The sequence below is a fragment of the Mytilus trossulus genome, chromosome 2, assembly GCF_036588685.1.
Source record: "Mytilus trossulus isolate FHL-02 chromosome 2, PNRI_Mtr1.1.1.hap1, whole genome shotgun sequence".
NCBI classification, from domain to species: domain Eukaryota; kingdom Metazoa; phylum Mollusca; class Bivalvia; order Mytilida; family Mytilidae; genus Mytilus; species Mytilus trossulus.
The window spans coordinates 15,745,210-16,033,567 of NC_086374.1; the positions used below are offsets into that span (position 1 = coordinate 15,745,210).

Below are 288,358 nucleotides of genomic sequence, written 5' to 3' on the forward strand. Positions count from 1 at the left end.
GGGTCCTATGCTAAACTAAGTCCCCCCGATGGCGGCCATCTTGGATGATGGATCGGCTACAAAGTAACAACACCTGGTCAGCACCTCATAAGGAACTTGCATTCCATGTTTGGTTTTATTCCAATCAGTGGTTCTCTAGAAGAAGTTCAAAATGTAAAAAGTTTACAACGACGACGACGACGGACGACGGACGCCAAGTGGTGAGAAAAGCTCACTGGGCCCAGTGAGCTAAAAAATTATGCATTTTTTATTCAGAAATAACTCATATTTATCAAATGTACATGAATTGAGGAAAATACGTCATTTTTTGCATGGTGCATGTTTATCAAAATTAAAAAAAAATCCTCTATCTACAGTTTTATAAAATTTGGGTCACATAATCTCCCTGCAAGATGAAACAAATTGATGTTTTGAAAAATAGGGGTCCATGAACTCGTTTTCAAATTAAATCAGTTTGAATGATAAAAATCAGTCGAAAAGTACATCTTTTCCCGATATGTCACAGTTTGACGTCGCGAAAATAACATTTAACGTTAGCAACGTCATTACCTCCCCTGAAACTATATCGTATGCCCTTAACATAACTAAGAGTAAAACAACTTGAATCGACACAATAACAGGCATGTACGTCTTACAATAAAAAAATATGTACAAACAGAATTATGAGTAAGAACGATTAATATTGACACATCATCAGTTTTACTGTTTCCATCACGAATTTGTTAATCGATAGAATATGCACTGGCGAGGAATGTTTTCGGAATCTTTTATCTCTACAAGTCAGAATTGTCATTTATTCTAAAATGTTATCACCATAAGGAATTCAACAATGAGCAAAGTCCATACCGCATAGTCAGCTATAAAAGGCCCCAAAATCATAAATGTTAAACAATTCAAACAAGAAAACAAACAGCCTAATTAGTGTACAAAAAATGAACAAAAAAATATTAAACACACCAACAATGATTACATCAGAATTACAGGCTCTCGACTTTGACAGACACATACATGTCTCGATTTGCAAGGCAGGTAATGTATGAATAGAAGGAGACGTTTAACATATCGTGTCACTCAGGGTCGATCCTTTTTGAGTTCATTTGATTTCCTTATTTTGTTTGGTTTTTATTCTAGATTTGGGGAAAAAAATTGGAATTAGTCAGTATGAAAATTAAAATGTGTGTGTTTTCGTACATACCAATATGGAAGCATCCATCCCTTTCCCATCACGCTTTTATGATATCTAGAAAATAATTTTGATGAAAAGAATCTCGTGAAATCTAAAACAAGATTTCTTGCCTGTCTTCTCACTATAATGTCGTTTTCTTGAGTCAGTATTGTGTCCTCATTATGTCCACCTGCCATGTCTAGTAACATTGTAACGACATCTGATAGCTGATTAACATGACGCCCAGCGAGACTTAATTGATTCATTATTTCAGAAACCTTCCAGTTGAGGGAATACCAGCTTGTACCTATCAACTGAATAAAATTGTCCCATATTCGATCCCATGCCTCGTCGTTTATATCGCTAGTTCGCAGTTGATCTTTAGTAGAGACATATACATGATTAGTCTCTTTCAATGGTTTGATTAAGCTTACACTTATTTTACTTTTCCCAATTTTTGAATTGTCTATTTGTTTGACATTGAACACGAATCTATATGATGCGCCAGGAGGTAAAACACCTCCTGGTGTATTTTCAGAGCTAGCTATCAAGATGTTTTGCTCCCAGAACTGCACTTCGTCAGAGTCACTTTCGAAATTCAAATGAGCAATTCCATTAGTTTGGATAAATATAAGGGGTGAAACGATATCCGTATCGCCAATGTTGTTGATATATAGATACATTAAACCACGTTGACCTGGAAGCAGTGCATTTGGCATGTCTATATGAGTAGATACTTTACCAACTTCTCCAGTACTAATTTCTAATGCATCTTCTAATATTGTTGTGTTTCCAATCAATGAGTTGGTCAGAGTTAACGAAAACCTCTGGCCTCGAATCGTTAAACGGAAATCAAATGTAGCATACAAGAGTGTCGATGAAAATCGAAATATCTTTAGCGGTTTCAATTCTCCAAACGTTGTACTGAATAGCGTCATATCTAACTCCTCTGGGAACAGCGTTCCTTCAATTTTTAATGTTGCATTACCAATCGGAATTGCTCGAGTTGGAAAAACACTCATTATCTCAAATCTAGCAAGTTTCACAAAAAGATTCACATCCACTGATGAAACTTGATCATCTGAGTTTGTAGTAGTTACTAGAATATAATAGTTACCAGATTTAGTCATAGGTATAGTAAGTGTTTGGTTGGATTTAAATGGGTCATCAGAAATATAATCAAAATCAACATCTGTTGCCTCTTTTCCATATTTTACTTTTATCTCATAAAATGTGTCGATGTTTTTACATTCAGACCTTATAACTATGGTTTCTTCTGATGAAATATTTGGTAAAAGGAATAGTTTCGCATTATCTGTACCAATGCGTATGTCATGTACAGTGTTGAGATATAAATGCGTTACTTTAATATTTGTTCCATTATAGCTGAACCCGACATTATTCTCCAAATACCCGTCCAGTATATTGGATCTAGATTTTACCATTGCCACATATGAAGCTTCGGACATTTCCGGTATTTTTCCACTTAGAGAATTACTTACATCTGTAGTTGAACTTAGATGATCATAGGGTTGTAATGTAATAAATCTACATGTAGTTTGTCCTATCTGCTTGTCTTCAATATCCCATTTTCTGTCTGCAGAGAGAAAAACCGAATCGCATGCATAACCCTGTGCACTTATAGTTCCATTATTACGAAGTTTCCAGTGAACTTCTAAATTATCACCATATGAAACTGTTTCAGCTGTTTTAACGTCGACTACAGCAACGTCAGTGCTTAGTGTTTGCTCTATTGACATCGAAATAACAAACTCATTATCTAACTCATCCAACTCATATATAGCATTTCCACTGTCAACTTCAATGATTATGAAATAATTTCTGCTCTTTAAATCATATGGTAGAAATACTGAAACTGTATCATTTATTGTTTCATTTACTGATATTGATTCAGAATAAAAGCTAGTTTTCAGTTTAAGATCAAATTCATCTCGGAAATAATCTTCACTTAGATACAAACTGTTGTAAAATACTCTTGTAGATTTAATAACTCCATTGTTTGTAAAATTATAGTTAATTAAAAGCGGTTGACCACCTTTTTGTGGTCCGATACTTTCATTTGCAGAAACAATAATGTTTGGGCGACTATTGTGGTCAACATATATTGCTTTCTTGTGAAAATACAGGGACGAGGCTTGAGAACTTAAATCTACAGATAATCCTGTCTCATCAGCATCAAACGACATAGTGTAAAAGAATACTAAACTGTTAATATCATTTGGAATAATGAGTTTTACGTTTGTCAAATAAGTCTCTCCAGGGTCTAAAGCTCCAACGTGAAGTGTTGTTGAAAGTAAATATCCTGAATCAAGTAAAATTTCTTTTGATGCATTCTGTATTGGAGATATGTAAACGAGATCTTCCCACGATGTCAAACGTGTACGGGCTGATCCAGTATTTTCAGTAAAAAAAGAAGTACTTATGCTACTTCCAGGTGTAAACATGGTTTCATTGAAAAGAAAAGATACATTAAGTTGAGACATTGGTATCGGATGTATAACGATTAGTTTGCTCGCCTCTATATTGTTATCCTCTTCATTAAATTCAAAAATTGTATCTGCATAGTCCGTGATAACATATAAGAAGTATGTTCCTACATACTGTTTTGGAATAACAACTGTTTTCGACATCGAGTAGGATGCAGATGATTCAAGTCCATGAATTATTTCAAAAGTATATAGTATTTCAATATGTCTAGCTATATCGGATATTTGTACATGATTTTGACGTGATATTCCAACTGCGTCAAACCAAATAGACCGGAAAGGCATAGAATTCCCTTTATTATGTACTGACCAAGTAACAGAAACTAATGATTGACTGGATGACGAATTCTTCAACGAAACTTTCAAAAAGTCAATTATCAGATCAGGCGATGGCGGTCTGTTAACAAAAAGAGTAATAATTTTGTGATTATTTTCTATTCTCGGAGGCTCTCGGCCTTCAAACAAATCATCTTTTGTTTCTACAATACAATGCAGGTATACATCACCATGGAGTAATTTCGGAATTTGAAGTAAAGTAGTTGTGCGAGAGATCTGCTCTGTATGTAAAGGTCCTAATTGTACGGATTCTTCTGAAACAATGTCTGTATACTGTGAGCTAGTAGAGGAAACAATAATTTTCTGGTACCACCTTTGATTCGATTGAATGGTAACACCTAGGTTACCTACTGAACACTCCAATTCAAGTTGGCCACCGCTATATACTTCGTCAGATATGACTTTGAATTTGTGAATATACAAATCAGGCGATTTGAGAGGTATATCAAACATGTGTGTCATTTCCATATTATTATTCCTATTGTCATCAGCAGTTTGACCCAAGTAATCAACTTGGACACGAAAAACCACATCGCCATACACATGTGGTGGTAGCACCAATTCATTTTGTATAATATAACTCTGACTGGGTCTTAATATGTGGTCATCTCCACTGTAGAATTGTCCTAATGTGTATTCGGATTTATTATTGGAGTGAACAACAGCAATTAGTTTATCAATCCACCTTGAAATTAGTGTTTTTCCCTCGCCTTTGTTTTCAGCTGTCCACGAAACGCTAATTGAGTTGAATGTCACATTTGACTGTACTTCAACGGTAATGTTGGTCACTAACAAATCTGGTAAAGCTTTTTGTATTTCAATCTCCTTATTGAGAACATTATTGTCCTCATTTTGAAATTCAAAAACTTGGTTATAGTAATCTGTAATAACACTGATGTTATAAGTACCAGATTGAACATTTGCGGGAATACGATAAGTGATTGAATGACTGTATGACATTGTTGGGTCCAGTTTTGAATTATATGATTGTTGACCTATAATATAGGATCGACTAAGTTGTTCCAATGAAATCAATTTCTGTAAATTAGGAACAAATATGCGTTAGTTTACTGTTATGTTACAATAATTTCAAATGAAAAACTAGACTGAGATACTGCAGTTGCATACATGTAGTATCATGGGTTTGAAATCTATAAATATAATGTTTAAATATGACCAAAATATTGTTTATACCTACAAAACCAATACCCGTAAACACTTCAAATAAATGGGAATTTCATATTTTATCTACATCTCTAGTTAACCTTAAGTTTGCAATGATATTTTTTTTTATTTGATTTCTTTAAATGTTTTGTTTTTTCCCTGACATACTACATTTGACCCTTCGTCAAGGTTGTCCCCATTTTTAGGCAAGTGTAAAAATAATGTATTGCATATTAATAAGATATTAAAATGCGTGATTACGTATGACCGCAACATGATTTCGACATAATTTTCAATATGTGTCCCAATAGTATGAAAATGTAAGAATTAATTCTATTAAAACTCAAATACTTACTTATAACTAAATTCCATAGACATAATATTCAAAATTGCAAAAAATATGACGCAATTTCATACAGATATATAATACTTGACAGTCGCTAGGCCCTGAATACAAAGGTTATAATTGTTTTAAGATAGAATCAGGTCTTATTTTCATTCACTTCAATTCATCTGTTTTTAAAAGTGTACAGCATGATGGACTGACGTATTTAAATTACTTCACATGTATTATTTGAAACAGTGACTAACAAAATAAATAGTTTATATGATCCCTCTTTTTGAAGCATGGCTTCTCTGAAACAGGAATTACACGATTGTTGGTCGGATGTAAATAAAAAACAATCGTGTAAATTACCAATGTAGTTATTTGATACACGCATTTGTTTCTGTGACATATCAACAATGCTAATATAAAAAAAAACCTCTTACTATGATATCTATCCAATAAAAGGCATATGGTGATCTGTAACCATCATTTATAACAGTCCATGTTATAACCATGGCATCACCGGTGACATAGAGCGTCTTTTCAGTAAATATTTCTCTTATTGTAAGGTCTGGTGGAGGAGTCAGTGTTACATCAAGTACCTGATAGAAATACAATGAATTAGCATGTAAGTTAAACATAGTAGAGAAACTACAAGTTCAAATTTTCTTTTTATCGTCGAAAAGCTAATGGCTGTCTGTCTTTATATGACTATTAGACAGTGATAAAGTGAATGCACCTAAAACAAAATGGTAATACTGCATCTTTGTGATAATGAAAGCAAACAAAGACTACATATATCTTATTGAATTTTTTTAAGATATCGTGCATTAACTTTCTGGACAGAGAATGAAAGAATCAACTGATATTTAAAGTCCCAGTTATAATGAGACAGGAATTTCATGAAAGTCAACGAACGAAGCAAAGTAAAGGATGTGAAAATGAAACACATTAAGAAGACATTTAATTATGCTTTTATATTATCTTTTTTGTCATTTCTACGATTTCATAAGTCGTAGTCCTTCTCGGCTGGCCACATTTGTTCACAGTGGATTATCATTGTGTTAAGGAGGCTTGCGGGTATAAGATTTTCCGAAAAAAAAAACTTTGATTTTTCGCTACAAATTTTATTTACTACCTTAAGTAGTTGTTACTTTATCATATGATCCAAAAATCATTCCAAAAAATTAATTCGTGTTGGCCCAAGATGACTTTTGAAATGTTGATAATACTGAAAAAGCTCCAAATTATCTCCCTTTTGTGCTGCAAAATATCCATTTTTTGGCATTAAAATTGAAATATCTTTTTTAACTCATCGATGACCTATATTTTTTATTGTTGTTTTCGTATAAGCTGTACATAAACTAAATAATTGTAAAATTTAAGCGATTTCTGTAATTTAGTTCTTTTTTTATTTCGATATTACCGATATTTCTCCTATTAGTTCAACAGAAAAAAAGGACATTATCAAAAATGTATGCTACTTTCGAAGGCAGATAGTGAGCGTAAATGAACGGTGACCCCCTTTTTTTATTTCATTTTTCTATTAAGAATAAGATAAAGTTCGTTTATAGAAAAATATAGAGAATTCCTATATTAAATTAAAAAAAAAGATTTAGACCCGCGAGCCCCCTTTAGCCTCATTTTCGGCACGTATCATATGAGTAAAATTACAACATTGCTCCACGACAGGTTATCCATCAAACATATCAAAAGTGATGAAAAGCATGTTATTTACTACATGATAGCAGATAAAGTGATTTCCAAAACAGATGACAGATGCAAAGAGTTACAAAATGTCAAATCTGAAATATAAGATAAGAATTATTGAATTTTGAAAATGCACAAGTAAATAATAAACTCTTCATAGATACTAGGATCAAATTTGCAATTACGCCAGACGCGCGTTTCGTCTTTAAAAGACTCACCAGTGAGACTCGAATCCAAAAAGGTTAAAAGGCCAAATAAAGTACGAAGTTGAAAAGCATTGAGGATCCAAATTCCTAAAAGGTTTTGTCAAATACAGCTACGGTTATCTAGTCTTGAGGTAGAAAAGACTTAGTAACAGATATGATAAAATGAATAAATAACACTACCTTTGAAACCCTCCTGTTGTTTTCATCCATCCCATGTTCGTATACATCATTGCCACTATCAGAGTGAACGATTATAGTGTAATTTCCATATATATTTCGGGGAACAAAGACTGTTAAATGCACTGTATAGCTTTCATCTGGAACCAACTTGCCTAATCTGTAGTGTCTTTCCAGGCGAATATCTTGCCAATCTGAGAACATATGACTTGTTAATTTGTTAACTGATATGGATAAAACACACAATTATATCTATCCCTTGATTTCTTTTTTCAGCACATCAGTTATTCTATTCCATTAAAGACATAGTTATATGCAAAAAAGGGTGGTATATTATAAAATTGCTCGAATTTGTAAACATACATTTTTATGAATTGGTACAATTTCCTTATGTTTCGATTACTGAATTCAGAATATGTACAAAAGATGGCAAATTAAATCATTTTTTTTAAGTTTTATTATATCTCCATCATAAACCTCAATAAGGAAGATCATTTGACTAACAAAAGAAACATGCAAAGATCCCTTAACGATCAGTAAGGAAAGGCACTTGACCATAGAATAACGATATGATAGGTAACATTAACACAATTTACACAAATGGTTAAACAATAGTATATCGCATCAAATAATGATCGCAGTTACTGAAAAGAAGCAGAAAGTACTTTAAGTGCTGATATAATCATCATACAAAACATATAGTGTTTTTATGATGCCAATTCCATATTAAATATTTGCTTTTTGTAATCCTTTATACATTTCATATCCACATTTTCCAAAAAAAAACCAACATTAAACTTTAATTGACATAAATATATAAGTCTTCAAAATAGAGCAGGAAAGTACCAAATTTATCATCCTCAGACCAGTAAATATCATCTTCCCAAGCATCAGCAGTGGTAGCACCGTCTCCATGATTACGAACATTGTAAATAACAGGTAAAGAAGACCCTATGAATAAAATATATGAAACAATGTATATATATTAAATGTCACATAATGTTATACGAAAAATGCAGTAATAATGCAAAAAAGGACGTTTTTGAAACACAAAAAAAGGCGGGTTGACAATATTTTTCCCCCAAATACTTACCTACGTTGTTTGATCTTGTATATTTTGTTTGATCACATTTACGTCTGACCAGAATGACTGGAAGTTAACGTATTTGATAATATTTACTCGAAGAAATGCGGACACATTCGAAAAAATCCCGATCGAATCATTCGAAAAAACAAGATCGCAGCCTGACGCTATATTTACTGTAAATTTACATGCAAAGTTAACAAATTGAATAAAAACATTGTATTCATAAGTTTTCCTTAATTCTGATGTTCAGAAAACAATGTGCAATGATGAGTATTAAATAACACGTCGATTTTCTTGTTCTAATTTGTCTTGTTACGTTGACATGCTCCGAAAGGCCATTATTTATAAAGGAACGAAAAACTGCAAAAGTCATCCAACAAATAGAATATGGTAATGCCACTATTTTGTGTCCCATTGCAAGGATATGCCATCCAAATTAACTCATTCAATGTGATACGAGAAATATATGTTCATGCGAGAAATAAATAACAGGCTACAACTACATGAGATGATTGGTAATGGTAATTTATCTGAGGCCAAGTATTTATTCCATCCTTTTTGGAATTTTGTATGCTTAATGCTCTTCAACTTTGTACTTGTTTGGCTTTATGAGTATTTTGATATGAGCGTCACTGATGAGTCTTATGTATACGAAATGAGCGTATGGCGTACTAAATTATAATCCTGGTACCTATTATAACTATTTATAAATAAAGGACATAATTCACAATTAAAGTATGCCTTAAACACTTCTCGTGTTTCTTTTCGATTTAATAAAATTGAAATTCAACTCACATATTGATAGTATAAATCTTAGTCTTGAACATGTGAAATCTAGTGAAGTATCCGATATAAAGAATACATACCTGAGAAGGTAACATCTTGAATTATTATCGAATCAATCTGTAAATCCGGCGGAGGAGTTAGTTTAACATCTACACGCTGATCACTGACACGTACATTGTTTGTTGTATTGAAGTCTTGATATCCGGTCTCAACAAATACCCAAAATAAGCCAATGTCGCTCTCATGCAAATTCACCTAAATTTAATAGACATTTATTTCGCATAGTCGTGAAAAGATACATATATGGACTTTGATGCTTCCTGACCGTATATTTAGTAGTAAATCAAACATATAAAAATCAAATGGTATCTCTGGAAGTCCACACTGCATAAATACCAAAATAGAGGGAATATTTACTGTGGCATTATTGTTAAAGCATTGTTAATCATCAATGTTTAAACTTTACACATTATTTCGCAAGATATTCATAAATACTCAAATGATTGTGTTTATATATGTATTTGTAAATACCTTTGCTTGAGATGTGTATCCATCTTCTGGGAACAAGATATTCCTTTGCCAAACATATGTTGGACTTCTGAATCTTTTTGCGTCCTCTAAACTGTCGCTTAAAGAAAAATACACTCGGTCATACCAACTGGAAGTCTCTGTTATCCCAGTGCCAGTGTTACGCACTGACCATTGAACAACAAATGATTGTCCTGAGAATGCGACCGTTGGAACTTTGACATGTTCAATTGTCAAATCTGGAATTTTTCTCGTTTCAAATGACCATTTTGGACCAGGAATAGTATCATTCTCTCCAATATCAATTTCAACCTTCCATGAATATTTTGTATTGGACGTTAATCTGGACGTTCTCCAATATGTACGCCATTGAATGGTAATAACTGGTTGTTCTGGTTTTTCTTGTCCATACAGCCACAGATATATTTCATATTTGATAGCGTTTGGATAGGCTGGCCATCGTAATGTGGACTGTAATTCTACATTCACTTGACCATTTTTAGGCGTTACTGGTACTTCCAGTTGTAAAATTTTAATTTGCTGTGTGCCATTTGCTGTGCTTCCACAACTATCTTCAATGTGCCATGTTCGTATAATTGTGATACCACATTTGTTAAGAAGTGTTGAATCTGTAAAGTAAATTCTTTTAAAAGGTATTCCGCAAGGGTGGTTTATATTATTTGAAATATATTCTTGCATGCTCTTTGTAAAATCATCAATATCTCCGCAAGGAACCAATGCCTCTCTTGCAAACAATAACCTTATTGGTGTCGGAGATTCAAATGAGATTACTTGTGTTTGTGTAGCTTCATTCCCTGCAGCATCAGTTGCAGTCCAAACTCTTTGAATTCCACAGTTGTTTCCTACACTGTCTGTATAAAGAATGTTCGTTCCCTCAGGATTATTGTCTGTTACAATTGGGATGTCAGTTATGTTTGGATTAAAATCTGCGCCACATGTGAGTGTCTTATTTACGAGTGTAGTCATCGAAGGTGGGATGAAATCTGTTTGAAATACAATCGTAAAATTTTGTTATCGTGAAATGATATATACGTCTTAGACTAGGTCAATAAAAGGTTTCTTAGAATAATTTATTATGATTCTATTCTTAAATAAACTCATCATAAATAACAATTAGAACCTTTGTCTACAAAAATTACATCGTTTGTTAATATCATCTTCCAAGCATTGCAAATGTTTTGTGAATTTAAATATCATTTTGATTATGTAAGGTCCCGTGCTTGCATTTCCTATCATGATTTTCTTGATAGAGGGTTACTGCTCACAAGGAAGCTATTAAATCAAGAGTTCCAAATGGTGAAGTTGAAATCATCCCTTCGTAAATTTTACGGACGCCATCACGAGTTGGTTGACCGTTATGGAATAACCATTTCACAAATGATATCGGATATGTTCCTTACGTCGTAACTACAATCACCTTCCCTTTCATGAATTTGACCTACCGAATTAGACTTTTTACCGGATTTGTAATCACATAAGCAACACGACGGGTGCCGCATGTGGAGCAGGATCTGCTTACCCTTCCGGAGCACCTGAGATCACCCCTAGTTTTTGGTGGGGTTCGTCTTGTTTATTCTTTAGTTTTCTATGTTGTGTCATGTGTACTATTGTTTTTCTGTTTGTCTTTTTCATTTTTAGCCATGGCGTTGTCAGTTTGTTTTAGATTTATGAGTTTGACTGTCCCTTTGGTATCTTTCGTCCCTCTTTCAAGTAATTGCTTTCTGAATCGGGATGTTTTATTCTTTCCTTATAATTCATTGCTTAAACAGTGATGAACTAGTTCTTTCATCGATCTTTAAATTTAAAATATTCAATACTTGTGTAAAGTCAGAGGAGTCGAATGCTTTATAATTTTGCACGAATAACGTTAATTATATTGTTGATACTTCAACAGATCTTTAGATTTTTTTAGCAAAACTTAAAAAGATTCAATTGTAACAAAAAGATATTGTGATAGATCTTTATTTTCGATTAAGCAGACTTTATGATATGTCCTTGGTTTGAATTCATAGGTTCATGAAACAAAAATCAGTATATAAATGCGGATTTTACTCGAGACAATTCAAAAATCAAATTCATAGGGCAAAGTTTCCCAAGCGTATCAATGTTTGAATTATAATAGTCTAGAGAACACGAATATGTTTCTTTAAATTCATGAGGCCCACTCTATCTCTCTTTCCCTATGATCTGAAATCGTTGTTTTTTTTACGTCACATTTTTTTTCAGGGGCTGATTTTTTCAAGAATTCAAAATACTAAACCATAAATTATATCCCATTTTGCTATTACAATTAAGATGTTTCTGTGTGTGTTACATATTAATGGTGTGTGATGTGTTACTGTTGTGTCTCTTATATCTGTTGGGTTTCCTTCAGTTTTAGTTTGTAACCCGGATTTTTTTTTCTCAATCGATTTATGAATTTTGAAATTGCGGTATACTACTGTTGCCTTTATTTATTGTATACATAATCTGAGACACGGCTTCGTATTAAGAAAAACCAATACCTGTTTTAAATCTGTAAAATGTGCTATTGCCTTCATTTCCAACAGCGTCGACAGCTTTCACAAGAAAAACATAAGTGGTGTTATCTTTCAAACTAAACATAGTGTTGGATAAACTACAGATGACATACGTTGGAAGGCTTCCTTCTTCATAAAGACTGCAGTAGGTACTACAGTTTTCATTGCAGCTTAAGATGAATGTGAACTGTCGCTGTTTGCTTATGTAATGTGGTTTATCGTTGATAACAATATCCGGTGGAGTTGTATCTAGAAGGCAATAAACATTACAGGAATATTAGTACCAACCTAATTTTACTTTAACAACAGGTCACACTTTGTTAAGGTTCTCTAAAGAGCATCGTCAATAAAATACATTTTGATAGTCATAACATCACACAGAATCATACACACAAGTCAGTAATCATTTTAGTAAACTAGTAGTGTAGTGTTTGGAATTCTTACCCCGTTAATTTGTCGCACGAGGAAAATCATAAACCGACAACCAAAAGCTGTAGTTTAATGGTGGGGTTAGTGTTGTTTATTCTTTAGTTTTCTATGTTGTGTCGTGTGTACTATTGTTTGTCTGTTTGTCCTTTTCATAAACGAAAATTTACAGATCTCACATTGTTTTGCTAAATTTGATACGAAGTATTTAAAAACATGGTGTTAGCCCGGTATACCCACAGACTCATTTTATGTGAGCCTCAATTGTGCTTGATAGGTGCAATGAGGGTTCTCGGTACAATTTGGGTACTGTAACGTTACATTTTTCAATAATAAAATCAGGTCAAAAATATTATAGAAAAAAATATACCTCTATGCAATGCAGTCTTTTAGATACAAATTTTAAAAAAAAAGCATGAATAAAATTGTGAAAGACAAGTTGCAAATATGTAATAAACAAGGAACTATAAAATAAATCACTTTACCGATTTCGAATTCGTATTTTCCAACGTCTGCTTGGTTTCCCTCCAAGTCTGTCCCATATATGAATAACGTATAAAACCCCTCTTCCAGGTTGTCACCTGACCAGTAATCTGAACAGTTCGCCTTTGCTGTCGCGTCTGGTTTTACAATGGTACATGTTGATGTTACAGGCTCGTTGAATGTCCATGATACAGTAATATTACCATTCGTTGCTTTCTGTCTCGATATAAAGGTTAGTTCTGGTTTTGTTACATCTCCTGTTGAAAACACATATACATCAATGAGTTTGCTTTGTCAAAAGTATAGGGTTGTTTAGTCTTCCGTACCCCAGTTTATCTACCAGTTCTAAACTACACGTAAACAGCAGCTACATTTGTATTTTTCCAAATGTGGGGGTTTCCAAATCAAGGCTTTAACTTAACTTGATCTAAAAGGGAGTCATAATAAAATTCGTAAATCCGTGATTAGTCCTTTGTATGAGCATTTTATTAATTAACATCCCACATTTCAAATCATGAACATATCAGATGCCGATGTGTTGTGTCGTTATTTTTTGTCAAGTTGGATAATAGCTTTACGCTATTGAGTATGTCTTGACATGAAGATATTGTCTCAAACAAAAGCTATGAAAGATGCAAAGTTTGCTATTTGAGCCGTCAGACGAGCGTTTCGTCTATTCAAGACTTGTCAGTTGTCCTCAAAATCGAAACAGAAGAACGGCAAAACCAATTACGAATTTAAAGAACATAAAAACCCGAAAAAACTTGAACAGTTGAGGCAAAATTATTGTTGGATAAATTTCTGTCTTGGTGAAAAAACCTTTAGTCTATATTCTATATTTTATATTCTAGAGTACATGAAAACATCAATTACATTCCATGTCAACCCAACAATGCTGACTACTGGGTTGTTGATACCCTAGAGAATGAAACATCCAACAGCAGTGACAACGACTAAGTGCTTGTATGAACTCCAAAAAAATCCCAGGGTTATGATTTGAACGTCAGACGATCGTTTTTGTATATATATACATAAGATAGAGCTCAAATCAAATCAGTTTGAATACAAAACGAATTTTCCTGTGGCTTTTTTCCGTGCCTTTTTTTTTCCTGTGACTTTTTCCCTTCAATCTCGAAAATGTATACTGAAATCTATGATATAAAGGCGGGAAGCAGGAGTCAAGAGTCTGGTGGAAACAAAAGGGGGACGGGAAGTTAAGCATAAGGTTCAATCTCCGGCGCAGAGATCACATATCCGTTCCGTTCAATACTTGGTAACACTACACTCAATATTAAGTGCAGTATTGTAAAGCATGTATGGAACGGATATGAACACTGCGCCGGAGATTGCATAATGTTATGCTATCTGATACCTATTTCCGACTGCGAGTAATTGGATTAATATTGGGAATCAGAGACCTCTTTCGCCCCTCTACACAGGGGGCTTTATATACTTATGATCCATATAATTAAGTTTGCATTGGGATTTTCAAATTAATGAAATAGTTTTATAGTGGAAATGTTAAAACTATTATACAATTAATACTGTTACAACTTTAGTCGAAAAAAGGTTTAGGGGATACATCAAATAAGTGAAGGAGTCTTGAAACAAGCAAACGGCGCTTGAACAGATTTGTGTATTCTGTTTGTAAACAAATATGTCAAGTTGATTGTGAGTTTAATACAGAAACCTTTCCAAACGAATACTTGAATATTTACTTATTCTAAACTGCCAAAATGTTTTGTTGCGAATTGCCGATGATTCAACTTTGCAATCGTTGGTCTTTCCTCTGCCGGCACCTGAAAGGAATATATATATAAATGACATCGTAAGCAGGATTATCATGTAAATCTAATTATTCAATCGAAATTGCGATATTTTACACCCGCAAAAATAACACGCTATACGGTAATTTATTGATAAAATGAAATGAAATGTTTTGTGAACAAGGGTCAAAGCTTTTTTGTCATTGATAAAAAAAAAATGCTTATAAATAACTCCAGCATATGGTTAAATGACGCTAGTTAATGACTTTTTATTGTCTTACCTCCTGTACTTTTCTAGGAATATGATCGGTTAAAAGCAACCTCGTGGAGACCGTGTATATTTCATATTAGGTTAGTAGGTAGACGGGGCTTTTCAATACACGGTTACGTCGCTTTATAAAAGCAAAACGGTACTGTGAAAAAATCTTAAAGGTTTCAACAGACAAGGTTTGATTTAAATAAAGTCTCTAAGCTAACAAGATGTTATTGTTGGCATTCGTTTTTGAATGTTCACTGGAAGTATAGTTTCTTAATGCTTACGGTATTGAAGACTAGCTCACTATGATAGGTTACTAGTCTAAGGTCACATGTTAAGATACAAAAAATGTAGTAGGCAAGACAAATATACCGTAATAGGTCACTAGCACACTATGTAACTAAAAATATTCAATTAATATACATATACATAACTAATAGCTGATATTCAAATTCTAAAATCTTTTTCAGCCTTAAAAATAGTTATTCGTCAATAACCATATTATGTAAACGGTGCCCTCTAAACAACTCGGTGTACTGGGGAAAAAACCCAAATGTAAATGTTGTTCTCTATGCAACTAAGTGTACTGTGACTTCCAATTTGCAACACCAAAAACAACAAGACAATTAACTTGGTATGCGTACTTTGTTTTCTTGATTTTTTTTATTTTTGATAACCAGATATATTTAAGAATGAAATTTGGAAAGATTAATTGCATATTTCGCAAATTATGAATTTAAACCCACTCCACAATCATTTATCTTTAAATATAAATACATTATCGGTGTATTCTGCAAGTGTGCTGTTACTACGTGTTCATAATATTTTTTATAAAAGATGGTACTGTGCTTTCACGTTTTTAAGTATTTTAACTGCATGCTGTAGTATCATTTGGCAACCTTAACTTATTCTAGAGTGGTAATCTTGATTTGTTATTTAACTTTTCCATATCACAACCCTGCAAATATTGTACGAAACAAACGTTTTCATTTTCTAACAAATTCTGGATAAACACACATATTTGGGTTTGCATGTGAAAAGTTTTTTTTCTTTTAAAAAAAAATTGATACTTTTGTATCCAATGACAAGCTTTTGAACAGTCGTCCAGTCTCATTCATTTAATACAAACTTTCATTTTTGGCAAAAAAACATCTGAAAAGTGACGTTTTTGGCATATTTGATAGATTTTTCAAATTTCAGCTTGAATCAGAGCGTTTTTAATGACTAAATCAGTGAAAATCTTTCTCATTAACTAATCGAATCAATTAAAATAGCCACTTTAGTGTTTTAAAAGTGTCCAAAAACTTTCGTTACATGAACCTGAAATTGGCAAAAATCGGCCCCTACCGGACATACACCTTTGATAGCATATCAGTACAATCAATGCTTCCATGATATGTAGAAGTTTCTAATGTTATCTTTCGGGCAGTTTGGCATATCATTCAAGTCGACTATATCCAATTCATAGAATTTCATCAACCTTTTATATATTCTACACGCCACAGTTGCTTATTTGCTTACTGTTCGGTAATTTTCGGTTGGCTTGTCTTCAAAACCAAAGAGATCTTCACTGTCACAAAATGATCCAGAAAAGCATTGTGTAGATGGCTAAAACTGAATATGTCCATATTCAGTTTTAGCCATCTACACAATGCTTTTGTAAATTTTCAGACTATCATTATCTGCTGACCACGATTTAAAAATTGCTGCATTTATGATTTTTTCCCACTATTATGTATGAACATTGTTTCCCATATCTTTCAAATTCACATAACATAAAGTGTAGGTAAGTGTTGGCAACATTCCATATTTTTATTTTTTTTAATTTTGTTTGCGTTTCAACACTTTGTTTAAATTATGGTGTATGTAAGTTTTAGTGTGTCTTTATATGTCAATAACCTCTAATCGCAATAATAACAACTGAATGGGTACTTCGCACAGTGAACTCGACAAAAAATTCAGAGAGCAACCCATGATTTCTCGGAGTTTAAAGTTGCAAAATATTGGGCGATCATAAGAGTTCAAAAGTTTAAACTACATTCACTGGGGTAAAGCTGATGACCGTAACTGCATTCACGGTCATCCCAAGATGTCGGATGAAAAATTAGGTCAGTATTTGTATTGTCTGTTTAAGTGTTTCTTACGCATTTTCTTTACAAAGCATACATTGGTAAGATGTAAATTTATAAAAGAAGCACACGGAAATCACATATTACTACCGAGAAATGTGTATGAAACAGGAAATTGGATTTGAAAAAATCGCTAAGATGACCGTAAATCGTAAGTAAAATATTTTTAAGATGACCGTAACATAAAACAAGGGTGACCGTGATTGGTAAAAAGATGACCGTAATTTGTAAAGGATGACCGTAATTTATAAAGGATGACCGTAATTTATAAAGGATGACCATCGATTCTAACAGATATCCGTATTTGTATTTCCTTGTTTGTATCAAATAATTAATTGTGTTGGTATGAAACGTATTTATAAGACTGCATTATCCTATAGGTAGAAGAAAATAAGACTGCTTCAAATACATAGTTCACCAACTGTATTAAATCGTATCCGAATCAAAGAGGAATCTTGCTAGCTTTGAACATGAGCTATCTTGTAGACAATGTGCTTACTATGTAAACATTTTAACCTGCCTGTAACTTATAACCCAAGGAAATAGGTGTATATATGTTGCACCTGCTTTGCACGATAGTGTTGCATATATATTATTGGAGGGTACCTAAATCTAAATTATACAAGTGAAAACCAAATTATAAATTTAGAAGAACTAACTATAGCATTCAAAAGATGTTCCTCCAATTTTAAAGTCAGTGGCGATTATGTCCAAGAAGGGTGTCCAACGGAATTAAAAATGAACTTTATTAGGTTGTTAGTTTTCTCGTTTGAATTTATTTTACATTGTTATTTAGGGGGCCTTTTACACTGACTATGCGGTATGTACTTTGCTAATTGTTGAAGACTGTCCGGTGACCTAAAGTTGTTGATTTTTGTGTCATTTTGGTCTCCAGTGGAGAATTGTCTTTTGAGTTGTCTAATTGGCAATTATACCACATCTTTTTTTATATTTATGAACTATTGCCAAATATTGAAGCAAAACTAAAAGAGATAGGGCGATACGAAGACTTCATTTCCGTATTGAAATCCTTATCTAATGGAATATTTACTGAAAATATTGCTTTTCATTTGTTACGGAATGTTTAATCTCAGTCAAACCAACTGAATGCCGAATAAATTTTGCAGTTCCATCGGATCCGATGTTGTCAATAGACTGTTTGTATATTTCAAGGCAGATGTTAAGATTTTAATCTGATTCCGCTGGATAATCTAATGCTTAATCAATGTTTTTTTTTTCTTCCACTTGTCGTCGCATCGCTGTCAATTTGTATTATATTCTTCCCTAGACAGTTTGGAGTTATACAAGGAGATAACATAAGTCCTAACCTGTTTAAAATTTTCATCACTGACCTTCCCAACTCTTTGGAAAAATCTCTACACCATGTAAATATTAATAGGCATATTATCTCTAAATCCTTAAAAACTAGTACTGTATGCATGTTTTTGAGCATGCTATTAAGCTTATTCCTCTATATGGAAGTGAAATTTGGAGCTCATTCAATCCCTTGATAGCAAAATTTAGATATGGCAACCAACTAATTTGCATGGATAAAATGTATTCAAATTTAACTTGTGTAAATTTTGTAAATTCATTCTGGTCGGCACAAATTAAAACACAAATTGTGCAGCCTTATTTTAACTTGGTCGGTTTCCACTGTACTTTTAATTAATGAGGTCTGTTTTGAATTATTGGCTTAGACTAAAAAATAAGAATAATTTCCTTTATTACAAGATGCAATACCAGCATTCAAATCTCTATATTCTCAGTATAAATCGTCATGGTATAGCTTTCTCCAACACATTTTAAAAACTCTTCCTGGTTTTGCAAATCTAAATGATGGGAAAAATATTTCATATAATACCATCAGAAAAATATTGAAAGAGACGTGCATACAAATTTTGGGAGGATCAACCGACCAAGAAATCAGAAGGAGAGGCCCGCACTTATGTGACAGTTAAGGATAATTATGGTTTGAAAAGTATCTATTTAAATATCATAACAAAATTTTAGCGTAGGAGATCATAAACAAAATTGAGGGTGTCATCTCACCATTTGCAGATTAAAATAGAACGATACCAGGGTACTCCTCAAAACCTTAGACCGTATGTCAGCAATGTAATTCTGGTAATATTGAAAATGAAGTTCATTTTCTCTTTTATTGCACAAAATATAACGAAGACAGACACTATTTATCTCACATCTGAATCATGTTCCAATTTCATTAACTTAAATTCCCAAGAGAAGTTGCTACGGCTGCTGTCTTGTGATAACTCAACTGTATGAAAAAAGTTGTGTATATTCCTGGTTAAACACTGCAAATAGCAGATTTATATTCCATGGTTCGCAAAATTTGTAATTGTTGTTATTAAAAAAAAAAAATTTAAGTGACAGGAATTAGTTTCTCTATTTATTTGTGTTCATCTGCTTCTGACACGAGGAGGATTGCTGTTATTGCCTATCGCAGTCAACAGTATATCCTACAGCACCGTCCCTTGAATTGGTGTCTCCTATACAGATGAACAAATTTATTGTCATTTGTCTATTTTAATTAATGAGGTCTGTTTTGAATTATTGGCTTAGACTAAAAAATAAGAATAATTTCCTTTATTACAAGATGAGAGGGCCTCTCCTCTTTTTGATGAGACTGTTATTAAAGTGAGAGGGTTAGCGCTATAGAACCAGGTTTAATCCACCATTTTCTACATTTGAAAATGCCTGTACCAAGTCAGGAATATGACAGTTCTTGTCCATTCGTTTTTGATGCGTTTTGTTTTTTGATTTTGCCATGTGATTATGGACTTTCCAAATTGATTTTCCTCTGAGTTCAGTATTTTTGTGATTTTACTTTTTAATATCTGTCACGTTATACAATTTACAATGTTTGTTGCATATACTTTCATTATGGGTAATTGTATAAATGCCCGCTTTTGGACCCTGATTGGAAAAATAAAATATTTGATTTGTATTCAAAAGTTAACGTTGTTATCAATAAATTATTTAATTTTGGATGTAACGCGTCTTCTGATTAGCTGACGTTATTTTGTTCTGAGCCCATAGACATAATTTAGTCATGTGACCGTGACGTCATCAACGTTTTTTCATGTTTTTCTATGGTTTAAAATGGAATTTAGAATTAAATTATAAGAAATGACTAATGTTTTTACTGTCTATTCGAAATAACATAAAAAAAAATTATGTTATTTCTTCATAGACAGAAAAAATATTAGAGTCATTCCTTAAATATTTAATTATTTACGAGAAATGTTCAATTTAATATCCTTGTCATAAACTCTAAATACGGCAAATAGTTGAAAAGAAATTGATAAATTAAACATATTTATAACCGCTAAACGAACCCCTATTGAGACAAACTCGACAAACAGTAATGAATACAAATATGAATATTTCTTAGAATTGACGGTCATCCTTTAAAAGTTACGGTCATCCTTAACAATTTACGGTCATCTTTTAACCAATTACGGTCAGCCTTGTTATGAATCGCTAATCCTGTTACGGTCATCTCAATTACGATTTACGGTCATCCTAGTGAATTTTTCAGATCCAAATTCCCGTTTTATACACGTTCCTCGGTAGAGATTTGTGACTTCCGTGTGAATCTTTTATAAATTTACATTGTATCAAAGTATGCTTTGTAAAAAAATGATGAAGAAACACCTTAACAGACAATAAAAATACTGACCTAATTTTTCATCCGACATCTTGGGATGACCGTGAATGCAGTTACGGTCATCAGTTTTACCCCAGTGTACATTGCAGTTGTTGACCGTGAAGTCACAGTAAACAGTTAAACAAAATAAACGCAAAGTCACCGCACAGTTGCACACGTATATTTATAACATGTAAAAGAATGAAGCCACATGAGGGACCATACATGTTTGATATTGATGATAAATGATTTTGAATCATGGTTTAATTCATATTTTGGCATTCGTATATATTTAATTACTGAATTATCAAAAATCTTGAAATGCCATCGAACTTTCGGACCCAACACACAAATAATTTGAAATTGTATTATTTTTATGCTTATAATTTGCAACTTGTGTTCGCAAAATTCATTTAGGAGATAACTGTATTGTATTTTAAGCTCCGACGGCATCAATTGGGGATTTGATGGTCGCAAATTAAGTTTACTGGCGACGCGTTAGCGGAGACAGTAAACGGGTATTTGCGACCATCAAATCCCCAATTGATGCCGTCGGAGCTTAAAATACAATATTGTTATCTCCATTCTAATGAAACTGACAGAAAACAACGTTAAAACATGTATTTAAAATCTGTCATATGCCGTCTGCGCTTGTGCGTAGGTCCCATAGCATCAATTGTCAATTGATGTCATGTAAGAAAGTGACGTTATCCAATCAAAATGAACGTTACAAACGTTGTTGCATTAGAATTAGTAATACATCATGTTATTTAAGAAAACATATAAAAATACTGGTACATCGAATGTCATTTGGTGTTGCAAAATAGAAGTCTCAGTACAACGAGAACTTGGAGGCACATTTCATTTATTACATAGTAATGATAATGTGGCAAATGATTAATTGCCGAATATGAAATCGTACGGTGATTTAAAACATGTGTCTATCGAGTAGCTTTTGTCTAATTCAGAAGTCTTCCGTGTTTAACATTCAATAAAACAAAATGACGATATACCTGGATCTAAGTTGACGTAATAGTGTTTCTTTTCTGTAAACACAAAATTGGTATTCACTACAAGAGTCTTTTCAAGTGCACCTTGTGGAAAATAAGCATCTCTGCTTGTTGAAATGTCGATTTTGTATACAACTGCATTCGTTTCATTATCTTTGAAGTACATATATGTTGTTCTGTTCGGTCGTTCAAACTAAAAACATGTATGAAATTATTCAATATTTCCTGTTTATTCATCGATGGAAAGGAAAACGGTAATATAAAAATCTACAATATATACAAGATATGTCTTCAAAATTTACACAAAGTTATGACTTAATCCGGAATGATGTTCTTGAACTTTATATTTAATTCAACAATCAGTAAAGAACTACAATCTGGTTTATTTCACAAGAGTGTTACGAAATAAATAAATTAGATGCCCTACTAATCAACAGACGCATACATTTTTTTCTAAACTTATTTTCAAATTTTTGTTTTTCCTTCTGAATTGTTTCTATTGTTTTCCTCCCCCAATAAAATTATTATTCTAAACGGTGTGAATAACATTTATCTCTGTGTAGGCGACCACTGTATTTGTCGATGTTTATGCCCGCGTCACACTGTCCCGATTATTATATACGATGGACATGTCACAGTGGATAAATGGACTAAAATTGATTTTGAGACTTTTCAGACATTTCGTAAAAGATTTTGTAAAATTACTATTTTGTTATATTTGCAATATTTCACTAAGGGATTTTGTTTATTTTATTGTGCAAGATTTAAGTCAAGTTTAGAAGATTAAGCTAATCTAATTTCATGTCTTAATTTGTTTTTCAATTAGCAACATTTTACTTCAAATGCTCTATTATTCGTTTATGACAAGCTAAGAGTTTAATTCCCTACATAAGTCTGTATGTTCTATTGTTAATTATTATCTATGTGTTTAAACCCTTAATTGAATTTTCTCACTCATTAAGAGAAATATTTGTCAAGTCTATTCAAGTAGTTTTTGGTTTGTTATATAAACTATGTTGTTATTTCAATGTGGCAGATTGGATTTAGTATTACACTGAGCAGTTCCAACTCTGTACAATTGTATTCCATGCTGAACTTATTAAATTATACATCGCGCTAACCAGAGTCGTCTTTTGTTACAAGAGCTAGTTCCAGAGTCAGAGTCCTTGCAGACTTGTCGTACTGTTTATCGTGTGTGTGTGGTTCCAGGCCAACACATTTCCCAGTCACAGATATACCCAGTTTCTATATTTGTGACATTTGGTGCCAGGTCCGGGTCGTGTTGACTTTTCAGCTCAACACGCTTTCCTGATAACTCAAAGCAGCAAGCGAGTTACCAGTTCCCCCAGGGACGTACATATACATGTAGCAGAGTTGCAGTGATGGAATACAACTTCAGGCCACAGTGGAGACCATGGTTTTTCCAGATGCGTCAGATTCCAGCGTGCGCCAGATGTGGAAATCAGCATAGACAAACATTTTGTTATGCAGCAAGTAAGAAATGTTTTAAGTGTCATCACGTAGGACACTACGCCCGAATGTGTGTCTCTCGTCCTCATCAGGAAATGCAAAAGTGCAAAGAAGTGCCGCAGATAAAAACCAAATCAAAATCGCTAAAGGATAGAGATTCCAAACGGATAAAGGAATATTTCGATTCAAAATCATTTACCCGTAGTTTGCCATTTGCTAATCTGCGTGATTCAGCATTCAAACGTTATTTAGACTCTACAAGTATACTGAAATGTGAATTAACGTGTGTTAAAAAGAAACTTTCAACAGAGCAGAACAAATGTGCAAGTCAGGCAGCCGAAATTTTTAATTTACGAGAACAGTTACGTGATTTACAAAGTGTTTCAGTTGAAAATAAAAAGTTAAGTGCAGATGTTCTAAGTTTACAAGACAACCAGAAAACACAATCCGTTAATGAAGACAACTGTAAGATTTAGGTTAAACGCATAAATGATTTGGAATTCAACCTACAAAGAAAAAGTGATTTTATTTTGGACATCCAACAAAAGTACGAAGAAATATCCACCGAAAAGAGACAGTTCTTAAATGAAAATTCCATTCTACATTTCGAAGTGGACAGGTATTACAAACAAATTGGAGAACTAAATATCAAATTAAAAGCAACCGAAAGCGAAAAAGAACAATTGCAATCCGCGCTAAACCAAATGACCGTTTACGTGAACCAGAACCAAGCCAGAACTTTTCAACCGCAATTTGAACATTTGCGTTAATTCTATTCGAAGCACGGGGTCGTGCTTCAGTGGGAGAAGAGGCATGTTGTCACAGTGGATAAATGGACTAAAATTGATTTTGAGACTTTTCAGACATTTCGTAAAAGATTTTGTAAAATTACTATTTTGTTATATTTGCAATATTTCACTAAGGGATTTTGTTTATTTTATTGTGCAAGATTTAAGTCAAGTTTAGAAGATTAAGCTAATCTAATTTCATGTTTTAATTTGTTTTTCAATTAGCAACATTTTACTTCAAATGCTCTATTATTCGTTTATGACAAGCTAAGAGTTTAATTCCCTACATAAGTCTGTATGTTCTATTGTTAATTATTATCTATGTGTTTAAACCCTTAATTGAATTTTCTCACTCATTAAGAGAAATATTTGTCAAGTCTATTCAAGTAGTTTTTGGTTTGTTATATAAACTATGTTGTTATTTTAATGTGGCAGATTGGATTTAGTATTACACTGAGCAGTTCCAACTCTGTACAATTGTATTCCATGCTGAACTTATTAAATTATACATCGCGCTAACCAGAGTCGTCTTTTGTTACAAGAGCTAGTCCCAGAGTCAGAGTCCGTGCAGACTTGTCGTACTGTTTATCGTGTGTGTGTGGTTCCAGGCCAACACATTTCCCAGTCACAGATATACCCAGTTTCTATATTTGTGACATTTGGTGCCAGGTCCGGGTCGTGTTGACTTTTCAGTTCAACACGCTTTCCTGATAACTCAAAGCAGCAAGCGAGTTACCAGTTCCCCCAGAGACGTACATATACATGTAGCAGAGTTGCAGTGATGGAATACAACTTCAGGCCACAGTGGAGACCATGGTTTTTCCAGATGCGTCAGATTCCAGCGTGCGCCAGATGTGGAAATCAGCATAGACAAACATTTTGTTATGCAGCAAGTAAGAAATGTTTTAAGTGTCATCACGTAGGACACTACGCCCGAATGTGTGTCTCTCGTCCTCATCAGGAAATGCAAAAGTGCAAAGAAGTGCCGCAGATAAAAACCAAATCAAAATCGCTAAAGGATAGAGATTCCAGACGGATAAAGGAATATTTCGATTCAAAATCATTTACCCGTAGTTTGCCATTTGCTAATCTGCGTGATTCAGCATTCAAACGTTATTTAGACTCTACAAGTATACTGAAATGTGAATTAACGTGTGTTAAAAAGAAACTTTCAACAGAGCAGAACAAATGTGCAAGTCAGGCAGCCGAAATTTTTAATTTACGAGAACAGTTACGTGATTTACAAAGTGTTTCAGTTGAAAATAAAAAGTTAAGTGCAGATGTTCTAAGTTTACAAGACAACCAGAAAACACAATCCGTTAATGAAGACAACTGTAAGATTTAGGTTAAACGCATAAATGATTTGGAATTCAACCTACAAAGAAAAAGTGATTTTATTTTGGACATCCAACAAAAGTACGAAGAAATATCCACCGAAAAGAGACAGTTCTTAAATGAAAATTCCATTCTACATTTCGAAGTGGACAGGTATTACAAACAAATTGGAGAACTAAATATCAAATTAAAAGCAACCGAAAGCGAAAAAGAACAATTGCAATCCGCGCTAAACCAAATGACCGTTTACGTGAACCAGAACCAAGCCAGAACTTTTCAACCGCAATTTGAACATTTGCGTTAATTCTATTCGAAGCACGGGGTCGTGCTTCAGTGGGAGAAGAGGCATGTTGTCACAGTGGATAAATGGACTAAAATTGATTTTGAGACTTTTCAGACATTTCGTAAAAGATTTTGTAAAATTACTATTTTGTTATATTTGCAATATTTCACTAAGGGATTTTGTTTATTTTATTGTTCAAGATTTAAGTCAAGTTTAGAAGATTAAGCTAATCTAATTTCATGTTTTAATTTGTTTTTCAATTAGCAACATTTTACTTCAAATGCTCTTTTATTCGTTTATGACAAGCCAAGAGTTTAATTCCCTACATAAGTCTGTATTTTCTATTGTTAATTATTATCTATGTGTTTAAACCCTTAATTGAATTTTCTCACTCATTAAGAGAAATATTTGTCAAGTCTATTCAAGTAGTTTTTGGTTTGTTATATAAACTATGTTGTTATTTTAATGTGGCAGATTGGATTTAGTATTACACTGAGCAGTTCCAACTCTGTACAATTGTATTCCATGCTGACCTTATTAAATTATACATCTCGCTAACCAGAGTCGTCTTTTGTTACAAGAGCTAGTCCCAGAGTCAGAGTCCGTGCAGACTTGTCGTACTGTTTATCGTGTGTGTGTGGTTCCAGGCCAACACATTTCCCAGTCACAGATATACCCAGTTTCTATATTTGTGACAGACACCAGAATGCAAAAATTGTAAGTTCGTACGAAGTTAGTCCCGATCTCGTTAAAACACCAAAAAGTGACCGAAGCAAGTACGATGAATAACGAAGTCTATACGATGGTGCCGAAATTATATACGATAGCAAAAGATGGACATACGAAGGTGAACCGAAGACGGGTATTTAAGCTTCATATCTCAGACGAAGCCTACACGATGGATCACGATTGTTTTTCCTTCTGAATTGTTTCTATTGTTTTCCTCCCCCAATAAAATTATTATTCTAAACGGTGTGAATAACATTTATCTCTGTGTAGGCGACCACTGTATTTGTCTATGTTTATGCCCGCGTCACACTGTCCCGATTATTATATACGACGAAGTCTATACGATGGTGCCGAAATTATATACGATAGCAAAAGATGGACATACGAAGGTGAACCGAAGACGGGTATTTAAGCTTCATATCTCAGACGAAGCCTACACGATGGATCACGGGGGCTACACGATGGATTATGATGATGGCTCGATGGCCATACAATGTCTAAAAGCTTACGATGCATTTAAATTATTTGCCGAAGGCATCACGCGTTTTAAACAAGATGAATAAATTTAAAATACATGTATGTACATAATACAAGTATACAAACGATTTAAAAATGCGTTCTACCTGGTTTAAACTTTTTTATGATACCAACAGAAATTCGACAACATATCGTTTCTGTACAAGTCTGCCATGCGTGGCGGGAAATCGATCTTTTTTTCTAATTCATATATAGTTTATTATCCCCTCGCCTACTACATGTAAGTTGCGTGTAGATAAATTTGTTATGGACACTCTAGAACCAAAATGCTCAAAACTTGGTATGGTGTTACTCATTAAGAATATCTTAAGCGCTATTGACTTTAAAGTTCAAAGGTCAAGGCCACAGCGGCGGTCGTAATTCAAGGCAATATCACCCTTGTGGGCACTCTAAAATCAATATGCTTCAAAAGATTTTAACCGCATTTGGTATATTGTTCCTCCTTGTAATGATCTGGCATTTTTAACTTTCAAGGCCAAAGGACAATGTCATGCATATGGACTTGTTTTTTCTCCTTGAAATAGCATAATACACAGGAAATTGGTTGCTCATATTTTTACCTGCTGGTTATTAAGACAATATTAAAAGTATTTCCAGTTACTGAATGTTTTGGTTGATTTCTAAAATAATAGTTTATGTATCAAATATGCATATTCAATTTACCATTTTCTGCATGTGTCATATACAAATATAGTGTCCATATTTGTCCCCAATATGTTACATACGAGAGGATGCCACGCTCGGCATTGCCTTGTTTGAACTGTAAAATGTATGCACTAGTCTGAATAATCACCCATAGTTATGCCCATGTTTAATGATCTATCTTAAAGGTCAGGTAATGGGTTCGTTGATCCCTTTTATTCAAAAAGAGCTCTTTCCAGGAGAATATCATAAAAATATAGACAAAAGGAAGGATGTTGAGAAAGCAGCAAACGCGGCAAATTATGACAAAACAAAATGGTTAAGGAGTAAACATTCGTGTGACAACAACTCAGACGATACATAAAAAATCAGAATAATGAAGAAAAAGTTGGTTTCCCTATATACGTGTACCTGCAGTGTTGGTGTACGAGGCGCGTTTTTGATTTTCATTATGTTACTTGATATGAAAAATTGACAAAAAATAATATTTTACTTGCAAAAGTAAATCCTGAGCCTGTGATAGCTGCTCTTCTTGTTCCATTTGAATTAATAGAAACAACGCTGTCGCCCTTCTTGTTCTCAAAGAATCATATGATATGAGCTCTATGTTTTGTGAACGACTTTCTTAACTGTCGTATTAGACCAACCACTGCATATCGCGCATGGAACTTTAAATGTATTTTAGCGCAAAAATTAACTTACATTTAGCTGGATTTATTGCCGTCGTAGTTCCATCTTGTAGCCTTCGTACTTTTATTCGATGGCAACACGACGGGATGACGAGGTCTTCACGAAGTCGTGTTGCCATCGTAAGACCTTCGGGGAGATTCATGATTCATTCGTGTAGACATCGTAATGTCAAAACTGCCCTGTGGAAACGATGGAAACACGAATGCAATACGATGTTCAAATATTCATTCCCGGTGACATTACGAGGGTGAGGATGGTGATACGAACTCAATACGAACCCTCAACATCGGACGCATCTTCGGGGATTTTTTAACATGTTAAAAAATTTAGAACCCTACCCGAAGTAGTCCCCGAAGGCTATAAAAATTGGCCGATGGTTCTACTATGGTTCTACGATGGTTAAAGATCAGTCCCGATTTTTAAAATTTCCATAATCGTGTTGTGATCGTCGTTAAAATCGGGACAGTGTGACGCGGGCATTAAAATAGTACATCGATGCATTTTGATAAAACAAACAGAAAACTTAGTACTACAGACCAAATGACACAGAAATAAACATCTATAGGTCACCATACAGACTTTAACGATGAGTAAAACCCGAACAAAATTTTTTTTTCGTTCATCTTTTGTACATAGGTTAGGCCATTAATTTTCTCGTTTGAATTGTTTTACATTTGTCATTTCGTGACCTTTTATAGCTGACTATACGGTATGGACTTTGCTAATTTTTGAAGGCCGTACGATGACCTGAAGTTGTTAATTTCTGTGTCCTTTGGTCTCTTGTGGAGAGATGTCTCATTTGCAATGTGGCGGGGTTACACTTATTTTAAGGCTCGCCAAACTTCCTACTAACATAGGACAGTTCAAATACACTGTAAAATCCGTTGAAATTGGCAGCGATAAAAAAAACCAGACATAAATATAACAAAACAGGGGACGTGGCAGGGTAATTAGACAACCCAACAACAAGAGGACAATAAGTAAAGGCATGAGAGTACTCGCAGTTACTTGCAGCTAGTTCAAACCAATAACAACAAATACAATGATAAATATTCCTCAGGCGTCTTGTAGGCAAGTTTCCGCCTATTAAGGGTTGTTTTATATATAAACTTCTATACCTTAGATATAATATTGTTACCTGTTTATCAAATTTGATGGTCCATCTGCTATGGTTTGGAAATAAATCACCAACAGGTTGTACTTCAACTATTTCTGGTGGAGACACTGTAAATAATTTGATTAAAGAATGGTGTTATATCTTAATAAATCCAAAAAGATCAACATATAAGCATTGTATATTTTGATTTTTTTGTTATTTTAAAATTTAAATATAAATGTAGACAGAAATTATCTATTGAGATGAAAGTTGTCTATGTACCTTTCGTTTTGATATTTGGTTCTAGCACTAATAGGAAGGAAATGGAAGAGAAAGTCTAATGGAAGGAAATGTGCATAAAATGTCTATGTGAGGCATATCAAGGACACAAATAATTTTGAAAATGAATGATAGTTTGTTTTTCCAAATACGTAGGGGGCCTCTGTAGCCAAGTTGTCTGAGAAGTCGAAGTAAAAAATAAAACTTAAAAAATACTAAACTCCGAGGAAAATTCAAAACGGAAAGTCCAAAATCAAAAGGCAAAATCAAAAGAACAAACACATCAACAGTACGGACAACAAATGTTATATTCCTGACTAGGTACAGGCATTTTCTTATGTATACAATGGTGGATTGAATCTTGTATAACAGCTAGCTAAAGCTCTCACTTGTTTGACAGTTGCATCAATTTCGATTATATACTGGTCTGTCAACACTTAGGTTGGAAGTACGAATCCCTCATTGGACAAGTCCGCTCGACTTCAATTTTAATTAACAATGATTGTCCGTTTTCCAATCGAAAGTCGGTGCATGGTTAAATCCAGGCATTTTGGCTTCCTTCGCCAGTAAATACTAACCGCCAAGACTCATCATAATAATGCTGAAAATGGCGTTAAAACCAAATAATCAATCAATCCAAATATGCAGGGAAAAAAATTTCATCCCTTTTATCAAATTTGCAACTGTATGATACTGTTATCCTATATACGCAATGCCAAATAACCCGTATGATAATAATAGGTACGTAAATGGTTATAAATATTATTAATAAGAAAAAAAGTGAAATAACAAAAATACTGAACTCCTAGGAAAATTCAAAACGAAAAGTCCCTAATAAAATGGCAGAATCATATGATAAAACACATAAAACGAATGGACAACAACTGTCATATTCCTGACTTGGTGCAGACATTCTGAAATGTAGAAAATGGTGGATTGAGCCTGTATTTGTAGCGCTAAATCTTTCACTTGTGTGACAGTCGTATCAAATTCCATTATATTTATAACAAAACAGATATAATGGGTAAAATTGTCAAAATAGGGACACAGCCATCATCACCGTGTCACAATCTTAATCAGAACAAAAACAAACAAATGTATTACAATAAAGCACAAAAAGGAAATATGTGTAACAACCACATGCAATGCTACCTATATATGTATTTAAAAATCAACCCAAATGACTGCATGGCGAGTTAACAAAAATGTCAGTATTCACCTCAGAAGCTAACAAAACCTTTCAACAGACTTATTAAGGAGGGATTTAGATACGATACTGTTTTCAGGTCATTAAATATTGCATATTTTGGCTTTAATATTGATTCTCTTACAGGGTCTTTGCATCAGAGTTAAACACATTTATTTAAAAACCAGTTGGTGGCATGACACGGGTTCTTTTCGTATATTTTTTGATGGTATAATACTAAGCACCTAACCGGAGGGATTGTGCCTGATATTCCTATGATGAACACATAATCTTTCAATCAGTTTAATTGGGGTCTGGAGCTTGCATATTAGTAGCTGCTACGTGTAGTAGTCTGTTGTTATCTATGTATTATTGTCATTTTGTTTATTTTCTTTTGTTACCTCTTCTGACGTCAGACTCGGACTTCTCTTGAACTGAGTTTTTTTCTGTGCGTATTGTTAGTTTAAACCTATTTATTTACAGTGGATTGAGAAACAAGTTTTGCAACTTATACTAATCCCTTTCCACTTTGCGGATGCGAGTGCTGCCTTGTAGCGGGATCAGCTTACTTGTTTTCGAAATCTACAAGAGTGTCTTTAACGTGCAAGAAATATGTCTCTCTCTTAACACGGGTCAGCCATTTATCGTCCCTTTCCGACGGTTTCCTCAAGACCATACTCGCAAATGGTGTCAAGGGAGAGCCGAAAATTGAGTTCCTGAAATTTTTATGCGTTTACTTTTCTACATTGGCTAGAGTTATAGGAGAAGGGTTGAGATATCAAAAAAAATTTACAACCCCGCCTCATTTTTGCGCCTGTCCCAAGTCAGGAGCCTCTGGCCTTTATTAGTCTTGTATTTTTTTAATTTTAGTTTTTTGTTTATAATTTGAAGTTTAGTATGACGTCCTTTATCACTGAACTAGTATATATATATGTTTAGGGGCCAGCTGAAACCTTTAAGGACGTCTCCGGGTGCAGGAGTTTCTCGCTGCATTGGTGACCTTCTGCAGCTGTCTGTTCTATGGTAGGGTTATTGTCTTATTGACACATTCCCCATTTCCATTCTCCATTTAATCACTAAGGTTGGTCAAATATTCTGACTTACCTCCGACAAGCAGTCTGATACAAATCGATTCAGAATTCGCCCTATAATCAAAATTTTAAAGTTTCATTTTAATGCACTTTCAATGTCTGTCAACACTTACGTAGGCGTACTTTTTTGCCTTTTCAAAATAGTTTTTACAGAGTTAAACATTAAAAATATCGTGTAAATGATGGATAAAAATACATATTGTATATTAAAAACTCAAACCGAAAGCAGGGAATATTAAATGGTTAACAAAGCTTTGTTAACATTATTGCAGTGAAAATTAAGTCTGCAGTTGTATTAAAAAGTTTGCACTCAACTTTGCCGCTCTCTTTTCTTAATGAAGGATATTACTGAAAGACGTATAAATAAAAAAAAAAAAAAGATATAAAGAATTCCAATCTTCAAGGAACCCTGCCTATTATTCAACAGTGTTAGTATGTGCGATTGGGATTATTTGATATGCAATTATTTCTATATACATATTTCTTTGCCAAAAAAATATTCAGAAAAAACATTTCGTTTTGTTGTCGGAAATTTTTAGCACTATCTTCTAATAGACAATTGTAATGCATGCGAAATATACATTGTTTTTGAATATCTAATGCCAAGATAGAATTGATGAAAAATCCAATATATTTAATGCTAACTTATTTATCATTTGTGATTAATACACCAAACCTCTAATCTGAACCTTAATTTAAAGGGGATAAACAGAGTTTTGTCATTTTTTTTGTTTTCTTATTTGCATCATTTGAATATCACTGAAAACAGCCGTTGTGTTATCGCTTAACGTGGTGTAATTTCCATCATGATAATAGTTTCTGAAAAAAAATAATAAAAAAAAATTGGTCTTTGCCTAAAGTTTTTGTTTTATTTATCAAATAATTATAAGTATGAACTAGTTTGGTATATTTCGCCTTTCGTATTTACCAGGTATCACAGAAATAAATAAATCAAACATCTACAATAACACAACTATGTATAAGTTTAAATCACATTCATATAAAACTCATCAGCCAGTCTGTTTCAAGTGTTTGTTAATATGACAATTCATTGGTTGTGTCGGAAATTCAAAATCTTATGATAAAATTGGTCAATAAAAATTTAGAGAGTATTTCTGTACATACTGTTGTGATTTGAACACAATGCTTGCAATGTAGTTACTTGAAAATAAGACAAACAATACAAATATGACAAATGAATCATCAAAATACTTGTAAATATATAGCATTTTATTTTGGTATAGTTTAACTTTAGATGTAAAGTGTCTTCTGATTGGCTGAGAGTGTTTTGTGATGTGACCGTGACCTCGTAGGTGTTTTTTTTCGTGATTTACTTTTGCTTTCAATGGAAATTAAAATTTAATTATAAGGAATGACTGTAAAAATTTTCTGTCTATTCAAAATAACATGAAAGTGTATTGCACACTTTAAAATAACACGATACCGTATTTTTTATGTTATTTCTTCATACCCAGAAAATAAATAACAGTCATTTCTTAAATATTGTCTTTAAAATCTAAAAAAGATACAATTCATAAACTTACCCGTTGCTATCTAAAGCTGTATAACAAAATATGTGAGGTCCAGCCTGTCCAGTATCTGGGGTCCATGATATATTGACATACCATGCCCTATTGGCATACACGTCTAATTCAGATTTCACCATTCCTTGTGGTGAAGCAGTTTGAATTTCTCGGATACTGTTTGACAAACAAAAACCTCTGTTCATATATCGTTCAATTTGGCTTAACAAAGGTTTCTTGTTTGTCTAGATTATTTCAAAATTGTGATCATTTCTTACTGACATAAGAATTAAAGTTTATTGTTTAAAAAAGTAATACTATTGAAATACCAATTTGTAATGTCACAGTTTTATACACAAAACATGAATTCCAGATGAACTTAGAGGAAAGAAAATCATGTTGTTGTTTTGGTTCATGTTTGTCAATAGGTTGCTAAATCTCTTCGATTTTTGAAAACATTTGATTTTCGCAAAATCAACTGTGACATCAATAAAAAAATTTGATATCACATTTGCGAAACATTTAAATGATATAGTAATTGTCAATGGATGGGTGGCGGCTGTTTAATATCCATTTACATATTTGAAACGAGAACATGTTAAATTGATTTGAATATGGAAATGTAGTTACACAATGACAAACTGAGTCGGATTTTTGACTAACTTATTCTGAAAATGACAGTCGATCTAGGCTCAGAAGTAACAAATAAAAATATTCTTCGACTCGACACGGAATCAATCATGCACCCAAATTGAGTATCGTCGATAATAGCAATATAGACGTGTGTTGTAAGGTTGTACAGATTATAAAGCTTGGATGTGCCCCTTTCTACAAAAGTATATATCGAACACATAATAATTTTAAATTTCCCTACCTGACACTTTGGCTCCCACTATTACTAATGATTGGTTCAAAATATGTAGTGTTAAAGGGTATACCAATACAAGATCCGTCCACACGTGTTGGCTCAACAAAAGTTGGCTTACTGAAACATGTTGTATTTGAGCTAAAGACTACGACTAAAAATTGTAATGGTACACTACTGAGTGCCTCCATAGATCCGGTAGAGTTGAAATCTTCTATTTGTACCGCAACACCGTACCAACCAACTTGTGTCGCTGAATATGATACAGTACATTCTCTCTGAAAAACAACAATTCTTCAAAGAAATTTCTATTTGCAAGTAAGCTATTTAAACTAGACGGAGGAGGAGCACAACGTTCTGCAATCAAAGATTGTATTTTGATAAAAGACTTTTGAAAAATAATTTAATATTTCTATTTTTTGTATCTTTTTGCCTACTGATTTAAAGCGTTTCGATTATAACAAAAATATCAAAAGTAACTTAAATGAATTGCAGGAGTTTTCAAAAAAATAAATATTACCTCGTGCATTTCTGCTCTGCTGAAAGAGTAGCAAATGCCTCCGCATTCGTTTTGATTTGAAATTGCCCATCTGCATCTGATGTCGTCATTGTCAGGATCACTGACTGCATAAATTAATAAAAAAAAAATATTATTATGATCATTGTTATTGCTGGTAAACTTACAAAACAATGTGATTATTTTCAAAAACATATTAAAACCAATGCATTTCTTATGAATCTATAATATTAAGGCACCGATTATTTACTCCTTTTTGTGAGTGAGAATATGGGTTTGATTGACGTCACACATGTTCATGGTGGGTACAAATTCGAACAAAATGAACCCAGCTGAACATGATTTAAAGTAGCTTTAAATAATCTAATTTTTTTCCGGATAAAAGAATGGACGAGCTTGCAGGCACATTGAATTCAGATTGGAAATGTATCAAACAAACACAACAAAGCGACCATAGAGCAGAAAACACTCAAAGGCCGCCAATGGGTATTCAAAAAACAGCGAGAAAATCCCAGCGCTATAAAACTAATCAGCGCAAATTTTTTTCTCAGTAAAATAAACCGCCATATACTAAGTAAATAAATCAGATTTTCGTAAGATTGAGAATATTTTTGTTTAAGTATAACCAAAATCATACGAAGTATATACATATAAATGATAACATGATGCTATTAAAGGCATTTTGATATACATTTTCAATTATTAATAACATTTAAGAACGTAATTTATAAACACGAATTACACTCTACCCGAAAGAACATACATGTCTTTACTTCTAACATATTTTTTTGTTTTGGTTAACCGTGTCCTTGTCATGCATTTCTTATGAAAATACTCAACATTTATTTTAGTCAAAATCTGTCAACACTGTGGTTTTGTGATAACTTCAGGTGTTCATAATTTACTGATCTGTTTTGAAATAAGCAATGATATTATTAGAACAATTACAAAAGTAGTGCTGTAATACAATGAATTTAAGTAAAGATTGTAAATTTTACAGAACCATGGTTATAATTTTCAGATAGGACACACTACAGTCGCATTGCGTTATCGTAAAAAGTACGTTAGTGTATGATTGCATTGATCTGTATGATATTTTTTCAACCATACCCCTATATATCAAGCCAATGGAGTGTAATAAACAAACACACAGCAATACGCGCAACAAAAATCAGTTGAAAAAAGTCCGATTCATGTAACAAATAAAATTAGAAAAGAAACTGATAGTAAACAAAATGAAAATGATACATACATAAAAAGGGACTAAACTATCAGTTACAGGAATGCCAGCTCAAGACCTCAATTAAATTGATTGAAAGATAAGGCCTTCATCATATGAAAAACTAAGCACAATTTCTCCCTTTAGCGATTTTATTTTGGTATACAATCATAAAATATACGTAAAGCATATAACCAATATCGTGCCAACAACTGGATTTGTGTTTATTTTCAACACAAATTGAGTCTCCGTGTACCAAAAATATAGGGTCAAAGGAGTATGTTCGATAAGGTCCTAAAATGGCCCCCTTTTTAAGCTTAAATTTCAAATTCAGATTTATCGACCAATATCACGATAAATTACAGCAAATACATTGACTAGCTAAGATATAAACCATTGTGTTGAAAATTTTACGTTTCTGTGTTATATTACGACGTCACAAGTTGTACTCATATTGATTTTTCACGAAAAAATCAAGGAAAATGGGTAAATTTTCATAGATTATTGGACAGGAAACATAGAGCGCATACGTCGACAACAAAGATCTTTTAAAATAATGTTTGTGAAGACATTTCACATGTCTTATTTGAATCTTAAGCTTGTCGACGCCTGCGCTCTATGTTTCCTGGTCCTTCATTTGGTTGAAATCTAGCTGATTTTGTCAAATTTCACCAAAATCCCTTATTTTGACCTTGTTTGGATGTAAAATTCAACGTGTTAGAATTATATTTTGACAAAAACAGGTCTGTTTAACTTTCTAACATGTCTTTAAGGCAACTTAAAACATTTATTGTCTTGTAACTATAAACTTTATAATTGGGGCCAAATATGGCCCTTATCGAACTTACTCCTTTCCACTTATTATCAAATTGCAGAATTGATTTTGTGACCAAATTCTTTAAAATAGGTAACGTGTGTCACGCTTTTACTTGAATTTACTTATGTTGCGTCTGAAACGTCATTTTTATGCCCCATTTATGGCCATTGTATGTATGTATGTTTGTATGTACGAAGATCCCTCCGTGAACGGAACACCCCTCGATTGCTGCGAGGGTACAGTGGAAGTCGTGGTACACTCCCTATCAGGATTAATGGAGATGTGACACTAACTTATATACAACCCACCACCAGGACAATCCCCAACCCAATTTCAGCGGGAGTGTTAGGAGACATAGGGAAAAAAAAGTTATCAAAGGTACCAGGATTATAAATTAAGGGAAGTCTGTTATTATGTTTTCTGGTCTATGAGTCCGTCCGTTTGATCGTTCGTTCGTCCGTCCGTTCGTTCGTCCGTCTGTCCCGCTTCAGGTTAACGTTTTTGGTCGAGATAGTTTTTGATGAACTTGAAGTCCAATGAACTTGAAACTTAGTAAACATGTTACTTATGATATGATCTTTCTAATTTAAATGCCAAATTAGAGATTATATCCCATTTTCACGGTCAACTGAACATAGAAATTGATAGTGCGGATAGGGTATCTGTGTAGTTGGGACAAATTCTTGTTTTCTGCTACATTAACACCACAAAAGGAATTAAAAATACAACTTTATACCTGGAATTGCAATTGTGTGATTGCACCCAAGCTGCAATCTTACAATAGGTTGCATTACTGATTTTGGAGACGAATTAATCTTTCCTGTATCATTTCTTTTGACTAAACTGGCAGTTGTTCGTAGTATCCATGTCCCTCCTTGTCTATCAATTATTGCGCCTATCCATGCATTACCTTCAAAGCTGAAAAAAGACAAATGATTCATAGATATATATAAACCACGACTAGAAGTCACTGAATCCATTTTACGCAATGGTTCGAAAACCGCTGAGGGAAGAACAAAACATTGTGGTGTAAACCACTTGTTATCAGATGGAAAATGTATGTTATAAGCTTAGTTTTTGTCTTATTCTTCGTCAATTTATCCCTATCTCTGCACCCATTGTATAAAAAATATTTAATCAACGTTTGGTTCGTTTGATCTCAGCCTTTCATTGATTAAAATCCGATTATGACGTCGAATTTGCTTGCTTTCCTCTGACTTTCCTATTGTGACAACATGAACAAAGTCGACCATGCCTGATGACGTCACATAGACAGAACACATCTTTTTGCAGATCATTCGAAAAGGAGGAATAAGTTTGCCTGAATATTATTTGAAAATTATTAGAGAAACAGATTACACCATCAAATCTCGTGTAATACGATGTATATCCATTCTCAACAGTTAAATTTTGAGTATCGCACTCAATGCAGTGGTAGAGTTTATATGTCGCAAGTTTAGACGTCTTTGAAAGCCGTGTTTAAAGACGACGAGTAAAGACATTACACAGACCACCGAAAACTATATTTGTATGTAGCCTAGGTGGTCGAGTTAGTCTAGGCCCTGGACAAGGTACAGGCAGGGAAGGTGAGATAACAAATACATGTATAGTTTTAAAAGGATTCAGTATGCCAAAAATACATATTTGCGAATATGTTTGTCACTTTTAAACTGTGTAGTAATCTGATCAGTCTTTTATATTGTTTAATAAAATTGAAAATGGAAATGAAGAATGTGTCAAAGAGACGGAACGGTGTGTTCTTTGCACTCATGGTTTAAAAGTTTTTGCAAAATAAACATACCCAAATTGATACCATTGATCACTAGATTCCGGAAAAGTATATGTAAGCGTATTTTCTCCAGACGTCCAATTTTCGTCTTCACTGAAATCAGTACAGTAGAACTGCATAGTACCTATATATTCTGTAGACCCACAGCCACCTAGACATTTCATGTTTCCTGTACCAGATCCAATAAGATTATGGATGTCTTTAGTACTTGCATCACATTGAGTTTTCGAACTGAAATCACGACGCCATGATACTCTAAAAGTGATACGGACCTGGAATAATCAAAAAGTGTTAATGATTGGTTAGTTATATTCCATTAAGGAAGGATTAAGATGTAGGAGGTATAAACATTTTGTTTATTTATGTATTACGCCTTCACTTTTCTTTAATCCTAGCTGCAGTTATGCCCAGTCGCTAAACGAGAGACTCGATGAAAGAAACAAACGAAAATAACTGATTTATTTTCAATAATATCAGATTAGTTTATGTCATTTTTTCATATCGCATGTACAAATGTATTATCAGCCCTAGGTTCAATATTAACCCATGAGCCGAATGGCTCGAGGGCTGATATTGACAGAGGGCTGATAATACATTAGATCTGAAAAATGACATGTTATGATCTTTTCATCATATGCTTCAACAATGGAAAAAATAACAGATTCACATATATATTGATCCTTTTACGTGGTTCCAAAATAGAAGTTCAAAGATTGAAAAGTTCACAGACGGCGGACCCAAGATTTAATACATTCGATATGAAATCATTCTATCATACGCCTCAACAGAGAAGAAATATATTTAATATGGACGAATCGACAAAATGAATAATTCAACAATATGCATAGTGATCACTGTTTAGAGCAACTTTCTAAATTATGTTTGTCACTGTTAAAAATGCATATAATTAATATTTTTTATCTTTTATTATTTTACACAATACACTTTCCAGAATAAAAAAAAATATTTGCATACTACTTTTTTTTTTCACTGAAAACGTAGCATTAAGGTTTATTTTCCGGAATTTGCCGAGAATCACCGGAATGCTATGCGATAACGTTATGGAAAGGCATGCGATAAACTTTTCGTATCAGCCCGCTAAGCACTAATTCGAAAAATATGGAGTTTACGTTCATTCAACGCTATGATCATACAGTAAAAATCATATGTTATTTAGTCTGAGTATGTGATAAATGGAATTAACCCATCATTTAGTGTAAATATATACTAGAAATCTATACGAAATTTATCTAAATCAAAAACAAACTTTGTAGAGAACAATTAACGGTTTTTCCACAACACTTGTTGACACTGGATACCAAGACAGTTGTAACAACGCGTCTTGTGGTAATCATCATGCTACAGAAGAGATCTGGAAGTTACCGAAGGGACATAAGTCAGAAATAAACTGACAATGGTGTTAAACATTTTAGAAAACACCGTCACATTCTTTATGTATGTGCCTGTACAAAGTCAGGAGCCTGTAATTCCGTGGTTGTCGTTTGTTTATGTGTTACATATTTGTTTTTCGTTAATTTTTGTATATAAATAAAGTCGTTTGTTTCCTCGTTTGAATTGTTTTACATTGTCGTTTCATGGCCTTTAATAGCTGACTTTGCGGTATGGGCTTTGCTCATTGTTGAAGGCCGTATGGTGACCTACAGTTGTTAACTTCTGTGTCATTTTGGTCTCTATGTAGAGAGTTATCGCATTGGCAATATACCACATTTTCCTTTTGTAAACATCCCAGTGATTCAGTATTTTAAAGTCATGGACAGTCAAAGAAGACATGACGTGTCAATGCCAAAAATAAATGTATCAACAGGCAGTAGGATAGGTGGGAGTTAACCTCTTCGTGGATCAAAATGAAAGTGAATCTGACAGGAATACAAATTTATACATTTGTACATTTTAATTTGTTTTGATTATTGATTTTACCATTTGACTATTTATTGTAATTTGGAGCTGTATCGGATTGGATAGTTTGAATGAATGTTTCTTTTTAGTAATGATATTTTTTGTCTATTTCGATATTACCAAAGTGGATAGGCTATAGCAGTGTGACCAGTATATTATAATCTAATAGGTCGGTAGACGTATTTGCAATCGCATTTAAATTCCGCCATTGCATCATCACTTCAAATAGAATTATAATAAATAAGATGTGGTATGATTGCCAATGAGATAACTGTTCACAAGAGACCAAAATAATACAGACATTAACAACTATAGGTCACCGTATGGCCTTCAACAATGAGCAAAGCCCATACCTTATAGTCAGCTATAAAAGGCCCCGATAAGACAATGTAAAACAATTCAAACGAGAAAACTAACGGCCTTATTTATATAAAAAAGTGAACGAAAAACAAATATGTAACAAATAAACAAACGGCAACAACTGAGTTATAGGCTCCTGACTTCGGACAATTTGTACTTGAAATTTATGTTTTACAGATTTTTGGTTACTACCGTTACATTTTCAGCATTTTGAAAGTTTTTTCTATTTCAAATCTCTTAAAATTATGATTTTCAAACATGGAATATTGTATTATTTCTGTACCAAAATATTTAGTACAAATCAAGTACTGTAAAATACAAGTACCCAATATTACAGTAATTTTAAAGTAACAAAATAGTACTAAATATTAAAAGTAAATTTCCAGTCTTACATATTTTAAGCACAGAAATAGTACCTATGCAAAAGTAGCTGTGTAGATGTTTTTTGTGTTCTGTTAAATTGTTCCTTTTAAATTGTTATATGATGATGACTGATGTACCCGTATTTTGACTATTTTATTTATTGTGTCTGTTTATTTAACTCATCAATGTAAATATAACGGAATTTGATGAGACTGTCATTAAAGTGAGAGGGTTAGCGCTATAGAACCAGGTTTAATTCCCCATTTTCTACTTTTGAAAATGCCTGTACCAAGTCAGGAATATGACAGTTCTTGTCCATTCGTTTTTGATGCGTTTTGTTATTTGATTTTGCCATGTGATTATTGACTTTCCGAATTGATTTTCCTTTAAGGTCAGTATTTTTGTGATTTTACTTTTTGGTTACGTTCGTTAAAATCTGTGACATCAGAACACACACTGGCATACCGACAAGTTGGGATATATAAACATCGTATGGTAGATCCAAAGACACATCGCCGTCTAAAAAATGAATTTAACAATAGGGCATGAAAAATCGTCTCTTTAGTTGTAAATGTTTGTTTGGAGTTTCCCTTTAAAATGTGATATGCTAAATCTAGAAAAAGACAACTACTGCTGTTTATGTTAGTTTTAGTTGAAGTAAGTTGGTATGGGTAAACAGTAGTATACACTGCTACTTTTGCATAGGTACTATTTCTGTACTTAAACTCTGTAGTACTGGAAATTTAATTTTGATATTTAGTACTATTTCTTTACTTTAAAATTATTGTACTATTTACGTTCCTGTATTTTACAGTACTTGATCTGTACTTAAAATTGTGGTACAGAAATAATACCAAAAGAGATCACAATATTGCATGTTTGAAAATTATAATTTTAGGAGATTTGAAATAGACATACTTTCATAATACTGAAAATGTAACGTTGTAACCAAAAACATGTAGTACTTTTAAATTTTCAAGTACAAATCAAGTACTGTAAAATACAGGTAACTAAATATTACAATAATTTTAAAGTCACAAAAAAGTATTGAATATTAAAAGTAGATTTCAAGTACTACATATATTTGGTACAGAAATAGTACCTATGAAAAAGTAGCTGTGTGTTAAGCAAACTCTGGATTATTTTACGAACAAATATCATCCAAATAACGGTAGGTATTGTTTGATTGTTGATTGTATCAACCACATATAATAATGACGTGTCTTTACTCAGTTTGGTCAAAAACTGAGATTCAAAGCAACATAGGAATAAATCTGCTTGTAAAGGGCGCAGTTAGTGCCCATGTGAATACCTTCGACTTGTCGATACACTTTATCGCCGGATATATGTTGTCCTATAGAGAAAAAAAAACTAAAGCTTCAATCATATTTCACATTTCCAGAGAGTGTATCTTACATACTTTCCTTTTTCGTTACATAAAATGGCAGTAATATGCAATGGCATTAAAATGCTTGTTTACAATTTTACTCTCTTGTTTTGATGTCATTATATATTTTGATATTTCTATATTGAAATATTCAAGAATGCTTAAATGTCAAACATAATCTTCCTTAAAAAAAATAAAACCTAAAAATAAAACAAATCAAAACATGAACAAAAACAAGAAATGATATTGAGTACAGAAGCTAAATAAATCATCAACGGATATCACCAGCCCATTAGTCAGCACACAGGTGGTCAATGAATATCAATTATATGGTCTTTTTAATACATTTACTGTTTGCAATATTATGAATTATTGGAAATAGTATTTTGTTTTAAATTTTTATCCCGGGCATAGATTACCTTAGCCATTGGTTCAACTTTTTTGAAATTTTGGTCTTCAATGCTCTTCAACTTTATATATAGATATAGGAAGATGTGGTATGAGTGCTAATGAGACAGCTCTCAATCCAAATAGAAATTTATAAAAGTAAACCATTATCATTCAACACGGAGCCTTGGTTTATAACGAACAGCAAGCCATAAAGGGCCCCAAAAATCAGTAATGTAATACCATTTAAACGGGAAAACTAACGGTCTAATTTATAAAAATAAAAACGAGAAACGAGAAACACGTATGAAATATTAGTTTATGACAGCACTCTTCCTTTAGTGCACAGACTGAATATTGTAATAATGTACGATGAAAAAGTTGAGGCTCGTTTTTGGGATGATAAAAGATCGTTAGTTAAAAATTATAATATAAGTAATCTTAAGTTAACACAGTGGTCAGTGAATCCTTTTAAAAACATAATCTAGTCACCGAAAAATAGACTGACGCCAGAGAAATGGGATTACTATATATAAAGAAAATAAATAATTATATTATTATGTTTTTTTTATTTTACTATTTCCCGTTTTCCGAAATATCCAAATAAAATCATGTTCATATTTATTATTTGCGGATGGTTATAAATCCAGTCACCACGTATCTGCTATTTCAAGGCATGTTCAAAATAGCTTTAATCGCTTCACTGCAGAAAGTACATTTTCGCTATGTTTCAACATAATTTCAAAAAAGAAAAATAGTGCCCTTTATTTTGTGTATTGAGATAAATTATTTTGATCAGTACCTCTTCGAAAATTTCTTAAAATTTCGTTATATGAATTGAAATACATTTTAGTCCCAATTTCTGTTTTCTGCTGGCTCCCACATTGTATGTCCTTATGTTTATCATTTAATAAGACAAAATAATAACCAATAATTGCCTTCATGGGCACTTACTTTTCCACAAACATTCTCTAAGTACTATTTATTTCTAAGCAAATTTTCATTAAATCTTAAAATTGAGAATGGAAATGGGGAATGTGTCAAAGAGACAACAACCCGACCAAATAAAAAACAACAGCAGAAGGTCACCAACAGGTCTTCAATGTAGCGAGAAATTCCCGCACCCGGAGACGTCCTTCAGCTGGCCCCTAAACAAATATATACTAGTACAGTGATAATGAACGCCATACTAATTTCCAAATTGTACACAAGAAACTAAAATTAAAATAATACAAGACTAACAAAGGCCAGAGGCTCCTGACTTGGGACAGGCGCAAACATGCGGCGGGGTTAAACATGTTTGTGAGATCTCAACCCTCCCCCTATACCTCTAACCAATGTAGAAAAGTAGACGCATAACAATACGCACATTAAAATTCAGTTCAAGAGAAGTCTTCTTGTTCTAAATGTCATTGGAATGTTTTCTTATCTCTTTCATACAGTATTCAACACACTGTTAGATTCTTTCATAGTTTACAGTCAGTTAATATAAAAGTTTAAATATCTCCAAAAACAAGGTTGTATTAAAAAGCTTATTTCAAATTAATGACTAATGTGGACCAACAATTAATCGACCAAGGCCACTGCGAAACTGGTAATGGAAACTTGGATAGTTTTTAACTTCCGTGTCAAAATATAAGTTCAGTCAAAAATACACGAAATGGACTTTATTAAATTCTAATACATATCTGATTTCAGGTTCAATTCAGCTATTTTATATGCACAAACAGAGTTAATTATTAGAAATAGTATCTATTTTCTACATCTGCAAATATTTTCTGAAACCCCTTATATTAATCAAAATACATTGTGTACCTCATTCCGGCTTTCTGTTGGTTCCCACATTATTATTCCACCTCTAAAATGCGACATTTGTATATAATCGAATTGATTAAAACAAAAAAGGCACAGAAGTAATGCCTTCATTCTGACTTCTCTTTTCCACCGTGTCAGACCTTGCAGGGTACACCTAGTATCTGGTAACGACTTTGCTAGCTCAACCGTATAATCATATATCATTATAAACGTGATTGGATTATGCCATTTAATTTTTCGACAGAAATTTTCGGAAAATCGTCTTTACATTCATTTAAAAAAAATTCTATCGTATTGATTGACCCATTTTAAAAGTTCTGTTTGTCACGTTGTTTCATGATGTTAAAATTTGTTCTTAAATAACAAAGTAATTGTTGATTGGTTATTTCATATCAAAGTAAAATTAATCATTCGTGAGCATATCAGTTGTTAATATCTTTAATTTTTTCGAGTTCTTATTCTAATTTCAAATCATTAAATTCACCAATATATTTTCAAATGTATCATGTTTGGTAAGTTTAACAGTACATTTTTTAATGTTTCTTTTTTAGAATTACGAAAAAAGTGTATAGATTTTTTATTTCCTTTCTGAAGATAAAATACTCGATAAGGAATTCGAGGAGCATCACTGTTTTTATGAACAAATTCATTATCAGCGTAAACTAGCCAAATAGAGAACGAGTGAATAAAATACTCTAGAATGTGATAGAATTTTTAATTCTCTGTATATGCCTCTTTACACATCCTTCATTTTACCTTCATTTTAGAACACGTATATGGTGGTTTTGAAAAGGCTTAACTATTTACACAATTTACTTAACATACGATAATGATTAGTTGTTTAAGCAAAACAAATTCTACTAATGGAGGCCAGGGGTCATAGCAGAGATTGACAATTGGAAAGTCTTGATTTGAAAAAAAACCCACCCAAATATATATAAAGTGCAGGCGATTTGGTGTCACGATATCACAGTAGCATGGGTTCGAATCCCGGCGAGAGAAGAACCAAAAATTTGCGAAAGCAAATTTACAGATCTAACATTGTTGGGTTGATGTTTAGACGAGTTGTATATACATTATGTACACAGCCATGTATCACCATCATTGATGGCGATCCAATGGATACATCTGTTGTAGAGTTGTCACTGACTCAGACGTACTTATGAATATAATTATTTTCTGTGACTATATATTACATTAATTTGTAGGATCCTTTACTATAGATAATTTAGCTGATCTGTAACAATAACATCTTCATGCCTTATATATCATGTACTGTAGTACGCCGCTAGATTAAAACTGACGTGGAAAGGTAACACATGGCCAGCGTAAGATCTTTTTTTGAGAGCCCAGGTGGTCGTGTTGTCTAGCGGGACGGCTGCAGTGCAGGTGATTTGGTGTCATGATATCACAGTAGCATGGGTTCGAATCCCGGCGAGGGAAGAACCAAAAATTTGCGAAAGCAAATTTACAGATCTAACATTGTTGGGTTGATGTATAGACGAGTTGTATATACATATATATATAGACTTTATATATATACGAGTCTAAATTGAAAACTACGTTCAAACCTATGATTGCGTTGGATAAAAACCGCAATTTTTATACGTGTGCATGTCAAACAAATTTCGTTGTAGAAGGGTCTAAAAACAGCACAAACAACATTTTCCAAAAGACCAAAAAAGTGAAAAAGTATATTTAAACAAAACGCATTTGACTAACAGGTCGAACAACTGATGTTCTTTAACCCTGCTGACTGCCATTGACGATTGCCAAATAAAATTGATCACAAGATGTAACAAAATGGATCTGAATATAAATTTAATACGTCACAGAAAGAAAAAAAATGTTAACTTGTGGCTACGATGTTGTGCCACAAACATTCGGTGTCAATATTTCTTTCGTACACCAGATCTAGATTTCGACAATATATGTCTCTTTAGTGATGTTAGGGATCGAAACGGTATTTGGAAGGCCATATAATTTACTCTCAATTTAAGATTGACTCTTGAATTTTAAGAGACAATATAGGTTGAACGGATCATATAAACCGTAGGGAAAATATGATACATGCCCAAACAAAAAATATAAAAGAGTCTAAATTGAAAACTACGTTCAAACCTATGATTGCGTTGGATAAAAACCGCAATTTTTATACGTGTGCATGTCAAACAAATTTCGTTGTAGAAGGGTCTAAAAACAGCACAAACAACATTTTCCAAAAGACCAAAAAAGTGAAAAAGTATATTTAAACAAAACGCATTTGACTAACAGATCGAACAACTGATGTTCTTTAACCCTGCTGACTGCCCTTGGCAATTGCCTAATAAAATTTATCACAAGATGTATCAAAATGGATCTTAGTATAAATTTAATACTAAACAGATTTTTTTTTACTTGTGGCCACGATGTTAAATATATATATATTTAGACTCGTTTATATTTTTTGTTTGGGCATGTATCATATTTTCCCTCCGGTTTATATGATCCGTTCATCCTATATATTGACTCTTAAAATTCAAGAGTTAATCTAAAAATGAGGGTACTTTTTATATGGCCTTCCAAATACCGTTTCGATCCCTGACATCACTGAAGAGACATTTATTGTCGAAATCCGGATATGGTGTACTAAAGAAATATTGACACCGAATGTTTGTGGCACAACATCCTGTCCACAAGTTAACAATTTTTTTTTTTCTGTGACGTATTAAATTTATAATAAGATCCATTTTGTTACAACTTGTGATCAATTTTATTTGGCAATCGCCAATGGCAGTCAGCAGGGTTAAAGAACATCAGTTGTTCGACCTGTTAGTCAAATGCGTTTTGTTTAAATATACTTTTTCACTCTTTTGGTCTTTTGGAAAATGTTGTGTGTGCTGTTTTTAGACCCTTCTACAACGAAATTTGTTTGACATGCACACGTATAAAAATTGCGGTTTTTATCCAACGCAGTCATAGGTTTGAACGTAGTTTTCAATTTAGACTCGTTTATATTTTTTGTTTGGGCATGTATCATATTTTCCCTCCGGTTTATATGATCCGTTCATCCTATATATTGACTCTTAAAATTCAAGAGTTGATCTAAAAATGAGGGTACTTTCTCTAAAAATGAGGGTGCTTTTTATATGGCCTTCCAAATACCGTTTCGATCCCTAACATCACTGAAGAGACATTTATTGTCGAAATCCGGATATGGTGTACTAAAGAAATATTGACACCGAAAGTTTGTGGCACAACATCCTGTCCACAAGTTAACAAATTTTTTTTTCTGTGACGTATTAAATTTATAATAAGATCCATTTTGTTACATCTTGTGATCAATTTTATTTGGCAATCGCCAATGGCAGTCAGCAGGGTTAAAGAACATCAGTTGTTCGACCTGTTAGTCAAATGCGTTTTGTTTAAATATACTTTTTCACTCTTTTGGTCTTTTGGAAAATGTTGTTTGTGCTGTTTTTAGACCCTTCTACAACGAAATTTGTTTGACATGCACACGTATAAAAATTGCGGTTTTTATCCAACGCAGTCATAGGTTTGAACGTAGTTTTCAATTTAGACTCGTATAAATATATATATATATATATATATATTGTTTTCTAGTTTCAAGTTCTAATTTTTTTCCGTTGAGACAATTTTTGAGCCCGTAAATTTACTTTACTTTCACATAGTTTTATAAATAAAGAATTTAGATAACAGTATTATTAAGTTTTTTTATTCTATTATTTTCTTTTTTTTTCTTAAATTTCTATTGTGATGTGGTTATAAATCAATTGACCGAGTGTACGTATCTGCTATTTTATGGAATGTTCAAATAGCTTCAATCACTTCATTGCAGAATGACTTTTTACTCTTTGTTTTATTTCAATCTTTAAAAAATATCTTTGTATTATAATTCTATACTGGAATATATTATTTTTATTGATATCTTATTTTACCTCTTTGAACAATTCTTCAAATCCCTTATATGAACTTAAATACATTTTATTCCTCATTTAAGTTTTTTTTGTTTGCTCCGACATTCTAATTTTATCTATTTCCAAATTGAATAAGACAATACAAGAAACAAGTAATGCCTTAATTAGAAATCACTTTTCCACAACCAGTTCTCTAAATACCATTTATTTCCAAGTAAACTTCCTTTATAACATGCATTCTTGATTTGAATGTCACAGTATTTTATCTATCTCATATGGTATTGAACACACGGTTAGTTTTATTCATTGTGACTTAGAATAAGACTTATTTTTAAACATCTCAAAAGAACAAGGTTAAATTAAATAACTTATTTCAAATGTATGGTTCATGCGGACCAACATTAATCGACCAAGGTCACTGTGAAACTTTAAATGAATAAAATGTTAGTTGTTAACTTACGTGTCAAGCAGAGGCCAACTAAACGAAATGGACTGAAATAAATTTGATCAATAACATATGTTTTCAGTTTCAATCTAGTTCTTTTCTCTGCATACACAGAGTTAATCATTAGGAAATAGTAACTTATTTTTACATTTACGAATAATTCTTGAGACCCTTTATATTAGACCTTTTCAACATCTCTTGACACCGACTAATGACACCTACAGTTTACAGGTAAAATTGATGGGTTGTCTCAAAGACAAAAAACAATTATGATTAGCATTACGTAACATATTGTATTGGCGGTTTTATACTCGTCTTATACTGTTTTGACTATATAGTTTAAGAATATATGTCAACCAAATAAATAAATAAATATATGTATTGTGGCCGGATGCGGCAATTTATTTCGCCTTTTCGCATTTTTGTGACTTCTCCTTCCATTTTGCAAACGCGAAATTGGGAATTCGACAAATCGAGAAAGCACAATCGAAAAATTGAGAAATCGTGAAATCGTGAAATCGTGAAATCGAAAAATACGGAAATAGGAAAATTGGGAAATAAATAAGATCGGGAAATCGAGAAATCGAGAAAGCAAAAAAGCAAAAACGTCAAAACGCGATAGAGAAAACACGAAAACGCGGAAACGCGAAATGAATTCTCAATTTTGCGGTTTTGCTTTCTCTATGTCTCGAGTTCCAAATTTATTGATTTCTCGATTTCCCGATTTCTCAATTTCTCGATTTCGATTTCTAGATTTCTGGATATCCCCGAAAACACGAAAAGGGGAAACGTCCGCGTCCGTCCGACATACATTTGTCCCTGTCGTATACTATTCTTATTTTGTATGTATTTACACCACATATCATGTTGAATTGATAAAAACAAATATTCCAATCACTCTGAATTCTTACCCATTTCCTCTTCACTTTCATGGTTATGTGAGTCTTTCGCCAAATATTTGCCGAATGCCAATAACGAGTAATTTGTTGGTGTAAAAGCTTTCGTGTAATTTTTCTAGATTAATGAAAAATTATTACTGGACCGTCCGTCCGTATCACACTTGTGAACACGACCAACTTGGTGTTTTTCCAACGACCTTCACCTTAGTTGATGTACATATTCAATTTCTGGAGGGATAATTACATAATGATTTTTTAGGTCGAAAGAAAATATCACGGGTTTTTTTTGTTTTTTTTTGTATCAACGACGGTCTTTTCCGCTTCAAGATATCTTGTTCGAGTTAAAGGTTTTCCTTGATGAATTTTGAAAAAAAAATATAATTTACCCCTCGTTTCAATTTTACAACATCTTAGCAGTGATTGGTGAATACAGAAGTCAAGTGGACCACCAAATTGGTGAATTGAAATAATACAAAGTATTGAGTACATTATGTAATCACATAAGCAACACGACGGGTGCCGCATGTGGAGCAGGATCTGCTTACCCTTCCGGAGCACCTGAGATCACCCCTAGTTTTTGGTGGGGTTCGTGTTGTTTATTCTTTAGTTTTCTATGTTGTGTCATGTGTACTATTGTTTTTCTGTTTGTCTTTTTCATTTTTAGCCATGGCGTTGTCAGTTTGTTTTAGATTTACGAGTTTGACTGTCCCTTTGGTGTCTTTCGTCCCTCTTTTATGGAGGCATCCAAGGCCAAAACTAACAGACATGTGCCGCCCCTGTCAACCGACATACTCATTGTTTAATTAAATATCAACTACAATAAAACATGATTTGTTCTTTTCGTTTTCCAAATTAAACCAGGACAGCTAGAAGCTAAACGTTTAAACGATGAAATGTGACTTAAAGCCTATCATTTTCTTTATAATAAATTAAAAAGAAACCATGTCATTTGGACTCTGTAGGAAAGTTTTATCATTGTCAATGATTGAAAGCAATAAAATCAATAATGATCTCATTTTTTTTTATTTTTGAGACGACCCTTCACATTTTACCTGTCGTAGTCGTTCTCAACTGTAGGTGTCGAGAGATGTTGAAAATGTCAAATAATCAAAGAGGAGCGAAAAAACCAGATTGACAGTCAAACTCGTAGATTGAAAAAACACTGACAACGCCATGGCAAAAAAATAAAAAGACAAACAGACAAATGATATTAGTACACAAGACACAACATAGAAAACTAAAGACTTAGTAACACGAACCCCGCTAAAAATCTCAGGTGTTCCGGACGGGTGAGCAGATCCTGCTCCACATTAGGCACCCGTCGGCCGGTAAGTAGTATTATTCGGTAGGTCACATTCGTGAAAAGGGAAGGGCATTGTAATTACGGCAAAGGGAACATAATCCAATATCATCACCATACATTGTGTACCTTATTTCGGTTTCCTGATAGTTCCCACATTATTATTCCACCTCTAAACCGGTGACATTTTTATATGATATAATTGTTTAATACAAAAATTGCACAGCTGTAATGCCTTATTCTGGCTTCCTTTTTCCACCGCGACAGAATCTGTAGGGGTAAATCTTATATCTGGTTACCTCGTTGCTAGCTCAGCCATATATAATCATTATAACATTAATTGTGGTTGAATTGTATCATTCAATCATAGTTTAGAAATTTATGTAAGTCGTCTATACATGTATTGCATATTCCCTTATAAAATCTAGCATTATGACTGTCCCACTACAAAAGTTCTGATTGTCTTAGTTATCAAAGGTACCAGGATTATAATTTAGTACGCTAGACGCGCGTTTCGTTTACATAGGACTCATTAGTGACGCTCATATCAAAATATTTATAAAGCCAAACAAGTACAAAGTTGGAGACAATGAGAATCCAAAATTCAAAAAAAGTTGTGTAATAAGCATGTGTATCAGTTCGGCTCTTGTTCCTTGAGCCCATAGGCATATCTCAGAAATAGATTGGAAAAAAACCACAAGTGCTCCATTAACAGTTTGCCACCGAAACGCAGGTGTTCGTAAGCAACGTTTTTTCACATGCTTTGTTGTATTTTAGCATATTTTACATATGTCATATACCATATATATCCTGCAACGTTCAAAAGTAATCAAATTTGCTGAAGTGTCTCTAGAATCTGTATTTTTGGTGACCTACACAATCTCAGAAATTTTATTTTAACAATAACAATCTTTGGAGAGAACAATAGTGAAAAAATGTCTATACCAAATACCATGCACATATACCATCATAATCGGTATAGAAAACGCCATCTTTCTTAACCCCCATGCATCCAGAAATTACTTCTTCTTTCGTCTGTTTAAAATGTTCATGCATATTTTTTTTTTTTTTTTTTTATCTATATCGATTTCTTTTTCTTACACGCGTGAAAATCCATCTAATGCTTTTTAATGTGCAACACGAAAAAGACTTTTAGTATTTTTGTATGTCACAAATGCAATTACTGTCATGGCAATGGCATTAATTTGTCCATTTTTTTCGAGCGGATCACATGTTGTTACGATAAAGAGTCAAGTTGTTGTTCCAGTTATTTTTGTATAGTTTCATGTAACAGTTATAATATGTGGTAATAAATCAATCTCTCTGCGCTTTTCATAGAATTGATAACTTCATTGTCATTTAACAATCGTTATTTCGTTAATTTGTTCACAAGGGTACTCTAAAGACCACAGATTTTGTGACACTGCATTAGCATAGTCCGTAATTGTGTCTTTATTTCGTGCACGGTCCCGTGCAACTTTTGGACGATTTAAAAACACTGGAGATTATAAGTTAGCTCCCTTTCAATGAAATTCGAGCATATATCGAAGTGGGTAATGATCAGAGAAAAATAAAATATGATTCTCTAAAATACTCGCTTTCCAAATGATTTCAATTTTATCAAAGTTAAGGGCATACGATACAGTTACAGGGGAGGTAATGACGTTGCTAACGTGAATTGTTATTTTCGCGACGTCAAACTGAGACATACCAGGAAAAGATGCATTTATCGACTGATTTTTATCCTTTAAACTGATTTAATTTGAAAACGAGTTCATAGACCCCTATTTTATAAAACGACATTTTGTTTCATTTTGCAGGAAGATTATGTGGCACAATTAGTGCATTTTTTTTTTTATTATTATGATAAATAAACAGCAAAAAAAATGACGTTTTTATCTCAATTGAAGACCATTTGATAAACATGAGTTATTACTGAATAAAAAATGCATAAATTTTTAGGATACTTATAAAAATCAAAAATTAGAAATTCAAGGGGTACAATCAAAATCACGTGATGGATATACACACACCGGAAGTTACAGTCGAACTCGCCGTTTGAAAGGTTAGTAGTTGCATTTTCTTGTTTATATCAATTAAATTTTGATTAATAAGTTGGCACACCGAATGTCGGATAGTATGTAGTTTTAAAATACACAATGTTTTTGCTAGAAAGCGTGCAGTTATTGCAAACACTTCGACACAGTTATCTGGTGAAATTTTGGAACTGTGTCGAACTCTTAGCATTAACTGCACGCTTTCCAGCAAGGATAATTGTGTATTTCAAAACTAGATAGTATCCGACATTCGGTGCACTACCTTATTTATTAAATTTTATTGATATAAACAAGTAAATACGACTACTTACCTTTCAAGCGGTCTGCTCGACTGTTACTTCCGATGTGTGTATATCCATCACGTGATTGTGATTGTACCCCTTGAAATTATTTAACAAAAAACAATGTGTGTTGATCATTTAAAACAAAAAAAGTTATGTCTTTCTTTCGAAAGGGAAAACACGGCCACAACTATGAATTTTGAGCAAATATACAAAATTTGTACATCGATTAACTCAAAAAGTAGCACATGAAGGTATATTTTTTATTACATATTTGATTAAATCAGACAAGAAATAGTCTATATGGAAATACTCATCAAACTTTAAATACGGGATCAAAACTGTATATGGGCTATTCCGGTAGCCCGGACCTCCATGATGCGACTGAAACGTACACACAGGTCTTGTGCAAAGCGACTCCCTATTAATAGATACTAAGTTATATTAAAACAAAAGTGAACAGAATAAAATACTTTTGTTTGCTGAAAAAAAACCATGCATTTTGGTTCATGGATTTTGTTCCAATAAAACTACTGTCCCAATTTCTAGTTGGTAAGTAGCATTTAATTCAAGCATATATTTTCCAGAAAGATATCAACTAGGAGAAAAGAGAAGATGCAGGTAAGTATGCAAAAAAGCAAAGAATGATTCGCAATTTATAACATAACTTCAATTCCAGAATTCTAGAATTCTAACAGTCTATCACCGACGTATACGGATAAATGACTTTCGAGACTAAGAATGCTACTCCTGATCATCATTTGCTCGTAAGAATTGATATTTGTTTCGTCTACGCCTTTCGAGATAGACACGAAGTTACCACTTATTGAGTCAAGAATATGCAAATGATATGATCAGAGCCAATGTCCAGACAACACACAAAAGTAATCACTATTTTTACATAACACATTTGAGAGAAAGGGAATGCTAGAAAAGATTCCTAGATGCAATTTCAACATATAAATTAATGCTATTCGTATCCATGATTGTTGTTGTCAGGTACCGAAATTGAATTTTCTGCTGCAAATTGCTTAAATGGCAACTACGGTTTAACAAAAGAGTCGCCGTTTTCTTTTTCCATGATCTTTCGAGCAAAGTTTTGTGCATTTCACAAATGTAGCTCCGGGTTATTTTTTTTAGGTGATTTTTGCATCTGCGACTGTTTCGTGTGTTTTTGATTCGTTGAATACAATTTTGGCATATGATGTTTTTATGTTGGTCTCATTCGTTTTTGCATTCCGTTTTACTGTGTTATGATGTTTTCTAATATCAGTTATTGATGAGGAAGGTGAGGATGATGACAAGTCATATTTGTATTTGCTAGTAATAGTGTCTTTAAGTTGCTCACTTAAAACCTGAATTTGGTACGGAAAGAATTTACACCGATGGCTTTTGAGTCAGATGTTATTATAATTCGGATAAGTTCAGAGAAGAATCTTCGTAGCACAATTTTATTGTCGCCTCATGTTTTTACATGCTTTTCTCGATTTGAATTTTTCTGAGGAAATATCTAATTGTAAGGACTGTACCTTGTATGTTAGTTACATAATGGATTTTTTGTTTTGTTTCGTGCTACGATAAACTCTGAAATCGATTTCCCGACATATTGGCAACCGCCCTTTGTAGAGAGGAATGTTCGTCCCTCAATCGTGAATATTTGATTTCGATTCATTGAAATGATGAATTTTGAATGCAAATTAGCCTTTCGTTCTGCTTGTTAATTTTGCTATTCATTGAGCTTTTTTCTGTTTTAATTTTGACTAGTTTTTTCGTTTTTCTCCTTCTTATATTTTTTTTTCACGTACTAATATCAGTTTCGGCTTTTTAACTATTTTGATCTGAGCGTCACTGATGAGTCTTATGTAGACGAAACGCGCGTCTGGCGTATAAAATTATAATCCTGGTACTTTTGATAACTATTTACACCACTGGGTCGATGCCACTGCTGGTGGACGTTTCGTCCCCGAGGGTATCACCAGCCCAGTAGTCAGCACTTCGGTGTTGACATGAATATCAATTATATGGTCATATTATAAATTTTCTGTTTATAAAACTTTGAATTTTTCGAAAAACTAAGGATTTTCTTACCCCAGGAGTAGATTACCTTAGCCGTATTTGGCAAAACTTTTTTGGAATTTTGGGTCCTCAATGCTCTTCAACTTTGTATTTGTTTGGCTTTTTAACTATTTTGATCTGAGCGTCACTGATGAGTCTTATGTAGACGAAACGCGCGTCTGGCGTATAAAATTATAATCCTGGTACTTTTGATAACTATAATCATATCTATATAACTTAAATTTGGATGTAACGCGTCTTCTCATTGGCTGACGTTGTTTTTGTTTTTTTTTTTTAGCTCATAGACATAATTGTGTCATGTGACCGTGACGTGATCAACGGTTTTTTTCATGATTTTCTACGGCGGGTTATTCAGTGTGCACCACATTTTTTTATGTTATTTCTTCATAAACAGAAAAAATATTACAGTCATTCATCAATTAGAACTTTTCGATTTTAATTATAGTGCCATGGAGTAAAGTTTGCAAAGCAGAACCAAAATGAATAAAATTCATTACTAGGTCAAAACAACACTTGCGTCACATCATTCTTTTTAAACGTAAACTTTTAGATTAACTGACAACAGAAACATTTTCTACGCTAGCATCATCTATATAAACAAATAATTATGTCTACATTAGACCACTTGAAACTAGTTACTCAATTGTTCTTTGGAAGTTAGCTGGGCCATTGCAAAGGTCCATACATTTGCGAATATATTTAAAACAAAAAAACCCGTAGTTGGTGGTAACAGTGGTATTTTTCAAGTTTTCATCTGTAATCATTAACTGATAATAACTGAGGCTGAGTCGAAAATAATTTTAAAAAATATATTTCCCTGTAAAGTATCCAGACAATATTTAATAATTGACGAAAGGAAACAATGCTTTACTGGTTTTTTTTTCATTTAAAATTCTGTAATTTTCTCACCAGTGCACTGAATTATTTTTTTTTGCGAATCAGCACAGGTGCTACAACAAAATCGTATATACTTGGTATTATTATTCCAGGTTCCATTTTTTTTTATAAAGCCGTGTTTCCTCTGTATCTTAGTAACTTGAATCGGCGTTTGTCTCAGCTTAAGTATTACTGTCGAGAGATTAACCTTGTTTATAATATGTTTTACAGTGGTATAGTATCCGAAATAGGAAACATGCGAATCTATTTTGATATTCCATGAGAACTTTTATTTTCAATTTCTTGTCTTCGTTAAGTTTTTGTGAAAAATTAAAACATCCTTGCAGTGCAATTTTAAGCAGGTAGTGGTGGTGTTAAGATTGTTGCAACTTTTTACTGCCTTACTTGAATTAAATTGGATCATTGACCAATAACTTCTTCTATAAATTCAGCTTTCCAAATACATTGTCTTTGTTAAAGTTGGACTATGAGATTCGAGTCATTCTTTACAAGATAGTTTTCATCTCTTAGACTAATGGATTTTAATATCGAAACGATTTCGTTACTTCATTCGGCTCTAAGGTTTAATCTCCTTCTTCTGGTCTTTTAATTTTGACGTGGATTACCAGGATGGAATTCACAAGGACTTTTATAGTTTCAGGAACTGTAACTCTTGACTTAAGGGTACTGTTTCATCTGTACATAAAGGCAATAGTAGTATACCGCTGTTCGAAATTCATAAATCGCTTGAGATAAAAACAAATCCTGGTTACAAACTAAAACTGAGGGAAACACATCAAAATAATATAAGAGGAGAACTACGACACAACAGAAACACAACATTTAAATGTAACATACACAGAAACGAACAACAATATAACCATGGCTATTTCCTTGTTTTGTACATGAAATATAAGAAACAGATGACGGGTTGAATCTGGTTTTGTGGCATGCCAAACCTCCTGTTTTATGGCAATGTTAAAAATATCATCAAAATGACAACATTGCATGACAGGACTACACTACAAATAAATGGGAGAACATATAGGACAGAGAAACACACGAATAATAACTAACAAAAGGTACCAGGTTTAAAATTTAATACGCCAAACGCGCGTTTCGTCCACACAAGATTAACCAGTGACGCTCAGAGGGAAAAAGTTCGAAAGCCAAAACAAGTACAAAGTTGAAGAGCATTGAGGACCAAAAGCTCCAAAAAGTTGTTACGTTTTTTTCTTTAAGATTTGAAACTCTCCTCTTTGTCAATAGAAAATCTAGTTTATGCATTATTTTATCTATCGCTTTGGTTGCACATACATCCAAAACAACTACAGGTTTGCCAATCTGTATCGCAACCTTTTAGTTTATCTTCTTCGACTTTCTGATGCTGACAACCTTTAATCCTGATTTTTCTTCTAAGCTGGCTTTTAATTGTTGTTTTGTAAACATCCTGTAATCTGATAAAGTAACCATTTAGCTGTTTCTATTGTTGCTTTAATCTTAAAATTATAAGTTATGACAAGTATCATTAAATTTTGTCCTGCAGTTTGTACTACAAATATTTATGGCTTTTCCGAAAGTACTTCATATCTTTGAAAAACGTGAGGCGTTACTTCTGCAAGTAAACTCTTTTCATTAATTTTGTTTTCTTTGGATGACTTTTCTTTTTTTGCCGGGAACATTTATTGACAACTATATGTTTTTCTCATTGTTGTATGGTTGCATAAGGGATATACATTTCCCGACTTATTTGGTATGCAAGAGCATACAGAAACTACTCACGCTTTGTAAAACGTCACAAGTGTCTGAGCTGAAAGTTGATAAACCAGGGGTATGTCAAATAACGTCTCATCCTTTTTCTAAAAATAGATCATCGGAAGGTACCAAGACCTTGCTGATAAATATTCCGTATGAACCTCACACATTATACACGATGTTCTTGAAGCACAGGTTCTGATTATTGACGTTGTTGGTCATCTTTATAACGTATTATAGTTTTCTTTTTTTTTGTCTTTATGAATATTTCTTTTACTCTTTAGTCTGGGTTTGGTGATATCCATTTGACGTGGCTCTGTACTTAAACATCCCGCTATTGTGTTATTGTTCCATGATTATGTTTGTATTCTTGTCTTTCATTTTTGCTAATATGCTTTGTCTATATGTCTTTTTGTGTTTCTTTGTTACATATGGCGTGGCTCTGTCTTTTTTTGTTTATGTAATTTATACGTGTTTCTCGTTTCTCGTTTTTATACGACCGTCAAAATTTTGACGGGACGTTTTATGGTATACAAAGTCCGGTGTCCGTCCGTCCGTTCTTCTGTCCGTCCGTCTGTCCGGCGTAAACATGTCGCACGGTAACTTGAGAACGACTTATCCTAATTTCATGAAACTTGATATAGTAGTTTCTTATGATGGTCAAATGATCTGTATACTTTTTGGTGAAAATAAGATTCAAACTTTTTGAGTTACGGCACTTTATGACTAAAACAGGGGTGTGCTTTTTTACATGTCGCACTGTATCTCAAAATAGATTCCTGATTATGACTTTAAACTTTAAACACTTCTTTGTTATATTAATCTCAATATCTGTATACTTTTTAGTGATGATTCAAAATCTAATTTTTGAGTTATTGAGTATTTTGTAAAAAGGGGGAGGGTTTTTTTACATGTCGCGCCATATCTCAAAAACTATTTATGATTATTACTTAAAACTTTACACATGTCTTTGTTATATTATTCTAAAGATCTGTATACTTTTTGGTGATGATTCAAAATATTATTTTTGAGTTATTAGTTTTTTGTAAAAAAGGGGGAGGGTTTTTTTTTTACATGTTGTGCCGTGTCTCAAAAACGATTCATGATTATTGCTTAAAACTTTACACACTTTGTTCTATTAATCTAAAGACCTGTATACTTTTTGGTGATTTTTCAAAATTTTATTTTTTAGTTATTGAGTATTTTGTAAAACAGGGGAGGGTTTTTTACATGTCGCGCCGTATCTCAAAAATAATTTATGATTATTGCTTAAAACTTTACACACTTCTTTGTTATATTAATCTAAAGATCTGTATACTTTTTGGTTTTGATTCAAAATTTTATTTTGGTAATATTTAGTTTTTTGTAAAAAAAAAAAACCAGGGTGGGGGGTTTCACATGTCACGCCGTGTCTCTAAAACAATATATGGATATTGCTTAAAACTTTCTCAGAAACTATTTATGATTATTGCATAAGACTTCCACATAAGCCGTCGGGCGTATCATGCGCTCATGGCGCAGCTGTTTATTTTGTATAGATTAGACCGTTGGTTTTCCTGTTTGAATGGTTTTACACTAGTAATTTTGGGGCCCTTTATAGCTTGTTGTTCGGTGTGAGCCAAGGCTCCGTGTTGAAGGTCGTACATTGACCTATAATGGTTTACTTTTTTAAATTGTTATTTGGATGGAGAGTTGTCTCATTGGCACTCACACCATATCTTCCTATATCGATTGTGTTATTGTGCCATGGAAAATGTTTGTATCTTTGTCTTTCGTGTTTGCTAATGTGCTTTGTCTGTATACCTTTTTGGCTTCTTTGTTATATATTTGGTTGTTTTATAGTGATAAAGATTATAACACAATGTTGACTGCTGCACTCCTTTTGTTGACATTTGTACCTATTATTTCTTTGTTTTGTTCAAATATTAATTGTTGTCAATAAAATAGCATTTTATGCGACTGTCATATAAGTGAGAGGTTTAACTAGCTATATAATCAGGTTTAATTCACCATTTTCTATGAAAGAAAATACCCGTACCAAGTCAGGAATATGACAGTTTTTCATTTGATTAGAGACTTTTAATTTTGAACTTTCCTCGGAGTTCAGTATTTTTGTGGTTTTACTTTTGACATCAACTTCTTTATGTCCGCTTCGAAGTCAACACTTTTTAATTAGAATCGAAATAATTAGCTTTGAAGAAAGATACATATTTGACGAATATGCATATACCAAGAAAGCTTGTACAGTATTTTATATGTACATGTCAGTGAGACAGTAACCAATTGATATAAAAAAGGACATCTCGAGATGTGTTCATGGTAATAAAGAAGCATCAGATGAGGGATAAGATGGCCTATGTGGTCGAAATCAACTATGAATAACATGCTGTGAATGTCATACGGTAGCATGTAACTTCCTGACACTTAAGTTAAACTGTTATTAGCTATGACACGGGTTGTGTTATATTTCATGATGGTATAATACTTAACCCCTAACAGGAGGGACTGTGCCTGACATTCATATGATGAATACATAATCTTTCAATCAGTTTAATTGAGGTCTGGAGCTGACATGTCAGTAACTGCTAGTAGTCATTGTTGTTATTTATGTATTATTGTCGTTTTGGTTTATTTTCTTTTGTTTCATAATCTGAAATCGACCTCGGACTACTCTTAAACTAGTTTTACTGTGTGTATTGTTGTGCCTTTGTTTTTTCTTCATTGGCTAGAGGTATAGGCGGAGGGTTGAGATCTCAAAAAAACATGTTTAACCCCGCTGCAATATCTTTTATGTTTTTTTAATTTTAGTTCCTTGGGTATAATTCGGAGTTTAGTATGACGTCCATTATCACTGAACTAGTATACATATTTGTTTAGGGGCCAGCTGAAGGACGCCTTCGGGCGCGGGAGTTTCTTGCTACATTGAAGACCCATTGGTGGCCTTCGGCTGTTGTCTGCTCTATGGTCGTGTTGTTGTCGCTTTGATACATTCCCTTTTTCCATTCTCAATTTTATTTTAGCTTATTTAAAACAGAAAAAGAAAATCTTTACTAACTGGCAAATATTTTTTAATGATTTTAGTATATTCCCTTCATTAGATAATCTCATCTACAATAGTCAAATCCATTAAAATCTATACACTTTACGACTTTTCTACTCGAAAGATTCCTTGATAACGTCTTTCTTCGTTTCGTCATCACATGTTGTAAACTGTACCCAAGCATTTACAACCTGTTGCAAAGGAATTGTATCATTTTTAGGCTCCATTAAAACAAAAGCTTGTCTAAACGGTTTCTCGTTGTCTTGCCCAAATGCTTTGAAATACATGATTTGTTCATCTACTGATATTTCTCTATCGGCATTCGTGTCGAAGACGTGAAATATTGTGCTGAAACATGTATTCATCTTCTGGACAAAGGCTTCCTTGTCGCTTTTGTATTCGTCTTCTAATCTCTTAAGAAATATTTCAAGCGTTATCGTGGCATCTTTTGATGGCAAAATGAAAGTTGTCCACCATTTTTCTACATCAGCCTTAACTTGCTCCGTTTTCTCTGATGTTAGTTGGTTCAGCTCTAGAAATTTACGTTGGCACTCTTGCGCATCATCAAAAGAGACACTACCATCATGGTTAACATCGAGAGACTTGTACCACAAAGTCCACTTCCTCTTTAAATATTCCATTTTCCTGTTCAAATATCAATATACATTTCTTAAAAAGATGTGCGTAACTTTTTGAACCTCTAATGGTTTGAGTTTAGCCCATTTGTTTAACTTCAAGCATTACATGATGATCTATTGTAATATATTTGCATCGTAATGTATTTTCTTGCTGAAAAATAATCGTACTTAACTAATTGATTTGACATCTTCATAGTTACGGTAACCACAGTGGAAAAAGTTGATATCTGAGCATTAAAAATTTGAGTGTTTGTAAGTAAAATGATTGAAGATTATGATAGAGAAGACGAAAAGTAAGGACCATACACCTTTTATTAGTATATTTGAACATCCAATCAAAAAGCAATAGATACAACGACCCGGTAAGGGTAAATCTTATGCTATAACCCCGCCACGTTCTGTATATAGATGTACCTTTCCCAAGTAATTCAGTGGTTGTCGTGTGTTGATGTGTTTTTCGTTCATTTTTTGTACATAAATTAGGCCGTTAGTTTTCTCGTTTGTACATTTGTCATTTCGGGTCTGTTATAGCTGACTATGCGGTTTGTCCTTTACTCATTGTTGAAGGTCGTACGGTGACCTTTAGTTGTTAAATTCTACATGAAATTTGGTCTCTTGTGGAGAGTTGTCTTATTGACAATCATACCACATCTTATTTTTATATTTAGCTGTTGAAGTAGATTTGATGTGTACGTATTGCTCGATGTATTATTTTAGAAAGTATTCTAAAAAGAACTGTATATCTGCTTTTATATATAATAATATAAAAGCCTAAAATGTAAAAATATTTCATTTGAGTTTATTTTTCCTGAAATTGTCACCTTTAACTCCTTATTTCTCCACCACCCTCGACCATTGCAGTTTTTGGTTGAAAAATAAAGAATGTGGCATACAGAATATTTAGCAATACAATTTGTCGCAACTGTTAATTTTGCAAAACGCTGTAAAATGATTTGTCAAATTATGCTAAATATCATATTTAAGTGAATGTCAGCTACATGTATATAACACCACAAATATATATCAAATCAGATAATATTAATACTGACGCATTTGGTGAAAATATTCTTTTACTAAAACAGTTGGACATTATAACATACCTTTTCATTAAGTTTTTACATTATTGCAGTTTTAAAAATATCAGATTTTAAGGACCAAGATTACGGGTTAGTGAATAAACTCCTTTCTATAGTTCTGTTCTGTTCGGCATCATTTGACAAATGAGCATTTCTACACCTTATTGGTATCAGTCACATGACCAGTTTTAACCTTTTAAGTCACATCTTAAAAACCTATGAAACATAAAGATGGTTTGATTTTCCAGACAGAAGTTGGTGTGTATTTGTTTTTTACAGCTAGTTTTAGGATACTCACTCAAAGTGTTCGTGTTGACTTCACCTGTTCATGTGCAAGTCAATATGCAATTTGACCTGGACCATATCACTCCTATATCAGTTGTGGTGATATTATATCATATCATAACTGATCATCAGATGCATGATAAACGCCAGTAACCTCATGTGCTTTTCGCATATTGTTTAATTATATGAATATACTAGTAGATAAAATAATTTTTATTTTCTAAGTTTAGATATCTTTTTAAAAATAACCCATATCAAAGATTAAAAAGGAGACGAAAGCACAAGTAAATCCTCCCCAAAAGCTATCAGTCTGTTAATTCATATTATGATATGAATTTACAGGAATTTGAATTTGAATGTTCATGTTTTGGAAAAATACTGTAGTTATGCAAACTTTCTGCATATGAAAAATTAGAGTACCGTCACTATCATAGTTATCAGTTCAAGTTATTTTCGATTTATGAGTTTGAAGGCCTTTGAAGGGCTAGCTTAAAAATTGTTCCACCTAGACAAGTGCTAACGGTCCTTCAGATAACAATTAAGAAAACCCTTACAAAACTCAACTACACTGCGAGTTTTCTGCTCTTTGGACGGGATGTTGTCTCTTCAAGTGACACATTCCCCATTTTCATTTCAAACTATTCTTCAACAAAATCGTTAATGTATTGCAAAAAGAAAAAGATTCCAAATATGTTCTGGATAACTATCATACATCTAAACATTCTTTTAGTGCCCGGCTACATTTAGTCCTCCCTGGGGAGCCCCCCTCTCAGTTTTAAATCCGTTATCTTCTGTTTTCTTATTTTCGTGGTTTTCTGCTGACAATGAAATATTTAAATAAGAAAAAAGAAAAACATTTGATTTAACAAAAAATGTCTTGTCCCTGGTACCTGTGAGTGTAGTAAGTTTTAAGTTCATTCTCCTGGTTTGTACTTTTAAAATTCAAATCGGTCTTTGGGACATCATTGATAAATTGGCGGGAAAGCACGTGCATGGTGGTACATCCAGTTCCTGTTTGGGTAGCAACGTTCAGATGTTATGAACGAACACTTGTCACCACTTCCAGTTCCAAACTATTCCTTCAAGGATCGTGAGAGTAGAAGAGACAAATACAGAAGACTTCGCTCACGAGGAAAAGATGTCCCACATGCTGATTTTATTCGTGGATTTGGGTTGTCATCACCAATTTCTACAGCTTCATTTATTTCAACATCTGAATATGATGAAAACGAAAGTAAGAATAATTGTTCAAATAATGATTGAAAATGAATGATTTAAGTACCTTTAGAGAGGCGGATTTAGAATGGGATGGTAGTGTGTATGGCCATATGTATCCAAAACCTTACCAAAAACTAGCCCTTGCCATAACACCTCTAGTAAACCTAGAACATAATCTAATAAACCTTATCGCTTTATTTTATATTTATCTGCTATTATATAATAAACACATAGCTTACTGGATATCACACAGGTTCCCGTAAATACTCAAATTCTCATATCTTTTATTTATACATGTTATATACTGAAATTTATATCCAAATTATAAAAAGTAAGAGGTAAATAATTTAAAAACAGTGGCGGATCCAGAACTTTTCCTAAAGGGGGGGGGGGGGGGCACTCCAGTCATGCCTCAATGATTCCCTATATAATCAACCAATTTTTTCCCACGAAAGGGGGGGGAGGGGGCAGGGCCCCCCTGGATCCGCCTATAAAAAGGCATATATGCTCAATAATATGTATCACCTAAGGTCCTTATTGTGTGTATTTTATGCAAGAAGCCAATGAATTAACTACTGAGTTGACCTCCGAAGACTGCCAACGGTTATATAAGCAATATACATATTAACATAAATATTGATATAAATAGATAGCAAACTTGTGCAATCAGATTTTCTAGGCCTGATTTATTTCATTTTTAGGTTAAAATATATAAGTTCTTCATCTTTTTTAACTTATAAGAATGAGTTTTTGTGGATCAAATCAGTCAATCAAATGATATATACATTTGTTTTGCTTTTAACATGATCAATGTTGACATCCTTTGTTTCTAAGCTTACTTTTACAATATTGAATCAAAATCATACTGGGTGCACAAAGCAAATTATTAATTCACTATTTCACTTTTAATAATCATGATAATACATTGTATATCTCTTAGCTAGTGTCCCATTTAAAAAGAATAAAATAATAGAAGATGATATAGAATGCAGAAAATTGAATATTGATTTCTTCCCCTGTCCAACTAATTATGGAGTCTTAATTTTATGGTGTGACACCTTTCTATATAAAACTTTATACTAGGCTTACAAGAAAAAATTATTTGGTTTACAGGCAGGAAAATCTTTATTTTGGGAACAATGCACATGCATTTTTTCTACAGGGAATTTTTGCTTTAAAATGACAGGATATTAAGAGAGTCTTGCCTTTTTTTAATCTGTAATAAAAAAGAATTAAAGCAAACATTTTTTTTCGAATATAATTGGTCTATTTGAGATGAGAAAGAGACTCTTGAAAGATCTGAAAACAAGGTATTTTTCTTTTAATTTTTAGAAACATGAATGCATTTCATGTTTCAGAAATTTCAATTTTATATATAGTTCCTGTCATGTGTTTAAAAATTGCCCATGTGCAAAAGTTTGTGAATGGATTAAAAATGTTCTCTGAATTTCATTCAGTTAAAGGTAGAATTAATCTGTAAACTAGTTAATTTTTGGTTGGATCTAGTTGCATGACTTGTGAGAACTTGGGAGGAGAATAAAACAAGAAATAAATTTTAACCAATGTGTAAAATTAAGACTTATATCTAATACAAATTATAGTACTTACAAATTTAAATCAATGAAATATAGTATTGTGTACAAAGATAGAGTATTGAAAAAGTGTATATTACAGTAGAGTTATCTGCCTTTGACCTTCAAATTCTGTCTTTGTGAAACTGTGTAACATTGAACAGTTATCACTTGCACAGATCATTAACTAAGAATTTAACACAGTTTGAATTGTTGATGGTTAACAGATAGACCATTACCTTCTGTTGATTGATATAGCACTGCTGTTCATGCTTTTCAGTCTTTGGATTTTTGGATTGTAATTTATCTGTTGCAATATGGAAAATTGTTTATATAATTTTAGTACATATTTTTAAAAAGAAACCAACAGTTTACATTATACATAGGGTTCCAGTTAATATTTTTAAAGTTGACAGGGGGATTCGAAATTTACTTATGGCAATGGAAGGTCTTGGGCCAAAAATACTTATAGGTCCTCCTTTCTCTGAAGGTCCAATCTTTTTTGAAAATTCAATTTATTGAAAAACTAAAATGCTTACCATTGCAAACCCTCACATCTAACTACATTAACCTATTTGTTTTCTCTAATTTTCTTAAATGAATTTAGTCAGAAATATCATGACTGTATGCTACTGTTGTTAAATAACACTTTTACATTTTTAAATTGTTTTGGTTTCAATTCCTTCTTTAGAACACTGCCTTTACATGTGCCAGATAACAGTTTTTTTTCAAATTTGGAGTCAGTTTCTTTTGACCACTAATTTTGCAAGATATATAGATGCTTTTTCATCATGATATTTTAAGGGATATAAATTTTATTATTGTCCAATTAACCAGAGTTCTTTCCCTTTCTATGTGTGAAAAATTTACATTCTCAATTGTCCCTGTCATTTATTTGGTCTTCAGTCACATCCTGTCTTTGGCCTGTGTTGAGCCAGTTCATCAATCACACCTGCTGTATCACCTGTTTCATCAGGTTTTGAAAGGGTACATACTTTCCAATTTTAAGCTGCAGGCTGTCTCTTCAGCTGTCCTTTCAATTTGTCCTTCTCTCTACTAATTCATCCTTTACCATTTATCTTTTTATAGGTGTTTTAAATAATTTTTATTATAAAATAACTTGATGTAATTAAAACATTTGAAAAACTAAACAATGAAACACATGAAGCACGCTAATGGTAAAAACTTGATAGTAAACGTTATATTCCCACTAAAAAAAGTTACTTCCCTTCTAAGGAAAAATAACTCATAAAAAATGGTTCTATAATTTCAGTGTCACTCTCTGAATTGGCAATAAGTCTTTTTTGTCTTTAATTGTTAGTTGGCTATGGCAGTTCTAAACTCTTGCCTTCATTTCGGGTAGGATATTCTTTTAAAATATAAAAGAACCCCCAGAATAATAATGTTAGAGTTATTGCCCTTGGACATGAGAAAAGTATGTACTTCTGGGGTAGACATTGGAATGCTGTTCTTTTATTCTTCTCAGCAAATATATAGTTTAACAGTAATCTAAAACAGATCATTCAAAGATCTTTTGTAATAGAAAAAATCTGTGTGCAGTTATTACCAGTATGTTAATAATGACAGTATGTAATCTACTCTTAGTCTGCATCCTATTTATGAGACAGTTACATTATCTATATGTACTGCATAAAGTGATAGACTAATGGGAAATTGATCTTTGACAAAGAATAATGGGATATTGCTATTCAATGACTAATTTACAAAGAATTGATTTTCGTACCAACTTTTGTTGCTTGAGAAGACTTGAATGTACCAAGGTATATTTTGAACACTAATTTCAGACACCTATACTTGGCTCATATACCCCAGCTCTTATAAGTTATTTCTATTAGTATAGTTATAGCTGGATGTAAGAAGTAAATAACTTATGACATTGTTTCAAAAGTATTTGCACAATCCTTTTAATTTCTATAGAAGTGGGTTTTTTTGTCGAGCCTTCGACTTTTGTCGAAAAAGCGAGACTAAGCGATCCTACATTCCGGCGGCTTAGGCGGCGTCAACAAATATTCACTCTGTGGTTAAAGTTTTGGAAATTTTAATAACTTTCTTAAACTATACTGGATTTCTACCAAAATTTGACAGAAGCTTGTTTATGATCATAAGATAGTATCCAGAAGTAAATTTTGTAAAAAATAGAATTCCATTTTTTCCATATTTTACTATAAATGGACTTAGTTTTTTCTGCGGGGAAACAGGTTAAAGTTTTGATTTTAATAACTTTCTCAAACTATCCTGGGTTTGTACCAAACTTGGACAGAAGCTTGTTTATATTCATAAGATAATATCCAGAAGTAAATTTTGTAAAAATAAAATTCCATTTTTTCCATATTTTACTTACAAATGGACCTAGTGTTTTCTGCGGGGAAACATTACATTCACTCTGTGGTTAAAGTTTTTAGAATTTTAATAACTTTCTTAAACTATACTGGATTTCTACCAAACTTGGACAGAAGCTTGTGTATGATCATAAGATAGTATCCAGCAGTAAATTTTGTGAAAATAAAATTCCATTTTTTTTCGTATTTTACGAGTATTTTACGAGACACTGGGTTCCATGGAACCCTTACAAATAACTCCATTTTTTCTGTAATTTACTTTTAAATGGACTTAGATTTTCTTCCAGTTAACATTACATACAGTCTGCAGTTTTCAAAACATTTATAAGATTCATTAAATATCCTAGATTTTTACCAAACTTGGACAGAAATGGTTGTTACTGCTAAAATAGAACATGGGGGTTAATTGCAGTTTTCATTTTGCTTAAAATTAGTAAACACAATAAGATCTACAGGTAAGGCATCATAGACTATGTCTGTTGCTATCCTGTTGGAGTTAGTGTCCTTGTAAGAGCATTTTTTAATCTTTTTTTTTGCAGAAAAAACATGCTTACATTTTGTGGCAAATATCTTGAAAACTAACATAGGTATAGAAAATAGGAATAATAATTTTTCAGTATTAAAGGAGATTCTCTTTATTTACAATTTTTAAAAAAAAAAAAGGGAATATATTTTTTGTCAAGCCTGCAAATTTTGTTGCAGAAAGCTTGACAAAAGGACAGTGATGCGGTGGCGGTAGGGGCGGCGGCGTTCTAAGCTAACTTCTTAAAAAGGTTTATATTTTGGAAGGAAGAACTGGATGCTTCATACTTTGTATATAGATGCCTCATGTTACAAAGTTTCTGTCAGAGACATGTCCAATGTCCTTGACCTCATTTTCATGGTTCAGTGATTATTTGAAAAAAAAGTTAAGTTTTTTTTAAATGTTAAATTTTCTCTTATTATAAGTAAAAGGATAACTATATTTGGTATGTGGGTAGCTTGCAAGGTCCTCATGCCCGTCAGACAGTTTTCACTTTACCTCGACCTCATATCATGGATCAGTGAACAAAGTTAAGTTTTGGTGGTCAAGTCCATATCTCAGATACTATATTAAAGCAATAGGTCTAGTGTATTCAGTGTATGGAAAGACTGTAAGTTGTACATGTCCAACTGTCAGGTGTCACATCGTTTTCATGGTTCAGTGGTTATAGTTAAGTTTCTGTGTTTTGGTCTGTTTTTCTTTACTGTATGCAATAGGTCTATAAAATTTGTTGTATGGCATGATTGTAAGGTGTACATGTCTAGCTGGCAGGTGTCATCTGACCTTGACCTCATTTTCATGGTTCAGTGGTGAAAGTTAACCCTTACCATGCGGTGACTGTCATCTGATGGGCGTACCCAAATTACAGTTATTTGGCTCCAATGGCATTCCATACTTTTAGAAGTCCACTGTATGATACTAATTTTAAAAGTTATGTATGTTCCGTCAACCTGAGGCTATCCATATTCACATTTCTCATGTATAAGGAGCATTTTTAGCACAAATACGGACTTGGAAAATTGAAATCAGCTAAAACTCAGTTTTCTGGAGGAGTGGGCTTCACATCTGTGTCTTACACAGGAAGTTCAGGGGCATAAACTTGCAAAAATAGTGCAAACCCACGGCCATATAATTACTGATCTTTATTAGGTCTTTCCACTTTTCTGTGGAAGACCTATTGTTTTTCTTCTGATAATTTTTTTTTTTTTTCTTCCGCCTAATTTTGTTATTGCGATAAACATTTGTTTCGAAATAAGTCGCTTAGATATTTGGTATATGATATCGAACAGTTTATGCCCTTTACCCTGTGTAACCGAATACTTTTCTTTGTAGGAGTTATCTCCCCAAACACTGTTTTCCTTTTGTCCACGACTCCTTCATAACCGTAAAAGATTACGACATATTTATTTTATAAAATTGCTCGTTAAATCCTTTGCATGATTTGTTCTATTTTGACAGAAGCAATATGAACGCTCCATATGGGAGTTATTTCCCCTTATGCATTTGATATAAGTGATATATGCGTTTCTATCTTGTAAACCATAAGTGATAGAGACCTAGGATCTTTTGATTTGAGGTCCTTGGTCCAAAAAAATGAAAATTAGGTCAAGGTCAAAGGTCAAGGTCATATTCTTAAAAGTTTTTAGTCGTATATTGGTATCACATTGGCGTAGTCGTCTGCGCCGTTGTCGTCGTCCTAATACATTTAGTTTTCGCACTCTAACTTTAGTAAAAGTGAATAGAAATCTATGAAATTTTAACACAAGGTTTATGACCACAAAAGGAAGGTTGGGATTAATTTTGGGAGTTTTGAATTTCTTGATTTAGAAATATCTAATTGCACAATATTGTGCAATAGCAAGACATTTTTTAATTGGAGTTAACTTTCTTTGTCCAGAATAGTAGTTGAATCAACTTAAATCATTGCTTTATACATTATACAATGTATATTCACTTTTGCTACCAACTGATAAATGAAAACAGTGATAACAAGCACTTTTTTTACATCTTAATATTTTATGATGTATTTAAATGAGTAGTTATTGTTATTCCATTAGAAATTTGAATTGAGATCAGTTTTGGAATAAGGGAAAGAGGGATGTGAACAAAATTGGGTGGGGGGGGGGGGGGGGGGGTTCAATTTTTCTCATTTCAGATTTCATAAATAAAAACAAAATTTTTCAAACATTTTTTTGAGAGGATTTATATTCAACAGCATAGTGAATTGCTCAAAGACAAAACAAAAATTTTAAGTTCATTAGAACACATTCACCCTGTGTCAGAAACCTATGTTGTGTCAACTATTTAATCACAATCAAAATTAGAGCTGGATCCAGCTTGAATGTTGTGTCCATACTTGCCCAAACCGTTCAGGGTTCAACCTCTGCGGTCATAGAAAGCTGCGCCCTGTGGAGCATCTGGTTTAATTTGGCTTATTTCCACTCATTTCCAGAAACCGTATAAGATATCGACAAATTATTTTTTCTAAATTGTTAGTTGCGACATGTCGTAACATGTAAATTTTGATTGCAAGGGTACGTTGAAGGTAAATTTGAGTTTACTCCCCTCTTGTATTTAAAAATATGCGTATGGTGATATAACCAAATATAATTAAGACTTATGGTCTTTTGATTTGAGGTCCTTGGTTTATGACCTTGAAATTAATCTCAATGTCATAGCTTTATTTGACGTTCTAGATTTTGACCTTTGCTTTTACCTCAAATGTATACATGATAAAGCCATGAGACTTCTGGCAAAAGGTGTCAAACCATTAAACCTTGAAAAAAACAACCTGAAGTGACCTTGTGTAAACCGGAAGAAGCTTTTTGGGGTATTTTATTAATATATAAGTATTTAGAATCAGATATTTTTGGAATCAGTGTCAAGTTAATATTTAAATATTATTGGAAGTAACATTTTTCAAACCGGAAGTAACAAATCATCTCCCTTATTTAAAAAAAAGGTATAGAAACCATATATTTTTGGAATCAGCTTACAATATGCTATTATTTATCGATTGAAATGACATTTTAAACTTCATTTTACAACTTTCTTATTAAAACACATTGTTTGGTGGAAAGACCATCAATTGTTCTCTGAACAATTGGTTTTTAATTATTATTGAAATGCGCATAGGAAACAACCACTTCCTGTTTTAGGTCCATTTGAAGTCAAAAATCGGCAAAAATCTTGAAATTCGGTATTTTAAGTCCAAATGACCTTCTGTAAACTGCTGAACCAAGATCAGATTCACTCCAACCTAACAACTGTTTGGGTCAATTTGTTAACTTGATTTTTATCATTGTTTTTAACCCGTATAAGAATGATTTTAAGTGCATCGCACTAGTAATCAAATGATTTACCGTAGTTTCACTTTCATTGTTGACATTCTTTTTCTTTAAATAACCAGTACACATACAATGCATGCTTTGTCAATTTCTAGCTAGGGGTTAAATTGAAGTTTACATGAATACAGATTTAAAGAGGTCGACTCATTCACTTGCAAGTTAATAACTAATTATCAATGTTTCTTAGCGTAATTTGACAAAATTGAACCTTTTTGGCTGCAAAAAGCGAATTGTCATTTCACTATTTCACTTTCATTATTGATTGAACAGAAAAAAATCAAACTTTAGATTTTTAGCTCACCTGGCATAGCCATGTGAGCTTATGCCATAACTTGGCGTCCGTCATCGTCCGTCATCTGTCGTCTTCGTCTGTCGTCGTAAACTATTTCAAGAATCTTCTCCGCTGAAACTACTAGGCCAAATACTTCCAAACTTTAACTGAATGTTCCTTAGGGTATCTAGTTTATAAATTGTATCCGAAGTTTTGATCTATCAACAAACATGGTCGCCATTGCTAAAAATAGAACATAGGGGTCAAATGCAGTTTTTGGCTTATATCTCAAAAACGAAAGCATTTAGAGCAAATCTGACATGGGTTAAAAATGTTCATTAGGTCAAGATCTATCAGCCCTGAAAATTTCAGATGAATCAAACAACCTGATTGTTGGGTTGCTGCCACTTAATTGGTAATTTTAAGGAAATTTGGCAGTTTTTGGTCATTATCTTGAATATTATTATAGATAAAGATAAACTGTAAACAGCAAAAATGATCAGCAAAGTAAGATCTACAAATAAGTTAATATGACCAAAATTGTCAATTGACCCCTTAAGGGGTTATTTTTTTTCACAATTTTTCACAATTTGTTCATCATATTTGCTAACTTTAAAAAACTTCTCCTCTAAAACTACTCAACCAAATTCAACCAAACTTCAACTGAATAATCAGTAGGGTGTATAAAATAAAAAAAAGTTTGTTTTATTTTCTGTTTCGTCAAAAAACATGGCCGTCATGGCTAAAAATAGAACACAGATTAAAATGCAGTTTTTGGCTTATATCTCAAAAACTCCAGCATTTAGAGCAAATAAGACAAGAGGTTAAAGTATTTATTAGGTCAAGGTCTACTTGTCCTGAAATTTTCAGCCGAATCGGGTAGCTGGTTTTGCAGGTATAATGCCCCTGAATTGATGATTTTAAAGAAATTTTGCAGTTTTTGGTTATTATCTTGAATATTATTATAGATACAGATAAACTGTTATAGCAAAAATGTTAAGCAAAATTGTTGATTTAAATGAATCATTTCAAAATTATATATTACTTCCTTTTTGATGTACCAAGTTCTATTTAATGATTTCCAGATGGTTAATAGAGAACAAACACCCTTCAAACATAATGAGTTCAAATTACCTTTAAATGTTTAAGATTTCCAATTGTAACATGTGATTTTTGGCAAGGTTGGACGAAGTCTAAAACTCCCTTTTAGTGTGAAGATGTTGGATGGGTGGAGGGATTGGGTGAATATGGTTGGAACCTTATTTGTGTAATAAACTCCTGCTAAGGTTTTCATCCAAGATCCTTGACACTCAACAGAAAGAGTGTTGGAATTTTGCACATGCTATATGGACTTGATTGCGGTTTTTTCCCCATTTTTCCAGACTTTGGATCTTTGTCTTCTTTTATCTATTATAATGAATGAGGGTACACATTTTGTGCAAACAACTTCTCCTACTGATGAGTCTTATGTAGAAGAAAAGCTTATCTAGCATCAAAAATTATTAGCTGGGTATCAAAGATGAGGATTTTGAATAATTGAAACTTTTATCATAAACATTTTAAAAAGCTCTTCATTATAAAGTTGGCATGCTGTTCATATCAGCTTTTTAAATATGAATTGCACTTATCCTTAGTTTATTAAGACTAAACTTTTCATAATGATGTTCAGGTGATTTGGATAAGGGAACAGTCATTATTTATCAGCTGAGGGGGTCGGTTCAAATTTTCACATCAAAAAGTTTTGTTGGCAACCCCCCATAATTTTCATGAACCACATGACGACCCCCCCTTTAAACGATGTTTCATAAGTATGACCCCCCCTAAAAAAATCCCTATTAATTAACATTTGGCAAAGTAGCTATGAGAGGTATGTGGACATTGACACTATCTGTAACAGAGTATGGCAGACAGAGATTTCCCTTGATTGCAGTCATTGTCTTTGACTTTGTACTGATTTTTTATACATTCTACTTTTACATAGTTTATATAGTTCTAGTATTTCATGTAAGTAGCTTGGACTAATTAATTTGATAAAGATAGTTTTTGTCTGCTTGTTAGCAGTATTCTCTAAATATTTTAAAATATTTTTATTGGAAGAATTAAGCACATAAACTGTAAGCGAAGCTGAATAATACTATATTGCCTTGATGTTCATCATGACCTCCCAAATTCTTCCTTTTGAACCTGATGGAACTGATTTTGGTTCATGATATTTTTCAGTTTTATTCTGCTTTTTGAATACCATGAATACATTGAATATCACATTGATTTTTTTTGATTTTTTTTCTTAAATATGAATATATGCAAGAAGAAAAATGGACTACATCGGCATTAAATGAATAAATATAAACTGTAATTTAACTTGAACATTCGTATACAGAATGAATTAAATTGTCCCAATTCATTTAATTTTTATTAAAATTTTCAAAGTTTTATATAAGTGTTTCATGGATTTTAATGTTCTAGGTGCAACCTATGGTTCTGGTCCTTCCTGTTTCAAATATGAACATGCTTTATTTCGAAGCTATATATATATATATATATATAGGTTGATAATTATAAGAACATTCAATTTCATTTCAATGTGGATATGTTTTACAAAACCCTCAAGTCTATTGTTTTGTGTGTGTGAACGCCATGCTGCCCAATGCAATTAAAGGCCCTAAGGAATCGAAACATTAAATATTCCTTTTTGAATCTTTAAATTTGAAATAATTTAACAAATTAGTTAAACATAGTATTTACAAATGATTTTAGAATGTACACACCTTTTACAGTTCTCCGTCTATCCCAAGAAATATCATTAAAATGAGTTAAACACTTTAGAAAGTTGAAATACCCGTCCAGAAACTTTTCATGTTTTATTCAGTTAATTTGTTAATCTTAAGAATTTAAGATATTAAAGTCAGGTGGTTAATTTTCACATCCTATGGATCATGAACCATGACAAATGAGTGATTACATACTACCCTTGAGAGATTGGTCATCCTGCTGGTGCTGTACAGGATCAAAGATTTGAAGATGACAGAAATCATCTACATGATCTAAGAGATTGCACGCTTACTTTAATGTCGTCAACAATTTATATACTTGACAGACATAAAAACTTTCATTGTGTGACCCCCCCAGTATAATATTTATTTTGATGGCAACCCCCCCAGCTGTGTGATATTTTTGGTAATGACCCCCCCCTAAAATGCACCAACCCCCTCAGCTGATAAATAATGACTGTTCCCTAAAGTTAAATTCTGGCACTTATATGCATAATTAGATATTTGTATTGGAATATTTCTTTAGCTTTTTTGTGTATTTTTTGTATAAATATTAGTTATGCATAAAGAAAGTAAATCTTCTAAGTGAATTTGTCTTCTGATGTTATAATATAGTAAAGCACTACTGTCAGGTAGTTTTGCAGGGATATTCAAAATGTTGTGCTAGAACAATAAAATAAGATGGGTTTATAAAACATATTCTTCTATCTGTTCATCTGTCTTTCTCTCAGTTGTCCTGTCCACTAGACTGTTTTACTGTAGTCTATTTGCTTATGATTTTCTGAATGTACTGATTTATATAACGATGGATCAATGTTCCAGTTATCTGTAAGTATGGGACTGCTGTATTGGAAACTATAAAAAATTGTCATACAAGTGGTAGCTAGCTATAAAACTAGTGTAAACCACCATTTCCTTTGTATCAATCAATAATATGGTAGTTGCAGTGACGGATCTAGAAATTTTGACAAGTGGGGGCTCACTGACTGCCGAGGAAGGGGCCCGCTCCAGCCATGCTTCAGTGATTCCCTATATAATCAATCATTTTTTTCCCAGAAAAGTGGGGAGAGGTGGGGGCCTCCTGTGCCTCCCATCTAAATCAGCCTCTGAGTTGTTTCTCACTGAATCAACTAGTTAAAATATTTAGATTTTTTCAGCTTTTATAAATGGACTTTCCCAGTTTGAATTTACCTTGGAGACTGTTAAATTTGATACTTTTTTGGATCCTTTAATTTCTTGTGTTTTAAGCATTTACAGTGTCAATTCAGAACTTTTAAAAATAGTTTTCAAGTTTTATATAACTAATCTTTACACTGAGAAATTATGTAGTTGTACTTGTACATTCTTAGTTAAACTAGCTCAAAACCATATTTCTGCTTGGGGAAATTTTGCCTTCTATACTAAATCTATGACTCCCTAGTTATGTCTATGAGAGCACTTTAGTATTAAAGATGACACATGCATTTCCATTAACTTGTTGCAGATGAATATGTAATTATTCAGTTATAGATTTTTGCTTATGTGTGCGTCAATAAATAGATGTGTTTTAATTTTTTTTAAATTGAAAGCTCAGAAGTAAAGCATTGTCTAATATGTTGTACTATTTTTAGATATAATTGGAAAACACCTAACATTGCAAGTGAAGCAGTGACTTTTTATTGATGGGGAGTTTTTTTTAATGCATTCTGATATAAAGTGGATAATCAACATCTCTTATAACATACAAAGGATTACATTATCCTTCAAACATAGATTTTATGTCAGTAATAGCCTAGTAGGCCTGTATGCCAAAAAAAAAGGAAGAGTGCTTGCACTCATATTATTTAATTGAATTTTGTGTTTTCGTTTATTTACCGATTTTTTTTCAAATTGATTTCCATCATTTGTATGATGTTTAAACATTCATGATCAGGTAAACATAATGTGTATCTTGAAGGAACTGAATTCTTCAGACATTTTGTAACTTTCGTCTAGAGTAATACATTATCATAGTAACTATCCTGCAGTCAACTGATGATTAAAACTGGAAATTCATAAAACATTTATTGTTAAAATTATTGACTGATGATTTCTGTCTTGAAACATTTTTCTCCACTAATATGGAATGGAAAAATTATAAGGATTTGTTGTGATGGAATTAAATTATAAGGATATGAGATGATGGAATTATTGGAGAAAATAATTAATTGGATTTTTAACATGTATGCATAGTAATAAAAAACTTGATGATTTTTGTAAATGATTTGTATGGAATTATCACTGTTTTTGTGTTAAAAACGCTATCAGATTGATTTTAAAAATCAATATAACCTTTATGTAGTGTTTATTCTGGTTATTAATAATTGAATAAAGTGATGTATTTTATAAAGTGAAGAATGATGCACATAGAATAAGTGATCATATGGAAGTTATCGTCTGTGTACACCTGGAAACGATCATTCACCTGAGTAACAAAGAACAATCTGTTAGCTATGGAGGAATATGACCGATATAAAAAGTCTCCCGAGAAAAGTAAAATTCCTACTCTATTCAAAAAGTCTAAAACATCTAAGCAGAAAAAATCATCTCCTAAGCGTTCTTCAAGGGATGCTGCACATTCCAGAAGTGCTAGTTTGTCTCCCAGGCTACGTCATGGTATACCATCCTCAGGACCAGTGTCGCCATACAAATATTGTGGAGGTATATACTTTTCAGCTTTGTATTGTATTGTATTATAGGTTTGAAAAAAGGGTTTCCCTAAGTAAATATTAAAGGTAGGGAAAGACATTTTTTTTTAACTAATATTTTGGTTTTTTTTCAAAACAAAAAATAATCATGTCTATCTAGCAATATGAGCATATTTTTTAAAGTCCAGGCTCTTGCATATATCCTACAGAATTTAAATCAAGTTTATATGGTGTAGCCATTGACAACTTAAATATTATCACTGTACTGGAAATTTTACTCTTGGGGTGTCATTTTAGTTGAACTAATTACTCAAATTATTTGTATGACACAAAACTCAATTTAAGTATGGTTGCCACAGGACTCTTGTTATTATGTATAGAAATTAGAGTTTGAAACATTTTATGATAAACCAATCAAAATTTAAGTTTGATGCATTTCAATAGATTGGATTTGAATGTCTATTGATGCCTCCTTCCTTGAAGAACATTATACATTCCTAAGAGATTGGTGTTAATCACAGGTAATAGCACAGTCCTTAGTAATTCTCGTTAATTTTACCTGCAGCACATGCATTAATGACTGCAATCAATAGATGTGTCTTTGATCCCAATAGTTGAAACAGAACAGATAAGATAAATGTGATGACTTTGGTCTATCTGGCTGATTTTGATGACAAAATATTGATTTATAAAGGAATTTCCATGCAGACTCATTCTCTGATAGTGTGTCACCTTTGTCAATTTGTAGAAGATAAACCCCTGAGGGCCAGTACTATTGGGGTATATCTAATTTACACCATGATATAATGATAAACGGAAAATAATTTAGAAAAGGTTCTTACAGGATTTCGACCTTCTTTGAGGACGTAAGCATGATAGATGTCAGACTATCCAATTACATTTAATGACATCTGACATCCAAGTAAATACAGTACATTTGGAGCTTGATTGTACCTGTAAGATTCCATTATTCTTCATTTTTTCCATTGAAAAAAATACATATACTATAACTTTAAAGATCATCTTGAAATTCTTTCCTCTACTAGTGTTTGATATCATAACGTAACATAAAATGATTGTTATAGATAAAGAAGAAAAATGTTAATACTAAACTTTAAGAAAGTTCAAATGAATAAAAAGTGGAAGGTGGCTGCAAGTAATTATTTTGAAACTGATTCATCTTATCATCAAAACATATAGAAAGATCTAATACCAAGTAGTGACTACTTACAGAACATCCATTAAATCTTTACCAACAGGATTTAGACAATAATTCAGAAAGTGGCACTAAACAGCAACAATCAATCAATCAACTTGGTATTTTTAACCCTTCACCTTTGTAATAGTGATCAGTGGAAATGCCAAAGGAAATATAGTAAACAACAGGTTAGGAAAAACATTTAACTCTATCAAAAGCTCTTTCTCAAATCTTGCTTAAAACCAACCATTATCCTGTTACTATGACAGAAACCATTATAATTACTGTAGGTATAGGTCAGTACTGAAGAGCTACTTCAAATTTCTGTATAAATTTACAAGTAGAATGAAATTACTGTTTTGAGTTCTACATAGATTTTATTAAGGAATAAAGCTATAGAAAAGATTTATTATAAATAATTGCTGTAATTTGCCAGAGCTTTCTTTGAAGTGTGTTGAGAGTTCAGTTTAGTGTATTTTGCCTGATTTTAAACCTTTTTTTTTCAAATTAAGAATGATTGGAACTAAGACAGAAGTATCAAAAAAAAGTTATAGAAGTTCTTATACTTTGCCAAAATATATATTTATGCATATTGAAACAAAAAGCATATTCATTGTAATATGCTAATTTTATCAAGATCATATATAGAAAAGATCAGACGAAATTGTTATCAAAGGTTTAGTGACCACAGACTTAGACATATATTTAATATCATTGACTTAAAAAATATTATCTTCTAAGAAATGCAGTTACACACTTCCATACAAGAGTGCTATATTAATTTATCAATTTGTATTATGTGTTTATAAGTAAAATACTTAGTAGTTTGCAAACAAAATATTGTAAATGCAAGAAATGATGAAAAAAGTTTCAAAATATGCTGAACATCCATAAAGGCATTTTTTCTTTGCTTTTAGATTTGTTAAGTATTGCGTCATGAGTTAACACCATATCTTTTTTTTGTTCAATTTTTACAGATTTTTAACAGCATTTAACTTTTCCAATTTACGCAGACATTCTAGAAGTGTAAATAGGTTTTCTTCATGCCATCATGTCCTAGTTTCTTCAGTAAATTAAGTTTCCATTCTCTATTGGATTTGATTTTCTAATAAACTGGTTGAAGTAGATAATTGTTGTTCCATTATTTAGCAATTGAAAGTTAATGTCATTATACATGCTATCTGGTGGTTCTGAAGTTTGTTACAATGACAAGTGAAATGTTATAATTTATTTTCTATATTGAAATTCTTAACATGCAAATTTATAATCCTAAATTTTATTACATTGACCAAGTTTTCCACTATGCTCATTAAGTAAATAGGTAAATAAAACAAACTTAGGATGAGCTCTTTCACTTTAGAAAAGTATTTAAAGCATTTTTTCTCAATTAGCAGATCAACTAGTAACTTTGTGATTAATGAATGAATGTCTTTACACTAAACATTTTGGAGGGATACTGATTGATACTTTAAAGTTTTGGCACACACAATTCATATATAAAGTGACATTTTGCTTTGAACAATTAGCTTTCAGTACTGCTTCTCTTCTGAGATGGCGACTGTTGTGTCCCTTTGTCTTTTATTTGATGCTGTGGTACTCAGTATGGTCTATTGACTAAATGTCTGTCCAATTTGGTTGTATGGTTACACCACTGTCAACGATCCTGTTAAAGGGAGAATTTAGCTCTCAACATGTACAACCAAGGCACATTCTTTATGTTAATGTCCCAAGCAAAAAGCTATAATTATGAATCAGTTCCTGCAATAATTTTGTTCTTTCTTTTATTTTTATTTTATCAAAGTTGTTGGTTATCTGGTTTGACTTGTTACGCATTTTGTCATTTGATAGCTTATTGTTATTGTTCATATTTTAAATAATTAGTTGTCTTGTCAGTAATCCTAGCACATCCTCCAGTTTTTGCCTTAATGAGTGCAGAATTATTATTTTTTCACAAGATGAGGCAAATTCATCCTAGATTCTTTCCTCATAGTCAGTCTTGTCAACACTTAGAGAAATATGGAAATGTGTAATGATTGCCAATGAGAAAACGATAGCAGGTCACTGATAAACCTTTAACAATGAGCAAAACCCATATGGTATAGTATTTATGGTTTATCTAAATAATTTTAATTTATTTCAAAATGATTCTGTGTTTGTGTAACATTTAAGTTTTATGTTTCCAATGCCAGTAAAGAACAACACTAGATGGGCTTCAGTTCATTCAATTGGTGACCGACTATACATGTAGGCTTATGTGCTTGGTTAAGTTCCCCTCTTTCAGCACTTACTTCCTCTCCTTACAGCACTAACTTCAGAGAAATTTAAGCAGTAAAGAAAATCTTTTATATATTATCAACATTAATTGTAACCAATATTTAATTCCAACAGTTGTATTGATGGTTTATACACAGTGGCTTATATACTGTAAAATGATTTTGAGATAAATCCTGTTCAAATCATATAAAATATTTTAAAATGCGAGTTTACAACTACGTATTGCCTTTACAACTTTTTGCATTTTTGGCAATAATAAAAACCTTGCAATAATTTCTGATTTTACAGTATTATTTTAAAATAGTCAAATTTTACCAATAAATGTGATTTTTATGAAGATGAAAAAAAATCACTGCACATGATTTACTAATTGATAATTTTTGCTGATCTGACAAATGCTAGTACAAAATGATGATTTAGTGAAGTGCTATACCATGAAAAACCTGAGTGAAAAACATATGGAAAACATTTTTTCCTAAGAATATAAATATAGTAAATGAAATGTCACAGTGTCCTATTGTGATTAAATCTGTTTTAGTGCAAAATGCACCAAAACCAAACCATACCCTTTAATCCAATTCTGAGATACTTTGTAACTAATGAAATGTGACAGTTCAGCTTGTCCTTGAACCCAGATTGACCCTGATCAGGTGAAATACTATAGTTATAAAGCAGATGTTTATTTGTCAATTTAATAGGCTTGAATTGATGTATGATTTTAAAGTTATAAATTTTATAGCCTCATGCAGTCAGTTGTAAAGGTGTGAATATATGTGGAGATGTACTAACATGAGAAAGTCTGTTGCATTTGGGCCATTGTATTAAGAACTATATGAATTCATAATTAAATTTCTATATGTGATTTACATGAGTAATTGAATTGGATGTAGTGATTGTATTGAGGCATTGAAAGACTTAGTGACAGATGTTTGAATCTGTCTTCTCTATGTAAGATATTAGCTATCAACTGGTGGCCGATATTAGACTACTCAATAATTGGATTAGCTGACCATTTCTTTATATGGTCATTGAGATGATTCATGTTAACATATTCTGTTGACATTGTTGATGGATTATTGATGATTGATATGCAAGTTCAACTGGTGCAATTATTGTGTTATAATTATCCATAACTTTGGAGTTTTACTAAGTTTTAAATCTTGGATGAATACTAACTATCAAGAGAACATTTTAATAGTGAAAAGTTGAATTACTCAAGTGTTGAAATTGTTACATAACATTTACAAAAAAGAAGAATTTGATGCATGATTTCCTAAAAAATTAGTTACATGCAAAAAAATGTATAATAGTAAATCAACTGTAGAAAATGTTACTTTATTTCTTTCTTATTGATCGGACTATAAACAACTTATTGAATAAAACAGTTATAGCTCCCAGGTGACAATTGAAAAAACTAAGTAGAGTTCTGAATTACATTTAGTGATAGACATAATGGCTTATCTTCTATGATAGATCTATAACATATGATGTTGAGAATGTAGGATGAGTTTTCTGTCAAATCATGGATTTCACTAGAGGTAAGCAAATTACATTTTATTTCCATTCAAGTATAGAAATCATTGATATTGATTGGAGGCTGTCCCATTATGACATGGGTTACCAGCTATTGTGGTAAATGTAGCAATGAAAGTAATTGAAAATTTCTGAAGTCTGAAGTGTGATAGACAGATTGAATTTGACTTTATAAGGATTTGTATTGACAGACTTCCATCATATTTTTTTACTTGGATAAATTGTAACTATGTATTTTCAATAGCAAAAACTACAATACTGTTACATTGAGAAAAGTGTGTAAACTTGAATAAATGAATCTGTGTGTTTGTCTTGTGAGGTCAAATATCAGATATTTACAGTATAGTAGAAACCTCACAATCAGCTTCTGAAAAACTGAGTTTTGCAATTGGTCAAAGTAAACTTAATATTTGAAACTAAGAATTGGCTCTCAATTTATAGTTCTACCTGCATGATGGAGGATTGAAGCAGGTCTATAGAAACTGTCTGTCAGTCCATCTAAAATAAATCTTTTGTTGAACATTTTCTTGGCTTCTATGAAAGCGAATGATTAAATATTTGGTCTGCAGCTTCTTATGATGTTCAGTTATGCGAGAAAGCAATTTTGTGAAAGTTTTCTAGGCTTAGGGGAATGAGTTTTTTCTCCAATTTACTTGTCTAAGATAGCCATTTGTTGCATTAATCAGACAAAAAGGTAGTTGCATAGATTTGAAATTTACATGTTTTAAATTTTGGAACTGACAATGACTGATAGGTTTGGTAAAGAAGAATCCGTTATGATATATATTAACAATATTTGGTATGCAGTTGTATTGGTATTTGCATGTCTTATTTCCATGGTGCTGTTTTGGTTCTGCACCTTCAACTTTGGTTCATTGACTTTCAATATTTTTCATATTTTAAAAAGTATGGTAAAACCTCCAAAAACTGGCCAGCTAATTGGACTAAGACAATTGCTGGTTTATTCAGGTTTTCTGTTTTACTGTAAATGAAGGCATGTACAACAGAATTTTTGCAATTTCAATTTCAACAGCATTTTCCTATCAGACAAGACATACCCGTATGTCAACAGTTTATTATTATGAATGGGAAAGCTACTGACATTGATGCTATGATTTACATAGTCCCCTGAATTACCTACCTTGTGGTGCCTCAAAAACAATTTCTCATCTACCTATCTATCTGTGTCTCAACATCAAGATACCCATGAAAGTTTTGCATGATGAATTTCTAGTTAATAGCAAACTTTTTATAATCAATATTAGATTTATTTTTTTACTTCTATGTCAAGTTTGCTGGTGGGATATTTTAGAAGTGATTTTTCCAATGAAGTTGTTTTTACAGATTATCTGATTTATGCATGTGCCCATTGCATAACTTTTGGAATAGATAAGACTCTGCTTTTTTATATCAAATCCTCTTGTTATGGTGGAAAGCAAGTCATATCTTTATAGAATATAACAAATTTCCTGATTTTAAGAAATTCATCCTTGAAATACTACTTCCTAGATTTGTAAATTTAAGCCACCTCTAGACTTATTTATACATATAAATTTGGTTTTAGCACACTGTTTTCTCTCACATTTGGTCATGCCAGGGTCTTTTGTAGCTTTCTAAACAGTATGGGATTTGCTCATTATTGAAGGCCTTTTTTTTTCCAGTGGCCTGTAGTTGTTTATATCCTCTTCCTTTGGTCTCTGGTGGAATATTGTCTCAATGGCAATCATACCATCGTATTCCATCTTCTTATTTGATATTTCCTATATTTTTCGAAAATGAAAATGCAAAACCATGTTGTAGGGAAAAGCTGTCTGAGATGTACGGTTTGTCTTCCTTCACAAGTTTTATTGTTGTATAGTGTTTTTGGGGAAAGACGGCTTCAAGCCGTCAATTCCCTATGGGATTGACCAGAGTGACACTCCCTCACATCATTCATTTTGTTTTTATACATATTATGGTGTGGAAAACCCCCCAACAAATCTTACTTAGATTGAAGAGAAGGAGACCCAGAAATGAATAGTTTGACTTTAAACACTTTTTTACACATTTCCGTTCTGTTTCTCACGAAATTATCGTATCTTGAACTCTCCTTTACACTATTTACGTTTATTTAACAATCCGGAAAAATTAGTATGACGAGATATTCTAAATATATCCAACCTACATTGTATTTTATAGTGACGTCATTCTTGGAAGAAGCAGGGATATCCTTCACCAGTTCACTGGTTATTTAAATCAATCTTAGAGATCGTGCACTAATCACAAATTTGCATTTGTTAAATCTAAACATAATATTGTTTACTGTAGATGATTTAAACATCAACATGCAATACTTTAATTTGTAGGTCAACAACTTTCAAAATAAACAAAGATCGTGGGTTTACATGAGACAGGGGAAAGAAACGATTTTATTACTTTTTTCGGGTCTCACTGGTTAGAGACAAGAAGCGTCAAAAAGCGACAAGAAGCGTCAAGAAGACTATTTAGCGACAATAAAAAAATATTCTTCTTGTCGCTTTTTGTCGCTAAAATTCTTCTTGTCGCTAATTAGTGAGACCACTTTTTTCTGTAAAAATTCTGAGAATCTTCCTCCAATTCAGGAGCACCTCAATTGTCATTTGATGAGTAAAAGTTAATGTATTTAAACACTTCAAATGTGACATTTCATTGGATTAGTAGTCTTCTATTAAAACTAAATTTTTGTGTACCTACATAATCATTGTAATGGTAAAAAAATAAATAATAAAAATTTGCATTTTGTAGTTTAAACATATTTATTATTTACAAATATTTCAAAATTATGATTTGGAAACAAGCTTCACACAGTTTACATCACTCATATTGTTTTTTTTATTAGTACCTGTTTCCCTGTGATGAGAGTTGTAACTCGGAACTTCAACAATGGAAATTTAAAACTCAATAGATTTTTCAGTCCACACTTTCTAAAGAAAAAACTTAAAAATCCAAGAGTACTGTCACAAAAAATGGAAAATGGCCCTAGCCTGCAGTTCAGTGGTACACAATCAAGATTTCAAAAAATATTGTAGTTGTTGTGAAATGACAGAATTCAGTTGAGTTTTAGATAATTAGCTATCAACTTTAATCAAATGTTTAGATTTAGAAGATGCAGATCACTTCCATTGGTCCAAATTGAATTCTAAACTAAGGAAATGAAATTACATAAACAACAATTGATTTCAATATTGTCAACCTTTCTACATGTTCTAGCTGTTCTCTTATATTGATTTTCCTCTGAGTTCAGTATTTTTGTGATTTTACTTTTTTCATTCTTCATATGAAAACTATCAAAAGATAACCCCCCCTTTCCAAAAACATAATAAAATAGAAACAAGGGCCGTCTTTCCCCTCAGAGCTATTCAGCTCTTTGATTTAAGAACCATGTTAGCCTATCTTTTCGACCTTTGAGTTACACACATTTTAACACCTTTTATCAAATGATATAAATAAATCATTGGAAAGGTAACATAATTGGTTACAGAAAATGGTTATATTTCACCTTGGGTTCAGGATTAATACCTGTATTTGAACTGATATTTATGTGTCAATATTTGATATTGATAAAGATAATAAACAAAGTAATTTACTGGATCAGACTAAATTTGTTATGTAAATAAAGACTTGGAGTGACATTATTGAGATATTAATATGGTAGTGTTATGAATATAATGATTTGTTAAATTGCTGTTTGAGCAGTATTTGTACACAAATTTTAAAGCTTGCAGGTAAAAATTTCAATAATTTGTCATTCCATCAAATGAACATACAATATTATTTATGAATAAAATACTAATTGTTTACAAAAGTTATGTGTATTTGATTTGGTTCTATTCAGTCTACTAAGCGACTTCTATGGTGTCAACGTTGTTAAGTTTTTAACTTAAGATTTTACGTTTTACTGCCAGGACATGTATTATCCTGGATTTTCAAGTTTTCGCCTTTATTCACTGATTAGATAAAACAGTTATATTATTTTTATAGTTTAATTGTTAACTACACACAGACTGATGACCTTACCTGACAAGATTTACATTCAAATGAAAAAATGCATGTTCTTTAAATCCTTTGCATCCATACGCTTGAAAATCTTTTGCATGCATGCACTTGACTTACCACTTCTAGTTATACCCAAGTTGTGAATTATTCCTGACATAAGTTAGCAGTGGTAGATCCAGGGCATGGGAGGTAGGAAATCCCCCCTTTTTTTTAATGATCAATGCATTTGAATGGGGGCAGATAGTTGGAATCCCCCCTTTATCCTGGTACCCTTTTCTATAATTTCTTGAATTATGCCAGCAATGATATCATCTGGAAAATGATCAGTTTGTTTGACAACTTTATCAGTTCCTGTTTGTCAATATTAGTAAATAAATGCTGTAATTTATTTAATTTGTACAGGTAAGTACTGTAATTATCAAACTATTTAGATTTATTAGGTTTCCTGGTTTCTCTTAAAAGAGGGATTAAGTGGAATTTAAATGCTACAAAAATAGTTTGCATTGTGTCTATTGATTTTATAACCTCTATGTAAAGTGTCTAACATATAAATTAGTATTTAAGAGGTTATAGAATTTAATTCTCATGCCCCTTTCACCTCAAATTTTGGGTGTGCAATGATCTATATTTTTTAACAGTATGTTTTTCATCATACCCTTACTCTGAAGGTGGGAGATAAATTGATGAACTTCTGAACTTTGTCCAACTCTCCGTCAGTCTAAGTGTTCCATGAAATTTTTGTCACATTTTTCTTAAGAACTATACATATATAAGGCTACCTAAAATTGGGTTTTGAACTAAGTGCATGCTTTATTGCGCTTTCAGGTTCTACACTCATCACCTTCCAGTTTGCAACCAAATACATACACATGTACTTACATATTCAACCCCATATAAATAGCTCTTTAATATCCTCTTTACCCCATACTTTATAGTGGGGGTATCATTGAGTAAGCAATAGTTGATAGATTAGCTTGTTCATGTTATTTTTTATTTCTTTACATTTGTCACTTTCCTATTATTTTGTACATATATCCTGATATATTCAAATATTCATGAAATATTTTCCCCTGGACATTAAGAGAACAGCAAATAGTCTACTTTGTAATAAACTTGTTTACTGTAAAAAGAAAATTGGTCAATTTGATAATGATTTCACTTTGATGTGTGCTGACTATTTAGATGTGACTGTTTTATATCTTCTAATTGATATGTTCAGTTTGCTTGTGGTGTTTTAGACAAAAGCTGCAAATCTTCAAAGAAGGATTTCTGTGTTTGATCTTTTACTAAACTCCAAATTTAACTTTCTTAGGTACTGCAATTTGGTGTGAACAAATAAGTTACATTGAGGCCATGAAGACTTATCCATTAGAACATTATATCAGTTCTTAATGTTCTGTGTTAGCTTTATTGACCTTGTTAATATTAAGAGTTTCTTCCCCTTATGAGGACATCTATTATTAAAAACGTTTTTGCTCTTTAGTTCTATTTTGTTTACATCAGCGTAGATCTATGCTTTGAGCAGTTTCATTAATGCACATTGGAAAAATCCATACTCCAGAAAATGACAGTTTTCTAGCGAAGGCACTCATTAGCTTGTAAGAACCATGTCCATTGATTAAAGTAAAGATCACCCAAATCCATTCTGACATGGAGGAAATCCATAAGAATTACAGAGTTATATGTTTCCATGGAAACCAATTTAAATAGAAGATTTTTTTATCATGACCATGTCAAGATGACTGTGAAGTGAGTTTTAAGTGGTATTTTTTGTTTGACACTTACAACTAGGAGATTATTTATGTATTGTGGTTCTTATTTTTATCCATGACCGAATAAAGTCTATTACATTAACTGCCATGATTTGGAAAGCATGTGTTTTGATATTTTTTTCTTCATAAATAGCCATTTGATCTTGACTTTTTCTTAACTTAAACTTCAGGCTCAGAGGGCAACTTAATAATTGAGTTTACCAAAAAAAGGCATTTTAGCTTTCAAAATTGGAACACTTTATAATTACCTATAGTCATGTGAATCAAGACTTCAATTCCATAAATGGACAAAACTAAGCAGTTGACCCCCTGACAATATATGCAACCTTAGGACATGTACCTCTCAGTATTACCTGTCAGTATTTATATCTAAGATAAACCATGAGAGAGTCAGCCAAATTAATTGTGTGTTTAAGGTAGATCACAAGTATATATTTTTTGAGACAGAATTTTTTTATAATTTGCCAAAATGAAGATTTTACTATGCTCTTTTTAAAAATTTAATAAAAAGTATGGGTCACCGTGCTATTTTTCAAGCAATGAGTCGTTTAAAATTGCCTAAATTTGGTTAGTTTGTTCATGAAAAAACACATTAGTCTGCATAAAAAAAATTCTATGAGATAGAATTTTGAAATAAATTGTGAGAAGAAAGGTTTCATAGTATGTTTTAAGAAAATAAGAAGAAAACATGGTGTCACCGAACTTGTTTTCTTGCTACAAGTAAAAAGAAAAAAAATCCCTATTAGTCCAGTATAAATTTTGTACTTAAAGAGTTATCTCCCCTTAAATAGCTTATTTGTAAAAAAATGATTTTAAAACCGAAAAAAAGGATATTTGTTAAAATATTTTGTATAATACCATTTTAATTAACAGGTTTATTTCAAATAGAAAAATCAGTCTAACTATTGAATTGCAAATCTGTCTCTAAATTTGCAGATGTAGGCAAATAACTAGACCGATTTTGTACTGTGATTGTACAATCCAAGATGGCGGTATACCATCAATCTACCTTAATATTTAAGTGTATGCAAAAGGATTGATATCCATTATTTAGGAAAAGGTGAAAAAAAAGGGGGGTGTTCTTAATTTATCAGCAATTGGATCGTGCCTAAAGCATTGAATGACATCTTTGTGTAAATAAATTATAACTTCATGGTGGTGAATAAGTTACTTATTTGACCCAGGAAAGCACTACTACATTATGTTTACTGGCATTTTGCTGTGCATTTACATAAGAAATTTTAAAGGACTTAGTAGAAATTGAACTGATTTATAGATAATAAATCATTTGTAATTGTTTTTGCACATGATTACAAAACAAATCATAATATTAGGCAGGTTTTGACAACAGGAAGTATTTTTTTAAGTACTAGAAATTGTCTATTGTTATCTTAAAGGTTTTAATTTCTTGAAAACCTTATAGAAAAAAACATTCTAGATTACAAATGTTCAGATCTACAAAGTATTTTCCCTTTAGCACAAAATTAGGGGGCGTTACTTAAGTTTATAATGACATTTTTGACCAGTTCATCTTGTTTGTTCTACTATCTTTTTTATAACATGTTTTACAGATGATTAGAAATTGTTTGTTTGATTGATTGATTGATTGTGTTATTTCCAGCAGCAAATATTTCATGCATTTATTAACATCGATCTACACAGCCAAATTGATCCCCACTTAGACATGAGTTTTACTGCCTGTCAGGAGACCAAAGTGAATTTTGTAGATATTTTGTTCTTCACTCCATATTTTATTATATACATATTAATAATGGCATATTACTCCCAGATGGGACAGTCAGGTTCCTAAAATGTACACAATTATATGGAATATTTCTATAAGATTGGCCATTCAGGCTTCAAGGAACCTTTTGTATGCATTCTTCGTATTTCATTCATTGATATTTATGTTGATTACCCCATAAAAATATACATATCAGTAGATATTTCTTCATGATAATTAGGTCTTCAAGAATATTAACAATGGAAATTTAAAAGTGTCTATGGGTTATATGAATAACTGTAAAAGGGTTTGATATTTCCTTCTAACTCCTTGTTACACAGCTTTGATGTCTTTATGGATGTTCTCCTGTCATTTGTCTATAGCTGTGGTATTCTGATAGAAATTATTATCTGTATGATTCTGTAGTATGTAAAGATAAAAATGTGTGATTCATACAACACCTGGTAGACTTGTGAAAGATTTCTGTCTTCCAGATGTGCTGCACTTACATGCTGTAGGCAGATAATTGTTCACAAGAAGATGGATTGAAATCGTAATTTTTCTTGCAAATTGCATATTTATCTCCCCTGTTAATCAAACTCAGATTTCGTATTTCAGGATCAATTTCTTATATCACTGATTAATTAACCTTGTTATAAATAATTTACCTCAGAAAACTTTTATTGGTGATTTGTGTATAGAAATTATTTTTTGGCAAAATCAAATGATTTCTTGACATATGTTTGTTAGCCTATAGTGGTCATTAGGACCACCAAAGAATACAAATCTGGTGGTCTGAGTAAAAATTTGAGGGGCCTGTATTTGCATTTGAATAGTTGCTATCCAATATTTCGGCAGGTTTATTATACATACCAAATTGTGTAATAATTGTATGGCACAACATCAAATATTGATATACATTTTTGTATATTGTAATTAGGAGCTACTTGATACCAGAAAGCATAAAAAACAACTCAAAACCTGATTTTTTCTTTTGTAGTCGAGACTGATAGTGCTGTCAGTTTGTGAGAACACAAAAGAAACATAGGTCTATTTGTTAATCTATTATAAATTTTATACAGTAACTAACATTTTATAATACAGAATCCCATAAAAATATTACATTACATGTACTTTATAAATATTAAACCTTAACACTGAATTATCACATTCAAATTTCATAATTTTAAATTTTGTCCCTCAGCTATTATTCCTTTACTTAAAATTTTTTTTTCATAGGATTTATCTGATCACTCAAGTTGTCAAGAAATGTCTTTAATTTGATGATCCACCCAGACATTGAGTGCACCAGAGCCACCAGGCATATAGTGGTTACTATGTCCTTCCCTATGATTCAGTCCTAATCAAACCATTTGAAATTAAAAAAATTATGTGTAATGATGAGATACAACTTGCATTTTAGTTTCATTTCAGATTATTTGTTTTACATGGAATTGTGATCGATAGAATCTGTGTTATGGAACTTTGTTCATAATAAGCAGAACTGTTTGTAAGCCCCCCACTTACAAAAGTAGAGGGACATTATGATTTTTGGTCAGTCCAAATGAGTTATTCATTCTTTCAATACCGTATGAGTTTAATTTCTTGTTCAGATTTTGACTAAGCATTCATAGATCATTGAACATGGAAACGTGCTTGTCGGAGCAATGGTTTCCTTTAGACATTATTCTTGTTTTGTACTCAATTTTTAGATGTTTTAAACAATAGTTTGAGTGATGGCATTAAAATAGTTAGGTTTTCTAAGCCATTCTACTGAAAGAAACTTTCTCTTCCAACTTGGCATGTTTCAGATTTGTGACAATAGCTTATTATTTGTGTAAAGTGGTAGTTTTGTTTTAGAAGACAGATGAAGGCTGTTAATTTGTGAAATATATTACTCAGCTGTTCTGGTATGTTTGTTACTTAAGTTTGGGAGGAGGGTTATATAATTCTTACCTCAGACATGCTTATCTTCGCCTGACCTATTATTGTCATAATAATACTGTAGTGTTATGTAATCGAGATAAAAACAATAAATTTACTAAAGAATTCAGAATGAACTTTTGTCTGAGGCAGCTAGTGAATTAAATAAAAAAAATGAAAAGCAAGTGCATTCTAAAAATGGAATAAACGGAGAAAAAAATTGATAAAAAAGTACAAGTTATCAACTGTTCATTGACCTAAGTGAGTGTAGATATAACCAGAGGGTATATTTATAATTACAATTCATTCCCCTTGGTTTATTAAATATTGTAATGAAAGAGGTTTGTTTGCTTGATTTAGCTTACCCTGTTGTTATCCTCATATATGAAATGGCTCATAAAAAAACGAATTTATCTGTCCATGGTTCAGTAAGAACTATCAATGAAAAACATCAAAAGATTGTGTATTACCTAACGTAAGTAATAGACACATGGATATATTATGTCTTCTCTACACAATAAAGGTAATATTGCTTCACTTTTAAATATTTTTGTCTCATTTAGTTTATATGTAAAAGTATGTCATATCTTCAGAAAGTGGAATTTTAAAAAAGGAATGTTAAATTATTAGTTTCAATTTTTTGCACTATTTTCAGTAAGCTCTGTTAGAGATATTAACATCTCCATGGAGTTTTTTTTAATGATCCATTAAAGACATCTCAAGTTTACCTGCCTTATATTTTTTTGACAGCTATCTGTATTTACAGGTATAGCAAGGTTACCTAAAGCCTTTGGCATGCATATGTATGCACATCACACTTTATAAACTTAGTGCAGACTTATATATCATAAATATTTAATGTACTTTATAATTACACATTGGGAATCTCCAGGTATCAATATATAAATAGATAAATAAAAGTTTGTCCTGCCCATTTGTCAACAAGACTAAGATGATTGACAGGTTTCCCTCAGGTGTAAGGATCAGCAAGATAATCTTAATTGTAAAGTTTATGATGTGTACTTGTGATTACAGGTGTGATACTTTAAGTAGGATTAGTGGATTATCTTTGACCTTTGACAAAAATGCAGAAAAGGTCGATTTCGGTCAAAATTAGTATATTATTTGTACTGTTGATGGATTGATAGTTGTGTTGATACTTTTTGTCTGTCACCAGATTATAACACATATCCCTAAATATGACCCTTGTATGATAGTTTGATATTATCTATATATGAAAATCAGCATGTAATTCAGTGGATATAATTCTAAGTTTGGAGGTGTTATTCAAGGAAGGAGATGATAAGTTAACCTTGAAACACAACAAGGATGACAGGTAAACATATAGTATTTATCTCTTATGTAATTCAAATTAGAGTACTATTACTATAATATTATAGTCGTCTTACAATTAATGAAATATAAGAAACAGATACTTTCAGCCTGAAAGGGGAACAGTTTACCTTAAAATACTTGAAATAATTTTGTAATTGATCTACCATTTGTTTAGTTAGGAGTAATAAAATTGTACAAACTTTACCAGCCCTACATTTCACCCAAAATAAAGCAATTTAATTATTTTTTCCAATTTTAGTTGTTTGAAGTAAATATATAGATAATGAGTTAACTCCCTTCCTGCACATATTTTTTCATTTCAGTAAATTTCAGTAGAAACACAATTAGATTTTCTGACCATTCTACACTGTCTAATTGATTTAAAATTATATGTTCCAAATTAGAAAGTGTTTTCACTCAATCTTTTTGTGGATTTGTTACATTATTATACAATTTATTACAAGTCTTGATTCATAAATATGTCAACGTTCTATCACAACGTTATTTCACTGTCAGTTTATATTCCTTTGCTTCTTACTAGAGATGACAACTAGTGACAACAATGATTGGCAATAAAAATTGTCTGAGGATTTTTCAGTATGAATTTTTTATTAATTATGGTTGAATCAATAAGCCAAAGATTCAAATTTCTTTTTTGTTCTCTAGAAATTGGAAACACACACAATTTTTTGAATCCTGTTCAGTAGGAAATGATTGTGGTTAAGTTCAACAAAATTAGGATTGGTGTATATGAACCAAGTCCTCTATAAAATAAAAAGGATGGTGTCTCAGAAATGAAATGCTTTGAATTGGTCCTTGTAGATGTTGTAAATTAAGAAATTAAGAAAATATTATGGTCAATATAAAAATGCATGAATTATACATTCAGAAATTATGACGTGATACAATGTATATATAGATATACAAATGTATTTCTCATTTTTTAGGTGGGGCAATATTGAAGTTGTGTTTAATAAGAGTTGTAAATTATTTTCATTTGTATGACCAGGATTAAACTCGTTGTTTTCTTCAATGGGAAGAGTTGGTTGAAAGTGGGAGATGAGCTAGTAGTGGGGCAAAATATTTTCATTTGTTTGGGTACATTGTGTATACAATTACTTTTCCATTGTTTATTGAGACAATGTTCCTAGGTCTTGTTTTAAGCAGGATTGAACTCATTGTTTTCTTCAATGGAAAGAGTTGGTTAAAAATGGGCTTTGGAAGTTGGAGATAAATTGGCAGTGGGACAAGCTGTTAGTTGGTTAAAGAATTACCCAAAATACATTTACCATCCAAACTTTGGACACACAACATTACTCATTACAACATTTATTGTAGTTGTCATGGATAAGTCTGGTAATCATAATTTGTATAGGGCTGGGATGGACACAAACATTTATTCTTTTTATTTTTCCAACTAATTTGTAATTACTAGTAACAGAATAATCATACAATGAAACATTTATACAAATTGAGACATAAAATTGAGAATGGAAATGGGGAATGTGTCAAAGAGACAACAACCCAACCATTAGAGTAGAACACAGCAAGAAAATCCTGACCCAGAGGTATGCTTCAGCTGGCTGATTCAATTACTGTCTTTATCTCAATAATACATGTACTCGCTTAGCCCTTAATGACTCATCTGTATGTTTGTGACTGTCAGCCAGTATGATATGGTCCAAAGGAAAATAAAACAAAATTTAGTGATCTGATAAAGAGTATCAATAAATGTATATTCAACAATTCATCTCTACAATATTTTTCAGATTACACTGCTAGAAAGATCTATGGTAGTGCCGAGAATGTAAAGGGGAACAATTATGAAGATCTGGATAGTTTCTGGGATGTTTCTATGACTGGTATTCATGTCCGTAGTAAGTCACAGCCAAGGTCTGCACCGGGATCTAATTCTCTCCAGAGGAAACAACAACAGACAGAGAAACAAGTGCCAAGGAGACATACTCTTGGAGGGTCAGCCTTCCGACCTCCAGAGGACGTTCCTGTTAATGTAAATGGTAATCAAGTGAGTATACTGAGATGTGCAATAATTGGTACTAGACTATTGTTTACCATTGAATTTTTCAGGTTTCATACATGCCAAAATTGAACAAAATCATGATGGTATGTTTATATCAAAAGTTTTAAAGCCACTTAATTTTCTATTTGTTGTGTGCAGATAAACCAGTTAATAATTAAATATCCATTGGGGAATATGGGAGAGCACAATAATGTTTTAGAACACTGTTGAAATATTTGGTATATTATTATATAGTAGCGATATTTATTTTGACCCCCTCCCCCTGCTGTAGATGTATTGAATGTTTTCTATTGTAACATTGTATTGTAAAATCATGTATCTTGTGTGACCTTGTAAAATATTGCATCCAACCAGAAAATCATTTATTGATTGTGATGAAGATGTGTGTTTTATTGATCTCCTAGTGATGTATACATTGATTAATTACTAAGACTTTTACTTCCAAGCTTAGACCTAATTCTATATTGAACAACAGATACAGCATTGATTAGTACAATAAAGTCAGATGTCAGTGGACTACAGTCATAGCCAGAATTAAATTGAAGTAGAATTTTTCAAGTACAGGTCACTTTTTTTGAGAAATTTTCATTGGAAATAATTAGACTACTAATATTGAAATCCGATCATTGAAGGAATATATGTTCCAGAAGGACAACTATTAGCTTATAAGTCTAGTTCTACAATGACATCCTACTACGTAGTGTAGATTGTAACCTCTATTTTTTATGTCTCCTAATATGATATACGACTGACACATATTTCAAGGATGTCTGACACAGTTATCTTTATTAACCTAAGATAATTTGTTCATGCTTTGGTTTCATTTAAGCTTTTTACTGAATTTGATATCATTTTAGCTGGTTTTCCCTTATAGTGCCATCAATTGAAATCTTTCAAGTTATTTGCAAAAAAAAATATGACTATTCAGCATTAGCATTTATGAGTTGACTCCCAAATTCATGATTATTTAAGTACAGATACATTTACATATAATTGTGGGTATCATTACAGAACAGTGGCGGATCCAGAACATTTCATAAGGGGGTGTCCGCTGACTGACATAAAAAGGGGGGGGGGGGGGGGGGGGGGCACGCTCCAGTCATGCTTCAGTGAATCCTTAAATAATTAACAAAAATTTTCCTACAAAGGGGGCCCAGGCCCCCCCTTGGATCCGCCTATGCAGTAACATCATACTTATATATCCTCTACCCCATATCCTGTGTTATATATATACCAGCTTCACACTTTTAGATAACAAGGTATCAGAAGCTGAACTAAATAAAGCATTTAAAAAGCTTAAATCAGACAAAAGTCCTGGATTAGATAATATAAGCAATGAGATGCTTAAGGCATCTCAATCTTTTATTAACACAATTTTACTAAAACTTTTTAATGCAGTTTTCACCTCTGGTATATACCCAAGTGAATGGTCAAAGAGTTTTATTTGTCCAATATTCAAAGCCGATGATAGAAAAAAAACCTGAAAATTACAGGGGAATTGCTATAAATAATAGTATCGGAAAACTATTTAATATTATTTTAAATAACAGATTTGACCTTTTCTTAGATGAAAATAATATAATTCATGAAACCCAGATAGGGTTCTCCAAAAAAGCACGTACCTCTGACCATATTTTTGTATTAAGATGTATCATTGAAAAATATTTAAAGACTGGAAATAAAAAATTATTCGCATGTTTTGTCGATTTTCGAAAAGCTTTTGATAAAGTCATACACATTGGTATTATGTATAAACTACAACTTTGTAATATAAATAATTATTTTTATAGAATATTAAAATCTATGTATACCAAAGACAGATTATGTGTAAAAATAAATGATAAAATGACAGAGTTCTTTGTATCAGGGGTTGGTGTAAGGCAGGGGGACGTTTTAAGTCCAAATTTATTTAAATTTTTCATAAATGAACTTCCAAAAATTTTGCTGGAAAAGTCAGAATCAGTTTGTTTAAATAACGAAAAGATACCATGTCTCCTATATGCTGATGACCTGGTCATTTTTTCAGAATCTAGAGCAGGGCTTCAAGACAAACTTGATATTTTATATAACTATTGTAATGAATGGTGTCTTGAAGTCAACTCCCAAAAAACCAAAATAATTATATTTAATAATAATGGACATTTGATAAAAGATGACTTCCATATAGGGGAGGAAAAAATAGACTGTGTAAAGCAGTATAAATACTTGGGTCTTATAATTCAAAACACTGGTAAATTTACTGAGGCTAGAAAACAACTTTACCAAAAAAGTCTTAAAGCCTGTTTTAAGCTCTATAGGGACTTGAAATCCTCAAAACCTAGTATTGGTACTTTTCTTCATTTATTTGATCATTGTATTAAACCTATTATTTTATATGGTTGTGAAAACTGGGGCACTATTAATATAACCCCTAAGAGAAAATCATCATCTCTCTTTGATATATTTAAGGATTGGGAGTCTGAAAAACTTCACCATAAATTTTGTAAATATATCCTTGGAGTTACTAAATTGTGCACTAATATAGGAGTTCTTACAGAACTAGGAAGATATCCTCTTTACATAGACATGTTAAAACAAGTCTTCATGTATTGGCACAGACTTGAGAATTCCCCATCAAACCTGCTGAATAATGCATATAAGGAGTATATGCATTTACATAGCTTAAACAAAGGTAATAATTCCTGGTACACTAATATACTCTTTTATGGGGAAAAGTTAAACTTTAATTTGGCTTATTGTAAAACCCTAAGTAAATATAAATTTAAAAAATCACTTAAACAATGTCTCCGAAACAGTTTTCTTGAGACTTGGAAAGTAACCAGAGATTCTTATTTACAGGATAAAGGTAAATTGAGTACTTATTTCAAATTTAAATTTTCATTTGGTAAAGAAACCTATCTATCCTCTATAAATAATGGCAATTGTCGAATTCTTACTAAATTTAGGTTAAGTAACCACAAATTAAGAGTTGAAACTGGTCGTCATGAACGCAGGGTAAATATGTCAGGTAAATTAGAGAGTATTCCACGATGTGAAAGACTTTGTCAATATTGTAATTTGAATGTGACTGAGGATGAACACCATTTTTTATTGCAATGTCCTCTATATGTAACTTCAAGAACCATTTTACTTGATGATTTATTTATGGAATATCCAAAACTAAGAATACTTAATTCGCAAAACCTATTTATATGGATTATGACAAATGATAATGATAATTTTATTAAAAAATTATGCAAATTTTTAACTTCAAACTTAGAAGTGAGAAATAATACTGTCAAGTGAATTAATACAGGTTTTAATGATAATATTTGGGGAAGAGTTATCTTTCTTTTGCTGAACTGACAATGTCGTATATATATGTACTATTGTTTTGTTTTTATATAAATCATATTATAATGTTTAAATTTCATATTGTTTCTAAATATGTATTTTAATTTATGTTTTGTCTATTATCCATTTTGTTTGTAATTCATATGCCTATAAGGGCCCTTTGATTAGGAAATAAACATATTTGATTTGATTTGATTTGATTTGATTTATACTATTGCATTTTTATCAATTTTTACTTTGTCAAAGGGATCGGGGGTGATGCATTATACAAAAAAGTCGTATAAACTTTTTATATGGAAAAGGAAGTAATTTAAAATGAAGACAAAATAAAACAGTGAGAATAAGGAATGAAATTTAAACCTGTAGAATGTTTATCAAGGCCTTGAACAGTCCATCAATGCAGTTTTAAAACTTTCTAACAGTTAATCAGATTGATACAACTGTTCTATGAGACTGTATCATACCACGCTTATGAAAGATTATTTGATTTATTCTTCAGCATACATATTTGATTTATTGTTAAGCATACAGATTTTTATCAAGTTTACCCCACTTACATCAGTGGTATTTACTCCTCCATTCTTTTCTAATGTATTGATCTTCAGAATCATACACAAACACATGAATAAGACATTTATCTCTACTATACATGTATATATGTAAACATAAAAATGTTACGTGACCGCATGTTGACTTTGAACATGTTTTGTGAAGGGCTCCTTTACAATTTATTTTACTAATGAATATATTGTGTGTTGTCTGACATTTTGACAAGATAGCATATTGTCTCATAGGATTTATCATGTTCAAATTGATTATAATCTAGAAGCAGTAAGTTGTCCAATTTGTGTTTTATATTTCTTAAATTTTTGGAAAATCAATTAACTGCAATTAACTGTCTGCTAATATTATGTTCAATTTTAAACAAATCATATAGCAGAAGAATATATTTTCAATTTTATTGTATGTACAATGGTGTCGTTAAAAAAACAAACTTTTGACAGTGTCATGTTGAAATTTTGGAAAGGGTAAAACTTTATTTCATTACCATGTTCATTTTGGTGTTTAAACCATAAGCATAAGATTTGAACATGAGTTTTTAGAGATGACAGATCTCACACTCTTAGACAGGAAGGGGTTCCAGGGGTTAGTTTGACCCTCCCCCCTTGAAAACAAATAAGCACTGTTAAAGTAGACATTCTGTTTGTATAGTAACTGTTAAAGTTGAATATGATTGTATTGAACCTCCCTCCCCCCTTTTTGAAATTTCTGATTTTGGGGCTGGATCTTGTACTTGGAATAAGGAACAAGTATATTTAATCTATTTTGACTACTTAGAATATCAATGGATATTATACTATTTTGTTGAAGCCTTGTTTTGTATACCGGTACAATTACCTGAGTTTTGTAATTATTTTTATGCATATTTCCAGCCTAGATTTATCAAGTTTTTGCATTTGTATCTGATAGACATGATATAATTGAACAGTCTGTAGAGAAAAGGGTGATATGTTCCTTCTAAGTTCCTAGTCTAATAGGTTATGATAACAGTAGTTCAGGCTGTAATTACATTTTAATTGAAAATGTATTGGTATGCTATACATTACTGTTGCATCATTGTCTAATGGCTTCAGTTATAAATGTTATTTATATTAAAACAGGTAGTATTGTAATTATCTTTTGGAAGTTAATCTCACTGATGTAAAATGGAAGCAAGTAATAGTATTACATTATTTTTTAATGGTTTATAATAGCATGCATAATATTATGAATACATCTAAGATCATATAGGCTATACCAAAGAAAATATATTATACTGATGTAGAAGATAGCATGTAACTTTGTGTTCCCTTCTTCTTTTCTAACAAGTACCACCTAAAGGGAAATAATAAAATATATAGTTCTTCATCAATAGGATAAAAAAGTACCTACTACAAATTGAAAAGTTACATTCTTATATAAAAAAAAGAAATCACAGGAAGTATCAAATAATAAGATTTTTCAGTCTTATTCTGTATACATTGTAAAAAATGTTTTTGATCAAATGTGGCTCATTGTATTTAATGATATCTTGAATCAAAATGTGATCGTTCCTTCCATCATTTAGGTATGACATCAAAAGTTAAATGAAGGATAAAAAAAACCTTAATTCATATAGTTTTTTCACTGACCCCCTACCCCCATCTTTACTTAATTTGGGGAAAATTGATTGACCAATAAGGATATATGTAAAATTTATGTCAAACTTGCAGCAATTTGATACTTGATGTCTTGTGAAGAGTTGTCTCTTTGGCAATCATACCTCATCTTCCTTTTCAAATATACAGTATTTAATCTAAGTGACTGTTGTGGACTGTCAACTAGGAATTGATAACAAATAGTAAATACATGTTATTTGTTAATGTAACACACAGTCAAATTAGAAAATAATAGCAAGTAAAAGAATTTTGGAAAAAGGGGGAGGGTTAAAACAATCTTCCTGTTCCAAAGTACCTATGATAAGATCCTACATAGGGGACAGTGTAATTGTACACATAGCTGAATTTACCCAATCCCCTACATATGATGGTTAATTGTCTTCTGATGAAATAAATGCCTGTTAAATATATAACCAAATTGTAAGTCTTTGTCATGAATGGTCAGGTTGGTTATCTCCCCTGAATTTCTTTAGACTGAATATTCAATAAAATATGACAAATGAAATTGTATTTTTTATAAGAACTTTGCACAATTAATTAAGATACCTTTTTCAAGGTTTAAGAAATGTGTTAGATCAATTAATGCAATAATAATAAAGATGTTGTTAATACATATTTAAATTTACACCATTGGAAGATGGAAGATAAATCTAGAGTTTCAAGAAATTGAAACATATGTACAGCTCTCTATCTATTATAGTTTTATTTGTGTATGATATGATGAACAATTTAGTGTTCATATAATGAAGAAACAATGGCCCTTATGTACACTTTGTCAATCCCTAATTCTTGGGTGACGCTGCTACTGTATGGAATTGTGACGAATGACACTTTGCTGAATACCTTTCAACCAATTTAAATAATAGTACTAACAGATATGTATACTAAAAATGTATTGGACAATATTTGCCTAGAATTTTGAAACTATTATAGATTGTATAGATGGCAAAATAATCAGCTTTAAAAGACAAAAATTATCAATTTTTCAAATGCTCATGGGAATAATAAACTTGTGTGTTGCAACTTACAGTAGACATATATAACTTTTTTGGAGGTTTTTTTCAACATTTCTCGGAAATTCTATGCTATTTGTAATGCATAAATAAGCATTAGCAAATCTCATTTACATGGAGATTGAATACTATCAAGATTAGAAACATGTGAGACATAACTCAACATTTGTATCCTGACATTAGCCCCCCACTTTGAAATTATGACCAGATAATTATATACTGTGGAAGTAAATTATATTATTTATTAAATAAAGATCATCAATGTATGTAGGTCCTTCTACCTATGCAATGTTAATCCAATATATATGTGTTGAAAACAATCTGACTTATTGATCTGCTAACCTGATGACAGACCATCATCACCTGTCACGTTTATTTCTCCATTCTTTCCAGCAGAAAATGACATCTGACCACTATTCCATTATCAGTATACAAAACACCAACCCTAATTAAGATGAAAACTGTAATTTGCAAGTTTTGTTGGTAGTTCTGTGCCTGGAATAAGATAAAAAAAATAATAATTGTGTGCGATATTGATATTGACCAATGACCTTGTTAGAAGGATATCTTACTGCATTCTTTATGTTTATTGACCTTAAAAGGAAAGTGTTGTGTGTTGTATAATTCTAATTCTGACTAAATATTGGATTTCTGTGAATGGGAAAAGATTCATTATGACAATGGCTGATGGCTAATAATCTTCAAAGCTGTGTTTTTCTGAGTTTACATGCAGATTGATGGTTCAACAATATTAGGATTTTTATTTACAATTGTTGATATGCATATTAATTGATATTTATTTATACAGAAAAAAGAGGTGATTTATTTTAAGCTTACCTGTGTAGTTATTGATTTTTTGTTTGGATTTTGAACTATAGTCTTAGAAGTCTACATCATAAACATACACACTATTTTCTGAGATACTTTCAATCCCATTTGTTATGTTTTATAAATTTGGCATTATAACATGGTTTAAAATATTTAATGTTTTGGTAATAATTTAAGATAAATATATTTCAAAAATTAAAAAATTTCCAGCTGAAAAACAAGAAATTGGACACATTTTAGCGACAAATGATGTGGACATTTTATGATTGACTTCAAGTGTTAAAACATCAGAATCACCAAATAAGGCTTTGATTTGTCTGACCTGTGTCACTTGCTCTTGGACTTTTGACCTTATTTTCAGGTTTTAGCCTGTATAAGTAACTTCAAAAGTACAACTGTTTTTCCTTGTTTATTTGTTTTAAAAAGATCATGTCTAGCCAGACATCTTATTATGCACCTTGACTTCTATTTCACCACCCTGGTTTAAAGTTAAAGTGTTGGATTAGGTAATTCTCCTTTTCAGTCTATCTTGTTCCAGATAAGTTCTCAGGTTCCAGGTGACAATGTCCGTAATGTGAGAGTTGATTGCAGCATCAAATCTTTCATATATTTAGCGAATAACTAAGCCAAGATATGTTATTTCAGGACCTGTTGCAGTATTGAAGAATAGAATATTGCCATTCTTGATCATAAAAGGCATTTTTATTGTTACATGTTATTGTTTTAGAAAAATTAGGAAGTTATTATTCTCTTACTCACAAATATTTCTTGATACTTTAAGGGGGTAGACCTTGGTTAAGGGAAATAACTCTTAAAATCAGCTATGCGCTTGTAAAAGTCAAGTTTCATCAACGCATTTTAAGCATTTACCTGAAACAGATTGAAAATAATCTATGTAACATAGAAGCTTAGAATATATATATATGAAAATGGTTGACACAAGCATACTGATGATTTAAAGAGTTATTTCCCTTAACCTAGGCCTACCTCCTTAAATCAGCGTCACATAGTAAGCCATACTATTGCATGCAATGTTTTGTCTTCACTTGTCCATTTCATTGTTGCTGAAAAGTGATGTCTTAAAGTGGTATGCACATTTTCAATCACTTTTTATTTTCTTAGATACTACATCATTTAGGTACTTACTGCTACAATCTATGTAAGTCTTACTGTATGATATTTTTACAAATTTTATGCTTTTCCCTGTTTCTTAAAAACATGTTTCAGTCTTTAGCTTTTGAGTACTGTGCAAACAGTATATAAACTCAGACATGACATCCAAAAATGATTTGGCAGCAAAGATTGAAAATGTGGGATTTAAAATTAATGAAATGTTCAAAAAGAATTTAATTTAACCGTTTTATAACAAAGCATAAGTATAGTTCAAGTTTCCTCTAGGGAAATAGACTTGGAATGAGGAGTTTAGAATTGTTCTTCAGATTCATTTCCAATATCAATTCCATCTGAATTTGTTCACAAAAAAGAGGAAACACATTTGTTGCTGAGTCATTCTGAGTAAAAAAAATCCCATTATTATGACAGTTTTCATTTATTCTTGCATGAATTTGAGGCTCAGTAAAGGAACATTTGATAAAAACAAAATCTAGTCTATAAATGTTTTTTTCTCTATGTTAAAATATTTGGATTTTGGACTTGATTTACTATGTGTATTTGGAAATTAAAAAAAATACACCATGGGTAAATATTGCTTCAATCACACATTTGTCCCCTGGTATCAAAAAGACATTAACTGAATTTGAAAAGAAACTTGATCAGTATCCTTAATGAAATTCCTCCACATTACAAAAAACATTGATCTTGTTTGATGGAGATCCACTGAAGAAAAATCAATATGTGATGCTAAATATAGCTAGTTTACTGGGAATTAGGTAGCAAACCTTTTTTTATTGTCAACAGACCAAAGATGTATGATTAGTAAGGTAAATCAACTTTAATATCTCATTTGTAATGGTCTGAATATCAATTTAACTGAAGTATTCTTGTTTAAAAGTACATTTATTTGGCCAAAAGTGCAGGTCGTATATGCTATTGAGAATGAATTGTTCAACATGAAAATTTGGTTTCTAGTCTAAAACATAGTAATTGGTTATAAAATGCTTGCAATGTTGAGAATCTTGACATGGTTATAATTGGAACAAAAATTAAAAATTAAGTTAGGTCAGCAATTTAAAATTATTTTTCAGAGTGCATACTATTGAAATTTACACACTCAATAGTGAAGTAACTGTCTATTAGATTTCATTCTTGACTTTTTTTATCAGTTTTACATTTAAAAGGTGATACTCAATTGAGATGACAATTTTCGAGTAGAACAATTAACTATGTTACATAACAAGTCAGCTTTATAATGAATAATTAAATGAGCCATTCATTTCCCATCCTTAACACTGACATCAGTTTGTAACAAATGGATGCCATGTGAGGCAAGAAATAATGCATTGATTTTTAAATTTAATAAATCTTGACAGATTTGATTTTTCATTAGGAGATTTAATTTAGTTTTTTGTACAAAATATTTGAATTACTTTTAAGATAGATAATTATTTATTAAGATTATAGATTTTTACATGTTTTCAAATACTTATACTATATTATTTGGAATTCTACTTGATTTTTATGCCCTTCAATAAAAAGTAGGACCAATGGCACTTTCAAAATCAGATGTCATAATGTATTTAAACTGACTTTTTGTTTTAAATAACCTATTTTAGGACCTCCAAAGAAGAATCTGATCAGAAGTAATTGGTCTCTTGGTTGCTGAATAACTTTTGTTTTAAATACCCTCTCTCTCTCTTTTAACCCTTCTTGTAGAAATTCAGGTGCAGATTAAAAGCCTGTGGACTGAACAGTGAATAAACAGATATAATGTACATCTTTTAATTGTTTATTTACACTGTGGGCAATAAATGGTACAGCTGGCTAGGTCAATACTGACCAATGAATGGACATATCTATTGATCCATTATAGGAATTAAAGAATGTAAATATTGATTCATATATAATCATAATGGTCATTTGAAAGATTAACCAAGTCAAGTTATAGTTTTTTATTTGGGAGAAAAATGTTGTTTTTGTTCAAATTTTAATGGAATTTCAAGGCTGAGAATTAATCAGGGTTCATATTTTATTTTAGGAAAATGATGTTGGCCTTTTTTGAACATTAACATTATTGGTGTGCTTTAACAAAAGAGATGTATGATTGAAACCAGTGAACTTAAAGTGGACAGTCAGTTTGTGACTTAATTTAGAAATCATTATTATACTGATCAAAAGGTTTTCTCATATTGTTGTAAATGAACATTTTGATCTGTATTGAATTATAGGAATTTTACTACCGTGGTGACAGTTTGAGAGATTTCATTTTGTCTGGTGATTGGATATTGTTTGGACAACTTAAGTTTTTCCGAAGAATCATGGAAAGCCTTGGATGACATTCCCTTGAAATCTAATTCCATCTTGTATTGACAGTTTAGTGGGATTTTGTACTCAATTATTTCCAAGGAACGTGATGTTAAGTTGAGAAAAAAAATAAGATTAAAGAAATAAGATATTTTATTTGGGAACAAACATTTGCTCGAAATGACATTATTCTGTTAAGGCAGAATTAGTTTGCAGAAAACATTCATCTATATGCTGATACAAATATTTTTTTTGTAAACCATTTTATGATAGAATTTTCACGTTGTTATGTATGTGATTGAGAAACTTTCTATGAGACAGTTGTAAAGGAGGACGGATAGACATTAAAGACTATGAAACATCAGGGAGATTTGTCTTGAAGCTGATAATTATTCTGATGTTAGTAGCGCTGGACACAACATTTAGTATTGATCGTATGTCTTAATAAAGAATTTGCTGACTTAGCTGGAAAGAAAATCTTTGGAATAATGACGGCCACCTACGGTAAAATCTATGTGCTACAAATTGTAGATGTTTTAATTGGCATAGATATAGGTTTTGTTATGAAGCATACAGGGATGAATTTACAGTGACTTTCTAGTTGTTGTTTTACTAGTGTGACATTTTGGATGTTTTTATTTTCAAGTATTTGACATTTTCACTGTCTTTTCATAAACTGGGAATTTAATTAACAATGAATGTGAATTAATTACTACACCCACTGTGAAAAGACATTAAAGCTTTGGACAATCTCAAAGCCTTGCAAAAATTATGACAATCAATGTATTATCTTGCTGCAGCTAGAGAGAAAGATGCAGGAACATTTGCCATTTGTACAGATATCTATTGTATTGTACTGTTGAGTTGTTTATGGGATGTATCCAATGCAACAATCAAAATGTAATTAACATAGGTTCTAATTTGAGTGGTCCATGATTGACCAACTGGTGGACATTAACTTTATCAGTTAATTTATGTCTCTTCACATCTGCTTAATGTGAGATTGATCATTTAAGAGGAGACAATCTGTATTGTTGTTGTGTTGTAATGAGGCAATATGAACACAAAATTAACACATTATCTTCTATTCATAGCTCAGACTAGTTTGACTTTTATACTTGATGTGGAATATATTTACCTCATTTGAAACTTAAATTGAAGTCACCTGTAAAATCGGATTTTAAAACATTCAAGAGAGTGCATGTCTTGTGTTTTTTGGAATACTAGTTTTTGAAGCTTAGTTGTACCTGTAGGAAAGATAGATAATTAAATTATGTAAGAAATGGTGTAATGACAAGTTACATAAGACATGTATGATATATTGTGACATTATGTCTTAATGACTCATGTTTTGTACTATGAAAGATGCAATTTTCGGTTGTATGTGGGGTCGACCTAATCCAAATGGCACACCAGATTCAAACCAAGACACGCTTGAGAAAAAACCCTTCGCACAACATGTTCAAAGTCAAAAACAATCTGTAGGCTACATGCGAGCCCAATATAATCGAGGGAATAACACTGTATCAACACATTATGTACCTCATTCATCACCACCTAAAAAGGGGTCCAGACAAAGATCCCCTGGACAGAGAAGGACACCAAGAGGATTATCACCTTATGACCGTGAAAGGTCACCACATAGACCTACTACACTATGTACTTTCCCTTGTCAATATGCTCTGCCTAGACCAGTAAGGAGTATATTGAAAAAACCTCAAAGAGGACATTATTTGACTGAAGAGGATTATTTTGAGGTAAATCTTGTACCTTCCTTTGTTGTTGTGTGTTTATGTTGTTAGTTTTTTTGGTGTAAATTATAAGAAATAAAGAAGCTGATGAATAACTTCATGATCCCCCTCCAAAGAATTCTAAGGAAAAAAAAATACTGAAGGAATTCGATATAATTTTAGACAGCATCTTACAACTGAAGTGTATGTACTCTATGGGAAGGGGGAAGTCAGGGATTTAGTCGAGAGTAACTTAACTGTGGCATAATAGCTTAGATTGGGCATTTCTAAGGTTAAAGGTATTGAATATTTTTAAATAATAAAACTGAACTTTCAATTACTGGCAGCGAGTTTTAGAATAACAGTGATGTTTTATGAATTGGTATCAAACTATTCTGTACTCTGCACAGGTGGACTGTAAGTTCATTGTTTATTTATAACTGCTACATCCCCTAAGGTACATTATTGTAGTATTTGTTTTCTTTAGTAATGATAATTGACCACTCATCTTTCACTACTATAACTATAATAGTGTCAGGCTGTCAATCAAGTAGTCTGTAAATTTCTGAGAAAATTGCCTGGGAATCAAAAGTTAATTAGTTCTCTACTGCAAAAGAAAGTTTGTTCCCCTTTAAAATGGACAATTTTCTCTATTTGCAAATAAAGGTTTAAATTAGAAAGTGTATGGGTTCAAAGTTTTGGGGAAAAATCATATAATTATATATGTCATGTATGTCACTGTGCAATTCTTTTCCTAAGTTGGAAGCTGCCTGATGAGACAAAAAAATCTATAAATCTTAACACGAATTTCTGTCTATATATTCAAGGATATTACTCTGCATTAATGGTCAAGAAAATAGGACAGTCCATCTTAAAAATCAATCTTAACATGTTAAGTGCAATTTACAGATATAATAATTTGAACATATTTTGTTTTTTTTGTTTTGAGTCCTATATACCATAGTATTGCAACAAGAATATCTTAGATCCATATAAGTATAAAGATACCCTTGAAGAAAGAAATAAAATATGTGCCATCTGCGACTATGGCATATATATTAGATAGGTATCGAAAAGTTTCTTTAGAATTCTTGAACAAGCCTCTAGTTGTAGATGTCTGATCATTTTCTAAGGTTTCCACAAAGTTATGATTTTGTTTAGATGTAAAATAACCATTTTCTGCTATTAATCATGTAAATGAAATCCTAAGGACTCTTTCCAGATCTTCATGATCTTGACTCCGACTAAAAATCCCAGGAGACTTTATTACAAAAGGCTTAGATTTATGACTAAGCTTGTTTAAGACTTTAGTTTTAATTTATCCAGAACAGAATGACAATGTGCAGCAGATTTTAAGCAGTGTAGGACTAGGTAGGGCTAAAGCCACCTCAATACTAGCTCCTGTATTTCCTTTACATTTGCTGATACAGCAGGAAATAATCATGAAAATGCAGACAATGCTAAATGTAAATAATAAGGCAACCACATTGTAGAAGAATTTTTCCAAAAGATAACCAGTGGGGTAGTCAGTTCAAGTATTTTAAGAGCGCATTTGTTTCTAACCTAAACGATGTAAACGATTACGCGCGTAGTCGTTTAATCGATTTGTTTCTTACATTTTTTGGTCAACGTTGACATCGTTCACGTAAACGATGTACGCGCAAAATAGTCGCGTAGTCGTTGATCGTTTATCGTTGAGACGTGTAAACGATGCATTTTTTTCTGCATCTGTCGTTTGAATAATTACGAGCACGTGTTGTTTACACAAAGTCCTGGTTATTTATTTCCCGAACTTTTACCTGTTTGTTTACAGTACGTGAGTGTAATCTATTTCTGTCTGACAACGTGGGGTTGATAAAGTTTATTAAAAGATGTATTTGTTTCTAGCAGCTCAACGTTTACTAAACGATAGTCATCGTTGACAAAATTTCGGGTTAGAAACAAATGCACTCTTAAGTTTCCTCCTTTGGCCTGCTTGACACATCATTTTCTATCTTTATCAAAATAAAATGTGGTGTCATTTATTATCCCCCTTTATTAGTTTATTGACTTGAATGAAATACAAGCTGTTTTCATTTAGATTTCTGAAATTAGATAATAAATTGAATACGAAATAAATTTTTCTAGTTTCTTTTGATACTTGAATTTGATTTATTAATAGAAACAATCAATCAATCAATAAAAAAGAGGCAGGAAAAGGTTTCAAGTCTGTGTGTGGTCAGTCTAATAATTACAATGGTCAAGGTGTATTGCCTTTAAATATACATGTATGATGTATAAAATGAGCAGCGTTTTATTCAATATTTTATATAACTTCTCTGTGAAGTGACTTCCTAGAGATTATGAAGCAACAACAAGTGTTAATTGTTTAGTTGCATGATTGTTAGACCCAGATGTCTTGTAAGGTTGGTGGTCATTATAGTAATTACCAATCAAACATAATGGATGGCTTGTTTGTGGTAATAAAGGCTTTTATAAATTGATAGGTGAAATGTTCAAAATCATACATCAATTTTAATGAACTTTAAGAGTCACACAAAAGGAGGAATCAATCTTTGAAGTCACCTTTGAAAGATATATTTAGGATGTTTGATAGAGAGAAGGATATTTTTTCAAAAAACTTGTTAGACTTGTATGTAATTTTAACCGCCATCTAATAAAAAATGATTTATTTGAGGTTTCACTTTATGCATGTGACGTTAGAATAAAATCATTGTCGTAAACTTTAGTATTTTTTTTTGTAATTTTTGAACTTAAGGTGGTACCCAACACTTTCACTAAAATTAATTTGGCTCGTTTAATTTTCATAAAATTTGGACAAAGTATTTACTTTGACATGACAAAAATATAAAAAATTTAAAAAATTTGAACCAACCGTTTTGTCATAAATATTACACAGGTTATATTGCAATTTGACAAACACTGATTTCGATCATTCAGAAGCTTAATATTCCTTTTACAACACAACATAATTAAAACGTTTAGCTGATTTTACAGAGTTATCTCCCTGTAGTGTTAGGTACCACCTTAAACCTTAGATTCAGACTTATGGGAGTGTTAGTACAAATATAGTTTGTCAAAAAAAAAGATCCTTTGGTATGTTGAAAAAAGACCAGATACTATTTTCCCTTAGAATTCAAGGCACACAAACAAAAAATACTTTTCACCTAATATCTTTGTTACACATCTGTTATACATGTTATAGTTAACTGTTTGAGCTGCATTACAACAGCATTAGGGGGGGGGGGGGGGGCTCCAGTCATGCTTCAATGATTCACTGTTTAAATCAACCAGGCCCCCCTGGATCCGCCTATGACTGTATTTTTATGCCCCACCTACAATAGTAGAGGAGCATTATGTTTTCTGGTCTGTGCGTCCCTTTGTCCGTCCGTCTGTCTGTCTGTTCATTTGTCCGTCTGTTCATCCGTCTGTCCCGCTTCAGGTTAAAGTTTTTGGTCAAGGTAGTTTTTAATGAAGTTGAAGTCCAATCAACTTGAAACTTGGTACACATGTTCCTTATGATATCATCTTTCTAATTCTAATGCCTTATTATATTTTTTATCCAATTTCATGATCCATTGAACATGGAAAATGATAGTGCAAGTGGGGCATCCGTGTACTTTGGACACATTCTTGTTTATTATATTTTGCTACTGTATTGTATGCCTGAGATTTTATTTTATAGGATATTCCTTTATATTTTGCTTTTGTATAATGTATGCCTGAGATTTTGTTTTATAGGATATTCCTTAATATTTTGCTTTTGTATTGTATGCCTGAGATTTTGTTTTATAGGATATTCCTTTATATTTTGCTTTTGTATAATGTATGCCTGAGATTTTGTTTTATAGGATATTCCTTAATATTTTGATTTTGTATTGTATGCCTGAGATTTTGTTTTATAGGATATTCCTTTATATTTTGCTTTTGTATAATGTATGCCTGAGATTTTGTTTTATAGGATATTCCTTAATATTTTGCTTTTGTTTAATGTATGCCTGAGATTTTGTTTTATAGGATATTCCTTAATATTTTGATTTTGTATTGTATGCCTGAAATTTTGTTTTATAGGATATTCCTTGATATTTTAATTTTGTATTGTATGCCTGAGATTTTGTTTTATAGGATATTTCTTAATATTTTGATTTTGTATTGTTAAAGACATTAATTTTGCAATTGGTGATTTTATAGATACTAAACTACCATTAAGTTGTATGGCAGTAATGGACAGTAAGTTCGTCCATCCTTGATCAATAAAGTGAAAAAATACATTGCTAACAATTTTTTTGTTACCCAGATGCATTTCTGTAACACACTACCACTCAAGTGGCTACATTTGTATCTTTATATTTGATTCATTGCTTTAAAAATACTGTTTCTATAAGCTATGAACATGATGAACATGATTATGATGGAGGCTCAAGTTAACTACTTCTTAGGTTAAACATAACTATTTATATTGGATTAGGAAACAAGTTATTACAACTTATATTAATCCCTTTCCACTTTGCGCATGCAAGTGCTGTCTTGTAGCGGCATTAGCCTGCACTTTTCCGAAATCTACTTCTCAAGATCATACACCGAAATGGCGTCAATGGAGAGCCGAAAATTCAGTCCCTGAAATTTTCTGCCATGAATGGGGACTGAACCAGGAAATTTTGTCTCAATAATCTGATTTTTATAGCAATGTGTAGATATCTTCTTTAATCTTTTAGTTTTCTGTTATAGAATAAAGAGATATTGAATAGTTGCCAAATGAGACAACTTACTACCAAAAAACCATAAGACAAGAATGGGAACACAATGTTAAACATTACAGTGTATTAGAAGTTCCTAAATCAAGCTTTAATTTATTGCTCAGAAATTCATTATTTAATGTAATTACTTTTAAACCATTTGAACATGAACTTTACCATTCCATATTACATTGTAAAACCCAGGAGACTCAATCCATTATTGATAAAAGATTCAAAGCACAATAAACAATCTTCAGGAGTTTCAGAGAATCAATTTTCAAAGATAAATCTAACTTTGAGGATTGTCAGGTTTCTTTATATAATATCTCATTTTCTGTAAAACAATATGAAAATACTTGTAGGTGTTCCCTTCAAGATGTATACTTCTTGTCATGATTAAAGATATTGAATATTGCAAAAAAAAAACTTTTTTTATAAGAAGTATTAATTCAATTTAAATTTGATTTTCTTTACAAGCAAAAAAAACCAAACAAACTCACCCTATTGAGCATATTAGGTGCATTTTACAATCTGAACAATTTCCCTTTAATTCTGTATCCCACTGACTTTGTAACAATCCTGTGATATATAGATACAGATGATGGATGGCAATATATCCTATTCCACTTCTGGAAACTCCACTCTGTTTAACATAATATTGTGGGGTTTTCTTGAAAAAAATATCAATACAGTTTGTCCATGAAAAGTCTGTCGGAGGTTTTGGGGAAGATGTGTTATAAATATACTTTTAGGATTGTTTAATACTAATGGTATGTACAAGGTGTTGTAATGTATGTTAGTAACTCATATTGTAGGTTTTACTTTCTGTTGCCTTGATATTGTAAAGAAAGTATTTCAAATAAATGTATCAACAAATTGAGGGAAAATAAAGAAAAGAAAGATGTACTACAATGTAATTTGGGATCAAATGATTGGCTTTCTATGAAGAAAAGCAGGATTTATTTGAAACCATGTCACCCCATCCTTATTTTGTCAAATATTTCTCCTGAAAAAATGCTGGTTTATCTGCACAATCATTCACATGTATGCATACATATTTACAAATTGGAAAGGTGGCATAATAAGAGGAGTATGTTATTCCCCTTGATAAATATAAATTCATGAAGCAATGACAAATTATGGTTTTTTTTAGGATGACTCTAGGAAGAGAGAGCAATTTATGGACATGTTGGCTAAAAGATATCCAAAGTATGCTGAAAAAATAAGTGGAACTTCAAGTGAAGATGGATACCCCATCAGACCACATGTATGTTACATATAATAGTTTACTCAGTGCTTATTCTGTGGGTTTTGGGGTATCACTTTAGCAATGGCAACAAATTTGCAAATAGACAATTTAAGTTTGAATTCTTCTCCCGCAAACTGATCAACAGGTTAAGTATTTTAACTATTTGCTTCAGTGAAATCTTTTTAGTATGAAGTGAGTCTATGTCATGAATTTCAAACAAAATAATGAGTTTCTATAATGGGTCAATGATTTAGAAGGTCTAACTTTGACATGAAAACTACTATCGTCTAATGATATGGATTAAAGTGCCATTGGATAGCTATGTCACAGTATGGACTTCAATAATGGGCAAAAGCCATACTGACAAAACAGTTACAGCATCCCTCTCATACCCGTGATTAATGAATCTAAGGAATGTAAGGCAAAGATCAGTAAACATTAAAATTGCCTTCTGGGACCTCCCCCCCTTTATTCTGGTTTAAGAACCCACCTTTTGAAAATGGCTGGATCTGCCCTTGCATTGTATTACATGAGGACCTCAGGGTGAGTTCAATGCAGCTGACCGTCTCACCCATAGGCGGAGCCAGGGGGGCCTGGGGTCCCAGGCCCCCCCTTTTGTGGGAAAAATTTGGTTGATTATATAGGGAATCATTGAAGCATGACTAAAGCCCCCCCCCCCCCCCTTTAGGAAAAGTTCTGGATCCACCACTGTCACCTTATTTATATCAAAAACTATTATTACCATTATTTATTACTGACAAATGGTTAAGTATAGATTCTGAAGGACTATACATCATGTACATGTTTGTTGGGGACCCATAGTCTTTGATGCAGTTAGACAGATCCATGAGGCCTTTTAACCAGCATGACTGATCCACAGACCTTTGATACAATGGACTGACCTATCTCTTGTCACAGATGTATTTAATTATCTTTGACATTATGCAGTCTGTCATAGGCCCCATGTAGACATGGCCTTTCACTATTGTATGATGTTTAAATCCCTACACTTGATTTCCAAGTCAGGTGTGCATGAACACCTTACAAGTCAATTAACATACCTGTATATCCAAATAGATTTCTAAAACACCTGTCAGTGATTATATCACCTTGTATATTTAATTGTTCCTTGTGGCAGGTTTGATTGTGACAATAGAAAGATATTGGCTACTGGGAAATACTGAAAACATTAGCTACTGAATTTAAAATGTGATTGATCAATTTACAAGAAAAAATATTGATTTTGATCAATATAACCTGTTTTATTTACTATACCTCTTTCAGCATATTTGTTTCTTTAATTCAAAAGATAAATTCTATTGTGAAGTCTGGATATGAAATGAAATTTAAAAGGTTTAAAAGAGCAGTGTTTCAAACATTTAAATGGATTTACATGACTGGATCGTAGGCTGTTGTTAAGTTATTGTTTGTGATAAATGTAAAAAAAAGTCGAGCTAAACTGTCATATGTACTAGGGTACCTTTCAGTTTGATATAGGAAATCGTGAAACCATGTATCTCTGTGTTGATTTTTTCTTGGATTGATCTTCATTCTGTAATCTGCTTTTTTTTTATAAACAATGCACAGGGGCCATGTGTTTTTACCACTTCAAAAAAAAAGGATAATTTCATATGATCTGATATGCATCTGTATTCTGTTTAATTGTTTTGGAATTATATAAACCCATTAGTAACTTATTATAACTATTGGGAGACAAGGTCCATAGGAAATGTAACAGGAAATTAGAAATGGCAAACGGCTATTGAATGCCTCTATTGGTGAAGATAAAATATTGAAGCTTTCATTGTGTTTGTTCAGTGCAACAGTTCGTTGATTTTCATATAAAATGTTGGAAATAATTAAACTCGGAAACAGCTAACTTGACCACTGTTATATGGATGAAGTTGTTGACCTGGAAAGTTTCTTTTTTACTTTATGATTTACCGAAAATTTGATGAAAACAGTCTTTATTGTATTTATGCTTTCTGCTTGAATGGCTTCTAAAGTTTGACAAGTTTCTTACAGTTTTTGTTCAAATATTACGACATAAGACAATGTAAACAGATTTTGTTATCAGCAGAAGACAAATTGATTAAGTTAATCATAGTCACCAGGATGTTTGATAGATTGAAAGGTGCAGTTTGTTTAATTTGCTAGATTTAAAGTGCAGTTTTGAAGGTGTAAAAACTGGAGTCTTAAATTAAAATGTATGCTTTTGGATTAAAATTTTAAATGAAACTGGAGTTTTCCGTCTAATTGTGCATGGATTAAATTATAAGCTTTAAAAAGAAAGAAGAATGAACCCAACAGAAAAAGTGATTTGGAGACATCATAATAACAAGGTATATAACTTTGATGGATTTTAACCTTAAATTACTTTCTACATTTAATTCTGGAATAATGGTCCATTTAGAAATGAATGATTCTATCTACAAATGAATTGATTTTCTCCTCATCTTTATGATCAAACAAGTTCTTATAGTTATTTTAAGTAATAATAGGTACTTTTTAAAATGATTAAAAGATGCTCATTGTCCTTTAAGAGAGAGTTGTTCTGATTTTGACCTCATTTTCATGGTTCATTGGTTAATGATAGTTTTCCCAAGGGTAACTGGGGTATAGAAATATTGTCACTTTGACCTTTTAATGTCTAGGCACACTTATTTCCTTCACTAATAAAAACTCTGCCATAAAATATTACAGAAGTGCTGGAAGTGGCCTTTAACACCAATTAATCACTCATTCATCTGCCAAGCAAAGTGGTTAGTCCATTTGTTTGTGCTGGATTTAAGTTACAAGTATGCAGCCATGTTCTGGTCAGAATGGGAACATTTAATCAGATACCTAGATGTCTGCACTCAAAGAATCCTTGCAACAACTCTTCGAGGAGTTCATTGATGGCCTGCATGGTAAAAGCTAAAAATTCTGCCCCTAACTATCCCTGTTGTTCAACCCTGCTGAACCTATCCATTGTATTTATTGTTAATAATTTTTGTAAGAGTATGAATGAAATAGTATATGTATTGTTCAACAGAATATGATTTTAAAATGATTGTAAGGTGTGCATGTCAGTCTGAAAGGATTCATTAACCTTGACTTCCTTTTCATGGATTTTACATAATGTAAACATTTTTTAAATACCTGTGCAAATTAACCCTTTTTTTGCCTGCAATATTTATGTTGCAAAAGCAAGTCATAGATATCCTAGATTGTGGCAGGGTCCACGATTGTTAAGTCTGTCATTAAATAAAATTGAGAACAGAAACCAGAAATGTGTCAAAGTCAACAACCCTACCAAAGAGCAAAAATTGCCTAAGGCCACAAATATGGGCCTTCAACATAGCAAGAAAAATCCTGCACCCGGCTTCAGCTGGCCCCTAAACAAAAATGTTTTTGGTACTAATTCAGAAAAAAGGTCATACTAAACTCAGATATATATATTAAATGAACCAAAATTAGAAAAACATACAAGACTAACAAAGGCTAGAGGCTCCTGACCTGGAACAAGCGCAGAAATGCATAGGGGTCAAACATGTAATATACATTAAGTTTAAGTTTAAGTCTTGTCCCTTTGTATGTCTGACCCTGTGTCCGGAAATTGGTTAACAAACTTAAGTTTGCCTCTTCCAAATGTTATGAAACAGATACACAATGCTTATTACCACAGAACACAGATCAATTAAAAATTTTGTCATTTCTACAGTTCTAGAGTTATGTCCCTTTGCAAATGGAAAAATGCTGAAGTTTTCCGTTCTATTCTCTTAATTAATTTTTGCCTAAACCAAATGTTATGAAACTTGTACATAGTGCTTACTGGCACAAAACTCAGATTATGTATGAATTAAGGAAGCTACACTTTAACCAATCTTAAGTTGTGTCCCTTTAAATTGTTATGTGGAAACAGGGTCAGCACCTGCGTCTTACAGAGACATTTTCCATATATTTTTTACCATTTTTCAGTATTTTACTGAATTATGGACTCTCTTTTTACAATCAATGTAAAACTCATACCCCTAGCCAGGGTGTGTGTGGACGAACGTCAAGTTTGTGAGTCCAATTCCTGGCTACAGGCCTGACACTTCTACACTGAAGTCAACAATTTCAGGCGAGACACAGGGTTCCATGAAACACTACTTATTTTAAGATAAAATTAATGCTTAATTAGTAAAGCAGGTATTTGATCGTTTACTTTGTTCAGAGATAGAAAGGATGCAATATAAGTCACATTGCCCATGAATAGATACATAAATCATCCTATTATTTCTTGAATGGTCTTTTAGGAAACTGAAAGGAATTCTTTCAAAACTAAAAACAGTAACTTCATCAAAGTTGTAGTTTTACCAATTTTCTTTAGTAATATTTAAAAAAAATGTGTTCTGGAGAAATGCAAACATGTTTTTTAACCCTTTATAGACTTGTTACATAACAATACCTGTAGATAACGAAGTACACATTAATATATGGATATGAGTCATATCTGTGGAAATCAATTAAATTCAAGGTACATGCTTGTCTGATATTAAGTGTAAAATAAATTTAAAAACTTCTTTACACAATTAGTAATGGCTTTGTGAATACATGCATTCTAAAGTTGTAAATCAAAATGATTGATAGTGTTTATAATTAAAATGTTGGACAAACATACATGTACTTTAATAGATTTGCTAACTACATATTAAGGATGGTTATTATTAGGGGGAACTGACCAGGGCAAATTTGATGGGTCTTAATGTCAAGATGCATAAAAACTTTATCTAAAGTTGTAAGATAAATTTCTATAAATAAGTAAGCCTCAAATATTGGGACAGTTTTGTACAAAGACAATGCATTCCAAATTTTTGCCAAACTTAATTCTCAATTAATTTTTCCACTTGTTCAAACCCGTCCGTCTCTTTGACTTCTCCTGATCTGCTTCACAGAATTTTGTGACCTTTCTCAGAATCTTATTAACTTGATGTACTTTTGCTCCTCTTGTTTTGTTTTTCACCTGAATGATTATTGAAACCTTTGAATGGAACTGTCTCCCTAGCAAGATTGAAACCTTTGATGGAACTGTCTCCCTAGCAAGATTGAAACCTTTGATGGAACTGTCTCCCTAGCAAGATTGAAACCTTTGAATGACAGTGTCTCCCTAGCAAGATTGAAACCTTTGAATGGCAATGTCTCCCTAGCAAGATTGAAACCTTTGAATGGCAGTGTCTCCCTAGCAAGATTGAAACCTTTGAATGGAACTGTCTCCCTATCAGGATTGAAACCTTTGAATGGCAGTGTCTCCCTATCAAGATTAAATCCTTTGAATGCCAGTGTCTCCCTATCAGGATAATGAGGATTGAAAACTTTGAATATTAAGCAGTGTCTCCCTTTCCAGATTGAAACCTTTGAATGGCAGTGTCTCCCTATCAAGATTGAAACCTTTGAATGGCAGTGTCTCCCTATCAGGATAATGAGGATTGAAACCTTTGGATATTAAGCAGTGTCTCCCTTTCCAGATTGAAACATTTGAATAACAGTATCTCCCTATCAAGATTGAAACCTTTGAATAGCAGTGTCTCCCTACCCGAGGATTGAAACCTTTGAATAGCAGTGTCTCCCTATCCAGATTGAAACCTTTGAATAACAGTGTCTCCCTAGCAAGATTGAAACCTTTGAATGGAAGTGTCTCCCTATCAAGATTGAAACCTTTGAATAGCAGTGTCTCCCTACCAGAGGATTGAAACCTTTGAATAGCAGTGTCTCCCTATCCAGATTGAAACCTTTGAATGGCAGTGTCTCCCTAGCAAGATTGAAACCTTTGAAAGGCAGTGTCTCCCTATCCAGATTGAAACCTTTGAATAACAGTGTCTTCCTGCCAGAGGATTGAAACCTTTGAATAGCAGTGTCTCCCTATCAGGATTGAACCTTTGAATGGCAGTGTCTCCCTAGCAAGATTGAAACATTTGAATAACAGTGTCTCCCTACCAGAGGATTGAAACCTTTGAATAGCAGTGTCTCCCTATCAGGATTGAACCTTTGAATAACAGTGTCTCCCTATCAAGATTGAAACCTTTGAATGACAATGTCTCCCTAGCAAGATTGAAACCTTTGAATGGCAGTGTCTCCCTATCGGGATTGAACATTTGAATAACAGTGTCTCCCTATCAAGATTGAAACCTTTGAATAACAGTGTCTCCCTACCCGAGGATTGAAACCTTTGAATAGCAGTGTCTCCCTATCAAGATTGAAACCTTTGAATGGCAGTGTCTCCCTACCAGAGGATTGAAACCTTTGAATAGCAGTGTCTCCCTATCCAGATTGAAACCTTTGAATGACAGTGTCTCCCTATCCAGATTGAAACATTTGAATGGAACTGTCTCCCTAGCAAGATTGAAACCTTTGAATGGCAATGTCTCCCTATCAGGATTGAACCTTGAATGACAGTGTATCCCTATCAGGGTTGAACCTTTGAATGACAGTGTTTCCCTATCAGGATTGAACCTTTGAATTGCAGTATCTCCTTATCAAGATTGGAACCTTTGAATGGCAGTGTCTCCCTATACAGATTGAAACCTTTGAATGGAACTCAGTCTCCCTGTCATAATTTAGGCCTTTGAATGGCAGTGCCTTCTTGTTAGGATAGAAACCTTTGCTGGATAAAGTGTTTTCTGTAAGGTTGTAAATCATCACATGTTGTTAACTATTGGCATTATACATATTTGGTATATTCTTCTCCAGTAAGTTAAAATGGCTCCTGAGAGAAGATAAATTACTGTGTTACTAATTTGGTTTGTAGAAATATTCAATAGTATTAGGAAACTTTATGGGTTAATAGATTCTATATATAAGGCTATTGATTAATGTACACAACTCTATCAGAATTAATCTAATGCACTCAGTTTTTATTATAGAAATAGATAAAATGGACTAGATGATAATGACCTAATTTTTGCCCCATACATGAAGTGAGAAAAAAATATTTAAAATTTCATATTGAAGTTTATTGAAAATACTGCTAGTTTCTGTGCCTATATTTGTATATGAAATCACAAGGAAGTGTTTAACAGTTCTGATGAGATTTAGAAAGAGGGTGCCTCTAAACTAGGCATCTTTTTGATTGGGGCATGTATAAGGTATATGCTTTGACCATATATGAAGTTCCATAATCAGGGAGTGAAGGAAGCTAAAACCTTAGGTACATGACATGCATATAATTTGTTATAACACATGTCTCAAAAACCATAGATAGATTTGTCCATTTATCTATCATGAATATTGTAAATTCTTTGCTAAGGTGCTATGCAAAATTTCGCAGACCCCATATAGATAGTTTTGTTTTTAAAATGATAATTTCTATGCTTATTATTATTTAAAACTTTAAACTTAGAATGAAAAAAATAATTTGAACTTTTAAAATCAAAATGCCAAATGAGGTGTCTTTGAAATTTTGCAGAACATGTGACCTGCTAAGAGTTTACAAAATTCCTGACAGATTGACAGACATGTAGATCTATAACTTTGAAACATGTGGTAATGGGCCTCCGGGGCTCAGACAAAGTGCCTGAAAGCTAATGTTGCTTTTCCCCTCCCACACCATAATGTCAATCAGTAAATGCAATTGGATTATGCATCATCAATACATAAGGTCAAATTTTTGAAAGCTATAATTTTGCATTAACCATAATATCATGTTGTAAATAAGTTATACCACATGGAATTAACACTTTCAGAGGTATATTAGAAATTCATATTTATACTGGTGATATTCCTGTCCATAGATTCACTTGTCCTTCAACTCAATTTATAAAGGATCAAAAAGTTTGTTTTTGTTTTTATTGAAATTCATTTTTGATTGATTGAAAGGGTAATAAATCATGATTTAAAACATGTGTAATATGTCACAATTTATGTACACTGATAAATTTTATTGTTATCAGATAATTTTCAATGTAAATTCCTCCATAATTAATGAAGAAAATGCAATTTCCTTTAAGTTCTAATCCATTCGTTTGCACAAGTATAGAAGTAAGTAAATTGATTTCCAATTTTGTTTCCTAGTTTTACTTTCTTGACATGTATTATTTTCTTTTTTTTGAAATGTAAATTTTGAAAGATAAGATAACATTTCACAATGACTTATTTTATTATGATTTCTACTTTCAGTAAAAAATAATGCAATCCAAGGAATTGTAGAAAAAGAAATAATATTGGTCTTGATTTCACTTGAACACACTAAAAAATCTGATTTTTCATAAATAAATAATTTGTTTCTTCAACAAAAATTTTAATAAATAAAGAAAAGAAAAAGAGAAAATAAATGTTATGTTTTTTTTTCTTCCCCAGAACTGTTCCCAAATAGTTTTCTATGGTAGTCATTATAGTGTTGGTGAGGCTTTTTTTAATCACAGAACAAAGTTTTTCCCCTGGAGTACAATAAATGAGTTACTTCAATTTAATGAATTTGTACTACCAAAACATAAGTGTAACCCTTATAAATGTGAATATATGTGAAAATGTGGAAAAACAGCTGCCCTAAGTTTTCCAAGGGCATATCCAAAAAAAAGAAAAAATCTGATTATTCTTCTCATTGTTCATAGCACAATTCTTATAACTAAAAAGAAAATACTTTTATTAATAGAATACTGCTATATTTACAGGCTCGTAGACCCAGAGATCCCCATAGAAGGGCTACGGTAGTGACCTATAACCCAGCCAATGTGAGAGATTATGAAGATTTCGAGACTATGTCTAATGTGGAAGGACCTGTCAGCTTTCAGAGAGGGAGTTTCATGAGGAATAGTTTACCTATTGTTCGTTCTCCACCCAACACTTATGATAGAGCTATGGGTAAGTGAAGCTGATTGTCTGTCGTTAAAGGAATAGTTTACCTATTGTCAGTTCTCCACCAAACACTTATGATAGAGCTATGGGTAGGTGAAGCTGATTGTCTGCAGTCATCTCATATACAATATAAAATAGTAGGTCATGTCTTATACTAGTCATGTCTTATACTATTGAGAATTATATTTACTGTTATATACTCTTGCTTCAAAATTTGTACAAAGATTTTATTGTCATAACAATGAATAACCAAACCATATTTTATTTCTATTATAGGTATGGTTTTCTTGGTATATCAAGATGAAACAAAGAAATCTGATCTTCCTAATGAAATTACACACTTAGATACTGTCAGAGCCTTGTTTGTAAGATCCTTCCAAGAGAAACTCAATATGGAGTATTTGTCATCTCCTAGGAGAAAAATCTACATCTTAGACCCACGGACCAGTATTTACTATCAACTGGATGATTTGAGGTAGGCCTATCACAAGTTTGATTTTCCTATGAATGTGATTTTAGTATATGGTTCTCAAAGTGTGATCAATGACAACTATATACCAAGTAACAAGCGGAAAATAACCTCAGTGGAAATGCACACAAAATCAACATGCTTTTAATAACAAAGATTGATAATGTGGGGTAAATTTTAGTATAACAGCCCCCTCAGTGGCATATAAAGTAACCAAAACTGACTGTCATGAAGTTAACCATATATATATATTGAACATCTTGAAATCAACTTATTTTCTTCAGTAATGAGAAGGAAATCTGATAGTATCATAGCATTACACATAGTCTTGGAAATTAACACTGAATATGGTAAGTAGACAACAAGAAAAAACATTTTAGCCACTGAAAAGGGTTCTGTTCTACACAACTATATAGAACAGGTTTTATGATTCATCAGTGCCATTGTCTGAATAAGTAAAAAAAATAAATCATGTTCAATAAGATCTTCTGTTATAATGTATAGAATACACCTTATTGCTGTTTGTCCACTATTACTTGACATCACAAAGGGTTCTGTAAAAAATTGACCTCACAATGGAAAATGTCTGACCCACAAAGGTGATTGTTGTATGACATAAATAGTTCAAGTGTCACAGATTCTCTGGTCAAGTTGTGCAGATTCTGAAATAGCTATAAGTATAAAAAAGAAAATGTGGTATGATTGCCAATGAGACATCTTTCCATAAGAGAACAAATGACACACAAATTAACAACCATAGGTCACCGTTTTTCTTTATGATCTTATTCTGGAAATGTGTTTTATTATTTCAGAGATATTAAGGACAGAACAGTGTTAAAGTTATTGGAGAGTGATAGTGATAATCCACAGAAAGTAAGAGAAGTACCTCCAGAGAAACGAGGGAAAAGATCTGACCAGGGGATATATGAAACACCAGCAACAGCAATTACAGATCAAGTAAGTTAAGGCTTAATTTAAATTACATGCAAACTGTTAGTTATAGCTATGGCAAAAGTCCATTTTATTTTTCTGTTAAAAAAAATCTTTTCTGGTTTTATGGTAATGCCATACCCTGTCAAAGAATTTTATACTTAATTTTCATTGGCTGATGAAAGAATTACTAGAACAGAAAATATGAAGCTCTTTCAGATCAAAATAAGGACAGAAAAGGTTTCAGATCTCTGTTTGCAAAATGAGACCATATGAACTTTTTTAATCAGATTGAATTAATAAAAAGCACAACTTTCTGTTCTTGTCACAGATTGTTTTATTTGGATTTTGAGAAGTTTTAGAAGATGACATATAAAAAAGAAGATGTGGTATGATTGCCAATGAGACAACTATCCACAAAAGACCAAAATGACACAGACATTAACAACTATAGGTCACCATATGGCCTTCAACAATGAGCAAAGCCCATACCCCATAGTCAGCTATAAAAGGCCCCGATAAGACAATGTTAAACAATTATGCACATATTTTTTCTATGAGATTTATACATATTGTCCAATTTAAACATTCTTAAAAGTTTAAAGTTACAGCCCAATTATCGAATAATTCCTAAATACAGTAGCTGAGTAATATGTAATATGACAGACATATGAATGATCTGATAGACAGACAAGGTCATTGTAGTATACTAATTCTGTGTGGGGGTATAAATATATAGGGAAAACTGTCATGTAACTTTGATTTGACACATAACTGAACTTTGACATATTTTTATGTCATATAATGATAAAAAGACAAGTTTGACCTATAATGGTTTACTTTTACAAATTATGAATTGGATGGAGAATTGTCTCATTGGCACTCATACCACATCTTCTTATATCTAAGTTTTTATCAATAAGTTAATGATCGTTGATACATGTAGTTAAATTTACTAGGCAAAGTTTTTTTGTCATAGAGTACTCCAAGTAAAGTTTTATGACAAGGCCAGGTCTTGACTATGGATGTGAAATATCATGCACTCTCTGCTGTTATCTGTTATCTTATTTCCCATTGCTTTAATATTGTATTATGTAACAGAATAGAAAAAAAATATGTAATTCCATCCATCACACAAAATCAGTTCATGCAGAGCAAAATACACATACAAAAAAATAGGAATAGCACTTTTATTCCTGTATTTCATCTCAATATCAAGGTGAGGCCTCCCGACTTTTTTTACCTGGAGGAAAATTGTCTACCTGGTGAATCAAGTGTAACTAGGATACAGATCTAACAGATTCCACTGGGAAAAACAGAAATGAATTATCCAAAGAAAAAAGTGTCAGAGTGTTGAAAAAATTATTTTCTGATATGTAATATGTGACTATCAGTTTTTGGGAAAATGTTGATATCAATATGATATTAATATATTGATTTATTTTTAGGTAAGAAAAGCCCAGACCTTGCCTGCTTCCATGTCACATTCCTACCCTGTATACAGAGATCCTATATACGCCAGTGATTATGATATCTATAGATCTCCTACTCCAGACTTGACCAGAAGTGCCCCATCACATCATCCACCTGTCAATTATGCACACAATGCATTGTATGATTCACCAGACCGTATCCGAGGCGATCGAAACACTCCTGATAGACACAACCTTGGACCAATCCCAGAAAATATACAAATGCAGAATGGTTATGTACCGGTACCTCAAACTTACCAAGACCATGATGGTCGAGGCAGACCAACATATCGTCAGCAGGGTCCACAAAGAGGTCCAGAACAGCATTATAGGTCAGTGTCTCCACCAGTTCAAAGAAGCCAGCTACCTCCTGGTGATCCTTTGAGGAGAACTATGTCTCCTACACCAGCAACTGGTATGCAGATCTATGACTACCTCCATGGACCAGGTGGGGCAGGTGCCCCTGGTGCTCCACCCCAGACTTACATTGCCAAAGGGGTCAGGGCCAATACAATGGTCTCCCCTTTAAGAGCTTCAGGTCCACCTCCTGATACAAGTAAGTTCCATTTTATTTATTAGATCTAGGCATAAACATTAAGTACAATCTATTGAAAACATTTTTTTTTTGTTATAACATATAATTTTTTTTCCTCATACAGATTTTAAAGTCCAGATTTTGGTGTGATTTTAATTCAGAATTGTTTTATTTCAGGACATCAGCCAAATCGTCACTCTTTAGCTTTCACACCAATGTCACCAAGATCAGCTGATCAACCCGTCCAGAGATCTCAGAGCTATAGGGTAACTCCAGAGAGAGAACAAGTTCCTATGGTCCCTCCTCAACCTCGCAGTATTACACCCTCACCTACAACTGATCCAGAAACCAGGTAAAATATATCTCTTATACAGGGTAACTCCAGAGAGAGAACAAGAACCTATGGTTCCTCCTCCACCTCGCAGTATTACACCCTCACCTACAACTGATCCAGAAACCAGGTAAAATATAACTCTTATACAGGGTAACTCCAGAGAGAGAACAAGTACCTATGGTCCCTCCTCCACCTCACAGTATTACATCTTCACCTACAACTGATCCAGAAACCAGGTAAAATATAAATCTTATACAGGGTAACTCCAGAGAGAGAACCTATGGTCCCTCCCCCACCTCACAGTATTACACCCTCACCTAGATCCAGAAACCAGGTAAAATATAACTCTTATACAGGGTAACTCCAGAGAGAGAACAAGTACCTATGGTCCCTCCCCCACCTCACAGTATTACACCCTCACCTACAACTGATCCAGAAACCAGGTAAAATATAACTCTTATACAGGGTAACTCCAGAGAGAGAACAAGTACCTATGGTCCCTCCCCCACCTCACAGTATTACACCCTCACCTACAACTGATCCAGAAACCAGGTAAAATATAACTCTTATACAGGGTAACTCCAGAGAGAGAACAAGAACCTATGGTCCCTCCTCCACCTCGCAGTATTACACCCTCACCTACAACTGATCCAGAAACCAGGTAAAATATAACTCTTATACAGGGTAACTCCAGAGAGAGAACCTATGGTCCCTCCCCCACCTCACAGTATTACACCCTCACCTACAACTGATCCAGAAACCAGGTAAAATATAACTCTTATACAGGGTAACTCCAGAGAGAGAACAAGAACCTATGGTCCCTCCTCCACCTCGCAGTATTACACCCTCACCTACAACTGATCCAGAAACCAGGTAAAATATAACTCTTATACAGGGTAACTCCAGAGAGAGAACCTATGGTCCCTCCTCCACCTCACAGTATTACACCCTCACCTACAACTGATCGAGAATCCAGGTAAAATATAACTCTTATACAGGGTAACTCCAGGGAGAGAACAAGTACCTATGGTCCCTCCCCACTTCACAGTATTACACCCTCACCTACAACTGATCCAGAAACCAGGTAAAATATAACTCTTATACAGGGTAACTCCAGAGAGAGAACAAGTACCTATGGTCCCTCCCCCACCTCACAGTATTACACCCTCACCTACAACTGATCCAGAAACCAGGTAAAATATAACTCTTATACAGGGTAACTCCAGAGAGAGAACCTATGGTCCCTCCCCCACCTCACAGTATTACACCCTCACCTACAACTGATCCAGAAACCAGGTAAAATATAACTCTTATACAGGGTAACTCCAGAGAGAGAACAAGTACCTATGGTCCCTCCTCCACCTCGCAGTATTACACCCTCACCTACAACTGATCCAGAAACCAGGTAAAATATAACTCTTGTACAGGGTAACTCCAGAGAGAGAACAAGTATCTATGGTCCCTCCCCCACCTCACAGTATTACACCCTCACCTACAACTGATCCAGAAACCAGGTAAAATATAACTCTTATACAGGGTAACTCCAGAGAGAGAACCTATGGTCCCTCCCCCACCTCACAGTATTACACCCTCACCTACAACTGATCGAGAAACCAGGTAAAATATAACTCTTATACAGGGTAACTCCAGAGAGAGAACAAGAACCTATGGTCCCTCCTCCACCTCGCAGTATTACACCCTCACCTACAACTGATCCAGAAACCAGGTAAAATATAACTCTTATACAGGGTAACTCCAGAGAGAGAACCTATGGTCCCTCCCCCACCTCACAGTATTACACCCTCACCTACAACTGATCCAGAAACCAGGTAAAATATACCTCTTATACAGGGTAACTCCAGAGAGAGAACCTATGGTCCCTCCTCCACCTCGCAGTATTACACCCTCACCTACAACTGATCCAGAAACCAGGTAAAATATAACTCTTATACAGGGTAACTCCAGAGAGAGAACAAGTACCTATGGTCCCTCCTCCACCTCGCAGTATTACACCCTCACCTACAACTGATCCAGAAACCAGGTAAAATATAACTCTTATACAGGGTAACTCCAGAGAGAGAACAAGTATCTATGGTCCCTCCCCCACCTCACAGTATTACACCCTCACCTACAACTGATCCAGAAACCAGGTAAAATATAACTCTTATACAGGGTAACTCCAGAGAGAGAACCTATGGTCCCTCCCCCACCTCACAGTATTACACCCTCACCTACAACTGATCGAGAAACCAGGTAAAATATAACTCTTATACAGGGTAACTCCAGAGAGAGAACAAGAACCTATGGTCGCAGTATTACACCCTCACCTACAACTGATCCAGAAACCAGGTAAAATATAACTCTTATACAGGGTAACTCCAGAGAGAGAACCTATGGTCCCTCCCCCACCTCACAGTATTACACCCTCACCTACAACTGATCCAGAAACCAGGTAAAATATACCTCTTATACAGGGTAACTCCAGAGAGAGAACCTATGGTCCCTCCTCCACCTCGCAGTATTACACCCTCACCTACAACTGATCCAGAAACCAGGTAAAATATAACTCTTATACAGGGTAACTCCAGAGAGAGAACCTATGGTCCCTCCTCCACCTCGCAGTATTACATCCTCACCTACAACTGATCCAGAAACCAGGTAAAATATAACTCTTATACAGGGTAACTCCAGAGAGAAAACCTATGGTCCCTCCCCCACCTCGCAGTATTACACCCTCACCTACAACTGATCCAAAAACCAGGTAAAATATAATTCTTATACAGGGTAACTCCAGAGAGAGAACCTATGGTCCCTCCTCCACCTAGCAGTATTACATCCTCACCTACAACTGATCCAGAAACCAGGTAAAATATAACTCTTATACAGGGTAACTCCAGAGAGAGAACCTATGGTCCCTCCCCCACCTCACAGTATTACACCCTCACCTACAACTGATCCAGAAACCAGGTACAAGATAACTCTGTAATTATTAAAGGATACCAGCAGCCCTAAATAAAAACTTGTGTATCATTGTAGGACAAGAAAAGTTCTATACAAAAACTTTTGTAGAGAGCTTCTGATAAATGTAAAAAAAACATGCTAAGCAAACTTTATGTAGTCAATTTACCAGATCAGAATTACATAGAGGTTAAAAATTGTTAATTTGGAAGGGCTAGTATGGACATAACCTAATCTGAACCATACTAATGTGTCTTTTTGACATCCCGTCTGTTACATGTAAGTGAAAGCACGAAAATTATGACAATCTTGTACTAAATCAATGAGATAATTTTAAAGTTGAATATATAAAGTTATTAAAAGAACAATGAACTCATTTTTGTTTCGTTTTTCATATTTCAGAGTACGCATGGAAAAAATGGAAGTACAACTTGCAAATTTAACAGCCTGGGTGCAAACAGCAGTAGTAACAGGATCAAGTAGGGAAAGTAGTATAAGAAGTGGGGCTAGTACAACACCATCAGATTTAGGAGACTCTAAGCCACCAAGTGTTGTAGGAAGTAAGTTATGATGGTATTGGGTTTATATTAGAAATGGTTTATACTAAATATGAGATTACTGATGTCTTTGATGAGTGGATTTTAAGTAATTTAGAGCTTTATACAATTTTGGGCTGTAGCACCTTATTACTAACAAAAAGTCAAACCAAATTTATGTTGAGGAGTTTAAGGACAGGAAAATCTGTATTTTAAATTGTAAATTATTTTTATAAGTACAAATGATAGGCAATAATTGCTATTTGTGTTGTCCTCTCCCTCAGTACTTATTACTTTTCAGTTTCTAAATGGCTGTCATTTGATATCCAAATTGTGTGTTGGAATGGTTTTATTGAAAATATTCCTTTTGTCTATAAAATGGTAAATAATATATGACAGTCATGAATTAGTTGATACTTTTACATGAAAAAGAAGAAAAAAAACCCTCTCACATTTATAATTCTAAAGATTTACTTGAAATAATGTAAGCTATCTTAAAATATACTTAGGTCCATTATCTCTACAATAAGTTAATAAATGTTTCTTACCACCTTCTTCACAAATCATCTGCCTGTTTCAATGACATTCTTTAATTTTATAAACAATTGTACATTATGATTGTTATATGTATGATAGAGGCAAAAGTTAGGTTTTGTAAGTATGAATTGTTTATATTTTGCATTATTGCCTTAGGTCTATTTTGGCATCCAGTTTCAGCTTAGGGGTTTTCAGTATTTTTTATGCCAGTTGCATTGGTCTTTTTCCAAATACATATTTCTGTTTGAAGATTTTTTTCCAATGAATATGAAATTCATATTATCAAATAAAATTACTAACAGCATGGTTGCATTGTTTGAGATAGCTTTTACCCAGAATGCACCTTTCTTGCAGAAGATGACACAGAGAAAGTCAATGGTGATAAAGGTATATTTATGACCTGCATTGCTTGTTTTTGGTGTTTGACATATTCTGCATGTTTATAATCACTGCTTGTGTCTCTTGCTGCACGTAGGGTCTGGAGAAAAGGAGATTAAAATATGTTTGATTATTTCTCAAGTATGTCGTTGGTAAAAATTTCAGTTTTGATCAGACTGGCAGGTAAAAATTTAGAGAGAATGTTTTAACAGTCTCAACTTCCAAGTACTTATCTTTGATATTGATGTATCAAGAACTGAACTATTTCAGGAACATATAATATACAAATCTCTTTGTTTTAATACTGTTCAGTAACTGTTTTATTGAATTTAATGAATAGCCACTTTGTAACAGATGCATTTTTTAAAGTAATTAATACATTTTAATGGATGTTTTAATTAAAGTAACTACATAGCTTCATGTCAGACAGGAAACTTTCATTTAAACTATATCAGTAGATAAAATCAACTGTTAATGCTTGATTATTGCAGACTAAATTTTCTTGCAGTTGATAATTTTCCGTTAAAGATAATGCAAAACATAGCTCCTCAGTCAAACTTACCTATTTGCATTCCATAGGAAATGTTGAAGTGATAAACATTTTTTTTATGGATAGATTCATAGATGTTTGTTTCATACATAAAATTTTGATATTCATTTGTTTTCCCATTTATTCATATATTTTTTCTGTAATAAAACAATATTGCCAACCTCAAGTGGTCTTTGATTATTGAAAACAAATTTAATTTGAGTTTGTTCATTATCAAATTATCTGTTCCATCATTTCAGTTTAATGATAACAATGGCACATACTCTCTTGGTATGATGGTTTAAAAGTTATGCATGCATGTTGTCAATAATGCTTTAAAAATTTATTTTTTTGCAATTGTTTTGCAACTTTCAAAAGTTAAATGTAAACTAAAATAACAATCACAGCTATTATATAAACTCCACCATTTCGCAAAATTTGTGAAGTAGTTACAACTTATATATTGTAAATTTAAAAATTATTGTGTGCATTTATTGATGCATATTTTTAAGAATTAACAAACATGTAAGGCTGATCTTTATGCTTTAAGAAAAAGCTGCATACAGCTTCATGTGTTATATATCAGATTGCAAGGTTCTTATTATTGTGATAATCAAGTAGTTGCATCATTAGCATTACATGTAATAAAAACCCAGTGGAAAACCCTCTAAATCTGCCTCTTATAATGAACATAGTTGATTGTTCACCATTTAGCCAAAGTTGAGAAAGTAGATGTACAAAAATAACTAACATACACCATTCAGCAAAATAGACAAAGCTAAATGTACACATTTTCAACAAAAGGACTTTATTGATACACAGCTGATTGTACACTGAAGTCGAGAAATTGTAGAAGATAGTTGAGTTAAATACATTCATTGCTAAGCAGAAGATTCTTGTGTAACACCCATATGCATATGTGTAAAACAGAATTTAAAACCTCATTGATTACATATCTAGAATAACTAAAGAACAAAAAGTGACAATCTTTTGATAGTAAATACCATAAAAAAACTTATCTCTTATGGTTTGAATAAAATTTTAGAGGGTAAAGTTTTGATAATCTGTTCTCACATTCATGTAGCAGTAGTCACTAATATAGTGAGCACATACATAAAAAAAATAAGAAGATGTGGTTTGTATGATTGCCAATGAGACAACTCACCTTTAGAGACTAAATGAATTAAGAGTTAGCAGCTATATGTCAGTATAAACACAGCCGGTTTTATTCACTATTGTCAGTATGAACTATAATATTTTCAAGTTTTTAATCCTGTTAAACATGGTTGACTTTTGTTACATATTTGAAAATAAAAAGTATTTTATTTTTGAATTCGAAATAAGTGAAACCACAATAATAAAGTAAAGTTTTAGATTAAATGTGTTTCTAGAACCATATCTACAAGATGTAAGACCAAACAAAATAATACCAATGTGTAAAAAAAGTCATAAACTGAACAAAAATTGTGTTCTTTCATTTTAGGTATATCAGACATATCCTCCCAGTCATCTCATCATACCGTTGTTACACAGAGTATTAAAGATGGCATCCTTAATGTTGCCAGGCAAACATCAGATTTGAAACTAGATTTAAAACATTTGCGAAGAATTCAGCAACTTAATAATGAATCTATGACTGATTCTATCCAAGAAACTATCAAAAAGATTTCGGTGAGTATAAGCTATTAATATAAGAAAGTGTATGATTATCTTATCCTAAAAATTTATTGGGTTGAGAAAAAGATTTTTTATAGCTATTCTGACCCAGTATGAGAAATTGCTATCTTGGTATCTGTTGATATTTTTTCATTTTTTAGTCTTCTCTTTATGTTACTTGGTAAGAGTGAACACCAAACTCTCTATCTATAGAATATAGAGAAGTATAGCTGTCTGAGGTAAAAAAAAAACCAAACAGAGGCTTTAAAGAGCCTGTGTTGCTCACCTTGGGTTATGTGAATATTAAACAAAGGAAGCAGAAAGATTCATGACAAAATTGTGTTTTGGTGATGGTGATGTGTTTGTACATCTTATTTTACTGAACATTCTTGCTGCTTACAATTATCTCTATCTATAATGAACTTGGCCCAGCAGTTTCAGTGGAAAATGTTAGTAAAAATTTACAAATTTTATGAAAATTGTTAAAAATTGATTATAAAGGACAATAACTCCTTGACCATTTTGGTCAAGTTGACTTATTTTTAGTCTTAAATTGCTGTACATTATTGCTGTTTACAGTTTTTCTCTATCTTTAATAATATTCAAAATAATAATGAAAAATGGCAAAATTTCCTTAAAATTACCAATTTAGGGGCAGCAACCTAACAAGGAGTTGTCCAATTCATCTGAAAATTTCAGAGAAGATAGATCTTGACCTGATAAACAATTTTACCCCATTTCAGATTTGCTCTAAATGCTTTGGTTTTTGAATTATAAGCCAAAAACTGCATTTTACACGTATGTTTTATTTTTAGCCATGGCGGCCATCTTGGTTTGTTGGTCAAGTCACCGGACACAGTTTTTAAACTAGATACCCCAATAATGATTTTGGCCCTGTTTGGTTAAGTTTGGCCCTGTTTGGTTAAGTTTGGCCCAGTAGTTTCAGAGATGAAGATTTTTGTAAAAGTCAATTAAGTTTTACGAAAAATGGTTAAAAATTGACTATAAAGGGCAATAACTCCTAAAGGGGTCAACTGACCATTTTGGTCCGGTTTACTTAATTGTAAATCTTACTTTGCTGAACATTTTTGCTGCCTACAGTTTATCTCTATCCATAATAATATTCAAGATAATATCCAAAAACAGCAAAATTTCCTTAAAATTACCAATTCGGGGGCAGCAACCCAACAACTGGTTGTCCGATTCATCTAAATATTTCAGGGCAGATAGATCTTACCTGATAAACAATTTTACCCTGTCAGATTTGCTCTAAATGCTTTGGTTTTTGAGTTATAAGTCAAAAACTGCATTTTACCCTATGTTCTATTTTTAGCCATGGCAGCCATTTTGGTTCGTTGGCCGGGTCACCAGACACAATTTTTAAACTAAATACCCTAATAATGATTGTGGCCATGTTTGGTTAAATTTGGCCCAGTAGTTTCAGAGGAGAAGATTTTTGTAAAAGTTAACGCCGGACGCCAAGTGATGGGAAAACCTCACTTGGCCCTTTGGGCCAGGTGAGCTAAAAATGTGTTTGGCAGGTCTTACCTTTCCTCTCTTTTGATAATATGTTAAATATAAATAAATTATTATTGAAGACAGTTTTAGACCTGAAAATTAGTACAAATGAATATTTGGCCAAGCTTTTGTATTCCAAACTAAGTTTTTGTGTGTATATCTATTGGTAGACTATAAGTGAGTGTTTATTATTTGCAGAAGGTGCTAACAACAGTTCCTGGAGCTGAACACCAGGTTCTCCGTCAACAACGATCAGATATAGACACACAATGTAAACATTACAAAGATGACGGCAGTAAAGTGTTAAGAGAATTGGGGTATGTTCTTTTTAAATTTACAAAAGGCAATTTATTGGAATTGGCCAAGTGAGGAAGAAAAAAAGATGATACCTGGGTTTGAAAATTCCTATAAAATAACTACTGAGATAGTATGATCATAGATATACCTTTTCATAAAAAAAATCATTAAATTACTAACCAACATTTATGTAAATTTTTTTGAGCAATTACCTGGGAGACAGTTTGCAGCAGATTTAATCAAAGACAAGAAAACCAATTGTGATATGCAGTGCATTTCCGTTTTATATAATTGTATGATAACTCAAAACCAATGGTTTGATTTGTTTTAACTAAAGAATGTTGCAGTGCAGGAATAAAACAATGTCAATCCATTACATACATTAAATAGTTGCACATATTTTAACAGTTAAAAACAAGGTCGGCCAGTGGTATGAGATAAATGTGGCAGACAAGATTAAGGATAGCAAACAAAACAAAACCAAGTATATAATCCATACCTGCAGTGTTCTAATAAATTTCTGTAAATATTCTTATGCATGAGAATGTTTCAATATAGGGAATTACAGTAACATTTTGTTTCTTAGATAAATTGAAAGATAAGTTGTATAAATTTAAAATTTTCATTGGAAATGTATCTTTTATTTTCACTTTTCACATTGTGACTGCAAATGATGTTTGATTTTAATTGAGTCGTGAATATTAAGACAACATCTTTTATAGAAGTGAAGTGTGACCAGATGTAAAGTCAATGAGTTAGATTAATAGTAGTCTTGTTTTTGTAGAGATTTAGAATCCTCAGTAGAAGAAATGAGAGAGGATGTGATATCCAGGCAATGTCGAGTTAATCTGGCTGATGTCGAAGGAATGGCTCTTGTTCTTAGTCATGTCACCAAACATCTTGGAGAACTTAGATGTATGTTCTTAGTTACAAACAAAAACAAATTTCTTTTGAATTGAGAATGGAAATGGGGAATGTGTCAAAGAGACAACAACCAGATCATAGAACAGAAAACAGCAGAAGGTCACCAACAGGTCTTCAATGCAGCAAACAATTCCTGCATTCAATTGCAATAAAATTGAGAATGGAAATGGGGAATGTGTCAAAGAGAAAACAACCAGACCACAGAGCAGACAACAGTCACAGGCTTCCAAAGGGTCTTCAATGCAGGGAGAAACTCTCCCACCTGGAGGAGTCCTTCAGCTGGCCCCTAAACAAATATGAACACTAGTTCAGTGATAATGGAAGTCATTCTAAACTCCGAATTATGCACTAGAAACTAAAATTAAAAATCACACAAGACAAACAAAGGCCAGAGGCGCCTGACTTTGGATAGGCTTAAATATGGGGCGGGGTTAAACATGTTTTTTGATATCTCAACCACCCTTTCCTATACCTCTAGCCAATGTAGAAAAAACAAATGCACAATAATAAGCATAGTAAAACTCAGTTAAAGAGAAGTCTGAGTCGGATGTCAGAATAGGCAACAAAAGAAACAAAACAAATGACAATAATACATAAATTAACAAAGGATTACTAGCAATTACTGACATGCCAGCTCCAGACCTCAATTAAACTGATGTATTTTCTCTTAAATTATAGACTTCTACAAGAATTTACCCAATCATATTTTCTTATAGTTTATTCATCTTTAGTGACTCAATTTAGATACTAATTATTGAGATTTTTTCAGGTCGTTTCCCAGGATTACAAGATCATATGAAGAAAGTAATGAGTGGTGAAATGGAAGTGGTCATCAAAGAAGAAAAGTAAGTTATAAGTTAAACTTGTTATATACAACAATGTTTACACATCTTTATTTGAATTAGGCTAAGACATAGGCGAATTATTTTGCCTTCATAGCTCTGTAAAAACAATGGTTTAAAACAAATGTTGCAAAGAATGAGAAATAACTCATGTTTTAAACTCCAAGATAAAATCAAATCTTAAATCCATCTCATATGTTCAAGAAAGTGTAAACAAAGAGAAAAGCCATTTTTGTGAAATAGTTCTAAAAGGACAATAATTAAAGTATAAAGATGCTGATATTTAGGGAGATAACTCTAACCATGAATGTTGAAATTCTGTTGGAAAAAGTGTGTACATGTACTAGTTAAAACCTGATATATTTGACCCTATATAGGTAATGACCTGCATTTTATCTTTCCCAAATTACTAGTAAATAGCAACTTATAGTATCTTTATAGCCTGCCAACTTAAAAATTCGTTTTTTTGGTAATCTTAGTTTATTTGATTGTGCTATAGATTCATTTTTTTACAATTTTAACTTCTATTTTATGAAGTAAACTCCATGGAGTTTCCTGTAACTACCACTCAAGACAAGAAGCTTGTAGGATTTTCAGAGAGAGTGCTAGTTATAGATTAAACACAACTTTTTACGGTATTTTTAATAGCATTATTTCATTTTGATATTGCTATTCTATTGGTATGTTTTAGATTTTTGAAAGATGAACCTGATAGAATTGAAGAAGCTTTAAAGAGATGTAAAAGGTTAACTGGTACACTTTTCACATTGAAAAGGTAAGATCTGGATCTGACATGAGAATTATTTCAATTTGGTAATACTTTTTTCTTTTTTGAAATTAATTTCAAGAAATTTTAATTATGATAGATTGAAAGTTTTATTCTGGTACCATAGTAGGATGCTTTCCTATCTCTTCAAGATTTCAATAAACCTGAAAATTTGATATTAAAAAGTTGATTTGCATATGTCACCTTCCACTGTCCTATACATATATTAGTATTGCAAAATTGTTCATAATTTTGACTTGAGAGTAAGATAAAATCATTACAGTTGGACATTCTTAGCATTATCAATAAATCAATTCTTGAAAAGTTAGTTTATTTTACACTGAACATTCAGTAAAACTGTAATCTAATGAAAACCCTAGTTGCATCCTACTGAATATGTATGCTATACATGTCACAAAATACATGGTATAGCTCAAACATCTGACCCTTATATAAGTTATTTCAAAGTAAAAATATATTTCCTTTTTATTTCAAAGCAATTTCTTCTTTAAGTATAATATAATTTTTACCAGAAGCAAAGATAAAATGTTTTGAATATGATTGCTTTTTAATTTTAAGAAATACCTTTCAGATTGGCATCGGCTCAGGAACAACGTCCATTACATGTACCAAGTGGTGACAGAGTAGGAGGTAGGATAGCTACCCATGGAGACAGACAGGAATTGTTAGACAATATACAGGCTGTTGTTCCCGATCATCAATCAAGACTACAAAGTATAAAGGTAACAGGAAACATTTTACTTGTCAAAATTGAATGTAATAAAAAATGAACTGAAAAGTTCTGTAGTGCAAACATTTTCTTATTAATAATTGTATTCCATTTTCATATCCAAGCTGGAAAGAAAATGTTAAAGATTTTTTGGAATTTCCCTCTTGTGATGTTAACCTATTAGATTTGAGAAAAGATAATGTGTATACCTGATGATAAAAAAAAAAAAAAATTTAAAAGAGTTTTTCCAACAAAAAAGTAACATAGCCATTGCTTTTTATACGACCGCAAATTTTGAAAAAAATTTCGTCGTATATTGCTATCACGTTGGCGTCGTCGTCGTCGTCGTCCGAATACTTTTAGTTTTCGCACTCTAACTTTAGTAAAAGTGAATAGAAATCTATGAAATTTTAACACAAGGTTTATGACCATAAAAGGAAGGCTGGTATTGATTTTGGGAGTTTTGGTCCCAACATTTTAGGAATTAGGGGCCAAAAAGGGCCCAAATAAGCATTTTCTTGGTTTTCGCACTATAACTTTAGTTTAAGTTAATAGAAATCTATGAAATTTTGACACAAGGTTTATAACCACAAAATAAAGGTTGGGATTGATTTTTATGGCACGCCTGAACCACTTTTATAGATAATCCTAAATTATCTCAGATAAACCAGGATTTTCTCAGATAAACTAGGATTATCTCAATTTTTTACATTAAGCTCAGATAAACCGGGATTATCTCGATTTTTTCCAGATAATGCCGGTTTATCTCAGAATTTTCAGATAAACCGGGATTTTCTCCAGATAATGGATTTTCTATATTTTCTCAGATAAACTAGATTTTTTTCGAATTTGAATTAAGCTGAGATAATCTTAGTTTATCTGAGATAAACGGGGATTATCTGAGAAAATCCGGGATTATCTGAAAATTCTGAGAAAATTGATTATCTGAAAAAAGGAGCCAATAGAAAGTCACGACACATTGGAAGAAAATTTCATGGTCATAATGGATAAGATATAGAGACCGTGGAGAATCTATACAGACAGAATAATGAAAGATAAGGCTCTTACGGGAAACGTTTTAGAACGTTTATTTTTTTCTAAATTTTATAAAAAATAGCAATCGATTTATTCAGGATGTACATGTATTACAAGTATATCGATATTAATGAAGATCAGTGGGAACTTGTCTTGAAAGTTTCTTTTAAGAGAATTTGAATGTAATATCCGTTTTTTTTTGTTTTTTTCCTTATGAAGAAAGTGAAATGTGTTACATAAATCTGACATCCGCACAAATAACTAGGACAAATAACTTTAATGTTGAAATAAGTTAAGCACAGTTGAAATACACCATTTAGAAGTCCTAAAAAGTTTCCTTTTAGAAAGTTATAATCTTAATTAAAAAAGATACCACGCTCCATTTTCTTTCCGCAATTTTCTCTATTAAAACAGTGAAATATGGTATCATACATTTTATTGCTTAAATATGCATTTTCATGCTTATATTTTGTGTTTAGTAAATTGAAATTTAAAATTTTAAGTGTTTTTTTGTCAATAAGATAATCTAATACCTGAAATATTTATTACCTTTATTACAACTTCATTATATTGTTTATTGGTTTGTTATTTAACGACACGTGCGACTGCCCAGTGCAATGTTAACCATTAAACAAACGCTGTTTGTACGGGTGTTTGATCGGTTCATTCTCATTTATCCAACTTTTAAAAAATTATATGTAGTACAGGTAAAAAAAAGTTGGATAGATGAGATCAAATTAAGGTAATCAAGAACAAAGGTTTTTTTAATTAGAGTTTGGGTTGAAAAATAAGAGTGAAAATTATACCAGGATTAAAATTTCTGTAGTATTATTTAGCATAGCATGTTTAAATGTGCAACTGACATTTAATTTTCATCCTCGTTTAAATAGGTAGAATACTGCATCAGTGTAGTGATATACGTTGATCTGTCCTTGCTGTAGTCTATCCTAAGTTGGGTCAGTCTGTTGTCTATGTAGGTTTAGGGGCGTTTCCATGATATTTGAAAGAGGGGGCGGAGAATGAAAAAAAACGGCAGTTATTTTTCTCTGCCGAACTTTCTCCATTAATTGTCTATGGTTTGTTAAAATGATTGGACTGATCTTAAAAGCAGAAGACCAATAACGAGAAATTCCTAACATACGGTATTAGGCGTTACCAGACATTTCAATAGTCCTAGGCCAGGATTTTATGAATGAAAGGCGTAATTATGGTTGGCCTGGTAGAGGGTCCATGAGGAAGCTCAAAAGCTCCTGGGTTTCAACAATTAGCATCAAATTATGAAGAAGCTAGACTTATAAATATCTCTCTATTTTAGATTAGATTCTGGTTTCTTTGAACAATTATACATGATACAAGACAAACAAACACTGAAGTATAAAGTTCGTTCGTTTTAAATATTGTCGGATTTAATATGGAATACACGATTGAATATGGAAAATTGACTTTAATGTACAACAGTGCTAAATTAAAGCAATCGTGTCACTGTCTAGTTCCGATGGGTGGTATATGGTACATGAATAAATATGGTGCTTGCACTTGATGGCAAAATGTAGGTCGGATGATGTGACTAAGGTACCAACTAATGGATATTGAAACAATATGATACTACCAAAGGCTATCAAAATTGGGAAGTAAAAATGCTATACCAAATATTCATGTTACAAGTATAAATGTAAATTAACGCAGAACCTCAAATGAACAAATATTACTGATTTGTGGGTTTCTTCTGTATAAATGATGAAATATTTATTTATTATCTAAAATATACTATAAAACTTTATTTAAAAATAGTTTACTATCGCCTATTTTGTATATTTTTTTTTAAATAGTATAAAAACATACAGGAACAAATTTACTGTCAAATTTTAGAAAGACACCTTACTATAACTAAACAAACAACCCAATAATTAACAAAAATAAAAAGTTGGCTAAATGAGCTGAATACCTTATTTTAAAAAGTTGGACAAATGAGAAGACACCGTTTGGTCGCCACATTTTGCATTGAATTAGATCTAAATTTTTTGCAACTTGTATATTTATTTTTGTTCTAAGAAAACATTTCGTACTCAGTGCAATCAGGAGGTCCTGGACGGTTTTAAGACTTTCTGGAAAATTATTACTTAAAATATTTGTTTGACTGTTAAATAAAATACATGTAAATTCATGGAGTGTCAGTGAGTTTTAATTTATTATACAAATGAGAGCCCAACTTTGGTAGTCCAGATTGAACACATTGGGCAATCGTATATATGCAATAAGGAACAGATGTATCCTCAAAATTATAATAACATTTTATGAACTTTCCTGCTTTAATAAATAATTTTTAATACACTTTTAATGTAATACTATTTATAAATCAGTGTTTAAAAGTCACCAATATATGCTAATTAAGATTAAAACTTCATATAACATTGTAATACTTAATCTTGTAAAAAAAAATCATTTAAAAATACTGTTTTAACTAAGATTAAAAGTGCATGTGTAATTGGGTCATTTCATGTGTTATTCACTCATTCGTGTTACGTATCTCTAGTACATATCTATGGATAAGAGCTAACACTACCAAAAACAAATTCACTAGAAGTAATCGAAAAATTCTAGAAAAAACTACATCTAGGCTTATACTCTCATCACCAACTTATAGCAGATGTAACAATCATCATCCTATAAACGGAATACTTCCAATAGAAGCCCAACTTCATATTAGACTATCGAACAACACCTTTTGAGCAAGAAAACGAGTGGCGCTATGTTAAAAAATCTGAAACTATAAGGCTAAAAATTTGAAAAAAAAGCGGGAAAAAGTGGGATTGGCCTATTTTATGGCTTCTAGGGAAAAAAAATGAGGGGAGTCACCGGGTATAACTAAATATGTCTTGTAGAGGAGAAACAGTGGTGATAGACATACATAGTGGTGATAGATGTACAGAGTGGTGATAGATATACAGAGAAGTGTTAGATATTCAGAGGGGTGATAGATATTCAGAGGGGTGATAGATATATACAGTGGTGATAGACATACATAGTGGTGATAGATGTACAGAGTGGTGATAGATATACAGAGAAGTGTTAGATATTCAGAGGGGTGATAGATATTCAGAGGGGTGATAGATATATACAGTGGTGATAGACATACATAGTGGTGATAGATGTACAGAGTGGTGATAGATATTCAGATTGGTGATAGATATTCAGATTGGTGATAGATATACAGAGAAGTGATATATTCAGAGGGGTGATAGATATTCAGAGGGGTGATAGATATATACAGTGGTGATAGACATACAGAGTGGTGATATATATACAGAGCGGTGATATATGTACAGAGTGATGATATATATTCAGATTGGTGATAGATATACAGAGAAGTGATAGATATACAGAGTGGTTATATTTATACAGAGTGATGATATATATACAAAGTGGTGACAGATATAGAGAAAGCTGATGGATATACATAGTGGTGTTAGATATTCACTGTGGTGATAGATATTCAGAGGGTCGATAGATATACAGATTGGTGATAGGTGTTCATAGTGGTGATAGATATACAGAGTGGTGATAGATATACACAGTGGTGATAGATATACACAGTGGTGATAGATATACACAATGGTGATATATATACACAGTGGTGATAGATATACACAGTGGTGATAGATATACACAGTGGTGATAGATATACACAGTGGTGATAGATATTCAGAGGGGTGATAGATTTTCAGAGTGGTGATAGATATTCAGAGGGATGATAGATATTCACAGGGGGTGATAGATATACAGAGTGATGATATATATATACAAATTGGTGACAGATATTGAGAATGCTGATGGATATACAGAGTGTTGATAGATATACAGAGTGGTGATGGATATTAAGATTGGTGATATATATATATATATATAGTGGTGATAGATGTACTGAGTGGTGATATATATTCAGAGGGGTGATAGATATATACAGTGGTGATAGACATACAGAGTAGTGGTATATATAAAGAGTGGTGATAGATATACAGAGTGGTAGTAGATATACAGAGTGGTGATATATATACAGAGTGGTGACAGATATTGAGAATGCTGATGCATATACAGAATGCTGATAGATATACAGAGTGGTAGTAGATATACAGAGTGGTGATAAATATACAGAGTGGTGATATATATACAGAGAAGTGATAGATATACAGAGTGGTTCTATTTATACAGAATGATGATATATATACAAAGTGGTGACAGATAGAGAGAAAGCTGATGAATATACAGAGTGGTGATAAGTATACAGATTGGTGTTAGATATTCACTGTGGTGATAGATATTCAGAGGGTCGATAGATATACAGATTGGTGATATGTGTACATAGTGGTGATAGATATACAGAGCGGTGATATATATACAGAGTGGTGATAGATATTCAGAGGGATGATAGATATTCAGAGGAGGGTGATAGATATACAGAGTGGTAGTAGATATACAGAGTGGTGATAAATATACAGAGTGGTGATAGATAAACAGAGAAGTGATGGATATACAGAGTGGTGATAGATATACATAGTGGTGATAGATATACAGAGTTGTGATAGATTTACAGAGTTGTGATAGATGTACAGAGTGGTGATAGATATTCAGATTGGTGAAAGATACACAGAGTGGTGATATATATTCAGAGGTTTGATAGATATACAAAGTGGTGATAGATGTACAGAGAGGGGATAGATGTACAGAATGGTGATATATATACAGAGCGGTGAAAGATATACAGAGTGGTGGAAGATTTTCCGAGGGTTAATAGATATTGAGAGGGTCGATAGATATACAGAGTAGTGGTATGTGTACAGAGTGGTGATACATATACAGAGTGATGATAGATGTACGGAGTGGTGATAGATATACATAGTGGTGATAGATATTCAAAGGGATGATAGATATACACAGTGGTGATAGACACACAGAGTGGGGATAGATATACAGATTGTTATAGATATACAGAGTGGTGTTAGATATACAGAGAAGTGATAGATATACAGAGTGGTTATATTTATACATAGTGATGATATATATACAAAGTGGTGACAGATATAGAGAAAGCTGATGGATATACAGAGTGGTGATAAGTATACAGATTGGTTTTAGATATTCACTGTGGTGATAGATATTCAGAGGGTCGATAGATATACAGATTGGTGATATGTGTACATAGTGGTGATAGATATACAGAGCGGTGATAGATATACAGAGTGGTGATAGATATTCAGAGGGATGATAGATATTCAGAGGGGGTGATAGATATACAGAGTGATGATATATATATATACAAATTGGTGACAGATATTAAAAATGCTGATGGAAATACAGAGTGGTGATAGATATACAGAGTGGTGATGGCTATTAAGATGGGTGATATATATGTACAGAGTGGTGATAGATGTACAGAGTGGTGATAGATATACAGAGTGGTGATAGATATTCAGAGGGGTGATATATATATATACAGTGGTGATAGACATACAGAGAAGTGATATATATACAGAGTGGTGATAGATATACAGAGTGGTGATAGATATACAGAGTGGTGATAGATATACAGAGAATTGTAAGATATTCAGAGGGGTGATAGATATACAGAGAGGTGTAAGATATTCAGAGTGGTGATAGATACTCAGAGTGTCGATAGATATACAGAGTCGTGATAGATGTACAAAGTGATAGTAGATATACAGAGTGGTGATATATATACAGAGTGGTAATAGAGAAACTGAGTGATGTAAGATATTCAGAGTGGTGATAGATGTACAGAGTGATAGTAGATATACAGAGCGGTGATAGATATACAGAGTGGTGATAGATATTCAGAGGGATGATAGATATTCAGAGGGGGGGATAGATATACAGAGTGATGATATATATATATATACAAATTGGTGAAAGATATTGAGAATGCTGATGGATATACAGAGTGGTGATAGATATACAGAGTGGTGATGGCTATTAAGATGGGTGATATATATGTACAGAGTGGTGATAGATGTACAGAGTGGTGATAGATATACAGTGGTGATAGATATTCAGAGGGGTGATAGATATATACAGTGGTGATAGACATACAGAGTAGTGATATATATACAGAGTGGTGATAGATATACAGAGTGGTGAGAGATATACAGAGAAGTGTAAGATATTCAGAGGGGTGATAGATACTCAGAGTGTCGATAGATATACAGAGTCGTGATAGATGTACAGAGTGGTAGTAGATATACAGAGTGGTGATATATATATACAGAGTGGTAATAGAGAAACTGAGTGATGTAAGATATTCAGAGTGGTGATATATATACAGAGTGGTGATAGATATTCAGAGGGATGATAGATATTCAGAGGAGGGTGATAGATATACAGAGTGATGATATATATACAAAGTGGTGACAGATATTGAGAATGCTGATGAATATACAGAATGGTGATAGATATACAGAGTGGTAGTAGATATACAGAGTGGTGATAAATATACAGAGTGGTGATAGATAAAAAGAGAAGTGATAGATATACAGAGTGGTGATAGATATACAGAGTGGTGATAGATATACAGAGTTGTGATAGATTTACAGAGTTGTGATAGATGTACAGAGTGGTGATAGATATTCAGATTGGTGAAAGATACACAGAGTGGTGATATATATTCAGAGGGTCGATAGATATACAAAGTGGTGATATATGTACAGAGAGGGGATAGATGTACAGAATGGTGATATATATATAGAGCGGTGAAAGATATACAGAGTGGTGGAAGATTTTCCGAGGGTTAATAGATATTGAGAGGGTCGATAGATATGCAGAGTAGTGGTATGTGTACTGAGTGGTGATACATATACAGAGTGATGATAGATGTACGGAGTGAGGATAGATATACATAGTGGTGATAGATATTCAAAGGTATGATAGATATACACAGTGGTGATAGACATACAGAGTGGGGATAGATATACAGAGTGGTGATAGTTGAACAGAGTGGTGATAGATATTCAAAGGGATGATAGATATACAGAGTGGTGATAGATATTCAGAGTGGTGATATATATACAGAGTGGTGATAGATATTCAGAGGGATGATAGATATTCAGAGGAGGGTGATAGATATACAGAGTGATGATATATATACAAAGTGGTGACAGATATTGAGAATGCTGATGAATATACAGAATGGTGATAGATATACAGAGTGGTAGTAGATATACAGAGTGGTGATAAATATACAGAGTGGTGATAGATAAAAAGAGAAGTGATAGATATACAGAGTGGTGATAGATATACAGAGTGGTGATAGATATACAGAGTTGTGATAGATTTACAGAGTTGTGATAGATGTACAGAGTGGTGATAGATATTCAGATTGGTGAAAGATACACAGAGTGGTGATATATATTCAGAGGGTCGATAGATATACAAAGTGGTGATATATGTACAGAGAGGGGATAGATGTACAGAATGGTGATATATATACAGAGCGGTGAAAGATATACAGAGTGGTGGAAGATTTTCCGAGGGTTAATAGATATTGAGAGGGTCGATAGATATGCAGAGTAGTGGTATGTGTACTGAGTGGTGATACATATACAGAGTGATGATAGATGTACGGAGTGGTGATAGATATACATAGTGGTGATATATATTCAAAGGGATGATAGATATACACAGTGGTGATAGACATACAGAGTGGGGATAGATATACAGAGTGGTGATAGTTGAACAGAGTGGTGATAGATATTCAGATTGTGATAGATATACAGAGTGGTGTTAGATAGTTAGAGGGGTGATAGATACTCAGAGGGTCGATAGATATATTTAGTGGTGATAGATGTACAGAGTGGTGATATATATAGAGAGCCCAGGTGGTCGTGTGGTCTAGCGGGATGGCTGCAGTGCAGGCGATTTGGTGTCACGATATCACAGTAGCATGGGTTCGAATCCCGGCGAGGGAAGAACCAACAATTTGCGAAAGCAAATTTACAGATCTAACATTGTTTGGTTGATGTTTAGACGAGTTGTATATATTGATGTTTAGACGAGTTGTATATATATATATATATATATATACAACTCGTCTAAACATCAACCCAACAATGTTAGATCTGTATATTTGCTTTCGCAAATTTTTGGTTCTTCCCTCGCCGGAATTCGACTGTGATATCGTGACACCAAATCGCCTGCACTGCAGCCGTCCCGCTATCCCCACACAGATAATAATTATTTCATAAGTATCTGAGTCAGTGACAACTCTACAACAGATTTATCCATCGGATCGCCATCAATGATGGTGATAACATGACTGTGTACATAATGTATATACAACTCGTCTAAACAGCAACCCAACAATGTCAGATCTGTAAATTTGCTTTCGCATATATATACAGAGCGGTGATAGATATATAGAGTGGTGTAAGATATTCCGAGGGTTTATAGATATTCACAGGGTCGATAGGTATACAGAGTGGTGATAGGTGTACAGAGAGGTGATAGATATACAGGGTGATGATAGATGTACAGATTGGTGATATATATACAGAGTGTGATAAATATTCAGAGGGGTGATAGATATTCAGAGGGGGTAGATATTCAGAGGTGTGATAGATATACACAGTGGTGATAGACATACAGAGTAGTGATAGATATACAGAGTGGTGATAGATGTACAGAGTGGTGATAGATATTCAGATTGGTGATAGATATACAGAGTGGTGTTAGATATTCAGAGGGTGATTGATATTCAGAGGGTCGATAGATATACAGAGTGGTGATATGTGTACAGAGTGGTGATAGATATACAGGGTGGTTGATAAAATACAAACTTGTGATTGATAATCAGATCAGAAGTAGATATACAGAGTGGTGGTAGATATACAGAGTGGTGATAGAAATACAGATCTCGAATGGTGATAGTTGAACAGATTAGTGATAGATATACGGATTGGTGAAAGATAAACAGAGTGGTGAAAGATATACGGAGTGGTGAAAGATGTACAGAGTGGTGATAGATATACAGATTGGTGATAGATGCACAGATTGGTGATAGATATACAGAGTAATGAAAGATATACCAATTTGTAATATATTGTTACGTTTTCGCTTGGTGTTGCTATAGCGTTTTCGTTACCCTGAAGTGAAACTCTGATCCACTGACAAAACTAGACAATCCGCCAGACAAACTAATACTCGACAATAAATACTGTTTCAAATGACTGCTACCTTGGGTTAACTCATTCCTGTAATCCAATAGGTATATTTAAAGATGTGTTGTTTCAGAAGACAGAAATAAATAATTCGTTTCAAGTTTATGATTTGATGAAGTGTCCAGTTATAGATATGTAATTCAGACAATTTCAATATCGTATATTGACAAAAAGTCACAGGACATAAACTTTATTGTCACAAATTTGATAGGACAAAAATCAAAGGACAAAAAGTCACAATTAATTTGTTGACAATTATTTGGATATATAAGAGTAAGATCTAAATATTTTCTTTTCGTTACATATTTTCATTTCTAGGCTTTGAATATTTGTTCATAATAGATAGAGGTAGATGTGGTGTGAGTGTCAATGAGACAACTCTCCATAAGCCTTGATAAATTAAAATTTATTAAATTTTGATCATGCAAATGATGTATTCCTTGGTACATAACAATTATTTTATCATTATTTTATTTATTCAATACATTTAAATAACAAAGTTGTTTATATAGAATACTTTAAGTAAAACTAAAAAAAAAATGTTTTTAAAATTAGTGTTTTTCTTATTCAAAGACTTTTTTTCTAAAAAAAAATGTATTTTGACCTTTTTGTCTGCGACTTTTTGTCCTGTGACTTTCTACATTCGTTTTAAATACATTCAAACCGAGTCTCAGAGGATTATCAACTTCCTTAAGTTACTATTGTCATGTCAATTGACTGTCTGGAAAAAATAAATAATTAAAACTTGAAGAATGAAATTTAAAAAAAACATGTTATTTATTTACCTTAACACAATGTGAAAGTGAGATATTTTCAAAAAGAATCTTGACTTTTAATCTTGTAACGAGTTCCTAAGTTGTAATAAATTATCTTGTCTTGTCGGTAAACGGACAGAAAGTCACAGGATACAAAGTCACAAATTTGATAGGACAAAAGGCCACAGGACAAAAAGTCACAAATATTTTTTTGACAATTGTTCAAATATATTTTGAAATTTTTCTTTAAGTTTTTATAACATATAATCCTTTTTAAATTAAGAAAAAAGCTCATAAACCTTGATAATTGAAGATGTATTAAATTTTAATCATGCAAAGGATATTTATATTGGCAAAATGAAGCCATTTAGGTTCCAAGTCACTTTGACATTTTATTTTCATAACAATTACTTGATCGTTATTGATATTTATTGAGAAGATTTTTATTACGAAGTTGCTCGAAACATAAAATTTCAAGCAAAATGTGAAAAAAATATTTTCAAAATAAATGTGTTCTTGTTCAAACAAAAGTTATCTCAAAACTGAATTGTGACTTTTTGTTCTGTGACTTTTTGTCCTTTGACTTTTTGTCATACATTCGCCTTGTCTTACCAGTTTGATGAATTAATCTTGTATTGGCAATTTTATGAATTTATTTATTTTTACTTATAAATCGACTAAATAATTGATTCGCTCCTCCATTATTCATGCTTAGGACCAGCATTTTACAACTTGGTAGAGTTATTTTAATTCTGTACAAAATATGCTGAAACATCTGTGTTTGTTACAACACCGAGACAATACCAATATCATCAAGAGGTATGTGAAATTCAGATGGATTTTTGGTTGAACTGGATGAAGTTCCCTTCTTTATTTGTACACGGATTGACGAACACATTTTAGATTTCTTTTCTTTCTTTTCTATATGTTCTTCGTCAATTTTGAAGAGCTCTGAATTAATCATTATAGAAGGATATTTCTTGTGAAAAGGATCTAATTCAAGAAAAAAAATCATATCACTGGATTGTGATTTTTTGTCTTGTGTGTTAAAATGAATGTAGGAAAAAAAGTCACAGGAAAAAAAGTCACGGAAAAAAAGTCACGGAAAAAAAGTCACAGGAAAAAAAGTCACAATATATATTTTTTGCATGAAATAGTCATAGGGTCTGAACATACATTTATTAACAGGAGAAACATTCCCAATTTGTATTTTTTTTTATGGAAATGGTCATAAGGCCGTACATATATATGAATATATTGCCATGGGAAACATTCCCAATAGATATTTGTTTGGAAATAGACATTTTTTAATTCATTTTATATGACAAGCTTTGGAAATTTAGATATAAATCGCAAATCATTTACATGGAACATGTACACGCTGGTGTACTAGATTAATTTGATACATGTTATCAAGGGTTTGTTGTAATTATTTTTGTTTTATATCTCTCAGAGATGTGAGTTTAACAGCAACAATTTCCTTCAATTTAAATACAAGTTAAAAGTTCAGTATATAACTTGACCACATGTTTTTTTAATATCTATAAAGATATGTATTCTGTAATTTAGTGTTAAACAAACATCTCATTGCCATTAATAATAGCGTAGCATTTCTATACATATATATCTAGGGATTGTTGATATTGATGTGTGGCTTCTTGTGGCACCTCCCCCCTTCAGTGTAGACATTTCATTTCCTGTCTTCGTAGGAAGCCATATCAATGAAATACAACCTGTGCTCAATATTAAACTAGAGGCTCTAAAGAGCCTGTGTCGCTCACCTTGGTCTATGTGCATATTAAACAAAGGACACAAATGGATTCATGACAAAATTGTATTTTGGTGATGGTGATGTGTTTGAAGTTCTTACTTTACTGAACGATTTTGCTTCTTACAATTATATCTATCATGAACTTTGCCCATTAGTAACAGAGAACTATATTTGGTAAAAATTTACATATAAATTTACCAAATTAATGAAAATTGTTAAAAATTGACTATAAAGGGCAATAACTCCTTAAAGGGTCAATTGACCATTTAGGTCATGTTGACTTATTTGTAGATCTTACTTTGCTGAACATTATTGCTGTTTACAGTTTATCGCTATCTATAATAGTATTCAAGATAACCAAAAACGGAAAAATTTCTTTAAAAATTACCAATTGGAGGGCAGCAACCCAACAACCGGTTGTCCAATTCATCTGAAAAATTCAGGGCAGATAGATATTGACTTGATTAACAATATAACTTCTTGTCAGATTTGCTCTAGATGCTTTGGTTTCATAGTTATAAGCAAAAAACTGCATTTTACCCCTATGTTCTATTTTTAGCTGTGGCGGCCATCTTGGTTGAATGGCCAGGTCATCGGACACATTTTTCAAACTAGATACCCCAAAGATGATTGTGGCCTAGTAGTTTCAGTGGAGATTTTGTAAAAGATTACTTAGATTTATGAAAAATGGTTAAAGATTGACTATAAAGGGCAATAACTCCTAAAGGGGTCAACTGACCATTTTGGTCATGTTGACTTATTTGTAGATCTTACTTTGCTGAACATTATTGCTGTTTACAATTTATCTCTATCTATAATAATATTCAAGATAATAACCAAAAACAGCAAAATTTCCTCAAAATTACCAATTCAGGGGCAGCAACCCAACAACCGATTGACCGATTCATCTGAAAATTTCAGGGCAGATAGTTCTTGACCTGATAAACATTTTTATCCATGTCAGATTTCCTCAAAATGCTTTGGTTTTTGAGTTATAAGCCAAAAACTGCATTTTACCCCTATGTTCTATTTTTAGCAGTGGCGGCCATCTTGGTTGGTTGACCAGGTCACGCCACACATTTTTTAAACTAGATACCCCAAAGATGATTGTGGCCAAGTTTGGATTAATTTGGCCAAGTAGTTTCAGAGGAGAAGATTTTTGTAAAAGATTACTTTAATTTACGAAAAATGGTTAAAAATTGACTATAAAGGGCAATAACTCCTAAACAGGTCAACTGACCATTTTGGTCATGTTGACTTATTTGTAGATCTTACTTTGCTGAACTTTATTGCTGTTTATAGTTTATCTCTATCTATAATAATATTCAAGATAATAACCAAAAACAGCAAAATTTCCTCAAAATTACCAATTCAGGGGCAGCAACCCAACAACTGATTGACCGATTCATCTGAAAATTTTAGGGCAGATAGATCTTGACCTGATAAACATTTTTATCCCATGTCAGATTTCCTCAAAATGCTTTGGTTTTTGAGTTATAAGCCAAAAACTGCATTTTACCCCTTTGTTCTATTTTTAGCCGTGGCCGCCATCTTGGTTGGTTGACCAGGTCACGCCACACATTTTTTAAACTAGATACCCCAAAGATGATTGTGGCCAAGTTTGGATTAATTTGGCCAAGTAGTTTCAGAGGAGAAGATTTTTGTAAAAGATTACTTTAATTAACGAAAAATGGTTAAAAATTGACTATAAAGGGCAATAACTCCTAAACGGGTCAACTGACCATTTTGGTCATGTTGACTTATTTGTAGATCTTACTTTGCTGAACATTATTGCTGTTTACAGTTTATCTCTAACTATAATAATATTCAAGATAATAACCAAAAACAGCAAAATTTCTTCAAAATTACCAATTCAGGGGCAGCAACCCAACAACCCATTGACCGATTCATCTGAAAATTTCAGGGCAGATAGATCTTGACCTGATAAACATTTTTACCCCATGTCAGATTTGCTCTAAATCCTTTGGTTTTTGAGTTATAAGCCAAAAACTGCATTTTACCCTTATGTTCTATTTTTAGCCGTGGCGGCCATCTTGGTTTGTTGACCGGGTCACGCCACACATTTTTTAAACTAGATACCCCAATGATGATTGTGGCCAAGTTTGGTTTGATTTGGCCCAGTAGTTTCAGAGGAGAAGATTTTTGTAAAAGTTAACGACGACGGACGACGACGACGACGGACGACGGACGACGACGACGACGGACGACGGACGACGACGGACGACGACGGACGACGGACGACGGACGCCAAGTGATGAGAAAAGCTCACTTGGCCCTTCGGGCCAGGTGAGCTAATAAAAGGACACAATCAGTTTTCCCTGTTAATTATTTGAAAAAAAGAACATTATTTATTTCAATACACTTTTATTAGTATATAATTTATATAATTATTTTATAGTTTTTAAAAATTAACCACCAACATAACTTAAATAAGTAATCCGATACAAACATATTGTGACTATTTTCAATGCATTCAAAAACTCCAGGGGTGGTGTTCTCGAAGGTATCCTAAGATTCGTCCTAAGTCATAGATAAGACCGATTTAAGGATGGACTTAGGATCGACTTTGGACACTCTTAAGTTGTGTCTCGAAGCTCTCTCAGACGAATCTTATGTTAGGACGTCCTAAACATTTCCTAAGTCGAAATTTTAAATCTTCAAAGTAATTTTTTGACAAAACATTTATTAATGACGAAATTATTTAACAAAATTGTTTACGAATTTTATAATAACATGTACAGAATTAAATGCATAATTACCAATGTAATTATATCAAAAAGGATTGTTATTTAAACTTGAAAACAATTTGTTTTGAAATGAGAATAAAATTTGTTGTGTAATCGTATCGTGAAACACGAAGTTCAAAGTTTAAAATCATGCACAATTTCTTTATATACGAGTAATGACCGATGATGCTATTCATTTCATGTTCATTTTCACGTAAAATAATGAGCAAAAAGCGAAATCCAAACATTATTACACTAGGATGAAGATAGGATGCTCTTAAGACACCTTATTGGGTGTCCTAAAGTTAGGACGAAAAATGAGATATATCATAAGTTAAGAGAGGTTCGAGAACACGACTTAGGACAAAGACTTGTCATAAGATAGACTTAGGACACGTCCTAATCCTAAGATAGCTTCCAGAACACCACCCCAGTTTAATTATTTATTGCATACATGTACATAGTGACTTTTTCACATGCATTCCAACATATTTCTGACAAATAAGTTTACTTAAACAAATTGTGACTTATTTTCCTGTGACTTTTTTTCTTGTGACTTTTTATCCTGTGACTTTTTTTCCGTTTACCGTTAAAATATAGTAGTTTTCGAGTCAGAAGTGATAATTTAATTTAGAATAAACTTTAAAGATAAAAGAAAAATATAAAACAGAAACCTTAAGAATGTTAATCTTTCAAAATATCTTTTTCGTGCATGAGTTTATTTGTTTTTTGTTTTTAGCAGTCTTAAAAAAAACTTTTATTGGGTACGTCTAAACACCGCTCAGGACCTCCTGAGTGCACTCAGGACATACAAAGTGCACTCAGGACCCTTTATAGTCATCGCATTTGCACACAGGATGTATGTATATATTCGTTACTTGCTGCTTATATAAGAATTAAATTTTGGTAGAATTTGGAATCGAACTTACATAGATATGTTAATTTTTGTAAAATAATGAGGGCACGTGTCACTGATTACACAACTACTGAGCCGTGAATTATCCAATCAACAAAATTAATTGGATTATCTTTATCGATGTTTATGAATTGTGTTGTTTGTACAATGTTGCGTTTAAAATAGTTGAGATTGTTTAATGTAGTTAGATTTAAATTATGCGTTGTGAATATATTGAAATGTATGTTTATGGAAAAAAATAAGATAACCCATTCGATGTTCTTTTTCAGTTTATTTTTCATTTTGTCGGCTAAATTTATATTTTGTATTCTGCAGTTTATGAATAAAGAAAATAAAAAAGTCTGTAAAAAGTTCTATTTTTCTTTTTCTCGCTCTACATATCAACTTAATAAACAAAAACAATGTTTACTTAATATCAAATTTTATTCTCAATAAACAATACACATAGTTAAAGAGAAGACAATTACATGTATGTACAATATTTACAATGACAATATTTACAATTTTAAAATTAGTCTAATATCTTGGCTGTGTGCGTGCTGTCCTTGGTCTTTTCCTTTGGTTAGGCTTACGAGCAAGCTTCTGGGGTTTTGGCACTTCAAAATCTGAGCACGAAGACTTAGTCGTGGTTTGGATGGATTTTGTGTCGATCAACAGTCTCCGAAATAGTCTTTCTCGCTGTTCTTGTGTTTTCGAAAACCAACATTGGTACGATACGACATGTCTTCTGTACGGACCGAAAAGTTCATAATTTCCCATTCCATACAGGGAACGCTTCAAATCGATTAGTTGTAAAAGTACAATGTCCATCAGTTTGGTTGCAAGGTCTGGAATTGGTTGTGGTTTCCACTCAACGGCTTTCTTAAATACATGATTTATGGACTCGCAATTGTTGTTTGTCCATAAACGGTCATGTTTAAGCTGCACTTTCGGCTGACGGACATAATCTTCTAGACGGTCTCGGAGATTAGAGTTGAAGTAGTTGGCAAAGGAAGAATATTTCGAGCTCAAATTATCTGCTAAATAATTGTAGTCAGAAATGTCACTGGCATTAACTAAACCTGTAGAGCCAAATATTTCTGACATTAAGTTCGACCTCTCTTTGTCATTAATGCCTATCTTGTTTTTCAAATGGTCAGTTACATTGTCCTTGATATGTTTGCTGCAGAGAAGACGCTTTATTCCTGGAAATACATCGTCAATGGCTTTAGTTAACCCAGATTCATCATCGCTACCTATACGAATGTCTAAATTTTGTACTGTTTCGGACAGCCGTGCCTTGACATGGGACAGAAATGTATGGTAGGATAAGAAGGATCCTTCCCAGTGAAGGTACATTGGTCCAACAAATATTGGGTGGTCACCAGTTTCTTTGTTTATAACCTTAATGTTTTTATATACAAAATTGGTAACAAAAACAGCCCCTAAATTAAAAGTTCTGTCAATGCCAAGTATGCGGTCTGGGTCAGTCTTTAAAAACTGCTTCATGTCTTCCATCTGATCTGAAGTATAGCATATGAAAGATGGTGGCTTGTTGTTTCCCTCAGTGTAAACTACTTCTTTAACAAAGTCTATTTTATTGACCATAGAGATGACTTCAAGGACTTCATCAGCAACATTCCCAATAGCACCTAATCGACTTTTTTTCTTTTCGTTGTGTTTTAAATTTCGAATTTGATGATTGTCACGTGGAGCATTGTCTAAATCATTGAACACAAAGTGATCCCCAAGGACGCCACATTTTGCAATAAATTTTATCTATATTTTTGAACGTTTTCAAATGAGATGATTTGAATGAAAATTTCCCAACTTTATGTAGATTTCTCATATTTCTCAACTGGCTTCAATTATTACAAACAAAACTAAAAGTTTATTTAACATTTTTTTCCAAAGCAATATATCTTCTTTGTTCTATATTTTTCAAAAGACATCTTGGTTTTGTTTGTTTGCCAAGCTTACATGTATGAGGTTAGATCCATCACTAATCACTTCTAATTATTAAAGATCAAACGACCTAATCAACATGATAATTGGTATTCAATATAATCATCGGTCATGCCTGACATATTTCATAAAAACGGCGCGTGCCGATGAAAACTCAAATAACTTCTTAAATATAAAATTGATTTTATCGAAACCAAAACTATAAAATGAAGAATTAAATTATCTATCGAATGCATACCTTCACCACCCACTTAAACATAGATTTCATGTCCTGAGTGCACTTTGTATGTCCTGAGTGCACTCAGGAGGTCCTGAGCGGTGTTTAGACGTACCGACTTTTATTACCTTTTTCCTGTTATGTCAACATTTATTGGGGGAAGTTGTATATTTATTACCCATATAACAAGCAGAGGTTTGACAATCATGCATGTCACCCGTAATTACATTTACATGTAAAAATTTCCCTTTTTGGATCCAGATTTAAAAACAGAATAAAGAGGGTTTCTCCTGTTTCTTAGCGAGTAAGCAAACATTTAGTATTTCCGACAATGTACATGCATTGTTTATATCCTACAATTTAAATCTGGCTCTTTAAGGTTTAATGTATTTAAACTCTGACTTATGTTTTTAATTATTTTGAAAGCAAATTGAAAAGTATGTCTTATCAATAACCATGATGAAATAAAAAAAATCCATAATAGAATCGTGCATTATTTGTGTATTGGATTACTTGAATTTCATCTCTATTTTGTTTACTGACACATGAAGAAATAGTTAAATTTAAATATTTTACAAAACCGTTGTCATTATCAGAGACATATATTCACATATGTGTCAGTTAGCGTCAAAACAGCTAACAAATGTGTTTATTAAGTATGTTTAAAGTATATGATGTATATTGTATCTAACCAGCCCTTCTGTATTTCACTGGTTTTTTTTTTTTATTTATTCAACAAATTTCGCTTGTCCAGGTGTCATTAACGGTGATGTCCACACCATGATTAGTTTGTTATTTGCGGCCGTCTGCAGAATGTCGCCCCTCCTCTAAAAAAGGACGGTACAAAAACTATTTTTCATATAAAATCTTGCAAACGATTGTCGTCCAATTATAACACTCGTTACATTGTTCTTTGATATAATTATTTAGAATCCGTAATAAACCTTAATTATCTGGAAAATGAGATAATGAATTATCTGACGGTATTTTTAAAATATAATCTGGCAAACGATTGTCGTCCAATCAGAACACTCGTTACATTGTTCTTTGGTATATTTAAAACTAAATTATCTGGAAAATGAGATAATGAATTATCTGAATTCAGATAATCAATTATCTGGAGATAAATTAGGATTATCTGAAAATCGTTCAGATAAACCTAGCTTTTCTTAATATTTTCAAATAAACCGGGATTTTCTCCAGATAATGAATTTTCTGTATTATCTGAGATAAACTAGGATTTTTTCGAATTTGAATTAAGCTGAGATAATCTTAGTTTATCTGAGATAAACCGGGATTATCTCAGATAAACCTAATTTATCTGAGATAATCTAAGATTAATTAATAAAAGTGGTTCAGGCGTGCCATAGATTTTGGGAGTTTTATTTTTAACAGTTTAGGAATTAGGGGCCAAAAAAGGGCCCAAATAAGCATTATTCTTGGTTTTCGCACAATAACTTTAGTTAAAGTAAATAGAAATCAATGAAATTTAAACACAATGTTTATGACCACAAAAGGAAGGTTGGTATTGATTTTGGTAGTTTCGGTCCCAACAGTTTAGGAATTAGGGGCCAAAAAGGGACCCAAATAAGCATTTTTCTTGGTTTTCGCACCATAGCGTTAGTATAAGTAAATAGAAATCTATGAAATTTAAACACAAGGTTTATGACTATAAAAGGAAGGTTGGTATTGATTTTGGAAGTTTTGGTCCCAACAGTTAAGGAAAAAGGGGCCCAAAGGGTCCAAAATTAAACTTTGTTTGATTTCATCAAAATTGAATAATTAGGGTTCTTTAATATGCCGAATCTAACTGTGTATGTAGATTCTTAATTTTTGGTCCCGTTTTCAAATTGGTCTACATTAAGGTCCAAAGGGTCCAAAATTAAACTTAGTTTGATTTTAACAAAAATTGAAACCTTGGGGTTCTTTGATATGCTGAATCTAAAAATGTACTTAGATTTTTGATTATTGGCCCAGTTTTCAAGTTGGCCCAAATCAGGGTCCAAAATTAAACATTGTTTGATTTCATCAAAAATTTAATAATTGGGGTTCTTTGATATGCCAAATCTAACTGTGTATATAGATTCTTAATTTTTGGTCCAGTTTTCAAATTGGTCTAAATTAAAGTGCAAAGGGTCCAAAATTAAACTAAGTTTGATTTTAACAAAAATTAAATTCTTGGGCCTCTTTGATATGCTGAATCTAAACATGTACTTAGATTTTTGATTATGGGCCCAGTTTTCAAGTTGGTCCAAATCAGGATCTAAAATTATTATATTAAGTATTGTGCAATAGCAAGTCTTTTCAATTGCACAGTATTGTCCAATGGCAAGAAATATCTAATTTCACAATATTGTGAAATAGCAAATTTTTTTTTTATTAAGAGTTATCTTTCTTTGTCCAGTATAGTAAGCAAGAAACATCTGCAAGATTTTTTTTTAATTGGAGTTATCTTTCTTTGTCCAGAATCAACTTAAATCTTTGTTATATACAATATACAATGTATATTCACTTTTTACTACCAACTGATAAATTTAAATAATCTTTACCATTCAGTGATAACAAGCAGTTTTTTTACATCATGTATTTAAATGAGTAGTAATTGTTGCAAACTCCATTAGAATATTTTAATTGAAATTAGTTTTGGAATAAGGGAAAGGGGGATGTGAATAAAAAATTGGGTTAAATTTTTCTCATTTGAAATTTCATAAATAAAAAGAAAATTTCTTCAAACATTTTTTTGAGAGGATTAATATTCAACAGCATAGTGAATTGCTCTAAGAGAAAACAAAAATTTTAAGTTCATTTGAATACATTCATTCTGTGTCAGAAACCTATGCTGTGTCAACTATTTAATCACAATCCAAATTTAGAGCGGAATCCAGCTTGAATGTTGTGTCCATACTTGCCCCAACCGTTCAGGGTTCAACCTCTGCGGTCGTATAAAGCTACGCCCTGCGGAGCATCTGGTTGTTTTTAAAATTTATTCTGTGTACATTATTGAAAGTAACTTGACAAGATGTTTGAGGTCCATCACCTGTTAGTGATTGTAGGCATCAGTTCTGTTTGTCTTTTATTTTTGTTGGTTTGCAAACTCATAATTCTTATTTAATATAAATATGACCCAAAGGGTACCAGAAAAAAACAAACTCATTTTGTTCTGTTCTGAAATAACAGAATACAAATATTCCCTTCCATTGATAAATGTTTGTGGATTTTTCAGAATCAAGCTGTGAGTATTGTACATGATATCCTGTCGCTACATATATTATTGAGCTTATGAAATTGTCGGGGGTTGATGCAAAATGAACACTAAAATTGCTTGATATTTATTATCCAATACTAACAATATTTCTGTACTCTGGAGATTATTAGCTTGGCATGAAAACTTAGGACAAAATATCAATGGAACAAAATTACTACTGGTAGATAATTCACAACTTCAGGAGAGGAAAAAATAGAATTTAAAAGATGTTTTACATATAAAAAGCCATCACAACTTTGAAGAATTCGATAAATGCAAATTTATTTATGTTAATCTTAGTCTTAATGAATTTAATAAATTAAGTGACTATTTTTTGTGATTTGCTTATTGAAATTTGTAGGAGATGAACTGTATTTCTGACAAAAAGAAAATAATCTACGTGGTTTTGCTTACCTGACCAACCCTTTTAATTTTTTTTATCATTTTGGAATAAACAACATTAAAGTCGAACTGCTTTTCTGATTCAAACCTGTAAAAAATTATCCAAAAAAATAGAATTATTTCCTTACCTACCAATCCTAATTTTTTTCAGCATGTTAGCACACAACAAAGTGAAGTGAACATTCTTAAGATTCTTTCAATGCCTGTCTAGATTTGTTTATGATAAATGTATACTCCAATATTGAATTAACAAAATGATGGAATGTATATTACAATCTTTCCTTACATTAGAGTTGTAACCACTGGTTGAAGGACATTAAAGTTGGCACTATTTTTACTTCCAAATGTTTGATATTAAAAAGAAAATTTCTTGTCTCGTGCATACAGCAACCCAACACCATAAACAATGCCGAGAAGAGACATTATATATGTAACAGAGGTCAACTAACTGTAACAGTTTAAACAAGAGTTGAATATTAGAAAGACTACCAAAAATGTGGAATCAATGCCAAATATTTAAAGTTGAAAAAACTCTCTTAAGAGTTATAAAAAAAAACCCACACTTTTGAGGCTCCTTACTTTAGACATTCTTAATATATTTAAGGGTTAATCTTGTTTTGGAGGGTTGATTACCACAAAGTACAACCAATAAATAGTGTCTTCACTCAATCTATTTGGTAGTAGAATGTGTGTCAAACAAAAATTACTTTGAAATATAGTCTGTCTCACTTGGATATTCATGCAAATTTTGGATTAATATTGATACACGATACTCACATAAAGACCAAACATTTAATGAGATAACTTATAATTTTGCTCATGAAGGAGTTTGTTATGGTATAAAGTTGCATAGCAATATCCTCAACGAAATTAACAATTGTAGTTTTTATAGAATGGATTATTTTAGTAATCTTCCAAATTCACTGATACATGATATTTAATCAATTTCAGGCTGCAGATGCTTCAAGAGAAAGAAAAAAGAAGATTATTACTCAGCAGGAAGCATTAAAATTTGGAAAATCATTAGAAAAAGCAACAAAGGCATTAAAATCTGCTGCTGAGAAAGAATATGCTACTAAGCCAAAATCTAAAGTTGACACAGGTTGTGCTAGTAAAGGACATTGTGAAGGTCAGGACTCTAAGCCAGACCCCTCATGTGTCGTCAAACCTCAATCTACCTCACAAACTCCATTAACAACGAAATTCTCTGTTCCACTGACTAGTTCTACAACGGAAAAAATAGTTCTGTCTAGTTCAACTAAAGGAAGTGATGGAGCTACTCAGCGAAAACAAATTGATGAAAAAATAGTAAGAACTACAAGTGATACAAAGGTACCGCCTTCTTCATTATCTTCTACTGAAGAAGAAAATATTAAAAGGTCAGCTGCTAAATTGTCCATTCAGAAAAATGCAGCACGAGCAGCTTTCTTTAGTTCTCTTACAACACCCCCTACTTCACCATCAGAGGAAAAAAGGGGGGTATCTCCTGATTCAAGAGATTCACCAACTCGAACGACAATGGACTACACAGTTCGTATTTCGCCATGTCGTTCAACTGTTTCAGGAGCTACGAAGTATATTGTAAAGGATAGTACTAACATCAAAAGTAGTTCATCAGCAACACGTCCTACAGCAAAAGTTTCATTTTCATCACCATCGTCATCATCATCATCGAGTGATTCTAGTCCTTCACCAAATTCGCCTATTTTAGTAAGTGCTAGAGCTTCAAATATTCCTAGGTTTTCTGCTAGGCCAGAAACTGAATCTCGAGAAAAATTTACATATCAAAAAGAGGCAACTGTGCAAAAACCTTCAATTTTAAAAAGTTCTGGTACAAGAAGTGACCAAAACAAATCAAAGGAGGTCACATTGGCAGGAAGTGAGAAAAATATTTCTTTTGAAGATAAACTAGGAGAAAATTCAAGATCAAGTGAATCAATTCTTAAAAGTAGTGATCAAGAAAAATCGAAGGAAATTTCTCCCTCAAAAGTACAAACAGTGCCAAGATCTCAGTCAGAAACAGTATCAAGTCCATCAAATAAACCTGATGTTCGACCAAAGAAAATCCCTCCTCCGCCTCCTCCTAGACGGAGTAGTAAACTTGTTAGGAGTGGCCCTGGACTGATGTCTCCAGTTGGTCAGGATGAAAGTAAATCTGACATTCATGATTCAATCATCGTAGCGGGAAATAACGATGGTACAGTGAAATCTGCAACTACTTGTACTTCTACACCAAAACCTGCTATTCCTCAGAAACCTTCTAGAATTACTCGCGATCGAATATTATCTGATCAGTCTAAACAGGCAACAGAAAAAAATACAAATTTAAACGGTGCAGCCATTAAACCTAAATCATTTGTTGATGTGAAAAAAGATTCCGATGAGTTAGGACATGAAGATCGTGAAGGCAGCATAGATAGCAGTGCTAGTTCTAGTAGTAGTGAGTCACAACAAAGTGTTGTAGAAAAAGACAGATCTACAGCTACAACACCAAACGGGGGACCCTCAACCAGGAAACCGAAACCTCCACCACCCGTTAGAAAATCTAGTCTAGCTGATAGTTTTGAAGAAAAATCAAACAGTGGTAAAACTGATGATGTAAATAAAAGTTAATGATTGTAATTAGTATTACATTAAATTCAGGGCTTTGTTGAAAATATTTGTTTATATACAAAGGCTTAAAACAGAGTGTCAGCATATATTGTCATATTATTTTCTTTAAATACTCTTACAGAATTTTCTGTATAATTTGCCATGTATTGCTTTCACATAAGCTTTTTCCTAAAAGTGGTTCAGAATTCTGATTTTCCCCTTATTTTAAATGTGACTAAATTGATTCAAAATATAGAACACTTTCAAAAGCTTAAAATAGAGTAGCTTTAATTTATCAATTTTTTGTTGTTGCTATTGTTATTTTAAGTTTGCTGGAAAATTTTTGTAGATATTAGTGAAGAATTGACTTAAGGAATTAATGGTTGTTTAAGTATGGTATCTCTTACAATGTCTGTCTGTCTGTCAACATCTTTGATTAAGTAGGTCAATACTGAACAGATAAAAAAAGTTATCAATTTATCAAAATAATGAATTGGATATACAGTATTTGGTGTATAAGTTTTAATTTCCTGGCAAATAAAATCTGTATCTATATTTTGTATGGATTTAGACAATGGATGAAGTTAAAGGTCAATCAGCAATAGCAGTATTCTGAGCTAATGTCTAAATTTCGAAATCTTTGTTAAAATCAATTATTGTTCGATGTTTTTTTTTGGACAGCCAAAATAGAAAATTTAGTACCATTAGCTGTTTTGAAGATGAAAATATGCAAGGGCATTCCTTATCAGCTACTGTTTTTATCATACTGCCTTAGGTATAGCTATACATGAACATCTAGCATTTTCATAGACTTATAACAGAACAAATAGATATCATGCATCCATCTTGTCGATATATTTAATGTTCATATGCTGTGCATTTATATCATATTTTAACATTTCACACTACAAGGAAAGGTATTAATGTTTTTACTTTTGATACATGTTATGTTTATTAAAGGTGCTTATTTTGTGTAACTGGCATGTTATATATTTCTATTTTTTCTTGTTATGAAACCAGAAGGGTTGTGAACTATTTATTTATACACAAAAGTTAGTGCAATATTGACTATTGGGTTGTTTCCCCTTGTCATATACATAATGTTAAATGTACCTTATTGAAAAAAGGAAGACATAGACTGTTGTAGGTGAAAATTCACTCAATTTTTTCAATTTCATTGTTTTTTGTATAAAATGTAATCCACTTCTGTGGATTGATGAAAACTTTTGTTTTTTGTGGATATATATGATTTTATAGTAAATTTGCAATTCCTTGAATATTTGAATTTGTGGTTTTCCTGTACCCTAAAAAAAATGATATCCAACAAATAATGAATCCACAGTAATCTTTAGATTTAAACAAATCACTTATTACAAAATAAGCTACATAAAATTGAAAGTATTTACTATAACTTTAACATTGTGATCAGTCATGCTAATTTACTCAGTATCTTTTTTGTTCCTTGGCTGTTATGCTAAAAGGAATACATTAACAAAGTAAAAGGTACTGAAAGGGAATTCTTTGGTCCTGTAATTTTACTGTATGAATTATTTGTTGGAAAACATTCTCTGGTTGTTTGTCTCTATTTTAAATGCTTTTTAAGAATATTTGACTATATTTGCTTAATTTTAGCTGAAAAACTAATTTCAGAAATGTTATGGCTTAAAAATTAACATGGGTTGCTAATTATTTATTTTTAGCATGTATGTTAATAGGGAAATATTATAAACAGAAATAGAAATATTTTATAACACTGCTTATACAATTTTTTTCCATCTTTATACATGAAGCTATAAAACTAAAATAGTAATTTGTTCTGATGAAACTATGGCCCTAAGACTTACAAAAATCATGGAATTTTACTACTTGTGGAATGATTCCTTATTGTCTTTTTAAATTATCTTAAAATGTTGAGCAATTTTTTGTGTATGTTGTGTAATGCTGCATTTGTTCTTCTTTTGAGAAGTATGGTCCTTGCTCTATCTTGTCATATTTCTGTGGCATTCTTTTTTATTTAATTTTTTATTGGTAAGGATATGTTCCAAGTAATTTAGAAATATTGAAATCAAGGAGTTAACATGACTTTATCATTATTTGTCTGATTTAAGCTTTTATGTTTCGATTTTTTTTCGAAATTTACATATGCTATCTCAAACGAATTGTTCTTAAAAGTGTTATTATATTTTATGAGATATTACAATAACAGGTTCACATGCCATGCTTGAGGTGGATTACTATGAATATCAATATGTCTTACATAGTGCTTCTGGTAAAAAATACAAAAGAATGGGAATTTAAACAAATATTATTAAAAAATTAAATCATGACACTAAGTATCTCTGCATTTTAAGGAGATTATATTATTGATATTGAAATTGTATCATGATGATGTCAGTTCTAATAATGATTATGTACTTGCAGAATATGAAATTGTTGAAAGCATTTATGTGTTGTTGTTTTTTAGCTCACCTGTCCCGAAGGGACAAGTGAGCTTATGCCATCACTTGGCGTCCGTCGTCGTACGTCGTCTGTCGTCGTCCGTTGTCGTACGTTGTCGTCCGTTGTCGTCGTATTTATTTCAAGAATCTTCTCCTCTGAAACTACTGGGCCAAATACTTTCAAACTTTAACTGAATGTTCCTTAGGGTATCTTATTTATAAATTGTATCCGAAGTTTTGATCTATCAACAAACATGGTCACCATTGCTAAAAATAGAACATAGGGGTCAAATGCAGTTTTTGGCTTATAACTCAAAAACCAAAGCATTTAGAGCAAATCTGACATGGGGTAATATTGTTTATCAGGTCAAGATCTATCTGCCCTGAAATTTTCAGATGAATCAGACAACCTGTTGTTGGGTTGCTGCCCCTGAATTGGTAATTTTAAGGAAATTTTGCTGTTTTTGGTTATTATCTTGAATATTATTATAGATAGAGATAAACTGTAAACAGGAATAATGTTCAGCAAAGTAAGATTTACAAATAAGTCAACATGACGGAAATGGTCAGTTGACCCCTTTAGGAGTAATTGCCCTTTATAGTCAATTTTTAATCATTTTTCGTAAATCTAAGTAATCTTTTACAAAAATCTTCTCCTCTGAAACTACTGGGCCAAATACTTCCAAACTTTAACTGAATGTTCCTTAGGGTATCTAGTTTGTAAATTGTATCCGAAGTTATGATCTATCAACAAACATGGTCGCCATTGCTAAAAATAGAACATAGGGGTCAAATGCAGTTTTTGGCTTATAACTCAAAAACCAAAGCAGTTAGAGCAAATCTGACATTGGGTAATATTGTTTATCAGGTTAAGATCTATCTGCCCTGAAATTTTCAGATGAATCAGACAACCTGTTGTTGGGTTGCTGCCCCTGAATTGATAATTTTAATGAAATTTTGCTGTTTTTGTTTATTATCTTGAATATAATTATAGATAGAAATAAACTGTAAACATCAATAATGTTCAGCAAAGTAAGATCTTCAATTAAGTCAATTTGACCAAAATTGTCAATTGACCCCTTAAGGAGTTAATTATTGCCCTTTAAAGACTTTTTTCACAATTTGTTCATCATGTTGACTTACTTTAAAAAATCTTCTCCTTTGTAACTGCTGTATCAATTTCAGCCAAACTTAGGCTAAATGAGTTTCAGAGTATCTAGTATAAATTTTATATTTTATTTCCTTGTATGTCAAGAAACATAGCTCCTATGGCTAAAATAGAACATAGGAGAAAATGATTATTTTTTTTGGCTTTTGAAGAAAATAGGACGATCCAAAAAACATTTAAATAAATTGAAAAGCCAAAATAATCATTGATGAGAGATTTAACCAAAAGAATTAAGGTGAGCGATTCAGGCTCTTGAGAGCCTCTTGTTTAATTACATTTCTAGAAAGAAAGCAATAGGAAAAAAATGTTGTGCCTATGATTGATTGATTGTTGGTGTTTTAACACCACTTTGAAGTGCTACTTTTGAGCTCTTTGGTGGTGAAATTTAAGTTCACTTTGATAGGCATTTAGAGATGGCAGTCCAAATATACATTTATTAAACCAACTAGAAAATGTGCACCAAATAAAACAAAAGTTCACACACTGAAATGTCTCGCCTGCTTTACTTATGATTAGAATTATGCTGAAAGTCTAATATGAAGGTTTTACTACAATTAATATTATCAATGATTCCTGAAAATGAGGTCAAGTAAAACATTCAAGGCTCACACCTTACAATCATGCCATATACACAAAATATATATCGTGGTCAGATTGCTTCAAGTATATGCTAACCTGAAAAAAACAAAAACATGGCATTAACCAATGTCCTGAAAAAAGATCTTCCTTATGTTATACCTGCCAAGATATTTAGTTTGACCTATTGGTGAAACTTTGGTTTAAGTCACAGATTTTTAGGCAGATAATGAAAGAAACCATTTAAAACATAAATGCTGAGACTGTTTCATAGTGATCTTGCTCTTTCACCCAAAGTATCAAGTTTGTACCACCTTAATTATCAGACACATACTCCTGCCCAACTGCTAAATGGCTAACAAAAAGGATCAATTTACAAGGATTGTGTGGAGTTGGATCTAACATGCAGAAAAAACCATCAATACAGGTGTTGGATTAATTAGCCTATTGATATTTTTTTAACAATCAGCTTTATATCCATATGTCTTGTCACAATATGTTTTTACTCTCTAATGTAAAAAAAATAGGCTTTGTCATGTACAAGGAAGAAAACTTTTATATTGTAAGTCATGGTCAGAAGTTTGGCCATTCCCTTGGCATATGTACAAAAATGTTCTGTTTAAACTTGAAACCCCTTTGGAGTTAATTGATTAACTTGGCTATTTTTTTCAACCCTATAGTGCACATAAAAGATAATCCTACATTGATGATCTTTTAAAAAAAACATAATATTAACAATGGACGAACTTTGACACGCTGTGAATTATACTTGTATAAAAAGGGCACATTGACAGACATGGTGGGAAAAATACATTGTGTTATTAATTTGTGTACCCATTGATATTTAAATGTTAAACATTGTAACACAATTGTATATAAAACTGGAATGTCCCTTCCATTAGTAGTGTGTCAATTTTTATGCAGTTTATAAGTTTTGTTAAAATGGAATACCCCTGATTAATTGCATCATAATTTATTAATTTTGGTATATAAAGCAAGCCAATCTTTGATGGATTCCATCATTATCCTCTAGTAGTAATGTTGATTACTGCAACTATAAAGCCTTGGGTTTAGGTAACCTAGACACAAAAAAATGCAAAAATCCAATTTTGTATCTTTATGAATTTAAGTACCGTACCAGTACTTAAGTATGATTTTCAATGAGACCGCTATCCACAAGAAACCAACATATATAGATGTTTGCAACTATCATTATCATAGGCTACCATGCAGCCTTCAACAATGAGTAAAATTTATACTGCATAGCAAGGTATTAAAGGCAGACGAATTGAGCTAAAGTCGTGCCAGTCTTGATATATTATCGTTAATATATTGAATTTGGATAGGCTTCAAAAAAAAATTAAAGATCAGTAAATACACTAGAGTGCATGCACAGATATGTTTCACCGGCTTTACTTATCATTATTGAATTTATGTTGAAAGTCTTAACAAAGTTTTTACTTCAAGTACCCCATAAACTTACATTTTCAATGATCCATGTAAATTTGGTTATAGTATTCCCATCAGATAGTCATGTTCACCTTTCAATTATAGCATACACCAAATTCAGTATGCCTATGCTTATTTCTTGAAGCATCTGAGAAATGGTCCCTGATTGTGAAAACTAAACACCAATGAACCATAAACATGAGTTCAAGGTTAGAATACCCTTGTGAGTTACACCTGTACACCTTTCAATCATTCATTCACCAAATATAGTATCACTAATGCTAATAGTATCTGCAAAATAGACCAGACTACAAAAACTTATCCAATGAACCATGAAATTGGGATCAAGGTTAGATGAAACCTGCCAGACAGCAATTAACACCTTGCAATCATATAAACATACACCAAATATAGTTGATCTATTCCTTATATTATCTTAGAAACAAGAGTTACATTTTCAAATTTCAAAATTACAGTGGATTCGTTTATTTTTTCGTGTAACAGATAAAGTTTTCTTTGAAATTTATTTTTTGTGGTTTTGCAAAAGTCTGCATAGAAGCCTAAATGAGGCTGACTGGTTATTTATTTCCAAGGAAAAATGACACAATTACAAAAGCAAAAGTTTTAGTTCAAATTCTATTGGGGGTTTCAGAGGATTTTTAAAAAAGTTTATGCCAACAACCTACACCAAGGCAAGGCAATAGTTCACATTCCCTTTAGGTCATTGTATGCCAAAAAGTACTTGGACCAGATGGGCTAGCCTTGAACCTCTTGAGGTGTATGCATAAACATATATGTAAAGTTGGAGCACACTTCGGGAATAATACAAATTTGCCAGAGCAAAAAAGAAATCCTTTTAATGTTGTGCTGGATTTAAGATGAAAAAATATAGATATTAGTGTATTGGTGAATACTGTTGCCTTGGATATCCAATGGAGGAGAAACTTTATACCAAAGAGTTGTTAAAAGTAAAGAAGAATTTAATTTTGGTAGTGAGAGTGTGTGATCAGTGCTTTAAATTGTAGTATATTTTTCTGATAACTTTATACTCAAGTTGTTTAATTCTTCTGAAGGTGTACAAAAGAACATACAGTATAAATTATTAATAATTTTATTTATAAATATTTATACAGCCAAGTGTACATGGCATTTGTTCTGGCATTATAATGTTGAAATATATCTTTTCAACATTAGCATATAAAAATGAACAGTTCATCATCAAATATGACTGTAAAAAAAATACTAAATTATAATCCCATTATCTTTCATCTATATACAACTGGTATAGAAAATAATCGGAAAAGTATTACATTATTATAACTTGGGTCACCGCCCATAATTGCAGGCATAACTTATGTATTATGAGACAGCATACAAAAAATAGTATCTAAATATTTACTCATTATTAACCACATTTACTTTTCATTTTAAGTATGTGTTTGAATATATAAAATCAAAAAACAGATGAAAAATTCAGAACAAATCGTATCAGAAAATATTGATTGTGTACTTTGAAAGGGAGATAAAAATGGTTAAAATTGAAATCCATAATGTTAATGACTGTTTAATTTGCAAAATATCTTTTTGTTAGATGCCTAAATGTTATCAGCAGTTTTTAATATTAAATGCATTCTATACATTAGCATACAATTTAAAAATAAAACATTGGTCCAGCCAATTGTTCCTATCCCACAACTTCTTCATACTGCTAGACGACTGAGAGATGTAAAGCCACTTCTGTAATTTTGCACCAAAATATCAAGTCACATATACTATTTATCAATTCATCTTGAAAGTCTTGCCACTGAAATAAAACAAACATTATTTTTTAAATATGAGTTGGTTGAATTTTATTTCAAAATTTCCAGTCATTAAATATCACAATCACATTCTCCTTTTCCAAGAATTTGACCTACTGAATAAAAATTATCACTAGGTTTTTACTGACATAGGTAATATTTAGTATTTAGTATCTTCCAAAGAACCTGAGATTACTCCTGGTTTTGACGTGGTTTGTATTACTCAAGTCTTTAGTTTTCTATGTTGTACTGTGGATTCATTTATTTTTTGTGGGTATCAATTTTCATGGATTGCTGAAGACTTGCATATTCATGGATTTTGATTTCGTGGTTTTGCCAATATCTGTATATAAAGCCTATTGAAAATATGATATCCTTTGAACATTTGAATTCATGGTTCACCTGTACCAATGAAACCAACGAATATTGGTATCCAACGAATAATAATGAAACCACAGTATTTTGTGTACTGTTGTATGTCTTTTGGTTTTTATTTCACGTGTTGTCATGGCTTGTCAGTTTGTTTTTGACTTATGAGTTTGAATGTCCAGCCTCTTTGGTATCTTCAAGATATATATTCATGTCAAATCTATTTTGCCATTATTTGCTTCTATGTTTTACTAATAAATTCTAACTCCAAACAACTATTTATGTTGCATTGCCAATTTTTTACATATTGAATGTTATTTATTCACAGTTTATACTCACGTGATTGTTTTCTTTTCTTTCTGTTGATCTGGTCGTGCTCTGTTCAGTACTTTTAGAAAATCTGAACACTTTGCTCTCATCCTCGAATGGATATATGCCTAAAAAAATATAAACAATCATTTGTTTAAGCAGAATTTCTTATTGTAGTTTCTATAATATTTCATTAAAAAAAATGCATCAGACCTTTTCAAAGAATAACAAAATACAAAAAGAAATCTATTTAAGTACAAATTTTGTTGAACAACTGTAATATATCTAATGTTTGTCATTATGAATGCTGACTAAACATACTGTATGTCAGCCACAAGCAAAAGTATGTTTTTACCAGATTACATACAACACTCTAAACTTAATGTAAGTACATGTATTTGTAATTGTATAGAGACATAAGGTCCAAATTAATAAGTTTAAAAGAAGCACCAGGTTTCATTGTTAAAGGATAAACACTTTTCTAAGTTCCATGATTTACAAACTGTCTATTAATTGGGGGAAAATAATTTACCTTAGAGCACTTTATATGATAATGTAAATAATCTCGGAGTGTGTGGATTAAGTTGATCGTATTATCACGTACAGCTGCACCAGTGTGACGAGGAAACAAAACTGAAATTACAAATCATTCATATATCAATACAACTGATATTTTGTAAGATATTGATTTCTAACCAATGATTTACAATTAAATATCTTTTAAGTCTTGTTGGGTTGCTGTCTCATTGATGCTTGACATATATATTTTTTTAATATATGTAAAGTATATTAATTCAATAAACATAACTGTAATAACTTTTAGAATTATGTGCACATTGTTAACTTAAGCAGTTCAAAGCTGAATATTCTTTTGAAACAATTTTTTACAAGTTTATTCATGTAAAGGTCTTTATTAAAATGCTGAAAAATCAGTCATGCATAAAATTAAATACTATCATTTAAAACTGCAAGTCAATAAAACTAACCTTTTACAAATATTAAACATTTATCAAATGTAATATTTTTTTAAACCTTTTTTTAGACAAGTTTAAATATCTTCTTTAATCAAACTTAAATGAATGGGGGGAAGAAAATGATAAATAAAACTTTTTCAAAAATGCTTAAGAAATTTTGATTTCAGAGGCACATAAATTTATATGCGTCTCTTTCCACTAAAAGCTATTCCATGTGATATGAAAACCTACCAAAAGTAATATATCCTACATTATCCCCACCACGAGCGTCTGTTCCTTTTAATTCCATTGGAGGTTCTTTGTGACTAAACAAAACTTGTGGTGCTTGTTGATAATTTCTTCTTCCTTCTTTAAATTCCTTAAAAAATAACAACATATTCTTATCTATATGCCACACAAAATAGTTTTCTTAAAAGAGTGCACCAGGTATCTCAAACCACAACACTATCAACATAAGTGCATATTTAATTTGGTTAGAGTATCTCAACTGCATAGGATGCAAGTATGTGCTTGATTACTTGTAAAAGAGCACTTTTAGTACTAGGAAAGGCACCTGTTCTGTGTGCATTCACATGATCCCAGTACATTGTACAAACAATATTTTGTGTAATAATAGTTCCAGATTTCAATATTGATATGATAATATTCATAACAACAATGTGTCCAAAGTACACTGATGCTCCAATCACACTATCATTTTCTATGTTCAGTGACCGTAAAATTGGGGTCAAAACTCTAATTTAGCATTAAAATTAGAAAGATCATATCAAAAGGAACATGCGTAATAAGTTTCAAGTTGAAAGAACTTCAACTTCATCAAAAACTACCTAGACCAAAAACCTTTGACCTTTAACCTGAAGGGAACAGACGGACGAAAGAAAAAACAAACTAACGTACCAAAAAACAAAATTGTCCATAAATGGGGCAAAAAAATTATTGTCAGACAGAATCATTTTTGTAGTTTGACATATTTAAGTGTATTTTAAAAAAAAAAATTGGAAGCAAGAAGTGAAAGCAACCTAGCAAATTCCTTCAACTTCAGTTGATTTGGGATATAAACAGTTGCAACTATTGTCAAACTCAACACTATTAAAACTGATTGACTGCCACTATTCTTTTCAATAATTTTTTTTTGTATATTGTAGTTTTTCTTATTTTTTTTTTTTACTACAAACACTTTCATTCATAAGTTTTTGTAATGACCTGTTTTCAGATCAAACTCACTGCTCTTTTTTTTGAGGATTTCTTGTGTATAGGTAAACGACGAAATAAAGAGTCCTATGTAATACAAATTTTTTGATTGACTTGTATACAGACTTTGCAAAACAAAATACAATAATACCTATTTAAAATAAATAATATATTTCATACCTGCATAAATAATTTTCCTATAACAATATCGTCATCATCTTTAAACACTGTACTGAATATAACTGTCACTCTGTCTTTTTGTGCCTCAACATACCTATAATTTCATATTGAAAGTTAATAAGACTCTTGTGCCTTAACATACCTATAATTTCATATTCATAGCAAAGTTAATAAGACTCTTGTGCCTCAACATACCTATAATTTCAAATGTAAAGTTAATTAGACCGCTGTGTCTCTTCATGCATATAATTTCATATTCAAAATTAATTAGACTAAAATAACATTCATGATTGCAGCAAAATGTTGAAGAATGAAGTGTCTGACATGCAAAAATATAAATAAGCAAATAAGAAAAAAACTCATTTTCTGATAGGCCAGTATTATCAAATGATCTATAATTAGCAAATATATAAATGTGTTATTCTAAACAAGAATGTGTGCATAGTGCTCCACTCCCACAATCATTTTCTATGTTTAATGGACGGTGAAATTTGGGACATTAGCACCCAAGAACATTCTGTATTTTTATGTAACATTGGGCATCTAGTTGGATGAATTTAAGCAATTAGTTACTTTCACATGTCCAGGGAGATAGGAGAACTCTTAATGCTAAACCCTGTGGTATAGAAAACTTACATAGTTTCATCATCTCTGTACTGTATGACTGCTCTTTTGGTACCAGTTACTCCCTTTTCCTGAAACTCAAAATATTTCTCAAACACTGATGCAAAACAATGCCTTTTCAGTAAAGCTGCTTTCTTAACAATTTCTTCAAAGTCATCAGGAATGGTCTCTAAATTGTACAGAAGCGACACACTGTAACCTAAAAATATACAAGATTTATATGTATATGAAAATACATGTACAACACATTTTACGTTAAGATACAGGAAAAGTCATTTAAAATAAATGCAATGCATTTTTAAAATCATATATATACCAGCATTAAATATCCATTTTCATCAAAAATCAGTAACCAATTTGAAATCAGAAATAGAAATGCATGCAAGCAATTCTGTATGGGAAAAATCTGACTATTCACAAAATTTAACCATTAAGAGTAGGTAAATTATCATATGTGCTGCACTCTCTCACCAAAATAGGTTCCCATTTCAGGTAGTGGTTGGTATTTTACTATATCAATAAAAAGAAAACAGTAAAAAATTAATAAAGAATACCATCTTTCGGATAAATATTAAAAGAGAAGATCATCTTTCTAATAAATTTATTATAAGAATTTGTGTAATAGTTACCATCTTCTGTTGTAGTCATAAAGTCACCATATTCTCTTTTGATTAACTGAAATAAGAGAGGCATTCATAACAATACAAGTTAATTCGTGTCTATCATATTTGTTTTGCGTTAACTGTTTTGTTATAAATTAGACTGTAAGTTTTCTCAATTGAATTGTTTCACTTTTTTCATTTCAGGGACTTTTATAGCCAATCACACAGTATGGGTATTTCTTGATGTTCAGATGCATATAATTGCATTCATCCATTTCATTTGAACATTGGCAATCATACCACATCTCCTTATTTTTATATGTATCATCATACCACAATGAATCAGTGATAGTAACTGGTTGTACATACATTTTTATTTTGTTACAGCAGTTATAAATTTGTGATTAATGTATCTTTCATTTTCCAACCTTACAAAACAAATACTGTGTATTAAACGAGAAATCCCAATAAAGCCAGATCTATCTTTAATCAAAAGAATAATAAGTTAAAAAATATCCACTATTTTGTCTTACTTCAATCATATTATGGATATAATCATATTATTTGTAAGTTGAGCAAACAAAGTCTAACAAAAAATAATAAAAACAGTTTTCAATATCAGTACATTTCAATAAATAGCTTTTCTCATTTCTGAGAAAAAGATTATCAATGGGTTTATATCAGAAGATAAGCTACAAGAGTGGCACTAATTAAAGCTGCCACTTTATTATTCATACAAGTTAAACACAAAATTAATTAATACTTACATCCTCAGCACCATGCTCTTCTAAGTCTTTGTAAAATTTCAGTGAAATACTGACCTAAAATATAAACAGGTATACTTATTGCTCACTTTAAAATATATTCATTGCAAGTTAGTAATTTGGGTCATATTAATATATACAATAAGACAAGCAATGATGATTTTGGTTATACTTATAATAATTGGGGTTCAAATGATAAAATTTCTAAAACAGATGTCAGAACTGTAACATTTATCTATATCTCATTAACTTAATATGAAAATATCATGGTTAAACATTGATTTAATCAACAAGCTTGTGAGAACTGAAGGGGAAAAACTGCTAAATTAATTTGCAATTATGCGTTTTTTAAATTAAAACATGATTTTTTTTTAAATTGAGTTGGAGTTATTTTCCTTGGTTCATGATCTGTAGTTAACCAAATCCATGATGTAAGTTAAGGACACACAACCTTTCTCTCAAGTAATTAAATGGTTTCTTATGACACAAAAGGCTTAAAACCAATAAATAAGCACACATATACTTACTATTATTTTGGTTTTGTCATTTTCGGGGTTTGATATATGGAATAAAACTCCATCGAAATCTGTAAAACAAAATTGAAATAAAATATTAATACAAAAAATGTAAAAAAAACACTATTCCAGTGATTACACTGCAATACAAATGTTATCTTGCATCTGAAGTGATTTTAATGATTTTTTTGGAAACAGATCGTTTGAATATCATAAGAAACAACTATATTAAGTTTAGAAATTTTGATAAGTCTTTCTCAAGTTATGGTGCGACATGTTTACGCTGGACAGACAGACGGATGGACAGATGGACACTGGACATTTGTATACCATAATATGTCTCCGTCAAAAAGTTTACTGGTGTATAAAAAAAACAAAGATGGCACAAATGCAATAATAATTCATGAAAATAAACTACATGTATCAGATGCTGACAGCTGTGTTTATTTTATTTAACAGCCTAAATAAGTTTATGTCATGGGTAATTTTGTTAACATCAATGCATAAGTGTGATAAGAGCAGAGCAATATTTTTGCTATATTCTATTTCTTTGCTATATATGATATACATGAGTACCTTTATATAACTTGTAATCACATAAGCAACAAGACGGGTGCCGCATGTGGGGCAGGATCTGCTTACCCTTCCGGAGCACCTGAGATCACCCCTAGTTTTTGGTGGGGTTCGTGTTGTTTATTCTTTAGTTTTCTATGTTGTGTCATGTGTACTATTGTTTTCTGTTTGTCTTTTTCATTTTTAGCCATGGCGTTGTCAGTTTGTTTTAGATTTACGAGTTTGACTGTCCCTTTGGTATCTTTCGTCCCTCTTTTAAAAATATTTAAAAATGTAAAATATTATATGATTTCACAAATTTCACAAGAGATCAAATTGAAATGTAAATAACTTACCTGCAACAGTGACATCAATGGATTCTGGTTTGTTTCTAAAATTAAAATAAATAAATAATAATAAAATTATACTAAGACGATGCCCTAAAGGAGGCTTGAATTAAGTGCAAATACATTAAAGAGTGATTTACAGTATCAAATTGCAATATATATACTATGCCACAAAACAAAATTACTTTTAGGTAGTTAGGCTACTGAAGTCTGTTTTAAAAACTGTAGTTTTAATCTGTATTTCCCAGTAAGTTCATGTTAGAAAACTGAAGAGTGATTTAAATATTCTTTCACATAAACATGATAAACATAGGGCTTAATCTCAACAGACTGCAGAATATCAAAAGCAAATATGTTAAAAGGAAACTATAATAGAATCAACACATCAGATGTATAAATTTTAGATGACATGTTAGTGTCCATACTTCTCATACATTTTTTTTGTACTTAGGTTTGGACTAATTGTTTAACGTCTATACAGTGCACACAAACCATTATATTAATGGAGCACTTTTTAAAAGTCAACGGTAAATCTTGTTAAAGTCTTAATCATACTTGCAGAAATTTCTATCTCAAAGTCCAGACAGAAAAAAAACTTCAGCATTGTGAAAGGAAGGGGTCACAGAATTTTTGGTAAAATAGCCTTTCAAGACGTCAAAACTATTTAGACTAATGAGTAATGTAAGGGGAAATAATCAACAATATTTCCTAGTCCTTATCAAAACAATTTTTTGTCTAATCAGTTATTATTAAGAATTATACAAAATAGTGTGGGCAAAACTACCTGCGATCAAACTGCCCAGGTTGTGAAGCGGAAACTTCTTAAAAATCATGAAATGGTCAGATGATGTTTTCGTACATCATACGAATTCTTATAATATGCATTTTTTAATGAAATTGTGATGTTACAATGCATTCTCAATAGTGCAAAAACATTCTATAAGGGGGTCTCATTGGGGGATTCCGATCCAGGATCCCGCTTACTGTTTTGTCAGATTCCCATATACCGCGAATCCATGACAAGTCGCCCAACTGGCAAATCACCCCACACCTAATCACCCCACTTTTTCACCAACTCGCCCCACTTTAAAAAAAAACGCACCAACCTGGATTACCAAATGGCCCCACTTTTTAAAAAATCGCCCCACTTGTGAAATGTGTTAAATCCCGTTAATAATACTCCTGAAAACTCGCCCCACTGAATGGAAAACCATAAAATCTAGATTAACATATTATTAACCAGGATGAATTTAATAAAGCCAACTCGCCCCACTCATGGAAAAAGATGTTATCCCGTTGTATATAACTTAAATTCCGTGAATATTACTCCTGCCAACTCACCCCACTTATGGAAAACGATAATATCTAGATTAATATATTATTAACCAGAATGAATGTAGTAATGCCAACTCGCCCCACTTATGGAAAAAGATGTTATCCCGTTGTAAGTAATCAATCTGGTAATTGCTATGATAACAAATTGCTGTTAATTGAAATCCGTTATTTATTATGATATATTGCATTATGATACAATTAACAGGTTTGTTTTCAATTGTTATGCAAATAACTAATCTAAAATAATACAGTTATTCTTCAACAAATTATTTTTAGAATTATAATCTCAGTATATAAATAATAGTAATTAAATAAATTTTCGGTTTGTTTGTATTCTGTGTAGATTAGTTATCATTTAAGTGGGGCGAGTTTTAATTTTTAATTTTATATTAATTTAAATATTACCGTTTTCCATTAAGTGGGGCGAGTTGGCAAGAGTAATATTAAACATGATTTAACCAATTTCACATGTGGGGTGATTCTTTAAAAAGTGGGGCGAGTTGGTGATCCAGGTTGGGGCTTATTTTTTTTAAAGTGGGGCGAGTTGGTGAAAAATTTGTAAGGGTTCCGCGGAACCCAGTGTCTCGCCTACTTTTGCTGAAATTCACAGGCTCAACAAAATGAGGAAAAAAATCAATAAAAATATTCCTCTTGATACTATCTTTTGATTTTAAGAAGCTTCTGTCCAAGTTTAGTAAAAATCCAGGATAGTTTATGAATCTAATAAATGTTTAAAAACTTTAACTGCAGACTGTACATGTAATGTTAACTGGAAGAAAACTTAGTCCATTTATAAGTAAAATACAGATACACAGGTACAAAATATTATCAAAATTTCCTTCTAAATACTAGCTTATGATCTTAAACAAGCTTCTGTCTAAGTTTGGTACAAATTAAAAGTAGCAAAAGAAAGTAATTTTTTTTTAAAATTTAACCACAGAGTGAACATGTTATTTCCTGGCAGAAAATCTAAGTCCATTTAAAAGTAAAATACAAAAAAAATGGATTTACTTTTTTACAAAATTTCCTTATGCATATTATCTTTTGATCATAAACTAGCTTCTGTCTAAGTTTGGTACAAACCCAGGATAGTTTAAGAAAGTTATTAAAATTTTAAAAACTTGAACCACAGATTGAATGTAATGTTTCCCCGCAGAAAAACTAAGTCCATTTATAAGTAAAATACGGATAAAATGGAATTTTATTTTTACAAAATTAACATTTGGATACTATCTTATGATCATAAACAAGCTTCTGTCCACGTTTGGAAGTAATCCAGTATAGTTTAAGAAAGTTATTAAAATTTCAAAAACTTTAACCACAGAGTGAATATTTGTGGACGCCGCCGACGACGACGCCGGAATGTAGGATCGCTTAGTCTCGCTTTTTCGACAAAAGTCGAAGGCTCGACAAAAAGTGGGGTGATTAGGTGTAGGGCGACTTGCCAGTGGGGCGACTTGTCCTGCTTCCTATACCGCTTATATAATTTCAATTAAGTACATGAGTGAACATTACATATGTGAAGAAACTACAAAAGAGAAAACATACACAAGTGTTTACAGTGTCATTTGGGACACTTACTAAAGACTAAAGACTTACACTATGTACGTAAGCAATTCTCATTTTTTTGTCATTTCCCGTTTTCACAGCACAATAATTTGACTTTCACATGTCACGCTTACAAAAAATCGGCAATCCTGTGTCATGCTTAAGACCCCAATAGATGTATTTACACTTGTATGCAAATTTGTCCGCCATTACTTAACATCACACAGGTTCCCATAAACTTTGACTTCATAATTCAAAACATATGACGTCACAACCAAAAAGTGATTGTTGCTTCACGTCAAAAGGTTATTCGGAGGTGATGTAAGGTCATTCGGAGGCAAAATACAGCTAAATACCAAAAGTGTAAATACGTTTATGAGACCCACCTATAACATTTATTTTATTTTTAATTGAGGAATACAAGTCATTCTAGGATTTTGTTAATATTGTCAATTTTGTAGATCTAGCATTGTATATATGTTTTGCTGTAAGTGCAATGACAACTTATTGCATTAGACTGATACTGTGATACATCGAAGGAACACGGAAGCATCTATACCGGGTTATTTGTAACGCCCCAAAACTATATCCCTATACAAATCTTAATGAATCTATTACCCTTCTTTTGCGTTTTTAAATCTTAAATTCAGTGTTTCTTCGACAATTCTGTTATGGAATTCAAGCAAAATCATTTTAGCAGTGAGTTTTTCCTCTGAAAGAAGGGTGGGTTATTCCTTATTCCGGAACTGTTGTTGATTTCCAACTTTGCCTTTGTAACACTTCTTTTCATTGGCTAATTTTTGTACTGGTTACCAAAGACTTGTAAAATTATTGCCTTTGCTCTATATGTGAATCAAATAATTACCTTACCAGATGGCAGTTTTAATAAAGGTAATTTAATTGGATAATCTTATTCCGATTTGAAAACAGCCGGGAAGACGGAAGTTGCCTTTAAGGCTTTATTTGGAACTTTTGAATGACATAAGCTGTAAGTTATAGTTGAGTATACCAAACACAATAGCCTGAATAGGTATTAAACAGTAGGAGAATGTAATTGAAAAATTTCATGGGTCAAACGTAGAAATCCATGGTAAAAAACGCCCACAGTGGCCACAATTAATAAGACAATAAGTTACACAAATCATTGTGTACTGACTCATTCTTAAATGAAACGCAAAGTTTTAACACTTAAACATAATTACATATATCCTTAACTGTCTCCAATTCCGTATTTACCTCTACACAGGAAATAGGTGAACAACAAAAACATTTTATAAATGTAAATAGAATACACCTTATCGCTATTAGCCTACTCGGCCAGTTGACCCGGCCGCTTGACCTTTTTACGCATATAACTATCACTTTTCCATTGTGGCGTCAGATATTTTGTTTGATGACATCAAAACTTTACGGGAACCTGTGTGATATCCAGTAATGGCGGACAAATAGCGATAAGCCTAAGGTGTGTAGCGAAGCAAGACATCTCGGCACATTACAAACTCGGGACATGTCAACTCGGCATACTGCAAACTCGGCACATTACAAACTCGGCATATTACAAACTCGGTACATTCATAATAAAAATGTATCAGATTTATTATTGTGCCAATAAAGACTTATATTCAATTAATTTGAAATTAGTACTTAGTAAAATATATGAACAATTTATACATGGCTCAGCAAAAACTGTATCTTTTATGGTTTTCTCATATATACATAATATACAGAAAATATAGCTCATACAAATACGTAAGACAAAAATAAAATACAGGATTTAAACTATAATCAAGAGAAGACAATTTATGAAATAGACAAAAACGTCTTTTAAAAATAGTTTTGAAAATAGAAAATCATTGTTTAAAATTGAGCAAGTGACAATTTATTTAAAAAAGAGAGGTGTAGGTATAAAAGAGGTCAAAGAGAAAGAAACAAAAAAAAAGAATATGTAAACATTGTGATATAAATTACCCTCTTTTTCTTAAAATGTAAAACTAATAAATCTGTACGTAATGAGTTTAAAAAAGATATAGATAATATATGTTCAGAATACTTTGAATTGTCTGAAAATGATAGATTACAATCACTTCTATCTTCATTTGATAGTATAGAGCTTACTGTACCTTCATTAAAAAAGTTGCACTATTATTGGAGAGGAGACAAAAACCTGCACGAATAATACTGTTATATACAACTTTAGGTATAAAAGAGGTCAAAGAGATTTTAGGTATAAAAGAGGTCAACACGATTTTATAACAACATTTTCGTTTAATAACACTTTATATCAGTACCGTTGTGCAAATCTTTAGACTGATACAACTTTATATATATATATATATATTATAAACACTGTTTAATTTGATATGATTTCTGCATATATATTGTTTGTGTATATATTTGTATTGTATAGTTTATATATGCCTCCAAACCCCCAGGGGAATAAATAAATATTTGTGTTTGTATTTAATATTTTTACGGTGAAATTCAGTTTTTTTTTTCTTTAAAAATTTTGATAAACATTAAAAATGGCATCCCCGTTTTGCATCGTATCTAATAAACTGTAAATAATTATGTTACATTGTCAAGTGACGTTTTTTATCATTGTTTCCTCAATTTAAATTATGTATTTTATTGATGGTATAATGACGATTTTATGATTATCTCCAACTAACTGCAATACAAAAAATAGGATGGCTACCTTCAATATTTATCCTTTTAATTAGAGAAGTTTCAGGAAATAGGTGATGATTATATATTGACAGTATAATAATCACATAATAATTAATGACAGCCTGATAACATTTTTATGATATCCCGTTAGTAAGCAGCTTGAGTTTATGCTGCTGAACTCCATGTGACAAATACCATGTCAAGTACCGCCTCGTTAACTTTTCATTTAGTGTCTGTATGGTATTTATAGAAATCGTGTGGTTTTTTTTGTGAGAGAGAGAGAGAGAGAGAGAGAGAGAGAGAAAAATATCGTGTACATAATCTGTTTATATGTAATTACTCAATTGAAAATACTTCATTGATAATAAACGTTCTTGTCAGTTGATTGTGCTGCTTTTTATCAATCATTTAAAAAAGGACTACACATAGTTTTAATACATGTTACTCCAATTAAAATACGCTGATGACACAATAAAAATAAGAGATGCATGATATATTTAAACGAAATCATTCGAATATGGAAAACTCCTCAAATCTCAAACACTTTTAAATCTTTCCATTTGCACCATAATTTCTTTACAACATAGAAAACTAAAGAATAAGCAACACGAACCCCACCAAAAACTAGGGGTGATCTCAGGTGCTCCGGATGTTTTTACCCTTCTGGTAACTGAATGTTTTCATTAATGTGTGCATTAGTTTTAAGACATTCGATCTAGATAAGCGAAAAACGAGAGCAACACTTTTGCCTAGGTAACTGCATCACCTTAAATATACATAGCATATATCAATGACCAGGAAAAAATGAATGTAGGACAGAAAGTCAAAGAACACAAAAAGTCACAGGACAAAAAGTTACAATTAATTTGGAGACATTTGTTTGAATATATAGTTAACAGAAAGATCTTGCAATGTATTCTTTTTATTACAAAACACATTTTTTTTTATATCAAGTGTTTTCTTATTTATGTCACAGAACTAACTTGTGACTTTTTGTCCTATAGTTTGTTCCATTTCTCACCTATTTAAAAAAAATGTTATCTTTTTCTCATCGTAATTATTATATAAAATTTCTTTTTATGAACCATTTCCATAAATATATTCATTGGTGTGCCGAGTTTGTATAGGTGATGTGCCGAGTTTGTATAGGCCGAGTTTGTACTATGCCGAGTTTAACATGTCCCGAGTTTGAAGTGTGCCGAGATGTCCTGTATTCGTGTGTAGCAACTGCTATTGATAAAAGGAAACAAACATATATTTATTTTGGATTTTGAAAAAGTATTTGACACCGTACCGCATGAGCTTTTAAAAAGTAAACTTCACAAAACTGGCGTATCAAAAAACATCTTGAATTGGCTTGACGCTTTTCTATCTACAAGATCTCAGTGTGTGATAGTAAATAAATGGAGTTGAATCCGAAACATCATCAGTCCTATCAGGAGTACCTCAAGGAACGGTTCTTGGTCCAATCCTATTTCTGGTCCATATCAACGACATAGCAGATAACTTAACATCAGAAATTAAACTGTTTGCAGACGACTGTGTATGCTACAGAGAAATTAATACTGAAGATGACTGTGCTGAACTACAGAAGGATATAGATACCCTTGGTAACTGGGAGACAGATTGGGGAATGAGATTTCAACCAGTTAAATGCAACATGATGACATTGAGTCGCAAGAAGAAAACAACATCATTTGAATACACCTTGAAAAATACGGAACTCCAATTTTTAACATCACGTCGGAATGATCTACACTGGGGTAAGCACATAGAGGAGATATGCAATAAATCTTACAGGACATAAGGTTTACTAAAAAGAAATCTATCGGCATGTCCACTTCAAATGTTAAACTCCAGGCCTATAAAGGACTGATACGACCTGTCCTAGAATATGCAAGCACTGCCTGGAACCCACATCAACTATATCTCCAAGACCAACTCGAAAATGTACAGAAAAGAGCGTCTAGGTTTATAACATCAAACTACACTGATAACCGAACCAGGAAGTACAACAGCGAATTTAGATCAGCTTCAATTACCCTCACTAAAAGACCGTTGTACTCAAAACAGATTAATTCTTTTCTGCAAGAATATACACGGTCAAGCAAACTTACCATCAGACCAACTGAAAAAACCATCCCGTACAACCAAGAACATGCACAGTCAACATTTTCTCCGACTTCAAACAAAGACAGACACGTTAAAATAAAGCTTTATTCCAAATACAATGTACCATTAAAGACTGGAACCTACTACCACCGGATATCTTCACCAAAATTCAGACAGCAGAAGAACCAGCTAAAACCTTTAGTGAAATTGTAAGGGGGGCCCAACTTAAGTAAATTTTGTAAAAATAAAATTCCATTTTTTCCGTATTTTACTTATAAATGAAACATTACATTCACTCTGTGGTTAAAGTTTTTAGAATTTTAATAACTTTCTTAAACTACCCTGGGTTTGTACCAAACTTGGACAGAAGCTTGTTTATGATCATAAGATAGTATCCAGAAGTAAATTTTGTAAATAAATAAATTCATTTTTTCCATATTTTACTTTTAAATGGACTTAGTTTTTCTGCGGGGAACCATTACATTCACTCTGTGGTTAAAGTTTTTAGAATTTTAATAACTTTTTTAAACTATCCTGGGTTTGTACCAAACTTGGACAGAAGCTTATTTATGATCATAATATTGTATCCAGAAGTAAAATTTGTAAAAAGATTACTCCGTTTTTTCTGTAATTTACTTTTAAATGTACTTAGATTTTCTTACAATCATAAAATAGTAACAAGAGGAATATTTTTATTGATTTTTTTCCTCATTGTTGTTGAGCCTGCAATTTACTGCAATAATAGGCGAGACACTGGGTTCCGAGGAATTTTTTAGCTTATTAATTCAAAATATTTCACGAAATATCCAAAAGAAATGATAAATTAAGATATGTTTCCATTTGAGGTGGACAAATATGTATTTTGTTTCCAAAATAATACCCCAAAATTACCAAAATATGTCGCTTCTAAATAGTATAAAATATTAAACACAGTAAATTTTATGGACCCGAATATCTTGATAATGTAAATTGAACATTTTCAGAAATTGGACCATCAAATTTTAAAAATTACTCATACATGTCATAAACTTGTCTGTAAAAAGTACAAAATTTGAAATTAGAATGACCTATTTGCCTTTTCAGAATCTAATACTTTCTGTGGTAATATTTTCAAAAGCGTACACCAATATGTTATGATTGGTTTAAAACGTCTAAACAATGCCAATGGTACATTTTAATTGAACCACTGATGTAATGTTAATTTCATTTAGATGTACAAATAATGAAATTACCCATAGTCTGTTTAATTCTAAAAAGTTGAATGAGTAGCTGATTTTTCCTTAGCTAATTGGATAAAGAATACTCTGGCAGATATTTAACTGAATTGTCCAAACGAAATAGAGCTATACTAAACTATCATTTGCCCTTACCCTAACAATAGCCTGAACTTAAATCCAGTTCTAGAAGACTTAAACATACCCTTACCATATTATTTGTTTTTTGTGTGTTGTTGTTTACATTTTTTTTTATATTCCAGGTGACAATGGATACAAAGTTAACTTTCCTGGCAGCTTTTGATGACTTAATGAGGAATGCCAAGGTTCTTCAAGTTGGAATTGAGCCAGGTATTATCATATGTAATATCCTTATATGGGGTAGTTTTTTTATACAGCTGACAACAAGAGTATGTTTGAACTTTGAATTACATTTCTAAAAGGCTTAAGCTAAAGCAAAACACTTGATAAACAATGAGAAACATTTGTAATAAAGCATGACTTTTTTATGTTCTTCAGTAAATGTTTGATTTTTGAAGTATAAAATGCATCTTAATATTGATTTGGTAAATAATAAGAGTATATATATTATATATGGAAAAAGCACTGTGTACAATGAAAAGAACAATACCAAACATTGATTGTAGCTCTAAAATCAGTTGACAACAGATTTGTAATCTACATCTCAATTTCAAGTTTTCTTGAACGGCCAGTTTTAGACTTAGTGTTCAATAACAAATTAAACATGGCAGAATGTAAACAAACTACTTCACATAATAGAGATTTTTCTCATTTCTTGCTTGTGGGACTCTAAATGTTGTATATTTTGCCCCCTTTCTGGCAGGTCCAATTTTGGAGAATAAAATTTGTTCCCTTTGTCTTACCCTATTTCACTGAAAATAAGAAGATATTACTCTACATGCTCTATACGGGTGAAAGATAGACCAGAATCTGTTAATAATTGCATAATTTTCTGTAATATTGATTTCCTTCTCCGACAGTGGTAATCTAACTTGACCATTTTTACAAATTTATCAACAGTTCATAGATAAATATGATATTTAATGTTTAACACACTACAAGATAATCATTTAAGGAATAAGGTACTGTGGGGCAATGCAATCGCTGTGGGGACAACAAAACTAGTATGAAGGCTTCATATTGGCCTGAGGAGAACACTGATCTGTCTCTGTTGGTATTTCAAAGTCGATTGTTGTTTTTTCTGGGCCACTAAATTCACTTACATTTATTTTTTGTACTTAGTGGCCTAGTTGGCAACTACTGTCAACAAGATATTTTCAGCCACTCATACCACATTGTTGTGTCAAGAATTATATTATAACTTCATTTGCAAAGAAATAAACAATCTGACATAAATGTAACACTTTATGAAATTGTAGTTTTTTTTTTAACCCTTTCCTCCCTGGAATTATTTTTTTACATACTTGATTCGCATAGGATTTTTTCAATAAAAAATAAATTATCAGGTTGAAAGTATAAATGCATTGTGGAAAAATATTTCATCAATGAAATGCCAGTCAGATATACTCATGAATATCCTTAAATATTGGATACAAATTTTATTAAGTCTGATACAGATTTTTCAAAGGTAAGACGTTTCAATTGAGGCACTTCACAGGCATCATTATGGAGTAAGGGGAGTAGCTTCAATAGGCGTCATTATGGAGGAAAGGGTTAACATGGTTATTTTCTTTTCAGAATTTAGAAGATTTGTCGGAAATCAACAAGAATGTCAAAGAAAATGGAGAGATGCTGAGACTGAGCTGGACAGAATAAAGGAAAAAGTTAAAGCATTAGAGGAAGAAAATAGTTTATTAAAAACTAAGCTTAGACATGCACATGTTCAGATTGAAAGAGAGGCTGATGAAAGGAGGAGGATTGAGCATAATAAACTAGAATTGGTTTGTTTTCATTAATACAATTTTAAATGCAAATCTTACATTTTCCATGTGACAATATTAAATCTATGTATTAGAATACTCGAAAACATGAAGGCAAAATAATAGGTTACATTTGTAGCAATATGGCAGCTCTTTTCAATTAAAATCTTACATGGAAAAAATACTATTATACATGAAAATTTTGGGATTACTGTCATGACTGTTAATATCTTTTTAATCAAAAAGGAGTATTTCACAAATTTGCACATTATGTAAAATTGAGAATGGAAATGGGGAATGTGTCAAAGAGACAACAACCCGACCAAATAAAAAAACAACAGCAGAAGGTCACCAACAGGTCTTCAATGTAGCGAGAAATTCCCGCACCCGGAGGCGTCCTTCAGCTGGCCCCTAAACAAATATATACTAGTTCAGTGATAATGAACGCCATACTAATTTCCAAATTGTACACAAGAAACTAAAATTAAAATAATACAAGACTAACAAAGGCCAGAGGCTCCTGACTTGGGACAGGCGCAAAAATGCGGCGGGGTTAAACATGTTTGTGAGATCTCAACCCTCCCCCTATACCTCTAACCAATGTAGAAAAGTAAACGCATAACAATACGCACATTAAAATTCAGTTCAAGAGAAGTCCGAGTCTGATGTCAGAAGATGTAACCAAAGAAAATAAACAAAATGACAATAATACATAAATAACAACAGACTACTAGCAGTTAACTGACATGCCAGCTCCAGACTTCAATTAAACTGACTGAAAGATTATGATTTCATCATATGAACATCAGGCGCAATCCTTCCCGTTAGGGGTTTTGTATCATACCATCATAACATATATGAGAAGAACATAACCCGTGTCATACCAATAACTGTTTTTAGAATAAATGTGTTTAGTTCCGACTCAAAGACCTTATCAGTGACTCAATATTAACGCCAAAATATGCAATCTTTAATGACTTGAAAACAGTATCGTAATTATATCCCTTCTTAATAAGTCTATTCAAAGGTTTTGTAAGTTTCTGAGGTGAATACTGACACCTTTGTGCTTTATAAAGAATATTTCCATAAAAAATTGGATGTGAAATTCCTGAACGTATAAGAAGTCTGCATGTTGAGCTATATTTACGAACAATGATGTCTTTATACCGATGATAAAATTAGTAAATGTTTTGACTAGTTTGTGATAACGAAAACCCTGGTGTAATAATTTTCAGTAATACATACATAGAAAAAAATATAAATTAACCCAAAATATCATTATATGCATGTTTTTTTTATGAAAAAGAAGACATCTGAGTTAATGGAGTTTTCCATCCATATTATTTCCTGTATGGAAACATTGTGTGCATCCAAAAAATAACAAAATAAGTTTACATAAACTTAATTATAGCTATTTAAATGATCTTAAATAAATTAGATTTTTTGATAAAATAATATAGTTTGTCTTTCTTGTAATCAAACACTTTTTAAGTCTAGCTCATTGTAGTTATTACTTTTTTTTCCCAACAGGACCAGCAGATTGGACTGGTAAGGGAATTGTTGTGTGATAAAAATAGTAAAAGTATGTTGCATGACCAAGACAGAGAGAGACTTGCTTTCCTCAATACCTTTACACAACAGAAATCAAGGCTAGACACTTCACCTTCTAGGAGGTAAGTTATTTCTTAATTTAACCTATGAATAAAAAAATGCTTGTTGAACTGTATCAGATTTTTTCTATTGAGTAATTCCATTTAATTCAGTAATTAAACTATTCCTTTTTTAGTGGCCAACATAAAATATTTACCTTTTTTTTTAAAATTTATACACAAAAAGGATGAAATAAGTAGGATACCAATGGCAAATATATCATATCAATAACCAAAAATAAGTGCCACTTTGAACAAGCACTTGTATTTTAATCTCACAAGTTATCCCTATCATTTTAGAAATATAGATTTCTACACTGCAACAAGTGCATTACAATATTTCTCCACCCGAGACAGTTAATTTTATTGTTTAAAGCGTGAGACTTGCCAAGCTCTTTAAATAACTTAAATTTAACTGTTGAGAGTGTAGAAACATCGTAATACACGAGTTATAGTGTCGGAATCTGTTTCTCTAATGATTTTATGCCCCACCTTTTAAGCAATGATGATCAACTTACGGCTTTTGATAAGCTCAATTTTGGTTTTAGGATGTACACTTGCTGTGAAACAATAAATTCTTTTCAAATAGAATTAATTTTTGTTATGTCTTATTTTAGATTAAACACAATAAATGAGTCAACACATTCTATTCTGTCTGACTCTGATTATGACAAGACAGAAGATGATTTACAATCAACATATCTCCGTAGTGGTCGAAAATACAAACGGCCTTCAGCACCACCTATGGAGGAAGCTGAACCAAAAAGACGAAGAAGTGATGAAGAGGTAATAGAAATACATTTTAATAGTTCATTTTATATCTGTTGGTTCTACATTGTTTTCTTTTTGTTTTTGTCTGGACTTGACACAGTTGCAAAAGTCCAGACTTAGCCATGCTGTTTTCAATGACTACAGAGCCAACAATTTGTTTAATCATTAGGTCAGTTTTATTAGAAGCATAAATTGTAAGTCAATGTAAATAATGTGCAGTTATAAAAGCCTAGATACATCACATTTCATTGGAGATTATTTGGCTCTTCAGTCATGGTCTTTTGATTATGTTTTTTATTCTATGTTTCTTTTTTTGAGGTTACCAAATTGACATGAATTAATTACATCTGATTTGCAGTTTTATAAATAGCTAGTGATACATACTTCTATTTTTAAAAGATTTTCTTCTTTTTCAAAAACTTTCTGAAAGATAAATTGATTTTTAGCTCACCTGACCTGAAAGGTCAAGTGAGCTTTTCTCATCACTTGGCGTCCGTCGTCCTGCGTCCGTCGTCCGTCGTCCGTAAACTTTTATAAAAATCTTCTCCTCTGAAACTACTGGGCCAAATTTAACCAAACTGGGCCACAATCATCATTGGGGTATCTAGTTTAAAAAATGTGTCCGGTGACCCCGCCAACCAAACAAGATGGCTGCCATGGCTAAAAATAGAACATAGGGGTAAAATGCAGTTTTTGGCTTATAACTCAAAAACCAAAGCATTTAGTGCAAATCTGACATGGGGTTGAATTGTTTATCAGGTCAAGATCTATCTGCCCTGAAATTTTCAGATGAATCTGACTACTCGTTGTTAGGTTGCTGCCCCTGAATTGGTTATTTTAAGGAAATTTTGCAGTTTTTATACGACCGCAAATTTTGAAAAAATTTTCGTCGTATATTGCTATCACGTTGGCGTCGTCTTCGTCGTCGTCCGAATACTTTTAGTTTTCGCACTCTAACTTTAGTAAAAGTGAATAGAAATCTATGAAATTTTAACACAAGGTTTATGACCATAAAAGGAAGGCTGGTATTGATTTTGGGAGTTTTGGTCCCAACATTTTAGGAATTAGGGGCCAAAAAGGGCCCAAATAAGCATTTTCTTGGTTTTCGCACTATAACTTTAGTTTAAGTTAATAGAAATCTATGAAATTTTGACACAAGGTTTATGACCACAAAAGAAAGGTTGGGATTGATTTTGGGAGTTTTGGTTTCATCAGTTTAGGAGTTAGGGGCCAAAAAAGGGCCCAAATAAGCATTATTCTTGGTTTTCGCACAATAACTTTAGTTAAAGTTAATAGAAATCTATGACATTTAAACACAATGTTTATGACCACAAAAGGAAGGTTGGTATTGATTTTGGGAGTTTCGATCCCAACAGTTTAGGAATAAGGGGCCAAAAAGGGACCCAAATAAGCATTTTTCTTGGTTTTCGCACCATAGCGTTAGTATAAGTAAATAGAAATCTATGAAATTTAAACACAAGTTTTATGACTATAAAAGGAAGGTTGGTATTGATTTTGGGAGTTTTGGTCCCAACAGTTAAGCAAAAAGGGGCCCAAAGGGTCCAAAATTAAACTTTGTTTGATTTCATCAAGAATTGAATAATTGGGGTTCTTTGATATGCGGAATCTAACTGTGTATGTAGATTCTTAATTTTTGGTCCATTTTCAAATTGGTCTACATTAAGGTCCAAAGGGTCCAAAATTAAACTTAGTTTGATTTTGACAAAAAATTAATCGGTTGGGTTCTTTGATATGCTGAATCTAAAAATGTACTTAGATTTTTGATTATTGGCCCAGTTTTCAAGTTGGCCCAAATCGGGGTCCAAAATTAAACATTGTTTGATTTCAGAAAAAATTGAATAATTGGGGTTCTTTGATATGCCAAATCTAACTGTGTATGTAGATTCTTAATTTTTGGTCCAGTTTTAAAATTGGTCTAAATTAAAGTGCAAAGGGTCCAAAATTAAACTAAGTTTGATTTTAACAAAAATTAAATTCTTCTGCCTCTTTGATATGATGAATCTAAACATGTACTTAGATTTTTGATTATAGGCCCAGTTTTCAAGTTGGTCCAAATCAGGATCTAAAATTATTATATTAAGTATTGTGCAATAGCAAGTCTTTTCAATTGCACAGTATTGTGCAATGGCAAGAAATATCTAATTTCACAATATTGTGAAATAGCAATTTTTTTTTTAATTCAGAGTTATCTTTCTTTGTCCAGTATAGTAAGCAAGAAATATCTGCAAGAATTTTTTTAATTGGAGTTATCTTTCTTTGTCCAGAATCAACTTAAATCTTTGTTATATACAATATACAATGTATATTCACTTTTTACTACCAACTGATAAATTTAAATAATCTTTACCATTCAGTGATAACAAGCAGTTTTTTTACATCTTAATATTTTATGATGTATTTAAATGAGTAGTTATTGTTGCAAACTCCATTAGAATATTTTAATTGAAATTAGTTTTGGAATAAGGGAAAGGGGGATGTGATTAAAAAATTGGGTTCAATTTTTCTCATTTGAAATTTCATAAATAAAAAGAAAATTTCTTCAAACATTTTTTTGAGAGGATTAATATTCAACAGCATAGTGAATTGCTCTAAGAGAAAACAAAACATTTAAGTTCATTTGAATACATTTATTCTGTGTCAGAAACCTATTCTGTGTCAACTATTTAATCACAATCCAAATTTAGAGCGGAATCCAGCTTGAATGTTGTGTCCATACTTGCCCCAACCATTCAGGGTTCAACCTCTGCGGTCGTATAAAGCTACGCCCTGCGGAGCATCTGGTTGGTTATTATCTTGAATACTATTATAGATAGAGATAAACTTTATACAACAATAATGTTCAGCAAAGTAAAACCTACAAATAAGTCAACATGACCAAAATTGTCAGTCAACCCCTTAAGGAGTTATTGCCCTTTATAGTCAATTTTATAACAAATTTTCGTCAGTTTTTGTAACTTGTACAAAAATCTTCTTCTCTGAAACTACATGGCCAAATTAAACCAAACTTGGCCATAATTATCATTGTGGTATATAGTTTAAAAATTGTGTCCGATGACACCGCCTTCCAAACAAAATGGACGACATGGCTAAAATTAGAACATAGTGGTAAAATGCAGTTTTTGATTTATATCTTTAAAACTAAGACATTTATGGCAAATCTTTCAAGATTTAAATGTTGATCAGAATAAGATCTATCCCCTTGCAAATTTTCAGATGAATCTGACAACTCGTTGTTGGGTTGCTGCCCTTAAATTGGTAATTTTAAGGAAATTTTTCAGTTTTTGGTTATTATCTTGAATACTATTATAGATAGAGATAAACTGTAAACAACAATAATGTTCAGCAAAGTAAAACCTACAAATAAGTCAAATGACCAAAATTGTCAGTCAACCCCTTAAGGAGTTATTGCCCTTTATAGTCAATTTTATAAAAAAAATTCGTCAGTTTTTATACGACCGCAAATTTTGAAAAAAATTTCGTCGTATATTGTTGTAACTTGTACAAACATCTTCTTCTCTGAAACTACATGGCCAAATTAAACCAAACTTGGCCATAATTATCATTGTGGTATATAGTTTAAAAAATGTGTCCGCTGACACCGCCTTCCAAACAAAATGGACGACATGGCTAAAATTAGAACATAGTGGTAAAATGCAGTTTTTGATTTATATCTTTAAAACTAAGACATTTAGGGCAAATCTTTCAAGATTTAAATGTCAATCAGAATAAGATCTATCCCCTCGCAAATTTTCAGATGAATCTGACAACTCGTTGTTGGGTTGCTGCCCTTAAATTGGTAATTTTAAGGAAATTTTTCAGTTTTTGGTTATTATCTTGAATACTATTATAGATAGAGATAAACTGTAAACAACAATAATGTTCAGCAAAGTAAAACCTACAAATAAGTCATTTACATGATGAAAATTGTAAGAATACCCCTTAAGGAGTTATTGTCCTTTATAGTCAATTTTGAACAACTTTTTGTCATTTTTGTAACTTGAAATCTTCTTTTCTAACTAAAACTATGGGCCATATTAAACTAAATGTGGCCACAATCATTACTATGGTATCTATTTAAAAAAAGTGTCTAATGACCCCACCTACTAACCAAGATGATCGACATCAGTAAATACAGTAACAGGTGAGCGACACAGGCTCTTGAGAGCCTCTAGTTTTGTTTATGATGGAAATTTGAAACTATTTGTTTTAGAAGGAAAGTTCTTTGATCACAACAACAACAGTGACACTAGATGCAGTAGGTAAACCAATAGCTGCCACAACCAATGTTACTTCTGGTCCTCAAAGGAAACTAAACAAAAGTTTTAGTGAACCAGCTCTTGACAAGTATGGTTCCCCAGCAACAAGAATGGCAGGTATAGTAAGATAAACTTAATTTTCAGCTTATTCCTACCAAAGTTGGACAGAAGCTTGTTTATGATAAGAAGCTTATATCTAGAAGGAAATTTTGTTAAATATTTTTACCTGTTTTCTGTATTTTTCTTGTAAATTGACTTAGTTTTTCTTCTAGTTAACATTACATACACTACAGTCTGCTGCTAAAGTTTTTAAAACATTTATTAGATTCATAAACTATCCTGAATTTTTACCAAGCTTCTTATAAACAAAAGATAGTATCGTGATGAATATTTTTATCTATTTGTTTTCTCATTTTTGTTGAGCCTGAAATTAACAGCAAAAGTATGTGAGACACTGGGTTCCATGGAACCCTTACAATTTTTTTTACTCAGAACATCAACATGGTAATTCACAAGAGCAAATTTGAAAAAAATAATACTTGCTTGTAAATAGACTATGGTTATATTAATACTTGCTTGTAAATAGACTATGGTTATATTAATACTTGCTTGTAAATAGACTATGGTTATATTAATACTTGCTTGTAAATAGACTATGGTTATATTAATACTTGCTTGTAAATAGACTATGGTTATATTAATACTTGCTTGTTAATAGACTATGGTTATATTAATACTTGCTTGTAAATAGACTATGGTTATATTAGTAAATAGACTATGGTTATATTAATACTTGCTTGTAAATAGACTATGGTTATATTTATATCCACAGATAGTGAACCTGAATCTGATGATTCTTGTTATGCTACACCAGGCAATAGGAATAACAACAGACGTAAATCCAGAAGTCGGAGAGGAACATCAACAGCAGAGTAAGTCTATGGCTTAGAACAATTAGTGATTAGGTTGCGTCTGCATTTTTATGTAGTTTATTTACAACAAATGGGCATCAATCTTTCAGTTGGAATTTTGAGGGGGGAAGGGGGGGGGGGGGGGGGGGTGACAAGGGATCAAACTTTTATTTCTTGGGAGCAACCCTCAAGCGTGTTATATGTAAAAGCTTTTGTTTTAATTGCTTTCATATGGATACTTTCCTTCCTTTCAAAAAACGCCTACATGGCCTAATTAACTGTATAAAATTATTTTTAAATAAATAAAGTTTGCAATTGATTTAAAGTGGTTGTTTTAGATTAATTGTAAAACATTAAAAAGTTGTGAAGTGAATTGATAACCATACATGAAGGAGATAAAACAAACAACAAGACCAGTTCACGGTCAATTAAGCAAACACCATATGTGAACTGGGAAATATATTTAAAAGGTTTGTGCCATATAAACTCCAATAAATAGAACAGTGATGCTGTCACCTCCTCTTTGAGGTGGTAGATGTCTGCATTGTGTTGTTCCCTTAAATGTCAAATTTATGCATTATTTAGAAAAATAAAGGATTTGGTTGTATATGGTAGTTATAGGTTAATTGTAGATTAATTTGTTTCTTTGTTATTTTTCAGTACTCCAGGAATGAGAAAAGCTCTATCTGCTAGTAAAGGTCTAAATAGAGTACATTTCTTCATATCAAAAACAGTCATTAAACCAGAAACCTGTACACCAGTAAGTATACAGGGGCTTTACTGATTATAAACATAACTGTAAAGTAGAGTCTTATGTTTGTGTACTGCAGGTCAGATAGGTCAGACATATTTTTTTGTCATTGTGGTTACATGCTTACCAAAAATAATAATGAAAAAAAATATATTGAAGTCTTTAATTTCTATCAGAACAAAATCAGTGTCACAAATTTTACTGTGCCGTGTTAATATAGGCTGACCATGAATGAGCATATAAAATTCACTAAAAATGTCCTATAGAAAGCAAGTGTGTGTGTGATTGGAAGGCATTTAACATTGCTTAGTGCAACTGAAAGATGAACTATTTTGTACATGTGTATTTCTATATGACATAAATGAATTATTTCCATTTCCATAGTTTTTAACTTGAACAATTTGTTTTCAGTGTGGTAAGAGAATAGGGTTTGGAAGAATGGCAATGAAGTGTAAAGGTAGGAAACATTTACTTTAAACTTAAAATTAAGTGTGATCATTGATCAGCAAAATGTGGAGGATTTAGCAATTATACAAGACAAAGTTGTACAGTGTTTCTTATTGCCATACAAAAGCAGTGATAAGGTATCAATTTGACGACTAAAAATAGATACAATTCAGATTTCTTTTTAAATCCATAACTATTTAACATCTTCTAAAAGTGTTACTCACCTGGAAAATTTTGGATAGTCACATCATTTCTTTGTATATCACTCAGATATTCAAAGACTACATTTCTTACTTGAATGATTTACAGATGTTATGCTACCAAAATAAACATTAGGTGTTTTCTGTCATTTTATATGGGCTTGCCTGACAATTGATAAATGTAAGATTAATTCATTGATTTTCAATCCATAACTGCTTGTAATTAAACATGAACATTACCTAAATCTGATATTTTTGTAATTTGTTTACTTTCAGATTGTAGAGCTTCCTGTCATCCTGATTGTAAAGACAGTTTACCACTTCCTTGTATACCTACAGCACCTAGTACACCTGGGGGTACTAAATTAAGTGGAGTAAGTCTAGAAGTCAACCTGCATATTACTGAACATTAAAGCTTTGCTCTACATTTTGAATGTTGTAGCCTCATAATTTTGTCATCTTTCTGACTCAATATTTTATGCAAATTTCAAGTCCTGAGATGAGATTCCTTTACAAAACATCATAAATGCAACTAGAAGCAATGAGAAGTTAAATGCTCGTTTACTGCTTTAAAATGATATCATTGGAAATATCAACCTTCAAGAATTCAAATTGGTAGTATAGAAATGTGGTTGTTACAGGCTTTAACAGTAGTACATACACGGTAGTGAATTTAGCTTTCAGGGATATTTTTTGAGAATTTTATAATATGTTTATGATTTTATTGTAGGGTTTAATATCTGACTACACACCATTAGATCCACCATATATACCAGGAATAGTTGTAAGTTTTCACTGTATAATTATGATTACAAATTCTTAGATATAAGCCAAATATGGAAAAGCTATGAGTTTTCTAGGATAGGAAATACTAAGGACATTTCATCATTGTTTACTTTATACTTTAAATACAGACCAGCATTGGTTCTATGTTGTTTCTTCAAATGTATTATGCAAAACAGGCACATTTATTTGAAGTACTCTAATGTTTAACACAACTGCAGAAAAAATTATATATATTTGTATACACGGCTTAAATTTTGGAAAATTGCATTTTTTTTCATTTCCACACATAAGGAGTGAGTCAATTACTGTTTTTAAGTTATGTCCTTTTTTACTTGAAATTTCAAAGCTTGAGAGTGGCATTTTGGTCCTCTGACAAAGTCTTTTAATGATGTTTATTTTGTATTATAGGTACACTGTGTAAATGAAGTAGAAGCTAGAGGCCTGAGTGAAATTGGTTTATATAGAGTGCCTGGGTAAGATACACTGTAAAAATAATAAATCAGTAAACTTAAACTGAATTAAATCTTAAGGGAATCTCTTATACTTTTACTGATTGCACCAGAAGGAAATTTAGATGAATGTACAGCAAATAAACCTTTGCTGCATTTGTATATATAATAACAAACTAAATTTTAAACCTTAAATTTCCTTTCAAATGCTGTTGGAATATTGCCATTTTCCTATAATGATACTTTTACTGTTTCCTTTTAAGAAATGACTAAAAATAGTGATATTTTAAAGTACTGAAGTATTTGTCAAAAAGATTATGTTTTTCACTTTTACTGTATTTTAGTGATGAATGGTTTCGATATCAAGTGACAAGTTAATAATTATCTCCCCTTCAAATTTTCATCTGGCCTTATTTATTGTGAAAAGTGTTAAATTTGCATTTTGTTAACTGATATATGTTTTCAGGTCTGACAGCCAAGTTAAAGAGTTAAAGAAAGATTTCTTCAAAGGAAAGGGTATTCCAAATCTGGTAAGTTATTATTCAATATTAGTACAGTCGATTCCACTTAATTGCATACCGCTTAATAGCATAATTCGGTTAATTGCATACTTTTCTCCTGCACAAAACCATTTCCCATTCACCTAATGTTAAATTGTCCGGTTATATGCATAGCCTTACAAGTGGCATTTCGGTTTATTGCATAGAAAATAATCGCCAGCTAGATATGCTCAGTTAAAACTGACGAGATTTTTGACCGGAAACAGCAATTTGGTAAGTATATTTTTCTTGAATGCATCATAATTTTCATTATTATTTCACATTTACTTGTGTGTTATTCAAATAAAGTTTTAAAACAGTATCTTTCGTGTTTATATGATTATAGAAAAGGCCTCGATGTGTACACAGGTAAAGTTTCCCATATATTCTATTTTAAGCCTCGAGGTCATAAAAATGTCAATCAGCTGATTGTTGTAAAAACACAACCATTCTATTTTCTTCTATCTCAAAAGGTGTTAATTATTGATTGGATTTCAAACATTGTTCATAGATTATATTTTGGGTGAATTTTTAAAACATTAACGCCTGCTAATTATCGATCATTATCCAATGTGTAATTTCGTAATTCAGCTTGGGTGATCTACATTTATGTTAAATATTACAGGGCATTTATATATGGTTGAAGAATTTTATACATCAATCTTTCCTTTTTAATATTTTTCTAAAAGAAAATTAACTTCTGATTATTATATTTTCTCACTTTCAACACTCGTGTCCAGCAAATAACCCGTGCATGGCCCCATCACCTGTTAACTGCTTTGCATAAACGAAACTATCGGTGTTAAAGTAACAGTGTAACATCACTGTGTAATTGGTAAATACTGCATATCAAAGGCAGTTCATTGCACAATTATTGTTTACAATGATTATAAACTGTGTAGTATTGTTAAACAGTTTATTTTAAACAAAGCGTAACAATTTAATTTGTACATCCGGGTCATAGAAACAAATCTATTTTTAGAACAATTTTATTTTCGTATCTCAGGTAAAGGAAAAGTCGGTACATAAATAAACTAAAACAAAATGTGTTTATAAACTTTATTGAAAGAATACACAATGAAATAAAATGTATGACAGTAGACAAATAACTTTTATTAGAATAAATAAGCATTCATTATGTTGTAAGTGGACTATGGACGTACATCTTTCTTCTTTGCTGATCTGCACTATCGATGTTATTTGACTCCGTAATTTGTCATTTCGGATATAAGCATACTCCGCTTTATTGCATACTTTCGTCTGACAAATAGGCTATGCAAATAACCGAAATGTACTGTATAATATAAAAAAAATCTGACATTCAGTTTTAACCTTTTTATGGGCAAGACGTATACAGATTTCCACTGATATGTTATTCACTAATATGTTCCCTCTGAAGATGTTAATTATCTCAAGAACCTATCATCCATGTATATCTTTTTTTGCCTTTTATATGATAAATATATTTCTCTAATTCTTAGGCGATTTATCCCTTTCCTGACATGTTGATTATTTTTATTTAATCAACATGTGGATCACTTGATCTCAGCTCTTCATTGGTCAAAATTTGATTTAATATGAGATTGACATAAAATTTTCTTGCTTTCCACTGAATTTCCTATTGTGATGGCACGAAAAAAGTTGACCATGCAAGATGACGTCACATAGAAAGAACACATCTTTTTGAATATCATGTGAAAAGAAGTATTGAATTTGTCTGCATATTGTTTAAAAATCATTAGAGAAACAAATTCCACCACCAAATCTTGTGTAGTACAATATTTATTTACTCTCGACAGTTGAATTTTAAATATTTAAAAAGCTTGGCAAGCTTTTTAAATATGAAAATTTATAAATGTCTCGAGAGGATAAATATCGTATCACACTGGATGCAGTGGTAGAATCTTTATGAATATTTATTAATTATATCTTGTATTTCAGTCACATATAGATGATATACATGTAATATGTGGTTGCATCAAAGATTTTCTTCGAGGATTGAAAGAACCTCTAGTCACATATGGCCTTTGGAAAGACTTTGTGCATGCAGCAGGTAAAAATACATACATATGGCTCTTCCATTGCCTAGCTTGTAACAAAAGTATGCATAACATAAAGATGTTAAATTTGGCAGTAGCCTAAAATATTAGTATAAAGCTTCTTATTTTAAGGTAGAAGACCAGGATAGTTCATACCTTGTATACACCTTATGTTTTAAAGTTTCCATCTGTTGTGGCAATTGACCTTGACCTCATTTTCATGGTTCAGCAAATGCTTGAAATGGCTATAGCTTTTTTATCACATGAATTAATCTTTTATTGTGAGTAAATTATCCTAAATGAAATAAATATTGTAAAGCCCTTTTCTCAGATATTATGAGCAAAAAAAGGGTCAATTATATTTGGTGTAGGGAAGGTTTGTAAGATGTACATGAATGACTGGCAGGTTTCAGTTCACCTTGACCAAATTCACATTCACATGGATAGTTGCTAATGTTAAGTTTTATTGATACTTGTTTAAAATTTTCCTTGAAGACTTCCAACAAAAAAAATCACATTCCACCATTTTCTACATTTGAAAATGCCTGTACCAAGTCAGGAATATGACAGTTCTTGTCCATTCGTTTTGGATGCGTTTTGTTTTTTGATTTTGCCATGTGATTATGGACTTTCGAAATTGATTTTCCTCTGAGTTCGGTATTTTTGTGATTTTACTTTTTGGTTAAGCAGGAAAGACATTTCAGATTGCGCTCTCTTGTTATAAAGATCCATCTTTGTCGTTTCTGTATTATAAAGCTTAAAATCATTGTACAAAACATTTTCTTTAATCTAATCAGGTGAAATATTTAAAATATGATCTGAGCTTTTAAAACTAAACTAAATCTTAAACAATTTTCTTTTTAAATGATATGAAATAGTATGTAATAATTGTTCTTGGTATATTTTAGAGAACAGAGATAAATGTATGGGTGAATCAGAGGTCTACCAAGCTATTAGTAAATTGCCAACACCAAACAGAGACACATTAGCATTCCTTATACTACATCTTATACGGTAGAGTATTTAGGCCTATATGTTGCATTTTTTTTTTATTAAAAAGTTGATTATTTGTAAAAATCAACTCAAACATTTCTTTTTAGAAAAAAATGTAAAAGTTCCTCATTTAAAAACATCCAGAAAATTAGAAAAATAACTTGTACTGTTGTCAACTACAAAAGGCTGAACACAAAATAGATTATCCCCAGAAATTTAAAGTATTTTGATAGCATTAATAGAATGCATCATTTCCTGAATTACCTATAATCAATCTCATATTTCTATCCAATAATCTGAATGTATAGTAGTCAAGATTTTGAGATACAAGAAATAAATCTGAGATGTATTATTTATTCATGACTATAAATATATTTATATTACAGGGTATCTGAGTGTAAAGAGTGTAAGATGCCTGCTGGTAACCTTGCTAAAGTGTTTGGGCCAACAGTCATTGGATATTCAGTACCAGATCCAGAACCATTACAGATGATTAATGAAACTAAATACCAAGCAATGGTAAGGGCTGTTTATTGGCAAAAGTTTGAAACACTTCTTTCAAAATGTGTGTTTCATTATGGTCAGATTTTGTCTTCCACAGATTTTTTTCAACATGTGATTTTATTTTAACAAAACTCATTCAGCAAAATGTTTAGACACAAACAAACAAAAGTATTAATTTAAGTATTGTACTATTGATATATAGCATGTGTTCCCACAGGCAAAGGCAGGTCTTGAAACTGCTTGACTCTGTCAGTCTGAAAGAAAACTTTTGTTAGAGTTTTCTTAACTTTAACGAAAGTTAATAATTTGATATTTGGTCTGCTGCTTGCTAATGTTGAGCTGTAGTGAGTAGGCATTTTTTTTACATTTGCTGTGTAGTCATTTCCTGTTTGCTCATAGTGTGAAATTTTATAACTCACATTGTACAAGAAAATGATTTGTCTTCTTATCATCATTTTAAGGGAATGATCAATTGTGCTCCAGTATTTATTTTACTTCAGTCAATTGCACACAGCCAATCAGATCTAGACCTGGCATTGGTCTTGACAATTGGTGATAAAATAAACATATTATGACCCACTTTAAGGGTGAGGGCTATATTGCAATCACATTATGATTTGTTTGTGTTTGTTATAGGTGATGGACAAGTTTTTTGAGGTTCCAGAGAGTTACTGGGAGAAGTTCTTGAACATTGATGAAGAAAATTTATATCCAAACACCTACAATACTCCAAAGACACCAGATGGTTTGTACTTTATGGAGTACCTTATAGGGTTCATAGTAGATATATTACAGTCTTTTTATAACATAAATCTAAATTTTATAATTTGTCATAGTTGTTCTTTACTGGTTACATTTCATATGGGTAAAAAGACATTTTTTTGTAATTGTTCAATTTAAATTAGTAGTCAGTTTTGTCTTAGGACAGCTACTGCTTTATCTTCCTATCCGATTTAGATGTGAAACCTGTGAGTTTATTTTCTTTGGATTGTCTAAAGCCTATTTTGCTAGAATTCATTGTACAAATGCTCAAGTTGTTTGTGTAGTTTGAATTTTTGGTAACAAAATAGTCTGAATAATTTTATATTGGTTTTCAGTAGTAAAATTGGAATTCAACATTCAAGAAGTATTTTGAAATGGCTTTATGTTGAATGCTGTAGTCTATTAATGGTTTATATGTCCCCTCAAGGATACACTTTTATTATACTGCCATTCTAAAAGATTTATTGCAATCACCTTGTTTATCCAGCCATCAGTCAGTTTGATGATCAAATGTTTTCATCACATTTATCTAAAAGACTACTGAACAAAAATGCTTAAAATTTTATCAGCAGCTGAAAATGATGAGTTGTAGCATGTCGATTTTCAGATCTTTTGTACAGCTATTTTCTGTTTTCTGATGTTTTAAAATATCAATGGCTGTACCTTCTGCATGATAAAACAGGTTTTCAGGAGATAGCACAATTGAAAAGACAGTGTAATTTCAGCCTTTTTCTGGTTGACAACAGTGCAAGTGATTTTCTAAAAACATTTTGATGTTTTGTATGAGAAAAGACACAACTTTTACATATTATCAAAATTATCAAATTATTTGTCTACAAATCATGACAACTTTAATCTCCATGAGATTTATTTTGTTTATTCTGTGATGAGGGGAACATTTCTCTACCTTAAAATATTCAACTTATTTCCAAAGTTCCTAAGGATAATCAAATGGTTATGGCATCTGTGATTAAGTGTCCAAGTCTCCAACAATGTAAAATATGTTTGATGCATAATTAAACTGAATACTAAATCACTAAATCTTATATATTTCAGAATGATAAAGGTTGTAATTGAAAACACTCAATTGCTGAAAAAAATTATTTTTAAATCTATTTTCAGTTCCAAAGAGCTATCTTGGGCCAATTCATACACCAGAGACATATGAAAATAAGAGCAAGACCTGGGGAAAGAATGCAATGACTCCACGGTTAGTATTCTATCTGAGTATGGAATCCTATTTTCACTGAATTACTGAAAACAGCTGTTAAAAGCAAAATCACTTTGGTTTATTCATTATTTCTGGATGCCTTTCTGAATACACTTCCTATTGAGGACCATTCCAGAAATACATTTTAGGTATAAAAGTTATTTCTTTTATCTTAACCCTTTCAACGCTATACAGGGCATACGCAGCAATGATGTACACTGTTCGCCACTGCTATTTGCGGCGATGAAGAAGGATTTTTCATCAGGACTCTTAAACCATTCGGTTTTCATTCAGGTTCTGTCTAATTTTCCCTCGTTTGAATCTAGGATATACAAGATCTCATTTGCGCTTGAAATCCCAGCAATTTTTATAGTAAAATTATGCAATAGAAGGAAGATAAAAACAATATTTTGACAACTGCAAATGGGGGAAATCGGAAAAGAAGCTGTAAATATGGAAAAATTTCAGCATTTCTATGGCAAAACTAACAACGAGGATTAGTTAAAAGGTTTCTAGTTATCTCAATGTGTTTATTATATTAAATTCATGTGGGAAATATGATTTGATCGATCATTACGAGACGTAGAAAAAGGGGGGAAAATGGAGATTGACTGAAGTTTTTTAGGACAGAGCTATTTATTTGTGCCTCGATTACATCATACGTTGTGTATGGTGCAATACACTACGGAATCGGGCAACTGGTGTCTTCTTTATTATATGGCAGATAAAACAACAAAATAAATGAAGACTAAAAGTAGTTTTTATTCAAAATTCAACACAAATGTAATAAATGACACCTTTTACCTGTTAATTACCTGAAAATGCAGGTAACCTGTTAAAAATTTCACTAAAATAATTGCCTAACATTACAGTTAATGCTCTCCTGAGCATTTTTCATGCAATATCTTTCTCTGTATCTCATATAATAAAAAAGATACAGCAGTCTGAAAAGGAAAATACTGTTCTAATGAATGAACTCAAAAAAGTGCAGCAGCAGCAGCCATTTTTCTATTATTTTGTGTAGTGTTGAAAGGGTTAATTTCTAAATTACTAACCATTTATGATTTGACACCTAACCTCCTTCATACATTTGTTTCTGGAAAAGTTCTTATAATGAAGTAACTTTGAAATTCACTTTAATTACCCTGTAAAATCCTAGCATGTTGTGTTTTTTTTTAAATTCTTTAATGTCTGTTTTCGTTCCTTTCTTAAACCACCTATATAATAACTTCCAAATTCTGTATGCATGATACAATGTTAAATATCTTGAATTGCAGCTCATCCAGCAAATTTAATACATTTGGCTCACCAAGGTATTGTATAAATGTATCAAATTGATAGAAAGCATTTTGTGGCAGATTAAAAAAAAGTACTTTCAAAGCCATTTTATATTAGTCCCAGGTTTTTAGGAGACGTGGCTTGAGGCTGTGTATGACTTTGGCCTTACTTTTGTGTTTTTGAACTGTCCATACTTTGTACTTAAGATTTTTAGAAGATGATCATTTTTCATATCAGTGTGCCAATTTAATCTCAATTTGACCTGAGTCATCATGGGGGTCACTTTTAACTATGCTTTCAATGATACAACTTATATGCAGTATGGCCCCTGTAATAATTATAAGAATATACAGGTGAAAATGGCAATATGTATTTTTTTTTAGCTTTCAACATCTGCTTTGATGAGTGCAATAAAATAACTGAATGGTAAAAAATTTCCCTGAAAATGTAAGGGTCAGTAGAGTAACCTTAATTACACATATATATTCTTATATGTCCTAACCTGATTTGCTAACAATTTCTAAACAACAGAATAAGTGAAAGCACCAAGGACCTTTGATATGCTTTTCAAAATTGAAATGGTTTCATTAAGGTGGTTGATGTTTGCAAACTTATCCTAGAACCTACAAACTCTAGTTATACAAAAAAAAGGGTGCATGATAGTTTCCTCGAGGCTATATAATATTCTCTTCCATACAATCTTACTTCACTGTATCAAATATAACTCAATCATTTTGATTGAAGATCTGTTCCTCACAAAATGGTTTCAATCTGCATGATGTATATATTTGGAATAGTGTGAACATATATTTACATATTTATATATAAATCATAGCTTTTATAGGTTTGAACATATTTATTTATACTTGCTTCCATCACACATTTTGTAGATGGTTAAAGACGCTGTTTGTTATATTTGCTTTATTTTGACACAGCTATATTAGATAAGTTGTTGATGGTATTTCAAATAACCAAATTTCTGTCCTTTCTCATTAAACCAAATATGCACTATAACCAAAGCATATAGAATTCACAAAACTTTTATTTAATGCATTATTGAAATGCACAAAGTCAGAATGAGGTTGAATTATTTATAATATTTGATAAAAAAATCGCTTTCCTTGAAAGGTTTTAAAATATAATTTTAAAACAAATAATCAACCAGCCGGGAAAGGTATATATACACTATGAAATAGAGCTTGAGTTTTTAACTAGATTTTTGTGACAAAAATGTCGGTTATTGATTTGGGGATGCTCCGTGGGCGGGCGGCAATCAAATGTTGTCTGTGCATTAACCAAAGCTTATAAAATTTTAATATGTTGTTACTGACAACTAAATGAAGGTCAAGTTCAATAATGGCGATTTTGACTTTTACCGTTCAGGAGTTATGGTTCTTGAAAGATTAAAAAAAGGTGTTTCCAGTCGTGTCCGTGCATTTACGCATGAACTGTTCTACCAAAGCTTCCTAAATTTTAATATGTTGTTACTGGTGACAAAATGGAGGTCAAGTTCAATAACGACGATTTTGACTTTTACCGTTCAGGAGTTATGGTTCTTGAAAGATCGTAAAATGGTGTTTCCATTTTAAGCAGTCGTGTCCGTGCATTTATGCATGAACTGTTCTACCAAAGCTTCCCAAATTTTAATATGTTGTTACTGGTGACAAAATGGAGGTCAAGTTCAATAATGACAATTTTGACTTTTACCGTTCAGGAGTTATGGTTCTTGAAAGATTGAAAAATGGTGTTTCCAGTCGCGTCCATGCATTTTCTCATGAACCATTCAACCAAAGCTTTTCATATTCTAATATGTTGTTACTGATGACAAAATAGAGGTCAAGTTCAATAATGATGATGTTGACCTTTACCGTTCAGTAGTTATGGTTCTTGAAAGATCGTAAAATGGCGTTTCCAGTCGTGTCTGTGCATTTACGCATGAACTGTTCTATCAAAGCTTTTCAAATTTTAATATGTTGTTACTGATGACGAAATGGAGGTCAAGTTCAATAATGATGCTTTGACTTTTACGTTCAGGAGTTATGGTTCTTGAAAGATTTAAAAATGGTTTTTCCAGTCGTGTCCGTGCATTTTCTCATGAACCATTCAACCAAAGATTTTAAAATTTTAATATGTTGATACTGATGACAAAATAGAGGTCAAATTTGATATTGACGATTTTCACTTTCACCAATCATCAGTAATGGTTCTTGTGATATTTCCAGGACACAAATAAATGCTAACAAATCCGGTTTGCTGTCGTTGTGACAGCCTCTTGTTATCAACATGCAATTGTCTTTTGATCAAAATAAAAAGCAACAGAATTTTCAACTAGCAAAAATAATCAGCTTGTCTTTTCAGTTTTAATTTTGATTTGAACATAACACTATAGTATAGGGAGATAACTCTATAAAAATCAGTTGTAATTTTTTTATCAGGTTCTATTGTTTATAAGGAAATATGACGCTTCTCAGTGATCAAAATTAGTGTTTGTTAAACTGCTGTATATCCAATGAAATTTTTCCCATAAAGTGTGTGATTCAATTCCTTTCGAAATTTTTGAAATATATTTTAGTTACAGGGCAAAAGTCATTATTTAGTCAAAACTTTGTGAAAATTAAAGGTGTTTGGTACCTACTTAAAGATTATTCATTGCCAGTTTGATATAATGCTAGCAAGTCTTTTTGGTATAATTATCTTTCAAAATTTGTGACTTGAGGTATCTTTTTTTTAATTACAATATTTGGTATTGAAATATATTTGAATGACACATAAATGAAGTATAAAATTAATTGCTCCATGTACCTAAAAAAACCTTTTAAATCTTCAATACAACCTACGTCTGATACATTCAAAATAATAAGAACAGCATTTGTAGATACAGACTTATTACTAATAGTAATATACATACATACAGTTGAACCTCCTTTCAACATTAGTCCTGGCCTCAGCTGTTTATAAGTTTGGTATTTTAATAAATGAATAATTGATTGTTGAAAGTTTCAGACTAATAAGTTATTTCTCCTGTAGAACATAACTGGGTTTGGTTTTGATAGTCACTGGACCTTTAATAAATTTAGATTTTCCTGGTCACAGTTACAAAACATACCGTATAGCTATCTTATTCAACATTGTTCATCAGATACATATCTGTTTTACATACATAAATCAACAGCCCTCTAAGTAATGATAAAAATAACCTTGTGCTTTCAAAAGATTGAAACAAACTCCTTGAGGTTCAACTGTATTAACAATCTATTTGAAACTGACTTAAATGGTATAGATATATATATCACAGGCTCTAACAGCTAGTATAAATTATAACAAGACTCTAGGCAAAATCATTATACAGATATAAAATAGGCATGGGGATTGGGGATTACATAAAATACATTATGAAGTATCTTTATTATTTAATTTAAAGTATTTTTATGACAAAATGAAAATTGTGTGAAATTGAATAAATGACAGTAAAATTTTGAAACTGATTATTTCTGATGAAGATAAAAGACAATTTTTGTACATGTTAATCTATTTTAAATGAAGGACATTTTAGAAACTAAATTAAATACATTTAATTCAAGTGAAAATAAGAATTGTGTAAATATCTTCTAAAATCATTGATACAAATGTTCATGTTTATAGAAGAAAGGGCAAAAAGTCCAAACTTATGCCACCTTTAGTTCCATTGAGACGGTCTATGAGTGAGACTTCTATTTGAGATAATTCTCTATTATATCAGGTAGGCATCTGTTAGCCATACAGATTGAAAAAATAAAGATGAATTATCTATGTAAATTGAGGATTTTTTTCTTGGCATGTATCTGCTCTAGTTAGGAAATTAGATGTAAACACAGTCCGGGTATTGATTTTCTTTTTAAAGCTTATTATTTTTTAACAGATTTTTGTGTTGTTGTTAACAAGTTATGTATTTCCAGCATTGATGGCTTGAGTGTTTTTAAATATTATAAAATTTCTGATTAAATCACATAAACAGGATCCAGTGATCAGTTAGATGTAAAACAGACACTTTACAGAAATCCTGTATGATGAGAGTACAATATTTTTTTTTTTTTTTACAAAAAGTTCAAATGTAAATACATAAGCCTACTGCTGGATACATGAAGTTAAGTTACATCAACTAGAGTAACTTATTTTATGTGTTCTGTTTTATCTCAATGAGTTTGTTATAGTATAGTTTGGTAGTTTAGATAAATGTTCAATGTTGTATGATAATATGATAGGATGAAGGTTTGTGAATATTCAGTTTTGTTGTAGTGACTTCATGTGTCAATTTGTGGGTTATTTTTTATTTAATAAATATTCACTAATCTCAAAATACACAGCCAACAGAAATATAAAAAAAATGATTTTCAATTAAAGAATTAAAAAAAAACATAATAACATTGTATGTAGTTCAGCACAATATTTAAAAAAAAAAACCAACAATATGAATACACCATTTGATGAGTTTCTATTGATCAAGACTGTCAACAAATCAAATGTTTTTTTGTTTTTTTTTACCGCATATACTTTTGAAAATAACACTTAAACTACTAAAGATTTCGAAACACAAACATTTATCTGTGGAGGTCTTCAAAAAACTAATTAGATAACATGTTCTTTAGTTCTAGAACTTTTTAAATGGTAAAAATAAGACAAACAAGCAAATGTAATGATAACCTTGCTGCTGTTTACCTCATAAGTGTTATATTAGTGTTCGATCTAAAATTTTACATTTATTGAAATATCAAAAATTTTGTACACAATTGTAAATTATTATTATATTAAAGACTTTGTTTTATTTTCAGATTTGGCAACAAGAGTAGACAAGTGAACAAAAAGCCTAGCCATTTCTTCTCTTCACCCATGCTGAATTAGTGTTCCTATATCACCATGCTACAAAACAGTCAATAATCATGATACTGATTCTTACATCTATGGCGATGAACTTATATGCTAATAATTTTACATTTCATCACTGGATTAACTATTGTGTTTTGTATATATTTTTGTATATACAATATTTTACATTATGTTTTTGTAGACATTTTTTGACTCAATATTTGAAAAAAATCAGTTAAAGGGTGACTTCTGATTCTAGCTTGATTTCCTTATATATTAAGGTGATAAAAGACATATAAATGGTTAAAGCAATAATTGATATAATACCCCTTCTTCAAGTTCTTGATTAAAGCTACTTGGAACTGAAATATATGTTTTTTTAGCAAATTTTTGAATTCATAGGAAAAAATTATATCGATTTTAAGGTTAAAAACAATACATAAGTTTACATGATATTAACTCTACATACACTATCTGATTTCTCCCATTTATTCATGTCAAATGAAATCCTTTCTACCTCAAATTTAGATTGTATATTGATCAGGTCTCTCCTATGATATAACTAAACTTTTTAATCTAAAAAGTTAATAAATTAAATAATTAAAAGAGATGTATTACATTATAAAATTGATCTTTTTCTACCATTTTACATTTTTAAAAAGTTTTTAGATTAGCGATATATTGACAAGAATAAATATATATATAAATACACTTTTGACTACAATTGACATGCTTGTATACATTACTTTCATTGCACTCGAGATCTAAATATTCATCGGATGTGACTGTGTATAAATAACCATTAGCTTTCATTCCTCATAACTCTGGTGCTATATCCATGGTATGTATATAATAGGTCCAATTGTACATAAGGTCTGTAGAAAGTGTAAATAATGTGTTGTCAATGGTGTATGTAATCTTTTTTTTTAAAGATATTCAAAGCTATATGTACATGTAGGTTTGTGTTTTATGTTATTTTTAAAGTTTTATTAGATAAGTCTCACTTATTTGGGATGAAATTAGGTTTGTATAACTTACAATGTGACGACCATTACAGAATGTTAGAACTTAGCAATAGTCAATGCTTTGCATAAGGTATGGACAAAGTGTTTGTAGGAGAACATGTTTTCTACAAGGCTAACACAAATTAACTACTTTGTATTCATAAATTTTGAATATTTTTTTATTTCATTGGTTAATTTAAAGCTACAATGTGGTCTTAACTAAAAACAAGGTATTTCCTTTTCTATGCCTTAAAGCTTATTAGAAGAAGTAACAAAATTTACAATTCAAATTTCAGACCCATTACATAAGTCAAACAACAATCAATATTGTTCATGGCCAAAGGAACTGATATGAAAATTAGTGGATGTGGTATGATTGCCACTGAGACAACTCTCCAACAGAGTCCAAATAGCTTAGAAGTTTACAACTATGATTTGAGGGCAGAACTTCAACAATAAGCAAATCCCATACCTGAGGGTATACCGTTTTGGTATCAGCCATGAATATTAAATAACAAATATAATATGTGCTGTTGTTTCAAACACCAGAACATAATAATTTGTTGGAAAATTCTGCAAAACTTAGATAATGATAAGGATGTCATCTTGTGGAAAAGAAAATATTTAGAGTGTATTACCAAATAGAACTTTGAATACTAGATTTTGAATTGGTAGTAAAATTGACAGTGAAAAACAGTGTATGTTTTATGAATATCTTTCAGAAAATTGTAATTCCTATATTTGATGTTTTTATTAGTTATATTTAGTACTTTTAACCTTTTAGTTGTTATCCTTATTTTTCAGTTTCTTTTATCTGAATCTCTAGAAATATATCTGAATACAACTTTTTAAGATGATATTTTGTGTTTATCATTATTATTATACTTTTAGAAGTGCAGCTATTATCCTAAAATCTTCCTTTGTACTGTATAGTTGGGCCTTTCCAATTAATGGGTCAAAGTCCTAATGTTCGTCACAAATAGTTTCCATTATATAACTTTAAAAAAAAACTGGAGTTGGATTATGAAACTTGGTATGTTCATTAATCTTTAAAAATATAAAAACTTAGTCAACCCTATATATATGAACAAAAATCATTTCAACTGTCTTATATTTAAACCCCTTGGAATTTGTTATGACAAAGAAAAAACTTTTGCAAGACAAAACCTTAGTTTTAATTATCTATACCTTGGCGTATGTATGAGTAATTCAGCTCACTTTCATTAAATTTGAGATTGGGGATATATATCTGTAAAAAAAATAAAATTGACACAAGTAATTTCAAACTTACCCCTTTCCCTTTGATTTTCAACAAATGAGACTTCATGATTGTGTTATGTATGGAAACAACATCATACCATGTTAGGTTTCCAGGGAACATGCCATCAGTCACCTATAGTATTAGGTTTCCGATGAAAATGACATCATTCAACACAAATATGAAGTTTCTGTGAACAGCAACAACAATGTTAGGTTTCTGGTACATTTTCCCTCATATAACACCTATCCGGAGATCCTGGTAAACATATCATTTTTGAAATCTAATCTTGGGGTCTTTGATGAACTGGTTATCATTCAAAACCTATCTTTATTTTCTGGTGAACATGCCATCATTCAACAGTTTAACCAATGTGATTATGAAGTTTTTTGTGAACAGGGCATCATTCAACACAATTATTAGGTTATCGGTGAATATGCCATCATTCAACCTGAATGTGAGATTTCATGTGTACATGACTCAAGTTTGAACACAAATGTCGGGTTTAAGTGAACAGGCCATCATTTAACAACAATGAGGTTTCTGGTGAACATGTCATCATTCAACAGTTTTACCAATGTGATCATGAAGTTTCTTGTGAACAGGGCATCATTCAACACAATTATTAGGTTATCGGTGAACATGCCATCATTCAACCTGAATGTGAGATTTCATGTGTACATGACTGTCAAGTTTGAACACAAATGTCGGGTTTAAGTGAACAGGCCATCATTTAACAACAATGAGGTTTCTGGTGAACATGTCTTCATTCAACAGTTTTACCAATGTGATCATGAAGTTTCTTGTGAACAGGGCATCATTCAACACAATTATTAGGTTTCCGGTGAACATGCCATCATTCAACCTGAATGTGAGATTTCATGTGTACATGACTGTCATCATTTAAAAGTTTCTAGTAAACGGATTATTCAACACCCATGTTAAGTTTCTAGTAAACAGGTAATTGTTCAACACAAATGTTAAGTTTCTGAACTAGTATATATTTGTTTAGGGGCCAGCTGGAGGACGCCTCCAGGTGTGGGAATTTCTCGCTACATTGAAGACCTGTTGGTGACCTTCTGCTGTTGTTTTTTTATTTGGTCGGGTTGTTGTCTCTTTGACACATTCCCCATTTCCATTCTCAATTTTATGCCATCATTTAACACCAATGTTAAGTTTTTGGTGAAAATGCCATCATTTAACAAATGGTAGGTTTCCGCTGTAAATGCCATCATCCAACACAAATGGTAGGTTTCTGATAAAAAAAGCCATCATTCAACACTAATGTTAGGTTTCTGGTGAACATGCCATCATTCAACACAAATGTTAGGTTTCTGTCTGATGAAAATGCCATCCAACACAAATGGTAGATTTCTGATGAAAATGCTGGTGAACAGGTCATCATTCAACTCGCATGTTATATTTCTTCTTAACAGGTCATAATTCAACACAAACTCGAGGTTTCTGGTGAACAGGTCATCATTCAACACAAACGTTATGTTTCCTGTGAAAAGGTCATCATCCAACACCAATGTTATGTTTCTTGTTAACAGGTCACCATTCAACACAAATGTTAGGTTCCTGATGAAAATGCCATCATCCAACACAAATGTTAGGTTTCTGGTGAAAATACCATCATTCAACACAAATCATTTATGTTAGGTTTCTGTCTGATGAAAATGCCATCATCCAACACAAATGGTAGGTTTCTGATGAAAATGCAATCATCCAACACAAATGGTAGGTTTCTGATGAAAATGCCATCATCCAACACAAATGGTAGGTTTCTGGTGAACAGGTCATCATTCAACACCAATGTTATGTTTTCAAGTTAACAGGTCATCATTCAACACTTATGTTAGGTTTCTTGTTAACAGGTCATTATTCAACACCAATGTTATGTTACTTGTTAACAGGTCATCATTCAACACAAACTCGAGGTTTCTGGTGAACAGGTCATCATTCAACACAAATGGTAGGTTTCCGGTGAAAATGCCATCATTCAACACCAATGTTAGGTTTCTTGTGAACAGGTCATCATTCAACACAAATGTTAGGTTTCTGGTGAAAATACCATCATTCAACACAAATGGTAGGATCCTGATGAAAATGCCATCATCCAACACAAATGTTAGGTTTCTGGTGAAAATATCATCATTCAACACAAATGGTAGGTTTCTGATGAAAATGCCATCATTCAACACAAATGGTAGGTTTCTGGTGAAAATGCCATCATTCAACACAAATGTTAGGTTTCTGGTGAAAATACCATCATTTAACACAAATGGTAGGTTTCTGATGAAAATGCCATCATCCAACACAAATGGTAGGTTTCTGATGAAAATGCCATCATTCAACACAAATTGTAGGTTTCTGGTAAAAATACCATCATTCAACACAAATGTTAGGTTTCTGGTGAACATGCAATCATCCAACACAAATGCTAGGTTTCTGGTGAACATGCCATCATCCAACACAAATGTTAGGTTTCTGGTGAAAATACCATCATTCAACACAAATGGTAGGTTTCTGATGAAAATGCCATCATTCAACACAAATGGTAGGTTTCTGGTGAAAATGCCATCATTCAACATAAATGTTAGGTTTCTGGTGAAAATACCATCATTCAACACAAATGGTAGGTTTCTGATGAAAATGCCATCATCCAACACAAATGGTAGGTTTCTGATGAAAATGCCATCATTCAACACAAATGGTAGGTTCCTGGTGAAAATGCCATCATCCAACACAAATGGTAGGTTTCTGGTGAAAATGCCATCATCCAACACAAATGCTAGGTTTCTGGTGAACATGCCATCATCCAACACAAATGTTAGGTTTCTGGTGAAAATGCCATCATTCAACACAAATGTGAGGTTTCTAGTGAACATGCTTTCATTCAAAACCTATGTAAAGTTTGTGGTGAAAATGCCATCATTCAAAACCAATGTTGAGTGTCTGGTAAATATGTCATCATTCTACATTTACTAATATTCGGATATTCTGGTTAACATATTATCATTGAAGACCAATCTTGGGGTTTCTGGTGAACAGGCCATCATTCAACACCCATGTTAAGATTCTAGTAAACAGGCCATCATTCAACACCAATGTTAGGTTTCTCGTGAACAGGTCATCATCCAACACCAATGTTATGTTTCCTGTGAACAGACCATCATTCAACACCAATGTTTGGTTTCTCGTGAACAGGCCATCGTCCAACACCAATGTTATGTTTCCTGTGAACAGGTCATCATTAAACACCAATGTTAGGTTTCCGGTGAACAGGTCATCATTCAACACCAATTTTAGGTTTCTTGTGAACAGGTCTTCCAACACCAGTGTCTGGTAAATATGTCATCATTCTACACCTATCCAGGGATTGTGGATAACATATCATCATTGAAGACCAATCTTGAGGATTTTGGTGAACAGGTCATCATTCGATGCCAACCTTATGTTTCTGTTGAACATGTCACCATTCAACACTTATGTTATAGTTTTGCGAACAAACCATTAGTCTTCACAAATCTACGGTTTCTGGTGAAAATGCCATCGTTCAACACCGATCTAAGGTTTCTGGTGAACTTTTAATCAATCAACATTTATATTATGTTTAGTTAACAAGCCAGCATCCAACACACATGTCAGGTTTCCGGCAAAAATGTCATCATTAAGCACTAAGTTGTGTTTCTTGTAAACAGGTCACCACTAAACACAAACTTCAGATTTCTGGTAAACATTTCAACTTTCAACACAAATGCAAGGTATCTTGTGAACAGTTCATTATCCAAAACATATCTAAGGTTTCCGGTTTAAATGCAATAATTCAACACAAATCTTAGATGGACCTGTCATCATTCAACAAAAATTAATGTTAGGTTGCTAGTGAACCTGGGAACAGTATATCTAACGTTAATATATATGTTCCTGAGTGAACATATCATTCAACACAAATCACAGGTTCCGGTGAACTGCATCATGACATAATTAAAAACCAATCTAGGGTTTCTGTGAACGGTAAACGACCACAGGACAAAATGTCACAGACTGACATAAAGTCACACATTTGGTAGGACAAAAAGTCCCAAATAATTTGTTGACATTTGTTTGAATATATAAGAGAAATTTCTTGAAATATTTAGTTTTAATACATATATTCATATTAAAGTTTAGGAGAGGTGTCATACTTAAAAAAAATCAAGATTTATTTAATTTTAATCATGCAAAAGATATATTTCTTGGCACAATGAAGCCATTTAAGTCCTAATCCACTTTGATCATCTTTGATATTTTTTTTATAAACTTTGTTTACAAAGTTAGTTTATATACAATAGTTTGTCCTGTGACTTTTTGTCCTCGACTTTTTGTCTGTGACTTTCTGTCCTACGTTCTTTATATTCTCTGTGAACGGGCCATCATTCAACACTTATGTTGTGTTTTGGCAAGGATTTGTATAGTAACACAAATCTTTTATGTTTCTGGTGAAATCTTAGGTGAATATGTCATCATTCAATAACAATCTAAGGTTTCTGGTGAACATGCCATTTTTTACACTAATTTAAGGTTTCTTTGAACATGTTACTATAATGATTCTATTCGACACTTAGGATAAGTTTCGGGTAAACATGTCATCTTTCAGCACAAATGAAAGGTGTCTGGTGAACATGTCATCAATAATCAAAATTTCAGGTGTTGGTAAACATAAATTAACACACATCTTTATCTAAACATGTCATAATTCAACACACATTTTAACACATTAGTTTTCTGGTGGTCATTGAATCTTAGGTTTCAGCCTTTTGGAAACAGCCTTGAATAGGTAATGTATGATTTTAAAGCGTGTCTAGTCCTCAACGAGACTTAATATCCTATATAGAATAAAACAGTTATTACATTTAAACATAGAGGTAAAATGTATTAAAGCTGAGACTACTAGAACACGAAGTAGACTCAGATTAAAAGGACACTAGCTGACGAGATTTATACAAAATTAAAATTATGACTTTTGTGCCGGTTTGGTTCAATCAGAGACATATATGTGTATATATGTCTCTGGTTCAATTATTAATTAAAGTGAAATGGTCAAATAATAATTCGCTGTTAGCAGCCAGCACGGTTCAATTTTGTCAAAATAAGCTAAGAAACATCAAAGATGAAATAATTATTCACTTTCAAGTGAATAATTTAAACTTATTGAATCCATATTCATGTGACCTGCAATTAAACCTTTTAGCTAAAGGGGGTAGGAGGGGTCCCAATCCCAATAATTTGTTGACATTTGTTTGAATATATAAGAGAAATTTCTTGAAATATTTAGTTTTAATACATATATTCATATTAAAGTTTAGGAGAGGTGTCATACTTAAAAAAAATCAAGATTTATTTAATTTTAATCATGCAAAAGATATATTTCTTGGCACAATGAAGCCATTTAAGTCCTAATCCACTTTGATCATCTTTGATATTTTTTTTATAAACTTTGTTTACAAAGTTAGTTTATATACAATAGTTTGTCCTGTGACTTTTTGTCCTCGACTTTTTGTCTGTGACTTTCTGTCCTACGTTCTTTATATTCTCTGTGAACGGGCCATCATTCAACACTTATGTTGTGTTTTGGCAAGGATTTGTATAGTAACACAAATCTTTTATGTTTCTGGTGAAATCTTAGGTGAATATGTCATCATTCAATAACAATCTAAGGTTTCTGGTGAACATGCCATTTTTTACACTAATTTAAGGTTTCTTTGAACATGTTACTATAATGATTCTATTCGACACTTAGGATAAGTTTCGGGTAAACATGTCATCTTTCAGCACAAATGAAAGGTGTCTGGTGAACATGTCATCAATAATCAAAATTTCAGGTGTTGGTAAACATAAATTAACACACATCTTTATCTAAACATGTCATAATTCAACACACATTTTAACACATTAGTTTTCTGGTGGTCATTGAATCTTAGGTTTCAGCCTTTTGGAAACAGCCTTGAATAGGTAATGTATGATTTTAAAGCGTGTCTAGTCCTCAACGAGACTTAATATCCTATATAGAATAAAACAGTTATTACATTTAAACATAGAGGTAAAATGTATTAAAGCTGAGACTACTAGAACACGAAGTAGACTCAGATTAAAAGGACACTAGCTGACGAGATTTATACAAAATTAAAATTATGACTTTTGTGCCGGTTTGGTTCAATCAGAGACATATATGTGTATATATGTCTCTGGTTCAATTATTAATTAAAGTGAAATGGTCAAATAATAATTCGCTGTTAGCAGCCAGCACGGTTCAATTTTGTCAAAATAAGCTAAGAAACATCAAAGATGAAATAATTATTCACTTTCAAGTGAATAATTTAAACTTATTGAATCCATATTCATGTGACCTGCAATTAAACCTTTTAGCTAAAGGGGGTAGGAGGGGTCCCAATCCCGAAGCCCCGGGCTTAAAAAACACGAAATCCCGAGGTACCGAGTTTAAATAAATCTAAATCTAAATCCCGACATGCCGAAATTCGAAAAAATAATTCCCGGATCCCGAAATTCCGAGCTTAAGAACACCCGTTCCCAGAGTCTCGATAAAACTTCTTTTAATCATTTGATTGACTAATTCGATCGACAAAAATAATTTATATATGACATAGGTCTATATATATATATATCATATCATATTTACTACATAAGTCATATGTCATATATACATCCAGAGACATACAACCAGAAACATATCTATTTCTAAGGCAGCAACCATTTGATTTTCCGAAAACAATTTTTTCTTTCAATTTCAGCATTACATCACGGTAGTGGCAGCTGAGGGTGAAACAAACACATTTTTTTTCTCAGGGTCCAAAACAAATTATTTTTTTCACCAAAAATTGGAAACAAACTTTTTTTTCCAAAAAAAAACATAGCCCCCCCCCCCCCCCCCCCGAAAATCAAATGGTTGCTGCCTAACCTATAATATAAACCATCTGTATAAACTATGAATCAAACAGACCTCCAGGGGCGGATCGCGCCATTTTAAAAAGGGGTTTCAATCCCAGGATAAAGGAGGGTTCCAACTATATGTCCCCATTCAAATGCACCGCCAATGCCCTTTAAGCTGGGCAGAGACATATATACTTTATTTTTGGGTCGATGAAATTGAGTTGAATATTAGCGGGAAATATATTATCTCCCCTCAAAGTGTCGTAATATATTGAACTATAACTAACTATTTATATTTATATTTAGTAATAATTTGTTTTTGAAAATGCTTATTCTTGTGTTAAAATGTAAAATTAATAATAATAAATTAATGAAATGAAAATAGAATGAAAAATGAAATTCTGAATAATTACGACAATACCGAATTGCAGCAACTGGTTTCGGTTTGATTTTTCTTCGATATTTTTTTATTGGGTTAGTAACTGCTTTTCTCAAACACATATAACTGCAATTGACCAAATCTTGCCAATGCTGTAATCTTTAGCTCAGCTCCTTTCAAAGGGAACAACACTGGTCCAAAATTTTAATATGAGGCAGGAATGAGGGGGGATAGGACCTTTATCGGGACTCCGGGATCGGGTGTTTTTAAGCTCGGGATTTCGGGATTGACCCTTTTGGGATCCTGGAATTCATTTTTGTGATTTCGGGACGCCGGGATTCAATTTATTTAAATTCGGGACCTCGGGAAATCGTGTTTTTAAGCCCGGGATTTCGGGATCAGGACCCTCCTATCCCCCCTCAGGAATTACCTGTGAATGGGGACGCTTTCGTGTCGATACAGCCCCACGTTGATCCAGCCCATATATAAAGTCGATCTGGCCCCAATAAAAAATATATTCATAAGGAATTAAAAAAAATAGATATTGATTGTTATTCATAAATGTTTATGATTTTAATCAAGGATTTGTTTAGTTAGACTAACTATACAAATCCTTGTTTTAATTATAATGTAAAAGGTGTACGGTAAAAAAAATAAAAAAAGGCTTTTGAAAAATATTTTCTTTTAATAGATGAGTATAAAACAACTAGGTTGATAATGTTTTTATTACAAGTTTTCAAGATTATTGGGTAAAATTATATTAAAACGTATATAAAAGAATTCAGACATCAACATTAATCAGCAGCAATTAGTATTTTCTTTCAATTGACTGTGATCCTAACAAATCTTTCATCTTGTGTAATAACAAATAGTTACACAACGGAACAAGCTGATTCCTATGCTGATACATACAACTTTGTTTTTCTTTTTAGTTCTTAAAATATCTGAGACATAATAACATATGTGTTATAGCAGTCTCTGTCTACACACAACTTTTCAAAATATTGTCAACTTTAAGAAAAAAATATATTGACTATATTCGATATTACAAAAATAAACCAAGTGTTATAGAAGCCTCTGGTTTTACCTGAAAAAAATACAATTACTTATAATTATATACGCCAAACAAAAGATCAATTTAACTATAAAGACCTTGTTGCATGCTTAAGTAACTTTAATTAATCAGTATTTGATTGAATTAAGTGATTACAAGTGGCACAATCTTCAGACAATTGTTGAATAAACAAACCAATTATAGACTAATGATTTGGTTAAACAAGACATTGTATGAGGAGTTAAATTTTAACGGTTCTATTGGACTGTTAATATTTATTTAGCTACTCTGTGTGAGGAGTAAATAAAATAAAAATTGCCATGACATTCAAAGTCAGCATGGAAAATATCTTCACATTTTAAAATATATTGGAGCTATATATATGTTATACAAACAGACACAATTAATTTACACTCAGTTTCGTATCGATTTAAAATAGTTCTGTAACTAGTACTCCAATACTTCACTTGCCTGTTGTCATCCATCATCGACACTTTTTGCAAGTTCTGTTCAGATTTGTCAAAAATTCCTCCATATAGTGAATATAGTTTATTTATATTTTATAATGGGGGCCAGATTGACTTGGGGCCGGATCGACGTGGGTCGGATCGACTTGGGCAAGATCGACTTTTGGCCGGATTGACTTGGGGCCGGAACAACCGGATACCAATGGGGACAAAGTCTATAATTTTTTAAAAATCAACAATGACATTTGTCGTCTCAACAATCAAACACATGAAAAATTCCTTTAAATAAAGTCAGCGCAGGTTATTAGTGTTACATGTATATACATTCATGATGAATTTGTACAGTGCTTTCCTAGTGCTTTGGTAAAGGGCCCATGCAATTGTTAATAAATGTTTGTGAATGTTGGCTTTGGGGAAAATATATGAGTCCCTTTGTACGGAGGGTAGGCAGCATCAGCAACTTGCTAGGGTGTTTGTGGACGTGCCCCCAAGAAATTAAAAAAAAAAAGGTTTAAAATTCTGCATTCTGAGAGGAATAACTGCATGAATTGCAAACAACATTTAAGAGATTTGTAAACAAAATATCATGATATGACACCAGAAAAATCTTGCAATGACGTCTATTTATGATTGGGAGTTTTGGAGTTGTTATTTGGAAAAAAAGAGAATATTTTTCTTTTGGATTTGGGCCCAAATTCAGACCCAAAATGAGTGTAGGTAAATTCTTGTTGTACCTACATTGAGACATCTCATACCTATGCAATTTCACTCTGTGATCAGTCATTCATCATAGAAAATACAAACAAGCATCTTCATTTAACATAAATTCATTATTACTTCAGTAAAAAAACTTGAATTTTAAATCCACTTCCAGATTGAAATTAGCTCTTGGAATCAATTTCAAATAGAATAACTATTTGATATTATAGTGTTTCAGCTAGGATTGGAAAATAGAGGGTCACATATTTAAAAATGGCACTTCAGTGCTCTGACACAGGAAAAAATCAATTATTCCATAACATTCCAAAGCAAAATGATCATATTTCTACACTGTACCTGAGAGAACACCAGAAGAAAGTTATATTCAAAAAGCACTCATAAATGTTTAGGCTAAAAAGTGTATCAAAAGAAGCACTAGTGCTGAATTGTAAAACAAAAGAAAGTCTTCTCTTTCATTTCAACATTGTTCAAATATTTTATTAAATTTTGCTTGACCTTAGTTCAACTTCACTGTCAAAATTTTGGTGAAATTTTGTTTTGATATATTTAACAGTATTAGTGACTGATACGGTATTACCAGTTATGATATCAATGAATATTTTTGTTTGTTTTATATATAGTTGTTATATTACAATGTATTGAAAATGTCGGGAAGTGGAGGGCTTACTGCTGAACAGAAAAGGAAGATAGAAGAAAATAGACAGAAAGCTTTGGCAAAACGAGCTCAGAAAACATCGCCAAACAAATCTGAGTATGGGGTCAATAATAACAGGACATCTGGAAATATACAAAAAACAGTAAATTTTCCATCATCAACAAACAAAACATCTGTTACAAGTACTTCTAAACCAGTGTCTACAACAGAAGTACAACATTCTGGTAATTTGTTTAAAGGAAATAATGTACCAAGGCAGACCTCTTACTCTTCTTCCTATAATAAAAATAGCCTTAGCAATCAAATTAATAAACATAGTGCTAATACTCTCTCTAATCAAAATGTAGTTAGTTCATCAAGTCAAAACAGTTCTACAGGAACATATAGACCATATACTGGTACTAGTGGTGGGACTTCAAGTAATGCTAGTTCAAGTAACAGTTCAAACAAACCATTCTGTAACACTTCTACAGGGAATAAGGCTTCAAGTAAGCCATTCAGTAACACTTCTGCAGGGAACAGTGCTTCAAGTTCTGGTCTGTACAAACCCCTTACTTCAACAGACTCACACAGTACAGACTCAAAACCAACACAGAACTTTACAGGAACTCTTCCATCGCAAGAAAAGACTGGAGATAAACAGAGGAATATATTTGGTGCAGGTGCTATAAAGCCAATCAAAGGACAATGTATATTAATATCTAGAGAGAGATTTGAAGTCAAAGTTGGTTACAGTCAGCCATTGATTGAGCTGTTTAAAAAAATGAAGACCAAAATGTACGGTAAGGATCAATTTATGATTTTTAAACAATGGGAAACCATCTAGGAGAGTGTTAAAGTGGGGCCCTGAACACGGAAACACATGAAATAAAAATGGCAAAAACGTTGCACAGAGAAAAAAACCCAGAAAAAACGAAGCACGAGAAATAAAATTGTAAATATTAATGGAAAAAGTAAAATGATTTATTAATCAGCCATTCTTGGAGATTAACTAGTCATTATTATGATGGACATGATGACCCTGCAGTCACGTTTTAGCATCTGCTAGTTGCAACTGATTTGAAAGAAAAATATTATTCATAAAAATTAATTTTAAAGCAATTTTTAATATTCTGCATGGGAACACATAATTTAAAACAATCTGTGGACTGACCAGGCTTTGAATTAAGTCCTGGCCTTAATTTTAATCCAATGCAGGACAAGCACAAGAAATTAAGAGTACCAACTCAAAACACAGAAAATAGATAAAGGAGAACATGAGGCACGCACGTCGAGCCAGACACGAGAAAACAAGAAATAAAACTTCAAAACACGGAAACATGTGAATTAAAAAGGCGGAAAACGTTGCACGAAAATAACCCTTTACCACCCTCATGTAGCAAAAGTATTTTAAAGAGTAAAAACTAAATATCAAAAGTAGATTGTCACCATAATAATGTTTAACATGTTCTAATTAAAAAGTGATTAGTGAATTTAATACATATGATGTGGGATACTACTGACATTATGATTTTAATAAGCTTTCTAATAGATAACCTTTACTCAAACATACTATATGCCTGCTGGGGCTAAATTGAAAGTTTGCAAACAGGAAACTTGAAATATTGTCTTTTGTTATAAAGTTTAGTATAAAAACAAACTTAATGTCAATCACTAAATGTGACATTTTAAGATATGAGCTGAGTATCCTCTATTTCAATGTTAATGGAATAGATTTGATAAACCATAACCATGGATTATTTGTTGAAAGTTTTCATTTGTAAGTCTTCATTGAAAGTGGGACCTATTCATTTTAATGTTGTTCGAAATCAGCTGTGTAATTTCAAAATTATCTTGATACAAAAATGTGCAAATTTGCTTATAATATTTACTGTATTTTTTAGATGCTGTTACAAAAAAGTGGACATTTAAACTTGAAGAGTATGAAGCATTCAGTAAGTTATTTTCTGATTACATATATGTCATGTATATTGAATGCCATTCTTTTGTACAGTTCAGTAACTATCAAAATGAAGAATATCAATTATAGTAGAATATAATCTTCTAATGGATAATTTGTTTCTTATATAATGAGAATCTCACTAAAAAAATAATGTTTTTATAAGAACTATTGTTTATATTTTTCAGTGAAGGAAGTGACAGTGTTCAGACCAAATGTGACAATAGAGCCTCTACCAAAAGCCATTCTACAGGTGTTTAGTTCACAGTTAAAAGGAAATTACACCACTAAAGACATCCCTAATGCTGACCTGTCTGAAGTAGATGTATCACTGGTCAACTCATTATTGTCCTTTCAAAGGGAAGGAGTCAAGTATGATTATGTTTCATTTACCTGTTTACTTTAGACAGATGAACTCTATGGCTTTATAATTGTTCAAGTGTATTTACTGTATTATGAATGATGTGAGATATGTGTGTACACAAATGAGACAGAAAAACAGTAATACAACAAAGACAAAAATTAAGTCAAAAACTCAAATGGCTGGGTTGCTAAGAATTTTCTTAAAAACAGAGAAATCTCTTTATCATGTATACAGAAAATTGAATATTTAATATATGAAATGTAAAAATTCCCCAAACAATTCCTTAATAGTAGATGCACAACTTCAATAGTTTGTAACCTTACATTTGTATGTCCCACTGATGATGAGGAGGAAAAGTAAGTAAGTATGTAACTTCAACATACATGTATGTGCAATATTCTTTGAAGTTTCAGGGATCTGACTTCAAAACTGTTGGAGGAGCGAATAAGGTTTCAACATTCCCTAGCCCACCTACCTGTCATCAGCATACTATAAGACCCTACAGCCAAAAAAAACTATCAGTTACTAAAACATTTACAAATTTTCAGACTTACCAATAAGTTTTAAAAGACTTAAAGTATGGATTGATGGACATTTCTTTTCCAATTAAAGAATATTATTTCACATTGAAAAGTTAATACATAAAGCAAGATTTATGATTAATTTTTATTACAAGATTATACTGAAGGTAGAAGAAGCTTTAAATGCAGTTATATTTTGATACTGTCTTGTGCTTTTAGTTTTAGTGTATCAAAGAATGGAAGGGTGTTGATAGCAGACGACATGGGACTAGGGAAGACAATACAGGCTATTTGTTTGGCATGTTACTACAGGGAGGAGTGGCCATTACTAATTATAGTACCATCTTCTGTTAGATTTGACTGGGCACAGGTTAGTTATCTCTTAAAACAATTCAAAAAGAAAGGAGAGAGTATGAATGTACATGAGACAAAAGTATGAGTTAATACTCAGAAATAACCAATAAATTGAAGGCTTTTATTGTAGCTTGGAAATTTTCCGTGATAAAGTTAACTGCTCACACCCTATTGTAAGATCAAACTGTCAGCTACTTTCAACTTATTGACAGAAAAAAAATGTTGGTTTCAATAATCAAGAACTGTTTTAGTTGATACGTCACGGAGTAAAACAAATTGTTTATCCTTTAATGGTTAATAAAAGCATACAGGATGATATACTTATTCTTTGTTTTAGCAAATTAGAAGATGGGTACCAAGTATAGACCCACAAGATATTTCTGTAGCAACAACAGGAAAGGACACATCATCTAATCGGGTCAACATTGTGACCTATGACCTTGTAGCCAGAAAAGCTAAACATTTACAAGATAAACATTTTAAAATTGTTATTGTGGTAAGTTTTGTTTATTAGTATGGAGCTGATAATTCATTACTTTTTAAGATGATTTTGTTATAGTGAAAAATTGTGACATTAAAGGTTTCGTAAAAATAAGAGTAAATCATAAGTAGCGGGTTAGGTCTTATTATTTGAGATGTGTAAATGCTTTAACAACTGTGTACAAAATATATAATTGACCAACATAAGTGGTTCATATTGAACTGAACTAATCACAAAATTGAACAAGTCAACTATCCAAAGTTACAAAGCCAATAGACCATGTATAAGGTGACATGGCCAAATAGTCACCATGGAAACGAAATGTGGCAATCCAAATACAAATGCATATATACCAAATACTATTGATTTATCACTAGTAGTTCCTGTTAAACTAACCTAATCTCACGATTATACAGGGTTGAAGTTATAACCATTGGAAATAGCATGCCTTTGTCTAAATTCAAGTGAATGAAAAATAAAATGATTTATTAAACTAATTGGTATAACTGTAACCTAATTTATATATTTTCAGGATGAATGTCATTTACTCAAAAATTACAAAACAGCAAGATGTAAAGCAGCATTACCTATTTTACAGGTACATTTTTATTTAATTTCAATTGAAAGAACAATTTAAATTGGACAAGAGGATTATACTAATTTTAATTTAATAATAACTGTTCTAGAGTTATGCCCCTCTACAAATGGTAAAAAATTGCTGAATTTTTCGTTTCTGTTTTCTAACTTGCACTTGCCTCAACCAATTGTTATGAAACTTTTACATAATCCTAATTACAACAAAATCAGATTCAGTACAAAGGAGTAGGGGCATTAAGGCCTAGTGTTGGCCCAAGAAAATAAAATGTTTGATAACTATTTCAAATTGGCACATAATGTTTAGAAATGCATAGGGTCAAGAAATATAAATGAAAAACATAAGGATTTTTTTCTGATGACGTCACAATTACGTCATTATGTTAACTATTTACACAAAATCAAAGAAAATACAGAATTTATGCAGTTTTTTATCTCTATTTCCATTGTCGAAACATCCTGCGCAGCCGAGAAACAACAAAATAATTTAACAGTAGCTTTATAACAACTATTGGCATAATCTCACCAAATATAAAGTTGTTTCTTGGGTGCGCACATACTTTTTCAATCTAAAATTTACTTAAAATTTGATGAAAAAACAAGGAAAATTAGGAAATTTTACAAAATATGCAAATTAAGGCATGATTTATTGCCATGGTAACTAGTTCGATGTCAAATTTGTATTGTTTTTCTTAGTACCTTATACCTTGGTAAAGTTTTCAGTAATTTAAGAATATGTCTGATAACTTTTAAATTTGCAGTATTTTTTGGGCCAAATAAGGGCCTTATTGCCCCTACTCCTTTGGTTAGGGACACTTTTACCGTTGTCCAAACTAATGTATCAATGGAAGCCTTCAAATATTTGTAAAAAATAGATTGTGAATCTCTAACATACTTCCTATTCACAATTATTTTACAATAAGATCTTCCACTTTTTTTGTTAAGTTGATAACTGCACACACATACAAAGAATCATTATCACCCTTAATCATTTTAAGATCAGATTCTTCATGAATTGATGGGAAATGTTAAAGGTTTTATGCATATGTGAAAATAGACCACTTTCGAGTTCATTCGTCACCGGAAAAAACTCGTCAATTATATGCGCCTTTATCACCATCATTTGTGTGTTTAGGGGCGTCGTCACTTCCCTTCCAATGTTGAGCGAGTGGTTAGAAAACTATAATTCTATATTGTACGAATTATTCGGCAAATTGAATTCTCAAAATTGACAATCCACACTGCTGTCATTAGGGAATTGTCAGTTAGTACCTACAGAGCAACCATTATTTCTAGTTTATCCTGCACAAAGACGTTCACTAAGACGCTTGTTGAACGTAAATAGTGCAGGGATACAGGCGAGCCCCTCTATCTGGTAAATGACGTCATAAAGGCGTGCATAATTGACGAGTTTTTGCCGGTGACGGATGAACTCGAAAGTGGTCTATTGCAGTACATTTTGGGCTTTTTTTTTATCATGAGATTGCTGGCTTTTGATTGATGGGAAACACTGCATGAAAGTTTTTTCTTACACAAAAGGTAGAACAGTCAAGCTACAGAGTGTTAGCTGGAACAAACAATAACTTGTTTTACCTTTACTCCTTACATCTACGGAGATAATTAACAACATTAGGTACCAGTTTATTCTTTTAGTCAATTCATCTTTGATTTTCTATTTCTAGTAGCAAAAGTAACAGAAGTGACTAATTATCAAGCAATGAGTTTGTAATAATCCTTATCATTTCAGAATGCTCACCGAGTGATATTACTAAGTGGTACTCCAGCACTGTCCCGACCATCAGAGTTATATACACAGATATCAGCTATTTCTCCATTCATGTTTAAGTTCCAAGATTTTGGTATTCGATACTGTGATGGTAAACATGTAGGTAGAAACTTCTATAAATAATTTAATAAAAATCTGAATCTTAAGAACTTTAATGTTAAATTGTGCATTTAGATATTGATATTTATGGTCCTTCCCTTACCTTGCTGTGTGGCTCTGTAATTCTTGTATCAAGGCTTCAAAACGAGACCAGGCATTATCAGCAACATCTTAATGTGAGAGGAGAAGTTATCAGCGATGTCACTATGCAAGAGAAACATTATCAAGCCTGCTTTCTTCAAGCGTAAAACTGTCTAAGGAAGAGGGAAAAGACCAGTAATAGAACAATAAGCAGATAACCGGGTTGTCTTCGTATAAATATCGTAAAATATCAGCTGCTCGGCACAATGTGAAACTTTTAAACTTCAACATGTTTAATAATAACCTTTCACTAACTCAAATAAACATGTTAAATTACTTGTTGACCTGAAACTTAAATTTCAATTGTTATACACATTATATACAAATTACAAAACTTCCAACAACAGTATACATGTAGTTCATAAATGATTTCTGCAAAGTATATATGCCTTATGAAAGTTGAAATAGAAATGTTAAAAGAAATAAGATAAAAGATAACTCTTTTTTATTCAATGTTAGAAATGAAAGTTATAGAAGTGTTTGTTGTTTTCAGCAACCATGGGGCTGGGATTTTTCTGGATCCTCAAATATGGCAGAACTCCAGATACTATTGGAAGAAAAAATCATGATCAGGTATGTTTTGGAAGATATTTACACAACCTTTAGTGGAAAATAATAATCAGCATACTTTTTATATGTTTTGTAAAAAAAGGGAACATGAAAAAGATAAAACATTAGTTGACAACTTGAAATGATAATTATTCTTCTGTTATCTTAATTACAAAATAATGAGTCTCCTTTTTTTTGGAAAACTTTTGGGGGATCCAAAGAATTATTAAAATCTGTCATAAGGCAAGTCAGAACAATTGGTTATGTTGCTGTTTGACACAATGGTTACTTTTTCATGAGTTTACTTGATACATGTGTACAACAAAAATGTTACAATTGTTGCACACTGTCTTATTCCTTTAAGAGGTCATGAAATACCATCAGTTCTTACCTTTCTCTTTTTCTTCTTATTTGATTTATTTCAACATCAGTAAATTACTGTTGCCTTTATAATATAAGGAGTTTGATGCATTGATATTTACTGAAAGGGGAACAGATAAGTGTGGAAAAGCCCCCTTTTCACTTAATTCGTGAATTATCTGTACAAAAACAAGTTTCACTCAAGATAGCACTGACACAACTTACACAAATGTCTACTGTTGCAATGGAAACAGCAAAAATGGATTTTATTTCCCATTTATGGGAATTATGTTTTCTGGTATGGGCGTCAATCTGTTCGTTCATTTGTCCATCCTTCTGTCCCTCTTCAGGTTAAAGTTTTTTGTTGAGGTAGTTTTTGATGAAGTTGAAGACCAATCAACTTGAAACTAATAACACATGTTCCCTATGATATGATCTTTCTAATTTTAATGCCAAATTAGAGTTATAACCCCATTTCCACGGTTCACCGAACACAGAAAATGTTAGTGCTGATGGGGCATCTGTGTGGCACATTCTAGTTTTTTAAACGGTCCAAACTTAATAATAAATAATTTAAATATTTAAAACTGGCATCAGTCAATGCGTTATTTGACCATGGAACTGTCAAAAAGGCTGCCATGAACATGGCAATTGTCTGACCATGGTGCAATCTGTTATTGCTTATAATGGCAAATCTGATTCTATTGTTATAGGACGATGTTGTGTGAGTGCCAATGAGAGAACTCTCCATCCAAATAACAATTTATAAAAGTAAACCATTACAGGTCAATACGGCCTTCAACATGATAACTGTTATTACTTTTAGGAGATTAAAGAAGGATGTACTTAAAGAATTACCAGCCAAAGTACGACAAATGGTACTTTTAGATCCTGGTGCAGTTAAAAGTACTAAAGATTTAAAAAAGGCTTCAAAAGTGATGGACCTAAAAAGTTTGAAGGTGAGAAAATATGTATATTGTAAATGGAAACTGTTTACAGGCACACATTGTGTTGTAACCAACTTCTTACCCCCTTCCACCGTTGCGTTTGTTGGCACTGTATGCCTTTTGGTATAGAAACAATAGAGATCAATACAGGATCCACTTAAAAATATTTGGAAGGCTAAACCCCAAAAAAGACAATATATTCATGCACAATGTATATTATTCATACTGAAGATTAAAACTGATAATTAAATCAAAATAACATGATATGATATGGTGTCAAAGTTGACTGAGAGTCATTAACTTAACATTTTGGATTATGCCATATTTCAGGGTATGGAAAGAAGAGGTGCTCTGTTAGAATATTTCCACCATACAGGAACGGCCAAAATACAAGCTGTAAAGTAAGAATTGTAATAGATTTTATCTGTTGGAATATTTCCACCATACAGGAACGGCCAAATACAAGCTGTTAAGTAAAAATTGTAATAGATTTTCTCTGTTAGAATATTTCCACCATACAGGAACAGCCAAAATGCAAGCTGTTAAGTTAGAATTGTAATAGATTTTATCTTTTGGAATATTTCCACCATACAGGAACAGCCAAAATACAAGCTGTAAAGTAAGAATTGTAATAGATTTTATCTGTTGGAATTTTTCCACCATTCAGGAACGGCCAAATACAAGCTGTTAAGTAAAAATTGTAATAGATTTTCTCTGTTAGAATATTTCCACCATACAGGAACAGCCAAAATACAAGCTGTTAAGTAAGAATTGTAATAGATTTTATCTTTTGGAATATTTCCACCATACAGGAACAGCCAAAATACAAGCTGTAAAGTAAGAATTGTAATAGATTTTATCTGTTGGAATTTTTCCACCATACAGGAACGGCCAAAATGCAAGCTGTAAAGTAAGAATTGTGAAAGATTTTCTCTGTAAGAATATTTCCACCATTCAGGAACAGCCAAAATACAAGCTGTTTAGTAAGAATTGTTAAAGATTTCAAATTAACAAATGACTAAAACTGAAGTTGTTGTCCAATATTTTTTTTATGGACTTTTGTTGTACAAAAAACCCTAGCAAATTAAAAGGTACAGTTGCAGAAAGAGAATAGAAAATTTACTTTCTGCCCGTGTCCTGTAAAGTGTTTATATTAGACTTTCAATAGTTCAAAGTTAAAGGGATTCATGATTTCTCATACATTTATGTCCTTATGGCAGACTATGCCACATGTTTGAAGCAAATTTTTGATGTCTCCTCTCCTTCTTTTATTAACGATTGACCAAAAAGGAAACCTGTAATAACAAAAATCTCAGACTTGACGTCGCACGAGTTTCAAGCATAGTTTTACTTCTCAACTTTTCATTTACAATGGTCCAGTAAAGAAAACTGTTGTTATGAAGAAATTTATTTGGGAACAACCACTCAAATGAGGGGTAAGGCTTCAATGTAAATGACTATCCCTTTAATGAGGGGTAACCCTTAAATGTAAATGACTATCCCTTTCATGACGGGTAACCATTCAATGTAAATGACTACCCCTTTAATGAGGGATCAATATCAAGTAATAAAATATTTTGTTGTCATAAAACCACTTCTAAGTACAAAAGAGCACATGTTTATATTATTTAAAGAAATTTTTACCAAAGAACTATACATCTATCTGGTATTATTTTGTCAAAACATGTCCAATAATTTTGTTATGTTCCTGGACATATCTTTTTATTACTAAAAGTACATGTAAGTGAACCCCTCTTTTAGGGAAGTTGTTTCAAATATAATGAATTTTCTTCCCTTAAATTTGAAAAAAGTAAAGTTTTATATTAAAAGTAAATGTTAAAAGTATTTATTCATTACAATATAGACTAAAAGATAAGTTTAAGAGAATTATCATAGAGAACAATGGGGCAAACTTATCTTCTTTTTTTTTGGGGGGGGGGGGTCAAAAGAATTTCAAACGAAAAATATATTGATGTTACTTGGTGAAAAAATAAATTGTTTTGGCAAAAGAGGTGGCGAAAAAAATAATGGAGCAAGGGGAAACCCTGCTTTCCTTTGCTTTATTTAGAATACTAGTTGCCAATTGATATTCATTATAAGCATAACAAACAAAGAGTTTTATAGTGTGTATTGTTAGTAGAAAGAACTTATGTTAAATTATATTTATTTGACAAGACTTTGTATATATTAGGATTGACATCAATATGATAAAATATTTCTCTAATTTTTTTTCCAGAGATTATTTGACAGATTTATTTGAAACAGACAGAAAATTTTTAATGTTTGCCCATCACCAAGAATTTCTGGATTCCGTAGAAGAATTAGCACAATCTAAAGTAGGTTAACTTATCTAAGAAAAATAGGATAAGTCATACCTATTAACAAAATTGTATAGAAAAATAAACTATCATAGAAATATCGTGCTATAGATTTGCTCGTAAATGATTAATATCAATAACAACACATTATCTAATTCAATGTTTTGGCAAATAAATCCTTGCAGACTATAGTTGATGGGAGTTTTTTGAAGAATGAACTAATTTAACAGTTTTTCTTTTGCATTAAAAACAAATTGGAATTCAAAATATGAAAATTAGTAAAAATTGATTAATGCTGTTGGTTTTTTTATAGCTTGGAAAATACTATATCAGAATAGATGGCAAAACATCACCAGAAAATAGAAATATATTCTGTAAGAAGTTCCAGGAGAATCCAGATTATAAACTGGCTATATTATCTATCACAGCTGCTAATGCAGGCATTAATCTATCAGCAGCTACATTGGTGGTGTTTGGGGAACTTTTCTGGAATCCAGGGGTTTGTATAAATTGTTATCAAAGTCTTGTTTGATTTAAGATGTTAACTGATAAATTAGACAAGATATGTTTCTAGCTTTGAATGTCATTTGTAAACTTGTTATCATTAAAAATTAAACTTTTGACAGGTATCAAAAGTATATAAGTGTTTTATGTGATTTGGAGTTGAACACTGTCTAATTGTTATAACTATAGAGCAATGTATAATACTTATGTACATATCATAGAATAAATGCATGTTTTCAATGTTTTATCTTAATTTTCCTTTCAAATGTAATTGAAGTAATTAATTACATTTGCCAAGTAATTGGAATGTAATTAATTACATTGGTAAAAAAAGTCAAATGTAATGTGTAATTTAATTGAAGATTTTGTAATTGTAATTGAATGTAATTAATTACTTTCAAATGTAATTGACCCCATGTCTGATTTGGATTTGGACTTGCAACATTCATTAGACTAGTTAATTGTGACTGCATAACAGGATTTAATGATTTTAATTTTTGACTGAAAGGCCTTTAAAACATAGTGAGCTTATCAGAAATTAGAATGAATTTACCAGATTATGTGAACTTGTGTAGTAACGTACAAAATAAAATTCTGCTCAATTTTACTCTCATTTTTTAAATGGAATATCATAATCATCTTGCATAGAAAGACACAAGAAAAATACTGAGTACTGGGGAATCATAACTATTTTTAGGATACCAACTTTTGTGGAGTTCACAGTTAAAAGTAAACCATGAAGTGTAATGTTCAACGAAGTATACATTTTCTATAGACTTTTGATATACTATGAATCAATTATCCACAAAAATAATTTTTCCTGTATCCATGAAAATAAATATCCACGGTAATTGTTTTTATAAAAATACTAGAATGACTATTTATTTATAGATACTTGTACAAGCTGAAGATAGAGCACATAGAATGGGACAACAGGACATGGTCAGTGTACATTACCTAGTGGCTCAAAACACTGCTGATGACCAAATATGGTAGGTCAAGTAAAATGAAGATATTTTTATTGAGTGTCACAGAAGAGATAGTCAATATTTTGTGCTTTATAAATTTCATTGTCTGAAGAATGTATGTTATTTATAAGTGTACATGCATAAGGCCACACCAATTTAATTTCTTGTTCTATGGATTTTTGGACTCCAAAATTTGGTGAGAGCGAACGATTTGAAAATTTTAATAAAAAAATATTTAATTTGCAAATTTTTGAGGCAAAGCTTGAATAGTAAAGGCGAGCGAATATAATTTTTTTTGGTAAACATAAAATAGTAGGTTTTGACAATATTAAAAATTGATTTATCACTTGAACTTTGACATTTCTTTAATTTCTGAAGTATTTTTTACCTGTTCACCAAGAAATAATTAAATCTGGTCCATGTATGTGTGACTCCATCCAAGTCACAATCAGTTTGGGGGCAACCCCTTAATGTTATAAATATACCTTTTACATGGTTTATGAGGTATCAATATAAGTTATAATATATTTGTTTTTACAAAAGGGCTCATATTTTCTCAAAGAACTATATATCTTTCTGGAAATATAATGGTCAAAACATGTCCAAGAATTTTGTGATATTCCTGGACTTTTTAAAACCATGTTATCACATTTACTTTAATCAAAATAAGTGGATCTCTCTTTTAGAAAAGTTGGTTTTTTTCAAGGTCGTTAAAAACTTCCATTTGTTTGTGAAAAGTTGTTTAAAATATGATGTAACTCTCCTCTTTTTGAGTACAAAATTCTAAGTTTTCAAAGGTTTTGTATAGAAGAACTATATACAAATCCTTGGTATTTCTAATTTCTTTTCTACATTAGTAAATTGACCCCTTGAGGGAGGGTTGTTCTCGACCTGATGATAACAAACACAGGTCAAAGTACGGCCTTTTACACAGGGCTTTGATACAGACCAAACAGCAAGCTATAAAGGACCCCAAAATTATTATTGTACACAATTCGAACAGGAAAACCAACGATCTAATTTATATACCCAAACAGGAAAAAAACAATGAACAACATCAACAAACAATAACTGCTGAACGACAGGCCCCTGAATCAATCAGGACAGGTGTATTAACATGCAGCAGCTATGGATAGTTTTGTTTCGCCAGCATACAATATAATTGCAGTTGAAGGAAAATCCTTCAGAATTTCTTTGTACTTCATTCTAACAATGAACATTTTTTGATAGGGAATATAAGTAAGGGGGAAAGAAACCAATTTTTTGTCCTTTTCAGGTATTTCTGCTGTTATAAATTTATATTGGAGCACTCCCACTTTGAATAACTAGGTTTCATGCTGAAACAAATATTCTCTCAGATATTTATAGTGTGGTGCGGTGCTTTTATGATTAAAATCGTTATATACAGGTTAGACTGTGATTTTAAAAACAAATGTTGATATCTTTTTATAATATTTACAAAAAAAACGGTGGGGGAAAAGGACATGATTACATTTCCAGATGCGGGAAGCAGGATTTATAAAAAAAATAAAGAAAATCTGTTTTGAAAAAAAAGGTGCGGGCGGGTCCGTTGAACAAGGAATCAAATTGGTGTGGCCTTAGTTCATTAATTTTCTCATTTGAATTGTTTTACTGTGGGTATTTTGGGGCTATTTAAAGCTTGCTATGTAGTATGGGTTTTATATTAATGTTGAAGGTCTTAAAGAACAACAGTTGTAACAAAGTTCATAATAAATGTATAATAGTTTTAAGACTTTGCAGTATCCAAACAAAGGATGAGTGACTGAAGTATTTCTGTTTAAAAATAATTAGGAAATTATATTGAATGAGGGAGGGCAGGCCATTTTCGGGGCGTAGGGATAGAGTGTTTTTAAGCTCAGGATTTTAGGATTGATCATTTCGAGATCAAGGAATTCTTGTTTCGAATTTCATGATGTCAGGATTTAAATTTCTTTAAAATCAGGACCTCAGGATTTCATTTTTTCAAGCCCCCTAGATTTTGGGATCAGGACCCTCCTCTTTAATGTGTTTATCAATGGTAATTATTCTGAAAATAATAATTGAAATTTTATTATATTTTCTTATTTATAGGCCCTTGGTACAAAAGAAATTAGATGTTTTGAATAAGGCTGGCCTCAGTAAAGATGACTTTTCATCTGCAGATACAACAACATTAGTACTAAAGGTATCTACAATTTAAGTATCAGTTTTGCTTTCCTTGTTGAAGTTTTTAATTTTACTCTTCAATGTTTTTTTTTATGTAATAGTTATTATATTTTTGTTATGTTTCATAAAATTGAGAATGAAAATGGGGAATACGTCAAACAGACAACAACCCGATCAAAGAGCAGACAACAGTGGAAGGCCACCAAAGGCTCTTCAACGCAGCAAGAAAATCCGGCACCAGGAAGTAGTTACACATGTCATGAGCACATATACTAGGGTTGAAAACATTACCAGGATTATGATTTTGATCATTTTGGTCCAGCTTTTCACAAATGACATGATAAAGTGTGTTATTTCTATTTAAATGCATGCAGGCTACAGTAACAGTATAAGTATTGTCTCGATGGAGATTTATTTTTGTAATGAGCTTTGATTTTAAGTCTATTTTTCTACAGGATAGTAGGCAAACAGATTTGATGCAGTACTTTGAGGAATCCTTTATAGAAGAGGATGACAGTTTTATTGCTGACAATGTTGACCAGATAGAAGGACATGATGACCAAATAGAAGGGCATGATGACAATGGTGGGTTTATCTAGTTTTGATTCATCAAATGCGGACAAAGTAAAAATTAAATCACCAAAAATAGACTTTTACAGGTCATGATACTGTCTTCAAGGCACAATATTGCAAGCTCTAATTTTCCCCAAGTTTGGACGAGTTAGTAATAGCTTCAGGGATGAACATCTGACATCAACCTCAAGTTTCAAATGGACAAAAATATGTAGGGATAGCCACAACTTATGAAAACACAGCTTACGTCAGATAAAATGTGGCTAAAGGCATCCCTCATCTTTCATTGTTCATTTTTACTCCGAAAAAAAAAATTGATTGGACTTCCCAATTCAAAACAAAAACAAAGCTGCTATCTAGACTTAGTTGATGAGAAAAAGTACGATTTTTTAAATAGGGTATATAATTTGCCTTTTTAAAGTTTTGATTTGTAATTTTCCATTTCTTTTTATTTCAATCATTGCCTACCAGAATAGGAATTTAATTTTGAAGTACATTCATGATACCTTTTCAGTAGTTATTTTCTTTTACAAATCTTTTGCTAATCACATTGATAAGGTTATACCAGTAATCAGGAATTAGCAATAATAGCTACATGATTTTATTTCTGAATTTACAGTTCTCATTTCAATTAACCCATTTCAAATGAATTTTAGTTTTACAATTCTGTTGAACTTTTTTTTATTTATTTCAGAGGTTGATGATACACATTCCAAAAAAGATGGATCATTACTTAATTATTTTTCCAGTAAGAAAAAGGAATCTTCTAAAAATGTGCCAACAAACAGTTCATTAAAACATACTTATACACAAAAAACGAGTGGACTATGTGCTAATATTGAAGGTCAGAGTTCAAAGGATGATTTTGAAGATGACCTTGAACTGTTGATGGATGATGATGATTGGGATGAAGAGCCACAACTAAAGAAATTTAAAACTTAAAAAAACTTATATTTTGATTCTGTGCATAATCAAAAAATCTAATGAAGGTGCTATCTGTATTTAGTGTTATATGAAAAAAAACATACAAATAATAAAAATGTTCATTCAGTAAAACTGAATTTCTTTATTTTAAAGTTAAATGCAATTGTTGTACTATTGTACAAACAAAGACTTTTTTTATAAAATCACAATATACATCATTGTAACCCATGCCACTAAGTAACCTAGGCTTTTTTGGTTTTGAATTGTCCATCTGCTTTTCACCACTTTGTTTTAGGTTCATTTTCCAACCTTTGTAGTCATTTTCTGTACCTGATAACCTGACAAAACCATGTAAACTTAACATAGACCAATGAATCATGAAAATGAGGTCATGGTCAGATGAATCTTGTCGGACATACATCTAAACCTTACAATCATTCTATACATAAAATATAGTGGCTAATAGCTTACTTGTATAATTGGTATAATATAGTATCTTAAATATAAACCCTATTACAAAAAACTTATTTTTGTCCAATGAACCATGAAAATAAGATCCCAAGTCAGATGTAACCTGCCAGTAAAACATTTACACCTTACTATCATTTCTTGCACCATAAATAGTTGACCTATTGCTAGTATTATTTGAGCTATGAACTTGACATCGAAAATTTAACTTGATCAGTGATTCATGAAATGAGGTTGAGGTCCATTAACCCTGTTAGATTTTGCAAAGAACCCATATACCAAGTATAGTTATCATATTGCTCTTAGCATTTCACATGACAAAAACACAACCCATTTTTTTCAAGCAGTTACTGACCATGATAAACTGTTTGAAAAATGACATGTCTTGCATTTTGTAATGTTGATGGTAAAATGCAAAGATTGAAAATAAAATAGCAATGTTTAAGCATGTATACAAAGCAAATCATTCATATTCAATGAACAATGACTGGAGGTGCAGGGCCAACTACCTCCATGGAGATATGAATGCAAATGCTTATATGACTGAATAACAATTACCATTGACTTATCATAAGTGGTTGCCTTCAAACAAACCTTACAACAAAAATAAAGTTGAAAGCTTTGGTAATGTTTCAAAGTCACTGAGATAGTGGGGCCATATAATCTTCACAAAAATTAAACTTGCAAATGTCAATTGAACTGCAGACCAAATTATATTGACTAACTAGTAAAATTAGTTGTTCATTTCAAACTGATCTAGACAAAAACTTTTTACATGTAAATAATGCAAGACATTCAAAGTCCATGAACTAGGACTGAGTGGATGGGGCAAACAATAACCATGGAAATGAGATGTGCCAATGCTAATACAAAATTTCACTGACACCTCTAATTATAGTTCTTCTTAAACTAACCTAATCACAAACTTTTTATATGTAAACTAAGCAAGTTTCAAAAGCAATAGTCCTTGACTGAGGGGCCAACTCTAATACAACGGCATACCAAATATCATTGACATATAATTAGTGTTTCACTTAAACTTGAATTCATCACAAACTTATACATTGTTGACAACAGTGATGAAAACAGCATGCAAGTCTAGTTTGTAGTGATTTTGAAACTGTTCAAAGTTTGTTTTTTCTACCCTGTATACCACATTGCCTCACATTGTCATTTAGAAAAAAATCACCCACCTAATTAAATGGGCATTTAAAAAGTCAGAATGTGAATATATATTTTCAAACTCTTTTAGGTCATTTTTTAGCAGCAATAAACAAAAAAAACTATGTCAATTGGACATGCTTTGATACTATATATGCCCTTGAATTTTTACTAGATAACATTTTTGTTCGCTTTGGAGATTCCGTATATCGTCAGGTTATCGGAATTCCAATAGGGACTAACCGTGCACCACTTAATGCGGACCTGTTTCTGTATTGTGTTGAGTGACAATTTATGACGATAATCAGCAAAGACCCATCAAACAACATCTCGTAAACAAATTTAATGCTACTTTTAGATATTTGGATGATATTTTGGCTCTCAATAATGACGACTTCAGTATGTATACTAAAGAAATTTATCCTGTTGAACTTACTTTAAATAAAGCTAATACTAACAATGACCACTGCCCTTTCCTCGATCTTGATATCTATATCACTAAAAGAAAGCTTAATACCAAAATTTATGATAAAATAGATGATTTTTCATTTCCTATTGTTAATTATCCATTTTTAGATGGTGACGTTCCCTTGTCACCATCTTACAGTGTTTATATATCTCAACTTGTACAATTTGCTCGTGTATGTAACAATGTTTTAGATTTTAACGAGAGAAATTTATGTATTACTGAAAAATTATTACACCAGGGTTTTCGATATCACAAACTAGTAAAAACATTTACTAAATTTTATCATCGGTATAAGGACATCATTCGTAAATATAGCTCAACATGCAGACTTCTTATACGTTCAGGTATTTCACATCCAATTTTTTATGGAAATATTCTTTATAAAGCACAAAAATGTCAGTATTCACCCCAGAAACTAACAAAACCTTTAAATAGACTTATCAAGAAGGAATATAGTTACGATACTGTTGTCAGGTCATTAAAGATTGCTTATTTTGGCGTTAATATTGATTCACTTATAGTGTCTTTGCATCGGAACTAAACACATTTATTCAAAAAACAGTTGTTGGCATGACACGGGTTATGTTCTTCTCATATATGTTATGATGGTATGATACTAAACCCCTAACAGGAAGGATTGTGCCTGATATTCATATGATGAAATCATAATCTTTCAATCAGTTTAACAGAAGTCTGGAGCTGGCATGTCAGTTAACTGCTAGTAGTCTGTTGTTATTTATGCAGTACTGTCATTTGGTTTATTTTCTTTGGTTACATCTTCTGACATCAGACTCGGACTTCTCTTGAATTGAATTTTAAATGTGCGTATTGTTATGCATTTACTTTTCTACATTGGCTAAAGGTATAGGGGGAGAGTTGAGATCTCATAAACATGTTTAACCCTGCCACATTTTTGCGCCTGTCCCAAGTCAGGAGCCTCTGGCCTTTGTTAGTCTTCAATTTTATAAATTTTAGTTTCTTGTGTACAATTGGAAATTAGTATGGCGTTCATTATCACTGAACTAGTATATATTTTTTAAGGGGCCAGCTGAAGGACGCCTCCGGGTGCGGGAATTTCTCGCTACATTGAAGACCTGTTGTGACCTTCTGCTGTTATTTTTTATATGGTCGGGTTGTTGTCTCTTTGACATATTCCTCATTTCCATTCTCAATTTTATTTTTCCACATCAATTATATAGCAAGACAAAAATGAGATCAAGGACAATAGACATACCAGATGCTCCGCAGGGCGCAGCTTTATACGACCGCAGAGGTTGAACCCTGAACAGTTGAGAAAAGTATGGACACAACATTCAAGCTGGATTCAGCTCTAAATTTGGATTGTGATTAAATAGTTGACACAGCATAGGTTTCTAAAACAGAATGAATGTGGTCTTATAAACTTTAAAAAAAATTTGCCTTTGAGCAATTCACTATGCTGTTGAATAAATAATCCTCTCAAAAAAATATTTCACATTTCCCTTATTCCAAAACTGATCTCAATTCAAATTTCTAATGGAGTTTGCAACAATAACTGCTCATTTAAATACACCATAAAATATTAAAATGTAAAAAAAAGTGCTTGTTATCACTGAATGGTAAAGATTGTTTTAATTTATCAGTTGGTAGTAATGGTGAAAATACATTGATTATTGTATAAAACAATGATTTAAGTTGATTCAACTACTATTCTGGACAAAGAAAGATAACTAAAATTTACAAAGAATATTGAAAATATCTTGCTATTGCACAAATATCTATTCTGGACAAAGAAAGATAACTCCAATTGAAAATTGATTGCAATTGCACAATATTGTGAAATTAGATATTTCTTGCTATTGCGCAATACTGTCAATTGAAAATATCTTGCTATTGCACAAATATCTATTCTGGACAAAGAAAGATAACTCCAATTGAAAATTGATTGCTATTGCACAATATTGTGAAATTAGATATTTCTTGCTATTGTGCAATACTGTCAATTGAAGATTTCTTGCTATTGAACAATACTGTGCAATTGAAAATTTCTTGATATTGCACAATACTGTACAATTGAAGATTTCTTGCTATTGCTGAATACTGTGCAATTGAAAATTTCTTGCTATTGCACAATACTTAATATAATAATTTTGAATCCTGATTTGGACCAACTTGAAAACTTTGCCCATAATCAAAAATCTAAGTACATGTTTAGATTCAGCATATCAAAGAAGCCCAAGAATTTAATTTTTGTTAAAATCAAACTTAGTTTAATTTTGGACCCTTTGGACCTTAATGAAGACCAATTTGTGGTCATAAACCTTTATAATTTCATAAATTTCTATTCACTTTTATTAAAGTAAGAGTGCGAAAACTAAAAGTATTCGGACGACGACGCCAACGTGATAGCAATATACGACGAAATTTTTTTCAAATTTTGCGGTCGTATAATAACTGACTGAAACAGTGTAACACAGGTATCTGCACACAAAGTTTGAAGCATCCAACATATCATTTTAAACCCAGTTATTTTCTGTATTTGCTTGTTTCAAGTCAGGAACCTTTAATAATATTAGGGCACCAAGCCATGCTATCTACAATTTCAGTGACCAACATAAGGTAATGTAACCATACCTAGTAAAATTGAGTATTTCTCTTATTTATTGTATTTTATAATCTGCACCACTGCCTGGCAATTTTAATTTTGGAGTAAAAAACAGCTGTCTGAAATCGGTTACTGTACATTTGTTCCTCAGTCTTTTAAAATGATGCAGCCACTATCTAACAAGCTTTTGACTGATTATTAAATGAACACACAAAAGGGACACAGGACACTCTTTGACACATTTAATAATAGACTTGACCAGCCGGCCGTACTAGAAAAAAGTAAAAACACAAAAATACCGAACTCCGAGGAAAATTCAAAAAGGAAAATCAAAAATCAAAAGGCAAAATCAAAAGTCCAAACACATCAAACGAATGGGTAACAACTGTCATATTCCTGACTTGGTACAGGCATTTTCTAATGTAGAAAATGGTGGATTGAACCTGGTTTTATAGCTAGCTAAACCTCTCACTTATATGACAGTCGCATCAAATTCCATTAAATTGTCAACGATGCATGAACAAAACAAACATACTCAAAGAGTAAAAATGTCAAAAATAGGGGTACAACAGTCAATATTGTGTTATCATCTTAATATCTCTACATAAACAACAAATGTAACAAAGAAGCACAAAAAGGCATACATTAATTTAACATTCTCATTTTGCTTTTCTTATACGGCTGAATTTATCTATGTAAAGTCTACCCATAATGATAGAAGGTTTCATTACTGGTTTAAAAATGCGCGTTTGAAATTCGCACAGGTAGACATAAAAATAATTTTGTCGTATGACGGCATACATAAATGAAGACTTACGTAAAGTTGATATAACAAAAACAGACTTAACAGTAAAAGTAATAATAATAAATAAAATAATGGTGTGGTTCAAAGTATGACGGGATACATAACAACAGTTTCACGTCAAATACGGCTGAATTTATCTATGTAAAGTCTACCCATAAATGACAGAAGGTTTTCATTACTGGTGTAAAATAGCGCGTTTGAAATTCGCACAGGTAGACATAAAAATAATTTTGTCGTATGTCGGCATACATAAATACAGACTCACGTAAAGTAGATATACCAAAAACCAGACTTAACAGTAAAAGTAATAATAATAAATAAATAAAATAATGGTGTGGTTCAAAGTATGACGGGATACATAATTACAGTTTCACGTCAAATGTATATCATGAAAAACAGACTAAACAGAAAAAGTAGTGTTATTGAATAAAATAGTTTTGTCATTCATAGTATTCAAGATCCTTAAGTAAAAGTAATATCAATCAATGAAATAATTTTGCCGTTCAAAGTATGTGGTTTTACATAACCACTGAGTCACTTCAAATGATTATCTAAAAAAGACTTATAAAAGAATTCTATAATACGTAATTAAGATGATAACAAACGTCAGTACGCAAAATCTATCCTTCAAGACCATCTTGTATTATTTGTGAAGTTGATACGGAATATTTATCAACAAGTTCTTGGTATCTTCCGATGAACTTTTTTAGAAAAAGGACGAGACGTTCTTTGACATACCCCTGGTTCATCAACTTTCTGCTCAGACACTGGTGACGTTTTACAAAGTCTGAATAGGAGCTGCAAGCTCTTGAATTAGATTTCACCAATAATGAAGGGGATCTAAAAGAGGAAAAAGCACAATTATAGGAACACTGAGGAATTAGTTGAGAAAAGATTTCACATCAAAATACAAAGTTAAAACTTTATAAGCTACCTGGCAACTTGATTCAAAAGATTGAGCCAGTGGTTTGTTGTAAAGTCTTTTAATATGTGTTTACATAATTTTCTGCATAACAACAATTTCTTTTTCAAACATATCACATTCATAGGAACATAATTAATCCGCATGCTTGATCAGCTGTTACAATTAAATTATAATTGTCCCAATAATTGTTTGTTTTCTTTTATAATTGTATTCAATTCATCAAAATCACAATGCTGACTATTATTAACAAAGGTATCCATCCTAGAATATCACTTGTGGTCTGTAGTGAGGTTGAAACTTATTGGCCTTTTTACCAAGTCTTAAATGGTGCTTATTCTTAAGTCTCTGCATGTAACCAAGATCTTTAACTCTTTTCTGAGCTACCACACCTAAAAATTAAGTGATGTCATATTAAATATTATATAAATATGTGATAAATTTAATTTTATAAAGTTTTTTAAATTATGAATTTTATGTGTGAACTTTTTGTATAGATGCGACATTCTAGCAATATACCAATGAAAAATGAATGACACTATTACAAATAAATGGGGAAAATGTCCCATGAACATAGCCCTCTCCACTATATTGGAGGCATACAAACTTTGGGCAATTTTATCTTTTTTTATGCCCAATTTATGGGCATTATGTAAAATAGCAATTTAAATGAAACTTATTATAAATGTTGGAGTACTAACATAAAAAGAGGACCAACACCTCCTACATTATACGAAGATGCAACATAACAAATTTTATACCTGCTTATAACAAAGTTCACTTAATGAAAGGTACTTAAAGGAGCAAGCTCACATACCACACTTTCTGACACAACAAATGTGGTACTCATTAAAGTAACAATAAAGGCTCTGCCCTGGGGTCATAAAAAATCATCCAAAAAGTGCTTCCTTATCTAACATTCTCCTGATTATAGTACTCCTCCGAAGTAATGAGTAGAAATGCTGCAGGAACTGCTGATCCTTCAAAAGCACTTCAGCTGATGCTAGGTTTTAGGTGGGTTTTGTAATTCAGTGGTTGTTGTAAGTTTCTGTATATCATAATTGTTTTGTACCTCAATCTCTTTGGTTTTCTCTTTTGAATTGTTTTACATTTGTCATTTCTGGGTCAATTATAGCTTGCTTTTTATCTATTTAACTAGTCAAGTCCTGTGTATAATGGACGAATAACCTATTCAACCAATCAACACTTGTGTATAATGGGCACAGTACCTATTTGACCAATCAGCAGTCGTGTATAATAAATAATTACCTGTACAACCAGTCCACCCAAGTGCCTTGTACTGAGCCAACATTTTAGGTAAAACGTTCTTGTTCTGGCTCAAGTCTCTGTGAGGTAAATTCTGTTTGTAATATTTCATCAATGACCTATGCCCAATAGTTGCACCTGGAAAATCAATTAATTTAAAATTTATTGAACTTTTTAAAATAAAATTCTTTAGCACTATATTTAAAAGTATTTTTTATGCAGGGACACACTGCAGTTATACATCCACTTACAATTGATATTTTTATAAATTCTATGAAAAGGTGCTCTTAGGAGCCTGTGTCACTCATTTGAATACAATGTATATATGCCACTTCAGCAATAGCCACTCTCCAACATTTAAGACTAGAATATGACCCATGACTGCAATTTTCTTTTTTGCTGATCATTACTTTTATTGATATTTCTCTCTACTATAGTTTGAGTCAAATTATGCAAAAATGGGTAAACAAAAATCCTCATTCAATGGCTTGTCTCCTGTTAAAGGAGGCTTGACAATATCTGCTCAGTAACTTGTTTACAGATCAAATCTGGATTATTATTTTTGCTGTTACATGTTTCTCTTAACATACTTAAGTCGTTTTTCACAAAGCCTAAAAATGGTAAAAATTCTTATTCTAAAAAGGTAATAACTCCTATAAGTAAGTTAAATCACAATTTCTGTCATGTTGACTTATTAATAGCTGCTGTGGATAGTTATTTCATTGACAACCATACAAAAACTCCTTATTTTTATATATTTGTGACCTAGGTAATAGTTTCAATAAGATTTATGTTATTTAGATTGTCATTCTAGCAATTTTAGTATCTGCAAAAATGCAAAACCTGGGAAAATAGACATTGAGACTGACAAAGGAACCACATAAAACCAAAAACCCACCTGAAGGTAATACCAATTCATATCCATCATCCAGCAGAACTTGTGGGTCAACTTGTTCAGAATCCACTTCCATACTTTCATCTCCCCCTCCTGCAGCTTCATCAAAGTCAGGATAGCTGCTCCTGTAACAAAAATAATTAGCTGTGATGACATATAAATGCAGTTTTCAAGAATTCAAAATAAATAATAAAAGAAAACTTAAATGCACAGCAAATGGTGTTAGAACAGGACTTTGGCTTGAAAAGTCTGTAATCCACAGCACTATAAAGACAGGTTTACAATCTCACCTGTAATCATAGTAATCAGCATATTCAAACATGGTATCCCCATCATGTAGAAGTTTACAATGTCCCTTGTCTAACATATGTTTCTGTACAGCTTGAACTGAGTGGAAAGCTTTCCCTTTCTCATTACACCACAGGCAAACATGACCAACGCCTACTTTTTCACCTACAAAAATTAAATATAAAACATTGAACAACAATACATGATTTTCATAATTTTCCTTATCCATTATTTGATAATGTTTTTTTCTTCTTTGATTTTTGTCTCACAGATCTAAGGTAATAGTTTTATTTCCCAGTTTGATTTGTTTATTTGTTGATATGAAATTGTGTCATCAGGTATTTTTTTTTAGATAGCCAAAGAATAATAAAGCCTTCAAACAGGGTTTATACAAATACACAAATATACAAATATTTTATTGGCACAAACACAATTACAATAATTGGCAATGGCCCATACAACTGGTATACAAATAGTAATAATGCATAGAATATCAATAGGCATATTTCGAACAATATCATCGAACGATATCAATATTATCAACAATAAATGGTTAAAAAAAAAAATATCAATATCAATTACATAGTTGGTCAAACATAATAAGTATTGAAAATAATGACAATATTAATATGTAATATTATGAACAATGGTTATTAACAATTTTATAGAGTTTGTTCTGCTTTACGCAGGTTCAAACTGTCTGAGATGAAAGAGGAAGTTAATTTTAGGATTGTGTATGAATTATTATTTAATAAAAAGATTATATTATTTTCATGTTTTTGAAATTTTGTAGGATCAACGATTATATTTGAAACTTTATGGTAAAATATGTCCCTTTTAGTTGAGTATTTTTATAAAAACATCAACATTGTTATTTGCATGTGTTATTGGCCATTTTCTAATTGATAGTAAGTTTTTTTTACATCAATACCAGCCATAAGTTCAGAAATTGTTGTAGTGTTTTCAAACGAATATTTTAGATTCTTATTTTTCAATTCAGTTTTATGGAAAAATGAGATAAAAAGGTGAACATTTTTATTTCACCTCTTGATAGGTCAATGGTATCAGAAAAGTTAGTCAAATGGATTGAAATTTTTATTTAGCCCAAATTGTGGAGACATTCATCATGTTCATGACATTTTTGTCTCCCTTTTTGCAATATTTTGAATCAAATAAATGTTACCTAGGTATACAACAAGTCCTTCCAAATCAGCAATAAATCCTGCATCAGGTAAGAAAAAGCTATGTTTCTTTGTCATGTGATTGACATTTGACTCTAGAGCAGAACTGATGTGTGAACAGAATAAGCATTCCTCGATACCAAGAGCATTTTCTTCCCAATCCTCCACAGATTCAGCATCAGAATCATCTATAAGTTAAAACAATATTGATCACATAATTATAAATAAATGTTCAAAATATCTAGCAGTAAAGTTGTAGGTAATCTGTTGACTTATATTGTAGAAAACAAGATACAGACATAATAAATTGCTTGGCTGAGCACAGCCTGATACGACTGCTGACATTGAACCCTGAGCAGTTAGGGAACATTTGGACACAATATTCAAGCTTGATACTGTCTGAATTTGGATTGTGATTAAATTTTTGACATAATGTAGGTTTCTGATACAAAGTGAATGTTAAGAACTTACAAATCTATTGCGCAATACTGTGGAATTAAAGGTTCTTCTTGAAAATTTTGAAAAAAAATTTGAACCCCTTAAAAAATTGAAACCCCCCTCCTTACTTAATTCCAGTCTTTCCTTTGTACAAAAACATGTAGTATGGGACCTTGTAGTACAATTTCAGAGAGATCCACACTCTGAAACACAAGTTATTGTCTTGAAACTACAAAAATGCTTGTTTTCAGGGTTTCCGCTGGCGGTCGCCATTTTCGCAATTTGCGAAAAAATAATAATTGTGGCGAAAAAAAAATTCGTCATTTGCGAAAAAAATATATACAACGATTTATTTCCCTCCATCTTGTTTATTTACTTTTTCCGAGTTTCTCGGACTTTACCCGATCAGACAATACTCGGAATTCCCCTTGACCTCATAAAGATTTTGACAGAAAATCAATAATAAGCTGATTGCATTTTATAGCTATCGATAACAAAGGACTAATTAATAAAGGTGTTGATTGAATTGTTTGACAAAATGATATGGTTAAATGGCTTCGGTTAACTGTCACATATAGAATTTATTTACAGCTTTGCGACGCACGTGTTTGAAGCAAACTTTTGACGTCTCCTCTCCTTTCAAAGATAGTTTAGAAAAGAAATCTGTTGTTGTGACGAAAAATGTTCAAAAGCAAGAAAAATCTCCGATTAATAACTTAATTATCCTGTGACTTTAATACTACTCTCAAGTCGTTTGAGTGACACACGTGTTTCAAGCATAGTTTTTTTTTTACGTCTCACCTTTTTCACTTACGATGGTCAAAAAAAGAAAACTTTCGTTATGAAGAAATTTATCAAAAAGGTTGGGAACAACCCCTCGAATGAGAGTAATCCTTCAAGGTAATGATTACAAATGAAATGAGGGATCAATTTCATGTGATGAAAGCTTTTGTTTTGTTGTAAAAACCACCTCTTAGTACAAAGGGGCACATCAGTATTTTTCTTTTAAAGAAACTTGCCCTACAAACTATACTGGTATTATATGATAAAAACATGTCCATTAACTTGTTATATTCCAGGACTTACATCTTCTTTATTAATAAAAGAATAGTGGCACCTTTTGAGTTTGAGAGAATAATCATAGACACAATGGGAAAAAAACATCTTATTTAAGGGAGGAGGGGGGGGGGTTTAGAAAAAAAGGTTAATTTTAAACAAAAAATATATTTATGTTACTTGGCGAAAAAATTAATAAAGTGGCGAAAAAAATATTGTTTTGGCGAAAGAGGTGGCGAAAAAAATAATTGACCCAGGGGAAACCCTGCTTGTTTTTGGTCCATAATTCCTGCATAAATTGGGCAATTACCCCAAACTCAATCCAAACCTTCCTTTTGGGATATGGAACCTTTGTCGAGAAGACCGCGGGACCGGCAACGTATCGGAAGTCATATTGTATCTAAGGTCGACGTCACACGGCGACGTCTCTTTATCTTGTTAGTAACTAGTAAACGTCAAACTACAAAGCTGTTGTGTATTTTATCAGAGTTATATTATAAGATATCGTCCCCACATTTATGGTGCCGTGACTAATGGAGCTACCAAAGCTGAAATCAAGAAGAACGGGCAATCGTAGTGCCGTTACCAGACTTTTACGAAAATTTGCCGACGCAAAAGAAAGTTCTGAATTCGACCGAGAGGAGCTGTTAGCCACATACGAAAATCTACAACAGAAGAAGAAGTTACTCGACACACTGAATGAACAAATTGAGAACGCATCGGAAACAGAGGATATAGAGACGGAAATCGTAGACACAGATGAGTATACTACAAATTTTGTTACTAAACTGAGACATTTTAAGATATTCATAGATAAGACATTACAACCCATTTCCAATCAACCATCACATTCGTCTTATCAAGTTTTAAATGTAGACAGTCCACCGTTCATCCCTACTAGTTCACCTGAAATAGTACAGACAAGTTATGTCGCCCCGTCATTGCCACAGTCAAATGATGCCGCTCGAATTTTAACAGAGACAAGCCAAATTGCCACATCAATTCCCACGTCAAGCTATGCTGTCCCGTCCGCTATATCCAGCAATCACCGTTTGCCAAAATTAACTTTACCTACATTTAATGGCAATATATTAGAATGGCCAAGCTTTTGGGATTCGTACGAATCAGCAGTTCATTACAACCCAACATTGACAGATGTTCAAAAGTTTAATTATTTGAAGGCCCAATTAGAAAACGAAGCCGCTCAGACAATTGCCGGATTTTCTCTAACTAACGCTAATTATGCCGAAGCCGTTAATGTTCTGATAGAGAGATTTGGACAGACTCATAAAATCACACAAGCACACCTACAAACACTGCTTGATATTACGCCACCCCGAGATGACCTCATAAGCCTGAGAATGTTTTATGACAAAATGGAGAGTTTAGTTAGAGGACTTGAATCGCTTGGACAGACACAGGACTCATACGGTAATTTATTAGTCCCGATTATAATCAACAAACTACCCGGAGAAATCAGAAAGCATCTCGCTCGATGCATGGTACGACAAATTGGTTATTACGAGATCTTCGAAGAAGTATAAATAAAGAGATACAAATCATGGAAGCCGGACAAGTTACACAGACAGAAAGTGGTATTTCGTATTCTACTCTTTTCGCCGGTGCTAACTCACAAAGAAAACACAACGCAAGTACTAGAAATATTAATCAGCATTTAACAGAAAAGCCGTGCATTTTCTGCACAGACATTCATTCGCCTGCCAACTGCCAGAAAGTACGCGATTTAGATGAACGCATCGCTATTGTTAAACGTAACAATTTATGCTTCAACTGCCTCGGTACACATCACATAAAAGAATGCAAATCGAAAAGCTCATGTCGTAACTGTGGTAAACTACACCACACTAGTTTATGTAATGAATTTGAACACACCGCGAACCCCGACCAGAGAAGTGAAAACCGTTTCACTGACACGAAAGATTCCGCTCACAGTTGTACGAACGAAAGTACGACATCTACACCGACTGTAGTTAATCTTGTGAAGGATACCGAGATACAAGAAGACTCAACAATATTACACTCGTCAGCACAAACTCACTCAAAAGTATTGTTGAAAACTGCAGTGGCCCCCGTTTGGTCAGATCATCATTGCACAGATACGAATATTTTGTTTGATGAAGGCGCTCAAAGATCTTTTGTAACGGAGAGTCTTGCGCATAAATTGAATCTACAGAGAGAAGGAGCCGAAAAGATTCAACTCTCATCATTTGGAGAAACCAACACTAATGCTAGGCGACTCGATAAAACCACAGTTTATGTTAAAACTGAAACTGGACATAAAATCTCAGTACATGCATTGATCGTTCCTATGATAGCTACGCCGATACAGAACCACATTCGTTACATTGACAGGAATAATAACTATTTGAAAGGACTAAAGCTCGCACATCCAGTTATGCAACAGGATTCATTCGAAATTTCACTATTAATTGGAGCCAGCTGTGGTACAATGTCAGATAGACCCATAAACTTGCACACAAGTACATTTTTTAATTGTTCAGAAACTATAAAAAAAAATTTGTAAGGGTTCCACGGAACCCAGTGTCTCGCCTACATTTGCTGTAAATCGCAGGCTCAACAAAAATGAGGAAAAAAATCAATAAAAATATTCCTCTTGATACTATCTTATGATTGTAAGAAGCTTCTGTCCAAGTTTGGTAAAAATTTAGGATAGTAAATGAATCTAATAAATGTTTTGAAAACTTTAACTGCAGACTGTATGTAATGTTAACTGGAAGAAAATCTAAGTCCATTTAAAAGTGAAATACAGAAAAAATGGAGTTATCTTTTTACTAAATTTATTTCTGGATACTATCTTATGATCATAAATAAGCTTCTGTCCAAGTTTGGTACAAACCCAGGATAGTTTATGAAAGTTATTAAAACTTTAAAAACTTTAACCACAGAGTGAATGTAATGTTTCCCCGCAGAAAAAAAATAAGTCCATTTATAAGTAAAATACGGAAAAAATGGAATTTTATTTTTACAAAATTTACTTCTGGATATTATCTTATGATCATAAACAAGCTTCTGTCCAAGTTTGGTAGAAATCCAGTATAGTTTAAGAAAGTTATTAAAATTTCAAAAACTTTAACCACAGAGTGAATATTTGTGAACGCCGCTGCCGCCGACATTGACGGAATGTAGGATCGGTTAGTCTCGCTTTTTCGACTAAAGTCGAAGGCTCGACAAAAACCTTAGTGGTCCTTAATTCCTAAGCTGTTGGCACTCTACTTGAGGTATAAAACATTGTGGTACAATTTCAAAGCAATTTAAATACTCATACACAAGTTTTTATCCTGAAAGTAGAAATATAAAAAAGAAGATGTGGTATGATTGCCAATGAGACAATTATCCACAAAAGACCAAAAATGATGCTTGTTTTGGCCCCTTTTTAGCCCCTTATTCCTAAACAGTTGAGACCATAATCCCCTAAATCAATCCCAACCTTTCTTTTGTGGTATTGAATCTTCTCCTTTAATTTCATAGAGATCCATTAACTAAAGTTATTGTCTGGAAACCAAATGTGTTTTCGGACAACACAGACGACAACATCATACCATTGAATGATATCAAATTTAGTTAATACCCTTTACGTCTTGAGGAAACGATGATAGTCCGTCGGAAGGGGATGATAAATGGCTGACCCGTGTTAAGAGAGAGTCATATCTCTTGCACGTTAAAGACACTCTTGTAGATTTCGAAAAAGAGTAGGCTAATGCTGCTACAAGGCAGCACTCGCACCCGCAAAGTGGAAAGGGATTAATATAAGTTGCAAAACTTGTTTCCCAATCCACTATAAATAAATATGTTTAAAAAAACTACGTACTGTATAACACAATAATGGTAAAAATTGAATATTTGATATAGGGGTTAATCAAAGGTAATTTTATGAAGTTACCGTCATCCAATATTTCCATCTGTGTTTTGTTACATCCAGGTTTAGCTTGATCTCCCTTGCCACTGGCAGTAGCTGATATTTTGGTTTTCAGTGCCATGTTTACACAATCTTTCATCAATCTTTTTTCATTTTCTGGCAAATCAGAATTATCTGTTCCTTCTGCATTTTCTGTGATTTTTTCTTTATTTTTTTCTATTTCTTCTCTCAGCTTTGAGGTGTGTTTTGTAACAACATCTTTATGCTTTTTAGATTTTAAATGATTTTCATACTGGTTCTTTGAGTTGAAATGTTTATTACATATTTCACATGAAGCAGTGGTGGCCTCCTCATCTTCACTAGCCTGTAAACATACAAAATCAAACTTAATGAAACATTTTCTAGTACAAGTTTAACTTGTTTCTTTTTAATACCCCTTACATGTATATTTACTTCTATATAATTGTTTGTTTTGTTGAAGCACCAAAGTCCCTAGTTCTAAAAGTTAAACTGAAATCAGATAATAATTCCTCTCCTTCAGAGGTGTAACAGGAGATGATCTGATAGTTCCTTAGCAAAAAGCTGAGGTTTTTAAAAATCTTATTCTGGATCATTGTTAAGAAATGGATTACCACAAAACACTTTTACTTTTAAGCAAAGTACAATGAATTATTTTGATTTGTATATTTTTGATTTGATTTTTTTTTAAATTTTACTTCATGTATTATTCGTACCTCTTGACCAGTTTTATCTCTTTATCAGGTTTAAATAAAAGTTCATTGTAATTTGAACTACTTGTCTGCTACCATACATTGTATGTAATTTTTTAAGATTTATATGTGAGGGCCGCAAGGAAGATTAGTTTGTTGTTACTAACAGCATGTGTGTACCCTCTTTATATAAAGAATTTATTATTGATTTAGTATTATTATATATGCTCTTCATAATTTCAATTCTTGAATAAATATTCTGATATGTTTTTTTAAAAGATTTAAAAAAAACATACTTCTGTAGCTCATTGTTTGAGTTTCTTGTGTTAAAATGATTTCAGACATACATTTGATTAAAGGAACTTACCTTTTCTCTCTGTGCAAGTACTTTCTGTTGGAAGGTATCTGCAGTGACTGGTGGGAGCTCAGCTACTTTTCTTTTCAAGTTATATCTGTGCCAGTCAGTTTTATAATGTCCTCTCTGAAGATCCAATGTGGAAAATCCTACCCTGCATGTTATACATGTATACAGGCCTGACATGACATCAACAGTTGTCCTAAAATAGAATAGTCCTGTAAATCAGTAGAATGAAACATGACTAAATACTGCACATCTGAAATGCATTAATGCAGGGTTAATATTCATAAAATAATTGGGAAATGTGTCCATGAGACACAGATGATGCCCCTCCTTGCATATATGATTATAAAGGATAATCCATTTAAGAGTTTGACTATCCCTATGGTGTCTTTCGCCTCTCTTGTACGTAGTCTGTTTTTTGTGGTAATAATTGTTTGCATACATGGTGGTAGTAAATATCGCATAAAAGTTTCAGGGTTAATTTCCGACATGTTGATGACAGGTGGAGGGTCTGAGGGACCTTTGCCTAACTAATGTTTTGCCAAAAAGCCCTGTTGATAGATCTGTGTTTTACTTGCTCGGATACTAATATTAAGAACACATATTTTTGTATCCATTCTATATTCTTCAAAACTACATATGTACAGTTACATGTATGCTACAAATCGACAACTCTCTAAGGGGGTCTCATTGGGGGGTTCCGATCCCGGATCCCGCTTACTGTTTTGTCAGATTCCCGTATCCTGCTTACACTATGTACGTAAGCAATTCTTTTTTTTTGTCATTTCCCGGGTCCCGCAAGACCTCATTTCCCGTTTTCACGACACAATAATTTGAATTTCACGTTTCCCGCTTACAAAAAATTGGCAATCCCGCGTCACGCTTAGACCCCAATGAGACCCACTCTAAGTTTATGGCTAAACGTATTGATCTCATTTATATTCATGCATGTTCATCAGCCAGAGCTCCAGATAAGCTGCGTATTTGCGTGATCACGCAATTCAAATAATAGAAAACCCAATGCAATTGCCCATTGCAGGGTTCAATAACCCAATTAATTTAAAGGAAAACCCAATTATATACCAAAACCATGAGTTCTCAACCCTTTTGTTGGCTACCGTTTGCGTTATTTACCCTTATCTGTTTTCACTTGTTGCGTAATCTATTTTTATTATATTTATAATTGGAAATGTCCTTTCGTTCTAAAAATAGATTCCTGCATATCAAGTAGCTGAAATGGGTCCCTGTTGGCATTTTCCCATGCTCAAAAGGTACACGTGGTTTTGAAATCATTTCGATCTTCTCGGCGTTTATCCGATTAGCGTGCGTCATATTGTCATATTTTTTTTCGAATTGCTCGAGATTTATCAAAACATACATTGAATTAAAACGAAAGTGAATGTCCGATAAAAATATTGAACAGAGGCATGTTTTCAGCTTCTTTTGCATAGCTGAGGGAAAGATATGATGATAACAACACTCAGCCAGTGTTTTTAGGAAGCGTCCGTCGAACGCATGGGCGTGTTTGCGTACCTCAACGAGAACGTCATAATTTGCTAATAAACACGGGACTTCGTCAAAAACTGAATCAGTTGCCGTTAGAAAATGTGAAAGGCCAAATCAATTATGAAATGATATGTAATTGGAAACCAAAAGTTCTAATAAGGGATGAATTAATCCAAGATTTATGTAAATTGAATAAAACAAAAACATTCAAGTATAAGAGTTTATATACTATTTTTTTTCTCGTTTTCACGGTTAATGAGAAAAAAGTAAAAACACAAAAATACCGAACTCCGAGGAAAATTCAAAAAGGAAAATCAAAAATCAAAAGGCAAAATCAAAAGTCCAAACACATCAAACGAATGGGTAACAACTGTCATATTCCTGACTTGGTACAGGCATTTTCTAATGTAGAAAATGGTGGATTGAACCTGGTTTTATAGCTAGCTAAACCTCTCACTTATATGACAGTCGCATCAAATTCCATTAAATTGTCAACGATGCATGAACAAAACAAACATACTCAAAGAGTAAAAATGTCAAATACGTACACACAGGTACTCCTCTCAGAATTTTTAAATAAAGGTGTTTAAGAGAAAAAAAGATTTGAGACGAGTGCTTGGGAATGCACATATCCGTTATATACAGTTTACATTATAAGTTGTGAGAAATTACAAAACTGGCAGAAGGTTAAAAACGGGACACAAATGAAACCTACAATTGCTCGTCAGTGACTTAAGAAAATAAAACAGCTATAGCACATACAGTGTTCCAGCTTGAATCTCAGGGCAGAAGGGTGCTACTTGTCTGAAAGGGCACTTTAGCGCAATAACCCAAATTGTAAGGGCGCTGTTTGGCAGTGTATTAATAACCTTGAATACATGTATATATATTGCTAGGCTCAGCTGCAGAACATTACTTGTATTTTAACCTTATACAGAAATTAATTTGTTCCAAGTGTTAGTTCCAGTAAGATTTTTTTATTATCAAATTATCATACCATGACACAAAGCATATCATTTTAATTGATGTATAACTTAATTATACAAGTCTATAAAAATAAACAAGTAGTTCTGAAAGATGGAGCTAAACAAAATTGAATTTGTTATGTAATTAAATTATCTACATTAAAATTACTTGTTTAGACATACATGTATAGTATTTGTGTTATCATGGTTATTGAAAGTTACCTAACTTGTAATTCTTTAAATTGTTACAAAAAAGTATTAAGAAGTGCACACCAAAGTGCTCCTAAGTAGGGAGTTTTATAAATATAACAGGTGATACAAGAGATGATTATATTATAATGATGCAATAATACATTGCATATATTGCAGTAGGTATAAACTCCATTATGGTTAAAAAATAAAAGCATTTGTTAAGTGCTCCTATGTAAGGAGGATTATAATACAAGAAATAAAACAGGAAGTTGTGCAATCTTGTTATGTTCAAATACAAATTTCTTTGTTCTTCTTTTAATTTTATACTCATGATTATAAAACAAAACGTTTTTACCAATCTACTAATTTAGTCAAAACTTAGTATACCTATTAAATTGTTTTAAATTTTATTTTAAAATATATTTTTTTATCTGTACATATGCTATAATACGTAAACATTACAAATGGCTGACATGGTCATTTTCATTCTGTATTAAATATCTAGTATTTGTTCAATTATCTTAAATCCACTAATTCGCAGTGAACAATCATTAGCAGAGGTGATAAAACTGCCCAAGGCATTAGGTATTTAACTTAATCCTATTGTCAGTTAATTAGTGTTACACAATCAGGTAACAATTTCACCGGAAACGCCAGAAGGCATGAAATTTGTAAAATGTATCTTTTGATAAGGCAGAGGGGGACATTCTTTGGCTTTGGAGGGCAGAAGGGCGGGGGTAAGGGCACCAAGGGCGGGGCGCCCTTCTATTTAGGGCAGGCGGGAACACTGACATATTATTCAAAGAAAGAAACATACTTAAGATGGAAAAACATCCGGGGTTGATATTGCCTAAATATTCAATAGTGTGTTGATGAAAAAACCCAATACACTAAGGAGCTTGGTGGTGAAAAACCCAATTTGATATTTACTTGAGGGGTGAATTGGAATTGATAATGCAATTGAAAATCTTTATCACCCAATTACATAAGAAAATGGTGGGTAAAAACCCCAATTTGTGAATTCTTATCTGGAGCTCTGATCAGCTATGCTGGTAGTTGTGTCAAAATCATATCATACATGATAATGGCCAGCAAGTACACACTGAAATGATTTCATTAACCAGAATAGGGCTCTTCACGGTTAGTTCGGCCATATTGGATAGGGGGCAAAAATACCGGAAAACATCATAGAAACAGAGCAGTTGCTTGGAAACACACATAGGATTTCCCATACTTTCATACTATTTCCACCTCTTTCTAAAAAATCTGCCCCCTATCCAACATGGCCGAACTAACTGTGAAGAGCCCTATTAAAAAGATAAACATCTAACACTGTTTCTGTGGACAAACTGGTATAAATTATAACTATAAATGTCTAAACACTCTATGTCATGGCAAAACTCACAGGCACTTGTTTTTGTCTATGGGGAGACCCACTACCAACTAGTTAATGTAGTATATAAATATATGTTGATTGTGGATCTTCCCATGGATAGAAACAAGTGCCTGTGGCAAAAATTATATAAACAATTCTGAAAATGCAGAATATTTATCAACAATGACATGGTCATTGTCAACAAAACGTTATGTACCTTCTACTCCTCCCCATAATATATCCGAGTTCTCTTTCTGACAACTATTCTAATGTTAAGAAATTACCTGAACAATATTTATGTCAAATAGAAAACTTACAACGTGTTTTGCAATCCTAAAATCTGTAACTACTACTTCCGGTTCAAATATCCGAAAACAAACATTTGGCAGTAGGAGAGAGAGACATTATTTAATTATTCACAATCAATGAATTAAATTTTATTTAAATGATAATGTACAAATTCAATTGATCTTCTATAAAATCTACACATAAGCGACTGTAATTAATGTTATCAAAAAAATATCTGGTTGAATCAAAAGCGTATCCGAACCGGAGATGCACCCGAATTTCCCTTTCGCAAGCCTTTTCCGCTTCCTCTATCCAACTTTCAGCCTTCGAAATGGTACATGCTAAATAAAATCCATCTTAATCTATGCCATCTTGTTACTTTTGAATAAATTTTATACATCATGCTGTTAGAGGAATATCTATCCATCATTTAAAAGCTACGAACGACTGCAATAATATAAAATGGCTTTCTAAATTTCTTCTCTTATATTCTGAAGTTGACAATGTTTTTCTTCTCTTTCCAAGTGCAACGCTATTTGTCAGTTCTATTTATATATATTATTGTTTTCTAGTTACATAAATGTGGTTTTGAAATGCTGCATGTAGTTGATGGCCTGAGTCGCTCGAACGAACAAAATATTTTTTTCTAAAAAAAATAATTAACCATGGCCATATAGGGTCACAAAGCTTCATAATCTTCGATATTTACCGTCTATAACTTATTTTACATGTATCGGTATAAAGGTAAATGTTGAAATGCTAATGGATCTTGATATCTTTACTTGCCTTACTTTTCAGAGCTTGCAATTTCTGGTATAAGTGAATGAAAAGCAACAAGAAATCAAACTCGGAATTCCTAATACATTTAACTATACAGGCTTGACAATTGCATCACTTTTGTATGTCATCCTCAATAAGACAACATGCATTTTATATTTGAGTCTTATTGTTGATGTTATTTTTCAGGCAAAGAGAACAAGAAAGGTTGGCATTACTGGAAAGTATGGTACCAGATATGGTGCCTCACTGAGGAAGACCATCAAAAAGATGGAAATTGAACAGCATTCCAAGTACACATGTCAGTTTTGTGGAAAGGTAAAGCAATAAAAATAAGAGTTTTTTTATAAAACATGTTGAGTCAGTAGCTTATTTTCTTGGTCCTAATTAAAAAAAATAAGCTGTTATAACCACTATATACATATTGTAGAAGCATAAGAAAGGAAAATATAATTAAATTTTTACTGAATCATTAAAGTTAAAAAAAAATCTGGTACTCCAACCTCCTCTACCAAAAATGTAAATGCCTTATAAGTTACAATAGTACAGTATTGTTGAAAGTGATGTTATACACCAATCATTTAAAATGACTCTAAAGGATGTTGATTTTGTGACGTAACTTCTGTTGTCTATAAAACGTTATATTTTAAATTTTCTAAATGTCTTAAAATATATTCTACAATTTTCAGGACGCTATGAAAAGAAGAGCTGTAGGAATCTGGCACTGCACCAAGTGTATGAAGACTGTTGCAGGAGGTGCTTGGATATACAGGTACATGTTCATGTGTTTTTAATTAGTTTACATAAATCTACTTTCACTGTCTCAATACACTAATGAAATTGAGAATAGAAATTGGGAATTGTGTCCAAGAAACAACAACCTGACCAAAGAGTGGACAAAAGTCGAAGGCCACCAATGGATTTTCAATGCAACTATTCATAAAAGTCCTCGTATCCACAATACATTGTAGTGTTCTAGTCTTGCCTCAACCAAGTTCTATAAGTTAGCCTTCAGTGGAGATGGAGAAGAGGGTGTATTATTGCTTTTGCTGAGTTAATATGCCCCACATCAACCAACAACAACCTCTAAACATAAGGTTCCTGACTTGGGACAGGATCAAACAAACGCAGCAGGTTTAAACATTTTAATAGGTGCCAACCTTCACCCTAACCTGAAACCAAAGTGTAAAATCACAAAATAGAAACACTATAAAACATTAATTGCAATGGCTCAACTCAATCAAGACACATTACACATTAACAAAAACAAGGGAACATTCTTTGAACGAATAGATTTTATCTATGGCACCATTTACATAATGTCACTTAAAAGGCAACCCCATATATATAAGAGACATGTACATGTAAGTCAACAGTATTATGAGAGTTATAGCCCTTAAATGGTGGACTGACATAATCAAATACAACAAATGACCATCAAGGCAAGAATAGAATTGATTTACATTGCTGAAAATATAGATTCATTGTTTATTTGACTTGCCTCTGAGTGATGAATTATATGATATATTTTCAAGTTTTTGTCAAAACAATAAAGGATAGAGGAACTGTAGACATCAACATTAATGACGAAAATTGAGGATCACAATTGATTTCAATGTTATAAAATATTGTCGGTGCAATTTGATTTGGAGAGGAAGCCTCTAAAGATATTTTTATGCCCTTATCTTAGGGAAAGGGCATCAAGTTTTACTCGTGTCCGTTGGTATATCCAATATTTGGTTTCCATTTAACTTCAGTTTTCCTTAACCAAATGGTATAAAACTTATACACAATGCTTATTACCACAAATCACAGATGAATTTTGGTGGTGTCACTTTTATAACTCTAGAGTTGTGTCCTTTTACTAATGGTAAAATTTATGGTTTCCTTTAAGTTTCTGTTCTTTTAACTTGAGTTTGCCTTAACTAAAAATTACCTCAAAACATGGACCAAGTTTGAATTTTGGTTGCATCACTGTTACCATTTAAGAGTTGCGTCCCTTTACAAATAGAAATTTTGCTGCATTAATTTTGTTTCCATTCTCGGACTTAAGAATGCCACAACCAAATGTAATAAATGAAACCTATACACAATGCTTAATACCACAAAACAGATCAAGTACGAATTATGGTGGCGTTACTTTTATTGTTTTAGAGTAAAGCCCCTTTACAAATTGAAAAATTTCTGGATTTTTTTTATCGTTATCTATCTCTAGTTTGCCTCAAATAAACAAATAAATGTTATGGAACGTTTACACAAGGCTTATTACCACCAAATTCAGATCAAGTACCAATTTGGGTAGCGTCACTTTTACAGTTCTTAGTTATGTCCCTTTATGATAGTATATGCAAGCAGGGGCATCATCTGTGTCACAATGACACCTTCCCAATTTATTTTAAATATCTTTTAATATCTAAGTAACATTATTATGGGATACTGGCACTGATGAAAGAAAAAAAATAATGGCTTTTAATTTCATTTGTGTTAAGAATCTTTTTTGTCCCCTATCAAAGGGGACTTTATGTTTGCACCCTGTCTGTCTGTCCATCCATCAGTCCAGCAAATCGGTTTTCCACACTTTTTAGCTCACCTGGCCAAAAGGGCCAAGTGAGCTTTTCTCATCACTTGTCGTCCATCGTTAGCTTTTACAAAAATCTTCTCTGAAACTACTGGGCCAAATTAAACCAAACTTGGCCACACTCATCATTGGGGTATCTAGTTTAAAAAATGTGTCCGGCGACCCAGCCAACCATCCAACATGGCCGCCATGGCTAAAAATAGAACATAGGGGTAAAATGCAGTTTTTGGCTTATAACTCAAAAACCAAAGCATTTACAGCAAATCTGACGTGGGGTAAAATTGTTTATCAGGTCAAGATCTATCTGCCCTGAAATTTTCAGATGAATCGCACAATCCATTGTTAGGTTGCTGCCCCTGATTTGGTAATTTTAAGGAAACTTTGCTGTTTTTTGTTATTATCTTGAATATTAAAATAGACAGAGATAAACTGTAAACAGTAAACAGCAATAATGTTCAGCAAAGTAAGATTTACAAATTAGTCAACCTGACCAAAATGGTCAGTTGACCCCTTTATGAGTTATTGCCCTTTATAGTCAATTTTTAACAATTTTTGGTAAATCTTTGTAATTTTTTACAAAAATCTTCTCCTCTGAAACTACTGGGCCAAATTAAACCAAACTTTGCCACAATCATCATTGGAGTGTTTTGTTTAAAAAATGTGTACGGTGACCCGGCCAACCATCCAAGATGGCCACCATGGCTAAAAATAGAACATAGGGGTAAAATGCAGTTTTTGGCTTATAACTCAAAAACCAAAGCATTTACAGCAAATCTGACAAGGGGTAAAATTGTTTATCAGGTCAAAATCTATCAGCCCTGAAATTTTCAGATGAACCGGACATTCTGTTGTTAGGTTGCTGCCCCTGAATTGGAAATTTTGCCGTTTTTGGTTATTATTTTGAATACTATTATAGATAGAGATAAACTGTTAACAGAAATAATTTACATCAAAGTGATATCTTAAAATTATTCAACATGACCAAAATGGTCAATTGACCCCAAGGAGTTATTGTCCTTTATAGTCAACTTTTAACAATTTTTACTAACATTTTTCACTAAAACTACTGGGCCAAGTTCATTATAGATAGAGATAATTGTTATCAGCAAAAATGTACAGTACAGTAAGATGTACAAACACATTACCATCACCAAAACACAAAGTTGTCATGAATCCATCTGCGTCCTTTGTTTCATATTCACATAGACCAAGGTGAGCGACACAGGCTCTTTAGAGCCTCTAGTTTTCTTTCATGCTTGTTATTTGTTAAAATTATCTGTAGACAAACAAGTGAAAGAGATTACTAATTGACATATTTTATAAATGTGATACTTGTTTTGATATCTTATCTTTTAAAACTAATTCTTTTATTTTCACACCAAATTTTTTATCTTTTGTAGTACAAATGCTGCAGCCACAGTAAGAAGTGCAGTTCGACGTCTTAGAGAAATGAAGGAACTTTAAAGTGTCAAAAAATAAAATATAAAAAAACTATTATGAATATTTCAATAACCCATAGTCCCTAGCTATCTGGTGTGAGTCATATTATAATCCAGATGATGAATACACTCAGGTTCATGTCTTGGATCATTACTTATTTTATCAGATTATTCATAATTCTTTAAATTCCATTCCAGATTCAATTATTACAAAGGGCAAGGCAAGTCTTCAAACACAAAAAGAACTTTTTTAGAATGCATTAGCACATCGTGTTTGTGTGTATATAATTAAAGTGCTTTAAATTTGTCTCATAAGTAAAAAATAAACTACGATATGTACCATGAAGGACACATGTGCAGAACATGTATCAAATTTTAGTAATTACATTAATTTATATCCGATACATTTGGAAAGTATCTAAAATTTTCCATTGCATAGAGTTCCAGATTTAATTGTCATTTGCTCTACTTGGGAGATGAACATTGTAAAAATTTTGTTAACATTTTTTGTACACAATCAATCCTAAGAGATTATGTTAATTCAGAAAGCAAATAATTTTTGTTGAGCCTAAGAATTTTTTTTCGCAAAAGGGAGAGCAATCCTACACTGTGTGGTTAATTTTAAACTATCTTAAATTATCCTGGATTTCTACCAAACTTGGACAGATGCTTGTTCATTATCATATAAAGATAGTATCCAAATATAAGTTTGTTAAAGAAAAAAATGTTTTATCAAACTTAGACAGAAACTTCTGTATGATGAAAAGCTAGTATCTAGTCATTGGTTTTCAACTGACCTCTACCACATTTCATGGCTAAGGTAAAGTTTCTGTGGCCCTTTAAGGGTCTAGGAATATAAACTACTATACTTGGATTATTGTATGAGTATAAGGTGTACATGTCAAACTGGCCGGTATCCTCTGACCTTCAGCTCATTTTCATGGTTCAGTGGTTAAAATTTAGTTTTTGTGTGCAATAGGTCAACCATATTTGGTGTATGTAAATATTCTACAATAGGTGTAAGATATTGTATGTAATGAGGCAACTCTCTGTCTAAGTCATAATTTGTAAAAGTAAACCATTATAGGTCAAATAACGGTGTTCAACATGGAGCACTGAACAGTAGGCTATAAAGGTCTCCAAAAAAAATGAATACCATTCAAATAGGAAAACTAATGTTCTAATCTATAAAAAGGAAAAAAAACCTAGAAACATTTATGAACCACATCAATCGCTGAACATTAGTTTCCTAGGTTCCTGACTTAGGACTGGTGCAAACAAATACAGCGGATTTAAACGTTTGAATAGGTCCCACCTTCACCCTTGCCTGTGGATCACAACATAAAAAGACACTTCCAAGTTATCAGTTGAAATGGCTTAGAAATCAAAAGAAGTGAATATACACTCAACAAATAAATTTGATCAATGACGCAATATAAAGACAAATAGCGTTGTAACTATTTTGATCTGAGCATCGCTGATGAGTCTTATGAAGACGGAACTTTGATAATTATGAAGTACTAATTTGGCTAGATTTCGTGGGTTTACACTGGTATTATTCATTGGTATAAGATACCTAAGAAATACACATCAATTAAATTTCATTCCTGGTATTTTATGATGATGGATATAGGTAGATAGGGTGTGAGTGCCAATGAGACAACTCCATCCAAATAACAATTTTTTAAAAGTAAACCACTATAGGTCAATGTAAGGCCTTCAACACCGGGCCTTGGCTCACACCGAACAACAAACTATAAAGGGCCCCAAAATTACTAGTGTAAAACCAACAGTCTAATCTATATAAAAAAAAGAGTTTATTTGCATCGCTAGATCAATACCCAGAGTGTATCACCAGTCCAGTAGTCCGCACTCCTGTGTTGACACGAATAACCATTGATATGGTCATAATCAAAAATTAAATGTTTACGAAACTTTGAAATACTACGACTTTTCAACCTCAGAATAAAATTACCTTAGCTGTATTTGGCAACACTTTTAGGCATTTTTGTTTCCCAATGCTTTTCAACTTCTAACTTTATTTGGCCTTTTTAACTTACTTTTAGTATTTTAGTTTGAGCGTCACCGATGAGTCTTTTGTAGATGAAACTCGTGTCTTGCACGTATACACAATTTCAATCCGGGTATCTATTATGAGTTAATTTACAACCACTTGGTCGATGCCACTGCTGGTGGAGTTTTTATTCCCCATGGTATCACTATAGCTCAGTATGCAGCACTGCTGTGTTGACATGAATTATCAATGATATGGTTATAATTAACTGTTTACGAAACTTTTCTACCTCAAAATAAAATTACCTTAGCTGTATTTGGCATCAATTTTAGGAATTTTTGTCGAGCCTTCGACTTTAGTCGAAAAAGCGAGACTAAGCGATCCTACATTCCGTTGTCGTCGGTGTCGTCGGCGGCGTCAACAAATATTCACTCTGTGGTTAAAGTTTTTGAAATTTTAATAACTTTCTTAAACTATACTGGATTTCTACCAAACTTGGACAGAAGCTTGTTTATGATCATAAGATAGTATCCAGAAGTAAATTTTGTAAAAATAAAATTCCATTTTTTCCTTATTTTACTTATAAATAGACTTAGTTTTTTCTGCGGGGAAACATAACATTCACTGTGGTTAAAGTTTTTAGAATTTTAATAACTTTCTTAAACTATCCTGGGTTTGTACCAAACTTGGACAGAAGCTTGTTTATGATAATAAGATAGAATCCGAATGTAAATTTTGTAAAAATAAAAATCTATTTTTTTCGTATTTTACTTTTAAATGGACTTAGTTTTTCTGCGGGGAAACATTACATTCACTCTGTGGTTAAAGTTTTTAAAATTTTAATAACTTTCTTAAACTATCCTTGGTGTGTACCAAACATGGACAGAAGCTTATTTAAGATCATAAAATAGTATCCAGAAGTAAATTTTATAAAAAGATAACTCCATTTTTTCTGTATTTTATTTTTAAATGGACTTAGATTTTCTTTAAGTTAACATTACATACAGTTTGCAGTTAAAGTCAGTTAAAGTTTTCAAAACATTCATTAGATTTATTAACTATCCTAGATTTTTACCAAACTTAGACAGAAGCTTCCTACAATCATAAGATGGTATCAGGAGGAAAATTTTTATTGATTTTTTTCCTCATTTTTGTTGAGCCTGCGATTTACAGCAAAAGTAGGCGAGACAGTGGGTTCCGCGGAACCCTTACAAATTTTTGTTTTTACACTCTTCAACTTCGTAGTTTATTTGGCCTTTTTAAATTAGTTTGATTTAAGCGTCACTGATGAGTCTTTTGTACACAGAACGCGTGTCTGGCGCTCGTACAAAATTTCAATACTGGTATCAATGACTCGGGGAGTTAATTTATTTAAAGTTATTGTGAAACTGCCTATTCTAGAGGTGGCGTGAATCAGATGTGGATACTTTAAAATTTCATACTCTTTTAGAGTACATACAATCTAACTCTCTTTCATCTTGAAGCAGTGTTAAAAGAGTCTTAAAACATTTGACTTTTCTACTCTTTACACAAGTATTTCACATTCCATACTAAAAGACAAATTGAAAGAGTGGGTATTGTTTTGCTTCATAAAAAAGAATGGCCAACGTAGATACAAGTATCTTGTCTTAGGAAGGAATAAATCCTACTTTGTAAAGGATCACTCTGATTCAAACAAAAAATTCACTGAAACTGATATTATCAAGATGCTTGAATTTTTGATTGACAACATATTTGTAGGACGTGTTTTCCAACAGACTGTCGGCATTCCAATGGGCACAAACTGTGCCCTCTTCTTGTCGACTTATTTCTTTATTATTATGAGGCTGACTTCATGCAGGAACTTCTTAGGAAGAAAGATAAAAAGTTCGCAATATCCTTTAGCTCTACTTTTCGCTATATATAGATGATGTTCTTTCACTATATAATTCAAAATTTTGTGACTATGTGGAACGCACCTATCCCATTGAACTAGAGATAAAGGATACTACAGATACAGTTAAGTCGGCTTCATATCTTGACTTACATCTAGAAATTGACAATGATGGTCGGTTGAAAACAAAACTTTACGAAAAAAGAGATGATTTCAGCTTTCAAATTGTGAACTTTCCATTTCTAAGTAGCAACATTCCAGCAGCACCTGCATACGGGGTATATATCTCCCAATTGATACGATATTCCCGTGCTTGCATTTCCTATCATGATTTTCTTGAAAGAGGGTTGCTGCTCACAAGGAAGCTATTAAACCAAGAGTTCCAAAAGATGAAGTTGAAATCATCCCTTCGTAAATTTTACGGACGCCATCACGAGTTGGTTGACCGTTAAGGAATAACCGTTTCACAAATGATATCGGATATGTTCCTTACGTCGTAACTACAATCCCCTTCCCTTTCATGAATGTGACCTACCGAATTAGACTATTGACCGGATTTGATACCACATAAGCAACATGTGGAGCAGGATCTGCTTACCCTTCCGGAGCACCTGAGATCACCTCTAGTTTTTGGTGGGGTTCGTGTTGTTTATTTTTTGGTTTTCTATGTTGTGTCATGTGTACTATTGTTTGTCTGTTTGTCTTTTTTATTTTTAGCCATGGTATTGTCAGTTTGTTTTAGATCTATGAGTTTGACTGTCCCTTTGGTATCTTTCGTCCCTCTTTTGCAACAAATAGGTCAATGCCACTGCTGGTTGAGTTTTTATTCCCCGATGGTTTCAATAGCCACTGCTGTGTTGACATAAAATATCATTTATATGGTTATAATTATAAATTAACTGAACGAAACCTTGATTTTTTTAATTATTAAGGCTTTTCTACCTCAGCATAAGATAACCTTAGTTGTATTTGGCAAAACGTTTATAAATTTTGATTTCGTTATACTGCATAAATAACGAAATCAGAGATCAATATTTTAATTAGATTGATTTTTTTTGGTGTTCTCAATGCTTTTTTACTTTGTACCTAATTCAGCTTTTTTAACGTTTTTAGAATCGAGTGTCACTAATGAGTATTTTGTAGACGAAACGCTCGTCTGGTGCAAATACATAATTTCAATCCTGGTATCTATGATGAGTTTATGTAACTTTTGAAAAAAAACAAAAATAACTTTGTGACTACAAATGATTTATTAGTTACGTTTAAAGTTAAGCATAATCAATTTTGACAACAAAGACTCATTAGACTATCAATTAGTATCCATACACTGCATCCAATACTGTGCAATTGTTTATACCAACCCAGCCTTGTATGTTTCATATACAACATCTTTCTTCGATGGATCATCATTGGTGAGGAATAGAAGCCAGTCTTCAATGTGTTCCTGTATCGGAACCATACCATGGCTTGGTTTGTAAAGTCCGAATGCCTTCCTAATGAGAGCCTCGTTGTCATGACCATATACCTTATATGCCTTGACGTAGTTATCCAGTGAAATCATTTTAGTCTTGTCTGTATCCAGAATGCAAATAATGTCTTCACACAAGGCTTTCATTTTTGCGATAAAGTTTTTCTTGTTTTCGGTATACCCTTTCTCTAAATCTTTTAAGAGGTCAACCTTGGTAATTTTATTATTCCCTTTAAGGATATATTTCTCCCACCATGCTTCTATTTTAGCGCATTCCAACTTTCCCTTAGATTTGCTTATGCCTTCTACAAGAGGGAATTTCTTGAGTGTGTAATCAACGTCAGCACGTGTGATAACTCCGTCATGATTCACATCAAGAGTGCGATACCAGATATTCCACTTTTCTTTCAAGAACTCAATTCCAGTCACCACTGTAAAAATAAAATAGAAATTAGTTTTTTCTTTTACTGAGAGTTTCGCTATCTATTGTCTTTAAGTATATATATAACCTTATCCAGTTTATTTAAGGATATTCCTCGTTTGAAAATAGAAGAAGACCATTTGCATAAGCTTTAATACTGCAGTTGTAAAGTGCAGAACCAATACAAGTTATCAAAACGATGAACTGTACAGAACAGAACTGAAGACTATTACTGATGAGTCTTTTGTAGACGAAACACGGCTGGCGTACATACTAAATTTAGCCCTTGTATCTATGATGAATTTATTTACAACTTAGTTGAAATTTAAAGTCAGTTTTATTCCAGGCAAATACAGTAAGTAGAGTAAGTTAGTAAGTAAATATATAGTTTATTATAGGGTCACGATCCAATTTACATCATATACAATATAAAAATCTTTAAAACCATATTAGATCCCTGCCTTTCAGACATATGAGACACTTTCATCTGACGTTGTTAACCATAGTTATAAAGATATTGTGAGAAGGATGATTTCGGCGTTGTTAGGTTGCTGTCTCATTGATTTTAACCACACAGTCCCCATTTATACAACATGGCAAATTTGATATTCGTATACTAGTATACACAAATTTTAAAAAGCAAAAACGGCAGATTAAAATAAAATGTTGGAAAACAATCAATATAAGTGAAGGCATAAAACGAAGATTTACCTGGAGTAGGTTTTGTCTGTAAAGGTGTAGTTTTCTCCGGCGTTATACTAATGGTAGTTTTCGTCGGCATAGGGGTAGTTTTCTCCGGCGTAATTGTATTTTTTGTCGGAAAAGTTGTAGTTTTCTCCGGCGTAATTATAGCTTTTGTCTGAATAGGGATAGGTTTCTCCTGTGTAATGATAGTTTTCTCCGGTGTAATGGTCGCTTTCGTCGGAATAGTGGTTGTTTTCTCTGGCGTAATGGGCGCTTTCATCGGATTAGGAATAGTTTTCTCCGGCGTAATGGTAGTTTTCGTTGGCAAGGGGGTAGTTTTCTCCGGGATAATGGCAGTTTTTGTCGGCAAGTTATTAGTTGTTCCCGGCGTGATGTTTGTCTTTGTCGGCATAGGGATAGTCGTTGTAGGAGTAGCCTTCGTTTGTAATGGGGCAGCTTTCGACGTCATGATGGTATTTTTCGTCGCAATATCAGTTGTTGATTATGGAATCTGTAAATGAAAAGATAATAATTAAGATAAAACAGAAACCTTTATTTGTCAATGAAAGTAAAATTTCGTTGCAAAGTTTTTTTCGCTGGGAATGCGAAAACGCTACGTTTGTTGATGTGAGCGGATCATATAATTTTGCGTTCATCGTAAGTAACTTATGAAAAAATATTCTCCTCAACAACAATTGCTAAAATTAACTTAATTAATTATCAAAGGTACCAGCCTTTTAATTTAGTACGCCAAACGCGCGTTGCGTCTATATAAGATTCATCAGTTCAAAATAGTAAATAAGTCAAAGTTCAAAGTTGAAGAGCGTTGAGGACCCAAAAGTACTAAAATCATCCTCAGAATTTTAATTTCAAATTATATCCGACCAACATACAGAAAATGATATATCTTTAGCTCATCCAAAAAATAGCTGATTATTTTAGAAGGAAAATTTATCTCTCATTGTTTTTTTATGTTGTTGTGTTTCTTTATCATTCACTGTAACCAAGTTTCATTGTAGTCCATGATGCATTCATAGCAGGAGACTCCCACCCTGTCAATCTACCGTTCTCGTTCTTTTCCTTTTCAAATTCATGCGATTCCCTTGGATAATTTTTTTTTTTTGTTACCTAAATTAGATGGATAATATCTCTTTAATCGATATAAGAGATTTGAATATCGATAAACTTTTATGGCTTAAAATCTTATATAAATGTACTGTATTACTAAGTCACTGTGGTTTAAAATCTTATATAAATGTACTGTATTACTAAGTCACTGTGGCTTAAAATCTTATATAAATGTACTGTATTACTAAGTCACTGTGGTTTAAAATCTTATATAAATGTACTGTATTACTAAGTCACTGTGGTTTAAAATCTTATATAAATGTACTGTATTACTAAGTCACTGTGGCTTAAAATCTTATATAAATGTACTGTATTACTAAGTCACTGTGGTTTAAAATCTTATATAAATGTACTGTATTACTAAGTCACTGTGGTTTAAAATCTTATATAAATGTACTGTATTACTAAGTCACTGTGGTTTAAAATCTTATATAAATGTACTGTATTACTAAGTCACTGTGGTTTAAAATCTTATATAAATGTACTGTATTACTAAGTCACTGTGGTTTAAAATCTTATATAAATGTACTGTATTACTAAGTCACTGTGGTTTAAAATCTTATATAAATGTACTGTATTACTAAGTCACTGTGGTTTAAAATCTTATATAAATGTACTGTATTACTAAGTCACTGTGGTTTAAAATCTTATATAAATGTACTGTATTACTAAGTCACTGTGGTTTAAAATCTTATATAAATGTACTGTATTACTAAGTCACTGTGGTTTAAAATCTTATATAAATGTTCTGTATTACTAAGTCACTGTGGTTTAAAATCTTATATAAATGTACTGTATTACTAAGTCACTGTGGCTTAAAATCTTATATAAATGTACTGTATTACTAAGTCACTGTGGTTTAAAATCTTATATAAATGTACTGTATTACTAAGTCACTGTGGTTTAAAATCTTATATAAATGTACTGTATTACTAAGTCACTGTGGTTTAAAATCTTATATAAATGTACTGTATTACTAAGTCACTGTGGTTTAAAATCTTATATAAATGTACTGTATTACTAAGTCACTGTGGTTTAAAATCTTATATAAATGTACTGTATTACTAAGTCACTGTGGTTTAAAATCTTATATAAATGTACTGTATTACTAAGTCACTGTGGTTTAAAATCTTATATAAATGTACTGTATTACTAAGTCACTGTGGTTTAAAACAGCCGATGCAAAGATTTGTTTCTAAATCGACCAGGAAATCTTCGCATTCAAGGAATACGTTATTATAAAAAAAATCAATTAACAGTTTCGGTATCTTCTTTGACTAACACATGCATATGTGTAAGTACTAATCAACTTGTGTTGTTAGGTTGACGTCTCTTGCTACCATACTAATATACACATTGTACTTAATGGAATTTTGTATATACTACTACTAGTTAATAGATGAACAATTTCAATCTCTTTATTTGTTATAAAATTAAGGTTTGACAAATTATTGGCACTTTGGGCTTTCAAAAATGTAATGTCGAAGAAGAGGTTAACACATTTGAATGCAATTCGAGCTGTTCCGAAAAGAAATCTAAATCCGTATCATTTAACTTTGTATGATCATTTATAACCCCAAAACATTGATTTGATCTCAATTATTGACAAATTGTTTTTTTTTTTACAAAATGAAATATAAATATTTGATGTCTCTGTGTTTGAACCACACAACAATGAATATAAAAAACGAAAAAAGAGATAGCAAATCATTATTGTGTATCTTATTGTGTTAGCCGCCGTAAGACAAAATATCTAATACGTAAGAACAAGATAGATCCATGCACATACACAGTTTATCAAGGAGGATTCTGTTATTTAAAAACAGTTCCTCTATTGTTTGTTTTTTTACAATTAATCGTTCCTTTTTTTTTCATCAGAGATAAATTATTTTACAAAATTCAATTGATTAGTAAAATGTATATGTAGTTCAAACTATACTACATGCATATGAAAATACACAAACTTACCGAAACAGGTAGAGATCTGGCCTAAATGCATAGTGAAAACATCAATTGCGCTTCATATTATATACTTTTATGCTCAAGGTATTTACCTTGAAACTGTAAGTTGTTATGTACAAAAACCTCAAGGATGCAATACTATAAGGGCAACGTCAACTTAGAAAAAGACTTCATATCACCCTGTATTGTCATGGTGTACAAGATCTTCGCTATAGTTAGACATCACATAAATGTATTTTAAGATGAAAATGTAAGTGATGACACAATCATGCAAAAAAGTGTTTGAGATTTTTTTTTTAAAGAATTACCTTTTCAACTGTTTGAGTTGATTAAGTAGTATTACATTGCAGTTCTAAAGTTTTGGTAATTATTTTAAATTCAAGAATATATATACCCTCATGCAAAGCTCGTAATTCTTATCCAGGTTTGGCTTAACATTTTGTTAATTTTTCGTATTTTCAGAACAACGTTTTGATTTCATATAGTAGGGCTGTTATTGCCTCGGCCGCCATATTGTTAAAGTGCTAATGGTGCATTATTATTGTCAACCCTATTCATATGCTAAAAACTTAAAATAGATTTTTTGTTTGATGTATAATATTCTATTTAACTAAAGGCAATGAGAAATCGAGTTTCTTCTGATTATTGTCTCTTATTTATTATAGTGTTGCTAACTGGCAATTCAATCGCTTTGGAATAGCGAAGACAGAACATGCATAATTCGTGTTCAGCCATTAATTGGAATAGAATTCCAACATTAAAAGTGAAACAAATCATTTTTAAAAGGTAAAAACTATAACATGAAATCAAACAGACCTATAAAAACCCAATTGAACGTGGTCGCAATCTATTTATATTTATGTTTATTTTTATATCGGGTTATGTGATCGTCGGCAGTATTCGGAGGTCATCTTGATTGTTAAATAGCTCTAGCGTCTAGAATGAAATAGACACGAAATTCTGATATAGGCTATCGAATACATTTTATCTGTTTATGTTTATTTCAGACTTGTATTTAGTATGTTATAAATCAAATATGTGGATTTGAGTCAAATCTGTGAACATGAATTTGACATGCAGCTAGTGCCCCTTCAAATAATTTACTGAGCCATAAGACTATGAAAAGAATAAAATAAAAAAAATACTGAATTCTAAGAAAAAAATTAAACGGAAAGTCCCTAATCAAATGGCAAAAATCAAAAGCTAAAACACAGTAAACAAATGGATAACAACTTTCATATTTCTGACTTGGTACAGGTATTAATTTTTCTTATGTAGAACATGATTGATCAAACCTGGTTTTACAGTTAGTTAAACCTCTGACTTGTATGACAGCGGCATACACTTTCATTATGTTGACAGCGATGTGTGAACAAACCAAACAGACATAATAGGTTACTGTAAACATGTCAAAAATAGGGGTATAGCAGTCAATATTAATTACTATGAAAATAAACAGATTTGTAACAAAGAAGCACAAAAAGGCATATAGCAAAACACTTTATAAAACAAAACGACAGACAAGACTACACATGTTTTACCATAGGACAATAACTCAATGACGGGGTGTATAAGTACAGAGCCACGTCAGATGGATATCACCATAAATGAAATAAACAGTAAAAGTAATATTCATGAAGGCAAATAAAGAATGTTTTAACACGTTATAAAGATGTTAAGCAACGTAAGTATCCAGGCTAGTGCTCGTTGTATATGAAATACCTAAACCTCCCGGCCCCCTTAAATATTTGAACAGTCCCGTATCTACTCAAATATCTGTTTCCAAAACATTATGTCCTAAATGTATAAATAAAATTGAAGACATAACGCAAGACAGTAACTTACGAGGTTTCCTCCTTTTAGCAGGCACATCTAAATGTTAATCCTAGACTGGTTTAAACTTGTTTATTTTATTTGACTCTTTAACTTTTTCATTTTGATTTGGTAATTAAAATGTGTTCCTAAGACGTATTTTGCTCATCCCGAAATCAAAGGCGCTTGTTTTATTTAAATTTGATTTGATTTGATTTGTTGTATAATCACCCTTTTTTTTTTGTTTGCTTAATTTTTTAAAAGAAGACTAGAATGTAACCCGAATATAAAAAAAATACATGCATAATTAAGACAAGGAAACAACATAAATAACCGAATGTATAATAATTGGTTATTCGGAATACAAAAAGGATCGAGATTGGTGCTAAATGAAGATACGAAAATGGTTACTCACAATCGGATACGTCTTTACAACTCAGTACATACACTATGAATATGTGTGATGTCAAGGAGGATTCTAGAAAATTCCGTCAAGTTGGGAAAATTTATTTTTTTCAAAACTGCCCTTAAAATCAAATTAATAGTTTTGTTAAGAATTATATTTACCCTGTTTATATGATAATGCGATAACAACATGTAATATCTAACTATATTAGTTTCTATTTGAAACACTTATTACCCACAAAACTCCTTTCGTATTATACAGATGTTCTTTAATTTTTTTAGATTCCCCCCCCCCCCCCCCCCCCGTTTACTAGTAACTTATTGTTCTCATCACTACGATATTACAATAAAAGCGGTTTAAATATCCGTTTCTTATATCCTTATTTTCCACAAATTAAATAGAAATAGGGACAATAAGTGAAGTATTCAATATTCGCATGAATACTGAAAAAAAAAATATTCAGCAAAACAATTCCATGTAACACTATTTCACTTTTAAAGCAAACGTTTAATTTAAATGATCTTGTATCAATATTAAAGTATCAGCGAGTTGCAACTCAATCATGACCTAACGATAAGATATGATACCTTAAACCACGGATGATTCAGTAGTTGTTCATCTAGTAGTGTAACTTAGTCTTTTCGGAATCATTTGTACCGAAATTATTCTCATTTTTGAAACAAGATGTAGCTGTTGAACAATATACTACAGTCTGTTTATAGCTACCAAAGGCACCATGCTTATAATTTGATACGTCAGACACACTTATCGTTTTCACAAGACTCATCAGTGACGCCCAGATCAAAATAGTTAATAAGCCAAACAATTAATATAAGGTTGAATAGCATCCAGGATCCAAAATTCAAAAAAGTTATGGCAGATATGGCTTAAGTAATATATGCCTGGGATAAAAAAAAAATCCTTAGTATTTCGAATAATTCATACTTTTGCGAATAGTTAATTAATAAAAATGACCATATTATTGATATTCAGGTCAACACCGAAGTGCTGACCACTGGGCAGGTGATACTCTAGAGGACGAAACGTCCACCAGCAGTGACATCGACTCAGTGGTGTAAAAAATTATCAAAAGTGTCAAACTTACGCCACATTCTCTACGTATGTCACAGTGCCTGTCACAAGTCCGGAGCCTGTGGTTAAGTAGTTTTCGTTTGTTTATATGTGACATATTTGTTTTTCGTTCATTTTTTGTACATAAATTAGGCCGTTAGTTTTCTCGTTTGAATTTTTTCACATTGTCATTTTGAAATCTTTCATATCTGACTATGCGGTATCAGTCTTGCTCATTGTTGAATGCAATACGGTGACTTTTAGTTGTTTATTTCTGTGTCATTATGGTTTCTTGTAGAGAGTTGTCTTATTCGAAATCATACCACATCTTTTTTTGTTTATATATATTTGATCTTTTTTTGGTGAAATTCAGGTTACTTGTTTATCTATTGTCAGATGTCTTTTATATCCATCAAATGGGTACCTTTAGAAGCCAGACAAACAACTATCGATTCGTAAAGTAATCAGTCTGTCAATTATATAGGGGAGGAGTAATGGAAAAATAAATTAAAAAACCATAAAAGAAATTTATACTGAAGTACTACATAGTAGCTACTGTTTTATAACACAATTTTCACCTTAGTTAATCTCGAGTTATGGGACTTCTAACGTCAAAATCAGTATCGCATATATTCCTCAATTTCCAATTAGTTATTCAGTATAATGCAAAGACAAATCGGATTTTAAATTTTCTAAATTTTCAACGAAAGCAATGGATCAGGGTAATCTCTCCGATAAGACGTGTATGTTATTATTGAGAATGAGGAATGATACAACGAAGGGACACAATAATGCAAGGAATTGTTTAGTATGAAATGTAGTATTAATAATTCTAGCCACAAGCTACCTTAAAATGCTGAAGTCTGTTTTCTTTGCCTCATGAGAAAATCATATCAAGATTCTATCCTACGATACTAATCTGCTTCTGAAATTTGCATTCAATTCATATACAAGGGAAATGGTCTTAAAAGAGTACAAAATGTTAGAACAGGTACTTCCTGCGGGAAGTTGAAATGTACACATATTCAGTCTCTGAACATAAATGTAGGGAAATTAATCACTGACACATTATTAGATTTTATTTGATACCAAATTGCCTTACATATCTACGACAGTTCAATTTTTTTTTTATATGTAATGGTCGTATTTACATCTCATGCTGGACTTAAGAATTACTGTAATGGTGTGAATGTTTGGTGTGGCACATTTATTTGAACGCAATTGTAAATGTAGTTTGTTTCAGTTAAAAAAGATCGTACAAAAAAGGTGTCAATTGAAACGAAATGAGCTGACAAATTCATCACTGATGTGACAAGTATTCTCAAATTTGATTCATAACATATTAAATCCTAATTACAAAAGAAATAATAAACAGAACATTTCGTTAAGACACCATTGTATAAATGGACACTAGCTTTAAACAGTACAATACATTAAAACACGATTTCCTTGTTTCAAATAAAATATAAAATTGGAATATAGAAACGCAATTTTGTAAAAATAGCAGCCACTTTGTTTCAATTTTGTCAAAATCTGCTAGAACTATCGTTGATGTATTATATGCTTGCAGGCCAATAATTCAACTTATTTTAAGAAATTTTCATGCCTGTAGCGGAGAACGTTTTGCATGTGTTCAGCATGTGGTAAATTCATTAAAAAGAAAAGCATGTCGTATTGAAATGTGAAATAAGGGAGACACATACAAGAATATCCGTTTAATTGAATAACCCAGCATTTAATTCTTACATTATTAAGATAAGACGTCATAAGCCAATACAAAAAGTCTGTTAAAAAAATAAATACAGACCAAAATGATTATTTGGATATTTGAAGGAAAAAAATGGTAACTGCAATCGTGCTATTATTCGGGATCCCAGATTTTGTCTGTCATAATGCACCACTTTTGCACATTTTTGCGGAATTATAATTATATTGTTATTACTTTTATTGATGTTCGTCAAATGTGTCATCAATGACCTTTTTATATGCACTGTTCTCACTTACTTTATACAATAACCTTTAAAATACAATGACATAATGAATGCTTTCCCACTAAATAGAAATATAGTTGAAAGAGTTTATATGTTACCATATCGGGTTCGACATTATTTTTGAGTTTCTATCACATTTCAGCAGGTTTTGTACACAAAAGGCTTAACTACATCAGAAGGTAGGATATATATGTTTACATAATTAAATTTTTAGTGGCACTAGCTGTCAAAGTCATGTTCACTTATTTGTCTCAAATTCTCATATATGATTTATAACATACTAAAACGTAAATCCAAATAACAATAAGTCTGAAAAAAACTGTTAAGAAAGCATGTACTCGATGATAAATATCAGAATTTCGTGTGTATTTCAGTCTAGACAACATCTAATTAACTATCGAGATGACATCTCAATACTGACGATGGTCACAATACCCGATATAAACATAAATGTAAATAGATTGCGACATCGTGCAATATAATTTGTATAGGTCTGTTTGATTTTATGTTTAAGGTTAAACAGAAAATATAGTAATTAACGTTTTCACCTGTATATGAATGATTACTTGTGGGTCAAATATGAAAATGAAATTGTTTACATTTGCTTCACTTTCAATGTTGACATTCTTTTCCTTTTAAAGGCTGAACACTACTTATGCATGTGTAACCAATCTCTAGCCAATGGGTAAACTGAATGTCACATGAATACGGATTTAATGAGGTCGATTTATCCACTTGCAGGTGAATAATTCTGCAGCAATATTACTTTGCTTATTTTGACAAAGTTGTACAAAATTGGCTGCTGAAAACGAATTATTATTTCATTATAAAATTATTATAGTCAAACTCATAAATCTAAAATAAACTGACAACGCCATTGCTAAAAATGAAAAAGACAAACAGACAAAACAATAGTTCACATGACACTATATAGAAAACTAAAGAATAAACAACACGAACCCCACCAAAAAACTAGGGATGATCTCAGGTTCTCCGGAAGGGTAGGCAGATTTAAACGTTTCAGTCATTCAGAATAAGGTTTTGATCATAAACCATTTTAGTCTACCATCAATTCATTTGTTCCAAAGAACCAAATAGTTCATGTGAGCAAAGGATAAGAATCGCAATTCAGTTTTCAGACATTTTTTTCTTTAAATAACAAAATACTTAATGTCAGTTTAAACTTTGTAAACAAAAATGGTAAAAAGAATTGATAATATTCCCTTATATTTTAAAATTAATATAAACTTATAGACTGGAACTTTTTCTCTTCATAATTTTGTGGATTTTGTTTTGCGACTTTCTGTTCTTTTATTTTTAAATAATGAGAAGAATCAAAGACTAAATGGCCCAGAGTAATATTATGTTATCATTTTTGAAGGATGTATCAGATTTGAAATTTTCTGTAAATGTTGCGCACTTTTGATTTTGAAAAATTGTATTCTGTTTTATACGAATTCAAAAAAAACCAGGAATTGGCTATTTTTTTACAAAATACTTTATTTTTTGTACCTTTGACCAACTTGCTTTGACATAGAAAAATGCATTGTACAAATTGTCAGCAAGCGTACAAGACAGATAGTATTTGGAATGATATTATATAGCCGTATATTAAGTGGTGGGCATTAGAGTTAGGGCATTAATTAATTGGATTGCTGAAGAGATATTACTCGTTTATTAGACACATCAACTAGCAACTAGCTGTTTTGTTTTGAATGCATTTGAGTGAATGTGGATGTGATTTAGACCTAACAATAAAGTTACAAAGGCATAATTATTTGGTAGTTGTCTTTTTAGTAGTAGTATTACTTTCATTGGTTTGTCTGTTTTGTTTAAGGGTATATTGAATGTGAGTAACTAACAGCCTTTAGAATTGTAATGACTTTCAGAATCTGTCTTTTCGGAATCTGTTGTATTGACATGTTATGTTGGAATACATATTTAAATTTTTAATTTGGAAAATAAATCGAAGCAGGCGAACAATTCCACGAATAAAATTCAGTCTGGTAAATTTCCTTTAATTCTTCTTTCTGTCCAATACTCATAATATTTGATATACTCAAGTGCCACAAACTTATCAGGAAAAATAATTGAATATAATTAAATATTTAAACATTACAATTACTGCATCTGTAAATACTGTAATGATCTTTAATAGATTATATGTAAATATGTTTATTTTGAACAAATTGCATTGATGCATGAAATATGGGCTGTACAAACCCTTACAGACTTTTGACATGTATTAACTTGACGTTACTATTTTTGAAAATGAAATTGACTCCAAGCTACTAAATAGCAACAACGAGTCAATATCATATTCATACTATTTGTTTTATATAAATTAAGGACTTTCACTTAGTTGCCTATATAACTAGTCAAACTATGGGGTTATAATTGTAAAAAATATCCTATGCAGTTTATCGTATATAAATAAAACAAAATGAGGGGTATACGTTATATATCTTCAAGTTTGTTAACTCAGGTTTATTATCATCATATCACAGAAATTTTGTATACACCCGCTCAAAAGAGTACAGGTATTCTTATGATTGTCCTCCGTCCGTCAAACTTTCGTTTTCCATATGATGAATAGAGAACCGTCTTTTTTTTCTCTTAATGTTTAAATTTGAATGGACTGCTTGGACCTGTTAACACTTCTAAAATTCCTATTTTGTCCATTTCACTTTAACATGTACTGTTCTTGATTATGTCACATGATAGTTTGAAGTATTAAAAATCACTGTATTTCCAAACTTTAAAGAGGTTGGTAAAAGGTTATTTTGGTGCAACGTGTTTTGTCACTTTTTTTTCTCGTGCAGTTGTGAACAGGGTTGTTTATTCACCGTGTTTTGTGAAATCGGGAAATAGATCAACGTGCAAGCAAATGGTTCATTCATCATGAAATGGCAATTTTATTTCGCGTTCTTACGTGCAGATACACTCCCTTTACGGCCCTATTTAAATTTAGAATCTCTTTTTCAAATTGATTTAAATTTTAATCAAATATTTTTGGATCACTGAGGACAGCTTAAGATCGCTTTAAATTATGTCGTGTTCATTTTTACTGTTCCAGATTATTGATAATTGACTGTTCAAACAATTAAAGTTGTTAGGATTTTCCAGATAATAAATGAACCACAACTTCTGGAAATTAATTGAAACTTGAAAGGAACGTGTTAGTCCATTAATGATATGTTAAATTCGATTCTCTTTGTTTCGATTTTATTGCTCTAAATTAACAATAATTCATTGGAAACATTTCAAAATTGTTTCTGAAATTAAACGAAGAACCACTTAGAAAACATATTGGAGAGCACAACAAACCACAATTTCCAACAATATTAAATGAACAAACAAAAACAAACAATCATCATCAACATATGGTTCATATAACTCTTTTCATACGAACACTCATCCGTTTTTGTCTATCTTAATCATATGTAGTAAAAGAATATTTACCATCAATAACCCAACACACTCCAACTATCAATCGGGATACCACCGATTGTCCCACTTTTTTTAAAACATTTTGTTCAACAGCAACAAACACTCCGTTTCAAACTATGTCACAACATACTTGGTTATACTGAAATATTATAAACGTATTGAACATGGACGACACACCACCTATTTTGAAGTTTATACTTTGAAATACCAACGCGTTTTTTTTTCGCCTAAAAGAAGTTATTATGGAAACTGATAAAAACTGATAATGCTATAATATTTATTCATATTGATGAAATATTCACTAATGTAAGGAACGAATACGGCAATATTTTTTCCATTGTAAAGAATATTTCATTTGTTATAAAGGTACTTTTATTTCATGACAGAACGGACTTATAAAAGGTAAATAAAACCTCGTATCGTGAGTACTGAAATCTGTACCAAACTTTTAGATCACTATTACTTGTTTGCTGTAGTTAGATGGTCCAACAAGGATCCACCCAAACTAGGACCAGTGTTTGTTTTGGTTTTGCTGTTATACATTTCTTTGGTTAGAAAAAAATAGTATAGGACTGAATCTATTAGAACAAATTTGTATGGGAAAGTGCTGACATTTAGTTGATCTGTTGGGTTTCTTATTTATATTTATGCTGTTGAAAACAATATATGATATGATTAAATGTATTCATTTTGGCTTCCAAATATTTTGTCTAGTTTACAAGAAACACATGTCGGTTGTACTGAAATTAGTACACAGTATATGTTTTAATTACAAGCATAACAAAAATTCATCCATTTTTGTCTTTTGTGCGTTATTATCTTAGTTAAATACAAAAAGAAAAAAGAAAATAAAGCAAAGTAAAGTCATTTTAATGTCTTTTAATGCTAAACTGATAGAATTACAAATATTAATAAGAATTACCAAGCTCACTCATCTCAGAATATGGCATGCAGCGTACTTTTGTTTTATAAAATATTTATCATAGAAGTCCATTTTTGTACACATCATACACACAATCAGGTTTTGATTGGTCGTCATTAGCAACAAAAACAACCCAGTCATCAATATATTCTTGGATTGGAATTGAGCCATGGTCTGGTTTGTAAAGCTCAAATGCTTTTTGAAGTACTTTTTCGTTGTCATGGCCTTAATTTTTAAAAGCGTTCACATAGTTGTCTAAAGAAATCATTTTGGTTTTGTCGGTATCTATTACATTTGTTATATGTTCAAATAATGATTTAATTGTCGCAAAGAATTTAGTTTTATTTTCTGCATATTCTTTCTCGAAGTCATCAAGGAATTCTTCTTTCGAAATTTCATGCTTTCCCCTGAGAATATATGTATTCCACCATTTCTCTATTTGATCATCAGTAAATTTTCCCTCTTTTTTGCTGAGACCCTCAACAACAGGAAACTGTTTCAGCGTAAAGTCGACATCCCCCTTTGTGATTTTTCCATCGTGATTTACGTCCAGTGAGTCAAACCAGTAACTCGACTTTTCCCGCAAGAACTCTATGTTACCGGAAGACACTGAATGGCAAAAAAAAAGAAGATATTAATTTATTTGTAATTAAGCAAACTTAAAAAAAAAGTTTAAGATACAACCAGAAACTTTAGATTTGCCTTTGTTTTTGAGCGACACATGTTAAACTCTGAAAATGCAATTTGAATCAAAATGTACAACTGACAACTAATGTCATGGATTCATTTTTGAATGGTTAAACTTTCCCTTTCAGAATTGCTCTCTCCACAAAAGTACCAAAACAGTTGTTTTAAGAAAAGATACCGAGCTCTAAGTGAAATTCATAACAGAAAGTACTTTATGAAATGGAAAAATCAAAAGCCCAAACACATTTAACGAACGGAAAACGACTGTCATATTCCTGACTTGGTACATGATCTCCATATAGAAAATGGTGGGTTTAACCTGGTTTTACAACTAACTAAGCCTCTCCTCAGATGACAGTCGCATAGAATTTGATTATATTGACAGCAATGTGTGAGCAAAGCAAAAAACAGACAGGTCAAAACGTCAAAAATTGGGTTACAGCTATTTACACTGTAATAAAATCTTAATCACTATAAAAAAAAATAGCTGGTTCAACATAGGAACCCAAAATGTCATATAGACAATGTTTGTTAGCAATTATAAAGTACAAAACTCAAAACTAAGCATAGGGGAAGTAACGATCCACATCAAAGAATATATCAAAAATAGATAAACAATAAAGGTTTAAAATATACAAGGAGAAAAAGTGGGGTCTTTATCACGAAATTGATATGATTGATAATATCAGTACCTAGTACCTAGAAATTGAATCTATACTTCAAGACCATCATGTATTATTTGTGAAGTTGAAACGCATCCAAATGACCTATTTGACAATGCATAAATACTTACTCGAAGAAGTACTATTGATTGTCTTTGAGCACACAGCAGTGTCTTCTATCTGTTCAAAAATAAAAACAAGTACTAATAGTCAGTATTATACAATAAATACTTAGTAAAAGTTACAAAAGTAAACAATTTCATTCATACCCTTTGACTTCTGTAAAATAAAAAAATATATAATAGAGCATACTTGTTAGCTCAAACCATTTTCTTTTATTGGTAGAATTTAAAAATGTTTGAAAGTATTCTTTATACACAGCAGTGTAATGCGTAGTTCAAAATAATAGTATTTTCTAGTTGCATTTCTGTAAATATAGACAATGCAATTTCCCATAGAACTTCCCTTTACGGCTAAAACTGTGCCATGAAGGTTCGTGAAAAATTATATCCTAGAATTTAAAGTTTATATGCACTTCTATTTTATTGTTCCGTCAAACCATAAGGCTGTGTGGCATATTTTCAACATGTATATGACCCGAGTTTTTACGTGCTCAAATTTATACTTAAGTTCTGTGCTATCCCTCCCTTCACTTAGGGAATTAAAAAATATCTTCGCAGAAACTATGTGTATATATATTAGACTCTTATCGACGTCCGTTTCTCAAATCGAAGTATAAATTCCGACGTAATGTTCACAAACCAGTGTCTAATATTTAAAACCGCTAATCAACGTCCAATGTGGCGTAATGAATTACAAATACGACAGTCGATCGACGAGGAAACTCTCATCGTGGTGATCGTCAACTTTATTGAATCATTTATTTGTAAATTGATCTTTGTTTATATTATCTGTATCTTTTTAAAATTGAAAATGAAAATTTAAGTCTTTTTGTGAAGTAGCTTGTAAAAACTTTCGATTGTTTACTTATATTCAGACGGTATCATAATAAAAGGACAAACATAATAATACTATTACATCTACATGCCTAGTATGCACATTTGATGCGACTGAAATACCAGTGAGAGCTTTAGCGCTATAAGAGCAGGTCAAATCCACCATTTTTTACATTTGAAAATGCCTGTACCCAGTCAGGAATATAACAGATTTTGTCCATTAGTTTGATGTGTTTTATCATTTGATTTTGCCGTTTTATTAGGGACTCTCTGTTTTGAATTTTCCTCAGAGTTCAGTTTTTTTATGATTTTACTTATTAATATTTTGGTGGAAAAACATTCATGATTATTATTGACCTTCGTTGTCGTTTTCCTTCTTTTTCATATGAATAAATGACATGCGGGTATGGCCTATACATTGAACAAAAATGAGACAACATTGAGACAATAACCTAAAATCTAAGATTATCAACGACATCTAAAGGGCTGTATACAGACCTTAACAATAGACAGAATAAAAACGAACTGCCAATTGTTGAAAAGCATCATGATTTGGATTTGAATTTTCAAGAATTTTCAAGAATTTTTTAAGGGTTAGGTTCAACCCACTCATCGATCAGAGAAACCAAGAATTGGACGCCTATGAGAGGGGCATAACATTGGCCGTCGATTTGGAAAGTTATTTTTCGACTTTTATTGAGGAACGGACTTCACATAGCTTTTTCATGCTCCAAACAAAAGTTTCCACTTTGGATTAATTTTGTAGATGTATCCAAATTTAATATACATTTACACCTATTTAATTTTGAATCCATATTGAATCATAGAAAATGGATCTGAATTGAACTCCAAACGATCCATGATTTTGTGACGGGGAGTACCCAAATTGCACCCATGCTTAAAAATCGTATAACAGATGTGTGTTTTATTTCTTCAAATATTTAGAAAAATTTGACAATTTGTCCATGCTAAATATTATTTTTATACGAAATGGATGCTTGTGACATATTTTATTTGCTCATTTTTAAAAGATGACCTTTTGTGAACGTCGCATGGTGACAGTTTCCGTAGATTTTACTTTTACAGGAAATACTTTATCTGTTGAGACATACGGTGAACGTTTTGTTCATATTTAAATATATTTACTTATGCTGAAATACGTGTATACTGTTAAATCATACAAATACAAATGGTTTAGTCTCAAGTAAAATTTGTAAGATTTCTGCAGCTATTTTTCTTCAGTAGGTGCAATTTGGGTTCTGTGACGTATACTGGTAACATTCCCTAGTTATTTCTCTATGAGATGAAACACAGAGATCCTATCTGGGAACCAGAACGTAAAGAAAACATGCTCTCTATGAATATTATATCAAAACAAAAGAGGCATGACTTGTGAAACAGCTCAACCTATAGTAGTTCACCATATACAACACGGAGAAACTCTAAATAAAAAGTAAAATCACGATATTACTGAATAGGGGTACAGCAGTCATCCCCGTGTCACAATATCAATAAGAACAAAAACAAACAAATATTTAAAAAAAGAAGCACACAAAGCATATATCAAATTTAAAAACCACATTCAATGTTTACTTATATATAGGTATTTTAAATCAACCCATAAAGGATTGAAATATTTGAAGTCATGTGACTGACTTGACAAGGTTCACATCAACACTGGTGTAGAGTCGCGTGTTTGACGTCAGAATGTTTACGTCATACAGTTTACAGAGATATAGAATAATTTTATCGTTCTAAGTATTTTCAAAACTACAATTAAACAAAAACATAATGGCATTATAATAGAACTATAACATAATGGCGGGATGTTTAAAAGAATAGAGTCACGTCAAATTGATATCACATAAAACATACCAAACAGTAAAAGTAATATTAGTCTAATGATAGAACAATATAACACGTTATTAAGATTATGAATAACGTCAGTACGCAGAATTTATACGCCGAGACCATCATGTATTATTTGTGAAGTGGATACGGAATAT

At 32.1% G+C, this 288,358-nt stretch overlaps 10 protein-coding genes across 17 annotated transcripts; 4 read left to right on the forward strand and 6 right to left on the reverse strand.

Moving 5' to 3' along the window:
- Window positions 1-1,152: 1,152 nt before the first annotated feature.
- LOC134705625 (uncharacterized) lies at window positions 1,153-32,490 on the reverse strand. The gene is made up of 12 exons (XM_063564347.1): window positions 32,414-32,490; window positions 29,887-29,972; window positions 22,278-22,467; window positions 15,162-15,242; window positions 13,446-13,700; window positions 12,520-12,783; window positions 9,998-10,998; window positions 9,547-9,721; window positions 8,440-8,544; window positions 7,597-7,787; window positions 5,944-6,102; window positions 1,153-5,046 (listed from the first exon to the last, which is right to left on the reverse strand). The coding sequence occupies exons 3-12, from the start codon at window positions 22,438-22,440 to the stop codon at window positions 1,153-1,155; spliced, it is 6,288 nt and encodes a 2,095-aa protein (XP_063420417.1). The 5' UTR covers window positions 22,441-22,467; window positions 29,887-29,972; window positions 32,414-32,490.
- Window positions 26,705-45,518, reverse strand: LOC134705626 (integrin beta-like protein C). The gene is made up of 9 exons (XM_063564348.1): window positions 45,360-45,518; window positions 39,143-39,402; window positions 38,078-38,259; window positions 35,309-35,412; window positions 34,798-35,066; window positions 33,945-34,100; window positions 32,414-32,454; window positions 29,887-29,972; window positions 26,705-26,833 (listed from the first exon to the last, which is right to left on the reverse strand). Exons 1-9 carry the CDS (start codon window positions 45,468-45,470, stop codon window positions 26,705-26,707), a joined length of 1,338 nt encoding a protein of 445 aa, XP_063420418.1. The 5' UTR covers window positions 45,471-45,518.
- A 16,499-nt stretch (window positions 45,519-62,017) lies between these two features.
- Window positions 62,018-65,097, reverse strand: LOC134706591 (sarcoplasmic calcium-binding protein-like). 2 transcript variants are annotated; one of them, XM_063565659.1, is made up of 2 exons: window positions 64,895-65,097; window positions 62,018-62,650 (listed from the first exon to the last, which is right to left on the reverse strand). In XM_063565659.1, exons 1-2 carry the CDS (start codon window positions 64,996-64,998, stop codon window positions 62,119-62,121), a joined length of 636 nt encoding a protein of 211 aa, XP_063421729.1. In that variant the 5' UTR covers window positions 64,999-65,097; the 3' UTR covers window positions 62,018-62,118. The 2 variants fall into 2 exon arrangements, with proteins under 2 accessions (XP_063421729.1, XP_063421730.1); XM_063565660.1 differs by lacking the exon at window positions 64,895-65,097 and adding an exon at window positions 64,018-64,111.
- LOC134705627 (uncharacterized) lies at window positions 65,043-166,565 on the forward strand. Its single transcript, XM_063564349.1, has 26 exons — window positions 65,043-65,238; window positions 96,273-96,529; window positions 114,956-115,069; window positions 123,682-123,871; window positions 124,142-124,340; window positions 125,147-125,291; window positions 126,713-127,292; window positions 127,449-127,623; window positions 127,755-127,841; window positions 127,962-128,048; window positions 128,180-128,266; window positions 128,392-128,478; window positions 128,712-128,798; window positions 128,924-129,010; window positions 129,142-129,222; window positions 129,354-129,434; window positions 129,560-129,646; window positions 130,966-131,123; window positions 131,991-132,023; window positions 134,027-134,214; window positions 135,916-136,034; window positions 136,799-136,929; window positions 137,708-137,783; window positions 138,472-138,555; window positions 139,139-139,289; window positions 162,483-166,565. The coding sequence occupies exons 1-26, from the start codon at window positions 65,043-65,045 to the stop codon at window positions 164,142-164,144; spliced, it is 5,229 nt and encodes a 1,742-aa protein (XP_063420419.1). The 3' UTR covers window positions 164,145-166,565.
- On the forward strand, window positions 88,994-213,026 carry LOC134706589 (rac GTPase-activating protein 1-like). 4 transcript variants are annotated; one of them, XM_063565656.1, is made up of 20 exons: window positions 88,994-88,997; window positions 187,120-187,207; window positions 188,576-188,778; window positions 190,288-190,430; window positions 191,024-191,192; window positions 195,409-195,571; window positions 196,287-196,386; window positions 197,026-197,125; window positions 197,528-197,573; window positions 198,040-198,137; window positions 198,494-198,547; window positions 198,958-199,022; window positions 199,465-199,528; window positions 201,479-201,590; window positions 202,485-202,590; window positions 202,956-203,088; window positions 203,710-203,818; window positions 204,958-205,045; window positions 206,323-206,358; window positions 211,132-213,026. In XM_063565656.1, exons 2-20 carry the CDS (start codon window positions 187,126-187,128, stop codon window positions 211,199-211,201), a joined length of 1,941 nt encoding a protein of 646 aa, XP_063421726.1. In that variant the 5' UTR covers window positions 88,994-88,997; window positions 187,120-187,125; the 3' UTR covers window positions 211,202-213,026. The 4 variants fall into 4 exon arrangements, with proteins under 4 accessions (XP_063421726.1, XP_063421724.1, XP_063421723.1 ...); XM_063565654.1 differs by lacking the exon at window positions 88,994-88,997 and adding an exon at window positions 181,711-181,851; XM_063565653.1 differs by lacking the exon at window positions 88,994-88,997 and adding an exon at window positions 181,935-181,953.
- Window positions 170,852-181,666, reverse strand: LOC134706590 (actin-related protein 2/3 complex subunit 2-like). The gene is made up of 11 exons (XM_063565658.1): window positions 181,482-181,666; window positions 177,990-178,024; window positions 177,094-177,152; window positions 176,570-176,623; window positions 175,830-175,875; window positions 175,213-175,399; window positions 174,577-174,670; window positions 173,437-173,563; window positions 172,764-172,864; window positions 172,262-172,359; window positions 170,852-171,558 (listed from the first exon to the last, which is right to left on the reverse strand). The coding sequence occupies exons 1-11, from the start codon at window positions 181,553-181,555 to the stop codon at window positions 171,534-171,536; spliced, it is 900 nt and encodes a 299-aa protein (XP_063421728.1). The 5' UTR covers window positions 181,556-181,666; the 3' UTR covers window positions 170,852-171,533.
- A 7,757-nt stretch (window positions 213,027-220,783) lies between the features above and the next one.
- Window positions 220,784-239,319, forward strand: LOC134706592 (SWI/SNF-related matrix-associated actin-dependent regulator of chromatin subfamily A-like protein 1). The gene is made up of 17 exons (XM_063565661.1): window positions 220,784-220,834; window positions 223,601-224,417; window positions 225,519-225,569; window positions 225,763-225,946; window positions 226,679-226,829; window positions 227,151-227,309; window positions 227,827-227,892; window positions 229,636-229,773; window positions 230,408-230,487; window positions 231,650-231,782; window positions 232,101-232,171; window positions 234,007-234,106; window positions 234,402-234,587; window positions 235,484-235,584; window positions 237,652-237,745; window positions 238,182-238,311; window positions 238,994-239,319. The coding sequence occupies exons 2-17, from the start codon at window positions 223,625-223,627 to the stop codon at window positions 239,239-239,241; spliced, it is 2,685 nt and encodes an 894-aa protein (XP_063421731.1). The 5' UTR covers window positions 220,784-220,834; window positions 223,601-223,624; the 3' UTR covers window positions 239,242-239,319.
- Window positions 239,320-245,677: 6,358 nt separating this feature from the next.
- On the reverse strand, window positions 245,678-260,335 carry LOC134706593 (cytoplasmic 60S subunit biogenesis factor ZNF622-like). Of its 4 annotated transcripts, none has more exons than XM_063565664.1 (8): window positions 260,081-260,335; window positions 255,732-255,921; window positions 254,679-255,018; window positions 249,265-249,450; window positions 248,084-248,246; window positions 247,797-247,918; window positions 246,902-247,036; window positions 245,678-246,024 (listed from the first exon to the last, which is right to left on the reverse strand). In XM_063565664.1, exons 2-8 carry the CDS (start codon window positions 255,903-255,905, stop codon window positions 245,897-245,899), a joined length of 1,248 nt encoding a protein of 415 aa, XP_063421734.1. In that variant the 5' UTR covers window positions 255,906-255,921; window positions 260,081-260,335; the 3' UTR covers window positions 245,678-245,896. The 4 variants fall into 4 exon arrangements, with proteins under 4 accessions (XP_063421734.1, XP_063421735.1, XP_063421732.1 ...); XM_063565665.1 differs by having other exon boundaries at window positions 260,048-260,144; XM_063565662.1 differs by having other exon boundaries at window positions 259,981-260,102.
- LOC134706595 (large ribosomal subunit protein eL43-like) lies at window positions 260,162-264,900 on the forward strand. Its single transcript, XM_063565666.1, has 4 exons — window positions 260,162-260,385; window positions 261,018-261,146; window positions 261,518-261,600; window positions 264,807-264,900. Exons 1-4 carry the CDS (start codon window positions 260,269-260,271, stop codon window positions 264,868-264,870), a joined length of 393 nt encoding a protein of 130 aa, XP_063421736.1. The 5' UTR covers window positions 260,162-260,268; the 3' UTR covers window positions 264,871-264,900.
- Window positions 264,901-269,963: 5,063 nt separating this feature from the next.
- LOC134706596 (sarcoplasmic calcium-binding protein-like) lies at window positions 269,964-274,518 on the reverse strand. The gene is made up of 3 exons (XM_063565667.1): window positions 274,402-274,518; window positions 271,333-271,816; window positions 269,964-270,631 (listed from the first exon to the last, which is right to left on the reverse strand). Exons 2-3 carry the CDS (start codon window positions 271,772-271,774, stop codon window positions 270,084-270,086), a joined length of 990 nt encoding a protein of 329 aa, XP_063421737.1. The 5' UTR covers window positions 271,775-271,816; window positions 274,402-274,518; the 3' UTR covers window positions 269,964-270,083.
- Between the last annotated feature and the right edge of the window lie 13,840 nt (window positions 274,519-288,358).

What these genes read in the sequence shown, in the direction of transcription:
- LOC134705625 (XM_063564347.1), bottom strand. Translation starts at nt 22,440, where the DNA reads ATGTACTTCAAAGATAATGAAACGAATGCAGTTGTATACAAAATCGAC. An exon ending in AAAATACGAATTCGAAATCG is followed by an intron (nt 12,784 to 13,445) that starts GTAAAGTGATTT and finishes ATTGCCTTCTAG; the next exon opens with ATACAACTCCACCGGATATT. An exon ending in TTTATTGGATAGATATCATA is followed by an intron (nt 5,047 to 5,943) that starts GTAAGAGGTTTT and finishes CCTAATTTACAG; the next exon opens with AAATTGATTTCATTGGAACA.
- LOC134705626 (XM_063564348.1), bottom strand. Translation starts at nt 45,470, where the DNA reads ATGAAGGCATTACTTCTGTGCCTTTTTTGTTTTAATCAATTCGATTAT. An exon ending in GCAGAGCAGAAATGCACGAG is followed by an intron (nt 35,067 to 35,308) that starts GTAATATTTATT and finishes GTTGTTTTTCAG; the next exon opens with AGAGAATGTACTGTATCATA. An exon ending in ACAGCTTTAGATAGCAACGG is followed by an intron (nt 32,455 to 33,944) that starts GTAAGTTTATGA and finishes TTTTGATTATAG; the next exon opens with GGCGAATTCTGAATCGATTT.
- LOC134706591 (XM_063565659.1), bottom strand. Translation starts at nt 64,998, where the DNA reads ATGCACGTGCTTTCCCGCCAATTTATCAATGATGTCCCAAAGACCGAT. An exon ending in AAAACTTACTACACTCACAG is followed by an intron (nt 62,651 to 64,894) that starts GTACCAGGGACA and finishes ATATTTGAACAG; the next exon opens with GAAAATGGAATATTTAAAGA.
- LOC134705627 (XM_063564349.1), top strand. Translation starts at nt 65,043, where the DNA reads ATGAACGAACACTTGTCACCACTTCCAGTTCCAAACTATTCCTTCAAG. An exon ending in ACAACTGATCCAGAAACCAG is followed by an intron (nt 127,842 to 127,961) that starts GTAAAATATAAA and finishes ACTCTTATACAG; the next exon opens with GGTAACTCCAGAGAGAGAAC. An exon ending in AAACTATCAAAAAGATTTCG is followed by an intron (nt 134,215 to 135,915) that starts GTGAGTATAAGC and finishes TATTATTTGCAG; the next exon opens with AAGGTGCTAACAACAGTTCC.
- LOC134706590 (XM_063565658.1), bottom strand. Translation starts at nt 181,555, where the DNA reads ATGATTTTGCTTGAATTCCATAACAGAATTGTCGAAGAAACACTGAAT. An exon ending in TACAGAGATGATGAAACTAT is followed by an intron (nt 174,671 to 175,212) that starts GTAAGTTTTCTA and finishes ATGAAATTATAG; the next exon opens with GTATGTTGAGGCACAAAAAG. An exon ending in AAAGAAAAGAAAACAATCAC is followed by an intron (nt 171,559 to 172,261) that starts GTGAGTATAAAC and finishes GTTTTATTTCAG; the next exon opens with TGGCAAGACTTTCAAGATGA.
- LOC134706589 (XM_063565653.1), top strand. An exon ending in GACGAAGAAGTGATGAAGAG is followed by an intron (nt 191,193 to 195,408) that starts GTAATAGAAATA and finishes TATTTGTTTTAG; the next exon opens with AAGGAAAGTTCTTTGATCAC. An exon ending in CCCAGCAACAAGAATGGCAG is followed by an intron (nt 195,572 to 196,286) that starts GTATAGTAAGAT and finishes TTATATCCACAG; the next exon opens with ATAGTGAACCTGAATCTGAT.
- LOC134706592 (XM_063565661.1), top strand. Translation starts at nt 223,625, where the DNA reads ATGTCGGGAAGTGGAGGGCTTACTGCTGAACAGAAAAGGAAGATAGAA. An exon ending in ATTTTAAAATTGTTATTGTG is followed by an intron (nt 227,310 to 227,826) that starts GTAAGTTTTGTT and finishes ATATATTTTCAG; the next exon opens with GATGAATGTCATTTACTCAA. An exon ending in TGGACCTAAAAAGTTTGAAG is followed by an intron (nt 231,783 to 232,100) that starts GTGAGAAAATAT and finishes GCCATATTTCAG; the next exon opens with GGTATGGAAAGAAGAGGTGC.
- LOC134706593 (XM_063565662.1), bottom strand. An exon ending in GATGGAAATATTGGATGACG is followed by an intron (nt 249,451 to 254,678) that starts GTAACTTCATAA and finishes TTTAACTTATAG; the next exon opens with ATGATTCTGATGCTGAATCT. An exon ending in AGGACTTGTTGTATACCTAG is followed by an intron (nt 248,247 to 249,264) that starts GTAACATTTATT and finishes TAATTTTTGTAG; the next exon opens with GTGAAAAAGTAGGCGTTGGT.
- LOC134706595 (XM_063565666.1), top strand. Translation starts at nt 260,269, where the DNA reads ATGTTATCAAAAAAATATCTGGTTGAATCAAAAGCGTATCCGAACCGG. An exon ending in CATGTCAGTTTTGTGGAAAG is followed by an intron (nt 261,147 to 261,517) that starts GTAAAGCAATAA and finishes TACAATTTTCAG; the next exon opens with GACGCTATGAAAAGAAGAGC. An exon ending in GGAGGTGCTTGGATATACAG is followed by an intron (nt 261,601 to 264,806) that starts GTACATGTTCAT and finishes TATCTTTTGTAG; the next exon opens with TACAAATGCTGCAGCCACAG.
- LOC134706596 (XM_063565667.1), bottom strand. Translation starts at nt 271,774, where the DNA reads ATGACGTCGAAAGCTGCCCCATTACAAACGAAGGCTACTCCTACAACG. An exon ending in ACAGACAAAACCTACTCCAG is followed by an intron (nt 270,632 to 271,332) that starts GTAAATCTTCGT and finishes TTATTTTTACAG; the next exon opens with TGGTGACTGGAATTGAGTTC.